The following is a 248,250-nucleotide window of genomic DNA, read 5'->3' on the forward strand; positions in this document are numbered from 1 at the left end:
TGACCCATATAAAAGGTAAATGCAATCACCGTAAATGACCTAAGCAATGCAAACCTTTACCTACAACTTTTCTATGCTTCCCATTGCTCTTAGGACAACAGAACTCCTAACCATGGTACTAAGTTCCACTCCTGTGGACTTCTCCAGCTTCCTCTCACTTCCTCTTCCTCCCTCTGCCTGTCAGTCAGTATATCAGTGAGCCATTGCTGCCAAACAAACCACCCCAAAACTTAGTGCTTTACAACAGCAACTGTTTTGTTATCTCTCCCCATTCTTGGCCTTGACCGGGCTCCGCTGCGGGGTTCTCCTGAGGCTGTAGTCATCTGGAGGTGTGACTGGGCTGGGCCGCCAGGATGCGCACTCACATGTCTGGTGGGCCGTGCTGGCTGTCGCCTGGGAGTTCAACGAGGGTTGTTGACCGGAGGCCACATGTGGCCTCTCCATGTGGTTTGGGATTCTCTCCGCACGCCAGCTGGATTCGGAGTGCCTCAGAGCATTCCAGGAGGTCAAAAGCAGAAACTCCCAGCTCTTAACTTCAAAGCCAGGCCTGGCCTCGATCGCGTGTCACTTCCTCCACGTCTTTTTCTTTCTCGTTGGGAAGTCACAGGGCCAGCCCAGGTGAAAGGGAGGGGAAAGCGCCACTCCTTGACGGGAAGTGTTTGTGGCCCACTTGACTCTGGCACAGTCAGTCCAGCTTCAGATCACAGAAACCACGCCAGTTCTTTTAGGCAGAAAGGAATTTCATATAGGGAACTAGTGCTCACTACCCTGCTGGGAGGGCTGGAGAAGCCGGCCAGAAATGACCCCCAGAGTAACGACGCAGCCTCTGCCATGATCAAGAAGCTGGGGACACAGAGGCCACCACTGCCACTGCTCCAGGCCATCCTCAGCCCTGACCCTGCCAGCAGCACGGGTGCCCCAGGCTCTTCTCCAATAATCACAAGACAAGGGTCTAGATGCTGAACCCACTGCTCCAGCTGCTGCAAAAACATATTCCCGTGACTCTGCTTGCCCCAAAATCAGAGAAGCCCGACCTCTGCCTTACAATGCGAGTCCATGGTACGTCTCATTAGTAAAACCTAAATCGCCTCTGGACCCTTGGTTTGAGAAGGGTCGCCTCTTGGTGTCTCTAGTACAGGAAAGCACACCACAAAAGTTGCTGAGCAAGCCAAGCTGCACTGTCTCCACAGTCCTGGGCCTTCTCTCAGTCCCTAGTGATTGCTCTGCTTCCTCTTGCCACAGGTCCTTTGTATATGCTGTTCCCTCTGCCCACACATCTCTAACTTCTACCCTTCTTCCCCTCTTCCATCAGAACCTAGCACAAGTATCATCTCTGATCTTCCTATTATTTTATATATCCTTTTTACAGATGAGGAAGCAGAGGCCCAGACTGATTAAGCCGTTTGCCCAAGAGCACAGGCCAGTAAACAGTGAGCTGGAATTTGAACTCAGGCAGACTGACTCCAGAGCCTGCTCTGTTTAACAGCTGCATTATGTTATGCAAGGATGAGTTAGCCTGTGTGAAAAAGCTGCCCTGCAAATAAACAAGGCTGAAGCTTCAGCAAATGCTGATGAGCCCAGAAACTCTGAGAGTGACAGGACGGGCAGGTGAAAGGTCTCGGGACAAGGTCAGATGCAGCGGAGCTTGGCCCAGCTCCCAGACAACATCGAGACATCAAATACAGCTGAGCCAGAGGAGTCCACAGAGCCCGGACACTGCCACCCTCCCCTCGGGAGCTGAGAGCAGTTCGCACTGTGTCCGAGGAGGGAAGCATCACATGTCTCTCCCAGGAGGGGTTATCAATTTCAGTGGCAAAACCCACAATCACAGCAAACAAAGTGTGTTCAGTTCGCATAACTTGAACAGGCAGAATTTTTTTAGGGCAAAGAGCAGTTAAGGAGAAGGAGCCACCATAAAGGAGCGGTTTGGGGTACGATGGGTACTTCTGCTTGCCTCCCCTTGGCAGCCAGGGCCCAGTGAAGAGAGCCCAGAAATCCAGACCCCTGCCCAGCCCACCAGCCCAGGGTCTTCACCTCTTCCCTGCTCCCCACTCTGGTCCAGACACATGAAACTTTTGTACATTCACCGACTTTCCAGGGTCTCTCTTGCCTTCAAACTGTACATCCCTCTGCCTGGAACTCTCTCCTCCTTCCTCTTACTCGGAGAATTCCCGCTCAGCCCTCAGGGCTTGGCTTACATGGGGCCCTATCCAGGAAGCCTTCCTGCACCCCGCCTTTCCTTGCCGCCCTGGAGCGCCCTGCACGCCTTCCTCTCACCACTGAGCCGGGGAGAAGCTGCCCCGCTGGCTGCCTGCCTTGCCTGTTAGAGGGAGCTGGTTGGGCAGGGACCCTGTCCAGTTTGACCCCCCGCTCACCCTGCAGTTCTACCGAGTGCCCATTGAAGTGCCAGGCACTGTTCTAGAAGACACAGCAGTCAGTGGGACAAAGGAGTCCGTCTTCATTCTAGGGGGGATGGGGTTGGATAAAAATGAAATAAAATACATATATCATATAGATGCAATTGCAGATGTTAATACGTCCTTTCGATTAATGAAAACAGAAGTAGGCAGTTTTTGTTTCTTGTAGGAGATGGGCAGCCGTGGGGACGCGGGCTATGAGGAGGTGACGTTTGGACAGAAGGCTGGAGGAAGTGAGGGGAAGACGGACAGTGGGATCAGCGAGGGGGGAGATCCTGGGGTGCAGACAAGCTTGTGTGTTTAAGGAACACCGAAGGGCCCAGTCAGGGTGGCTGGAGCAGGTGAGCTTCCAGGAAGCAGACGCCTGGGCTATGCCTGCCCTGGCTCTGGGGTGCAGGAGGAGGCTCCCCGAGGATTGAGACTGTGAGCAAACAGGAGGGAGCAGGCAGTCCGCCTGCCTGAAGCCGGCCTCAGAGACTGCCGGTGCCTGCAGAGGTGCTTCCTGTTAACATTTACCTTGGCTGATGTTTATTAATCGGGTCTATTAATAGCCATTTTTGTTGCCCTTTCTAAGGAATAACTTCTAGAAGAAGCATTTCTCCCCATTATCCCCTGCTTACGTAATGTTTCAGGTTTGTACATTGCTTTTTTATCCCTTATCTTTTGATCTATTCGGGGTTTTTTATCCGTAGCACATGTATGATGTATTGAGCAGGGAACAAGACAGACTCAGCCTCCTCCCCTCACGAGGCATATATTTTTGATGAGAGACAAGTCTGGAGGGCCCTGGAGGCTCATGTCTTCCTCTTGCCTTTGATCGCTTAGCAGAGAGCTGGCTTGGCTGGACCAGGTCGGTCTGTGGGGAACGGTCGACATCAGCTCTGGCGGATATCACGGTTCCCGTGTGCCAAGACGTCCAGGCTCTTCCCGCGTCCTCAGGGTGCGGCTCTGGGCATCAGTAAGCACATTCCCTAGTGTTGCTCATGTCCCAACATCCTTTGATATATTTCTTGTTACTTAGAGAAATGACATGTCCTCTCTCTTTGGCCACAGTGCGGGGTGGGTCCTTCCTCCTGTTGTGCAGCCAGCCCGCTGGCTGAGGCAGGGTGTCAGCTGGAGCACTGGCCATTTGAGGACACGCTCGCCAGGAGAGCCCCTGCTGAGGATGATGAGAGTTCGGGGGACTGCAGACACTCCTGCCTCTCCGCTTCTCAGTTCCCCCCGAGATCTTTCTCTGCACCGTGTGGTGCTGGCGCTGTGTCCATGCAGCAAGACAATCCTAGTGGAAGCAGACAGGACACAAGGAAGTACCCACATTATTATGAGTGTTACATACAAGATGACCAGGTGTCGTGGGAACAGCCTATGACTTGGACTAGGGGATGTCGTCACAGGCTGGGTACTCCAGAGGCAGACTCTGAGAGGGAGGTCGGCAGGCAGGTGGTTTTTAGGGAGCGTTCTGAGATCACCTGAGGAATGGAGAGGTGGGAGGCTGAGTGGGGTAGGGGAAGACCCCAGTACAGGTCCAGTGACAGCCTCAGCTGACCCTGCGGGAGCTCTGGAGCTGGAAGAGCCCTTCAGAGTTGTCCTGAATTGGATGGAGATGGCTGGTCTTTGACCCTCTTCCCCGCCGTCACTCGTCGGTCAGTCACTGGACGTGGGCAGCGCTGAACCGGTGACAGCTGAAGGGCAGAGGCTGTCTGCAGATCTAGGGCACCAAGTCTTCCACTGAAGGGTGATCTGGGTGATGCCCTTCCACCATGAGGAGCCTCAGAGAGACTTCCTAGAGGAAGGGGCATTTTGCCTTGGGGATGCAGGAGTAGACAAGGAAAGAACAGTGGTCCAGCCAAGGGGGACAGTATATAAGAAGACCTAAAGACAAGATGGCAAAGGGCACTCTCAGGAGCCACATAACCCAGGAGGAGAGCAGGTGGGTCCATTTTAAGATGAAGAAACAGCCTGCCTGGTGTGGCTCAATGGATTGTCCCATGAACTGAGAGGTCCCTGGTTGACCCCCAGTAGGGGGCGTGCAGGCGGCAGCCGATCAATGTTTCTCTCTCACATGGATGTTTCTATTTCTCTCCTTTCCTCTCTCTAAAAAATCAATAGAAACATATTTTAAAAATAAGTAAAAAGATGAGGAAACAATCTCAATGAGTCAATGGACTCATCCAAAGGCGGGTTTCAGTAAACAGTGGAGCCTGCATGAGAACCACAGCTGTGGACTCCGACCTGGTCCTTCCGCACGGCACTTGTGGTCTGGATCCCAGTCCTTGGCCCTGTGTTCTCGTCTTTGAAACGGCCACTCTCGTCCTCCACGCCCCGCTCCATGCCGGGGGCAATTTCCATAGCACTGCCCAGTGAAAGGCTAGCATTCCTCTGGCTCCAGCACATTCTGCCGCTTGGGGGACTCCGGGCTCCTGCTGGGTTAAGTTTCAGGTCAAGGGTCGGTTTGTTGTTTGGAAATTAGAGGTCAGTCTGTGGCCATGGTCACAGTTCAGCCAAGGACTGAGGTCAGGACTGATTTAGAGCTGGATTGTGACTGAATTTCTGACCAAAGTCAAGATTTTGTTGGGGGCTAGCTTTAGAGCTGAATCTATAGTGAGGTCTACCTGGAACCAGGGTCAAAGAACAGTCTAGAAAAAAGGTGAGGGCTCAGGTTTAGAAGAAGGCCAGGGTTTGGCCTGGAACCAGGACTGGGACTCAGTCTGGGACTATTAGTGATCAGGCTTAGAATGAAGCTTAGAATGCAGTCCAGGGCGGGTCTGAGTCTCAGCCTGGGAGCACAGTTGTGGTTAAGACATGGGTGGGGCTCAGGGATGTGGATCTGCATCCGAGGACTGAGGTCCTTCAGGGCTCTGGTGTCCCAGCCCCTCAGGCCTGAGTCTGGGCTGTTCCCAGGGTGGGAGCAGGCAGGAGATACATACCCACCTCAACCTCGCTGAGGCTCCACCCCTGCTGTCCTGCTGAACGCACACACACACACACACACACACACACACACACACACACTTCTGCACTCCAGGAGTCTGCTGTCTGCAGGGAATGGTCTGCACAGACCAAATGGGCCCCCAGGGAAATCAGGCAGCAGCCAGGCAGGCCTGGAGACAGGTTCGGGGAGGGGAGGTGGCTCAGCTGCACTCCCCTGAGCCTGACTTTGAGAGCCCAGTCTTCCAAACTCTGGGCCTCTGTGTCAGCTGCCTGTCGCCAGTCCACCATGACTGCCCCTGCCCAAACCCTGCCAGGACGATGGCAAGGTCCTAGGGACCTCGGGGCACTGCCTTGCTTCCCCTCTCTAGGACATCTGTAACACGGAATAAAATAAATTTAAAAAGGTATTTGACAAAAGAGGAAACTGACTATCTGAAAGGGAAGGGACTGACCCCTGGTTGCACAAATCCATGTGAAGTGTGGGGACTAGAACACGAGACTGCTGGCACCAAAGCCCTGACTTCTCTTGCCAATCATGCCTCCTTTGCCTGGAGGACTGACCACAGCCTGCCTGTGCCCCACCGTCAGGCTCCCAGGGAAAGGCAGGCAAAGGGAAGGGTAGGTCAGGGCAGGACAGACATCCCACTTGGGTCTGCTGGGATCATGGAGCACAGAAGAGTAGAATGGTCTGAGGCCAGGCCTGTCTTGTCCTGGTGATGCTCCAGCTCTGGACTTAGGTTCAAATCCCAGCTTCCCTGCATACCTACTGTATGATTTCGGACAAGTCCCCTCACTTCTCTGAGCAAGATGTAAACCTCCATTTATAAAAGAGGGCTGACAGTGATTATTCGGTGGGAAGTGCTGTGCAGGGTGAGTAGTTATGAATGTTGCTGCTACTGCTGCCGCCGGCCTCACTCCTTATCAACCTCCTCTCAGTCTTACTGCCCCCGTACTCCGGGCTGCTGCCCCCCACAGGCCACACTCCTTCTTGCTTCAGGACCTTGGATTCGCTATTCCCTCAGCCAGGCCTGCCCTCAAAAGTCACTTCCTGGGGATACCCCAGGGGAGACCAGAATAGTCTCTACACTTCCTTGTTTTAAAATCCTCACCCAGCCCAGCTGGTGTGGCTCAGTGGTTGAGCATTGACCCAAGCACCGAGAGTTCGCCGGTTCAATTCCTGGTCAGGGCACATGCCCAGGTTGTGGGCCTGATCCCCAGTGGGGGGCATGCAGGAGGCGGCCAATCGATGTTCTCTCTCATCGAAGTTTCTATCTCTCTCTCCCTCTCCTTTCCTCTCTTTAAAATCAATAAAGAAAAAAATTAAAAATTAAATCCTCACCCAAGGATATGTTTTTATTGATTAAAATTTTTTATTATTTTATTTATTATTATTTTGTTGTTGTTAATCCTCACCTGAGGATATTTTTCCTTTTTTTTTTTAGAGAGAGTGGAAGGGAGGGAGGGAGAGAGAGAGAGAAACATCAATGTGAGAGAGACACATTGATTGGTTGCCTCCCTCGAAACCCCGACCAGGGCTGGGGATCAAACCTTGACCAGGAATCAAACTCAGACACTTCAGTCCACAGACCAATGCTCTAACGCTCTAACTGCTGAACCAGCCAGGGCTGTTTTTATTGAATTTTAGAGAGAGAGGAAGAAAAAGGAATGGAGGGAGAAAGGGGGGAGAGAGAGAGAGAAACATCTACGTGAGAGAAAAGCATCGACCTGTTGCCTCTTGCATGTGCCCTGACTGTGGATCAAAGCCACAACATTTTGATGTACGGGACGGTGCTCCGACCAACTGAGCCTCCCGGCCAGGGCTCTACATTTCCTTTCATAGCACTTGTCAGAACCGTTCACATGAGGGTAGGATTATATGTATAAGAGAATATTGGGAAGAACTTCTTCATTTGCCCCAGAATTGACAACTGGGGTGCAGAGCTGGGGTGAATTGCTAGGCACTCCATGTTTTGAAGAGAGGTCCCAAAACTGGGGTCAGATGACCCTTTCAGGGCGTGCTCAGGGCAAGACTGGCCCTCCCACAGTCTTGTGGCCATCCTCTTCTTCCAGGGGTGGTGGGAGGGGCTTCTTCAGCAATGTGAAGGGTCAGTTTCATGAACACTGGATTTTCTCTGCCTTGTCCCCGGAGGCCACTCCCTAACAAGCCCCTGGAAAAGGCATCAAGAAAGTCACCTATTGCTATGGAAGTAGAAAGGGCCTGCTAGGAAGGGAGGGCGGCATCTCCCTCCTGGGAAGATCTGCTGGTGGGCAGACTTGTTCTGGCCCTGGGTCCATGTGAGCAGGGTGGAAGGGACTGGCCACGGGCAGCCTGCATGCCTGCCAGTTGGTGAGGGTGGCAGACGTCACAGAAAACATCTGGGTTTGTGCCATCGTTGGTACCCATCCGGGAAGTCACCCCGCTACACACATACAAGGGACCCTGCAGCAGGGAGGACAGGGCAGAGTGCTGTAGGTGGGAGCTGGGGAGGGGCGGTGGCAGAGGTGAGGAGCCAGGAACCCACATCAGGGGAAGGTGGAGGCCAGGGCTCCCACAGGACCCCAAAGAACACACACACACACACACACACACACACACACACACACATTTAGGACTATGGCAGCTGGAGAATTAATTCACAGCGAGGAGCCCACCTGAGGGCAGGCCACACGATGGTGCCTGTTGAGCTGATTCCCTCAGCATCTACACCAAAGAAGCTCTGCTTTAAAAATGGAGAGGGAGCCCTGGCCGGTTTGGCTCAGCGGTTAGAGCATCGGCCTGGGGTCCAGAGAGACCCAGGCTCGGTTCCCGCTAAGGGCACGTACCTCGGTTGCAGTTTGTCCCCAGCCCTGGTTGGTCATGCAGGTGGCAACCATTCGATGTGTCCCTTTCACATCAATGTTTCTCTCTCTCTCTCTTCCTCTTTCTCCCTCCCACTCTACCTAAACAAAAAATGGAAAAATGTCCTCGGGTGAAGATAAAAAAAATGGAGAGGGAGTGCCCTGGCTGGTTTCTCAGTGGTTAGAGCGTCGGCCTGCGGACCAGAGAGAACCGGGTTCGGTTCCCGCTAAGGGCACGTACCTCGGTTGCAGTTTGTCCCTGGCCCCAGTTGGGATTGTGTGGGTGGCAACCACACGATGTGTTTCTCACACATCGATGTTTCTCTCTCTCTCTTCCTCCCTTTCTCCCTCCTGCTCTATCTGAAGGGAAATGCAAAAAATGTCCTCAGTGAGGATAAAAAAAAATTTAAATAAGAATACAGTAAAAATGGAGAGAGAGGGAGGAAGTGCGGACATCTGCAACGGCAGAGGCCTGGGGAACCCTGTGCTCCGTGAAAGCAGCCAGACGCGGGCCATGTGTGGTGTGATTCCGGTGACACGGAATGTCCAGAATAGGCAAGTCCACAGACACAGGACGTAGATCGGCAGTTGGCTAAGGTGGGGAGCCACTGGTGCAGGATAGGGGGGCTCAAATGGATGGGGGATTGCCTTTTGGGGTTATTAAAACTGACTAATGCTGGTTACACAATGCTGTGAATAGTCTAAGAACCATTAACGTGTACTCTGTAAATGGGTGAGTTGTATGTTATGTAAATTAAATCTCAAAACAGCTGTTATTTAAAAATGGAGATTTAGTTTGGGATGGTAACAAATTCTGGAGATGGATGGTGGCCGCTGAGCTGTACACTTAAAACAGTTAAAATTGTAGATTTCATGTCATGTGTATTTTACCACCATTAAAAAAAATTAATTTTGAAAACAAATGAAAGGGGAGGGATGTATCCCAGAACAAGAATATGTCCCCCCATATACTCCAAGATACTGGAGTCAGGAGACCAAGTAAGAACTAGTGGCCCTTGCCCCATGCCAGGTAACACACACACACATACACACACACACACTCCAAGTCCCTCAAGTCTGGTGACTGGAAACAAAGGAAGAGAAATTGCCTCAGGGATTAGGATTTCAAACAGATGGTCTTGTAATAACTAGATGTCACCACAAACTCTGGGACCCGCCACTGCACAGTTGGGGCCAGTGATTAGAGAAAAATGAGTGTTCCCTGTTAAGACCCCTGTACTCGGAGAGCGCAAGAACCTGGCTCAGGTGTTCACTCAGCTCCACACTGAGCGTGAACCTCCAAAGGCGGGGCTGTGGTCTGGCTCGCACTCGGCTCAGCACAGAACCGGACACGTCGTGGGTCAACGGCTGTTGAAAGAATCAAGAACTTCCTTCATTAGACCTGGAGAGCATTATGCTGAGTGAAATAAGCCAGTCAGACAAAGACAAGTATCACATGATTTCACTTATTTGTGAAATATAATGAAAAAAAATAAACTGATGAACAAAACAGACCCAGAGACATAGAAGTAGGGTACAGACTGACAAACTTCAGAGGAGGGGGAGGGAACAGATGATCCAAAGAACCTATGCATATAAACATAATCAGTGGACACAGACAACAGTGTTGTGGGGGTGGGGGTGGGGGATCGGGAGAAGGGTGTCAATGGGGGGAAAAGGAGAAACATCTGTAATGAAAATAAATTAATTCGAAAATAATAATAATAATTTACAGGGAATCAAATAGTAGAGTAGGTAGAGCCGAGAAGCAAACCACCAATTTAGAATATAAGGGAGCAAATAAATAAATAAATAAATAAATAAATAAATAAATAAACAACGTTCCTCATTAGGGAGAAAAGGAAACTGAGGCCCAGAGAGGCCACGGCCCTGCCTAGAGCCTCACAACCAGGGAAAGTGGGGGCAAGACTAGAACCAAGATTTCAGCCTCGGCCCGGGTTGGGCAGGGCTGGACTCCACAGTCCTCCTCCAGCTGTGCACATCTGTCAGCCCTAGCAGGATGAGGCAATCACCCGGAAGTCTGGCCAAGGGTTCACACATCCGGGATAGAACAACGGGAGGCTCTTCCAAGGGCAGGTTGGCAGCCCCGGTCCCCACAGGGCTGCCTCCTCCGGTTTGGCTCTGGGAGCTGCATTCCCAAGGCCTCACCTCACCCTGTCACCTCAGTTCCTCCTGGCTGGGAGGTGGGAGACTGTCCTGGTCAGCCACCCCTGGGGGATGACCTCAGCAGGCCCGCCCTCTCAGGATCTCCATTCCCCCCTCAGTATAATCAGATTCCGTCAGCTCCGAGGGCCCCACGCCTCCACCCTGCGTGGCTCTTGCTGACACTGAGTCTTAGGATCCAGCCTACCTTCAGGTGGCCCAGTCTGAGGGGAGGGAGGTTCCCCCATTAGAAGTGCCAGTCTGAGGTGGGAAACAGCCTTACACACGGGACCTCTGGGTCTGTTGGAGGAAAGGCCACTCTCCTCGAAGGAGCCTCCATTCTAAGGAGGGAGACCCCTCCAATTCAGGAAGTCCTAGCCCGATGGGGGAGACCTGGTCCAGCAGGAGCCCCGGTGCCAATGCTCGGGCTTTGGTTGACTTCTCTTTTTCAGGTACCCCCTCCTCTTTCCAGGTGTGTGGGGAGGACTCCCACCTCTGTTTCTCAGAAGCCAGCATGTCTGTCTCTGTTTACACAGCAGCGGCCCCACCGCAGGCCGCTGGCTACAGCCGGCGTCGGGACAGACTGCCACGTGCCGGGGCCCGACAGAAAACACGTGTGCTGTTACCGTTTGCTTTCGGTGAGACGCTCTCTGGCTCAGCCGTGACTGCCACATCCCTGGGATGGTGCCCCTTGGTCCAGGACCTGTCCCAAGCAGGGCAACACTAGTGGTGTCTGGAATTAGCAAGTGCTCAGACTGGACAGGCTCTTCCCGCCTCTATGGGCCTAAAGACCAAGTTGGCCAAAACAACGGCAACCCCTCCAGAAACCTGGCTCTGAGCTGTCCAGCATCCACAGCATCCAGCCTGGTCCTCACAGTACCCCAAAAGTCTGGGGGCGTAACTGATGAAGAAACTCAGATCATGTTTCCCCAACTGTGAAATGAATTTTCTAAAAGCAACACCTCTCAAAAGATCACTGTGACGATGACGCTGAGGTAATGCAGGTAAATGTTAGCTCGGTGCCTCGCCAAGGTGGACATTTGCCGGCTGGGGTCTTTTCCTGGTCAGCACTCAACCCCCTCTCTTGTTTGGGGGACCTCGTGCCAGCCCCTTTCCTCACCTGTCCCTTCCCTGATCCTGTTCTAATCGATTCTGCCAGCTCCTTGGTGTCCTGCCAATAAAATCCTGTTCTGCTTAAATTGGTGAGCATCCGTTTCCATTGTTTTCCACCAAGAAACTTGGCTGCTTTGGAAACTGGTCTGAGGGGGGTGGGTTTCAGACAACACCCCCATAAAGAAATAGGGGGAATAATGATCTGGTCTAGTTAGGGCTGAAGGAAGCGAACATCCAGTTAGTATCTAGGGATGAGAATCTAGAAGCCTGCATTATGGAGTGCTGAAACCGCTAATTAAATTAAATTAATTAATTAGATGATGGCCTGTGGCCATCTGGAAAAAGAGCCATTGAAGGCAAAGCTCTGAGGCCTGAGTTGCTACTGCCATTGAACACATGAATGGCCCGGAGGTTTCAAAGATGGGTAGCTGCTTCTATGACACTGGACGATTAAACGGAAAAGAATAATGAGCTTCAATCACTAAGTTCTTGGCTCAAGGACTGGAGCTTAGGAACTTTCTATAGCCGGGCTAAAAATTCTATCATTCACTGCAGCAGGATTAAGTCTGTGGAAAACCAGATGCCAAATCACAGTGGCAGGGAGTTCTCAGCCTCCTCTTCCTCTGCTCACTGCATTAAAGGAGACAATTCGTCAAGGTTGGTCCTGGGTCCTCCTGTCCTCTCGCTTTGCATAACTGCAGCGTGGGCGCATCCAGCTGCCCGGGACAGAAAACTGGGCGCGTGGAGGTCTAGGCAGGCGGCTCCGGGCATGGCTCAGCTCCCAGCGGCTCCCACTGCTGTCGGGGGGCTGGTGCTCTCTCCCGGCTCCAGCATCCTCTGGGCTGGCTTCATCCAGGGGTCCTGGAGCCACTCGTACTGGCTTGCAAGGACTGATGGTGTGCACCCTAACTCCATGTTCAGTGACGTTCAGGTTGGCAGCTTGAAATTGGCCATGGAGGGACATTTACACCATGAAAAAATCAGTAAATGCTACAAATCAGCACTGTGTGTGTGTGTGCTTGTTGGAGAGATGGTATACCAGCACACCATGGGCTTCATGCTAGGTCTGGTTCCCGAAGGCGTGGGAATAGCCACCTGCTTCTTTGTGAATGGACACTGTGGGGAGAGGGAGCCAGGAAGAAAGAGAAGGTGGGGGGAGAAGCTGTCCCTGCCTGTGGGACCAGGTCTGTTCTCCAGCCCCACTGGAACCAGCACCAGGGGTGACGCCTCGACCCAACTGGCTAATCTCACTAGAGCCGGGCTCTGTCGGAGGCAGATCTCTGGCAAAGCAGGTCTGTCAGAGAATGAGGAAAGAGGAAAGAGGTAATGTACCCACCATGCTCTCTTGGGGTGTCCACTCACACCCGTGGTTTCACTGACGACCACCAGAACTAAGTCCCTGCCCAGACTTGTGTAACTGACCACCCACTGGACATAACCCTAATAGCTAATGACATAGCATTGGCCACAAACCAGCTCCTCCAAGTGCTTTACTTGTATCAGCTCATCTAACCACACAATAATCTTATGAGGGGCCCCTTGCTGCCCCCACTCAGGGAAAACAAGGACAACGAGGCTCAGAGAGTTGCCATAACCTGCCAGAGCCCGCGGTGGGGGTGCCGGGGCAGGAACCAGCCACCCAGCTCCAGGTCCTTGCTCTGAGCCTCCGCTCCACCTGCCCCTATAGGCACCTCAGACTCATTGTCTTCCCGCCAAGCCTGCTTGAAGCCCTTTCCTCCTCAGCCAACTCCACCTTCGGGTGTCACTGTGGGCATCTCTGTTCTAGAAAGCCCTCTCCGCAGGCCAGTTAGATGCCCTGTCTGTGCCTGGCACCGTGCCCTCTGCCTCTGGCGCTGGGCACTGTAACTATCTGGCTTCTTGTGTGTCCCCTTGCGGGCAGGAAGCAGGTCCTGTTCCTCTCCACGTGCCCAGCGTCCTCGGCCACTTGGTAAGGAATGGGTGGGTGAGAGCCCAGCCCCGGGCCCTGGCAGTCCTGGGCACCTGCAGACCCCTCTCCCCAACCTTCCAGACAAATGTCCTGGCAGCCCCTCCACCACCCCACCTGGGCTACTTCATATGCTCGGCACGGATTCCTTACCTCCGCGTTGCAGCCTCCTTCCTGCTCTACTCTTTTATTAAGATTCTAATTAAATAATTCTAATTAAATGTAATGAGCTGAGTCGACAAACTTATTGCAATAAAGCAGCATTTGAGACATTCTTTCTCCTGATCTTTCTCGAGCAGTAGAAGCGAGAACGCGCAGGGTCCTGGCTTCCCCGGGGTGACTCAGCAGGGCTGGGGTTGAACGCCATGCTCGAAGGACATCAGCACGGGCCAGAAACACGGGTGGCACCCACAGCCAGCTAAGGCCGCCCCTGACCCAGCCACCCCGCAGGTCCATGCTTCAGGCAGAAGTCTGTCTATTCTTAGAGACTGAGCACCAGCCTGGGCCATGATGTCTGTGCCTTGGGCCAGTCCCAGTGGCCCTGCCTGATGGTACCACCGCTTCCTCCACCACAGGAGGGGCAGGCGAGGGCTCCAGACCATAATGGGGGTTCGCTAATTGTGTGGGTGTTTGCCTCTGCCCTGCATCCCCACTCTCTGAAGAGGAAGAAAGGACGGGACCTGCGGTCGGGCCCCTGCCCTTCTGTGGGGCGTTGGACAAGTCCCATCCCCTCTCTGAGCCCCACTTAGGTTTCCACCAAATGTCAGGTTTGATATGATGCGAGGGAGCTGCCATGAGAGAGAAAGAGCACTGGTGTGTTGAGCGAGGCCGGGCCCCAAAACCTGGCCTGGCCTTTCCTGGCTGTGCGGCCTAAGGCCAGTCACTTCATCTCTCTGAGCCTCAGTTTCCTCATTTATAAGTGGGACCCCCCTCACCTGCTATGCAAGCTATTGTGAAAATTACCTTACAATAAAAATAAGGCGCAGGCTGTGGCCCGTGTGGCTCAGTTGATTGGGCATTGTCCTGTGCACCAAAAGGTTGCCGGTTCGATTCCTAGTCAGGGCACATGCCCAGGTTGTGGGCTCGATACCCGGTAGGGAGCATGCAAGTGGCAGCCGATCAATGTTTTGCTCTCACATCAATGTTTCTCTTTCTCTCCCTCTCCCTTCCTCACTTTCTAAATATCAATTTTAAAAATCCTAAAAATAATAATAATAAAATAAGGCACAGACTAAGTATTTGACAAATAACAATCATGATTATCCTAAGCCATCTCCCCATCCCCATGGTGACCTTGGGGGTGAGAGACGACCAAGGTTAGGGGAGCTAAAGAAGGAAGTTAGAGCTTTTAGAATCTTCCCCAAGCTGCCCCACCTTCCTTCCTGCTCTTGGTTAGATCAGACCCATCAGCCAGTGTGGGGAACACCATGCCCTGCTGGCCCCACGCTGGATCTACCCTCTGCTCCTAGGCCCTGCCAGGCAGCAGCGCCCAGTGACAGCACCCGAGTTTCTTCCCACACCTGACCTTGCTGGATGCTCATGACCACCCTGCAGGAAGGCGGAGCTCCATTCATGGCCCCCTGTCACAGACAAAGACTCTACGACTCACAGAGAGGCTGAGGACCCACTCAAGTCACATAACCAGGCAGTGATGGAGTTAGGACTTGCACCCAAACCTCTGGCTCTGAGATCAGTAAGCCACCAACTGACCCCTCCCCTTGTGAATGCCACATGGCCAGAGATACGCTGTGGCTCCCAGTGACCCAGGCCGGGAGAGCCAACAGCCCTGGAGGCAGGCGGGCAGGGCAGCTGTCCGGAGGTCAGAGGAGGACGGGGAAAGGCCAAGAGCAGAGCCGGAGATCCGGGCCCTGGCTCCTGGGCTGCTCTGGGCTCGCCCGTCCCGGGGGCTCCAGCCACAGGCCCTGCTCTGGGCAGAGCAGATGGACTTTGGAGTCGGGAAGACCTGGGTTTGAGTCCTGGCACTAGACTCCCTTGACGTGTGACGGGGCTGGTGACTGCACCTCTCTGGGCCTCGGTCTCTTCATGGGGTCAATGGGGGGTGTTGTATCCCCCGAAAAGGTGGCGGGCACTGTGGATGTTATGTCACAGGGTATTGGTTTCCTGGGGCTGCCATAAGAAGGTGCCGCTGACGGGTGGCTTAGAGCAGAAACGTCTTCTCTCAGTTCTGGAGGCCAGAGCCCAGAATCTGTGGCAGCAGGGAGGGACCTGCCTCGCCTCTCCCAGCTCTCACCGCCCCTGACGTGCGCTCGGCGGCGTGTGGCAGCCTAACTCCCGCCTTCACGTGGCGTTCGCCCTGCGTCCCTCTGTGCCTGTCTGTCCCTGTGTCAAATGTCCCCCTTTTACAAGGACCCAGTCCTATTGGACTAGGGCCCACCCTAATGACCTTGTTTTAACCTGATCACCTCTGGAAAGACCCTATTTCCAACAATGGTCCCACTCTGAGGTCCGGTGTTAGGAGGACACGAGTCAGCTCATACCACGCTGCAGGCTCCTTTGTACACATCTGATGCTTTATTGCAGGCCGGAAATGAGGGCCATACAGATCTTATCTTACAGATGAGGAAAAATGGACGCTCAGGGAGGGGCCATGACCAGTACAGGTCACGTCGTGAATGAGACGCAGCGACGGGCTCTGCCCTCTTTAAATTTAGGAGGAGAAAAGAGGGTCCAGAGCTATCCTTCGAGGGTCAGCAGTCAGATCCTGAATAGCCATTTGCATCAATAACAGTAACCCTGCGGAACACCTACTAGCAGTCAGGCACACTCTCCTCCCCCCGGTCTCATGCTGCAGCTTCCGCAGTCAGGCTGCCTGGTCCAAACCCAGTCTCTGCCCACTCCCAGCTCAGGGACTCTGGGCAAGTAACCTCACTTCCCTGGGCCTCTCTTCTCTGTAAAATGGGGACATACCCACTTTGGAGGGTTATCGTGAAGACAAAATGAAGTGACTCTTCACTGCACCCTTAGCACAGTGCCTGGTACATAGTAAGTGCTCATTTGGTCTTCCTAGCAACACCATGAGGGGGCCCCATTCTGCAGAGAGAAAACTGAGCGGTCATTTGACCCATGTTATGAAGTAGTAAGTGACAGAAATGGGATTTGAGCCCTGGTTCCTTTGACTCCTAACTCTGTGCTCGTTCTAGTGCTGAAGTCCTGGACTTTTTCTGACTGCGCCCAGGCTTAGAGACCTCTCCCTTTGGGCTGGCAGGGCCCAACCTCGGCCAGTCTTCCTAACTGGGTGGGGAAAACTGGCCCAACCTGGTCAGCGGGGAGGGGGGGAGCCTCTGGGTTTAAAGCGCTGCATTGTGGGGACCAGGGGTTGGGAGTTCTCCCTACTTTAGCTGTCAGAGACCTCCAGGGGCAGACCCTCGCTCCAAGTCTCCAAGAAGTACCCGTGAACACACCGAATCCCAGGAGCCGTTTTGATTCACTGTGAAAATCAGAGCTGAGCTCTGTGGAATGTCAAGCAAGCAGGGGGCCCAGACAGTGACAGGCCAAACTCAAGACATTCCCCACTGCTGCCCTACAGACAAGCAGGTACACGCACATGCACACACAGAAATGCACATGCCTGCTCAGCCCACACTCGCAGGTGCACACGCTCACGTTCAGGTATGCGTCCACGCAGCACACTGGCCCACTGAGCCCACACACGCCTGCTCCACACACCCAGAAAAAGGACACAACTCACCCGAGGACGTCGCCACACCACAGCCTCGCGGCTGGCAGGGACTTAGAGGGGCAGCTCTCCGCATCGCACAAGGGTGTGCAAGGCCCGGAGATCCACACGGACTTGGGAACCAGGCACGCGTCATTTTCCTCCAGTAGGAAAATGGGCGGCGGTGCCATTCCCTCTCCAAGCTTCCACCTGCCCCTTCTCAAGGCCTGAGCCCGCTTTCTCGGGCCTGACCCTGGACGACTGCTATCGTCCCGAGGTCTCTGTACCAACCCTCCCCGTGCGGCCTCTGCAATCTCGACTTTCTCTGCACAGAACTTCCCACGACTCCGTGTCACTCAGAAGCAAGTCAAAGGCTCATGCCATGGCCCTGTAGCCCCACAGGCGGGACCTGCTCTCGGGCCTCATTTCCCAGCCCTCTTCTCTCCAGCCACACCCGGCTCCTTGCCCCTTCTGTTCTCTGCATGTTTCACACTTCCACCTGCCTCAGGGGCTTGCACTGGCCATTTCTCCTGTCCCAAACGCTCCTTCCTCCACCCCACCTGCTCTCCCCACTTCCTCTAGGGCTCTGCTCACCTGGCCCTGCCCACACATATGAAGCAGCACCGGCCCACGCGCCACTCCGTCCCCTCCCGATTCCCCCTCACGGTGCTGAGCACCACAGGGATTATGTATACATATCTGGGGTGCTGTGTCCCCTCCCCCCAGGGGGAGTGTCAACTCCACAAGGATGGGACTTTGTCATTTTGTTTGCTGCCAAGCACCTAGCCCAGCCTGGCAGACGGCGGGCGCTCAGTCGGTGGGTGGTGAATGAGTGACCCTAGGCCAGCCTGGCTCAGAGAGCAGCCAGGGTCAGGGCCCAAGCTCATGTGTAGACAGACCTGGCTACAGTCCTGGTTCTGCCACTTTATCAGGTCCCTGGACCTCTGAGTCTCGGCTCATGTGGCTGTCATGCGGATAAAGAGAAAATGTGAGTCTCGCACAGCACCTGCCACAGTTGGTACGGCACGAGGTCTTCAGGGCAGCAGGGGCAGGTGGTGTGGCAGCGTCTCAGCACCACCTCCCTTCCCTGCTACGTGCCCTCCTGCAGACCACTCTCCCTTCCACACCCGCAGCAGGTCTCCGACCAGCTTCTGCCAGTGACATCAGAGCAGCGGCCGCGCGGACCACAGGCGGCAACTCCAGCGCCAACCTTTTGGGATCCCCGAACCCTGCAGAGGCCTCCCTCACACCCCTGGCCCTTCAACAGTTTTGTGAGCAGAATCCTTTTATGAAGAGATTTACTTCCTACTTGAAACAGCTAGGGGGGGACATATTCTTGACTGAATCCTTACTGGACAAGGCAGTTTCTAAAGTTTTCCCTGAGGGCACAATGCGGTGGTCGGGAGGGGCCAGGGTGTCCATCTGGGTGGCAGCAGGGTGGACACTGGTGGGCAGCTTCCTCCCCAACTTGTCTCCTCCCAACTTTGCCACCTTGGGTGGGCCTTACCTCCGGGGTGAAACTGTCACCTCCACTCCTTTCCCCGCCTTCCCCCGTCCTGCCACCCGCAGAGCTGCCCGTGTGCAGTGAAATACAAAGTGCTGCCCTGGCCGGTCTGGCTCAGCAGTTAGAGCGTCGGCCCTCAAACCAAAGAGTCTCGGGTTCGATTCTGGTCAAGGGCATGTACCTTGGTTGTGGTTTGTCCCCGGCCCTGGTCAGGGTCATGTGGGGGGCAACCAGTTGACGTGTCCCTCTCACGTTGGTGTTTCTCTCTCTCCCTCCTCCCACGCAATCTGAAGATAAATAGAAAAATATCCTCCAGTGAGGGTTAAAAAACAAAACAAAGGAAATACAAAGTGCCAGCCACAGTGGAAGGTGCCCTGCACCTTGCAAGGATGAACTCACTAACTCCTCTACTCCTCACAACACCCCAGTTTGGACAGCACTGTCCTCATCCTATTTTACACTTGAGTAAACTGAGACCCACGCGATTCAGTCATTTGCTAGCAACTCACTTCCTGGCTAGTAAGTGGCAAACCTGAGCTTCAGACTCACGGCTCTAGAGGCCGTGCTCATAATCACACCCCGTTCTCTCTTCCAGGCGTCTGCGCCAGCAGCTCGAGCTGCAGATGAGACCTCGGGCCCTGGAGGAGGCAGAGTGAAGAGATGGTGATGAGCTGATGCTCGTTACGTGCTTGAGAATCCACCAAGGTCCTTTCTCCAGCCTCTTCTCGTCATAATCACTTCCACTGCCCCACAAGCCCCGCAGACCTCAAGCACGTGGCCTGCTTCCAGCGGCGCGGGGAGAGGACGTCTTCCCTCTGCGGGTGGATGGAGACTCGGCACGGGGTCTGTGGGAAAGAACACAGCTCAGACCTCAGCTCTGCTTCACTGTCCCTGCTGCCTGGGAAGTCCTGTCCCCCTGGGGGCCTCGGTTCCTAACTGTAAACACAGAGGGTGGGCTGGGGATCATTCGGGGCTCTTCTGGCATCCACATCCGAGAATCCTGCTTTAAAGACATTTGAAAACCACGATCTTTGGTCAGGGCAGGAATGGAGCACACATTTCACCACGCCAGGCTGGGCTGGGTGGACCGGGCCGGCGGCTGAGTGATGGAGAACTGGAGCGCCAAAACCTCGAGCATGGCGGGCGGCCAGAGGGTGGGTTTGCCTCCAGAACAGACAACCGGCAAAGGGGTCCATGGGGCTGCAGAGGCTCCAGGCGTGCCGACTGAACCAGGGCTGCCCCTTCTCTCAGCAGTTTCTCATAGGAAGCCAGGCTGGTTGTCCCCCTTTAGATAAGCCAACTTGAGTCACTGATGGCCACCCTATGCCAGGTGCTCTGCTGGACACTGAGGCCACAGGGTGAGTCAGACAAGGCCCCGGCCTCTGGGAGCTCCCAGGCTAGCGAGGGAGACCTCAGGCGTCTAGCCTCCCTCGGTTCCCAGCTGGAACATCCCTCTTGCAGGAGCCTCCTGGCTCCCTCAGCCGTGATTCCAGTGTCCCCCTGGCATAGTGCACACCTAGCCGACCCCCAGGAATTTTCCAGGGCACCGTGACCCACAACCCCTGAACACTGAAGAAATCAAGCCAGACCCTGGCAGCTCCACCCCATGAGGGGATTTGGCAGCTACAGTCAGAATTGTTGCTTGACGCCCTGGCCTGTTTGGCTCAGCGGTGGGAGCATCGGCCTGCGGTCCAGAGAGTCCCAGGTTCGGTTCCTGCTAAGGGCACGTACTTAGGTTGCAGTTTGTCCCCAGCCCTGGTTGAGTTGTGCGGGTGGCAGCCACTCGATGTGTTCCTTTCACGTCAATGTTTCTCTCTCTCCTTCTCTCTCCCTCCCACTCTACCTGAACAAGAAATGAAAAAATGTCCTCAGATGAGGATTAAAAAAAAAAAAAGAATTGTTGCTTGGCAACAAGACCTGGTGACACAGCTGACATCTGTCCTGGCTAGAAGGAAAGGCACCAACCTGACCCAGCACCAAGGCCCTGGCCCTTGGCTAAGGTTATTCTGTGCTGGGCTCAGAGGCTCCTAAGCAAGATCATTGTGCTGTCCAAATGTTTCAGGTGACCTGCAGAGGCAGGGCTACCCCAGGACTGAGGAGAACGCGGGCTTTGAATCCCAGGCCTGCGAAAGCTCTGTGGGCTTCAGTTTCGTCATCTCTAACATGGGCTAGTAAAGCCTACTTAGCAAGCCACTGCAGCAGCTGAGAACTAGCCACGTGCACAGGTGCTGCGGTGTTCCAGAGAGGCGGCCCCTCCTCCCACCTGCCCGGCATTCACACCAGGACGAGTCTGCACCACAGCTCACTCTGGGCCCCCTCCCATCCTGTGCCCCGTGGGCTGGGCAGCACCCGCTGTGATGAGATACACCCTGCTAAGTCCTAAATTGGCCATAGCCAGAGCAGCAGCCCCAAAGGGCTGTCACCTGGGAAGAGATGGGAAGGATCTGTTCTAACCGGTCTGTGGACAGACCCTGCCTCAGGTACCTCGCCTGGCCTGGGCCTGACAACCTGCCAGTGGACACCCACTGGCCACATCTCCTGTCTGTCCTGTGGTAGAGGCGGCCCACTGCTGGGCTGCTGGCAGGGCAGAGCTGGGCATGGGCAACTCAGCTGGGATTTGCCCTTCATTCCACAGGGTGGGTGGTGCCACGGAAATACATTCTGCAGTCGGATGGACTGGGGTTCAAATCCCAGGTCCACTCCTTACTGGCTGTGATCCTCCTGACCCTCAGTTGTCCTACCCTGAACGTGAGACTAGGATTATCCACCTTGGAGCATGGTTGTTGGGACCGATATGGAGAAAGGTTCACTTCTGGACAGACAGGCAACCAGTGGTCCCTACACAGGAGGTGGCAAGGGAGGAAGGCTGGGGCAGCCCAGACCCCAAGCCCGCGCCAAGGGCACGGAATTGACCCAGATTCCCTACCCAAGTTTGTCGGAAGTCCTTGGAGGGACTTAATTGGGATGGTATCTCCTCCGGGGAGAGAAGACCCAACGTCCACCAGTGAAGCTGACGGTCACATCAAATCTGAAAGGCGACTTGGTTCTTCCCGGCCTTCCCATTACGCATGAAAGAGCAGGCGGCGGGTGCTCAGGATTCATAATTTGAGACATCCAGAGACTAAAGAGACATTGGCCAAATTTAAACAGAAAGATGAACTTGTTGGGTGTCTTTTCTGATTATGCGGGAAGAAAGGCGAGAATTTTAGTCATCTAGGATCCACTCAGAATTCATAGCAAGTTTGCCCGACGGCTGACATCAGGGTTCTGAACACTTTGAGTATCACTGTTTGAAACAGACAAAAGGATGAACGTCTGAGAAGACCCACTGGAGCCTGAAGAGAGCGGCCCTTCTGTGTGGGCACTGTGTGCGGGTCACCAGGTCACGGCACCACAACCCTGGCTCCCTGGAGGCAAGAACATGGTGGGTCAAGGGTCACACATTTCTGAGTCTGGCCTGTGGCTCTGCCAAGTGCTGGACGCATGACTGCCTCCCTCCCGGGGCCAATCCCATCTGGGTTCAACTGGACGGCTGTGATGAGATCAAGTTGAGAGCTCAGCTGAGCCCTGGCACAGAGTAAGAGCTCAGTTAACAGGGGCTGTCAGTTGACTCCCTTAAACATACTTAGTCCCAACTGCCTTCTGCTCTGAGATAACCATGACATAAGCCCTCTAAGTACACCCCCAATATGATAATGGTCACCTGAGTCACAGAACTCGGGAGGTGGGCAGGGTGGTAGGCTTACTCTGCCCTTTTCCCAAGTGGGAAACTGAGGCTCAAGGAAAGAAGTAACTGATCCAATGTCAAGCCCTAAAGTGGCAGAGCCAGAGCTAGACCCTGGGTCTCCCGTTACTAATGCACACTTTCCACCCCTACCCCAGCCCTGCCACCCCCATGCCACACCGAGTCCACTGCCACCCCCAGCACTAAGCCCCAGGCCCGGTTTGTGTTTGGCACAAAGTTGGTCAAATGAATAAATTTGGGGACCCATTTGAGAATGTGATGGAAATGATGGACAACCTCCCTAGGAAAAATATACACACAACCCTATGCACACTTGGGGCTCACAGACTCGGGCTCGGAAGCCCAGACCTGGGTTTCAGAGGCCTCTTCAGTGCTGACCCTGCCGAGCTGTCCAGAGATGAGCTCATTACACCCCCATCTGATAGGTGAAAGGGGGTCCCGCTGGGCTCCCTCCAAAGGACCAAAGACCTTCCGTCCCACTTCGGGGCCAATGGTCACTGCTGCTCCAACCACCAAAGGGCAGGAGCTGCTGGAACCACCCCTCAACCCCTGCCCCATCCAAGTGTTCTTTGTATTTAAAAAAGAGAATGTTTATTACTTGTCCTTTCCCTCATCAGACATTCCTTTACAGCAACACAAAGGAAAGCAAACAAGACTATCTGTAGACACACAGGGAACACACCAACTGTCAGTGGCCAGGGACCATGACGAAGGCCACAGTCCAACTCACACAAACACAGCCTGGCCTTTCTCGGGCTCCTGGACTCGGTGCCAAGGACGGCTTGTGTGAGGCCCACCCCTCGGCCTCGTGACAAGAACTGGCTGATACCAAGGTCTGGGAAGGGCAGCAGGGAAAGGAAGTTATAGTCTGATAAAGACCCTGCAGATCCCACCCACTCGCACCAGGCACTTCTGTCTGTGCTTTGGTTCAAGCTTAGTTAGGTGAGTAGGTTCTAGGAAACGTCGAGTGGTCCCTGGGCTGGTGCCACCGGCTCTGCGATCAGCAGTGTCTACAGAGGTTAGCAAGGCCGGGCCTGGGGGCACCTCGGGATGAGCAGGAGGCTGGCACCCCGGCAGGGGTTTCAGGATGTGGGGAGCCCTGTGGGGCTGAAGGGGGAGGCAGGAAGGAAGACCCTGAAAACAGACCGCTGCTGGTGTGTCCCAGCCAGGGTCAGGGTGTCAGGATGCGCAGAGTTTGGTTTGGTTTAATCGTTGGAACCAGCAGCCATGAGAGCCAGCAGAGCACGTGGGCCCCTGCAGCCCCGTGTGGAAAGGCACCAGATGGTTTGTTACAAAACACACTTTGGTCAGAAAACAGCTGGGGTTTTTGGTTTCCGAGAGGACAACAAAGCTAGAAAAGAGGATGTGGGCCTGCGAGGCACAGGTGAGAAGGCAGCTTTGGCATCGGGTCTGCACTCCACTCTAGCTCGACCCCGTCCACGCTGGGGGCCTCGGTGCTCTCATCTATAAAAGGGCAACAAAATACTCTTCCCCAAATCTGTGTGTGAGGTTTCCCACATTCCCCCAGGAGGTATGGGAGGTGGGGCTCAGGGACACTCACACGACACACAGACAAGAGTGAAGACTGAGCACAGCTCATCAGTATGGGGGAGAAGGGGAGGGGACCCGATGGAGGGCAGTCATGCCATCAGACTCTGGTGCCCAGAGGCAGCCAGCTGTGCTGGTTCGGAGCACGGACGGGACCACTCACGGGGACTCTGGGCTCCTGCTCATGGAAGGGCAGCAAGACAGCTCCTTGCACCGCAGCACCATCGAGCACCCTGGGAGCCACACCTGCTGGGTGCGCTTCGAAGTGCCGGCCGTGTGTTCTTTGGTCAGGGCTGCCCTCAGTCTTTGAGTGCCCAGGTGCAGGGGCTCAGGCCCAGACCGGCTGGGCCTCCGTAGCAGACGAGCTGGAGGACGCAGTCCTCTCCTGAGGCTGCGCTGCCCCCGCGCTCTGAAGACGATCGAGATGAAGGCTCTGGTTGCCCTCAGTGAGCAGCGGGGCCGCCTCCAGGGAAACCTGGGTCCTCAGAGAAGAGGGACAGAGAAATGCTTCGGTCACCGTCCAGACTCCGCAGCAGAGCAGAGCTTGCTCAAGACAAGGCAGGGAGGTGGTTGCAACACTGCACTCGTGCCTGGCACAAAACCAGCTCCCGAGCTGAACCAGAAGTCACTAAACACACATCCAAGGCACCTTTCAGCTCCTAGAGAGCGGGGTGAGAAAAAATGTCTCCTTCCCTCTGCTTGACTGGCTGCAGCTCTGATCTGCAGGCTGACGGTGCTGCCCACCGGAAAAGGGTGGCTGGAGGTTCTGGGGCTGCCCCACCCCAACCACAGGTGGCTTTGGTCATATGTCCCGCCAGCCCTGGGTGCTCAGAAGCTGAAGAGGTCCTCCTGCTCGGCGCCGCTGCTGTCAGGCTTGTCCCAGTCGACAGGCGAGAGGCACTGGGCATAATGGATGTCCTGTGCGGTCAGTCCAGTGTCCAGGACCTGAGGGTTCGTCCGAGACTGGGCGAGCCTGGAAGGCAGAGCTGTGTGAGCCGAGGGCCAGGCAAGGGGCTGGCAGGAGCCCCGGGGCCAGTCCACCTGGCCAGCATCAGGGTCAGAAGTGAGAGGGCACGGGAGGGAAATGCCAGGACACAGGGACCAAAGAAAGGCCTAGATGTCAGGAGAGGTGGAGTCTCTGAGCAGAGAACCTACCCTTGAGGGCCAAACAACTCAGGAAACCGTGGGGCGGGCAGTGGCATCCCCGCCAGAGGAGGCTGGGCACCCACACTGTCCACGGCGCCATCAGGAAGTGCCCAGAAAGGAAAAGGACCCGAGGGCAGTGAGAGCGGCCCACGTGGAGGGGGGTGGCACAACCTCGCCACTACCGGCCAGAACTGTGTTCAACTCGGCGCTGTCCAAAAATGAATTCAACTAACAGGGGGACAACCTAAGGGGAGAGCAGGGCAGAGTTAAGTAAATTGTGGCCCAGTCCTTAAAAGAATGCGAGGCAGTGGATGAAAGACATGTGCCCAAGGCGTTTTCAACAGCCTGGAGAAATGCTCCTGAGCTGTCAGTGGTAAGTGAAAATCAGGGTCCCCAAATCCAAATATGACAAACTGATCAATGCAAAAAATGTATATGTATAAAAGTAAGCCCAAAGTCTGGGCTGTGGGATTATGGGATGGTATTATTTCCTGTTTAATGCTTTGCTAATTTTTGAAGTTTTTAATAAAAAAAAAATGATACTTGCCCTGGCCGGTATGGCTCAGTGGTTAGAGCGTCAGCCCATGGAACAATGAGTCGCGGGTTCAATTCTGGTCAAGGGCACGTGCCTCGGTTGCAGTTCTTCCCCGGCCCTGGTCGGGGTCGTGCGGGAGGCAGCCAGTCAATGTGTCTCTCTCACGTTGATGTTTCTCTCTCTCTCTCCCTCCCTCTCACTCTATCTGAAGATAAATAGAAAAATATCCTCTGGTGAGGATAAAAAAATAAAAAAAAAAAAAGAAAGAAACATGATACTGGGTAATTCTGGAAAAAGCAAATGGAAGCTTTTCTTCAAACGACGGGCAGTAGTCAGCCAGCACAGCAGGGAAAATGGTGAAAGAACATCTTTGCCTCCATGAAGGAGCCACACACGCCGCTCCCCACCGCCAGGGCCAGGGCTTCCACCAGACTCTGGCAGGAAAGACCTGGGGAGGAGGGAGACGGATGTAGGGGGCTGCTGAGTGTCCCAAGGGAGAAAGGGAGGCCCAACTGGGAACCCTGAGCTGCCCAGGCCTCTGCTCAGCCTTCCTGGTGGCCTTCCGCAAGCTAAAGGTAGCCATGGCTACAGGACTGGCCCCTGGGGAGATGGGGAAATACCACCACCTCAGGCTGGACGAAAATATCTCCTTGTTCTGCCTGACATTCTTCCTCTACGGAATGCTCCATGGCTTAAGTGAGCATTGCCTTCTCCCTGCCCCTTTCCATAAATGTAAAACCTCAGGAGGGAACACAGGATGCAAAAAAGCCAATGGTTCAAGGTTACACCAGGTGCAAGAAGAGGAAATCAGCCTGAGCTATAGCAGTGTGTTTAGTTCAGTTCAGACTATGGTAAAACAGCCACTAGGGATAGTTTTTGACCTAAAAGCAAGAGCTTCCTAGCAGACGTGGCTAACCCTAGATAGTGAGCTCCCCATCCATGGAGGTATTCAAGTTGAGATTTTTCTTCTGGAGAAGGTCAGAGTTCATGTTCTCAGACATAGCAAAAGGCCCCTGAGACCAGCCCACAAATGCCAGGTCTTCTTCCCCAGTATAAGGAGCCCAGTTAACGTTACCTTGAAAATGCTTCATCCAGATCGTCATCCAGCTCCTGGGGGAAAACAAAGTGGCAGATATGAACCCTAGGTTGGGGACCCGTAGCTCATACCTGGGACTTGCCCCAGCCCTGGATAAGCTACAGGGACTCCAGACACAAGGAGTCTGTGGGAGCCTGGAGGAGCAGGCACAGGCTGGCCTCCCGCCTGCCACCAGCACCTCGGCCCATGGACCCAACCCTGGGATGTGGAACAGGAGAAAGGGCATCCGGGTGCTAGACACCTGGGTGGGCTCAATCCTGGCTTTGCCTCTACACAAGTGACCCTTTAGGCAAGTCACTCCTCCTGAGACTCAGCTTTTCCTCCCATCAGATGAGGAGCTGCTGAGGCTCTCAAATTCTGAGCAGAAGAGGGTGGGAAGGTTTTCTTGCTTTCATCCACTTCCAAAAGCCCAGCCCAAATTCCAAGCCCAAGGGATAACAATGGGCGAGCCCCCCCCCCCCCCCGCAGTCGCCCTGAGAGCGTGGGCCGGTGCCAGGGGTGGTTCCAGACAGCAGAGCACAGGCTCAGCGCCTGCTCGGCGGACACCAGGTACCCACACGGGCAGCGGGAGATGAGTTCTCCATGTCTCTCAGCGTGCCAGGTTTTTTAAAATTAAAGAGATATGACAAGTAATGTGTGATTCTGCAATGGACCCTGGACCATAAAAAGGACATTGTGGCAACATGTGGAGAAATGTGAATAAGGCCTACAGATTACATAAGTGTTGTATCAAGGTTAATGATTTTGATCATTGCAATGTGGTTACGTAAGATGCTAAGATTTGGGGAACCTGGATGAAGGGTGAACAGGAATTCTTTGTACTGATTTTGTAACATTTTATAATTCTGAAATTATTTCCAAATGAAAAAAAATTTTTTATTTGAATTTGAAAACTCAGGTTCCTCTGGGAGATTCTGCAGGCAAAGGCCATTATCCTCGATGCAGGGATGACAAAGCTGACAGAGGTCAGGGGCCAGCTGCTGACTGCCCGAGTCAGACCCCTCATTCAGACAGCGAGGGAGGAGTGTCAGGAGCACGCGGCCCACAGAGAACAAGGGGGCCTTTGGCTTGGCCTGCGGTGGGCCGAGCTGTGGATGCTCAGGCCAGGAGGCCAGGCATTGTGAGGAGACAGCTGTGCTGGGAGCCAAGTCTGTTGGGGACATAGCCCTGGGTTCAAAGAGGACATTGTTCATCCCTTTCCCTGGGCCTGGGTACTGCTGGGCTGGCTCTGGCCCTCTCAGATGCCCGTAAGTCATGTGCCAGGCCCTGGACCACCCTTAGGCCTCATCCAGGGATAGGCTGAGGCTCACTGGATCCCCGCGGGGTCAGTAGGGCACACGAACACTCACCCAGACAACACTGCTGTTATTCAAGGCTGGAGGCCTCGGTGCTTCGTCGACGTTAGTGGTATTAGCGCTGACCGTGGACAGCGGGGCCTTGGCCATCTCTTCCAAGTCCAGCAGGTTCCCAGTGGCGACCACTATGAGGGGTCCGGTCAGATATGTCAGTGGGAGAGGAGCCTCCTGTTTCCTGGCCTCATCTCCTCGTCCATCCTGGTGCCTCCTGGGCAGTCCTGGTCCTGACTCCCTCCTTGGGCATGGCCTTTCCCGGGCCTATCACCCAGAACACCCAGAGCCCCACCTTGGTATCTCCCAAAGCATCTGCACAGCTGCCTACAACTTGAGAACCTCTCCCCAATTGATGGTTTAGGCTGGAACTTTTACATTCACCACAGGTGTTACGTTTTAAGAGACCCCACAGGATGTAAAGTATATATGGAGAGGTGGACACTCATATTTTTGCACAGGGACAGATCTGGAAGAACATGCACCATAATGAGTAACATGTCCCATTTATCTCCATTTTCTAATTTACCTATAACGATCATGTACTATTTATTTAACAACAAAACAAAACTAAAAAACCAGGAGTTTGCTCCAGCCCAGGAGGGAGTGGGGTCCTCTGGGTGAAGGGCAGACCCTGTGCCATGCAGCTGATTCTGGCCCCTCCCCCTGCCCAAGACTCACGGTTCTTCAACGAGGGGGTGCTGTCACCGCGGCCCCCGCCCGGGCCATCCCCTCCCTCTTGGCTGGCTTTCTCTCTCTTCTCCTTCTCTGTGGGACCAAGGATGACGCTTTATAGCCTCTGACCCCAGCACTCCGTCCCCAGCAACTGCTGGGCAGGGAGTCGGCTGTGGCCAGCCTCAGGGGGCAGAGGCAGCTCTCCAGCAGGGAAGAAAGAAACTGCAGATTTCAGTTAATCCCCAAAAGCACCCTGGGGGGAGAGACAGCTGTTCCCATTTCCTCAGATAGGGACACTGAGACTCAGAGAGGTGAAGGGACCTGTGCAGTCACAAACCAGGTAGGTGATGAAGGCAGGCGTCAGTCCAGGCCTTTACCAACCCCTCCCCAACCCACACTACTCCATCAGGCTTCTTCAACGCCCCCTCTACACCACCCCCACCCCAATGTCTGTGAACAGGACTCACCTTCCTTGGATACCTGCCAAAACTCAAAGGCAACTTTGAAGGCCTGGGCTACTGTGAGGGTGACAGCCTGGGCCTGAAAAACAGGAAGTGGGATCAGGGGAGGGGTGCAGTGTTAGGTAGGTCACAGTAAGTCAGAACTGGAGGCTGGGGGCTCCTGGCCAGGCCCACCCTGGCTCCATGCCAAGGCCTGGAAGGCCTGATGGGTGGAGGCAGAGTCCCAGTCCCTCCTAGGTCACAAAATAGCCTGGGTTCTAGTGAGGCCACACCCTGCCCAGGCAGCTAGGACCGTCTTCACCACCTGTAGCCCAGCCAAGGTTCCCAACCTCATTCCAGCCTCTACCCTGGTAATGGCCGTTCACTTCCACTTTTTTTCCTTCCTTTTGGGCTTCCCTAAATTCAGTTATTGTGAGTGTTACTTCCTCTGAGAAGCCCTCCCTCATTACTGGAGGACTTCACACAGTTACTTAACCCTTGGAATTAAAAAATAGAAACACCAGAGTTGGAAAGGGTCCAACCACTGTCTGAACGAGCCACAGTGGCTAAAGTCAGGCTGGTTAGCACTATAGTCAGAGGACTTATAACTGAATCCCAAAAAGGCAGCAGGAAGCTCATACATTTCCTGGCAGGACCAAGATGTCACTGGGTGCCTGTGGCATGGGACTGAAACCATTCAGTGCCATAACCATCTGTAAGGAGGGGCCACACCTTGGCCCTTCACCCTTGGAAAACTCCCATCCACTCTTCAAGCCCAACTCGAAAGTCACCAGCTCACAAGCCTGGGGGCTCCCTAAAGGCAAGAATCACCCAATTTCCAGAGCCCTCCAGGGGTGCAACATGCTGGCTGAACTGCATTTTCCCAAGAGGCAGCCATCCTGAGGCCTCACCGTCCAGCCAGGACCTACTCCCATCTCACATTCAACTCAACCCGCTCCTCTCTGATTCTAGTTAAGGGTTAATCAGCTCAGCTTCTGGGAATGGAAGTCCCAGAGCTCGCAGCCACAGCTGGAAGCGAGAGCTAGCTTCCTTCTGAGAGGCCGGTCCTAGGGAAGAAAGCACCAGACCCTTCAAGTGTGCAAGTTCAGGCTTAACCAGCCTCTGCCCCACTCCCTTTCTCTCCACTAGACAACTCAGTTTAACTGAGAAATGAATCCATCCGTGGCTACTGCCTTTAAAACTTTTTTTTTTTAATTTAAAATCCCTAAACAAGCTGACTGATCCATGCCAATTAAACTTCACAAAGTATAAAATCTCATTTGAATGTTTCCATCATTTACATTTTTGATGGAAGTATGGGCACTTTATGGCAAAACTTAAATATGGTAATTAAGTAGGACACTCCTCACAGCTGTTTACAATTTAAGCTGTCACATCTGAATCAAGTTTAATAGACCCAGTTACCATTAAAAATTGCCCATGAACTAAAAATATGGACTAATTACAAGCCCCAGTCAGATCACTATACACCCAAGCAAGGGCTGGTCACCCAATGTGGCAGGGAGATGGAAACACCATTGTTTTTGCCTCCAGGAAATCGGGGAGCATAAGCCTCATAGAGTTTTTGCAAAATCTGCTTGTTCATTTGCCTATACTCCTCCTTTTTCGCCCTCAAGTCCCGAGCTGCAAGTTACACCAAATATGACCCAAGATTCGGAGGTGTACGGGCAGCTGCAAGCCCAGGCTGGGCAGGGACTGCAAGGGGGTTGGGCCCCGCTTTCTTGGGCGGCTCAGGAATTTGGGCAGCATCAGAAGAAAAGACTGCCCCAGCCTGCCCAGTGGAGGGTAGAAGAGAGGGGGAAGGGAGAGAGAGTTTTCCTTGATTCCACAGGACAGATGCCTATCCCTCTGAATGCCTCTGGCCTGTGGGTCTATCTTATTATCATGTCCGTGTCTTGTTCCCAGTAACTAGGCTATTAGTGCCTCAAAGGGGCCAGGCCTAGCTCAGGGCTGCAGATTCAGACCCTGGGATCCCAGATTCTAGCCCAGTACTCAGACCAAGTCAAACCACATGTCCCTTATAGCGCTGCTGCCCCAGAAGCATAAATCTTTGCACAAAAGGATTACCCAAGAGATGCCAATGGCTGTATGAGGGAGAACAGCTCTGCCCACCCTGCCCGGGGCAGGGTCGAGGGTATCATTTTGCTCACTACCAGCACACCTGCACTGCAACCTCAACTTCCTGTCAGCGCAGCAACTCCACTTTCACTTCAGAGCCCGGAGGCTCAGATGCTTGCTGAGGCGTCCCAGCTGGGCAGATGGAAACATTTCTTTGTAGAGAAACTCATCCTGGCTGTACCCAACAGGCCACTGGGGAAGGGAGGTCTGGTGGTTGTTCCGCCCGAGTTGAGCTGAACTGGTGGGCAACCCAGAAAGGAACCCCTCGCCCGCCACCCTGGATGGGTCACAGGCATCTTGCTCATTCAGGCATCCAGGTAAGAAAGGGTGGGGATGGAGAGACTGTGGGGCCCAGGCCAAAAGGAGTGAGGACTATGTCAACATTCAGTCAAGGCTCCCCTGCAGGATGACTCTACCTTGCCACCCTCCCAGGCTCCAGTGACACCGAGTCTTCAATGACCATTCACTCCACTGAGTTTTGTACCCCTGTGTCTTTTGTACCCCTGTGCTGGAGGGCACTCACCCCCCGCCACCCCTATCTCCTTTCTCTGCCTGGCCAGCTGTGTCATCTTCAGCAAGAAAGCTGACTTCTATGAGTCTGTGTTCTCATTAAAAATAAAAATAAGCCCTGGCCGGTTTGGCTCAGCAGTTAGAGCGTCAGCCTGCAGTCCCGAGAGACCCGGGTTCGGTTCCCGCTAAGGGCATGTACCTCGGTTGCAGTTTATCCCCAGCCCTGGTTGGTCGTGCGGGTGGCAGCCACTTGATGTGTCCCTTTCACGTCGATGTTTCTCTCTCTCTCTCTCCCTCCCGCTCTATCTGAACAAAAAAATGGAAGAATGTCCTCAGGTGAGGATAAAAACATACATACATACATACACACATACATACATACATACATAAAAATAAAGCCCGGCCAGTGTGGCTCAGTGGTTGAGCGTTGACCCATGCACCGAGAGGTTACTGGTTCCATTCCCAGCCAGCATACACGCCCAGGTTGTGGGCCTGATCCACAGTGGCATGCAGGAGGCGGCCAATTGATGTTCTCTCTCATCGATGTTTCTCTCTCTCTTTCCCTCTCCCTTCTTCTCTCTCTAAAAAATCAATAAAGAAAACAAAGTTTTAAATAAAAACAGTAACAATGAAGATAGTAACTGCTCCCATTTCACAGCGCTGTTGTATTAAAGACGACACCTTAAGGCCTACTACTGACACAAGCACACACCAGAAAATGGCCATTTCTCTCCCCGCTCTGGCCACAGGATGCCGGGTCCTCCTAGGGCTCTCGCTTTTGTCTTTCACCCTGGGCCCCTCTGATCACCAATCTCAAAGAACTAATCCCTACAAGGCCCTGCACCCCCAGATCATACTATTAAAAGGAGACCCCCAAAACCTCAAACCCCAAAATCATGTTACAGAGAGGAAGGCACCCAGGTACTCACTGGGGACATGGGCTTGTCACTGCTCACAGCCCACTCCTGCCAGGTGTCTTGGCGCCCTTGGCTCTCACCACCCACTTGGGGTTCCCAGGGATTTCATACTTTGAGTGATGTGTCACCTTGGTCTTGCCTCCCCACCAGACAGGGCCACCACGGCCAGGCTGCCAAGGCAAGCAGAGCCCGCCCAAGCCCAGCCTCTACCCACTGACCATTTTCCGCTTGGTGCAGAGGAAGGCGTGGCACTCGAGATTCTCACTGTGCTGGCTCTGGGCGATGTAGGCAAACACTTTGCCATGCATCTTGTCTGCCGTGCAGTAGGAGATCCTGAAAGGCAAGTGGGAAATGTCACCAGACCCCTGCACAGAGGCTTGACAACATCCAGGACAGCCATAGGGCACCTCCAGAGTCTGTTCTCCCACTCTACCAGTGCGAGACTACAGACAGACAGCCTTGGCCTCTGGGCCTGGCATCCTAGGCCATCCATGGGGGAAGGGACACCCAAGATAAGAAGGACTGGTGGAAAGACTGGAGAAAGGGCACTTTCCCCCCTCTACTGAGCCATACCCCAAAATTGTAACAGCTGAGCCCTTCTTGTATACCAAGCAACACTCAGATACCACCTCATTTAATGCACAACTGCCCTCTGAGATGGGTTCTATTATTATTCCCACTTTTCAGATGAGAAAACCGAAGCTAGCAGTCTCAGACCACCAAGCTAGTGGCAGAGCTGAGACCTGACCTCACCTATTGATTCCAGAGACTGTAACCACTGCCATGCTGCCTCTCACAGGTTTGTGCCAAGCAGCTGGGAGGGGAAGTGGGCCACTGCGCACCCACCGAGGCCCTTTACCTGCCCCTCTCACCTGCCCTCTGGTCATGCCCCTGACCAGAGGTCAGAGAGGTTCCAGGACTGTCCCTCCCAGGGTGACTGAGACTGCTAGCAGATTGTTCTGGAGCTTGAATGGAGTGGAAGGGCTGGGAGCAGGGTGAGGACGTGTGGAGATAACCAGACCCAGACCCCAGGGGACCCAGGAGCTCCCTCCTCTTAGAACACTTGCCTCCCGCGCCTGCCCCTCCATGCTGGCTCCAGTCATCCTGAGAATCTCAATCAGCAGAGGAACTGGCAGCCCAGAATGGGGACAGGAGCTCAGCAGACTCCCATACCCAGTGTGGCCCCAGCTTCAATCATAGGCGCTGACAAAGGGATTAGTACAATTCAAGACCCCCAGGTGGGCAGAAGGAAGAGTATCAGGTCCCCAACTACCTCTTCTCCATTCAGGGGATCCAGCCTCCTGCCATTTCCCCTGGGAGGCCTTCCCAGGTTTCCCCAGGCAGGCCCCTCCTTCTCTGCCCTGTTGGGAAACACTGATACTCTATCTCCTATTTCTTCCCCTTCATTCCCTCCTAGACTGGAAGCTCCTTAAGGACAGGGCTGGGTCTGATGCCTCACCTGGTTAAAGAAAGCAGATAGAATCAAGAAGGTGAAAAATACCAGCCCAAAACTCTAAAACCAGCCCACCTCCACCGCAGTACTGGCCTATGCTCCAGCCAGTGAAGCCACCTGCTTAGAGACAAAGCAATATGGTAGAGGGATCCCTAGCAGACCAGGGCCTGCTGGACAGAACTCTGGCCTTGGTGTCCTGGTCCCAGCTTAGCCACTACCTCATTATGAGGCCTTGGTGGACCCGAGGCCTCTCTGGACTTCGGATTCTCCATTTGTAATATGGATCTCTGTGGTTCCTTCCAACTCTGCAATCTTACAACTGACTAGCCAAGAGAGAATAGGGAGAACCTGAGGCTCCAAGGGCTCTGCCTGCCTCTTGATGAACAGTACACCCTACTCCCCGAACTGATACCATCTAAACTCTGGCTTCAGACTTTGCCTTCAGATATCACCTCACTTAGTTCAGTGGCTTTCCTGGACACCTGGCCAGATGTCCAAAGCACAGCTGCTGCATTCACAGTGGAAGGAAAGGATCGTGACTCTGCAGCTCTCTGCTCCAAGCCTGACTCAGCAGCATGCTTGGGGCGGGGGGAGAGGAGGCGCTGTTTCCAGTCCTGATCAGGACTCAGCTGCCTACTGCAGCTAGTGACTATGACAGCAGCAACTGCCATTTATCCAAGCGCCCACTGTGGGCCAGGTGCTGTGCACTCGGCGCTTTATAACAGCACTGGGAGGCAGGATCTGTTTCCACCCCAATTCATAGACGAGGAAACTGAGGTTTCCAGGTCATTCACACAGGGAGTGGTAGAGCCAGGCTTTAGGCAGGGCACTCCACCCACTGCCCCAGTTGGCAGAGTGAATGTGGGCGATGGGTGAGCATACCTGTAAATGGACACGTTCTCAATGAGCTGATTGGTGATGCCGTCGGTCAGGATAATCCCCCGTGGTGACACCTTGAGAGTCACCTTCTGCAGCTTCTTCCCGCTGGCCTTGGCCTTAGGGTAGACATGGGTCAAAGGAGACTGCCTACCTGACCTGGGAACTGCCCTCATGGCTCCATTTAGTGCTTCAGGCCCCAGACAGTTTACTCAGAGCTGGGGAGGGGGAAATCTGGCCTCTGGTCTGCTAACCTGCCCCTCAAGCCACAGGTTAAGTGACTGGGTAAGGGTAACCTCCCCCATCCTTTCCTAGCACTAAGTCACCAACCATGAGGCAGGGGGCCTGAGTTGGGGGAGGGGAGGCTGGGAGAGGACATGCCCACAATTGCTAGACAGGACATTGACCCTCACCCCGCAAGCCCAATTGCTACCTTTAACCAGAGTTTCTGAGGCAGATGCAAAGGGACTCAAGGGCAGGGACAGGTCAGACACATCTAACTGGGGTCATAAGCAGGGGACAAGCAATACCCCGGAAAGAAGCTGTCCCTGGCCTCTGGCTCCCCGCCGCTGGGGCTCACCGTGGCCACGATCCTCTTGATGGCGGCCGCTGACATCTCCTCGCCTTTGGGCTGCTCCACCAGCGTCATGCCCAGGTACTTGAGGCTGAAGAGCATCCCCTCAAGCAGTGTCTCCCGAGTGTCTGTCCAGTTCTCAGGCAGCTCTGGGCAGGAGGAGGACAGGCACTCAGACCCTGCGGGGCAGTCCCACCACCGCAACAGCTCTCTCAGGCCCTATTTTCCAGGGAGACCCAGCAGGGGGCTGTGGGGTCCCGCCATCTACATTATTCTTACAGTTAATCAAGGCTACACTAACATTTTCCAGTGTGTACCAAGCACTGTGGTAAGAAGCTTTACATAAAATATTCTCATTAATCCTCATGAGAACCTAGAAGGTAAATACTTTATCATACCCATTTACAAAGACACTGAGGCCCAGGGAGCCAAAATCACAGAACCAAGTCCAAAGCGCCAGCAAGTACAAGAGCCAAGATTTGAACCGATACTTTCAAGTCCAAAGCCCAAACTTACCTTCAAGGCTAACACCATACCATCTTCTCACTGAATCTTTAATGCAATCCTGTAAGGTGGATACTATCCCCACTTCAGAGACTAGGAAACTGAGGCTCAGAGAGGCAGTCACAAGACAAAGGCCCCATACAATGAATAAAGGGATGGGGTTAGAGTTAGAACCTGGGTGGTTTCCACAGCCCCAGCCTGCTCTGCTTTCCTCCATCTGCACAGCCACAGAGGCCAGGAGGTAGGGAGGAGGGGACCAGGAAAGAGACAACAGGCCAAGGACAGTATGGGTAGCGAAGGGTGAGGGTCTGGGAAAGGGGGAGGAAACTGCTCCAGTGACATCATGTGAGGCTGCCTGCATCTGGCAGACCAGCTGTTTCCCACCACCTGCCTGTGTCAGGGAACTCCCCTCTCCTCTTGAGACGAAGAATACCTGGGCTGCAGCACTGACCCTCAGCAGGGCGCATGGGAAGGGTCCTTGGAAAACTCTGACCATGACTGAGGTCTGAAAGGTTGGGAAACAAGGGATGAGCCTGGCTCCCTGGGTGGGAAACAGACCAGGAGGGAGAGCTGGAAAGAGACTCCACCTCGCCCCACCACGTGAGAGGACTCTGAGCAGGCACAGGGACAGGACGGGCTCTAACCTTGTCCAGTGTTCCTCCTCAGGAGCTGAGGCCCAGAGGCACCAGATCACTTAGCTGGGAAGCAGAGAGGCCAGAAGAAGAAGGAAGCCTCCAGGGATCCTTCCAAGCCCGTCACCAGGACGAATGAACACCCCATGCTCCTGCCTGTTAGGGTCCTTTGTCCATCCCTCATCATTCTTTCTCAGATGCTACATTGTAGGAGGTATTATGATTGTGCCCAATTTATAGATGAGGAAACTACTCTTCGGCCTCACACGCAATCTTGGATAGAGTGGGATTCAGACAGGAATCAGTTTCCAGGGGCCACCACAGAGATAGCCAAGGTTAGCTTCCCTACACCATTTCCTGTGAGGGGAGCTGGGAGAAGTCCTGTGTCCTCTCTGCCTCCTCCGGGGACCCTCACTGGTTCTGATGGAAGAGCCACAGGAAGAAAGTTTAGGACCAGGCATCACAGGTTCCAGGGTAGCCGAGGCCCTGGCAGGGCCTGTGCTGCCCCCTCCTAGCAACTATCCCAGAGCTCTGGTCCTCCAGTGGCTCTGTCTCCTCTCCAGCTGGGAGCATGTACACCCACATCTCTCTGGACTTGATGTGAGCAAGCCACTGCCCCTCTCTGAGACACTTCCTCATCTGAGAAAGAACACATGTGTGTCTGCGGAGGGAGGGGGAGACAGGTGGAATATAAGAACTTACAAGTGTGTCCAGTCCCCCTGTGGCCTGGTCATCCAAAGCCTGGCATGCAGTTGGCACTCAATACTTGCTGAGTGAAGAAAGGCTTCCTTCAGGCCTGCAATGCCTCCAGTGCCATCCTCAGCTCTGGCCCCTGGCCTGCTGCTCTCCAGCCCTCGCCCTTGGGCCTCTTCCCTAGTGTGAGGCCTAGTCCTTATTGAGAAGACCTCAAAGTGACCCTATTCTTTGTCCCACCAACCAAGAGCCCATTTTATTTGATCCTCCAAAAAACATCAGAAAGTCCCTGAGGTGTCCCAGTCCTGGGCTGGGTGATAGGAGCCCAGGAGCAACTCAGATATGGGCCTTCCTCTTAAAATAACCAAGAATACCACCACCATCATCAGGACAAAACAGGGCTGTCAAGTAACAGATTACAATGATTGCAAAGCAACAGCTCTCACCATGACCTCTGACACTATGGCTGCCTTGCAAGCAGGTATTTTTTTATTCCCATTTAACAGATGAGGAAACTAAGATTCAAAGGATCAGTAACATGTCAAATCAGCTGTCTATCTGACTCTAAAGCCCCAAAACTATCCATTAGGCAATACTATCTTTCCATGAGGCAAACTACCTTAATGTTAACAAAAGGTCAGGGAAGTTCCTAGAGCCAGAGGTATTTCCTCCACAGTTCATAATTCCTGAGGCTTTCCTTCTGTTGGTAGATAACCAGATCACCACTTTCTTTCCTTCTCTTTTAAAATCCTCACCCAAGCATATTTTTAATGATTTTTTTTTGTTTGTTTTGTTTTGAGAGAGAGAGAAACAGTGATCAGTTGACTTCTGGACATGCCCCGACCCAGGCCAGGGATTGAACTTGCAACCTGGGCATGTGCCCCAACTGGGAATTGAACCCTTGACCTTTCAGTGTACAGGACGATGCTCTAACCAACTAAGCCACACTGGCAACAGCGAGACCATCACTTACAGCCAGATATCCATCTAAGAAGGGCTGGCAAAGTATGTACTTCCATGCCTGTCTCCTGTGTCCTTGGCAGACATTGCTAATCAATTATAGCTTTATTCCCTCTGACTTACAGGCTTTGGACTGTTTCTCAATACAAGGCTCCAGGCAGGCAATAACCAATTGCTCAGGGGTGGCCTTGCTCATCTCATTACCCATCACTGCCCTATGGCAAACATCTGCCCACCACGGTTTTCAGTCCCCACTCTTCCATTTCCTCCAGCTCAGCCCTTTCCTGGTCCGTCTCCAAAGCCACTTCCGCTCCCTCCATTCCAAAGGGCCAAAGCTTGCCAAGGTCACAGACGACCTCTTTGCTGTCAAAACATTCCCCAGCCCCCCTGACCTCTGAAATGCTTGACATTTTCTGCATTCCTCCTTCCCTGGCCTGGCCCTTCCCCTATTCTAGGGCCTCCTGGAAGGGCCCTAGTAGACTGGTCGCCACTCATCAGCCTTGGAGACCTTCTGCCCAAACTCTTCCCTTGACAGATGAGGAACCTGAAGCCCAGAGAATGGGAGCTGTGCAAGGCCACACAAGTAAAATGACCCCTAGGTCCCAATCCACAACAGGCAATTCCTATGACTGTTGGGGAGTTACAGGTTCCCCATCTCCTCTCCCACAGGATCCCTGCACGCACGCACATGCACACGGCACGCGCGCACACACACACATGCAGAGCTTTTCTCCTCATGATGTCCCATTTACTTTCCCACTTGTGCCTTTGCTCAAGTGGTTCCCTCTACCATAATGCCCTTCCCCTCCCCTAACTGAAACCCCACCCCATGTCCAGCCTTCTCCAGGAAGCCTTCTTTGAGGCAGTGTTGCATAGTTGTTAAGAGCAAGGGACTTAATCCTACAATCCCAGTTCTGACACTGGGGAGACTTAATTATGTTCCTTGGGCCTCAGTTTTCTCATCTATAAAATGGGGGAAACAACAGTCCCTAGCTTATAGGGCTGTTTTGACCTTTGATGAGAAAATAAAATGTGTTGTGCTCAGCAGAAGGCCCTGCCCACAGTTATGCCTCCCACCAGGCCTCATCCCTCCTGTGAGTGGGTTGCTCCTGCCTCTCTTGAGTGTGGACTTCCTTTTCTTCCTCCCACAGTCAAGCCGCTGCCTACCATGTGTCTTCCTCTTGAAGGACTTCCATTCTTGTCTGCCTCCCCCAGAAACTGGTATGGAAAAGGTGCATTCCTAGCCAATGTTGGTTCTGCCTGTCCTATTTCTCCCTTGCCCACCTCCCATGCACCACCCGCCCAGGATGCAAGATTCTCCTTCCCCTCTAGGGAAGCCAGCCTCTGCTTCTGTACTTCTGGGCACAACTCATCTCTTTAATGAGGCGTATGGTCTCTCAGGCTCCACACTCTCTCCAAGAAACCAGTACTCGGGAGCTCTCCGTGTACAGAGACAGGATTCACTACCACGCCCGTCCTGCCCGCCGTCCAGCCACCTCACATCAGCTGGAGGAGCCTGGGCTTCAGGAAGAGCTCCCAGAGGGCCCCAGACAAAATACAGGCCTTGCTCCACAGTCTTCTTCCGGTCCAGGTTATTTTTGGCTCTGTGGTGGGTAATGACTAGGCTATTTTAACTTTGCAATTTTACAGATGACCTGCTATCAGAGTTAGCTGGGGACAGACCATATACCAGTTTAACTTGCGGCTGTAAACACGTGCTCTATCCTTATTAAGGACCCCTGCCCAGGAGTCAGAGCTGGGCAGGGTGTCCCTATGCCCCTTCTGCTGTCCCAGGTGACCTGACCTGGCTGGTGTCAGGAATATCAGAGTTGCAGTCAAACCCATGGGCCAGGCGGAACCTCCAACTGGGGCACTGGCCTCCAGCCTCCCCCAGCCTGGAGGGGAGATGGCCTCAGAACCCTCAGAGTGACATCTCTGAAGGGGACTCAAGCTCTGCTGTGACCTGGAGTATGGCTGCTTTTCTAGGCCATGGTCTCCTTATCTGACAAATGGGTTCAGTCTCTCAGAAGTATCATCAGAAAAAAGTTCAGAAGGTGAAAAGTGCTAGACAAATTTCAGTTGTTAAGATCATGCCCTGGCCGGGTAGCGCAGTTGGTTAGAGCGTCACCCTGATACGCCAAGGTTGTGGGTTTGATCCCTGGTCAGGGCACATATAAGAATCAACCAATGAATGCATAAATAAGGGGAACAACAAATCGATATTTCTCACTCTCTCTCCCATTCCCTCTCTCTAAAATCAGTAAATTTTTTAAAAAGTTGTTAATATTATCAAGAGAGAATTTTAAAATGATAATAGCAGCTACCATTTCTTAAGTACCTACTTACACTATAATATGCTGTCAAGGTTAACACAATGGGGTCTGGAGATGGGCTGTGGGGTTCACAGTGCCTCCTCCTACCTGGTCTTCAGTTTCCTCGCTTGATGAGATAATAACATTATCCATCCCTGGGGCTGTGGTGAGGATGAAATGAGCTCACACATGAGATGGGCTTAGAACCATGTCTGGTACATACCAAGTGTCACTGAAGTATGAGCTATTGTCATTTCCAAGGGCCAAGTGCAAAGAGCTTTAATGTATACATAGCCATTTGCAGTATTTTATGAAAAGCGTCAAGGAGATGCTGGATTCCCATTTCACAGTAAAGAAGCCATGGTTCATAACTGGCAGTGCTGGGTCTTGAATCCCACAGTCGTGCTCTTTCCCCCTCCTGCCACCCCCTGCGCCCTTTCCCACGCAAGGAGGGAGGCCGACTCAGGCTCACCGCGAGAGGCGGGCATGCTGCCCTGCAGGACTGCCCGGCTCACCCCCAGTGGGCAGTAGATGACCTGACTCCTTCAAGCCACACACCTCTCTGCTAACAGACCTATGAGAAGCAGAATCTCAACCTCCAGTTAAATGTTCTTTGTACTTGCTGTTCCCTCTGGTTGGAATGCTGTTCCCAGATTCCTCACTCCCTATATTCATACATGTCTTCCAAAGTCACCTTCTCCAAGAGGCCTTCCCTGACTTCCTTCACTGACACTGTCAGAGCCCCACCTTTGTCCCCTCATTGGGCACCATTTCCACACACACCACCTGACACACCACGCTCTGCCTGCAGCTCTCTTTGGCTACTGGAGATGCCAGTGCCCATGCAGACTGGGGCATGAGCACTCCCATTCCCAGCAGCATGGCACCCACCCCTGACAGAACTGCCCTTCAAAGAGTGTAACTGCAGCCCTGGTCAGTTTGGCTCAGCGGTTGGAGTGTCGGCCTGCGGTCCAGAGAGACCCGGGTTCGGTTCCCGCTAAGGGCACGTGCCTTGGTTGCAGTTTGTCCCCGGCCCTGGTTGGTCATGCGGGTGGCAGCCACTCGATGTGTCCCTTTCACATCGATGTTTCTCTCTCTCTCTCTTCCTCTTTCTCCCTCCCACTCTATCTGAATAAAAAATGGAAAAATATCCTTGGGTGAGGATAAAAAACAAAACAAAACAGTGTAACCGCAGAGTACATTCTACACCCTCTCCCCGAGCTCGCCACAGGATGGCGCTCCAGTCTCCCACAGTGGTAAGTGCATTCACAGTGTTCACTTTTTTGATTCCCTCCCTACTCATTTCTCCTAACAGTATTTCCTGGGACCTCTTCCCAAATAAATGACTTGTACTCACATCTTTTTAAAAAATCTTTTTATTTATTGATTGATTTGAGAGAGAGAGAGAAAGGAAAAGAGAGGAAGAGAGGGAAGGAAGAGGGAGAGAGAGGGAAGGAGGGAACCATCTGCTTCTAGTAGAACCCAAATGAAGACACCACCCTATGTAAGGAAGCAGTCCCCGTCATTTTTTCACCCCGCTTTATCTTTTTCTTAGCATCACCACTAACCACAACATACTACTCATTTGCACCCTGGGAGCCTGCCTCCTCCACTGGGCGGTACACACTATCAGAAGGGAGAACAACCCAGTCACCAGACTCCTTGACACTTCTATGGTGTCTGGCACATAGTCGGTGCTCAATAAATATTATGGTTTGAGTGTTTACTTATATCTTGTAAATATTAAAAATAAGTATGAATAGATCTTCTGCCTGGCCTTCCACCTGAACCTGCGCCTCATATTTCTCTAGCTGTTCTCACCAAGTTCTCTGATAGGCTGGCACAACCCACAAAGGGGCCCAAGGGTCAGAGGGACCCTCTTGGGAAAAAGGGTACTGAGGGACCAGGGTGAGTCAGCATTCCAGACAGCTAGAAGAAAGGAAAATCCCTGCCAGGGACTGAGATAAAAATATTATGGTTCCTGAAGAGATGGGGGGAAAAGCCACATGTGGGAGAGGGAGAGAATCCCCTTCGAAGCCAGGACAAACTGGGAGACAGAGGGCCATGGGGTTCAGTACAAAGAAGCCTGGGGTTCTGGCTTTGCAGTGTGACCTCAGGCAACCTGCCTCTCTTCTCTGAGTTTCAGTTTCTCCACAAATAAAACAATGACCAAGCTAATCCCCGTTGAGAATCTTGAAGGGTGAGAAGCAGGTCACAGCTGATAGCAGGTGTCAAGTCTGTCCCAAAACAACCCAGCTCAAGGTCTGAGCCAAACGCCTGGCTAGGACACCACCTCAGGCCAGGCTGCTCCCACATCCCATCCCAGACACACCCCACAGCTTCCCTCTCTGTCTTGTAGCCACTGTCCTCAGGGGCTGCCAGCCCGACCTGGGATGGGGCCTGCACGGGCTCCTCCCATGGCCAGAGTCCATGAGGCAGTGTTAAGACATCTGGGCTGGGGATTTGGAGCATGGCCTCTCAGAAGCTGTGTCAGAAGCTCTGTGTTGGGGTCAGTGACTCTACTTGACTGAGCCTCAGTTCCTTTATCTCTAAAATGAGTCTGATAAGAATCCTTGCTGTCACCTCACAGGAGCAAATTAAATAATGGAAACAAACACACTGCAAAACACTAAATGACAAAAGCAGTAGTTACCATTTATTGAACTCTTTCTCTATCCCAGGCAAAATGCGATTTCATTTAACTCCTACACAAAAAAATCTGAGGTGGGTACTACCATTATTATTCATAATTTACATATGAGGAAATTGAGACTTAATAATGAGGCACAGGTGGGATTCAGCCCAGAACATTCTTGGTCCAGAAAACTCCAGGAAAGCATTCTGGGCTTATTGGGGGTCTGTAGGAGAGTGGAGCTCTCCTCTCCTTTCTTCTGCAGGTACAGGCTGGCTCTGAGACCCCCAAAACTTGTCCCACCACAGTAAGTCATGTGGAACATATACATAACAGGGGAGGGAAGGGAAGTGGGGGAGGAGGAAACCATCAATTAGGTGCCAGAGGAAGCATGATTATCAATAACTTTCTCAATACTTCTGCTAGGTTAGAACTTTTATCCCCATTTTACAGATGAAGAAACTGAGGATCAAAAAGGACAAGTGACTTGTCCAAGATCAGAGCAGGCAGGAGAAACTCTTGTCTACCATCCAAGATTTCCAGTTCCCCAGATTCAGAGGGGCTTCTAAGTTCCCTGCCCTTGCCCAGTGAGCTGCCCCTGCCCCCCCATCCCAGGAGAAAACAGCAGGGTTTCCCCACTGGAATAGTTCATTCTTCTCAAAAGTCCTGGTCAAATCCCACAAATACTTAAAGGGGCTATTTTGGGAGTCATAAGTGTGGGAGATGGTACACGCCTGGCCCTAATGGGTCTCTGACCCCACCCCCACCCCCAGGCAACAGGCCATGTTCCCAATGCCAGTCTCTGTTTAGGAGGCAGCCACAGCTGGAACAGCAGAGTTCAAGAGGAGGGGCAGGGCGGGCTCTCTTGGCCCAGACACGCTGGCACTCCTGAGCTGAGGGAACTCAGGCTCCCCTGGCTGAGCCCTGGAACGCAAAGGGAAGGGGGGTGGAGGGGTGACTGCACAGAAAGCTTTCCTGGTGGGGGAGAGGCCAAGGTAGTTGGCAGGGGGGTGGGAGTGTGTAGGAGTCCTGGCTTTGGCTCCATGTATCAGGAAGGCCTATGTGACTCCAGGCACCCCGTTTGTCCTCGAGAAGTTGCAGGGCCTTAGGTTGGGTTTCTCGGGCCTCAGGGGAAGGTGCCAGGTGACGGGTTCCTAGAGTAACTCGAGACGCGGAAAGGAGGTAGGCCGGATGAGGCCCCTCCCAACCTCCTAGACGCCCTGGGGAGGGGTGGTGGCGAGTCTGTTACTCGCCTGGGCGCCTAGGGACCTTGGAAGCCAGAGGGGTAAGGTGCGAGAGAGAAAAGGTTTCAAAAATAGCCAGAACTCCAGCCTCGACCCCTGGACTAGACTGCAGGAAGGAGCGGAGGGGTCTAAATGGCCGCATGTGTGGTACCTCCTGAGACCCTAAGCTGACCTTGGCCCAACTTCAAGTCGGTACCTGCGAAACCAGGCTCATACCTGGGGCAGTTTATGGGCGCCGGAGAGTCAAAAGATGACCTCCTGGGTTGGACAGGTGAAGGGGGCACGTAGGCTCCCGCCGGCCGCTGACGTCGAAGCTGGGGCGCACGGGTGAGGGGCTGGGGGCATGTCCCAAGCCGCTGTGCCCACTCCCCCTGCCCTGGGCACCGACGCTGAGCCCTGCTCCCCTAGCTGTGCAGGGCGGCGAGGTGGGGAGGGGCCGGGGGTCGCGCAGGTCTCTTCTCCAAACCTGTAACCCCTTTCCCACTGCCGCTCCGGTCTCTTCCCCCAGCTTCGGTCCCTCCTGCCCAGCTGCACCGAGCGGGCACGGGAGGGAGGCACAACTTGACCCCGGGCGACCCCTAACCCTGCAGGACCCGGGTCAGGCCCCGCCTCTCCCACCGGGCGCCCGCGAGAGGCCGATCCGAGCAGCCTGACCCCCGCCCGGTCCCCGCCCGGTCCCGCCGGACGCGCACATACTCACTCCGGTGCCGACCGCCGCCCCCCCAGCTCTGCTTGGCGAGGCTGGGGCTTCGGATCAGAGCCCTCCCGGCGGACTTCAGCGCGTCCATGACCGCTCCGGCCGCCGCCGCCGCCGCCGCCGCCGCCGCCGCCGCCAAAACTCCGTCAGGGAAAACTTTCCGCCGGGGTCGGATGGCGCGTGTTCTCCGCGCTCCTCCCCTCCCAGCGCGAGCTCCGCACCGACGTCCGACGGGGCGGGGCGAGGGCTGGCCAGATCCCGCCCACGGCCCCGCCCCCACAGCCAGGCCCCGCCCCGCCCCGCGCTGGCCGCTGCCCTTGCTCCCCGAGGCTATCCAGACAAAGGGCGCTCTTAAGGCCCTAGAAGGCCCCCTATTTCCTCCCTCTCTCCGGTCCCCCTACTACTCATCCTATTGGAGTCTGAAGGTTCGCGCGGGCCTAGGATTTAGAGGCAGTGCATCGTTAGGGTACCTGGAGACCATTTTATACCATTTTATAAACGGGGAGACTGAAGGCTGGAGAAAAGGGTCAAGTTCAAGAGGAGGGAGGTGGCCAGGGCAGTGGGAGGCTTAGAAGCAGAGGTGGAGGTTGTAGAGCTTTGCTGGGAACGGGCAGGAGTATAAAAGCTTGCCTTACCAAGACCCGTTGCACTTTACTCACGCAGTAACACCCAGGCTATTCCCTGGTATCACCTGGGCACGCGGGGCTGCCCTATGCCCACCTCACTCCACAAGTAGCCTGCAGGTGGTATGGCCTGCATGTTACGCTCTGAGGTATAGGGAAAGAAGCCTTAGCTCTGGCTCTGACTTGCTGTGTGGCCTCAGGCAAGTCCTTTCCCTGTCTGGGTCTTAATCTTTATCTGTAAAATGAGATGGGATCCTGTCTCTAGAGATTCTTCACATCAGCCAGGGCCAGATGCTGCATGCCATAGACCCAGGTCCTGCCCTGCTTGCTAGGAGGCACTTGGGGGGGAGTATGGATGCTAGAATTCCTCAAGAACAGATGTTCTAACTTCAGGATTTAGAATTCTCTCTAGGATCCTGTGCCATCCCATCAGGCTTTGCCAAAGGGAGTCAAAAGGAGAGCATATGTACTCTGGTTGCTTCTAAATGGAGTGCCTCAGCAAGGCAAACTTCAACCTCTGGGGTTGCCCCTGGCTCAGAGGGCAGGAGTCCTGTTTCTGTGTCTGGGGAAAACTGGGCTGTGCTATTTCCAGCTGGATAGGAGGCCTTACTGACATTTCCTCTCTCTGTTTGTAAATTAAGTGCTTTTCCAGCTATTCTGCTCTGTGCTCTTCCAACAACACTGCAGCCAGCAATAGACCCATTTTATGGATAAGAGCCTGAGCCCAGGAGAGAAGCGCTCACTGAGGGTCTCTTTGAGTCAGAGGCTTGGATCAAACTCAAACCCAGGCCCAGAGGCCAGAGTAGAGCGTCAGGGGTTTGAACCCAACATTCCTTGTTTTGGTGATTGTCAATTCACTTTTCTGAGCCTCATCTGTAAAAGGGGAAACAATACTTATTTCCCAGGGCTGTCTGTAAGGATTCAATAACATGAGTTGGAAAGGCTGAATCCTGTCTTTGAGAACTCACCTATAAAGTTGCCTCCTCTAGCAAGCCTTCCCTGACTATCACCCATTGGTTAGGCTTCTCCCTGTGGACTCTACAAGCCTGAGCTTTTGGCATTGCAAGTGTTGCTGCTGTCTGCTTCTACTCTTCTCACCCCGACTAGACTTTGTGTCCTTCAAGGGCACTTACGTTCTTCTGATTCATTTCTGAATCCCAAATGCCTAGCACAAGGTCCAAGTGGAATTGGAATAAAGTAAATGTTTCTTTCCTTCCTCCCTTCTTCCCTCCCTCTCTCCCCCCAGTTTTTCACCACACCAGGCTGTCTTCTCCCACAAAGGGCTGTGGCGATGGGTAGGTAGGTCCTTAGGGCTAAGCCCTCCCAGCTCTCTTACCCCAAGCCAGCTGGGTCCTGGGGCAGTAGAGAGAACATTCTGGAGCCTAATGGAAAAGCAATCAGCCTTGGCCAGTTTGGCTCAGCGGTTAAAGCATCGGCCCGCAAACCAGAGTCCTGGGTTCGGTTCCCACTAAGGGCACGTACCTCGGTTGCAGTTTGTCCCCGGCCCCGGTTGGGGTTGTGTGGGTGGCAACCACTTGATGTGTCTTTCTCTCTCTTCTTCCTTCTCTCCCTCCCGCTCTATCTGAAGAAAAAAAAGAAAAGCAATTATCCAGGGCTGCCTGGTGAAGGACAGCTGGTGGTGTCCGGCTGGCAGGGGGCACCATATGGGCCCAGTAAAGCAGGCAGGCCTGGGAATGCTGTGACTGCAATGAAGGCTATTTACAGGGCTATCACATCCTCCCGGAGGTGACTCGCTGTGATCTGTCAGCCATGCATCCCCCCTGCAGAGGGGCAGCCTGCTTGTGCCCCTGCTGCCAGTCCCAGAAACAGAAGCAGAGACAGAAGGTCAGAGCTGTGAGGGGCCTCATCAGAGGTCACCATGTCCAAACTTTCATTTCACAGGTGAGATGTGGCCCAGAGAAGGGCAAGGACTTGCCCAAGTTCACACAGCAAGTCAGGACTAGAAGCCAAGTCTCTTGCCTCCCAGCTTGAAGGCTTCTAAAAAACAGAGAGAGAGCAAAGAAATTTTGAAAATATACCAGTATTCAAGAAGAAATTTTAAGATGATTTTTCTTTTTCTTTCTTATCTGATCTTTGAGAAAACTTCTACAATGATTATCTATCATTTAGTAATCAGAAAGGAGGAAAAAAAACAATAAAGGGGAAGGCTAACTATGGGAATTATTGGCTTTTGTCTAAAGAATTGTAATCTTACCGTTTTCTCCCCGACTGGGCCCTTAAGGGACCCCAATAAGATGGTGGGTGCCAGAGAGCTAGGAGGACTCTCAGCTTCTCTCCAGCTATCGCTTGGGCTTGCAGTGGGGACCAAGAGAGCACCTAGGCTAGGATCAGGACCCCTGCTTTCCTCAAATGATCTGTCCTCCCTACTTCCCCGTGAGCCAGCTAGTCCCTTCATCTGGCTAGGCCTCAGTTTTTCCATCTGTAAAATGGGAGTTTTTACAACAGAATATGTATTCTTGCCCCTACTAGCAAAGCACAGTGGTTAAACATATAGATACTGGAGCCTGGGATCCTATCTCCCCTGCTTCTTTACTTTATGACTTTAGGCAAGTTACTTAAATCTATAGGCCTCAGTTTCCTCACCTGTACAATGGGACTTATATAAAAATGAATGAATGAATAAATGAATAAATGAATGAATGAATAAATAAATAAATAAAATGGGGATTATGCCTCATGGAAAGTGGTTGTAAGGATGAAAAGAGTTCATGTTTGGGACATCTTTAGAATTATGCCTGGCATATATTAAGTGCTATATATTCGCATACTTCAATAAAACTAAAATCACTTTCCTAATTGGATGAACAGTGAAGATGGAGTGATTATTATTACATTAATTCTTGGTTGGCCACCAAGGAAGGGAGTTCTCTTGGGATTGGAACCAGCCTGGCCCAGTCTGAGCTGTGGGTAATCCAGCCTCACCCCTGAGCACTCCACCCCTACTCCCTATTGGTAGGGTAGGTACAATCCCCTCCCCGCTTAGGCCCAGGTCTGAGACAGCCTTCTCCCAAGGAATCAGAGGTACCTGGGTATTGGTGAGCTAGAAGCCCAAGAGGTTTTCTGCTTAGACTTGGCTCTGACCCAATCTCCAGGGCCTCTCCTGCCTGCTATGTTCCACTGACCAGCAGCCCCAGCCAGTTGCCTCTGAACCCTTACCCCCTCAGACTCTCCGTGCTATTTGCTTTTCCAGAAACATCCAGCCAGATGCCTTCTCAACTCTCCCAGCCTCCCTACCTTTGCCCAGAACATCTAGTTGGCCTCACCCCAATACCCCAAGTCACAGCTACCCACACACCTCACTTCCCATCTCTCTCTTTATATATATAAACGTCAACTGGGACTCAATTTCCTTATTTGTAAAGTGGGGATAATACCTGCCTTAGAGGGTTTCATAAGGCTTCTGTGGGATAATATGTGGGAAATGCTTAGCCCAGTGCCTGACATGTGGCAAGAGCTCAGTAAATGGTAACTCTGGTTATCATTCTTTCTTTATGGTTTTTGGTGAACCTGTTTGCCTCTCCCAACAGCTAAACATGCCTGGAGACCACCATTCACCCCAGTGTTCCCTGGAGCAGCTGCCCTGTGCCTGGCACAGTACATATCCAAGCACTTAAGTTCTGTCCTCTGGTTCTCAGAGTGTGGCTAGCAAATGGATGACTCTCTGCGGGTGGAGAAGCAGCAGCACCTAAAGGGGCTGGGGGAGGTGCTCCTGAGGGGCCCCTACCTGCCCAGACTGCCATCCTGGGCAGGGACAACAGCTGTCTCCTCTTCTGCCTGGGCAACCGCAGGGAGGTCTCCGGCTGTGGAGCTGCTGAGCTAATTAAGAATGACAAAGTACCATGTAATTGCCAGCAATTGATGAGTCCCCTGCCTCTTCCTGTCTCTCTTTTCCTCGCCCTCCATTGCACTGTCTGGTGTGGAGGTTACCGCACAGACATAGAGGCAGGCAGAGCGGTGAAGCTGAGCACAGGCTGGTGTCAGGAAACCTGGAGACTGGCTGCTCTGCCACCCTCTTGCAGAGGGACCCTGGGCAAGGAAGCTTCCTCCTTACATTGGCTCCATTTCCCTGTCTTCAGGGCAAGGCTAAGGGGCTCTGCCGGGGCACTGGGCTGCACCTGCCAGATGGATTGGGTGTAACAAGGTAGACAGCTGCAGGTTTGAATCAGCCCTGCCACCACCAGCTGTGTGATCTTGGGCAGGCCATTCACCTTCTCTGAGCAACAGATTCCTCATTTCCAAGATGGGATTCATTTGAGAGCATTTAGTTCTCACTAGGAGAGTCTGCATTTGTCCTAAATCACTGCCTGTCACAGAGATCCCTGGACAAGCCCATTTCCATCAACATGAATACAGAAATTAAGGGTTGAGAACTTATAGAGCAATGTGGCAGAGTAATTTTATGTCTTGACTCTCATAATAAAAAGGCTTATGTTGTTGTTTTTTTTCCTTTTAGTTCATTTTCTTTGTATTTTACAAAAGTTTCTGGTGTTCTTGTGTGTGTGTGTGTGTGTGTGTGTGCATTTCCATGGTGTAAATATGCCTACCATGGCCAATTTCAACTTACCAAAAGTTTAACAGCCAGCTTACAAAGTTCCTGAATATTTAACAGTCCGCTCTTGGGAACCACCCAGCTCCAGCATCCCTCCAGGACCCCTCTGGGTGTGGCTGCTCTGAGCAGACGAACAGCCAGAGCAGGCTTGGGGCCCTAGTTGAAAGACAGGCTGCCTCCCAGGCCCTCTACCCAGCCAGCACATTGAGGACCACCCAGGATAGGGCCACAGGGTCAGCCATGCCCCACACAGAGGTCTTCACTCATCCCCCCCAAGCCTCTAGCCCCTTTGTTCTCTGGGATAACAGCCAGTGAAATCATTCATCTATCTCCTCCTTAGAAGGAAGAACAGATGCTGGGCCAATGGGCCCAGCTGATCCATCCATCAGTGACTCTTGGGGGCTTTGAGGAAGGGGGCTACCCATGCAGCCAACAGGAGCCAATCTGCAACAGTCCTGTGTCCACAGCTGTTGCAGACTAATGAAGCCAACCCTGGTCACAGTGTCCCTTGGTCACAGTGGGGAGCAAAGAAAGTTTGTACAACCTCCCGTCACCTGCTTTCCTCCTCTCCTTCAGTCATGCCCAGGCTCCAGATCTTTGCCTGTGCAGTTCCCCCGCTTGGAATGCTCTCTTCCTCTCTCCAACTCTCTACCCTGCAAAACCCTTCTCCCTTCAACACCTTCTCCCTGCAACACCCGGCTGAAACACCAGTTTCTCCAAGAAGTCCTTGTTACACTTGGCAGGCCAGCAGAAACCACTCCAGGCCCCTCTGCAGGGGATGTGAATGTATGTCTTTTGGGGGCCCCCTTTCCAGCTGCCACCCATGCCTTGCCCTCTGCCCCTGCAGCAGTGGTTCCCTTAGTATGCTTACTAAAAATGCAGATTCCTAGGCAACACCCTTAGAATTTTTGTACCCACGGGTGGGGTTCAGGAATCTGTGCCCCAGGACATTTGGATATAGAGGACCTGAGAACCTGACCTTGAGGAACCCTGTCCTAACTCACCGATTCATGCTGAGGCCTCATAATCCCTCACTAGGACCAGGCACGAGCTTACTGTGCCTACACTGGATTGAATCCCAGGTCTGCTCCTGAGGCCGCCCTGTGTGGAGGGTCCATCCTCCTGGCCCAGCCAAGTGCTGCTTTCTACTCATCTCCTGGGGCCTGAGCAGAAACATAGATGAGCACAGGGTGTTTCCTTCCATTCTCCAGACACTGCTGCTCAGGCCTCGGTCTTCTTCCCTGTACTTTTAGCAGAGATTATATCTCCCTGGTAGGATTGTTTGATGATTAAATAAACCCATGCCCAAAGGGCCGTTAGCCTGTACCTGGCACATAGGAAGTGCTCTAAAATGGTCAGCACTGCCCTTGGGTGGTCTGGTTCAGTGGTTAGAGCGTCAGCCCATGGACCAAAGAGTTGTGGGTTCCATTCCAGTCAAGGGCACGTGCCTCGGTTGCAGTTCGGTCCTGGCCCTGGTCGGGGTCGTGCGGGAGGCAACCAATCGATGTGTCTCTCTCACGTCAATGTTTCTCTCTTTCTCTCTTCTACTCTAGCTGAAGATAAATGGAAAAATATCCTTGAATGAGGATTAAAAAAAGAAAAAATGTGGCCAGCACTTAGGGAAAAATCCAAATTTCCTAGCCTGGCGTGTAAAGGCTGTGTGGGCTGACCACCGCCTGCTCTCCCACCTCGGTCCGAGGCACTGTCCCCCGCCCACGGGCCTTCTCTTCATCGTGACTGGATTGATCAGCTTATTTCCCAGCTCAGGGGTCTATGGACTGAGCTGTGTTCCCCCAAAATTCACGTTAAAGACCTGACCCCCAAAGCGATTGTCCTTGGAGATAGGGCTTTTAGAAGATAATGAAGGTTAAATGAGGTCCTAAGTGTGGAGTCCTAATCTGATAGGACTGTGGCTTTATAAGAAGAGGAAGAGTCTCTGCAGGTGCCCAGGGAAGTCTATGAGAAAATAGCAAAAAGGTGGCTGTCTGCAAGCCGGGAAGAGAGCTCTCGCCAGGAGCCAAATCAGCGGGCACCTTGCTCTGGAATCCCAGGGAAAAATACATTGTCTGTCGTTTAAGCCCCAAGTCTACAGTATTTTGTTACGACAGCCCGAGTTGACTAACACACAGGGCCTTTGCATATGCCGTGCCCTCTGCTTGGGATGATTTTCCCCTGGTCCCATGGTGGCTCCTTCTTGTCTCTCAAATTTCAGCTTAAATATCATCGCGGAGCGGCCCTCCTTGGCCACCCCTCTGAAGTGGTCTAGACACCTGATTGTAATTGTATGCAGGGCACTCTCACAGTCCAATGTTGTTCTTGTTCTTCCTTTCACGCTCACTGCCTCCACCTCACCAGAATGTCAGCTCCATGACAGCAGTACCTTGTCTTTCTGGCTTAACACTCCGAGTCTTGAACCGTAGGCAGAGCTGACGCTCTAACCGCTGAGCCAAACTGGCCTGGGCTCCTTCAGTGCATTTCAACCTAGTAGGAATCCTTTGAAAAACTGTCTGATCCTGACACTCCTCTACTGAAATCCCTTCCTTGGCTCTCCCTTCCTCTCAGACTAAAAGTCCGAATCCTTAAACTGACTCCCAAGGCCTTGCCCAAGCGGCCCTTCGTTCCTCCCGTTCAGCCACGGGGGCCTCCTTGCTGTCCCCGGGACACACTAGCACTCGGGGCCTTCGCACCCCCTCTGAGACCTGAGGGGCTCATTCCCTTTCATTCTTCGAGTCTTTGCTCAAACGTCACCTTCTGAGCAAAGTCTTTCCTGAACACTCATTCAAAATAACCTTTCCCCCTTGCAGGCCCAGCTCCTGGCACCCTGCCAGTGCTCCGGAGGGCCCGCGCCTGGCATTTCATGCTCTGCCATCACTGTCTTGAAATTCTTAGTAATTTTGTTTTCGACTTTGTGTTTTGTAAGTGAAGTTAGATGGGCCAAGGGAACATGACCAAGGGACGTGGCCTCAGCTCACATGTCCATTAGTACCCCAGGCCCCACTGTGGCAGTCTTTGGTGCCTGGCAGGACCCTGGTCACAGGCGCAGGACAGGGGAAGGGAGGTCAGGTGCACGTGCCCCACCCTGGGCTGGCAGCATCATGGCACATGGTGGGTGACTGGCCAGAGGCCACATCTCCGTGAGGCAAGACCCCAATCCGGGTGCTGAACACATCCTGAAATGGCAGTTTAAAAACGTTTGGGGGTCGCCCATCTGCCAAGGCTGCCAAGAGTGGGAGTGTCCCAGCAGTGGGTGGGGCCCCTGGGTGCCTACGAGCTTTATCCGGAGGGCATCCCTGTGCCCAGGAGGCCTGGCCCCCTCGCTCTGTGGCAGGGTAGATCATCTTCCTGTTCACCTCTTCTGGCAGCCTGGGCACCCTTGGGGAAGAGCCATGAAATACAAATTACGTAATTTCCGTGACTCCACGTACGAGTTAAATGCTCTGCTATTTGCCTTTAAAACTGATATTGCACAATATATAGACGAATGATAAAACTCATGCTAATCATTTAAATTTTACATTTTTCTTTGCAAAGAATGACATTAAATAACAAATAAAAACCACAGTGGCAGAGAGGGAGAGGGAGAAGGAGAGAGGGGGAGAGAGAGAGAGAGAGAGAGAGAGCGCGAGAGCGCGCACTCACAGAGGGAAGTAGATCGTCTCCTGTGTACCTTAATGACACATTTTCTCTGCTCTTTGAATAAGGGCCCCATGTTTCATTTTGCACCTGGTTCTGCAAATTACGTTAGTGCGCCTTGTCTCCATCACTCCTGGTCCTTTTCAGATCTTAGTGCTTCAGTGTTTCTGGCTCCTGCCAGCCCCCAGCACTGTCTGTGTGAATGGCAGGGCCCTGCAAGCTGCAAGGAGTTCACAGGTGCGGGGACCCCGGCTTCTCTCCTTCCTGGAATCCCTTCGCTCATTTCCACCCATTGTCTTTGGCGGCGGCTTCTTGAGTTAATCTTTCCACCTCGGGAAGTTTCCCTGGCTGGCTCCCCCATCTGCTTCCAGTTTCAAATCCTTTTTGGCACCAAATCCTCTCTTGGGGTTTCTTTGGCCCCTTCCACCTCTAACGGCCAGGGTGGCCTTGGTCACACCAGCCACTCTCCTCTAGGGAGGCCCTTGTGAAATGAGGGGGCTGCTCTGTTCTCCTCCCAGGGAAGGGCAGCAGGGGCCGGAGCCCTTTGGAACAATGTTGGGTAAGATGAAGGTTGCTTCTGTGGCATTTGAGTCTCTGTCAACACTGCTCCCTTGATGCCCTGTGACCCCATTCTTTCCCCTTCCCCTTCAGTTGCACAAGAAACAGTCATCTTTCACACAGGGGCAGCCAGCCTGCCATCCAGTCATTCTGCAGACGTGTGATGCCACGAAGTTCATCACGTGGGAGTGGTCCCAGACTCTGTTACCCCATTCTTTCTTTTTTTTAAAAAAATTTTTTCCCTTTAGTGAATTTAGAGAGAGAGGAAGGGAGAGGGAGAGAGAGATGGAAACATTGATGAGAGAGAACATCGACTGGGCGCATCCTGCATGCCCCCCACTGGGGATCTGGCCCACAACCTGGGCATGTGCCCTGACCAGGAATTGAACTGGCGACCCCTTGATGCATGGGTGGACGCTCAACCACGGAGCCACACCAGTGAGACTGCTCCCCCTTTCTCCTAAAGAGAATTCTGGTTGTGACCAGTCAGCCAGCATCTCTCCCTCCACTGCTCAATGAATTTAGGGGATAAAACTAAACTGCTGAGGCTAAGAGACCCCAAAATATAGCAGCTTAAGGAATACAGAAGTGTATTTCTCTCTCGCAAAACAGTCCTGAGGAGGAAGAATGTTCCAGGTCTGGAGGACATCTCTACTCCACGCAGTCATTCAGAAACCCAGGTTCCTTTACCCCATAAGGCTTGTCGTCTTTATGGGTTGTAACTATGTCTGGTTTCAGCCAGCTGGGAGGAAAAAGGGTACAGTGACTTAAGGCCTCAGCCTACAAGTGGTTCCATCCCTTCCATTCACATTCCAATGGCTAGAACCTAGTCTGTGGCCACGCCTGCAAGGAAGGCTGGGAAATGTCATGTAGCAGAGCCGCCACGTGCCAGCGAGGAAGAGGAGGACGGCGTCTTGGAGGACACCCCGCCGATTTGCAACACTGCTCTGGCTCTGAAAGGTAACTCTGGGTTTTGGACAAACTGGTTTCTAGGTTTTGTGTCACAGAGGGCCTGATGTGAAGAAGTGAGAGAAGAAGGAAAGGGACATGGAAAGGAGAGGATTTTAAGAGTATTAGAGACACAAGTCTCAGTGAGAATTATTTCTAAGTTACTCTTGGTTAATGGGCTGTGTCTTATTAAGGGCTCTGCTCTCGTGGGGCCCCAGGATATGTGGGTTACGCATGCACAGCACTCATCATTTACAAACCGCGCTGAGACAGCTGCGAGATACGGTCTTTGCCCTCCAGGAATTCCCAGTCCAGCAGGGAAGACAGATGCAGGATTAGAGGCAAATCCAAGCTGCTGAACCACATTAGGGAGGGAGTTAACTCTGCTTCGGCAGGGCCAGAGACAGGCACACAAGAAAGGGCGAACAAGGGATGTCACATACTGGATTTGCCTCTGCCTGTGGGAAATGCTCAGTTCTCTAACTATTGTACTAGCGCCGTAAGAAACAAAGGGAAGATTAAGTAAAGAATCAAGAGACTTGGGTTCTGGCTCTGCTGCTATTGTCCTAGGGCAAGTCTCTGCTTCTCTGATCACATTTTCTGCATTGGGCCCTCAAGACCACCACTAGCACATTGGATATCCTTGTAGGAAGTACTGAAAGTATTTGCTGATGGACAAAATACAGCCCTGGCCAGTTTGGCTCAGCAGTTGGAACATCGGTCTGTGGACCAGAGAGTCCCAGGTTCAGTTCCCACTAAGGACACGTACAAAAAAAAAAAAAAAAAAAATACAGAACGGCACCCTTCCTCCCACTTGGTGCAGCCCCCATGCTCGGACACAGAGTGGGGACAGACTGCATTTCAGCCACACTTCCCGGTGGCTTCGCGCCCTTGTGCACACCACGTTCGATTGTGTTCAGGCAGCGGCCTTGCCCAGCAGCCTGGGATGTTGTACGATCTCTAAGGTCTAACTGCTGTGGGAATGACCCAGAACATTCTTCTAACTAGCAGGTCTGCTTTCTCATGTGTTCTGCACCAGGGCTGGGACTAGTGTAGGGCAATGAGGTACCTAGGGCACACAAGGTAAGGAGGCCCTCACTTGCAGGGTGGTCCCTGAGAATGGGGCCCCCATAAATTCTGCACCCTTGGCAACCCTCCAGATTCACACTAGCCTTGGCCCTGTCCCACAGGGTTCCCACAGATGCGGGTGCTGGTCATGGTGGTATTTTATTTGTTTGTTTTTTATCCTCACCGGAGAACATTTTTCCATTTTTGTTCAGATAGAGTGGGAGGGAGAGAGAGGAAGAGAGAGAGAGAGACATCGACGTGAAAGGGACACATTAAGTGGCTGCCTCCCGTATGACCTCAACCAGGGCTGGGGATGAATTACAACCAAGGTACGTGTCCTTGATTGGAATCGAACCTGCGACTCTTTGGTCCGCGGGCTGACGCTCTAATCACTGAGCCAAACTGGCCAGGGCTCGTGGTGGTATTTTAAAAGAAGATGCCAGAAAACAGCCTCAGACTCACTGAGGGCCACTTCTCTCAGCATCAGGGAGCTTTGCACCCGGGGGTCATGAAAGGGGGCTGAACCTGGAAGAGGAGGCACAGGGCAGGAGGCCCTCTGCTGAGGGGAACCTCAGCCTTTCCTAGAGCTGTAACCTATGGGAGCGGGGAGTAGGAGGCCAGGTAACCAGACTCCCTGTTTGTGATCTGAGGGGAAAAGCTATGCGAAAGGGGTGGGGAAGAGAGGGACAATAATAGTTCCCAGGTCCTGAGCCATAGGTGACTCGGTGGCCCCCCGCCAGGCCTTCGAGAGGTTGCAGCATCTGAGGGAGACTGGCCTCCATCCAGGAGCCAGCCTTCAGGGTCACCACCACCCTCCCCAGAGTTGCCCTGGAGGCAGGGAGCCTGACACCCAGATGCTTTGAGAGATGAGGACTCAGGGCCACCTTGAATCAGATATGCCGAGTCCAGGCCAGGAGAAAACCAGGATTAAATCGCCCCCACCTCCCAGCCCCTGGTACCTTGGACTGTGCTTTCCAAACTGCGCATACTTTCAAAACCGCTTCTGCTTTTGCCTGTACTGATAGCTGTTTGGTGTTTTTTGAAAAAATTAACTCGTCGTTACTTAAATAATTTACTTTCCAAGGAAACTGTAAATTTGAAACTGCAGGGTTGCCATAAATAGAACTAAGCAATCGCATGAGTACATGTTAATCACGTGGTGTCAATTTTGCTGCATTCCGGTGCCCCCGGCTCTTTTCAAAGGGAGGTTAGCAGAGGTCAGAAAGGTGCTGAGGATGGATGGGTAGCACCCACCCGAGAGCCCCTTCCACATCAGACCATATTCTCCCTCTGTGCCCCACCTCCCCTACCTCACTTGTGAAAAACTGCCCCAGGGAACTGCCCCAGGGAGTCCTGGACATGCCACAGCAAGAGCTGCCTCTCAGAGCTGCCCTCCTTAGTTGGGGTGGGAGGAGCGGCGGCCTCCAGCTCCGGTGGGCTGGCCCTGAGCTGCACCTCAGCCTCAGCCTGGTTACTCCTGTCTCAAGCAGTCTTGGACAGGCCGATTTAGACGCCCTTTAACCTCAGCATGTGGTAGGAGCTGGCACACAGTAGGTGATCAATAAGTGCATGAATGCAGAACCCTTGGAAGAGGGAATGGACATGACCCTCAGTGAGCCTGTGGGCTTGGCTATGGCAATGGCTCCCGAAGGGGCTGGCTCATCTCAGGGTCCAGCCTCCTCCCTGACGTGGGGGAACCCTGTTCTGTGGTCGAGGAGGGAGAGGGAAGGGGCTGTGATCCCAGAGACAGGCCATGGGGGTAAGGCACACGTATGAGGGGAAGCAAATGGGTTTGGTGTTGCAGTTTTGTGGTAACACCTGCCTCCCACAACCAAAGCAGGAAGTATCAAGCAGCTGGGACCTTCCCAGTGATTTCAACCTTCCCCCAGCCCACCAGCCCTCTGTCGCCTACACAACCTCACACACCAGCCTGGTGGGAGGGACTCGGAGAAGATCCAAGAGCTTCCTGTGCTTACCCAGCCTGGCTGCCGGCCCTCTGACACGCCACCACCATGGAGGGGTCTTCCTGTGTCTATGGATTTGCCTATTCTGGACATGTCATATAAACAGGACTAGAGTCCATCTGGCCTCGTATAGCTGGCTTTTTCGCTTAGCATAAGTGTTTTTAAAGTTCATCCATGTTGTGACATGTATCAATCAGCGCTTCATTCCTTTTTTAAAAAATTTAATTGGCTTTAATTACCAAAAGAAAGAGGTGATTTTTTAAAACATGTGTCACCAAAAAATAAATAAATAAAAGAATTATCACTTGGAGCTTGAGCTCAGCTTGCTATTAATTATATACTGGCTTTTTTTTTTTTAAGCTCTGTTTTTTGTTTGTTTGTTTGTTTGTTTGTTTGATATATCTTTATTGTTGAAAGTGCTTCATCCCTATTGTGGCCATAAACAGTATTGCATTGTATGGATGTGCAATAATTTGTTTTTTATTCATTCACCTGTTGATGGACATTTGGGCTGTTTCCACCTTTTGGCTATTATAGCCCATCATTTATCAAGTTTTTCCTCCATCCCAAGCACTGGTCTAAGTTCTACAGCATCATATCAGATAGCCCCTTGCACCAATCCTGTGGGGTAGAAACAGTTCTAACCCCTTTATGCAGACAGGGAAGGAGGTGGGCCCAAGGATTTGCCTCAGTGAGGTGGTGTCCACATTCCGACTCAAGCAGGGCTGTGACTCCTTCCTGGGCAGAGCACTTTATTGCCCAACTGAGACCCTCCAAAGACCTCTTTCCCTCAGCCACAGAGCACAGCAACAATCGGGTTGGTGGCTGCTCCTTCACCTTGTGTGCCTACCCCAAGCAGAGCTCCAGCCGAGCCACAGTGGACATGAAGAGTGACGAACAAAGAAACCTTTGTGGTTCTAAACCACTGAGACGCAGGGGTGATTTGTTACTGCAGCAGAACCTAGCCTCCCCTGACTGATGCACCCTTCCATGGGCTAGGACCCATGCAGCCTCTGTGCACAGAAGCAAAGCCTATGCTTGATTATGCACACACACAGCTTGGGGATGATGTGAAACAATTAGTTAAGCACCAAATTGGATAAAAACCGAGATCAAGCTGTATGACTTGAGTTTCTAAGGGGTTGGCCTGTACGTTTGTTGTTGTTAATCCTCACCCGAGAATATTTTTCTATTGATTTTAATTTTTGTTATGTTATGTTATGTTATGTTATGTTATGTTATGTTATGTTATGTTATGTTATTTATTTATTTATTTATATGTTTATCCTCACCCGAGGACATTTTTTTTCCATTTTTTGTTCAGATAGAGTGGGGGAGAGAGAGAGAGAGAGAAACATCGATGTGAAAGGGACACATCGAGTGGTTGCCACCCGCATGACCCAACCAGGGCCGGGGACAAACTGCAACCGAGGTACGTGCCCTTAGCGGGAACCAAACCCCAGTCTCTCTGGACTGCAGGCCGACGCTCTAACTGTTGAGCCAAACTGGCCAGGGCTTATTTTTTATTTTTAATTCCTCAGCCAAGGATACTTTTCTATTTATCATTAGATAGAGTGGAAGGAAGGGAGAGAGAGAGAGACAGAGAGAAACATCAATGTGATAGAATCACATTGACTGGTTGCCTCCTGCACAACCCGACCAGGGCCAGGGACGAACCGTAACTGAGGTATGTGCCCTTGGTCAGAATCAAACCCGTGACTCATTGGTCTGTGGGCTGACATTCTAACCGCTGAGCCAAACTGGCCAGGGTGTCCATTGATTTTTAGATAGAGTGGAAGGGAGGGAGGGAGGGAGGGAGAGAGAGAGAAAAAAAAACATCAGTGTGAGAGAGACACATCGATTGGTTGCCTCCCACATAACTTATACTGGGGCCAGGGATCAAACCTACAACCCAGGTACATGCCCTTGACCAGGAATTGAACCTGAGACCCTTGGGTCTGCAGGCTGACACTCTAACCACTGAGCAACTGTCCAGGGCTGGCATGTACATTTTGAGAGCTGACATGAAAAAAGTCTGGCTGAATCAGGGAAAGACAAATATCACATGATCTCACTTATTTGTGGAATATAATGAACAAAACAAGCTGATGAACCAAATATACCCAGAGACATAGAAGTAGGGTTCAGACTGACAAAGCTCAGAAGAGAGGGCTGAATAGGGGGAGGGAAGAGATAAATCACAGAACTTATATGCATGTATGCATAACCAGGGACACAGACAACAATGCTGGGGGTGGAATTGGGAGGAGGGTGTCAATGGGGGAAAACAGAGAAACATCTGAAACAAAATACATACATACATATATACAATTAGAAAAAAAAAATCTGGCTGCACAGTGGCTGAAACTTGACCTAGACGAGGCTCTCTCCTGGATTAGTCTCATCCTTGAGGCTGTTTCCAGATGCCTCTCGTGCTCCTTGAGAGCAGTCACTCACCTCAGCAGATAATCACAGCCAACAGTATTTATCAAGAATTTCCCATGGGTGCCCAGCTGGTGTGGCTCAGTAGTTGAGCATCGACCCATGGCCCCAGAGGTCGCTGGTTCGATTCCCAGTCAGGGCACATGCCCAGGCTGTGAACCTGATCCCCATGGCGGGCATGCAGGAGGCGGCCAACAGATGTTCTCTCTCATCGATGTTTCTATCTCTCCCTCTCCTTTCCTCTCTCTCTAAAATCAATAAAGGGAAAAGAAAAAAAGAATTTCCCATGGGTGCTCCTGTGCACGCCAACCACATTGGACCACCAACATGCAATTCTTCCTTCCTCTTTTTAAAATTTTATTTATTTATTTATTTGTTTGTTTATTTATTTATTTTTATCCTCACCCGAGGACATTTTTCCATTTTTTGTTCAGATAGTGTGCGAGGGAGAGAGAGAGAGAAACATTGATGTGAAAGGGACACATCGAGTGGTTGCCACCCGCATGACCCAACCAGGGCCGGGGACAAACTGCAACCAAGGTACATGCCCTTAGCGGGAACTGAACCCGGGTCTCTCTGGATCGCAGGCCGATGCTCTAACCGCTGAGCCAAGCCGGCCAGGGCTATTTTTATTTATTTTTTTAAATATGTTTTTAATTGATGTTTTAGAGAGAGAGGAAGAGAGAGAGAGATAGAAACATTGATAAGAGAGAAACATCGACGGGCTGCTTTCTGCACACTTCCTACTGGGGATCGAGCCCACGACCCAGGCATGTGCCCTGACTGGGAATTGAACAGGGACCTCTCAGTCCATGGGCTGATGCCAAATTCACTGAGCCACAGCTGCTGGGCCTCTTCCTTCCTCTTTAAATAGCATTAAAGGTCCTATGCTCTCTGTATAAGTGTTCCCTTCCCTGTTTACCCCCTAGGTAGTTGTAAGTCACCCTTCCCAGTTTGTAGCCTTTATGTGTGTGCAAATGCATAAAATAGAGCATATATGTAAAGAAGAGCACACACACCCACAGAAGAATTTCCCAGATACTGCCCTGAGCACTTTTCTTCCTTTTTATCCTCCTAACCATCCTGTGGGGCTAGGTACTATTATCATCCCTATTTCCAAAAGGGAAGACTGAGGCTCAGAGAGCTAAAGAGACTTGCCTAAGATCCCAAAACTAGTAGCTGGAAGAGGTCAAGTTTGAACCCAGTCTACCCTCCTCTAGATCTTATATTCAACTACTATCTTTTGACCACTAAGGTCATCTTGATAACCTGTAACAAACTCACCATATGCCAGTGTCTTATGCTGGAGTTTACAGTCAGGTCTTTCTTTGTTGTTGTTAATCCTCAACTGAGGATATTTTTTCCATTGATTTTTAGGGAGAATGGGAGGGAGGGAGTGGGGAGAGGGAGAGATAGAGAAACATCAATGTGAGAGACACACATCAACTGGTTGCCTCCTACACACACCTCAATGTGGGTGGGGGATTGGACCTGCAACCCAGGTACGTGCCCTTGACTGGGAATTGAACCTGTGACCCTTTAGTGCGTGGGCCGACACTCTAACCACTGAGCCACATTGGCCAGGGCTACAGTCAGGTCTTTTAAGGGGACCTATACCATAGTGTATAAACAGAGCCCAGGGTGAAAATTCAGGAGTCCTGGGTTCAAATTTCAGACCCAGGTTAAATCAGACTGGCTTAGGGAAAGTTCCTCCCCTTTTCCAGCCCTCAGTGTCCACAACCATGAAATGGAACATTTGGACCAGATCAGTGGTTCTGTGGTAGGCAGTTAAACAGACAGGAGCAGAGCAAGGGCAATGGGCCAGATAAATAAGGTCACCAGGGTGAGAGCCCCAGCCTAGCCACTGTGGGGTGGGACACCATCCCCAGGGTGACCTTTCCGCCCCTAGTGTATCATTGGTCGTGCAGTTTGGACCCCCCACCCCTGAATTTTCTTCCCTAGAGATAACATCTAGGCCTCAGTTGTATTTCAGCTCCAGGCCCAGAAAAGCAGCAAAACCAGACAAGCAACACCATGCCACCAGCTACCCCAGGCCTTGCCCTGGCGCCGACCAATTAATCAGTGGAGACCTACACCCTGAAAGGACACACCTGGAAATCTGCTGAACATTCTATTGAGCTCTTGCCCTGAAACCTTTCCTAAAATCTCCACCCTTAAAATGGAGGACCCCGCATGCTCCCCCTTGCTCCTTCCCCTCTCATCCCTCCAGGCCCATCACCTTTACCTCCCTCACTCTTAAGCTCCAAGGGCCCTTCCTTTGCCTCTATAACTTGTTTCCTATGCCCATTTCTTCTACAGATCACTTCTACCTCTGTGAGTTTCTAAATAAATGTTCTCTTACAGTTTGAGTCTTGGCTCTGAATTCTTTCCTAGCCAGAACTCAAGTACTGAGGTTGCGAAACCCAGGCCCGGCCTGACCCCACTGGTCTAACACTGGGTGCCATTCCCAACACCGCCAACAGTTCCAACGTGAGCTGTACATCTGAACTAATAAACAAGCTAATTAAAAATACTGGCCCTTTGCCCTGGCTGGCTTGGCTCAGCGGTTGGAGCATCGGCCTGTGGTCCAGAGAGACCTGGGTTCGGTTCCCGCTAAGGGCACGTACCTCGGTTACAGTTTGTCCCCGGCCCTGGTTGGGTCGTGCAGGTGGCAACCACTCGATGTGTCCCTTTCACGTTGATGTTTCTCTCTCTCTCTCTCCCTCCCACTCTATCTGAACAAACAAAATGGAAGGGTGTCCTCGGGTGAGGATTAAAAAAAAAAATACTGGGCCCTTCACAAGAACAGGCATATAGATCAATGGAACGAAACAGAGAAACTGGAAATTGACCCAAGACAATATGCTCAATTAATATTTGACAAAGGTGGCAAGAGCATACAGTGGAGTCAAGATAGCTTCTTCAATAAATGATGTTGGGAAAATTGGACAACTACATGCAAAAAAATGAAGCTAGACCACCAACTTACACCATACACAAGAATAAACTCAAAATGGATAAAAGACTTAAATGTGACTCGTGAATCCATAAAAATCCTAGAAGAAAATGTAGGCAACAAAATTTCAGGCATTATACGCAGCAGAATTTTCACTGATACAATGCCTAAGGTAAGAGAAACAGGAAAAAATGAACACATAGGACTACATCAAACTAAAAAGCTTATGCACAGCAAAAAAACAACCATCAAAGTGGAAAGGGAACCCACTATATGGGAGAGCATAATTGCCAATGATACATCAGATACGGGGTTAATTTCCAAAATATATAGAGTACTCACACAACTCAACAAAAGGAAGATTAAAGAACCCAATTAAAAAATGGGCAGAGGACCTAAAGAGATACCTCTCCAAACAGGACATACAAATGGCCAAGAGACAAATGAAAAAATGCCCAACATCACTAATCATCAGAGAGATACAAATTAAAACAACACACCTATCAGAATAGCTCCCATCAATAAGTCATCAAACAACAAGTGTTGGCGAGGGTGTGGAGAAAAGGGGACTCTAGTACACTGCTGGTAGTAATACAGACTGGTGCAGCCACTATGGAAAACACTATGGTGTTACCTCAAAAAATTAAAAATGGAACTGCCACTTGACCCAGTGATCCCACTTCTAGGAATATATCCTAAGAAGCCTGAAACACCAATCAGAGAGAATATACGTACCCCTATGTTCATAGCAGCACTATTTACTGGTTGGAGGCAGCTCCTGGCTATGTCCTGGCAGTCGCTAAGATGTGGAAACAGCCCAAGCGTCCATCAATAGATGAGTGGATAAAAAAGCTGTGGTACATATACACAATGGAATACTATTCAGCTGTAAGAAAGAAAGATCTCTTTTCCTTTGAGACAACATGGAGGGATCTGGAGAGTATTATCCTAAGCAAAACAAGCCAATCAGGGAAAGCCAAATATCACATGATCTCATTTATTTGTGGAATGTAATGGACAAAACAAACTGATGAACAAAATAGACCCAGAGACATAGAAGTAGGGTACAGACTGACAAACCTCAGAAGAGGGGCCTGGGGGGAGGGAAGAGATAAACCACAGAACTTATAGGCATGTATGCGTGACCATGGACATGGACAATGCTGGGGATGGGTGCAGGGGCAGGATCGGGAGGAGGGGGTCAATGGGGGAAAAAGGAGAAACATTTGTAACAAAAATAAATTAATTAAAAAAATACTGGGCCCTTCCTAGACCTGCACTAGGGCCTGGGGACCCCGAAACCACAAGTGATTCACCCCTGAAGCAAGCACTGGGATCCCAGCTTCCAGGCACCTTTCCTAGCACGGCCTCTGTGAATTTATGAAGGCAGAAAAGACCAACCCAATAACCATGCTGGGCAGTCTGATCAAAACCCAAAGAAAACAGTTTCTGGACAGTGTGTTCTAGAAGAATCTAGAAAAGAAAGAAGTTGGTTAGATTGTGGAAGTTGGGGAGTAGAAGCAGAAGCTGCCTTTGCTTTGTTTTCATTTTCTCCTTGGAAGAAAATCACATTTCCAGAGAAACCACCCTGCCTGGCCCCCTTGCTGCTAGGAGGGGCGGTTCTGGCCTACAAAGTTGGCAGAAGAGATGAACATCAGTTCCAGGCCGGGCCATAAATCCTGTGGGATCCTCCATACTCGCTCCTCTTTTTGAGGTGAACTTGGACATGAAGTGTTAAAAGAATGTGGGTCCCAGTGGCTGCAGAGAAAAGACCCCTTCATAATACCCCCCCCCACACACACACCCTAACCACTTGCAGTGGACTACAGGTTGGGGGGGCGGGGGGCGGGCATCAATTTAGATGGTGTTACATTCCTGATATCATGAGGCTGTTTGTTACAGCAGCTAGTGGTATTTATCCTGACTAATACAGCCTGGAGGAACTGGGACCAGAGCAGGCTCTTAAACGGTAAGATTAGGGCACATGGAGAGGAAAAAGGCATTCCAGAGAGAGGACTAATAAGACAAAGGGGTGGGAGCTGGAACAGGTGAGATATGTTTGTACCCTAGAGAGAAATTCCGTCTGATTGGTGCTGAGGGCTATGCTGGGTAGGAGATAAGACCAAAAATGTTCCAACCAGGGGTGTGCTGGGGCCAGCTCATACCAGCTCATGAGAATCCATTATCAGCACCTTTTCCCAACTGTGTTCAGTGACAGATGTCACTTTGGTAGCTTGAAATTGGCTGTGGTGGGAGTGTGTATACCATGGCAACCGGCAGACACTATAAGCCAGAGTGGGTTTTTTCTCCTTCCATTGTCAAACCTTGATCAGCTGCTGGTTGCAGCCCACACGGGAATGGGTCCTGCTGATCTGGGAGGCAGAAGAGACCAGAGACCCTGCAGCCAATGCTAATGCTCGCCCTACCCTTCGTGTGTCCTTGGGCAGGTGAACATAACCTCTCTGAGTCTCCGGTTCCTCCTCTGCAAAATGAGGCAAATACTAGTACCTCCAGCTTAAGGTTGAGGTGAGGATAACAATGAATGAGGTCATGTATGTGGGGCCCTGGCTGTGTCCCTTCAGTATCACCATTCCGGTGCTCATGGAAGTACTCCTTTGTAACTGCCGACAACTCTGAGGGCTTTCTCTGCCCGAGGGCACGCTCAGCCCCCTCACAGGGCGAGCTGGAAGCTGAGACACTCTGTCTGTGGGAGCAGTCCTCCACCAAAGGGGCTGGGAGCTGGTGGACAAATAGTTCAGCCTAACTGCCTCTTGATGAGGACGAATCTGAGGCCCATTCTACCCCGTCTCCTGGAGGTCTCCAGAAGGCCCGAGCCTGTTTCCCTACTGCAGCCTGCTCGTTAGCATACCCTGAACTGGATTCTTCCTTCCCTGCCTCATGTCCTGCTTCCCACCTGTGCTTCTTGGAATCACCACCCAAGGAACTTCTCTTATTCCTGTCTCAGGGTCTGCTTCTAGGGGAACCCAATTCAGCAGCCAAGATCATCAGTACCCAGAATCACCTCTTCACGTGTACGGAGATTTCCAAGGCAAGATCACATCTGCTCCTGGCTCAGTCCCCACAGCAACCCCAGGAGACAGGCAGTCACTCCATAGTGCAGATGGAGAAACTGAGGCTCGGAGAAAAGCAGTGATTTACTCAAGGACATACCACCATCAAAGAGAAGGGCTAAAACTGAGGTGTCCATAGCCCAAGATTTCAGCTTTGAGCTGCTCTGGGCTCCGGAAGGCCCTGGGCAGGCCAGGAGAGTGCTCCCCTTCCTGATGAGGCTGACTCCGCCCAACATGGGCCTGGGATAGAGCAGGGCTAATGGGCTGGCGGTAGGAATGGCTGTTATTAGATCCATCTGTCACTCCGGAGGCCTGACCGACTTCATTCTGTCCTTGGAAAGCCAGGTTGGCCTGGGGAGGATAAATGGGATGGATGCCGACCCAGTCGTAAAGGGTAGGTAGGGTGCATCCAAGGCCAGAGAGAAAGTAGGGTGGGCTGAGGTCGGAGGCAGCTCCTGGCTGTGTCCCGGCAGTGTGAGGGCAGCCAGGGTCCGAGGAACAGGTGAGAGGATGAGGCAGGGCCATCACGATGCAGGTAGACACTGGCACCCCTTGGCCAGTGGCCTGAAGAGGATGCCTGCTCGAGGGGGCGTCTCAGCCCGTCACTGCCTGAGCCATGGAAATTCGGAACCACCAGATCCAGATCCCCAAGCCCCAGACGACAGGGGGGAGGGGCAAGCCAGTGGCTATGACATGAAAACCAGATGTGCCTGTGGGTGCCCAACTGTGTAATGAGTACCTACTGTGCCACACCCTGTGCTGGGCGCTCAACGCATGTCTCACTTCTTCCTTGGGCCATGTAGGGAGGGTTAGAGGCTTGAGCTCTGGAGGCAGACAGACCTGGGTTGGCATCCAGGTCCCACCCACGGGGGTCTGTGCACCTTGGTGACTTGCCTCCTCTTGCTGAACTCAGTCTTCACATCTGTAAAATGGCAACTGTCCCAGGGAGGAGTGTGGTGAGATCATGTGCACCTTGCTCAGCTCAGAGCCTGGCACACTGGACACTTACGAAAGGGCAGCAGCAGTGACGACGGCGGTGCCTGCTGTGTGCCGGGCACTGCGCTTCCATGGATCCCACTCAAAGTCCACAAGCGCCCAAAGGCGAGAGACCACTATTAGCCCCCCTCTTGCAGGAAGAGCCAAAGCTCAGAGGGGTGAGGTCACTGGCTCAAAGTCACACAGCTGCTGGGTGGCAGGAGTAGGATTTGAATCTAGGTCTGTCTTGAAAGCCTGGTTAACAAACCCCCTGACCCTCTTCCCACATCCCACCCCAATATGTGATCCTCTGGTCCTTGAGGAAATACTGCTGGGTGAAGCTTTACTGGAGGCCCAGGGAAGGCGAGGCCCAGAGGAGGGGAGGCCCAGGGGAGGGAGGCCCAGGGGAGGGGAAGCCCCGGGGAGGGGAGGCCCAGTGAAGGGGAAGCCCAGAGGAGGGAGGCCCAGGGGAGGGGAAGCCCCAGGGAGGGGAGGCCCAGTGAAGGGGAAGCCCAGAGGAGGGGAGGCCCAGAGGAGGGGAGGCCCAGGGGAGGGAGGCCCAGGGGAGGGGAGGCCCAGGGGAGGGGAGGCCCAGAGGAGGGGAGGCCCAGGGGAGGGGAGGCCCAGGAAAGGGGAGGCCCAGTGGAGGGGAAGCCCAGTGGAGGGGAGGCCCAGGGGAGGAGACGCCCAGGGGAGGGGAGGCCCAGTGAAGGGGAGGCCCAGGGGAGGAGACGCCCAGGGGAGGGGAGGCCCAGTGGAGGGGAGGCCCAGGGAAGGAGACGCCCAGGGGAGGGGAGGCCCAGTGGAGGGGAGGCCCAGGGGAGGAGACGCCCAGGGGAGGAGACGCCCAGGGGAGGGGAGGCCCAGTGAAGGGGAGGCCCAGGGGAGGAGACGCCCAGGGGAGGGGAGGCCCAGTGGAGGGGAGGCCCAGGGGAGGGGAGGCCCAGAGGAGGGGAGGCCCAGGGGAGGGGAGGCCCAGAGGAGGGGAGGCCCAGGGGAGGGGAGGCCCAGGGGAGGGGAGGCCCAGAGGAGGGGAGGCCCAGGGAAGGGGAGGCCCAGTGGAGGGAGAGGCCCAGGTGGAGGGGAGGCCCAGTGGAGGGGAGGCCCAGGGAGGGGAGGCCCAGTGGAGGGGAGGCCCAGTGAAGGGGAGGCCCAGGGGAGGGGAGGCCCAGTGGAGGGGAGGCCCAGGGGAGGGGAGGCCCAGTGAAGGGGAGGCCCAGGAAAGGGGAGGCCCAGGGGAGGGGAGGCCCAGTGGAGGGGAGGCCCCGGGGAGGGGAGGCCCAGGGAAGGGGAAGCCCAGTGAAGGGGAGGCCCCGGGGAGGGGAGGCCCCGGGGAGAGGAGGCCCCGGGGAGGGGAGGCCCAGGGGAGAGGAGGCCCAGTGAAGGGGAGGCCCAGGGGAGGGGAGGCCCAGGGGATGGGAGGCCCAGGAGAGGAGAGGCCCAGGTGGGGGGAGGCCCAGAGGAGGAGAGGCCCAGGTGGGGGGAGGCCCAGAGGAGGCGATGCACCAGCCTGAGGCTGTAGATAAGATGGTGTCAGAGCCCTGGCCAGTTTGGCTCAGTGGTTAGAGCATCGACCTGAGGTCCCGAGAGACCCGAGTTCAGTTCCCGCTAAGGGCGCGTACCTCGGTTGCAGTTTGTCCCCGGCCCTGGTTGGTCGTGCGGGTGGCAGCCACTCGATGTGTCCCTTTCACATCGATGTTTCTCTCTCTCTCTCTCTGTTCCTGTCTCTCCCTCCCACTCTACCAGAACAAAAAAGGAAAAATGTCCTCAGATGAGGATTAAAAAAAAAAAAAAAAAAGCTGGTGTCAGAGCTGAACCCAGGGTCTCCGGCTCTGTGGCCAGGCCTCACTCAGGACCCTGGCTGGCATTTGCAGCTGGGCTCTGGCCTCTCCAGGCAGGGCTCTCAGCTCCCTGCCCTGCCCCCGCCTTGCCCTCTCTTGCAGAAAAGTTTCAGGCCCCATGGAAGCTCTTGAGCTTTTCTTCCAGAGGCCGCTGAGGTGTGGGATTGGGGCTCCATTCTTCTCTCTTTCACTGAGAAGCAATTTGCTTGGAACATGTTAAACACTTTAAAAATTTGGTCACATAGCAATGTCTGGGTTACCATGGTGACCTCACTTTGAATTTGCTTCCCAGAAGGAGTTGGTAATAATTAATATAGCACTTAGCTTTAGCTGCCTACGGCGAGTATGGGGAGCATCACAGAGGAGTGGTGCCTCCTCCTCCAAGCAGTGTCCTGGGGGTTCCCCAAAGAGGCGGGGGAGGGGAGGACACCCCCACCCTGCCCACCCCTTCAGCAGTCCCAGCAGTCAAGTCGTTGGAGATGGACTAGACTGGAGAGCCCCCTTTTACAAATGGGGAATTCGAGGCTCAAGGGAGAGTAAATGACCTGTCCAAGGTCACACAGCAGCATGCAGGCAGCTTCGCACCGGGCCGAGAGGCTGGCTTCTCAGCTTAGGGACAGGCTTTGGTGGTTGCTGAGGCTGGGGAAGCCCTGCTCTGAAACTTCTCCCCTTCCCACGCCTGGAATACTACCTGACTGGGTTGCAGCCAAGGTCTTCTCCTCCCTCCTCCCTTGCTATATGAAAAGAATTCTGAGAAACAGGATGTTCCAGAACACTACCCCAGGTGTCCAGGTTGAATCACCCTGGGAGTGGGGACCCGCCTTGGTCTCCTTACAGTTATACCTACGCAAGTAGCCAAATCACACTGTCCTCTCCCTCTAAGGGCTGCCGGCCCCTCACCCATAAATCCCCTATGTAACCCTGCCTGTTGGAGATACTGGCGCTGACCCCGCCTTAGGAGTCAGCCCGGCAGGTAACTCCCCAGTAAAGTTCTCGTGCCTGAACCCAGGTGTTCCTCCTTCAGCTGACCTTTCACTGTGTTTGGTGAGCCAAGGGACAGCATAACGCATCGCCCTCTCTGGCCCCAAGTGCCCTTCGTTCAGTCATTATCCTTTCAGGGCTGGACTCTAAGAGGGCACAAGGTGTTGGGGACCAGACTCGGAGGAAGCCTGGAAGAGGGAACTGGATACACTGTGGGACCCCAGACTGTGAGGGAGCTCCAGGCAGGGATGGGCCTTGGCCATCTCTGGAGAGGGGCCCTCTGCCTCGTGCTCCTCTGCACCCCAGTGCTCCCCATCCTTCCTGTCACCACCCACTCCAGCCCTTGTGGAAAGACGTAGTAAAACGAGTAAGAAATCTCTTGTTGAATCCAGACCCCATCCCATTTTTCAGATGGGAAACTAAAGCTCCAATAGGCCTTAGAGAGGTCTGGACACTCACAACCAGTAAACGGTCAACTAGCACTGGAACCCACATCAGTCCAAGTGTAGCATCTATAGTTTTTTAAAAAAATATGTTGTTATTGATTTTTTAGAGAGAGATGAAGGGAGAGATAGAAATATCGATGAGAGAGAAACATCGATTGCTGCCTCCTGCATGCCCCCTACTGGGGATCGAGCCTGTAACCGGGGTATGTGCCCTGAAAGGGAATCGAACTGGGACTCTTCAGTCCCTGGGATGACGCTCAATCCACTGAGTCAACCAGCCAGGCTATACTTTCAACAGTTCTCACATTCCCCTTGGGGGCTGGCTGAGAGCTTGGGGTTGGGGGTGCTAGCCCCAACGTAGAGCCAGAGGCAGAATGGACCCGAAGCTCTCCAGGGCTGATGAGGGGCAGGAGCGCAGGAGCAGGCTGACTTTTCTGCTGGGGAACTGGAACAGATGGGCTCAGGCAGAAAGCTGGGAACTCGGAAACTTCAACTATGGAAGCTGAGTTTTAGCAAGGGGGTGGGGAGAAGGGGAGAAGGGGAATGGCATTGGTGCCTCATCTCCGGTCACGTCTAAAGATTGGTTTTGTTCATCTCAAACAAAATAAAACAAACCTGTGACTTTAGTATGCTGCCACCAGGTGGTGGTATAGTTTGGCTGCTCCTGTAAGATATTCCACTAAAATAAAAATTTCATTCATTTTTCAAAAAAGATAAAATTCTCACACCTGTCAGAAAGGCTGCCGTTAACAAATCATCAAACAACAAGTGTTGGCGAGGGTGTGGAGAAAAGGGGACTCCAGTACACTGCTGGTGGGAATGCAGACTGATGCAGCCACTATGGAAAACACTACGGTGTTACCCCCCAAAATTAAAAATTGAATTGCCATTTGACCCAGCGATCCCACTTCTAGGAATATACACTAAGAAGCCCAAAACACCAATCAGAAAGAATATATGTACCCCCATGTTCATAGCAGCACTATTTACAATAGCTAAGATCTGAAAATAGCCCAAGTGTCCATCAGTAGACAAATGGATAAAAAAGCTGTGGTACATATACACAATGGAGTACTATGCAGCTGTAATAAAGAAAGATCTCTTATCCTTTGAAACGACATGGAGGGACCTGAAGAGCATTATCCTAAGCGAAACAAGCCAAGCAGAGAAAGCCAAATATCACATGATCTCACTTATTTGTGGAATATAATGAACATAACAGTCTGAGGAACAGGGTAGACCCAGAGACATGGAAGTAGGGTACAGACTGACAACCCTCAGAAGAAGGGGAGGCTGGGGAGGAAGGAGATAAACCACAGAACTTATATGCATGTACATATAACCGATGGACATGGACAACAAAGCTGGGGACGGTGTGGGGGGGATGGGGAGGAGGGTGTCAATGGGGAATAAAGGAGAAACATCTGTAATAAAAAAAAAAAGATAAAATTCTAAAGAATTAGATTTACATGTTATTTCACCTAATTTTTTTTTTTTTTATCCTCACCCGAGGACATTTTTCCATTTTTTGTTCAGATAGAGTGGGAGGGAGAAAGAGAGAGGAAGAGAGAGAGAGAAACATCGACATGAAAGGGACACATTGAGTCGTTGCCACCCGCACGACCAACCAGGGCCGGGGACAAACTGCAACCGAGGTACACACCCTTAGTGGGAACCGAACCCGGGACTCTCAGGACCACAGGCCGATACTCTAACCGCTGAGCCAAACCGGCCAGGGCTATTTCACCAAATTTTTAAAAAATTAGGTACTATTCCTCGGTTGCGGTTTGTCCCTGGTCCTGGTTGGTCATGCGGGTGGCAGCCACTCGATGTGTCCCTTTCACATCGATGTTTCCCTCTCTCTCTCTTCCTCTCTCTCCCTCCCACTCTGTACAAAAAATGGAAAAATGTCCTCAGATGAGGATTAAAAAATAAATAAAATTAGGTACTATTTAGGAGGGACATGCCTGAGATTCAAGTTGGCTCATTCTTCCCTGACCCTTAACTTTTATCTGTCTACCTACCCTGAACCTTGGGCTCTCTGGTGCTTTTCCTCCCTCTTTCATCTGGCTCTGGTCACAACTGGGGCCCATTCCAAGTGTTCCCATGCCAATGTGACATACTGGAAACAGTGGGGGACATGGAGTCAGCTCCCTTTCCTCACCTCCATTAGCCCGACTCTGGAGGTAGCTGCCCGCCACCCCAGGTCATCCCAGATCTGTACAGTAGACTATCCATATACCTCGGCGCTCCTGCACTGGGTTTGAACCCTTGACTGCCTACCACACCAGAAGGCTGGTTCTTTGAAGCAGAGCCCATGGCCCATTCACCTCTGTAACTGCCCCAGATCTTAACCACAATGCCTGGCACATGGATGATGATCACCAGTTTGTAGAATGAATAAGAAAACTCCCGTTTCACAGCTAAGGAAACTGAGGATCCAAGAGGAAATGATGATGATGACAACTATTGACATTTTTTATGTACCTACTATGTGCCAGACATATATTAACTCATTTTGTTCCACAATAATTCCAGGAGGTAGATACTATTATTACACCCATTATACAGGTTAGGGAAATGAGGCTTAGAGATGTTTGGGATGGGGAGCAACTGAAGGAGAGGTAAGTCTAGTTCAGCGGCTCATGGGGTGGGGAGCTGAGAGCAGGCATCATTCATCCATCCATTCCTTTATTCAGGAAGTTTACTTGAGTGACATGCCTGATACCTATGGTCCGGGGAGCACCAGGGGGCGAGCTCCACTCTATCCTCCGCTTCACCCTGGCCGGCCTCTGAGTGAGGCTGTTCACTCAGCACCCCGTGTACAACCTGTAACAGCCTGCCAAAAATGGACTTGGCCACTTTGAACTACCTAGCTTCACCCCATGTGGTCCCAGCAAGAGAGAGCTTGCTGGTCCTTGTGTGTGTGTGTGTGTTTTCCTTTATTGATTTTTAGAGAGAGAGGAAGGGAAAGGGAGACAGAAACATCAATTGGCTGCCTCCTGCATGCCCCCCACTGGGGATTTGGCCCACAACCTGGCATGTGCCCTGACTGGAAATCCAACCAGAGACCCCCTGGTGCGTGGGTTGAGGCTCAACCACTGAGCCACACTGGCTGGGTACTGATCCTTTTGGGGGAGAGAGAGAGGGGAAGCCTTTCACAGAAGGCCCCATAGTATTTCCTTGCATCTCATTGGCCCTTATTGGGTTGAGTGCTCATCCCTGAACCAATCAGGGTGGGCTGAAGGATGCCACAGGATTCACTCTGCGCCCGGAAACGGGGCGGTATCAATCCCGCCATCAAGCAGGTTAAGGTGAGAGAACCCCTAAAGAAAAGGCAGGGTCTGGATGGAGATAGGCTAGTGGAGGCCGGGAGGCAGCTACATTGCCTACTCACTGCTTTGGCCTGAGGCCGGGAACTCCAGACACATCCCTCCTCTCTCATGGAAGCTGCTGGCTCCTCCAAGTCCAGGAAACCTGCCTCCTTGCCCAGCCCAGCTCCTCCTCTTGGTGGTGTAGGCTTGGAATGGGCCTCAGACTGCTCACCTGCCAGAGTTGTGGTGAGGATCCAGGGCAAGACCCAGTATCAACCAAAGGTCGCTGATGCCAATTCAACATTAACAGAAGTCCCAGTTTGGGGTGTGGGGAGGCGGGGAAGCACACAGCTGTGGACGGGGAAGGGAAAGGGTGAGCCAGCGCAGGACTGGTGCGGCTGCAGCTAGGGAAAGGCGATCTGGAAACTGAAAGTGCCCTCCCTGAGGCGCTCTGACACCGACTTACAGAGAATGGTGCCCGGCCCTTGTCCCTGATTAGTTCGTTTGCATGTAGATGAGGACTCCAAATCTTAACAGTTTGATTGGTCCAAAAAGCACTATTCTGACTGGTTAAAATGGAGGCACTCCGATTGGTCAATAATAATGTAAATGAGGATAAACTGTGTAGCCCCAATTGCCCAACCAGGGCAGATTTTTAACCCTTTGGTTGACTTATAATCCTAGGAGCTTCCTTTTTTTTTGGTTAATCCTCACCTGAGGATATTTTTTGCATTGATTTTTACAGAGAGTGGAAGGGAGAGAGGAAAAGAGAGAGAGAGAGGAACATTGATGTGAGAGACACATCGATTGGTTGTCTCCTGCAGGTGCCCCAACCAGGCCGGGGATTGAACCTGCAAAGCAGGGATGTGCCCTTGACCAGGAATCGAACCCTCAACCTTCCGGTGCACAGGCTGATGCTGTAACCACTGAGGAACCGCCAGCGTGATGATCCCGGGAGCTTCTGTGTAACAGGTGCTCGGGGTGGGCATGCCGCAGGAGGCAGGCAGTTCAGCGCAGCCTCCTCTGAAGCATGGTGTTCGTGGGAGGCCCTGTTCTGTAGAGGCTGCTGGGCTCTGTTTACACATTTGAGCCCAGTCAACCACCAGGAGCCCTTCTTAACAGGTACATTTGTTCTTGGGGTAGACACCAAGAAGGTACAATAATTCATGTCTGTCACACTCTCCCAAAACTCTTGCTTGAGTTTCACCCCAGGGGCAGGGCCCAGGCCCCTGTGAGAGCCCAAGTGGCTTCTCAGCTTCCAGACCACCCTGTATGTACCTACCCCCTCCCTTTCCACTCAATTCCCTGTCGGGTTTATATTGGCCACAGTCTGCTTCTATGGCTTACAATATAAAAAACTTCAGACAAAAAGAACACATGATAACAACAAATTTGAGATGATGCTAACAGAATTTCTCCTTGGAGATTGGAGGGCTAACAATTTAAATTGGTAAAGGTCAGTGGGATCAATGCGGTTGGCAAGAAGCATCCAGGACAGGGGCCAGGAGGGAAGCCCAGGAGCAGGAAGAGGAAGAAGAAAGCCAGCAAGGGTCTTCCCGGGGAAGGTGGGCAGACAAACCAGCTACCCTCACATCTCAATTTGGCCAGCTAAGAACACCTTAAGTCCGAGCCCCTGCCCGGGGCCCACGACACCATGTCACGTCCTCTGAGGCCCTGAGCCCTGGCCAGGACTGAGGCTTCCTCTTACTACCTTCGGATTCCCAGTTTTTCACCCCTGGCTGTATAGTGGAAACCCCTGGGGAGTTTAAATTTTAAAAAGCCCAGATTTTCCCCCAGCCCAGGCTCTCTGGGGAGAAGCCTTGGGAGGGGCATTTGAAAAAACTTCCCATGCTGTTCCAGTGAGCAGCCAAGGTGGAGACCTGAGGCCTACTGCTCCCAAACTCTGCAGAGCATGGAGAACGACGCCAGCCCTAGGATGCCAGATCTGCAGATTTTTTGGCAGGAAAACAAACAAACAAAACAATCCAACCTGGATAATGTGATGTCTCCCAAATTTTAAATGTTAGCTTGAACTTATTCAGTTCTATGCAGGTCAAATGAAATGTCTACAGGCCACTCAGCGGAAACCTCTGGGCTTGGCCCCCAGGAAGCCCTGGTGTGGATGTGATTTAGTGCTGGGCTCAGGCTGGGGCATCCAGCCTGAAGCTTCAACAGCAGGTGAACTGTAGAGGTTACAGAGCCCTCACAGGTGACCGTCTATTCCCTGGTTCCAGCCGGGTCTTCCTGAGCAGGTAACCTACTGTGGTTCCACACCCCCTCGTAGCTAGCTGGGCGGAACCAACAAGCGGAAGACTGGGGGCAAGTTCCAGCTGCGGGGTCTCTTTACCCCAAGCTGCTCACCCCAAGTTAAAAATCATTATTGTTTTCTATTATAAAAGGAATATTAAATTTATTGTAGAAAATTTGGAATATACGGTAAAGATGAAAAACAGCTATAATCTTAACTGCCCCCTGGGTTCTGAATGAAGAGTGATTCCAGGACATTCTGAAAGGAAGTCCCTGGTTCAGTGTGCTGAGGGAGGGGCCCTGGAAGTCTCCCATGGAAACACAGTTCCATTTCTTGAAAGCTTCAAGAAATAAAAGTTATTCAGTACCCTCAAAAGACTGGTCCCTGAGATCTTTGATACTTGTCAGAGACAGAGTAGGAGAATCCATGTTATTTTTTAGATCAACATTTCTTCTTCCTAATACATAGTAGCCAAAATTACAGTTAAAGAGAAAGAAATCTTTTTTTTTTTTTTTTTATCCTCACCCGAGGACATTTTTCCACTTCTTTGTTCAGATAGAGTGGGAGGGAGAGAATGGAAGAGAGAGAGAGAGAGAAACATCGACGTGAAAGGGACACATCGAGAGGCTGCCACCCGCACAACCAACCAGGGCCGGGGACAAACTGCAACCGAGGTACGTGCCCTTAGCGGGAACCGAACCCGGGTCTCTGTGTATCGCAGGCCGATGCTCCAACCGCTGAGCCAACCGGCCAGGGCTAGAAAGAAATCTTTAAGGCAAAACTTCAGCTGTTTGGTAGAGCTGGCTGTTGGAGGTGAAGAAAGACCTTCCCTAAGGGTGCATGTGCCCTCTGGTGGCAGCTGGAGGGGATGGCTTCAGGGGGGCGGGGGTGGGGGGGGGGCGCTAGGCCCCAGGTTCTCCAAGTCGGGTCGGGACCTAAGCTTCACTTGGGAAGCTGTTAGAAACACAGGCGTTTCAGGCCTTACTACCCCAGACCTCCTAAATCAGAAACGGGGTGGAGCCCAGAAATTCGTGTTTCCACAAGCTATTCAGGAAGTTCTGATAAACCTGAAAGTTTGAGAACTACTGTTCTAGGTAAGTATGGGCCTGATACCTGATAATGTGTCAAAACGCATAGGCCTGAGGCTGAAAGAGAAGGGAATGGAGAACCGACCATGCTGAAGGCACTGGGCCACACCTCATGGAGGTCCTTCCCCACACGCAGTCCCGCCTCCTTCTTGGCCCAAAGATGTGGGGGGGCGGGGCTGCCGAGCTAGGGAGCAGGGGCAGAATGGACGGGATCCCAGAGTAAACCAGTCCAGGCTTCTTGGACTGGGCTTAAAAGGCCACACCATCTGTGTGTGACGCTAAGCCTGGGATTCTTAGGAGAGATCAGAGGTACAGTGACAGAGTGATTCCAGAGCTCTGGCAAACCCATCCCAAGGGGATGTGAGACCTGAACCTCAGGCAAAGGCAGAGGAATGAAAACCCACAGCGGAGCTAGGAACCAAGTATGCCCAAGGAAGGAGGAGGCAAGAAAAGAAGTGTGGCCCTCTTGGGCCGACGGAAGGAGATCCTCGAGACATTTATTCAACCAGATACCTTCCCGGAGGAAATGCTTTCTAATTCAATTACTGTCAGAATGAAAAATCCCCACACTGACTCAAGATGCAGTGGTGCCGGCACTAGGGGAAATCGGGTCTCTGGCTCCAACTGGGTGAAGAATGGATAGGCCACCAGCCAGGTTCCCTGACAGAGAAGTGACTGTTCTCAATACGCCCAGCTGTTTAGGAAATCTGTGCACCTGGCTAAGTCAAGCAGGAGTTAGTAGCGAAAATCTGGCAAGAAAAACAAGAGACAGACAGAGGGAAGATGTCACGATAAATATGTTCCCCTCTCCTTCTAGAAACAGTTCCATTTTTACTGTCCTCCTACTAGATCGATTACAGAGAAGCTCTGGTTTGGTTAAGATACAGTATTTCAGATTACATGTCTAATCTACTAATTAACCTTATTCGTTCAATAGTTATTTATTGAGCACCTCCGATGTGGCAGTCATTGTTCTAGCTTCCGGGGTTACAGCAGTAAAAAAACAGACAAAAGCCTCTGCCCTCCTAAAGCTTACATTCTAATGTGGAGGCGATAACAAAATAAGCACATGTACAGAGCTGAAACAGCTTTTCATCCCCAGCTCACTCTGAATCCTGGCTTTTCAAAGCCTGAGCACTGGCTTTTTCTGAACTGAAAGAGATCGACAGTGTGGAGTCTTTCGGTTAGGAAAGCAGCCCAGACAAGGGCTTCCAAACAATTCATATGCAACCGAATCACCTGGAGATCTTGTTAAAATGCAAATTAAGACTGGGGAAGAGGAGTCTGGGGAAGAGGTCCCAGGGATGCTGAGCTGCTGGACCAAAGTGAAGTTGTATACCACATACTTTTGAGGAGGTCCACTTGGGAGTCAATGCTGTGATGTGAAGCTAGCCCAGCAACAGGAATTCTCAGCCAGGTCCCTGCCTCACCAGGACTCCTTGGTTTCGGTTCTGGACTTCCATCTGAGGCCCTGGATAATTTGCAGAGCCTTTTTGCATTTCACCCAGTTCCCACAGTAACTCCTTCCAGCAGGACTACTACTTGTGAAAGATAAGCAAACAGCACCTGCCTAGAGAGATTGAGGGAGGGCACAGTCTCCCATCCCTGTCTAGAGGGCTTGCTGGCCTGGAGCAGACTAGAGCCATTAGAGAGGGGGTTGTCCTTGGGCAAGTGCTGCTGGCCCGTGAAGAAGCCAGCTCGGCAGGAAACCAGGCATTTATGTCTCAGAGACCATTTAACCTGAGGCTGACTCGCTGACTCGTCTAGCTGCCATGGCCCACTTGAAAACAGTTCACTAGTTGAACTTCACTGAATTGGATTTGGGGTAGGTTTCTGATATGGTGTGAATTTTGCAAGAAGCAATCTGTTGGTCGCTGTTAGAAATGTTCAGCCCTCCCAGGTGGCTTGCCATAGCCCAATCATATAGTTGTGTGAGCATGGGAATCTGGGATGGTCAGAGAAGGGAATTCCTTTCCTTCTGGCCAGGGGCCAGGAGGAACTGTTCAGTCTCATTTCATAGGACCCTCGGAAAGATTGTCACAGAAAGAATGGACACACGTAACAGCTACTTCCTTACGTCAAGTTGGGAGAGGTCAATAAGAGGTTATTTGGCCAGTCAAAACACACCCCGCCTGCTCTTTAGGTGAGTATGTAACCATCCAGAATGGCAAATACAGCTTTATGGCATGTAATAAATTATAAGGTACTAAGACATGGAACCATTTTATGATGGGCCTAAAGAAACAAAGACAACTGGAGATTTCCTTGGTGGAAAGGAACGTGCCAGTAGGCAGGCACATTTCTCGCGGAAGGCAAAGGCAAAAAGCCCAGCCAAAGCCTTTCCCCTGGGAATTCTGCTTGCAGTTATTTATTGGGTGGTGTGTCTGCAAGAGCCTACATGCCCAGACTCAGGAAGGCTATCCAGCAACAGGGACAGAGGCAAGGGGCCAAGAGCAGCATTCTGGAGCCAAGATCAGTTGGAACAATGACCAAGACAGGAAAATAGGGCAGAGAGGCAGCTGGCTTCTCAGAAGATGAGACAAAGCCTCTAGAAACAAGGGAGGACTTCGAAGTGGTTACCTTGGAGGTCAGTTCAGGATCCACAGCAGACAGGAAACCCAATAGGGTACTGGTCACGAAGTGGGCCAACAAGATTCTGGAAAACAGGAAGGAAATTTGCTCTCAAGATTTTCTCACCAGCTACCTTCCAACCGCACCACTCACTTGGTATTTTTAGGACAGGAGTATTGCACCAGAAGACAAATCAGCCTTGGTTCTAATCAGAAACCAGACAGAAGGAAAGAAAGGGGAGGGAGGGAGGGATAGAGGAAGGAGGGAGAGCAAGAGAGAGGAAACAGAATGCGAATGAATGTGTCTTAAGTAAGACTAGAACTGAAGCCAACTTGAGACCCTGGATGGATCCATCCTGAATCCTGCGTCTGCTCCCAGCCGCAGGGACGCAGTCACCTGACTGGGTGCTGAGATGAGAAGAGCAACGATGTAAGGTCCATTCAGAACAATCTAACTTGTGCCCTCCTGAAAAGTTAAAAAGGCAGAAAACTAGTTTATCTGTAAGAAAATGTTTATTCTTTTGAACCCCACAGGGAAAAAAAAATGCAGCCAAGACCAAGTATTTAACGAAAATAGTGTCCCAAAAGGCAGCAAAATGGGGGAAACCTCAAAACAAAGTCAGTGACAATTTTCCATGTTTTTGCACAAAGATGAAAAAAATTCTATGACAATTCCGAGTAACACTTTCATGGTGACAATTACACAAGATGATTTAAAAATGCAAAATGGCAGCAACATGCACACCTGGCTAAAGCTAGAAGTTTTCTTTTTTTTTTTTTAATCCCAAAATAAGAGCTGTGATTGAAAGGATGATTCTTTTTAATACTTCTATTTTGCTGACTTGCTTGTCCTACTTAATTTGCTTTAAATGAGATGTTCATGCCAATTAACAGGAAATTTTAGAAGAACTATGTCCTTCCAGAATCCACGGCAAGGAAGCAAAACCAATCTATTTGGTTTCTTATTTTTCCTAGTTTCCAAATACAGTTTTGCTTTGCCCCTCCCTCTCCCAGTCCCTCCCCCACCCCACCCTGATTCTTAAACACTTCCAAAAGTTGCCAGTGCAAACACTTTTCTACCAATGTATAATATACACTTGAAACTGAAATCTTTGTGCAGTTTTGAGTTTAAAATTCTTAAAAGAAAACCTTCCTTGGCACAAGAGCTGAGGAATAGTCAAATTTCTTTTAACTGTCAAACACAAGAGGATGGAGAGTGATGAAGAGTAGAAAGCACACTTAAGTGAAATGAAATGGAAATAAAACAAAACAAAAACAAAAAGCCTAGAACTGCAGCTGTTATTCGCCATCATTGCAGTCTCTCGTACACAAACCAGGCCCAGCTCCCCTTACCACGGTGCTGGCCTCGAGACAAGTCCAGAGCTGTGCTGCTTTCTAGAAAGGAAACAGAAGTGGCGGCCATGGTAACGAGCAGCCCAGCTACCCACCAGCTGTACAGCAGGATCTGCATTGAGCTTGATACAGACAGAAGACAGATGATGACAAAGAGGGGGAAAGTCTACAACCATTGAGTTTCCTCTTGAAATGTCTTTTCCCAAGGCACTGTGAACAAAACTGCTGCTAGCAATTTCCTAGGACTAAACACACTGATGGGAATAGAAACATTTCAAACACAACTCCTGTTACTGTCCCACAGCTGGTCTCCTCACCTGAGTCTTTCCCCTCAGCTTAAATGACACTCCTTGAATTTGTTTGGTCCTTAGAGGGGTAATTGGTTTTTGTTTTCTGTAATATCAAGAATCACCTTCTTGAATTCAGCTATACAATCAAAGCTGTGTAAGGTTATTTAACTTTCACTCTAAAAACAAAAGGTTTTCATTATCACCCCATGTGGATCCAATGTGCAGGTTTTGCTTATTTAAGGACAAAACAAAACAAAATTAGAGGGTTGAGAAGCAAAAACCCCATTTTTTGTTTTTTTTTTCTTCAAGAGGAAACTGTAAGAATACATAAAAGGCAAAATTGGCTATTTGAAATCCAAGAATGGTTTTAATGTATTGGCCGAGAAAAATAAACTGCAAAGTTCTGTGAGGTCTTCTAAAAATTTACAAGAAAAACTGATGGGCAGTTCTAATCAGACTTGGATGTTATCTTTACCCCCCTTTTTAAAAACGACAACATATACAGTCCCACAAAATACAATATAAACTTTTTGTTATCTTGACTGCCAGAGACGCTCCTTTGCGATGTCTTCTGGTAACCAAATTGTTGGGCAAAACACACAGCTGGTCTTTACTTCTTCATAGGCTGGTAAACAGAGGCATTGGGATCGAGTCCAGAGGGGCTGGTCTCCACAAATTTGGAAGAGTAGTGAGGGGAAACGGGGCTCAGGGGGCTGGTGGCGGCACTGTACGTTATGCTGGGCATGACGGCCATGACTTCGGCTATCTTCTGTTTTAGGTCCTTGATTTCCTGGTCTTTCTGAAGAATTTGTCCTGGAAGATCAAAGACCCACCATTAGAGAGAAGGGAGGGCTAACCCAACACAACACCCTCCTCGGCCAACCCCCAGTGGAGGTGACTCCAGCTCTGATGGTTTATAAGGGTAGGCAAATGTTCCTGTGAAGGGCCCAAAAGGAAATGTTTCAGGTGTGTGAGCCGCATACTGTCTTTGTTGTGTTTTTATTTATTTATTCTTTAAACCATGGAAGAATGGAGAAACCATTCTTAGCCCATGGGTGGCACAAGAACAGGCAGCAGGCCAGCTCTGGCCTGAGGGCCATAGTCCCTGGATAAAAGGAACCCTGTCTATGCAGGCGTGCCTAAGCAGGAAGGTTCATCTGCAGGAGCCCACGCTGAGGATGGCAACACGATGGCAGCTAAGAGGTGCTTTGAACTACGGCTCTCCCTCTGGAGCTGCATTATTTTTCTGGGAGCGTGAACTATCTCCGAGTGTCAAGCCAAGCAATACAGAACCCAGGCCTCAGAACCAGTCACAGCAACACCCAGGTTCTCAGACAGGAAATAAATGGAGCTCTGTGGCTGCTGCACTGGGGTTCTCAAGGACTCAGACCAACTGCCCAGTTTGCCACTGACGAAGGCTTAACAACACACTCCCTCCTACTCTCAGTGTCTTGCCCACCAGCTCCTGCCTGCCTCCAGGCTATTTCCCTTCCCTCCTTCTGCTCTCTCTGTTGTTAACCCTTGAGGTTTCTGTTTCTACTTCCTCACAAAGGTTTCCCCAATCCTCTCATTTAAATCAGACCCTACCCACCCACCCCCAAATCCTAGATTCTCAACACACCCTACACTTTCCTATCACTTTATTCTTTGTAATAATGATAATAATTACATTAGCTAACACATATGTGCCAGACACTATTCTAAGTACTTCCACATATGAACTCATTATCTAGCACAACAACCCTATCAGGTGGAAATCATCATCATCATCATCCATTTTAGAGATAAGGAGACTGAGACATACAGAGGGAAATAGCATCGAGGCAGGCAGGAGCTGGTGGGTAAGACATACAGAGGGTGAGTACCAAACAGAGCCAGGCTTCAAATCTATGCTGTCTGGTTCCAGAGTGTAACTATTCATTCAGGTGATGGCTTGTGTCCATCATCTCTCCACAGGACCATGAGCTCCATGAGAGATTATCTACTTTTTTCATTGCTATACTCCTGGTGCCCAGCCCAGAAGAAATTTGAGGCGCTGAGAGTTATGCATCCTGCCCAAAGTCATTCACTTATTAAGATAGAGCAGGATTTCAACCCAGGCCCACTTTGTTCAAAGCCCATGCAATTTCCATCATTCTTTGTAGCTCCCTGGTCTACTAGGGGAAGAACACTTAGGAGCAGCCCTTCAGAAACTTAAATGCTTAGAAAAGAACAAGGTTGCATTTGAGTTGCACTCATTTTGAGTCCTATGAAAGATGGTAATATATTTAAAATGTAAATGAGTATGGCAGCATATTTTTAAAAAGGATGTAGTAGAGATGAAAGTCATTGTGGAACCAGGATGAATCAAATGATGTAGAAAGTAGGAACGAGAAAGGCAACGGGTTGATTTGAACAAAGTTGGGTTCTTATTCTGAGCATGGCAGTGAAGGGAAGTAGTGGGAAAGGCAGCAGCAAAGGGCTATAGAAAGGACCTGCTCCCTATGATTTACTTCAAGTCCCCTCAGCTTTAAGCATCAAAATCCTCCTTCCCTTTTAACACAATAAGCTTCAGATGAATAGAATACTTTACCAACATCTGATATATGAGCTACTGGATTTTTTAAATTTCTATGCTGATTTAAGTTTGATTTCTTTAATCCGTAATATGCAAACATTCCCAGAGCTTTGAAAACAGACATTTTTCTCTGCTTCTTTGTTGCTTTACAAGAACTCCTGGACTGACTAGCCAAGCTCCTCTTGGCTACTGCGCTACTCTGAGATCAGGTGCTGCTTCACTGCAGGGGGAAGCTCTTTCAAATTTGCAAACTGGATGCAGCAAAGAGAGGTGGCCATTTCTTAGGGAGCGGAACCAAGCAGGCAAAAAAACAAAACAAAAACAAAAAAACCACCACTGTGTGATCAGAAGTTCTGCTTTAAAGCAGGATTCTCAGGAACCTTTTTTTAAAAATGCCTTTCCCTGAGTCCACAGGCTAATAAGCCTGATTCTCAACTCCCTTCTCTTCTTGCTTCACCACCTGGGCCATCCCAAGCCACTCTTATGGCTTCACTAACTTCTCACAACTGCTATATCCCACCCTCCTACCCAAGGAGGTTTTGGTCCTCTCCCTGAGGTTTAGGCCCAAAACTCCCACTGACTGATGAATGTCTTTTACCTGGGTATCCAGGAAGCAAGTCCAAATGAAAGCATCCCAAACCAAATTCACTCTCTTCTCATTCCTCACATCTTCCTGCTTTTCTTTCTTGGTTCCAGCAACTTTATCCTTCTCTCCCCTGTCTGTACTGTCTCCCTCCTGCCCCCCACCATACCCACACCCACACCCACACCCACCACTCTTAGCTAGAAGACAGTGGTAACTTCCTAAGTGACTTCTCTGCCTCCACTCAATCTTTCAAATCCATCTTTCACACTGCTACTGGAAAGAGATTTCCAAAGTAACAGCCAGAACATGTTGCTCCCTTCCTCCTGAAATCTAGGAAATACCTTCTCAAGTATGGCTTCATTCACGGTCCTCCTGATCTCCCATTCTCTTCTTCCAGGTCCCCCAGCTTGAGGTCACTGGACTGCTCACCTGGACATTCCCAGCACTTTCGTTCCTTCATTTACACTAGCCCCTCAGGTAACAATGTTCTTCCCTGCCATTCTCTGTTCTCAGAATTCACCCTTCAAAGCCCACTCAATGACCCCTCCCTCATGAAGCCACTCCTGATCTCTCCTCTTGCCTTTCCAACCCTCTGCCTCTACCTAATGGCAGCAGGCCTCACCGCTTGGCTTGCCCTCTCACAGGGGCCACATGATCCTCACAATAATACTCAAACATTATTTGCCTTCTTCATACTCATGGGCATGAAAAGAGTCTTCCAGAAACAACATGGCAAGTGAAATTACAACAGATTGAATGTAGAAACAGAGAAAGAAATGGAACTATCTTTTATCAAGCCAGAAACTAAAGAGATTTGCTAAATGTAAATGAACACCACTTTTCTTATTAAAATTTTTTTGAAAATATACTTTTTCATAAAAATATGTTATTTACACGTTAACAAGTAATATGCTTATGTTATTTTAAAATAAATTAAGAAACAGATGTTTTGCCCGGCTGGTGAGGCTCAGTGGTTGAGCGTCGACCCAAGCACCAAGAGGTCACCAGTTCGATTCCCAGTCAGGGCACATGCCCAGGTTGTGGGCCTGATCCCCAGTGGGGGGCATGCAGGAGGCAGCCAATCGATGTTCTCTCTCATTGATGTTTCTATCTCTCTCCCTCTCCTTTCCTCTCTCTCTAAAAATCAATAAAGGAAAAACTTAAAAAAAAAAAAAGAAAAATGTTTTAAGTTTTAATTTCTAACAGGTAAATGTTGACAAATATAATCCAGTTGTTAAAAAAAAACAAAAAAACAAAAAACCTCCTTGGTGTACTTGATAATTTTAAGTGTAAAGGGATCCCTAAGACCAAAATGTTTGAGCACCACTGCCCTGGTGGATCCCCCACTAGACTATTGCTCATCTGTCTCTCCTTTAGCTTCTAGTATAATGCTTTACACATAGTAACTGTAAATACTATTTAAGTACTTTTTGAATTATCCTTTTCTTTCTACTAAGTCAACTATTTAAATTTTTTTTCAATAATTTATCAGTGGCTAATTAATTTTTTGGACAAAATCCAAATTTCTTTTCATGAGTCCATGTTATGCCTCTGTTCAGAAGCTTTCCAAAAGTGTCCCATGTCAAGCCCTGGCTAGGTAGCTCAGTTGGTTAGAGTGTCATCTGGATGTGCCAAAGTTGGGTTCGATCCCTGGTCAGGGCACAGACAAGAATCAACCAATGAATAAGTGGAACATAAACAAGTGGAACAACAAATCGATGTTTCTCTCTTTCTTTCCCTCCTCTCCCCTCTAAAATCAGTAATTAAAAAAAAAAAAAGTGTTCCATGTCACTCAGAGTAAAGTCCAAAGCCCTTGTCATGGGCTACAAAGTGTGGCAGAATGTGGCTCCTGCTACTTCTGAGGTTGACAACTCTCCCCATCACTCAGGCTGCAGTCCCAGTGGCCACCACACGTGCTCCCTCTGCCTGAAGTCCTTTCCCCCCAGAGATTTACATGACTCACTCATTCTCTTCCTTTCAGTCTCTGTTCAAAGGCTACCTACTCAAAATATTTTCCATGTTTACCATGTCAAACTGGCAGACAGACAGACACACAGACACAGACACACACATGCACAACCCTGCCTTGCACTACTTTATTTTCTTTCCCTTGCACCATACCATCTGACGCATATTTGCTTGTTATTGTCCATCCCCTCTGGGATTCTCACAGTGCCTGGCATGCAGCACGTCTCAGTAAACAACTGCTGAGTGAACAGTTAGCTCTTCACTCTCCTCACCACTCCCTCGTCTGTAGCCTCCTCTCTAACCAAGCAGGGCCAGCTGCAGCTCTGAACACATCAGGCCCTCCTAGCTTCCCTGGCCTTGCTCAAGCTGCTTCTTCTGTTCAGATGCCTCTCTAGACCTCACTCCTACTATACTGCTCCTTCACTGGGCTAACCTTTTCTTATCATTCAAGACCCAGCTCAGATACCAGCTTCCCTGAGCCCTGACTTCCCAGCCTGGCTTTGACCCTGACTCTCTCCATGTTCCCACAGACCCTGCACCAGCACCTCTGGGTCTCTGCAGTCCTCTAATTCTTCAACAACACTGTGAGCTCCTTGACCACAGAAGTTCATACTCCTCTCTGTATGCCCTGCTCTTGACATATTCTCACTTCAAAATATGTCTACAGGAATAAATTAATGTGATGATTCTTAAGTGTCAACGTTGGGCACCTACCACTTAAGTAGAAAACTGAGCTCTCTGCATCCCTGTGCACTCTCAGCCACACCATCTCACCTGGGGCCTGCTGCTCTCCTACCTTGGGCAATCTCAAGCTGTCGCTTTGCGTCCCCAAGTGCAGAGAACAGGTCCAGCTTGATTCTCGTTTCTGCGCTCAGGCTGTTCTCCAGGTGCTGTGTTTTATCTTGCATGGCTGAGAGAGCTGACATTAACACCTCAGTGTCCTTCTCATTTTCCTTATACTTCCGAAGCTCCTATCAATATCATCAAAGCAGCAATGTTACAAGATAGTTTTGGCATCGGTGTCTACAAATTAGCCTGAAATCACAAATAAAATCCTACTATTATTGACCTGGTCCCTAGAACACAGAATGCTACTATTCAGAGGGTTTAGAACTTACCATTTAGAGGACAAAATGTACTTATATGGTGACACATACAAAAAACATTTTAGTAGATAAATTTGACTATATTGGGCTTTTCTGTCTCCAAATAAGACCCTTTCTTGCAGGCCTAATTCAGAACCAAAAAGAATGTTTTCCTTGCTGCCAATTGTAAATGTTGCTGTAATACTGTAGTCAAATTTGCCAAAACTCTACTCTCACCCTGCACTAAAAATGATAAAAATGTTAATTATTTTAACAGGGCATACTGCAGAATAAGCCCACTTAAAACATCTGGTAATGTAGACAATAAATGTATGTATCTAGATATTCTAATTTCTTCATTTTAAAATAGAATCCAGCCCTGGCCAGTTTGGCTCAGCGGTTAGAGCGTCGGCCTGCGGTCTGGAGAGACCCGGGTTCGGTTCCCGCTAAGGGCACGTACTTCGGTTGCAGTTTGTCCCCGGCCCTGGTTGGTTGTGCGGGTGGCAGCCACTCGATGTGTCCCTTCACATCGATGTTTCTGTCTGTCTCTCCCTTCCTCTCTCTCCCTCCCACTCTATCTGTACAAAAAATGGAAAAATATCCTCGGTTGAGGATAAAAAAAATAAATAAATAAATAAAGAAATAAAAAAATAAAATAGAATCCAAACTTATTATAGAGAATTAAAAAATATATTAAAGTTCAAAGAATAAAATGAAAACTGCCCAAAATCCCAATACTGTGAAGTTTTGATATATAGTCTTTTAATCTTTTAAGCATATGTGTATTTTTAACATAACTGAAATCACAGTATATATACAGTTTTGTATAGTTTTAAAAAAATGTAATCTCAAAAGTTCTTTGAAAATGTAATTTCAATGGCTGTATAATATATTCCCATATATATATGTCCCATAATCTATTAAACAAATCACCGATTGTTAAAATTGTTTCCTTTTTTTTTTCATTTATATACCACCATGATGAACATCTTTGTATATCTATCATTTGTGAGATTTAAAAATATTTACCTTAGGCTGAAGCCTAAGTACATGCCCTTTCCAGAAAGTTACAATTCCACCAGCAGTGTACGAGGCCTATTCACTGCAGGCTTACCCAGGTTGATAATATCATTTAAAAATTCTTTGCTAATTTCACAGGAGATAAATGATATGTATAGTGATTAATAAGGATATATTTGTATGTTCTTATAAGCCATTTCTATTTCTTCTGTGAATTAAATGTTTGCATCCTTTGCCTATTTTTCTGTATATTTAAGCTTAGCCATTTTCATGAGTGTTTTACATATCAAGAGTATTAATTCCTTAGTTATATCTGTTGCAATATCTATACACTCCTCAACGGATTTTTTTATTTATATCTTTTGCTTTGTGATTTTTTTCTTTCTTTCTTTTTTTTTTAACTGCAGTATAATTTTTAACTTATTTAATTTTTATAATAAATTTATTGGGGTGACACAGTTAATATTATAATACCTCATCTGTATATTGCATTGTGTACCCATCATCCAATGTTTAGTCTCCTTTCTATCACCTCTTCCATTATTTTTGTTTAGAAAGTCTTCCCGTTTCAAAATTTAAAAAATTCTACTATATTTTCACCTAGTTTAAAACAAAATGTTTCTTTTTTTTTTCTTTCTCTACATTCAACTCTTCATCTGGAATTAATTTTTGTGTAGTATGAGATGACCTACTTTTATTTCTAATGCCACCTTTACTGCACACTTCAGGCGTCTCTAGGTTATCTATTCTACTCTACTGACCTGCTAGTAATTTCTTACCAGTTCCTTATGAGTCAAATTACTGTAACTTTACAATAATATGACATTAGTTTTAAATGTTCCCTTGAAGAGCCAATGACAAATACCTGGCTACAGTATACACGGCCTCCAAAACTGGCTATGTTCACAGCACTGGCAGCTTTCCTCACAGTGTACTGCTCAGAACTGCAATCTGGAAGGCTCAGAGCCACACAGAATGGTCCATTCCTGGCAATGGACAGAGGGTTAGGGCTAATAAGAGATGTATAAATTCCAAAGGATACTAATCTGGCCTATAATCTGAAAAAATGAAATGAATCTACAGTAAGTCGAATTCTGGTATAAAACATGTTAAGGGAACACCAACATTTCTGGCTTGTGTTAGAATCTGGCTAAATTAAATATGACATGAATAAGCTGGACAAGATTAGAGCTTCCTTTTATCACAGAGATTTTCAGATGCAATGGGATTTGACTGTATTAAAAAGTACCATCTCCACATTATATCATCAACCACAGATCAAACACAGAAGAGGAATTCAAGTACGAGAACATTGTTTGTTCTCCCATCACCTGAACTTTCAGTTCTAGTTCTCTGATCTGGTCTTCTTTCACCTTCATGTCCATTGTGAGCTTCTTGCCCTCTGCCTCTAATTCTCTGATCCGATTCCGTAAGGTTTCGGTGCACTCTCCCCTTTTGAAAAAGAAGAGAAGGAAATAAGAGGACTTACAAAGACTACATGTTTACTTATATTGCAGGGTTGATATTTCTCTTATACTCCAGAGTTAGTCAGGTGTGAGCGTTCGGTTTAGACTGCTCATTCTTTCTATTCTTTGATAATTTCAACAAACTCTCTAAAATAATTATTATTACCTGGATATCTAATATGAGTCAGGCACCAAGCTAGGTACTTTACCCATACTACCTTCTTTATGAGAATAGGATATATTTTCCCATTTTATAAATAAGAAAACTGAAGCTACACAGACATACTACTAGTCAAAGGTCACCTAGTTTGTATGTCACATAAGAACTAAGGTTTCCCAGCAAGCTTCCCACCAGGCCATAAGACTCAAAGACAATGCACCCAAACTGAGCAAGACAAAGCTGGACATGCCCAGCAGGGGGCAGTGAGCCAAAAAAAAATTCACTTTTGAGGGACTATGCATTGGGATTTTCATCTTTCTTTAGTCATGAAGTTGCCACAGGCCCAGAGTAAACAGAAAAAGAAGGGAGCAGCATTAAGTGGCTTCTCAAGGTTACGAGAAGAATAAACTACAGAAGATGATGGCAAAGGCTAGTCCAAATCTGATTAACTGTTCAGATTTCAGAAACAGCCTGATGGAGAAAGTAGGTGTCCTTTGCCTACCCAAAAATGTAGGTCCAGTGAGAGACGTGATGCCTTGAGATTTACCTAAGAATAAAAACAAATTCTACACAAGTGATGGCAAACAAGGACCACCTAACAAAACAAGCTTAACTGGAAACAAAAGGGTTTTAGGGTAGAGACTAAAACCATCTTACTGATTCTCGGGCATAAGAGACACTGCACAATATGGTTAAGGAACTGTCATCTCCTCCTCAGTGAATTTTGGGAAAAAAGGATGGGTGCTGGATGAATTAAGGACAGCACAGGCCACACTAGATTACTGTTCAGGAAAATTTCTGGCAAGTGTTAAGTGCTTCAGAAATGCTTACAAGTCTTTAAACAATGAACAAACAAATAACCCACATTAGATTAGGGTTAGGGTTAGCAGACTAGTAAAGGGTTTTGTGTGGCTGTGTAGGTGCTGATGGGCCAAGTGAGTTGAGCTATCTGCAGCACAGAGTCTGCTGGGGAGGAGACAGGATCACACGGGAGAAAGAGCTCTCTCCTGCTGTTATTTTCTAAAAGGGAAACTGATACCTGATCAATTATTCTACAAATGCCTGAACCCAAGAGAAGGCTATTAACATACCAAATACAAAAAAGCCAAACTTAAGGAAGAATGGCAGCAGAATCATATCACATATACAAATTACTAAAGAAACTTAAAGATGAAATAAATAATAATTTACCCTCACTCAGCATGTGAAAACCCATAACTGACCCCCACTTATGCAGCTGACTTCACTAGTCAAAACAAATAAAAAATAAAAAATGATAAAGTGAAGTTCATAAGCCAAAAACAAAGAGGCTCTTAACTATTTTCTCGCCTTCTGATATTCAGATAGCAGTTACATATCAGGTTTGGAATATCTACATACTTTTCAATGGTACAGGAAGTAGTCCCTAATTTTCATCACTCTACAAGTTCAATGATATCTAACAGTGACTTACATTTCATCCCGCGCCCCACCCCCCTCTTTTTCAGCTCATTTGACAGTCTGTTGATATCTAACAAAGACATGAGCAGTTAGTACACAGTACTTGGGGAACCAAGATATTACCTTTCTTCCATTTTAAGATAAAAACTCCAGAAACAACCCTGGCCAGTTTGGCTCGGCAGTTAGAGTGTCAGCCCACGAACCAAAGAGTCTCGGGTTCGATTCTGGTCAAGGGCATTCGGTTGCGGTTTGCTCCCTGGACCTGGTAGGGGTCCTGTGGAAGGCAACCAATCGATGCCTCTCTCCTCCCTCCTCCCTCCCCTCCCTCCTACTCTACCTGAAGATAAATGAAAAAATATCCTTGGGTGAGGGTTAAAAAAACAACAACTCCAGAAACACAAACCTAAGAGTAGGGAGTAATGATAGTTCTATAAAGGGAACAAAATTCTAGATTGGTTCTTTCAAAGTGTTTAATTATCAGTCTTGAAGAAAATTACTAGAAACCCCCTTATGAGCAATACTTCGCCTCCCAGGTGTGGGAGGCATGGTGGTGATTCCCTCATCCCACTTTATGGATGAGGTCACTGAGGATGAAGTTGTTTTAAGTATAAGAGATTGCAAGTTTGCAGATGGAGTTCAAACCAGCTAATAAAACCATACTTAAAAGCAATCCATCCATGCATGACTGCTGTATTTCCAGTCCTGCGCAAGGCATTACATTCCCATGGCTGTCTCGGTACCAGGAAAGCCGACCATAGATTAAGCACTCAGGTGATGCAAACATACCTAGACGCAGCAGCAAATGCAACAGCCCGGGCAGCAGTAGCTTCTTCTAATTTCTTCCTTTTTTTCTCCTCCATTAACTGCTTTTCTACAAAGCTCCGGGCTTCCTGCTCAGCTTTTAGCTTTTTCTCCAACTGGTTGATATTCTGCTTGTCTTTCTGCTTCACTTGTACAGCATTATGTAACCTATATAAACATGATTGTCACACAGAGTTTTACAATTACAATCCCACTATAAACCCTGGAGAAATAGGGCTCCTCTTTATTATTTTAAGGCCAAAGTAAAAAAGAGGTCTGAACAGGAAACATAAACATCAACTTCCAGAGTGCCCTGGGAAAACACACTGTCATTATTATTTAACAATTCCTAAATACCAATAAGCAAGCTGCCATACAAGATACAGAATCAGAACTAGCCTCTGCTCTAGCTACAGAAGGTAATTCAGAAAACAGGGTAAAACAAGTTTCTATCAGAGGGAAAGGTAACTGTAGAAGTAACTCAAGTGCCCCAATGCACCCTGAAAGAACTTCAGTCTAACCAAGGTACAACTGATGGAGCCAGCCCGCTGAAACTGAGGTAAAGGGCAGGTGGGAGAAGGTCTTTCTTTGCCTGAACGTAATTATGCTACAGCCTTTCCTTTCCAGCTGTGAGACTTTTTTTCCAGAGTATCCCAAAATAGATCTAATAGAGTCACAGGATGCTTCATTTCAGTTAGAAATTTCAGCCCTATTCCCCCTTCCCTGGCTACGACCACTCCCAGCTTTACATAGCAATATAAGGTGAGTTTATCTAAATATATCAATAAGGGTGAGATGTTCTCTATGTATCAATGCTACAGCCATCACATATGTGGGTCAGAAGCAATGGAGAGGTTATTTACCTATAATGCTTTAGCTTTTGAGTTACATTCCTTAAAAATGTTGAAGGACTACTCTTTCAATGGGGCAAGCCCAGAAAACCCAAAACCTATAATAGTAATCACTACTGCAGACAGACAGTGCTTAGAGATTTTTTTTAAAAAAGGACAGACCCACATTGAGTCAAGAAGTAATTCCAGAATGAATTAGTAGAAAGTATAGGAATTCACAAAGAAGAGCTGGCTTTTTGCCTGCCTCTTCAATAAAATCAAAGTTTAATGTCAATTTTTAGTTTTGAAAATCAAAGTAAATACAGTCTAATGCTCTGGAAACTTTCACTCAAAGGAGCAAGAGCTTCAAATTTGGGCAGAAATACTTCTTGTCAACTTTACATATATTACAAAAGTTTGATAACTATTTTAAACTAAGAGAGGTTATTAAATGAGAGAAGACAAAATAGCACCATTAATAAACTTGTTGAAATAAAATAAATTCTTATAGATTTTATAACATGATCAATATCTGGTACTAAATTAACTATTTTAAACATTTTATTTAAAAAGCCCTCTGCAGGTCCCTTTGTCATTATACACCTTGTGCTCCAATCCCTGGGAACAAAAGAAACAGTGAGGCCACTTGCCTCACCAAAGCCCCAGTAGATGCACATACTTGTTCTGCAGCAGCTCATTCTCCTGCCGGAGCTGGCCCATTTCTGAGCGGATCCCTCGCTCGGTGCTCGAGAGGGAGCTGATCTGACTGCGGAGCTCTTGTTCCACTTGCCTGCTGGCCTGTAGGTCAGCCTTTAACTTTTTAATGTCTTGTTCCAGCCTAGAAGGAGAAGCACAGCATTTTCATCACAGAGAGGGCACCCATGGGGCTCTGTGGAGACCCTGGCTAAAGTCCCAGACTGCTGGGTAGATGGCTGAGGACCTCTCTGGCAGCTTTTGCCATCACCACAACTCCTGTCTGTAACTGGTTCTATAGTGTGAGTTTCTGCCTGGGTCCCCACCTCTTCCCACCAGAGGGTAACTTTTGATTTTCCCCAAATGTTTGTGAACACTGACAGATAAAGATGGTGCTTGTGAGCAGCTAAGCTCCTAAAAGAGGAGGAGGGAAAGGCAGAGAGAGGGTGGCTGAAGGGTAAGGTCCCCTCCCTACTGGTGAATTTCCCATGCCCCTCAGCAAGGGAGGTATGTTAGTAACACCCAGCTCAGGACCCACCTGCTTTGAGATATTCTGATAGGTCAGAATCTACTGTCTGAGATTCCATCCCAGCACAGGCCTAGAAGAAAACAGTGTCTGAAACAACCTCCTGAAATTGCTAGCATTCTTGCTAAATGATGTTCACACTTCTGGTGAGTATGACAGAAGAGCTCATTAGATTCATGACAATAAAAAAAAAAGGAACACATTGCATGCTGTAAGAATCATAAGAAAACTCCACCTGTGAACTGAAGCCTATTCTTTCTCTTCAATTCCTTACTCCTGTTCCATCTATTTTCTTTATTTAATACAGCAGTGGTTTCATTTTAAGCATTATGTATTGGGAAACTATTATATGCACAAGTATGGCTGGGGAAAGTCAACAAAAAGTGTAAAATCAAGCCCCTTTCTTCATGAGAGGACTTGACACTTTCACTAAGGGCTAACAGATAGATACTTAAAATGATTAAACAACAACTCAAGAAAGGCCATGATTAAACACATGCTAGAAGAAATAATAACTAATATTTAATGAGAACTTATGTACCAGGCATTGTTCTATGGATTTTAATAGTATGAACTCATTCAATCTGCACATCTTATGGCTAAGTGCAATTATTACTCCCATTTGTATATATGAAGAAATCTAGATTCAGGGAAGCTTCCAGCCAAGGTCACATAGGTAGGCTAGCTCCAGAGTCTACTCTTCACCAGTAGGCTGAACTATAGTTTTATCATACATAGCATGGTATGGGTAGAAGTGCCAAATGAGTTCTGAGGAGAGAAGATGGGAACTGAATTGGGCCTCAATGGTTGCGGTTGGGCAGGATTTAAAGAAACAGAAGGGGGAGGGAGGTGTTCTAAATAAGGGGAGAAAACATGTCCAAAAGTTTAAAGACAGGAACAGCCATAGATATTTGAGGGACAGAGCAATCAGTCTGGCCTCAGAGGAAGGCTCGTACTCTGGGAACAGAGTGAGAGAGGATAGAATGGGTCTGGTGGATGGGACTTCGGTGAGTGCCACTGAAGGTCAGGCCAAGGATGGCTGCCATGTGAGACTCAGACACCTTTCCCTACAAACTTACAGGCAGGCAAAAATCAGTGTGCTCTGATGAGACTTGTGCATTTCACGAATACAACATACCAACAGAACCAGGACCTCTGGAGGGCAATGGTGATCTCTCCCTTCGTGATCTCAGCTCCACAGACTAAGTCCTGACAGACGTGTTTTATTAAGCACTAAATCCCCAGGGCCCACCACAGTCATCAGCACTTACTAAATATATGTTGCCTGACCTCTCTTAGAAAACCAAAGAGCAGCCTTATTTACTTATCTACCTTTAGCCAACTGAAACAAAACCTCAAAAACAAAATGTCATATAACACTGATGATCATCTCCCAAGCACAGTAGTTAGCCTCCCTGTCCAGTGACCGGGAGTACAGACTGAAGACCTTGTGTTACAGAAGCTCTGTCGGGTCTACTGACACAGTTCACTCCCCAGGGAAGGGTCACAAATCAACATCACACCACACTTTCCCTATTGCCAGAGTTATTCCAGTTGAATGTCCTCCCGGAACTGCTCTAAACAATTACAGACTGACATTTATACCAACCCACACCATCCCTCATTCGCCCGAAGTAACCCAAGGGATGTTTTCCAAAACAGGTCGATGCTGTCAGGTTGTCCCCATTAAGAAGTTTGGCTGAAAAACATGTTAGGTAATTTATCTTGCCTGAGAAGTAGATTTCACAGTCTAAGAATTGCAAGGGTGAATTTTAAGATGAGAATAGGGACTTAGCATGGTTTAGTAATGGGGTTTAGGATCAGGATTCTAGATAGCTCTGGTGCCAACTCTGTGACCCTGGATAAGCCATGTAACCTTCCAGGACTCAGTTTCCCCATCTGAGGCTAACGATCTCTAAAGTTCCTCCCAGCTTGGTCTAGGATTTCTAGGCCTGACACACTTACCACTGGCTGCTGATCTGCTTCTTCAGATTAGCAACCTAAGCTGTATCATATGCAGAGGCACAGGAATCAAGTTCCACACAACCAGCCAACTGGGGGAAAACATGTGCCACATTGGGAATGAAAAAAAAATTAAATCTGAACAGGCTAGATGTCAATAATTAGCAGTTATTACTTTTTTGCATTTTTTAATTGATAAAAGCCAATTTTCCTGTCATGAACTAAAAATAACAATATTCTGAATGAAATTTTAGAGCTCCTTGTAAAATGTAAGAACCCAAAGAGTTAATGCAATTATGAGAGCAAAAAGTGCAAAATATCTAGAGTGTAACTTATGGAGACCGCAGAACACTAAACAACTATATATTTTTTTATGTAGAACTACAAAAATTTTGTCAAAGATACATAGCACAAAACCACAAAAATAAAATAATGTGGTTACAAAGGTATATAGAAAATATTTAAGTTGTACACTTAAGATTTGTGTACTTTGGTGGATGTGTGTTATAATTCAATAAAAAGTTTATTTCCCAAAATAAAGTAATTTCACAAGACATAGAACTAAAATGTTTTGGGAGTTTCACAACTGCTACCATCAATTTTGTAAAACTCTGAATTATTGTTTTCCATATAGTTGCAGCAAATCTGTGGGTTAGCACCAGCATTACCCAGTTTAAGAAACACTGATTTATAGAAACATTGCACAATGACACGTAAAATAACTTAATGTGCTAATGGTGAATTCGAAGTAATTCTTAAAATTTATGACAGAAAGTTTTTCATTGTCTTGCTAAAGAAAGCATTAACTTAACCTTAAAGGTTCACTATATTTTAAACCTTTACTGAAGTAGGTGGTTAAAATGATTTATAACCCCTTATGGGATTTATTTTTTATTGTAAAACTGACACTCAATCAATATAAAAAACAAACAAATTGCATACAACAACAGAAAAGTATGAAGAATAAAAATGTAAACAACTCAATCTTCTCATCCACACACTAGTCACATTTGGTTTACTTCTTTTCTGTATGTCTTTTTTCCTTTCTCTTTCTTCACACATGTAAATATTTTTAATATTGGTGAGAGAGTACCACACAATACAGTTTTCATATCTTAAGCACCTTCCCATACCATTAGAAATTTTTCATAAACAATTTAATTGCTGCATAATATTCCAGTGTGTGAAGATATAGTTCAGTTTTTACGCACACACATTAAAAAGTGTATATATTAAAAAAGTGTATACATGAATTTTTAAAAAATTATGTAAATCAATAAACTGAACTGAATAAAGCCAGTCAAATGCCAGGAGCATTTATTAAACAGATAACTATTTGTCTTAATGATATACTTAGTTCTTTGGTGCTGAAGGTCAATACTTCCTAGGTAAAAATACAGATATCTAATTTATTGATGTGATGCATCAAGAGGAACTAATTAAACGGTATTAAGAAGTTAGTGCAAAATCTTCAAATGTATTCATGGGATTTTATTAAAATGTCAATAGCTGCAACCTAAATTAGAAGCAAGTGTTCAGGAAGAACATGAGGCAGAAGTAAGTTTATAACCCTAAAACTCATTTCAGTCAATAGGAATTGAAAGAAAGGAGGGGAAAAGTTCATCTGTGAGCTCATACTCTATTTATGAGAACTAAATCCTACTCTCTTCCCTACACAATAGACAATTAGGGGTAAAAGAGAAATTTCCTCCAGAAGAATGATAATCTCATACAAAAAAAAAAAAAGGCTCTGGCCGGTTTGGCTCAGCGGTTAGAGCATCGGCCCTTGGACCAAAGAGTCTCTGGTTTGATTCCGGTCAAGAGCATGTACCTTGGTTGCGGTTTAGTCCCCGGCCCTGGTCAGAGTCATGTGGGAGGCAACCAATCGATCAGTCTCTCTACACTGATGTTTTTCTCTCTCTCCCTCTTTCTCTCCCCGCTACTCCTTTCCTCCCTTCCACTCTATCTGAAGATAAATGAAAAAATATCGTCAGGTGAGGATTTTTTTTTTTTTAAAGGGCCAGACAGATCTTAACCAAACTTTGGTAGGGGTTAGGCAGGAAATAAATGCACTTCCTGCTTGCCCAATTCCCATGGCACTAGTTTTCACACCTACAAAGGCTGCCTAATGGTGTCACCACTTGGGATACAGGCAGGGCCCATGGCAAAGCCAGAGTTTATATGTCCAATAAATATGTCCATTTGTGCCAATCAGACAAGGGTTCTAACCAACTCGAAATGTTACCTATTAGGTCCAGGCACCTTTCCTAGTCACTTCATTGATCATTTTAGAAGACAGCACTCAACTTCCAACCTTGTGAAGCTACATTTGAACTCCAGCTCACAAGCAAGAGGTGGGACCATCAAGAGCAGAACTTCTCAGGTCTGCACTCTGATAGGCTAGGCTGACTTCAAAACAAAGTTGACAAGTTGAGGATCCCTCTTACCCACTCCAAACCTGAATTCTATCTCATCTTCTCCCTCTCATCTTTTCCAATAAAAGTAAGTTACTATGTAAATGGTTGATAATTATTTAATTTTAATAGGAAAAGGTTTACATTTTAATAATCTCCAAAAGAATGAAGCTCAAACATTAGCCTTTCAGGCAGGCTAAATAGGAAAAATATCTCTGAGTATCTTGAAGTACACCTGGTAGTAAAACAAAGTATAGTATTCAAATGTCAGATTTTAGTAGAAAGGGGTATTGTTTCTCAGTATCCGAAAAGGTTGGAAGATATTTATGTCTAAATGTCTGTAATCTTTATCTTCTGTTGAATTCTTTGAATTACAGCCCACAGTACTACGACTTCATCAAAAGTTTAAGTCTCCAATGGGGCCCTGGCAGGTGTTGCTAATTGGTTAGAGCGTCAGCCTGCGGACCAGAGAGTCTCAGGTTCAATTCTGGTCAAGGACATGTACCTCGGTTGCGGTTCAGTCCTCTGCCCTGGTCAGGGTTATGTGGGAGGCAACCGATCAAAGTGTCTCTCTCACGTCAATGTTTCTTTCCTTCTTTCTCCCCCTCCCCCCCATTCTATCTGAAGATAAATGGGAAAGTATCCTTGGGTGAGGATTAAAAAAAAATGTCTCCAATGGGTACTGCCAAAAACTTCAAGGTTTTATAAAGCCTGAAGCTTTGAGGTCTGAGAAGTAGAGGAACTTTAAGGCTTTGGGACAGTAAATTTCCCCAGGAAGCAAGTCATACAAAAAAGAGGGAGACCTTTTCTCAGCCAGGACTTCACCTAAGGATGACAAGGTTCCCCAAATACTCTGAGTCACACTCCACACCCACTCCAGAAAACTACCTAAGTGTATATTGCTATGGGCTGCTGGCTTGACCCCATGAGCCACCAGGAAGATGAGAAGCCTTGGCTCTACTGGCTATCTCTGAACTCTCAAGTGCTACTGAAGAGATGCTGTAGGTTCTGCAAAACAACACGAACCTTACAATTCTGCTTCTCTGTAGGAAAAGGGGCTCCAGGTCCTCTCCAAATTATATAGCCAAGTGATTGAAAGACAGGTTTTTCTAACCTGTCACACAAGCCAAAATGACCTACTCCTTGCTTCCAGACATCTTCTGCCTTTAATTATACCACTCATCTGGAATGAATGGCCTCCAATTTTCAAATTTTACTCATTCTTTAAGGCTCAGTTAAAAAAATAAAAACAAACAACAAACTAAAACTCTCCTGCATGAGGTGCTGATCTCCAGAGCCCAAAGTTCCCTGTCTTTCTTAAATCTGAAAAGGCATTAACTGTTGATAATTATTTGGCACTAAACCATTCATTGCCTTGTGTTGTTTTTTAATTTGTTCTGGTTTTTAACCTTTTCATGTGTATGTGTCTTATTTTTAAAAAGACTGTAAGTTCTTTGAAGCCAGGAACCTATGGTGCTATAAAATTAGAAGCTGGTCCAATCCTTCCAGACCATGTCTCTAACACTCACTCTGTGTCCATTTCCTCAGTGCTTAGATATAACAGGGTCAGCATTAGGACAGATGAGGCTCGGGAAACTTATCTACAGAAAGCTGTCAGATATTTAGTTTAAATAATGGCTGAAGGATATGGGGGTAAGTGGGTTCTTGCTTATCAAGAAAGGAGGTGCACATGAGGAGTGAATGAAGAGCAACTGCTCCATCTTTTTTTATCCTCACCCGAGGACATTTTTGCATGTATCTTAAGACAGAGCAGGAAGGAGAGAGGGTGGAAGATAGAGAGAGAAACACTGATGTGAGAGAGACACATACATCGAGTGGTTGTCACCCACATGATCCCAACTGGGGCCGGGGACAAACTGCAACTGAGGTACGTGCCCTTAGCGGGAACTGAACCTGGGACTCTCTGGTCCGCAAGCCAACGCTCTAACCGCTGAGCCAAACTAGCCAGGGTGCAACTGCTCCATCTTGGTAAGTACGTAATTCCATTAGGAGATCCCTTGGTATACATTAATCAAACAAGACTTGTTTAGGGACTGCACAGCTGTCTATGCAGAAAGCTGAGCTCATAAATTAACGATCTGTCCCCCAAAATACTGTTTACTCTCTCCACAACTCCTTCCCCCCTCTCCTTCCCAGGTCATTCACACTGACAGGACAGGCAGCATGGGTCATTCACAGAAAAACGTGAAGGTATCTCATCACTGATTTAAAGCAGCTCCAGTATATCCTATAAACCACAGCTTCAGAAATAGTGAAATGAAGCGGTCTCAAGTCTCACTGCAGTTACTACAATTGCATAGCAGGCACAAGCATCCAAAAATATGCAACGGCCTGATGACCTGATTACTAGGTGAAAGCATATTACAAAGTATCTTATGTCTCTGCTCCTTAATCTGTCAAACACAAAAGGCAAACATATTCATTTTTATTAAGAAATGCAGAAAAGGAACCATATAGACTCATACAACTAGTTATTTTGAGAAATAAAAAACTGATCTTGAAGCCCTTCATGAGTAAGTTGTAAGTGCCACAAACTAATATTTTTAATAAGGTCCTTAAAGGATGTTGTCAGATTTGATCATTTGTAGCAAAAGTCCTTAAGATGTTCATATCTCTTGATGCAACATACTACTCCCAGATATTTATTCAGAAGACTAGTGATACAAAGATGTAAAGGTGTGTTTGTTGCAGCATTATTTACAATAAAAATATCAGAAACACTTAAACATTCAACAGAAGATTGGCTAGATAAATTGTATATTCATGTGTCTGTCTGACTAACATGGAACCATTAAAAATACCACTGAAGGCTACTCTCTTTTTAGAGGTAGTCCAGCAGGCTAATTCCCAATAAACCTGAACTTCTGGAGACCCTGCACCACCTCATTCCACCTCGTTCTTACATAATGGTGTCGAAACTTGGGACGAGAGCTTGGTAGCCTGGACGATCCCCAGCACAGACCACCCATACTACCTGGAAAGCAGTGGGCTGTGGGAGTTCGCCCGGGCTAACTTCCAGATTCTGGGTGGACTGTGGTTTGGGTTGATTGGCCGGCTCCAACTTGTCCTGGACCCCCTCCTACCTGCCAAACCAGAAGGCTTGTCCTCCCAAGGCCTTGATTGGAGACAGGGACGCCCTCTCCTGTCATTGCCTCTCTACGAAATGGGGTGGTCTCAATCAAAACTGCCTTGCTCAAGCCCCCTTGGCTGCCTATTGAAAAACCTAATAAACCTTGGCCTCTCCGATCTGAGGCCCTACAAACTCATATTTCTCTGCAATATGGCCTGGCCCCAATATAAACTCGACAATAACTCTCAATGGCCAGAAAATGAAAATCAAAACCCATCACTCCAGTCAGGCGGAACAGAATGATGGAACCACCATAACCCACACAAAACTGCAAATGGTTGCTGGATAAGAAAAAGAACTTTCAGGAGACCCCAGCCCCTGACCAATCGAGAAATCAGTTGACCCCAGGCCAGACCAATCAAAGACAACCACATCTCCTTGGCTGAACAACCCTCCTACCCAGCCCTGAGTTAAAAAATCCCTAGTCTGTACAAGCCGGTTGCTACTCTCTCCTTAGAGGTTAATTCCCAATAAACCTGCACTTCTGGAGACCCTGAAAAAAAAAATCAAAAAATCAAAATAAAATAAAATAAAAATACCACTGAAGAAGAATATTCAATGACAAGGGAGAATGCTCATGATATAATCAGTGAAAAAGACAAAAAAGAAAAATCACTTGGAGGCTATATATTAACACAGTGGCTATCTCTTCTTCTTCATCATAAAAGTTGGATAATATAATCAACATATATAACTTATTTTCAACATTTTAATGGTTATTTTATAATTGGAAAAAAAGTTATTTTATTAATCCTCACTAGAGGATATTTTTTCCATTGATTTTTTTTTTAGAGAGAGTGGGAAGGGAAGAAAGAGAGAGAGAGAGAAACATTGATGTGAGAGGGTTGCCTCCTGCACACATCCTGACCAGGGCTGGGGTTCAAATCTGCAACCCAGGTACTCGCTCTTAACTGGGAATCGAACCCACAACCCTTCAGTGGGCAGGTCAATACTCCAACTGCTGATCCACAATGGCCAGGGTAAACTGGGAGAAAAGTATGTTTTATGTTTGTATGTATGTACGTATTTTAGATAGAGTAGGAGGGAAGGAGGGAGGAAAGGAGAGGTCAATGTGAGAGAGATACATCAATTGGTTGCCTCCTGTACAACTCCAACTGGGGCCTGAGATCGAACCTTCAACCCAGGTATGTGCCCTTGACATAGAATCAAACCCGTGACCCTTTGGTCCATGGGCCAATGCTCTAACCACTTAGCAAAACTGGCCAGTGCAGAAAAGTTATTTTATTTTATTTTATTTTGTATTGATTTTTTAGTGAGAAAGGAAGCTGAGAGAGAGAGAGAGAGAAATATCAATGTAAGAAAGAAACACCAATCAGCTGCTTCCTGCACACCCCCTGGTGGGGAATTGAACCAGGAACTCAGTCCATGGGACGACGCTCAATCCACTGAGGCACGTTGGCAGGGCTAGAAAAGTTATTTTAAAAGAGGAGGCTGTTAATAGACTTTTCATGGTTTTCAGTGTTCACTGTTATTCTTAGATTTTCCCATGTTACAGGCCAGTTTAAGAATAATCTGAAAACCTTAGGGAAAATCCAACTCTTTTACTTCACAAACTTTTTAGGTTATTCCAAAAAAAAGGAGGTCTTCACTTTCTGAAGTAGACAACAGTTCAGTTCCTAAATCTACATCCCATTTACTAGTTCTTATCAAAACAAGTTTTTCTAAACCCACGTTCTAGAGCTACAGTTTATTGCCCTTCTCTGTCTCCCTAAGGAAAGAGGAGAGCAAGCATTGCTCTGACATCAAGCCTGACATTATACATATTACAAGGGATGGTGTGAGGAGGTTCAGATTCTAAACCAGCTGGCCTGTGAAGTCTGTGAATAACTAGTGTCTCTTTTACTCGCCAGAATCATCCATTGTCAGGTCTCCTACAAAAAAATAGTAATAATAACTAGTGTCTACTTTCTGAGTTTTGGTGTATTTTATGCTCTAAAATCATGGCAGAAAAACATCTTGGCATGGAAGAAGTCACCAGTTCTAGGTACAGGAGGCCTAAGCAGTTCTGTATTGTTTGAGGAATACTAGAGACCCAAACCACCTTATCACAAGGCTGTCCCCCCTGTCCTTCTAAGTGGCCTCCTAGTCAGGTGTGAAGATTATAAACTTTGACTGGGGATGGAGTGCTGTCAAAAGTGCATGTTTTCCAACAGCACAAGGAACTGAAGGAAAAGAAAAGGCAAAAAGGTCCTATTAATACATGGCAGATTAGTTCATGGGATTTACTAGATAATCCCTAACAAAAGTCCTTCCTATGAGTCAAGTTTTAGTTGGTGGGGTCAGGGGGTAGGAGGGAGCAAAACATAAGAAGAACAGGAAAGGTCAGGTACAGAGATTGCAAACTGGTGAGCCAATCTGGTCCATAAACATGTTTTGTTTGACCCACCCCACATGATGTATAAAAAATGTTTTTCGCCCTGGCCGGTTTGGCTCAGCAGTTAGAGTACTGGCTGCACACAAGAGAGTCCCGGGTTCTGTTCCCGATAAGGGCACATACCTTGGTTGCAGTATGTCCCTGGCCCTGGTTGGGGTTGTGTGGGTGGCAACCAATGAGTCTCCCTCACATTGATGTTTCTCTCTCTCTCCTCCTCCCTCTCCCTCTCCCTCTCCCACTCTATCTGAAGATAAATGCAAGGATGTCCTCGGGTGAGGATAAAAAAAAGTTTTTCAACTGGTAGATTTTACATAAAGATATCTATTTTCGCCACCTCTTCAAAATATATTTAGCAATGTTGGGCCTGCAACATCCCCCCTCCACACATACACACCTCAAGTCACAATTGGCTATCCTGTTTGGAAGGATATATGCTCCCAAACTCCCAGTGCCCGGTGCAGTACTAAATATGAATGATGCCAACCCTGGCCTCCCCTCATGCCTGTGCCCTGTCTCACTTCTGAAGGTGTGTGAGTCTGCAACACCTGCTCTAGAGCCAGGGGAAGGGTCAGGACAGTGGTCCTTTCAAGTTTATTAGTCTGTGTTTCTGTTTCAAATCTTTTACAGCACTCTATCAAGAAAGGTGAAATGTACCTTATGAGAAAGAAGAGTTGCATTTTCCCCATTAAAAAAAAAAAACAGCCCTGGCCGGTTTGGCTCAACGGTTAGAGCGTTGGCCTGCAGACCAAAAGAGTCCCAGGTTCGGTTCCCGCCAAGGGCATGTACCTCGGTTGCAGTTTGTCCCTGCACTGATTGGAGTCATGTGGGTGGCAACCACTCAAGGTGTCTCTCTCACATCGATGTTTCTCTCTCTCTTCCCGCTCTCTCCCTCCCACTCTGTCAGAAGATAAATGCAAAAATGGCCTCGGGTAAGGATAAAAAAAAAAAAAAAACTTGTTTTAATCCTGAGAGTCTCAGCTGGCTAGAAAAAAAGTCTAAGAAATCCCCAAAAGATGTGCAAAAACTGAAGTATACCCACACTGGTTGTCAAAGTATTCAAATAGCCAGTTTCTAAATGATAGCGTGAGTAACATTTAAAGAACATAGTTCCTTTTGCAAGAAGTACCTCCCCTTCAGGGAATTCACCTCTAATCCCCTTAGCTGGAAATCTCAATTCATTACGTGCCAGCAGGGGTACTAACTCAGAATTTAACACAAAGTTTTATAGTAGTTCCTTCTAAATTCTGGGGAGGAAATTTTGTAATCTGTTTCGTTAGAATAAATTCTCAGTACTCAACATAAAAATGTTTCTAGCCCTGGCCGGTTTGGCTCAGCGTTTGGAGCGTTGGCCTGGGTCCAGAGAGACCCGGGTTCGGTTCCTGCTAAAAGCACGTACCTCGGTTGCAGTTTGTCCCCGGCCCTGGTTGGGTTGTGCGGGTTGCAGCCACTCGACATGTCCCTTTCATGTCGATGTTTCTCTCTCTCTCTCTCTCTCTTTCTCTCTCTCTCTTCCTCTCTCTCCCTTTCACTCTATCTGAACAAAAAAATGGAAAAATGTCCTCGGGTAAGGATAAAAAAAAAAAGTTTCTAAATGTGGACTCTGCCTCCCAGATAATTTGTGTTATTTCATACTTTATTTATCCATACAACATAGATAATTATCTTCTTTGACCACCTGGATATGGACTCATTAAGTGAATTGCTGGCTTAAATTCATTAATGCCTAGTTTCTAAAGTGCTACGTGGGTTTCAAGTCACAAAACAGCCTGTTTAAGTATAAAATGATTATGTTTTTATTGCCACATTTATATCCAAGAATATTATCGTTTTAAATCACTGCAATGGTTAAAATAAATTCTAACTATATTGCAAGTTAATATAAACAGGGCTAACCAAGTAAAACTTATAGGCACCTTAAATATTATAAGCATGGCAGAAAATGAAAATAAATCAGGTCTGAGAATATAATCTGCTCAGAGACAATGCTAGAAAAACATAAATCAAATACATGTTTCCATAGAGAGAAAACAAACACACTAAACTTGGCTTTACTACTTATTTTTTACACTTAATTTCCATATAACTTAGTAGCAGCTATATTCAATATATTTAATCTAATCTAGTTAGAACCTCTAAGTGTCCAGTTTTCATAATCTTCATTATAAATTTTATCTTTCAGCTGGAAATGATACTATTACAAACAAACTACTACATGCACCTGTAGAAAAGGAAAGGCCTGCTTTGGTAGCAAGCACTCACTGAGGACGGTGTGAAGCAAGTCATTATGCATCAGTAGTTTGACAGAGCTGCGTGTGCACAGCACACATAGGGAAAGCAGCCAGGGTAAAAGCCCAACACCCAAATCACTATCTCCCAGGTCAGATTTTCTTCTACAAACGATTCATGACACACAGCAAAATGTATTCAAATGCACTATAGCCCCAGAGATGATCTATATATAAGCAGTCAATACGTTTTCTAACCTGGGGGATTTCCTTGGAGGAAAGGTTGGAACAGAAATATGGGATCTGAGCTCTCTCCTGTTGCTACCACAATACCACAAAGACAAAGAGAATGGCCATGGGTGGTGGTGGATGGAGGGTGGGAAAGACCCATGAGGAAATATGAATAAGACAAGGCAAACTGACATTTCCTCCCTGGCTGGTCCTGGTTGAGATGTGGCTTATGCCTAGATTTTTTGGTTGGAGTACAGCCAACCACTGCTGGGGCAAATGGTGTTTTTGCCAGCAGTCCCTTGGAGTTTTCTCCCCTTGTCCTTTGTAACTTCCAGAAATTCTTTTTTTTTTTCATATGTTTTTATTGATTTTTTAGAGAGACAGAGAAAGGGAGAGAGAGATAGAAATATTGATGTGAGAGAGAAGCATCCATCAGCCACCTATAGCACACCCTCTGCTGGGGTAGAGCCCACAACCCAGGCATGTGCCCTGACCAGGAATCAAACTGGCACCTCTCAGTCCATGGGACAATACTCCATCAACTGAGCCACACTGGCTGGGCTCCAGAAATTCTCACACTTCCTGCACAGCCTTGGAAAAAAGTACTGTAAAGAGCACTGAATTTCAAAACTTCCTGGGAAATATCAAAGAAAAGAGTAGAGTAGAAGGTCTTCCCTGTTTTAGAAATAAATTCAAGAACAACAAATAGTTTGACACTGGATAGCTGGTCCTTGGCCTAGCCTAATGTAACATGTAGGTTTTCTAACTCTGAAAGCCTTTGAGCTACACTGCAACTCAACTTTAAGAACTACACTGCACTGCAATCAAAGTCCTGAAGTCCACCTCCTATCCCCCTTCTAATATTTTCCTTTCACAAAGGTAATATTCATTCAACAAGTATTTACTGAGCATCTACTTTGTGCAAAGCACTGTGTACTGTGGTAGACAGGAGAAAAGAAGGTCCCATTCTATTATGGGTATAAGCCTGTGTAAAAGTTCAAACTACATAGAAACAGACAATGTAGAAAGTAAACATCCCCTAAAATCAACTACCATTGACCGTTTGGTGTATATTATTTCAAATAATTTTTTGTGTATATGAGAATTATACCTTCCCATATTTTGTGACAGGTTCATACTAAGTAATCTGTTTTGCTGCTTCCTCCCCTTTAACAATTATCTTGGGGTCTTTTCAATTGCCTTCTTTTAAGATGGGTTTCCACCTTTCAAGAGAATCCGTTGTAACTTTCCCACTTAAACTACTGTGATCCCCCACTTAGGACTCTTCAGTGCCTTGGGAGAGGGCTGGAACGGTTCATAAAAGGCCACTCCCCCCAAGGTACCTGTCCCAGGAATGCTCATAGGCTTTACTCCTGAATTGACTGCTGTGTCTTGTTTCTTCCCCATAGTCAGGTCTTAGCTATGGATTCTATTCTTGCTTTGTGCTTGCAAACTTGGGTTCCATGATCTGAATCTTCTTCCCGACTTTCTGTTGTAACCTGGAACTAACAAGGTCCTTGCCCTTCCTTGCCCCAGGAGCTAAGGCCAGCCCTACCCATTCCTAACCACAATCCAGGCCAGTACCCAGACAGCTCCCTACCAGGGAAAGAAAAGATGGATAGTTGCAGGAAGAACTGATGCCTCTGCTCTTCTGGTAAATAGCATTAGCCCTCAATTTTCCTTGTTGCTTTGAAATGCTTCTTTAAGTTGACAACAAAGGGGCATCTTAGATTCTCTTCATTTTGATCTTTTTCACACTAAATTATACTGAATCTGCTGATTATTAAAAATTAGTATCTAAAAAAAATGACCCTTTCTTTTCAATGGGTATATAATTTTTTATTGTGTGTAAACATCTTACAATGTGTGTGTGTATGTGAAGGGGAGATACGAAGTACTGTAAACTGTCTCCCGTTGTTTTTGCCCAAAGAGCAAGACCACACTAAGGAGCCTTATATTAAGCCAGAGGTTACACGACAATCTCAAATGCTAGTATCTGGAAGGTAAGATTACTCAGAAATACAGAAGACTGAAGTGCCAGTCAAACCACATTTGGGCAGCCTGTGCCACCAGCAAATCCAGTAAAAGGGGAAAGCTGGCTCTTTCTTTAGCTTTTGCTACCTTCATCCCCCTTTTTAAGAGAAACCTGAAGTCATAAAAACACATATATATAAGGTTTATATGGACTAGAAAGTGGAACGAAGAGCAATGACATTTTGTTCACCCACCAGCTTAAATTAGAGTTACAAACACTCATATCACAGCCTACTAAAACACAATGCTCATCAATATACTCACTGATGGACTAGAATACTGTACAGCCTATTTTTAAAGTATGTTGGCATCAATCTATACGCTCCAAAATATTTCTCTAAGACCCAGATCTGGCAATATAAGTTAGTTCCTAGGTATGAGTATAAGTTAAAACACTCTTCAGTGTAAGTGAATGAGTTAAAATTTCTTCAAGTGTTTCTCTACCCTCTTCTCCCCCTAGTTCCCCTCTGAGGCAGGGCCCCACTTGCTTAGCAATTACTGAAAAAATCCTGATAAACGCTTTCTCTTCCCCTCCAAACCCCCGCCAGGCTCTCAAGTTTCCAAATAAGCAGAATTGTATAAACAAACTAAGTTATAAGTAATAACATTTTAGAATTCGAAATAAAAACCAAATGAGTTTAGAGGGAAATAAAAGAACGAGTATTCAATATCCTACAACTTTTCCTAGATTTTGGTTTTCCCCTGAAGAACTGCCCCCCGACCCCCAATTCCACGGCTTCAAACTTTCTTGGAACTTACTATCTCGATAATGCCCACACCCTGGACCCCAGGTCTTCCAAACAATCAACCTCTCCTTGGGGTTAAGTTGATGGTTATATCCCTGGTCTTAAATTCTTCCAGTTCAGGGCTCTTAAGTCTGCTGCTGTCAAGCTAAGCCCATCCCATAATTATCCCTAAAAGGTAGGGATAATCCCTAAAAGCTTGGTGGCTCTAGGCTGTCTGGACCAGAATAACTCCCCAGATACACCTAACCAGAGTTAAATTCTCAGAGACCCTGTAAGCGACTCAATTAAATGCATTTCTACTAGGCAAACTGCGGATACTTTTCTTTTATGACTCTTTGCACCAGACATTATTCAACTATGTTAAAAAATTGACAGCTTATTAAGAATTAGCACTGCGCCCTGGCCAGTTTGGCTCAGCGGTTAGAGCGTCGGCCTGCGGTCCACAGAGTCCCGGGTTTGGTTTCCGCTAAGGGCATGTACCTCGGTTGCAGTTTGTCCCCGACCCTGGTTGGGCTGTGCGGGTAGCAGCCACTCAATGTGTCCCTTTCATGTCGATGTTTCTCTCTCTCTCTCTTCCTCTCTCTCCCTCCCACTCTATCTGAACAAAAAAAAAAGAGGAAAAATGTCCTCAGGTGAAGATAATTAAAAAAAACAAAAACGAACTAGCACTGAAAATAAAAAAGATGAATTTTCTGTCTTGAGTACAAAAAAGTGGAATGGAAATAAACCAAGAAGAGACTTCTGCTTCAACACTTCTACAGAATATGGATCACTTTACATTTTGTACTCAAAGTTTTAAATTCTATCCCTTACCAGGAAAACTGAAACAAGTAACAATCACCAACAAGAAACCCCACAGTCTTGGGCTGTATTTGAGAGGGAACTCTGTGCCAAGTGCAAACAAAACTGTTGGCTCTCCTGCTTGCAGGCCCTGAAACTGCAGGAAAGTGGCTCAGGTGTCCCACAGCGATCTGCCCAGTCTTAGAGTGACTGCTGAATGACTGCACAGACCTGCCGTGGAATATTCCAATCAAGTGAAAATGAGGGTTAGGCTAAGTTGGGAAAAGGCTTTCTGTATGATTTAAGTGAAAAAAGCAGAACAACAAAAACAAAAAAATGACACAAACACTGTGGCCACAATGATATAAATGTAGCTGACGAAAATATAACTAAATTTAACAGTAATCTGTATCATGGTGGGACTATTTTCATCTTTTCTCTACCTAAATTTTCTATAAGTTTTTCACACTTAAGATTTTTTTTTAATGACGACTAAAGAAAAAACTTAAGCAAATCTCATTCTGATTTACATTGTTCCTTTCTAATCCAAAACTTAGCTTAAAACTAACTTTCCTCACTACTGCTTCTATTTTTGCCTAGAATTTTTCCCATGTCAGAATTAAAAATATTTTTGGTGCCCTGGCCAGTTTGGTTCAGCGGTTAGAGCATTGCCCCACATACCAAAGAGTCGTGGGTTCATTTCTGGTCAAAGGCACGCACCTGGGTTGCGGCTCGTCCCCGGTCCCTGGTTGGGGTTATTCGGGAGGCAGCCAGTCGATGTGTCTCTCTCACATCAATGTTATGCTCTCTCTCCCTCTCTTTCTCTCCCCTCCCTTCCACTCAATGTTTCTCTCTCTCCCCCTCCCACTTTATCTGAAGATAAAATGGAAAAATATCCTTGGGTGAGGATTAAAAAAAAAAAAGATGTCACACACACACACACACACACACACACACACACACACACACACAATGGAATGTTATTCAGCCATTAAAAATAAGAAAGAACGAAAAAAAAGTATTTTTGGCTACCAAAATTATAAGTCTGTTTCTAAATATCTTGGGTAAAGAATTCAGAAATCAACTGGCAGAAATCAGATCATTTTGTAAGATGTGTATTTCTCAAACCAAGAGGACTTTGGACTGGCTTTAGCAAGTCCCCAAACTTTTCCCGGGAAGGATCCGACAGGCAACACTATTCCCAAGTTCCTTACTTCACCTACATTCTTTAACCTTAGTGATCCATCAGCATATGTTTTCTGTAAAGGGTAAATAATAAACACCTTTGGCTTTGTAGGTCATACGCAGCTGCTCAACTCTGCCACTGTAGTGCAAAGGCAGCCATAGACACTACGTAAATGCATAAAACTTTTTACAAGGTCAGGCAGTGGGCCAGATTTGGCCTGTGTGTAGTCATTAGCCAACCTGTGGTGTATAGCACACTAGAGAACATCCATGGAGCTTGGAGAAATAGAAAAAAGACCTGAAGGATTTCTTGCCCTTTCTTGGGGAATGGCCATCAAGCCTTATTTTGATAGCTATATTATTAATCTACAAGAATTCTCTTTGAAAGTAGTGTACTAATGAATTCCCCCCCAAAAGTCACTGAATTGGTTCCTCAAATATAGCAGTTCTCAACCATGATACTGAGAAAGACACAGCTGTAGAATGTGTTACAATTAATTTACTACTAATATACAGTAATGGCTTTCAAATGATTTTTAAAAATATATATTTAAAAGGGTAGTTCAGTCGCCCTGGCTGATTTGGCTCAGCGGTTAGAGCATTGGCCCAGAGCCCAGAGTCATGGGTTCGAGTCTGGTCAAGGGCACGTACCTTGGTTGCTATTCATCCCTGACCCTGGTCAGGGTTATTTGGGAGGCAACCAGTCAATGTGTCTCTCTCACATCGATGTTTTGCTCTCTCTCTCCCTCTTTCTCTCCCCCTCCCTTCCACTCTATCTGAAGATAAAAAAGAAAAAAAAATGTCCTCGGTTGAGGATTAAAAAAAAAAAAGTAAAAGGGTAGTTCAATCTTTTCCCTACAGCCAGCCTGGACCTGTGCACAACCCTAGGTGTATGTGCAATAAGAAAGGGCTCACATACACAGTGTCAGCCTGTTTATGATGCATCAGAAGGAGCCTTAGAGACCATTAAGTCCAGCCCTCTTCTGAAGACTACAAACCCATTCTCTAGCTAACAACTCAAACATGTCAAGTTTGGATCAGTTACAGTCTTATTAATATTCATCATGAAGTCAAACAAGAGGAAACAGGAGATAGCCAAGAAGGGCAAGAGGAAGTGTGATAAGGCCTCCTACAGCCAAGCTGGATAATTTGCTCAGATAGTCTTCTTTTTATAAACTATCACTGTTCATCATAAAAAACCTTGAAAATGCATGAAAGTAAAAAGAAAAAAATAAAGCCTCAATACTACCAGGGGGCAATAACCATTGTTATCATTTTGGTTCCTTTCCGTTTAAAACCTTTTTCTATGGCCCTGGCCAGTTTGGCTAGTGGTTAGAACATTGGCCTGCGGTCCAGAGAGACCCGGGTTCAGTTCCTGCTAGGGGCACGTACCTCGGTTGCAGTTTGTCCTCTGCCCTGGTTGGGTTGTGCAGGTGGCAACCACTCAATGTGTCTCTTTCACGTCAATGTTTCTCTCTCTCTCTCTCTTCCTCCTACTTATCTGAACAAAAAATGAAAAAATGTCCTCTGCTGAGGATAAAAATAAATAAATAAATAAATAAATAAAACCTTTTTCTATGTACAGTATATATTTTTTAATGTTTTTAATGAAACTGCTTTCTACTTTCTTTATAAAATATTGTCATGAGCACTTCCCTATACTGTTAATATAGCTTAAAACTATATTTCTGTAATGGCTGTATTAAAAGCCCTGGCCCATTTGGCTCAATGGTTAGAGCGTCAACCTGTGCACTGAAGGGTCTCAGGTTTGATTCCTGGTCAAGGGCACGTACTTGGGCTGCAGGTTCAATCCCCAGTCCTGGTCAGGGTAGTGCAGGAAGCAACCAACTGATGTGTCTCTCTCACATCAATGTCTCTCTCTCTTCTCTCTCTTCTCTCTCTCTCTCTCTCTCTCTCTCTCTCCCTCCCTCCCTCCCTCCCTCCCTTCCACTCTCTTAAAAAAAAATCCATCAAATGGATGAACCATAATTTATTTCAATTTCTCCCACTGTTGGATACTTAGATCATCTCCTTATTTTTTATATTACATTAAACGTTGAAAATACTCCTATGGAAGCTTATAAAACTATTTACATATAATATTTTCTATTTATGTATTTGACAGAAGGTATTCCCTAAAACAGAGTAATACTCTGTGACCCTTCACATCAGGCACATCACGTTAGTGACCACAGGGAGAGGCACGGGGGCACTGGACCCACCACGTACTGGAAGACTGGTCATCTGAGTGAGTCCTTGAACTTCTTTACTGAAGGCAGATCAGGCAGTAGAGTCAATCAACAACCACAACTGGGGCCCAAGTGAGATGGTGTCATAAAACTGAGCCTTGACTGCTCTCTCTGCAATACCCAACAGAGGAAAATTGTTTTGAGTTGACTGCTACTATTAAAATTGTATAGGAGAAAGGATATCAAAAGGCTTGTGATAGGTATCAAAAGGATATCAAAAGCTTTTATTTATAGCATATAGTAAATTTGTAGGATAGTTGAAATAAAAGGTCAATTAATTGGTCTTTCTCCCACGGGCATCTAGAGGAGGGTTCTCTGCTGAGTGCTTTCTTTATAGGGCACGATGGGCAGAATGTCATAACAAACAGATGTGGATACCAGCCTGGCATCAGCAATAACATGGAATGCTTCCAAAAGTGGCTGGGGGCTATAAAATTTCAAGAGCCTTTAGCAGTAGAACCCAAATATATTTCCCTAAATCTAGCTACCAATGAGAAAATTAAAATAAATTAATAATCTAGTTTATATAAGTTATAACACTGGAAACTTTCCCTCCTAGAATGCATTGTCTGCTCTTAAGCAAGCTAAAGGAAGAGAATTATAAGATAACTTTATGGAGGAAGTTACAATTGCCCTCTTGAGTTACATATTTTTAAAAGCTCCAGTTCAGATTCTGGTTTCCAAATTTACAGATATGAGGTAGAAGGAACATGGGTTTTTTTATAGAATACATAAAAATATAAAATACAGCAAAATTAAACCTGAGCCAATCCAGGTCATACAACAATATTATTATTTTAATTAAAGATAAAAAAGGAACATTTCTGATTAAAATCCATGTCTAACACTGTATTTACTTATGAAAATTTTAGAAAGAGATTACTTTTCAAACCTAACTTCCCCAGAGTTATTTGGGGGATAATTTGCATTTTAAGTAAAAAACAAAAACAAGCACAAGGTGGTAAGGACATTTTTACATCACCCTTTTGGTGTCTATCTGACAAAGAGATTTGCATCAACAGGACACACACTCTTTGTGTCTATGCTACAAGAACTTTGAATATGCAAAAGAAAAGGACAAAGACTAGAGATATGCTTCTCCATACCACTAGAAAACAAGTTACATGTAAATTTGTCAAATGTGGAAAGTAATCACTGTCACTTCTTACTCAGAACAATGGAGAGAGCCGGAGTCAGTGCTTCAGGACAGTGGCACTGGGTGGTCAACAAACACTTGTGAAATCAACACTAAAATGTCAAATGCCACAGAGTTTACAGTTATAGTGTCTGATCAGATAAATTCCTGCAGGCCCATACTGAAGTGTTGGTTTTTCAAGACCTAAGTTAAGTTTATTGGAAAGTGTTGGTTAAGGACACAGTAGGCACACTTACCTTACCAGTGCATCTGGTTTGCTTAGCTGGTTATTAGGAATACAGTTTTCCATTAAGTCTTTGTGTGTACTTGGGCTCTTGCTACTGCATTTCTGCTTCTTCTCATTTTTACTAGATGAAGAAGGAATGCTCCCATTTGTGGCGCTGTGACTTCGAGGTGAGGAGTTCACAACTCCACTGGCATTTTTGTAATTTTTTGAGGAAGCAGTGCATGAGTCCTCTTTCAAGAGGTTTTCTGTACTTCCCACAAGATCATTATTTAATCTTTTACTATTGATATGGTTTTCCATATATTCAATTTCTTGTATTTTAGAGTCTACAGGTTGTAGAATATTGTTGTTATTTATTCCAAGGTTGTGTTTTTTGGCATCTTTGTCCTTTTCTTTCCCTTTTTCTCGGTATTCTATCTCTGGCAAAGTTGTAGAGAGTTTTTTGTTGGCTGGGATCCCTCCGTTGTGGTGTATAAGGATCGAGGAGTCCATATCAGGTAATCCTTTGGCTGCTACAATACCAAAAACAAACCAACAAACAAAAAACCCACACTGGAATATTCAGTTGTATAAAAACACAGAATAGACTGATTCAACAAACTGTATTATCTACACTTAGAAACTCACTACATTAATTTGCAAATTCACTTAGAAGCAGTAACTACACCACATCATGCTAACTTCAAAAAGCAAATCCAAATAAATTTGGGAAGCGGAACATTTAGAAAAGTGCCATCACTTACAAACACCAAACCATTAAAAGTTTTGCCTCAGCCCTGGCCGGTTTGGCTCAGCGGTTGGAGCGTCGGCCTGCGATACAGAGAGACCAGGGTTGGGTTCCCGCTAAGGGCACATACCTCGGTTGCAGTTTGTCCCCGGCCCTGGTTGGTCGTGCGGGTGGGAGCCACTCGATGTGTCCCTTCACATTGATGTTTCTCTCTCTCTCTCTTCCTCTCTCTCCCTCCCACTCTATCTGAACAAAAAATGGAAAAATGTCCTCAGTTGAGGATTAAAAAAAAAAAAAAAGTTTTGCCTCAAAAATAAGATGAGTATTTTATGATTAGATCATATGTCACTCATTAGTCAAGTCAAACTTGTCTATCACTGGGATGAGAGAACACAGACAGATCATATTCTTAAGAGGCCATATTTTAAAAGATGCTTAGATTAAACAAATTTAATAACTTTACTAAAAGAAAGAGATTAAATGAAACAAAAGAAGTGTGATGTTAGAATCCAGAGCATCTACATTTTTTTTTTATCCTCACCCAAAAACATTTTTGCATGTATATTCAGATAGAGTAGGAGGGAGAGAGGGAGAGAGGGGGTGGGGGGGAACGTCGATGTGAGAAAGACACATTAACTGGTTGCCACCTGCACAACCCCAACCAGGGCCAGGAACGAACTGCAACCGAGGTACGGGCCCTTAGCAGGAACCAAACCTGGGACTCTCTGGTCTGCAGGCCAACGCTCTAATCCCTGAGCCAAACTTGCCAGGGTGGTATCTACATTTTTTCTTGAACCTAGCACTGATGTAATAAGCAGTTTGTATCATTTACTAGGTCTCTTGTAAAAAAGTTTCTGTATCGCCCTGGCTGGTTTGGCTCAGCGGTTAGAGCGTCCGCCTGTGGTCCAGAGAGACCCGGGTTTGGTTCCCACTAAGGGCACGTACCTCAGTTGCAGTTTGTCCACGGCCCTGGTTGGGTCATGTGGGTGGCAGCCACTCGATGTGTCCCTTTCACGTCGATGTTTCTTTCTCTCTCTCTCTCCCTCCCACTCTATCTGAACAAAATATGGAAAAATGTCCTCGGATGAGGATAAAAAAAAAAAAGTTTCTATCAGTTCTACACATTCCAATTTGTCAAAGTCAGCTTGAGGTGGTATTTTTGCACCATACCACAGAATAAGATTTGGCATATATAAACTAAAAATATGACCCCAAACTTCCAACTCTCAAATCAAAGAAAACTGGTACTGCTGTAAGTTCATCTATTGAATTGATTATATGCTCAGAGAGAGATCTTTATAGAAAAGGTTCAATTTAAGTTCCACATTGCAGCCCTGGCCAGGTTGGCTCAGTGATTAGAGCGTCGACCTGCGAACAAGAGTTGCGGGTTCAATTCTGGTCAAAGGCATGTACCTCAGTTGCGGTTCGGTCCCTGGCCCTGGTCGGGGTCATGCAGGAGGCAACCAATCGATGTGTCTCTCTCACATCAGTGTTTCTCTCTCTCTCTCTCTCTCTCTCTCTCTCTCTCTCTCTCTCTCTCCATCTCCTTCTTTCCCTCCCTCCCACTCTGTCTGAAGATAAATGGAAAAATATTCTCGGGTGAGGATTGAAAAAAAATAGGTTCCACACTGCATTATATAAACCATTTAAAATGGGATGGATCCATCTTTCAAAAAAATTTTGACTTATAAAACAATTCTGTTTGTTTATTTTTCCATCTTATACTTTGATTCTTGGCTTGCTTCAGTTACAAACTCACACAGTTATACATACTATTTTGCTACTGAGAATAAATACTTAAAAATATTTGTAACAAATAAAATATTAAATAAGCTATTACAAGAATAAAATAAACATATTTAAAGGTACATGGTCTTCAGATACTGGGTAGAAAACATCATCTGCATTCTGTATTTCATGACCAAACAAAGCGATGGCTCTAAAAAGGAATATAGGAAAACAGGAAATCCTTGGTAATCTCCTGAAGTCCTAGCAACTTTTCAAAAAAAAAAGTTGTACTGACAAATATAGTAATGACTAACCTATTGAGCCAATAGCTTTAGGTAAAGACCTACCTTCCTCAGACTCTTTGTCTTGCTTCTGTAGCATCTGTTGTTCTGGGGGGAGGGCTTGTTGAAGAAGCTGCATGTAAAATTCGTTCTCTTTTTGTACTTCCTTTTGCTTCCTTAACCGCATTTTGTAGCTTACATAACTTTTGAAGCCAAAGCCCAAAGTCACCACAGGGTACCCAATACTAGAAAGAAGACAATCCAGCCAATAATTGCAAGTTACAAAAAAAACACATGCAGCAAGCACATGAGGATACCTACAACTGAATTTAATAAACTCTAGATGATGATGATAGCTGAGCATTCAGTAAACACATAAATAAATGTGACATCTGCTGGAAATTAGAAGCAGTTGGCATGCAGAACAAACCCCCAGGAGACAGTGGGACCGTAAGACCATAAGAGGCTGCCCATCAGACTTTGACATTCTTCAACTAACTCAAGAAGATACCACAGTGACTACTGGATACAGTGGCAATGTTTTTGGTTAACATTGAACTGCCTTGTGCATTATTAGAATTTGGGCATCTGTATGCTTTTAAGATCTAACAGGGTAAAGATTTTATAAGTAGTCATTGGTAAATATTATAAGTAAGTGTTAAAAATCAAAAGGACATCATTTGGTTTTTAATACCAGAAGACAGGGTCAAATTCAAGTGCCTAATTTAATCTTCTTGCTGCCCAAGGGGTACTATCACCAGCTATTCCTGGAAAATTAGTTCATAAACAGTTTATCATTTAAATAAGTATCTGATATTATCAGTACTAACACTTGGTTTGTCACATCAAATTAAACCAGCTGTACTTACAACCCTAATCTCTGGAATAAAAGGTTGAAATATTTTCATTCAACTCATCAGTCTGTTTCAAAGCCTCTGCAAACACTATCAAAACTCATAGTAAACTTCATTAATTTTAAAACTTATTAATCATAATTAGTCTATAAGTGATTTCACTACAATTTTTTTTGCAGGGGGGAGGGGCAGGGAAGAACACAAACACAGTACCCCACTAACACAAATTATATAGTCGAGTTTCCCACATTTTGGGGAAACTGCAGAAGTTAGCACATCCGGAGTGCAATGGATAAGCTTCACCCTGGGAAAGTCACCTTTGTGATCATGGTATCTCCACTGCCAGGTAAGTATTCTCACTACAAATGTAAGTGACAAGTTTTATTGAACAGGTTTATTTTACTTATTTTATTTTATTTTATCATCCTCACCCGAGGACATTTTTCCATTTTTTGTTCAGGTAGAGTGGGAAGGAGAGAGAGAAGAACAGGGAGAGAGAGAAACATCGATGTGAAAGGGACACATCGAGTGGTCGCCACCCACACGACCAACCAGGGCTGGGGACAAACTGCAACCGAGGTACATGCCCTTAGCAGGAACTGAACCTGGGTCTCTCTGGACCGCAGGCCAATGATCTAACCGCTGAGCCAAACCGGCCAGGGCTATTTTACTTATTTTTGAAAAGGCTTTTAAAAATTGGAAACTATTTTTTTTAGTTGATTCCTGTTTATATTAGGGTCGGCCATAAATATTATAAAAAATTGGTGTATTGACTCTGGCCGTTTGCTCAATGGTTAGAGCGTCAGCCCACAGATCAGAGAGTCCCGGGTTCCATTCCCGCTAAGGGCATGTACCTTGGTTGCAGTTTGTCCCCGGCCCCAGTTGGGGTTGTGTGAGTGGCAACCAGTTGATGTCTCTCTCTCACGTCAATGTTTTTCTCTCTCTTCCTCCCTCTCTCCCTCCTGCTCTATCTGAAGATAAATGCAAAAATGTCCTCGGTTGAGGATAAAAAAAAAAATTGGTGTGTTGAAAAGAAATACCCATTAAGTAGTGATTTCCATAATAGATATAAATAAGACTCAAGGTCATTTTTTAAAAAATGTTTCATGATTGCCCTGGCAGGTTTGGCTCAGCAGTTAGAGCGTCAGCCTACGCATGGACAAGAGTCGTGGATTCTATTCCGGTCAAGGGCATGTCCCTTGGTTGCGGTCCGGTCCCCGGCCCTGGTCAGGGTCGTGTGGAAGGCAAACAGTCAATGTGTCTCTCTCACATTGGTGCTCCTCTCTTCCTCCCTCCCTCCCACTCTATCTGAAGATAAACAGAAAAATATCCTCTGGTGAGGATTAAAAAAAAGTTTCATGGTTAAGGTTAAATGAATAAAATATCTTAATATCATTTATATTTCATAAGAAAAAAGAATATTCCCTTAATTATTAATGCTATTCTCTTGCTTTTGTAAATTAGCTAAGGAAATTATAAGTTCATTTAAACTTTATGAAATAGCCATATATTGCATCAATACTTTTTAGAATCAATATCTGATTATAATAAAAATAGATAACATTTATCAGACATCTATATACTTGGCATTAAGTTAAACACTTTACATATATCATTTCATTTCATCTTTCCTATGACCCATGAGTCAGGTCCCCAATATATAGTCAAGAGAACTAAGGCTTAAAGATGGTGACATGTTCAAGGCAACAAAGCTGTTAGGGACAGAGCTAGGATTCAAACACTCATCTATCTTCTGAATAGAGAGCTCATGCTCTTTACTACCATGTTATGTGGTCTTCTGGGTTCACGTAAAATCTCTAAGAAAAAAATTTATAATTGAACTTACCATTTACATTAAAAACATTTAATTGAATTATAGATTAAGAATATACAGGCCCTGGCTGGGTAGCTCAGTTGGTTAGAGTAACATCCCAATATGCCAAGGTTGTGGGTTTGATCCCTGGTCAGGGCACATATAAGAATCAACCAGTGAATGCATAAATAAGTAGAACAACAAATCAATGTTTCTCTCGCCAAAATCAATTTTAAAAATTAAAAAAGAATATTCATAATACTTACCAGTGAGCAGCAAATGGACGACAAAGGTCTACATGAAAATTTTTGAGATCTTTAAATCTAATTGCTGCTTCAATATAAACAAAGAGTATCCAGAGGGACACTGTGGGCAAACATACTCCCCTTTCTGCGGGAAAGCAGCAGAGAGATAAGCATCAATGATATATTAACTAACAGAACAGATAAGTTGTTTCAAAGACTGTCAACTACAGTTACTTTCAAACCAAATAAAAAGCAATTTAACCCAAATTGAGTCTTTATATGACAAAAGATGCTATGTGATCATAGTCAGAAATAAAAGATGGGGGGGGGGGTTGGTGGGAGCAGGATGGAGGGGGTCAATGGGGGAAAAAGGGGAGACATTTATAATACTTTCAACAATAAAGATTTAAAAGAAGAAGAGTGCATGTATCTGGGGTTGCAAGTCCAATCCCTAGTCCCAGTTGAGGTCGGGAGGAGGCAACCAATCGATATATCTCTCTCACATCGATGTTTCTCTCTCCCCCTCCCTCCCTTCCACTCTAAAACTCAATGGAAAAATATCCTCAGGTGAGGATTAATAAAGATAACAAAGAAACAAACAAAAAGCCAATAAAGATTTTTTTTAAAAAAAGAGCCCTGGCCCACTCAGCAGTAAAAGTGTTAGAGGTCGGCCTATGGACCAAAGGGTTGTGGGTTCAATTCCCGGTGAGGGCACATACCTGTTTTGCTGGTTTAATCCCTGGCCCCAGTTGGGATCGTGCAGGAAGCAACCAATCAATGTCTTTCTCACATCACTGTTTCTCTCTCTTTCTCTCTCCCTTCCACTCTATCTAAAAATCAATGGAAAAATATGCCTGAGTGAGGATTAACAAAAAAATAAAATAAAAAAGAAATAGAAGACAAACATGCTGGCAGAAAATATTTACAATATATGTAAAACAAAGGAGTTATAGCCTTAGCATACAAAGAGCTCCTATAAATCAACAGAAAGGCAATAAATGCAAGTCATAAAAGAAAATACATTGATGACTAAAAATACATAAAAAGATGCTCCACTTCACTACTGATTATGAAGATGCAAACTTTAAAAATGAGATTCCAGCCTGGCCAGTGTGGCTTACTGGTTGAGCATCAACTCATGCACCAGGAGGTCACCAGTTCGATTCCCGGTCAGGGTATATGCCCAGGTTGTGGGCCCAATCCCCAGGGGGGGCATGCATGAGGCAGCCAGTTGATGTTCTTTCTCATCAATGTTTCTATCTCTCTCTCTCTAAAATCAATAAAGAAAAAATACTTTTTTAAAAAAAGATTCCATTCTTTTAATCTATCAGATAAGCACAAATTTAAAAGATATGTAACAATATAGGGAAGGTATAGGAAAGGATTCATTCTCATACCTGGCAATAATATAAACTGAGGCAAACATTTTAGAAGGCTATTTGGCAGTATAATTACATTGAAAATACTTCTATCTTTGACCTAGAAATTCCAATTCCAGAAATCTACCCTACAGAAATATAAAAGGGCCCTGAAATAAATGTATAAGAATATACACTGCATTATTATTGGTAATAGTAAAAATATAGAATTAACTTAAATGTCTATCAATAGGGAACTATTTAATTTTGGTTGATCTATATAATAAAACATGATGCAGTTTTCAAAAGAATGAAGATCTGTACTAATATGCAATGATATGATATGTAAAAAATTAAGACTGAATTACAGCACAAAGAAATGTTTCTGATATTTAAGTACTACTCAAAAATTTTTTTCTTAACTATAAGCTCATATTCCTTTTGTAATTAAAAACAGTTTCCAAGGGAGAAAAAAGCAGCTTGCAACAGAATAAATAAGATGCAAAAAAGGAATAATTTTAATTGGTTTTGAATCAAATCTGTAAGCTAGGTCCATCTTTGTCAGGATATGACTAATAACGGGGTATTTTATAAACATGGACTATATAGGCATGAGGTCCAATAACTGTAGAAAGAGCTCCTTTGAGACCGTATAAAGTAAGTAAGTTACAAAAGAGAGATTAGGAGGGAAAAATCAGTGACGTAAAGGACTAAAGGGCTTTTTGCTAAGGGTTTTTGGGATGAAACAAACAAACAAAAATCATAGAATTTTAGAACTAGAAAGAAGATCATTTAGTCCAACTTCCTTATTTTACTGAAGAGTAAAGTGAAGCTCAGAGTTTATATAAATTGGGTCCAGGTTTAAAGAGATAATATGGAGTCTGCTTCTAAGGAGAATAAACCTAAGTCTCCTTAAATCTAGTCCATAAAGAAGGAAAACATTCCAAGCTCTGTGAAGGTAGCTAATAGGCTCAATCATTCTTATAGATTCAATATACAAAAAAAAGGTATTTTTACAATGTAGGAAGGCAAACAGCAACCTTTAGGATAATGCATCGTCAAATTCATTTCAAAATGCACTTTTAAAAATTTATATTCCCTACTCCCTATATTAATTTCTAAAGTTATCACAAACATAATAAGCACATTACCAGAAAAATAAATAAAAAATTTGGGCAAAATACCTGTATTTCTAAATCTATCAATAAAATAAAACTATGTTGAAAATATTTTTGAACAAGTATAATAGTCATGTTGTACATACAGTTTTATATCTTATTTTTTCCCTCTTAACAGCAAGAAAAAAAGTTTATAATATTATCATTCTTTTGCGGCAATATATAATTTCATCAGCCACTCTTAATATTCTTAATAAAGAACTTTAAAATTTAACAACGGGAAGAAAAATTAATCCCGAGTTATATAAATTGCACTCACATTTGTCAGGCCCAATAAGAATACAAAGTTTGTTTGTTTGAGCACTAATCATTCCTAATTTAAAAATACTTCACAGCTTGGCTATTCCAACATACATTTCTGAGCTTAGGGCTAAAGAGAGGCTGGCATCATTTATGACATTAGCTTCATTGCTGCCCTGTGGGTCACCCACTGAACTTGTTCCCAATAGATCCTATTAATAGTTACATAAGTAGTTTTTTCTCAACTACTGAAACATTATTAAAGTAATTTAGGAAATCATTATAGTTCATCAGAGTCACAGATTATCTGAGCTGGAAGCCTCCCTTAAACATTATCTAGATTACTCCACTTTCACATGACAAAGAAGAAACTGAGACCTAGAAAGAATGATAATTGTAAATGGTAACTCACTCCAAACCGCAGCCCAAGACTAGGAAATACAAGTAAAAACTGGTGTGCAAAAAAAAAAAAACTCTCTTTAATTTGAGGAAAGCACACTAAGAAACCGCCATGCTAGCTTATAAATCAAGACACATGTGAAAGACTGGTAAAGATGGAGAAAACCATGCTCACAGTCGATACTTTAAATAACAGATTTGAATTGTGTCTTCTACATGGGCCAACACCATCCTCTTAGCACCTTTGAGAAGAGAATGAATGTTGCTCCAGAGAGCTTCTACTAGTTGGTGTTCCCTAAGTGATCAAAATCCTACAGGTTGCAGCTGGGCCTAAGAATCTAATTTCATGTAGCTTTGCAGACAAGTTAAATGATCTGAGAGCCAGTCCTCACATCCCCATGCATCTGATGTTCAGTTCAGGCTTTCACAGTGGAGTGGAGTTGTCAAAACATCTCATTTCATCTTAGTCTGAAATAGAGGTATAGCTCTAAGAAGAAGGGAGGTGACTGTGTAACTTCACTCAAGTCAGAATATACCTGAAATAGTAAATTCCGGTTAAAAAAACCACTAAGAACTAGGGAGATCAGGATGGTGAAGTGTTTAAAATAACACACAAGGAAAAGCTGATGAAACCAGAGATGTTTTGCCTACAGAAAAGAAGACTTGAGAGGGTATGACAGTGTCTTTAATTCTCTAAAGAAATATTAATGTGGCTCTAATCCAGCGAGGTCCAATGTTTGGCCTTGAGGGGATGACCTGTAGGCCCTCTGAAATTTTAAGGTAAAGTTTTATATATTCCCGTATATTTTTTTCTGGGGAAAGCCTTTTTATATATCCTCTAGCAGATAAGCAAGCCCCAAAATAGGCAAGACCTACTGGGTCAAAAGTGTAAGGAAGAAAATTCTGGCTCAGTATGAAAAAGAACTTTCTATTACAACTGCCCAAAAACAACAGTAGTAAGTTCCTTGTCACTGTAGGTTTTCAATAAGAGATTAAATACCATGTGCAAGGGATGCTGTGGGGATTCTTGTACCATATAAGGCTTCAACTAAATAACCTCTGACTTCCTTTCAATGCTGAAACACCCAGAACATTTTTCCTAGTTGGCACATGGCTGTTTTCAAGTCTACCTAAATAGAAATCACTTCAACTTTGAAAAAAAATGATGAGAGCAGTAACAATGGAGATATCAAATCATAAAGGCTTAAACTTTTGATTCAATAATAAAAAAAGATTTTAAAAATATAAAGGTATATTATAATCTATTAGGAAAAGACAACTTTAAAATGTCTCCACTAGCCCTGGCTGGTGTGACTCAGTGGTTAGAACATCGGCTTGCACACCGAAGGGTCACAAGTTCGATTCCCAGTCAAGGGGCACATACCTGGATTGCAGGTTCGACCCCTGATTTGTTTGGGACGCATGTGGGAGGCAACCAATTGATGTTTTTCTCTCTCTCTCTCTCTCACCCTCCCCTTCTCCCCCCTCTAAAAATCAATGGAAAAAGTATCCTCAGGTGAGGATTAACAACAAAAAGTCCGTATTAAATTGAACTCTAAATAATTTATTCAAAGATTAATCACCACATTTAAAAAGTTTGAATCTAAGATTTCTATCTAAGAAACCATTAAGACTTACCTGTGTGCCATACGTACTGAACCCATACATATGTGCTAGCAGCAAAAAAAAGCCATTGTATGGGGATGAACAGCAGACATATAATATTTGACGTGAATGCTACACAAACAAAAAACACTGAGAAGGCCTAAAGGGAAAAACAAAACAAAATAAAAAATACATCTTAGAACTTGTTATTTACAAAAAGATTATTAAAAACATGCTGGACAAATTCTCTGAAACTGCCATGTAATAATTACAAAGCAAGTTATAACAGGAAATTTTAAACATTTAAAATCAACTATATAAAAAGTAGTGGTTAACTTAATATTAAAGAGTGATCCTGTTTATGGCCTCAAATCATGAAGAACTGAACTAGAACAAATTGAGTTTGGTTCACAGTGAGTTTACTTGGGCTCCACAGGTGGGTTACCTAAAAGAACTAGAATTTTAACACATTTCAATACATTCCTAAAAAGCCTCATTCTTAAAGGGTAGGCTGCTGGAGCACATATGACCCATACTAGTGATAAGAATTATGCTGCATATTTAATGATTTTAACAATGCAGCTTTCCTCGGGACACACCTCTACCTATTACCAATGGGACATGAACTCAAAATCATCTTTTCTAGGCATGGCTTTGCTCTGACCAAAGCACCAGGCCCAGGTAGAAGAGTTACAAGTTTAAGATGTGGCTATGGAACACAACAGAACTACAAGGCCTGTGCCCTTGCTTTAAACCAGTAGTTCTCAACATATGGTCTGGGGATCCCTGGGGGTCTTAGAGATCCTTTCAGCAGGTCTTCCAGGTCAAAACTATGTTCATAATAATACTAAGATGTTATCTGCCTTTTCTACATTCATTCACTCAGAAATATAGTGGCATGTTCCAGAAGCTACATGATATGTGATACTGCAACCGACTGAGTTCAGAAGCAAATATGAAAAGCCAGCTGTCTTCCATTAAGCCAGACATTATATAAATTTGTAAAACTATAGTCAATCTTCTATTTATTCTGTTTTGAAAAATATATTTATTTTTCATTTAAAAAAATGTAATTTGTATTAACAGGTAATGAGTTTGTTCTTGTTTTATTTTTTATGTGAACTAATAAATATTTAAGTTTTTGTTTTAATTTCTAATATAGTAAATATGGAGATGTAACCCCCATAAATAAAAGCTCTTTGGAGTCCTCAATAATTTTTAAGAATGTAAACAGGTTCTGAAACCAAAAAGGTTGGGGAACACTTTAACTCTAAGCCAATCACGAACACAGTGATAGGGGCTCCAGAGTAGAACTGAGCAACTATTCTTCCTCCACTACTCTGTCTCCCTCCCGAAGTCCTCCCTTCCTCCTCTTCTTTTCACTGTAATGATAGAGGAGGAGGGATTATGATTTGATCAATGGGTTTAGACAAAATAGCCTTAGAGGCTAGTTCAATACAGTCACCTAAGTATTACTAATAAATCTACTTTAAACAGTTTTATTATTAGCTATTGAAGATTTTCTTAGAAGGGTTATTAAATTCATTATACTTGAAAAACATGTATTAATAAACATACCAGTCCCTGGTATCTGAAGGAATCATAGACGCTTCTGATGAAAAGCCAAAATGGCCACAGGTATTCAAATCTGAACTCCAGGACAAAATCTGCCAGGAGGACAAGTGCCCACACTACCAGAAATTTCAGGTATAAAAATGTACTGCAAAATATAAAAATGAAGAATTAATTCATGATCATTTGTGAACTAGAAAGAGAAAAATGCATTGTTTTGCTTAAAAGAGACAAAAAATATCTTCATATACCATGAAAACAATAGAGATAAAGGACAAAAAAAGATGCTTTTGTCCATCTAAATTTTGCTGTGGCCCATCTAAATTTTCAAAGCTCTGGTGTTCATTCTGGGACTCACAACTATCAAAATAAGACAATGACCAAATATGCTTAATTCCACTTAAGATGGGGGGGGGGGCATTAAATCTCACCACTATTTTAAAATGCTCTAAGTGTCTGACTTTAAATACTGCAACACTCTGAAAATTACAGCTTTCAAACTGTTCTTCATTAGAAGAAAATGTCATGGTTGAAAGGCTTCAAATTTGCTGTTTCTCTACCTCTCTACAGCTGTTTGAAGTCTTTGAAATTCTTGATGTATATCCCTACATGCTTGAAGAATGTCTTTTTCTCCCTTTCTCCTCTGGCCTCTCTATGTAGTTTTCATCTACATTAACCAAATTAAAAACAAATGACTTCCCAAAATAGCCAGAAACCAACTAAGGGAGCAGATGCCAACACTAAGGGCTGTGGGGGCACACAAAAAATACATTAAAGAAAAAAACCCTAACGCATCTCAGTCTTGCTCTGTAAATGTGTGCTCCTAGTTTCCTCTGGACTTATGTTAAATACAAATACACTTTGACAAGCCCGTCAGAACATATATCTAACCATGGCAGAGCTTAAAACAAGGTAAGGAAATGGATTAAAAATTTATTTTTTAGGTAATCTAAAAGTCCATTCTTCCAGTTCATTAACTTCCAGTATAATAGACAATAGAAACTTTCAGATTCCATTCAGTATTAAGCCCCTTATTCTATGTCTTTAACCCGATTCTAAAAAAGGTTACATTTAGGTATTTTTTTTAAAAAGTTTTCTAGCCCTGGCCAGTAACACTCAGTGGTTAGAGCGTAGGCCCACAGACCAGAGAGTCTCAGGTTCAATTCCAGTCAAGGGCACATGCCTTGGTTGTGGTTCGGTCCCGGCAACCAATCCATGTCTGTTTGTCTGTCTGTCTGTCTCTCTCTCCCCTTCTCCCCCTTCCCACTCTATCTGAAAATAAATGGAAAATATCCTCAGGTGAGGATTTAAAAAAAGGGTTTTCTAGCCCTGGCCATGTGGCTCAGTTGTTTGGAATGTCTTATACCAAAAGGGTGCAGGTTCGATTCCAGGTCAGGGCACACACCTAGGTTTCAGGTTCAATGCCTGGTCAGGGTGTGTAGGGGAGGCAACCGATTGATGTTTCTCTCACATCAATGTTTTTCTTTCTCTCCCTCCCCCATCCTCTCTCTAAAAATGAATAAAAACATATGTTTGGGTGAGGAGTAAAAAACAAAGGTTTTCAAAAATATAAGAACTGGAAATAAAATTCACTCTGACTTGGGCTAGATTTACATGCTGTTTCATAATACAAATATTCCAATAATGATGTGATTAAATTGGCTGTCTGAATATATACCAGTAACAAAAAATCAAGACCTTTAATAAATAATTTTGAAATAAAGTAAAGGTACAAAAACACTTATATACCTAGGGAGGAAACAACAAAAACAGGATCCAGCATTGATGACTCTTTCTGTGCCATCTGACGCTACACAGGAAAAGATGTCAAGAACAGACACATATAACCCTCAATGATATGGTATCATAATGATATACATAATTTGCAACTAGGTCAATTTGTAATACTAATTATTGGTAGAACTCTTTAGGCTTGATAATAAGTTTGAGAAGTTTACTCTAGAATAGAGGAACCCAAGGCAAACCATACAGGGTCCTCTCATTTTTACTCATTAAATCCCATCACTGGTCCAGTGGAGAGAAAGGCATATTTTGTTAGAAGGAACAACTGAGTCATGCAGGCATTTCAGGAACACAAATATAGTTTGCAACTAGATTGCCAAGCTACTTGGCTTTAAAACTGAAAGGATTTTTTTCCTTGTTTCTAGGTTTTAAAGAAGAAACAATAGTCCCTCATCCACGTTTCTAAGAAACAGCATGGAAATGTAGTTACTTCTCTGATGAATCCTTTTTTCCATGGGGCTGTCTCTGGAATGTAGCTGTACTTCATCATGTCTCTAGTTATACCATTCCCCAGGTGGAAAAGGTAGAGTACTACCAACTGTTCTCTGCCCTAAAAGCTCCCAAGGCATGGCAGGATCCCAGTCTAACCCGCAATATTCCACGTCACTATTTAAATAGCATTATCCATAGAATGGCAGCCTGCTGAACATTTTTTAAATTACTCTATCATTTAAACCTAAGGCAATACAAAAACGATCATCTTTGTTACAGTGACTACACTTCCAATTCTGTAACTTCAAGGGGATTTCCTTTAACATATTTCATTTCTTTTCAAACAACAACTTGCATACCTTTGATGTCCTTGACACCCAATTCTTACTGAGTCACAGTTTAGAAGGAAACTTGATTTTTTACAAACATATGCCGTACCCTCAGCTTTCCTCAGCCTCCCCTTTTAGGTGGGCCTGTGTCTAAAAATCAAGAGGCAATCTAATTAACAAAGTTGATTTTACTCTAGGACGAGTCTTGAATTCTATTAATTCAGTCTTACAGGGCTTTAAAAAGTTTAGGACAGTTGCCTGATTCAGTATTCTCTTGGCCCTCTTTATCAGTAAATTATATCTATTATCCTTCTATAGGTTGATGTACAAAAGTTAAAAGACAAGCACAATCATCCCTCGTTTATTGTGGTTAATTCGTTCCAGACTCTAGCGGTTGCACCTGGCGTTAAAGGATTCCTGGGGTGCTTGAATACATAAGCCTACAGTCCATGCGTACAGTAATTTTAATTTTTATTGTAATACAGGGGTGTACAACTGACTCAGACAACCAAGCACACGCTGTATCATTGTCACTGTCTCGATCAACTTTATAATGAAAATATTTGAAAAAACTGCAATAGAGTGAAGCCACGAAAGTCGAAGCGTGAAGTGGTGAGGGACAACTGTAACCTAAAATGGTTATGACTGCTCATCACTGTAAAATGACTGCTCATCACTATAGAAACCCTAACTAATTCCTTTCTTTAAATGTACTGAAGGTCATACGATTTTGCCAAATCCAAAGAAATGACATTCTAAAGTAGACAGGGTTTTAAGTTATTACAGCATTCCGAAATACTTATTTTAAACCATGAAGAAAATATGATTAAATATAAAATATTTTACACATACAGTTTATAATATGGCATGCTAACTTGATGTTACTTTAATTCTCTTATCCAAATAAATTTACTAAGAATTATAAAGCATCTTGAAAAAAACTTAAAAACATAACTGTAACAAAAAGATATTTTCCATAATACATGAAATAAGGTCAGACCAGTAATGTTTTTTGATGGTCTTATAAGCTTTTATTTGGGTGCCAGTAAAATAAAAAAGAGACTTGTTCAATTAATAGGCTTAATGGTGGTGATTCTTTCTAAGTGGATATTAACTATCAGATTCCCTTTTTCTCCATTCTATTCCTACCTTTGCCATTTACAACCTTTATTTTTATTTTTACCTGAATCTATTTAGCAGTACCCTCCATCTATGGATTAATCATCTATGAATAATGAAAAGTAGTATTGAACGTCCTTCTTTTACAAGTAAAGTGCACCTTCCTCTCTGGTATCTTTAGCTACTTGTCACTTAGATAATTTTCTGGAGTCCACATAATTACCACAGGGTGGTCATCAATCCTCAGTACCTGACCTTTTCCCTAGGCAGACTAATGATCATTTAGTTCACTTGGTCTTCACCACAGAAATGACTGTGGAATATTTAACTGGCTGTGCTGGTGGCCATCTATCTCAATCCCTAGCTTTCCTGTCCTCTCTGTAACTGTAACTGTGAATCACTTTTAGCTTTCTGTAGGTAGCATGATACTTCTTGCGCCGAAGTGCTTTGTCTTCTGTCATCAAATACCTCTCCCTATTGGACATCACCTCTAGAATATTCATCCAGCCTCTTATCCAGCTGGTATTCCTGCTTATATCTTATTATGTGTAATGATAGTCTACTAAAAGTGTGGTCCATGGCACAGCAGCATCAGCATCATGTATGAGCATTTAAGAAAAGCAGTGTTTCAGGGCCCACCTCAGGTCTATTTAATCTAAGCCTTTATTTTAACCAGATTCCCTAGGCCATTTGTGCATACATTAAAATTTGAGGCCCTGGCCAGGTAGCTCAGTTAGTTATAGTGTTGTCCTGATACACCAAGATTGAAGGCTCAATCCCCAGTCCCAGGGCACATATAAGAAGCAACTAATGAATGCATAAATAAGTGGAATAACAAATCAATGTCTGTCTCCCTCTCTCTCTCTCTCCCTCCCTCCCTTCCTCCCTCTCTCTAAAAACAATAAATAAAATTAAAATAAATAAATAAAATTTGAAAAGTACTGCTCTGTAGTATAAACTTCTCATCGTCATGGAAATCCAACTGAATTCCACAATGATCTACTCAGATAATCATACTTGTTTCCAAACTGTTAGCTGTTACTTCCCTCAACTAGGAACATTCAAAATTGTTCAGGGTTAATTCTTCCACTTTTCTACATCTCTTTCTAAGTCACAGACAAAATCCCCACCTAAGTGCAATTTAAACTACATGAGGTAACACTTCCATTACTACTCATCCTTCAGCACACAGCATAAACATCACTTCCTCAACAAAGCCCTCCCTGACCCCAAAGTAAAAACACCGATATATGCTCACATAGCATGCTGTGCCATAAGAATATTTAGTCAAAATTATAATTAAATAATATTCTGTGTAATTAACTGTTTAAAAATAAAGTCCACAGGAACAAAGGAGCTGCCCATTTTGTTCCTTGCTTTATCCTCAGACCCAGCCCAGCACCTTGCACACTGCAGGAGCTTAACAAATATTTGTTGAATAAATGATCTGCAATGCACAAGAAGAATGTTTAGGACTAATAGTGGGGCTTTTATCAAAGTACACTTAAAATGAAGGTAGAGGGAGAGATGCATAGGTGACTGGGAAGGGTGCCTAACAAAAGCAACATCAGCAAAGATGATAAATACACTTTCCACCTGGAGGATTACCAAGCACCTGTTCCCAATCTGTTTTGACTGTTCTTTAGGAAGAAATGAATCTAACCAGCCTTGTTCTGGGTGCCCAACTATCACTCCAGTTGGTCTGCCTGCCATTGGCTCTGACTACAGTGGGGTTTTTTTTTCTTATTATTATTTTTTTATCCTCACCCAAGGACATTTTTCTATTTTTTGTTCAGATAGAGTGCGAGGGTGGGAGAGAGAGGGAGAGAGAGAGAAAGAGAGAGAGAGAGAGAGAGAGAGAGAGAGAGAAACATTGACGTGAAAGGGACACATTGAGTGGTTGCCACCCGCATGACCCAACCAGGGCCGGGGACAAACTGCAACCGAGGTACATGCCCTTAGTGGGAACTGAACCTGAGTCTTTCTGGACCGCAGGTCAACGTTCTAACCGCTGAACCAAACTGGCCCGGGCTAAAGTAGGGGTTCTCAAAGTGTCTTCTATTTAAACCTGACATTAAAGAAATCTGCAAAAATATAAAACCACATCACTCTTCTCATGGATTTATTATGGTTATTTTATATAAAATAGGAATGGTGTTACATTTTCTGTCTTAATTTGTAATATGGTAAAATGGTGGACTACAGAAAGTTGTGCATGAGCCTCAAGATAAAATGGACTAAAACTAGTGCTACACTCTACAACCACATCCTTGTGTAAAATCCAGAAAAGGGAGGAAGCCTAAGAAGACCTACGCTATTCTATATTTCTCTTTTCTATTCTAAGCCTCTGGCAGACTGCAAAGAGAACCTATCTAGGGTCAATTACTTACACACACTTACACACACACAGACAGCCACTGCAATGACAAATCTATCAGCGTGAAATACACCCAATTCGAAAGGAAAAAATAAACTTAAATTTTTTTAAAATAAAAGGAAAAATAAACCTAGAATGGAAATCACTAAAAAAGGTTTTTAAAGGTTTTGGTGTGATATAGTACTTTTATAAAAGATTATGCATACTACAGAGATATCAAGGATAGGTACTGTAACCTAATGAAACTGGTAAGTTTAGAATTTTAGAATTTCTGTTTCAAAAACACTTTCAACAGTGTGAACTCTATAGGGTTTGGGATGGAGAGAGGTTAAGAAGCACATCAGGAGAAAGAAGACAACCCACGGGCCCTAAAAAAACTGTATTAATGTTGTATTTCATAAGTGAATTAAGTATCATGCTTTACATCTTCAATACCTAACCACAACTTCATTTATATCATATTTGCAACTTTTACAAATGCTTTCACATTAATTATCTCAGTTTTATCCTTATAACTATGTAACAGGCAGGGCAGTTATTACTATTTTACAGGAAAGAAGCCTGAAAACCAGGGAATAGGCTGGATGGCACTACTGAAAGAGCACAGAAATGGGAGTGAGGAAACCACGAAGAACAGAGTGAATTCTACATAGAATGCTATATTGCTGCTAAAACAAATAATAAATAAATTTGTAGGACAAGAGATTAAGTGAAGAAAAATACCAAGACAGTTTTATGTAAAATAGAACCCGATTTTTGTTAAGAAATACATATCTGTTTATATAGAAGAAAAAGGAACTATACTTACAAATTATATAAGTGATCATCCCAGAGCAAGAGTACTAAGGTCTTTTACATTACACTTATACACTGTCATATCGCATTATTTTATTTGTTGATTTTAGAGAGAGAGAGAGAGAGAAATGGAGGTGAGGGGAAGGAGAGAGAGAGAGAGATTGACTGATTGATTTGTTGTTCCACTTATTTATGCATTCATTGGTTGCTTTTTGTATGTGCTCTGACCAGAGATCAAACCCACAACCATGGCATATTGGACAATGCTCTAACCAACTGAGCTGCCTGGCCAGGGCTGCTTTAATATTTTTATAACAAGTATGTATTACTTTTTTTTAAAACTCTTCATTTTGAAATAATTGTAGACTTCGAGAAAAGTTGTGTAAATAGTACAAAGAATTCCCTTAGATCTTTCACCCAGATTTCACAAATGATAAAAACATTTTATCACGTTTTTGTTATTATTCTCTCCCTATATATGCACACATATTATTTTTTTCCTAAACCATTTGAAAATAATTGCAGACATAATGCCCCTTTACTCCACGCTTTCTTGAAAACATGATAGTCTCATATAACCACAGTAAATTATCAGGAAATTAATACTGCTATAATACTACTATATGATCTATAGACTTCATTTAAATTTTAGTAATTATCTCATTAATGTCCTTTATGGTGATAGGCAGGTGAAGAGAAGAGAAGAGAAGAGAAGAGAAGAGAAGAGAAGAGAAGAGAAGAGAAGAGAAGAGAAGAGAAGAGAAGAGAAGAGAAAAGGAAAGGGAAAAAAAGAAAGAAGGAAAGAAGGAAGGAAGATCAATCCTGGTCCAGAATCACAGTTTGCATTGTAGTCATGTCTATACTGATTTTTAGAAAGAGGAAGAGGGGGGAGGGAAGGAGAGAGAGAGACAGAGAGAGAACGAGAAGCATTGATGTGAGAGATGTGAAACCTAGGATCAAACCTGCAACCGGGATATGTGCCCTGACTGGGAATCAAACCCACCATCTTTTTTGGTGTGCGGGATGATGCTCCAACCAACCGAGCCATGCCAGCCAGGGCTATATTGATTTTCTTTTTTTTAATCCTCGGATATTTTTCTATTTATCTTCAGATAGATTGGGAGGGAGAGAGAGGGAGAGAAAGGGAGAGAGAGAGAAACATCGACCTGAGAGGGACACTTGGATTGGTTGCCTCTCATACGACCCCAACCAGGGCTGGGGACGAACTGCAACCGAGGTATGTGCCCTTCACCGTAATCGAACCCACGACTCATTGGTCCACGGGCCAACACTTTACCATTGAGCCAAACCAGCCAGGGCTGATTTCTTTTTTAAAGAGGAGAGGTCTGGTGAGGTAACAAGGGGCTGACTGCTACTGTGAAGCACCTGTGAGGGAAACCCCCATGCTGGTCCTGGACAGGATCACAGAGGAACCCATTCCCAAGCCTCGGACATTGGGGAGCCTCCTCTTACCCCTATGAGTATGCTTTGGGTTACTCCTGTTTTACCGTCTCCATCAGGGCAACCCTCCTTAAAGAGCCTCAATAATGAGAAATAAATAAAAAGTTAATGGCCTTGCCCAAAACACTCTTGGTACCTGTTGCTTCACCTGGAAAATGAAGGTAATGATCTTTCCCTACATGTAGTGGTGAGTTAGAGAGGATCATATTAGTTATTACACATACACATCGTTCAGAAATGATGAAGCTGCATAAGACAGTAAAACAAAAAGAGGACAGACTTTGGGATTAGACAGATATGGGTCTCTATCAAAGTAACCAAACCTCCAGCAACTTCAGTTTGCTCACTGTGAAACCAAAGCTAAAACCCTTAAATACCCTTACTGGAACTAAATAAGAGAATGAAGATAAAAAATGTAATCACAATAGAAGAAACAGCAAATAACTTTTAAGCAATTCTCCTGTGTCAGGCACTAAGTATTATATGTGATTATCTCAATTATCCTTATAATGATTCTATAAAGTAGATAGTATATTTACTATCCTCATTTTACAGATATGAAAACTGAGGATTAAAGCAGATCAATGAACTTGAGTTCAGGGATATTATTTGAACCCAAATTTATATGGCTTTAAAGCCCACATGCTTATCCATCACACTGGACTTTCTCATCTCACATTTGATGCTCAATAAATATTATCTTCCTTCCTTATATCTCTTCCTTCATCATATTCAAATTATATAATTCTTTAATTCTCCAACAGAACCAAGTTTTTATAACATGAGTACATGTACTTTATGAGAGAATAAACCCTCAATATCTTAATCCATATATTATGAATTTGTAAACACACTGTGAAACTCTGCCAACACAAAACTTAAAGTAAAATATTCTTTACAGAAATAACAAGTGGTACAAAAGATGGGATAACTGAAAACTGCTTTCCAACAATATTCACACTCCTAGAATGGTCACTGTAATAAATACGTAATTTAAAAATAAAAAGACAACGCGCCCTGGCCAGTGTTGCTCAGTTAGTTTGAGCATCATCCCATAAATCAAAAGGTTGCATGTTCAATTCCCAGTCAGGACACTTACCTAAGTTGCAGGTTCTATCCCCAGTCAGGGCATATACAAGAGGCAACTGATCGATGTTTCTCTCTTACACGAAATGCCCCCCCCCCTTCCCCGCTCCCCCTTCCCCTCTCTCTAAACATATCCTCGGGTGAGGATTAAAAATAATAATAATTTTTTAAGAAAAGACAACTCTGTCCTGGCTGGTCTGGCTCAGCAGTTAGTGTTGGTTGGCCTGTGGACCAAAGAGTTGGGGGTTGGATTCTGGTCAAGGGCATATACCTAGGTTGTGGTTCAATCCCTGGCCCTGGTCAGGGTTGTGCAGGAGGCAACCAATCGATGTATCTCTCTCACATTGATGTTTCTCTCTCTCTCTCTCTCTCTCTCTCTCTCTCTCTCTCTCTCTCTCACTCTCTGTCCTTCCCTCACTCCCACTCTATCTGAAAATCAATGGAAAAATATCCTCAGGAGAGGATTAAAAAAAAAAAGATAATTGACTTTTTTTTTAACTCAGAAACAAGGAATCATGCGTTATACCTTGTCAAGCTTAGAAAAAGACAAAAAAACAATACTTATTACATCTGATAAAGAAGACTACAGCCTGTATTTCTCTGATCTGAGGCAGGATTTTTTATATGACCATGAACATGGTACTCATTCTCACTAGAGTTCAAGTGTCCTTGCTACAAGATAGGCTAAGTACTCACTTCAGTACTGACTAGCTTACTTAGTTTTTAAAAGTATTTTGAAAATGAACAAAGCAATAATACAATGTAAAAATAGATCGAGGTATTAGGGATATATACAATTCAACAAAGATATTGAAATGCAAACAAACAAAAAAAGACTGAGATTATGTCTAGCCATTTCCCCTGTGCTGGGTAAGAAACAGATCCCAAACAGCTCAAATAAATAGGTGGTTATCTACCTGTACACCTAAAGTGGGGTAGTTGCACTATTTCAATCCACTAAATGCAAAACCTCTAAAAAAAGAAAAGGCAACAAAGGAGACAGGGTGAGGATAAATTACTTTTCATGTCACAATCTCATGACTCAATGTGAACACAACGTCCTTAAGAACAGCATAGGAAAAAACACAAAGAAATGAAGGCCACTGCTATGGAAGGGTTTCAAAGTATGGAGATGATAGGCATCTCAGAAGGTTGATGAGCTGAGGTCAATCTGATGTCAGGTTAAATGTCAAAGTAAATCTATAAAGGCTCAACGCATACATTCTAATAGTTTATTACATTTTTGAAAGTTTTCATTTCTAGGATGCATGCCTAAAGATGAGAGATCGTGAGGAAATCATCACTCAGTATTTGAAGAAATCCACGAAGGGGAAAAGAAAAATATAGCAAAGAATATATGTTTCTACAATTGGTATGTACCATTAGACTTATGCAACTTGTTGAACGGACAACTTATTTTTCTTCTGGACCTATTCCTTGAAAATGATCCAAGTAAAATAAGTACACCCAAATCTAGTAAACCTAGCAAATAAAATGATCAATATATTTGAAAAGCACACTAAATTTCATCAAGAAAAGTAACGCAATTACAGTATTTCACTTTGAGGTCTTAATTATGTTGGTAAAATCTCTGTCTGACCCTCCAGATTCCATATGATATATATTCTACAAGTTCTATCTTATTACATGCCCTTAAGTATCACCTAGATGGTAGCCTAGAAAAATGACATTAGAACAAAACAAAACAGAACACATACACACTTATAAAACCCCAAAGGGTTAATATCAGTAGAGAGAGCTGAGAGAAATGGCTAAAGGAAAAACTCTGGAAATATAAGTATTTATAGAATATGAATTGGGTCCACCATATAGATATATAAGAAAGTGAAAATAATTACTACTAAGTCATTAAGTCTACCATTAAAATCAATCTTCAAATCTAGTGAGGTTCAAAAAAGGCCATAAGGAATCAACATGTAGAAAAAGGAGAATATCACTGATAAAACAGGAAGCTTTTAAGCAAATAATCTAAAATAGATTATGTTGCCTTCTTTCCCAGCTTCAACTGGTAGCAGCAATTTAAAGGAATTGTCAAGCCCTGGCTGGTTTGGCTCAGTGGTTAGAACGTCAGCCTGCGGTCCACAGAGACGCGGGTTCGGTTCCCGCTAAGGGCACGTACCTCGGCTGCAGTTTGTCCCCAGCCCTGGTTGGGTCGTGTGGGTGACGGCCACTCGATGTGTTCCTTTCACATTGATGTTTCTCTCTTCCTCTCTCTCCTTCCCTCTCTATCTGAGTAAAAAATGGAAAAATGTCCTCGGGTGAGGATAAAAAATAAATTAAAAAATAAAGGAATTGTCAAAACATCTAATGAAACTAACTGCCAAGTGCTCAGAAAAGAAGAATCATAAATGAAAGTTGGAGGAAAGTAATTTTTCTTTTTTTAATGTAGTATACTACTAACAAAAATTAAGTACAAAATTCCAGTGTGGCAGATTAGTTTAAATGTTTTTCACAGAAACTGCAAATAAAAGGGATTAGCTAAACCTCACTGGAAAGGTTAGTGAAAACATTTCAATTTCTTCCTTGTACCTACCCCACTGAACCAACACCCCCTAAAACAATACCAAATTTATCACTTTTATGTCAGGTCCAGTATTGTTGAAGTTAAAGGCTACCAAGATTACCAAAATGCTTTTAGGCTGTGAGGTTACAACACTGGTATCTGGGGTTTCAGTTGCAGAACACACGTAAAATCAAGGCAGCCAAGAGTCATGTCAGCCTCCAGTAGCTTTAATAAGCACAGCCCAAAGGAGTCTAAAACTAGGCTTAGGAAACATCGTTATGAAGGCAGGAAAAGTAGTAAAGTGAAATCTCTGGAGACCAGATAATTTAGATAAGGGTCTGAAAAAGGACATTAGGAAGCTGAGAACGATGAAAACTTTGACCGTTTAAAAAGTTAAAGGCCAGAAAACTCTTCTCTGAAACAAATATGGGGAAAGGTATCATATACGTCAGTGAAGTCCTGAGTCCTCAGTCCTAGTTTTGAGACATTAAACTATAAAAACGTAAGAGTCAGGTACAGTATTGGATAGCATAAGCTTCAGGAAACATGCTACATGAAGAAGCTGGTACGATGACAAGAAGTATCCATAAATTCACAAGTGAAGAGGTGCTTTTTCAACCACTAGTAACAACATAAAATAGTTTCCTGAAGCTTAAAACACATGCCTTACTTAAAATTCTTATTATATTTACTTAGGTAAATAACAATTTTAACAGTAGAGACTTTAAACATAAATGTTTCTGTCTCTGACTTCTACTTACCACACCTTATCTCATCTTCCTATCATAAAGTCAGTCATTTCAGGTGGAAGGGAGTGAGGAGTATAGCAGGGTGAAAGGTGGGTGAATCACACAGAGTCCCCTTAAAGCTTTTAAAATCTACATAGCACTCCAACCCCACTTCACCTGAAGAATCACTTCATGTAATTAGATAAGACTGTTGAGAGTTTCTGATGCATGTGTGAAGGCAAACCCAGGGAGAGAATCACTACCATAAAACTTGAGGACCTCTGAAATGTAATAGTTAAGTAGAATTATTCATTTTACTTTCTCTTATTAATAACTTTTGCTCATAACTTTCTGAGTACTTTCACATTCATCTCATTTGAGATAGCAAATATTCCCTCACTTAGTGTCTACTTCATTATAAAATAGCACAGGGCAAAATAAAGCTGTTAATGTATAGGGTGAACCACTAAAGCAGCAAATTAAAATTTAAATCAACACAAATATTTTTATTTGAACAGAACTCAAAGTTCTTTAGAACCTCAAAACCACTGCAAAAATTTAAGAGGAATTACTATAGCCTACTAAACTGTAAACTCCTTGAAGACAAGGGACTATCTGTCTTATCCTGTAACCCTCCACAATTACTTGAACAATGCAGATTCTTTTTTTTTTTTTTTATCCTCACCCGAGGACATTTTTCCATTTTTTGTTCAGGTAGAGTGGGAGGGAGAGAGAGGAAGGGAGAGAGAGAGAGAAACATCGACGTGAAGGGACATATCGAGTGGCTGCCACCCGCACGACCAACCAGGGCCGGGGACAAACTGCAACCGAGGTACGTGCCCTTAGCGGGAACCGAACCCGGGTCTCTCTGGACCGCAGGCCGACGCTCTAACCGCTGAGCCAAACCGGCCAGGGCAAACAATGCAGATTCTTAAACCAGTGGAATGGATTAGCTTATATTTATTTATCAATTCACTCATTCAACATTTATTGAGCACTGAATTCTTACTCTGTGTCAAACTCTGTGCTGGCTGAGATTTTTTTTAATTACAATGAATTTTAGCCCTTAATTATATAAAAGAAAATGATCACCATTCCTGTTTCCTTTCTCTTATCCTTAATTATTAACTTGACTGGAATAACATATTTCTACATATTCTAATTTTCAAATGGTGGGCATATATTTAAATGTAGCTAACATTAATATAATGTCTAAAATCCATTTCCTTCTACCTTGCCCCTGAAACAGAATTCTATCACAGCTATTATGCTGATAATAATGATATCATTTGACAATCACCTCAGTCACAGTTGTTGGACTGGAGCCCATGATTAAAAACAGATCAGCAACAGGAGTTTTTTCAACACGACCAAGCAGCAACTGAACCTTGTTTTGACTACTCAACTTTTGTTTATAGTTGTACCAAATTTTATAGTCTTTCCTGCCTCCTTAAAGAATCAGCCAAACATGATAACATGGCAAATAATATTTCTATAGCATGCCAGATTTATAGGGTTTCAAAAACTGTACATATCTCCTTTAGGCCTCAAAACTCACTTGACAGATGAGAGAACTAGAGATTAAAGCTGTGGATGACCTATCCAAAGTGGGTTTTTAAGAATGAACCTACATCTCCTGATGCCAGCAGTCCATTGCTCTCTTTCCCACAGCTGCCTCTTTGCTATGCCAAAGCTCAGAAAGAGAACATAAAATAATAGACTGAAAACATAAAAATAAGTCCATGAAAAGTTATGCTATGAAACAGTGGACAGTAGTAAACTGTCAACAGAACCTCAGAGAAAAAAATAAAAAAGAAAGATATCTCTGTCAAAATTAGGCAGATGTTGAGAAACAAAATGAGCAATATAGATGGTGTGAAAAACAATTTAGTATAGACTTAAATTTGATGAACAGAAATGAGATATTCACAAATTCTCAAACATCACTATTTATAAGTATCTAACTCATTCTGTTTGCTTTAGAAATGATTAGAAATTTTCTCTCCTCTAAAAACAGAATTGAAAAAAAACAACACACCACATATGATCTTGTTCTTCAGTCCAATACTCCATAATATAAACTAAGAAACATATAACTGAAACACTCATTTGATATATGATGTAGAAATATATTTAGGTATTTTATTAACAATTGACTTAAATAATGCCAAACAGAGGGAAGCAAACAGATTTGAAAGCTGAAGCATTGCTGATTTCTTAAAACTTTACATATGAGCCCTGGCCGGTTTAGCTCAGCGGTTAGAGCATCGGCCTGTGGTCCAGAGAGACCCAGGTTCGGTTCCTGCTAAGGGCACATACCTCAGTTGCAGTCTGTCCCCAGCCCTGATTGGGTCGTGCAAGAGGCAGCCACTCGATGTGTCCCTTTCACGTTGATGTTTCTCTCTCTCTCTGTCTTTTCCTCTCTCTCCTTCCCACTCTATCTGAATAAAAAATGGAAAAATGTCCTCGGGTGAGGATAAAAAATATATAAATAAATTAAAAAAAAACAACTTTACATAAGAAATTCTAAATCACTTGAATTAGGTATTTACTATTACTCTTTATGTAAGAATCGAAATTCCAAAAGGTCATCAGTAAATAATGCTCATTAGACAATGAATTCACCCCTTCACACTGATTCACATTGCTTGAGTGGTTACAATGCAGCAGGTACTAAACTGGGCATATTTGTTTAAATACAAAAAGAAGCTGAAATACAACAGAAAACATGCAAACCAGATGGTATTCTTCTTGCTATAAATGGAGGCACATCATCATACATTACTGTAAATAACAGCTATGCTACAGTTGTCCTTTTTCTACCAATTCTGCTTTATATACTTTCTCTATTCTTGTGTCACTATTAATATTTAGTTTTTCAAATCTTTTTCAATAGCCAGGAAAAAAAGCCATTTTGTTATTCAAGAATTATAGGGTGTGTAACTTGAAGAGACCTTTCCCTATCCATTAAATCTATAGAAAAACTATTTTTCTTTTACAGCTTTAGTTAAAATGGTCAGGTTTGATATATTCCGTATGGATTTGGGTGTTTTACTCACTGCTGGCTAGAAGAGGGCCTAGCATATAGCGTATTTGTTGAATGAATGAATTATTCCTATTATCTATGGCTTATTACATAAGAATATATTCAAGAACTTTTTACTTTAGTTGACTTCTTAATGCTTTTAGACATGAAATAAAGAAAACTCCCAATGTTTACAACAGTCAGTTACTTGTGGAAAGCAATCATTCTATTCATGTAAACAACAGCATGTGCAAGGTGTACAGTTATGCTAAGATAACTAGGGTGTCATCTGCTACCTCACATATTTCTCTAGGTCCCACAGCTAAAAGAGCAAAACTGTAAGACACCATGAGGACTCAATTAAACCCATATCCACATGTTGAGAATTCTCCTTTGTAAACTAATTACTTCTCCACTGAAATTATTTATCAAGGCAAGTAACATTTAAAATTAACATTCTGAGAAGAATCAGAAAATAACAGTCGTACACAAATTCTGCTCAGGGAAGCTGTGATTGTCACGAAGATACCCCATACACCTGTTCTCATTCTGCCCCATCAGAGTACTGAATTCAATTTCTATTTAAAAGGACACTGCTTTTCTTTTGGAGGAAAAAAGAAAACTGAACCACTAATTCGAAGAAAATCCCTTTGGAAAGGTTTGAAGAAAACCATCCGCTTGTAATTGTCAAAATAATGTTTATTAATAAAAGGATCATCATCAGCTCCTTTTGAGTCTGGAGTTGGGCCATAGGGCATGATTATGGGGGTATCGGCTTCAGCCCTCGGTACCAAGTTTGAGATCCCTTAAGAGAAGTAGTAGGTGAAAGATGGGGCAAGGTGGTCACCTGCCCGGTCTGCCGCGGGGAGGGGGGCGGGGGACACGGGGACACCGCCTTCTCCTAACTTTATCAGCCTTTCCCCCCAGTGCAGATGGTCCTCGGCTCAGGCCGGCGACTCCGAAGCTAGAGCGGGGCTGGGCCGACAGAGGTCTGTCGCCTCCCGGAACGGCCCCGGGGTGGGCGACGCTGGCTGGGGGGTCGCGGGAGGGGAGGGGGTTTCACCGCCCCTCCCCCGGCGGGGCCCCGGCGCTTCCAACGGCGGCACGGCGGCTCCCTCAGCCCGCGCTCGCCGCGCCTTCCCAGCGGAGCGGGCGGCCCTCGGCCACGCCCCGCGCCCCCAGGACGGACCCCGGCGGGCGGGCTAGGGCCCCCAGTGCTGCGCTCCACAGGAGAGCCCCCAGCCCGAGCGTGCGGCCTAGTTGGGGTTACATAACGGGGCCGGGCCCCTCTGGAGCGGCCCGGGGCCTTGGGGCCCAGGCCGGCGGAGGCGGGGACGCTGCCGCTCACCTGCCGTATATGCCCTCGGTGATCCGGTTCCGCTTAAGGGGACGGCGGAGCTTACTGCAGTCGGCGTTCCGCCGCTTCATCCTCCCGCTGGGGGGCCGGGTGCTGCCGCCGCCGCCGCCGTCTCTCACCTTAGCCGCCGCCGCCGCCGCCGGCCCGCCCCTCGTCGGTCCTGGACTCTACCCTTGGGGCCGGTCACGCAGACATGGAGCCAGCACCCGGGGGGAGGGGGTGGGATGAGGAGGGGGGGTTCAGAGCCTCCTCCGCCTTCGGAAACAAAGAAATGACAATTCCGGGGCCCGCCCGCCCCAGCACCAGCCAGCCACCTGCCCCTCCTCCTCGGCTCCGACGAACGGCCCATGGGGCCAATCGAAGGCGCCGCTACGCTGCTGCTGGCCAATCCTAGGGCCCACTGAGGCAAAACGGACCCCCCCCCAAGACCCGCCTCTTTGAAGGACAGAAAAATGCGCCAATCATTATGGTGTCTGGGACAGTACCTGGGCCTATCAGAAAAGATTTAAATAGAGGCTTATAAATAGGCCCTATAAATATAACATCCTATATTATGCCTTGTTGCGAAGGTACACTTCATTATTTTGGAGTGCGTTTCACTGCATTATAATCCATACTAGTGCATACCGTGCTACTTTCATTGTAGGCTATCACTAGCACCAATGAGGCCTGGGTTTGCTGCATGTGCCGGTTCTGCGCTGACATGTGCTCCAGTCAGTCGCGTCATTATGTAAGGGGCTCGCAGCATCCTCCTCATCCAGGAGCCTCCTGGAGCAGCGCCGAGGGCCTTTTCTGCAGATCCTGGACCGTTACGGCCAGGCCGACCGCGACGGCGAGCGATGGGGGCATCAATGACAAAGCAAACCCCACACACATACACACACGCACACGCACACGCACACACCCTGCCAGCTTCCCGCGAGGTGATGACAGCACGGCGGCCAATCAGAGGAAGTGCAGGGCGGGGCCCCTGTGGCCCTGCCCCGTGACGTCACATCACGGGGGCGGGGCCGTGGGTGCGCGAGACGTCGCGCGAGGCTGTTGGTGTGTTGTGTGGGGCGGTGCAGCCTGTGTTCCACGTCCGCAGGGCGGGCTGGGCGGCGGGCTCCTCCGGCACCGCGCCTGCTGGAAAGCTCCAGTGTTGGCGTTCAAGGCATGTCTGCCCCCAGGCCCCGGGGACGGAGAACTAAGCGGGAGGCGGCTTGGCGGGGGCGGGCCTGGCCAGGCTCCTGGAAGTTGGAATCTCTGGGCCAGTGACTGTTCTTACCTAACACTCCTAGTGCGCGATTTTGTGCAGGCGCCCCGCTGGGTGCTTTGCATCTACTGTTCACTTACTCCTCCTTATGAGGCAGGATAGTAAGAAGCTAGGAAAATTCCTTGGCAAGTGGAATAGGGAAACTGAGACAGTTAAACTACCAAGCAGTTTACAGCCTTCTAGTGAATCCTATTGTTCCAAAACTGAAGACACTTAAGAGTAAATGGTTTGCACTTCTCCCCAACCAAAGGGTAAATAGCTTAAATCACCCTACTCGGCCAGACATCAGAAATCCAATTAGTGTCCTTTAAGCCAACTATACCCAAGGACAGATGAAGTTAAGGGAATAAATCTCATTTTGGCACATCAGCAAAAAAACTGATGAATAGTGTGAACACAATAAAATACACAGATGATGTATTATAGAATTTGCACAGTTGAAACTTATATAATCTTATTAACCAATGTCACCCCAGTAAATTTAATACAATTTTCACAAAGTTAAAAAAAAAAAAATCTGTTGAGATCTTCCCCTAAGACTAAAAACCCTCAAAATCAAGCTTCCAGTGCATGTTCTCCTTCCTGGGAGCACCCCTTAGCCTTTCCCTTCCCCCTCTTCTTATATAGGCATGCATCTCCTAAACTCCAAGGACTTCACAAAACTTGCAACCAGGGGAGCAATGGGCAGTGGCAGCTCCTCCAGGGCTTACCCCTTGAGCCTGTCCCTAAAGCCCCTTTTTCTCAGACTTCCCAGGGAGCCAAAGCATTCCTGCCTCAGCTCATTTCTTTCCTATAACATTTCTAGAGAACCAAAGCAGCCCGGCCTAGGTCTCTCCTGTTGAGCCCTTCCTTGTTTCACTGTCCCCAGCTTTAATAAACATACCCTTACCCTGCCGGTGTGGCTCAGTGGTCGAGTGTCGACCCATGCACCAAGAGGTCATAGGTTTGATCCCTGGTTAGGGCACATGTCCAGGTTGTGGGCCCAATCCCCAGTGGGGGTGCAAATGGGAGGTGACCAATCGATTTTCTCTCTCATCAATGTTTCTATCTCTCTCCCTTTCTAAAAATCAATTTAAAAATTATTAAAAATGTATAAACATACCCTCAAAATCACTTGGACTCATGTTGTGAAATCATATCTGCACAAAGTCAAGAACCCATACACTACTGGCTGGCGCTAGACAGACCCACTTAGGGTCAGGTCCCCTTTCCAGTAATGATTATTCCCCTGCAATGTGGGTATCGCCAACTCACTGCTAGACAAGACAGCAAAGTGTTTTGTTTTTTATTTTAAGAGAAAAAGAAGAATGTATGTCGTTAAAGAAAATGGAAGATGGCCCTGGTGGGTTTGGGTCAGCAGTTAGAGCATCAGCCAGCAGACCAAAGAGTCACTGGTTCGATTTCTGGTCAAGGGCACCTACCTCGGTTTTGGGTTTGGTCGTGTGGGAGGCAACCAATCTATGTGTCTCTCTCACATCAGTGTTTCTCTCCCTCCCTCCCTCTCTCCTTCCCACTCTAACAAAAAATACAGAAAAGTCGCTGGAGGAAAAAAACACCCATATATCTCATCATCTTATCACAACTACTGTCCTGTTAGTATTCTATATTTTTTATTTTCTTTCCTATTTTTTCATGAGTAATATTACTATTACTGTTGTTAGTATTATTAAACAGAATTGTGATCATACTAGATACTCAATTTTGTATTTTGTTTTTTATTTAATATAAGCATTTTTGTGTTATTATGTCCCTTCTTAAATATTTCTGATGTTTCCAGAATCTCCTATTAAGGGGCTATACCAAATTAACCACTCACAAACAGTGGGACTGTTAGGTGATTGTCCAGCACTTTTTTTTTCAAATCCAGGAAGTAGATGGCATCTTGTTTTGCACTGGAATGGGTAGACCTCTCTCCCCCTCTCTGCCCTGTGATCACTCCTTTAATCAACACCCACCCCAAGGAGGAACTAGTAACTGATACCAAATGCATTGTCCTCAACCACTGCTCACAAATCTAAAGATGCCTCAGTGCCTGAAAGAGAAAACCCATATTCTTTAGTATGGCATCCAGAGCTTGTCACACTGGGGACCCACTCTTTTTTTCCAGGCCTACTCAGGCAAGCCTTATCTACTCACTGGCCTCAAACCCACAACTTTATCTTCCCTCCTTCCTGCCTTTGCTTTCACACAGAGCATCTCCATCAGTATTGCTCTTAATTTGTGGTTTCTTGGGTGAGGCTTGTCCATCTGCCTGGATGAAAAGCTTCTTTTTTTTTTTTTTAAATAATTAATTAATTTATTTTTGTTACAAATGTTTCTCTGCCCCCCCCCCCACTGATTTCCCCCTCCCCGCCCTGTCCCCAGCTTTGTTGTCCATGTCCATTATTCATGCATAATTGCATATAAGTTCTGTGGTTTATCTCTCCCCCACCACCCCCTCTTCTGGGGATTGTCGGTCTGTACCCCACTTCCACATCTCTGGGACTACACCATTCCTCAGACTGATATGTTCATTATATTCCACAAATAAGTGATATCATATGATACTCTGTTTGGCTTGTTTCACTTAGGATAATACTTTCCAGGTCCCTCCATGTCGTCTCAAAGGATAAGAGATCTTTTTTTCTTACAGCTGCATGGTATACTCCATTGTGTATATGTAACACAGCTTTTTTATTCATTCATCTACTAATGGACACTTGGGCTGTTTCCAGATCTTAGCTATTGTAAATAGTGCTGCTACGAACATGGGGATACATATATTCTTTCTGATTGGTGTTTCAGTCTTCTTAGGGTATATTCCTAGAAGTGGGGTCACTGGGTCAAATGGCAGTTCAATTTTTAACTTTTTGAGGTAACACCATAGTGTTTTTCATAGTGGCTGCATCAGTCTGCATTCCCACCAGCAGTGTGCTTCTCTCCACACCCTCGCTCGCCAACACTTGTTGGATGATTTGTTGATGGCGGCCATTCTGACAGGTGTGAGGTGATACCTCATTGTTGTTTTAATTTGCATCTCTCTGATGATTAGTGATGTTGAGCATTTCTTCATATGTCTCTTAGCCATTTGTATGTCCTGTTTGGAGAGGTGTCTACTTAGTTCCTCTGCCCATTTTTTTTTTTTTATCCTCACCCGAGGACATTTTTTGTTCAGATAGAGTGGGAGGGAGAGAGAGGAAGAGACAGAGAGAGAAACATCGATGTGAAAGGGACACATCGAGTGGTTGCCACCCACACGACCCAACCAGGGCCGGAAACAAACTGCAACCGATGTACGTGCCCTTAGCAGGAACCAAACCCGCGTCTCTCCAGACCGCAGGCCAATGCTCTAACCACCGAGCCAAACCGGCCAGGGCCCTCTGCCCATTTTTTAATTGGGTTCTTTGTCTTCCTTGAGTTGTATGAGCACTCTATATATATTGGAAATTAACCCCTTATCTGATATATCATCTTCAATTATGCTCTCCCATACAGTGGGTTGCCTTTCCATTTTGATGATTGTATCTTTTGCTGTGCAGAAGCTTTTTAGTTTGATGTAATCCCATGTGTTCATGTGAAAAGCTTCTTTAGGACTGAATCCATACCCTGTAGAGATGCAGTTAGAAAAATGGCAAGAGTATCTGCTTTTTCAGACTAGGATTGAAATTCCAGCTTGGTCACTTATTAGCTTGGGCAAACTGCAGAATCTCTCAGAGCTTCTGTTTCCACTTAGGTATGTTTTAAGGCTTCCAGGATAATGAACTTTCAGGGCCAAATATACAGTAGGTGACAGCAAATAATTACTGTTAACAGGATACTTGTTTTTTATTCCTCACCTCTATTTCAGTATATTGATAAAGTGGCACTGGGTGGCCAAGGATAAACTCTGAGTTCAAACTTTCAAGGCTGCCCATCACTGTGAAAGGATCTGAAGGGAAAGCCACTTTACAGATGAAGAAACAGACTGGAGATATTGATCGTCTTACCCACGGTCACACAGCAGAGGTAGGATTTGAACCGGGGTTGCCTGACTCCAAAACTCATGTTTGTTAAATGAATGAATAATTGACTTAGCCACACTTTAACTAGGGATGCCCAGAGAAGAACCATACCCTTAGTGTGGACAAACTTTCATGAGAGAGAATGGAGGGACTACATTCACCTCCCACCTAGAGTCACTGCCCATGACCAAGATGAGGAGGGCGTAGTAGGCATTCTCATAGAGTCCTGTTCTTACAGAAAAATGCATGATTACATCGGAAAGCTGCAGTCTCTCTGACTTGATTCCTCACACCTAGCCACTCAGCCCAGGATGCTGCGGTCATGGCACCCTTGCCCACCTTCATTTCTATTACACAGGTGCCAAGCATGCTTACATATCCCTACATTTATAATAACCCTGTGAGGAAAGCAGTAAAACTCATTTTATTTGACTCATAAGGAAACTGAGACTCTGAATGGTTTAGTGAATGGAAGGCAGAACTGTAAAGTAGTTAACAGCACAAGATGTGGCGTCAGATGGATGTGGGATGGGTCCCAGCTCTGCCATTTATCAACTGTGTAACTTTGGGCACGTGCATCATCTCTCTGAGCAGCACTTTCCTCATCTGTGAAATGGAAGTGACGGTACCTATGCTCACAGGCCTGAGGGGAAGATTAAATGAAATAATGTATGCCAAACTCTTGGTCCAGCGCTTGGCATTCCAGAAATGGCAGCACTTTTTCATTCAAATAAACAAATATTTATTGAATACCTTCTGTGGACCGAGCACCAGGTGCTGAAGAGAAAACAGTCAAAAGTCTCTGTTCTCCTGGTACTTGGATCTGATCTCTGTTGGGAAGAGTATTGCAGGCAGAGCAGCAGGCGCACACAGTGCTCTTTTCCCAACATTTTATTATGAAAAATTTCAAACATATACACAAAAGTTGAAAGACTTGTTCAGTGAAAAGTCGTTCACCTAGATTCAACAAATAACATTTAACTATATTTGTTTGATGACATAGCTGCCCTAGATCCCCTGTGCTTTTTTTGTTCCAGCTGACCTGCCTTGAAGATCTGCAGACAATCTGGATCTATTGTCAGAAAACAGGGGCCTTTTGCAAGAGTCAGGGGAGGAGGGAAAACTCCCCTTTGAACCAACTTGTTGGAAGAGGCCAACTGCAGGGGAGACCTCCTCTTTGTTAAAGAAATCCTCTGTTCAGTGAGGAGCTTGGTCCTCTTATCCAGCAGCCTGTTCCTCACTGGGGCAGGATCAGGATGCACAGGGGCTTGGGGTGCCTTGAAACTAGTTGACATTCACACTGAGTTTGTCAGCTGGTAAATACAACCATTGGGGGTTCCAAGCACAGGGGCTGCTGGTGACTGGAAATCTTGGGTTCATTTGGCCGATGTCTGGTGCTCCTTGGCAGGTGGGTCTGGCTGCCTGCTTTACAAACTTCTGGTACAGGACCCAGGTGAACAGGCATCACATTCATTTCTTCCCTCACACAGCAGAGTCTCTCCTTAGGATACCCAGTTCATAAGTGCTGATGGCCAGAAAAAGGCTGAGCATGAGGGGAATGGAGACTTCTGATCTCTGACCTCTAGGAGTCAGGGCACTTGCTCCCTTATTTACTGTTAAGGTAACAGAGGACTTGGAATCCTACATTCCTAGACTTTTAGAATTGGAAAGAGACTTCGAAGTTATCTGGGCTACAGTTAAGTGGCTTAACACCCAGGTGCACAAGTCAGACTGCCTGGCTTTAACCAGCTTTCTTACTTAGTAGCCCTATAAATCTGGGCAACTCAACCTTTCTGCGTCTCAGTCCTCATTTGTGATCTAAGGCTAATAGTTCCTTTCTCCAGCGTCATTAACTGCGTTCACACAGGTGAGTGCCTAGCAATGGTAAATGCTTCGTAAAAGTTAACTCCCGAAACCATCTGAAACAAAAGTAACCAGTGTCAGTGTTTTGCAGCCAATTTCCCCCCTGTGCATGCATTAACATGTTGTTATTATTATTTTACAAAAGTGGGAGCACACTGAACACACTGTTCTGTAACTTGCTTTTTCGCCAAATAGAATATCCTCCATGCCACCTTTGCTAAACCTTCAAAACATTTTCCTCTGGATGTCTCCACATGTGTTCAGAATCATCATATTGGTGGCAAGTTGTGTGTCCTGAAGTTTACTTAACCAGTCCCTATTATTGGATATTTAGGTTATTCTGAATTTTTTCCTCCTGTAAACGAAGCTGCACTGAGCAAGAAGTGGGAGAGGCCAACTGACTCTATGACATTCTGGGTCTTAGTTTCTTCGTCTGAAAACAAAATGACAAGATTATATTGGGTGAGGTCACTACCTCATGAGCAGCCTGTTTCACTGGGGAGCTGTAATGGTTAATGAAGTGTCTATTCACGTTGGGACAAAGTCTGCCTCCCTGCAACTCCTAGTCTAGCTTTATTGTCTGGGGCCCCACAAATTCAGTCTGTACTGGCCAGTGGCTGGGGCCAGTGCAGGAGTAAGGCAACTTCCCTCCCTTCCTTTCCTCCCTCCCTCCCTTTCTTCCTTCCTTCCCCTCTTCCTTCCTTCCTTTCTTCTTTCACCTCTTCCTCCCTCCCCCTCCCTCTCCTCTTGGTGCTTATTATATGTCAGACCTTCGGCTAGACATGTGCATGTGGGCCATAGGAGAAACTAACTGCAGGGTCAGAATTAGAAAACAGGTGGCCTATATCCCACTTCAGGGAACTGCCCACCACTAAGGGATGGGGATGTTGGGGCTGGCGTCCTTCCTCAAATGCACTGTGGTGTTCATGCCCCAAGCAGAATCTGGGCTGCTCTGTGAGAAAGGGACCACTTTGGCCTAGGACTAGATCAGGACTCCCACCAGGTTTTTTCTAGAGCTGGATCCAAGTGTCCCTTCTTTTCTCCCAGCTACCCTTAAAATATTTGGAAACAAGCAGATTTAAATACAGATTCAGGCCCTGCTGGTGAGGCTCTATGGTTGAGTGTCGACCCATACACCAAGAGGTTGCTGGTTCGATTCCCAGGCAGGGCACATGCCGAGGTTGTGGGCCCAATTCCGTGTGGGGGACATGCAGGAGGCGGCCAATTGATGTTCTTTCTCATCGATGTTTCTTCCTCTCTCTCTCAATTTTCCTTCCTCTCTCTCTAGAAAGCAATAAAGAAAAAAAAATTAAATTCAGATTTAAATACAAATAATTTCATCTGTGTAACTCTGAAGACTTAATTCTATGTGGGGCCTGTCTATATCCTCCCCAGAACTTAGTATTATTCTTTGCTTTTATTCACTCATTCATTCATTCTCATTTAATACATTCTTATTAAGAGCTCACTAGATGCCCTATCTGACATGTGGTAAGGTTTTTTAATATATGTTTTATTGATTTTTTTAGAGAGAGAAGGAGGGAGAGAGAAACATCTATGTGAGAGAAAAGCATCGATTAGCTGCCTCCTGCATGCCCCCTACTACTGGGGGTCAAGCCCACAACCCAGTCATGTGCCCTGACTGAGAATTGAACCAGAAACTCTCAGTCCATGGGATGATGCTAAATCCACTGAGCCACACTGGCTGGGCCATGTGGTAAGGTTTTAAAGAGAAATTTTGCCAATCCACGCCCTCTCTGAGCCTTAGTTTCTCCATTTGTAAAATAGGAGTGTTGATCTTCTGCCTTTCTCCCAGAAATATGGTGAGGGTAAACTAAAGGAATGAATAAAGGAGGATTTTTATGTTTGGGTGCTGAATGAATGAATACCCGCTTTTAAACTGAGCACAGTGTCTGTCCTATAGTAGGAATGCAGCAACTATGTGTTGAGTGAATAAATAAATGAGTGACTGAATGAATGAATGTTAGAATAAATGCATTTCTTCCTTCTCCTTGTCATAGTCCCTCTGCTCCTGTGTTAACTCCATAGACAGGTCAGCATAGCCAGCCTTGCAGCCTAAGATAAGGCCTTTGGCGGGTGTCTCCCCATCACTCCCTCAAGTGGGTGTGGGGGCAGCATTGGCCTGTTGCTGGTGGAACCATGCACAGAGACGCACACAGGATGGGCTCTAAGTACCCACGGTCTGTTCGGGGCTGCCTGCCCCTGTGGACCTTAATGCTGGAGGCCGTTTTCATTCTCATCTTTTTCTTTTTCACCAACTATGACAGTTCCTCACAGAAGATCATGGGGACTCATCAAGGTGAGTGCCCAGATGGGAGGTGGTCACAGAGGCAAATAGGAGCAGAGACCAAGGAGACCTGTAGTGCTCCAGGAACCTAATTGTTCCATTCCACAAAGTCTCCAAAGTCTCTCATTGCCTTCCACAGATTGCACAAAGATGCAGCTAACAATGTAGGCTCTCTTTTAGGACCAGTGTAGGCATCACCTCTTCAATGAAGCCTTCCTTGATTTGTCAGGGCAGAGTTTAGGAACCTCCTCTTCTGTGTTCCCAGAATTCCCTTTGCCAAAGAGTCTTCATAATTTTCTGCCTCTGCCAACTTCTCTCTCCTTAGCAGCAAAGAATTTCACATTATTGGTTTTGAGGTTTTGTTATCTGTTTTTGTTTTGGTTTGGTGTTTGGGGTTTTTTTGTGTGTGTCTCTCATGCTCATTTCTGTACCAGCCACCTTTTAGAAGCTTCAGTCTATTGCCCTTCCCCCATCCCCTGCCCTCTTCTCACTTGGAGGCTGAAAAGTCTGCATTCTGTCAGCAAATCCAAAACCATAAGGTGTAACGGAAAGGGCGGGTAGGATAGTTGTTATTTTATATGCAGCTAAGAATATTCAGACGGTGATGAGAGCAACTGTAAACAAGACAGATGTTCACGGTGGTGTGGCTTTTGTTTTTTATAAAAATCGAGATGAGTTTTCAAGCATCTCAGTGGGTGACATGTTGTGCATGGTAATGGACAGGCCTCCTTGAGTGACCTTCCTGAGACAAAGTTGACGCTTGAATCTGGTTGAGTACTTGCTTGTTCCTTAGTGATGTTAACTTGACTAGTTAACTAGAAGCAAAGGGAAGGTAGTTCCGGGCCCTCCGCAGTGGAAAGTAGGACAAAGAGATGACATAGGGAGGGAAGCCCCTATACAGTGGGCCCTGTGTGGTTAATCGTTTATAATCAGTTCCAGACTCTACCGCGATAAATGAATTTCCGAGAAGCAGGAGTCTTTATTTGTATACAGTCGTCCCTCACCACTTTGTGCTTCCACGTTCCCGGCTTTGCTCTATGTGTTTTTTTTTCCAATATAGCACAGTATTTGAAAAAACCGCAAAAGAGTGAAGCCGCCAACGTCGAAGCGCAAGTGGAGAGGGACGACTGTACCACTTAATGGGCTGGTCTAGAGGGGCCTTTGCAGACAAGCAAGGCCTGGGCACAGTTCTAATTCATGTCCATTTACTTTAATTCTTTTCAATCCATCACAGTTAATTCAATGTATTCATTCATTCTTTTATTCCTTCAACCCTGTATTGCAACCAGTGTGGGATCCGCACACACGCTCATTAGAGCTGATATTTATCATGCTCTTACTATATACCAGGCACTATTCTAAATGCTTTCACTGAACCGTCACAATAACCCGTGGGACAGGTAGGCACTGTTATGATCTCCATTTTTCCGATGAGGAAATCAGGCTCATGAACAATAAGTGATTTGCCCAAGGTCACTCAGCTAGCAATAGCACAGCACATTTAAACTTAGCCCGGTTTTCATTTTCATGCATTTAGTCATCATGCTTCATGGCCCCATTTTATAGTGAGGTTGGGTCACTTGTCATACAAACAGTGAGCATCTGGGCCAGTTTTCCAATTTCATTGGTTCGCTCCTGGCTGTGTTCTTCACCCCTGTGCTGTGCTGCTAACATAGGTATAAAGTGTCTTCAGACACTCACTTTACATAGAAGCACAGAGGAGGGCCCACAGCCCAAGCAGGAAGGCCACTACCCAGCCAGGAGGAGTTAACCATGTGAAGCTGGAAGGTCAGGAGCACAGCAGGAACCATTGTGTGTGTGCTCGTTGGAGTGGACCAGGCTAGGATTTGACAGTGCAGTGTTGTAGAAGCATAAAGAGGGGGCAGAGCATGGTGGATCCACTGGGCTGAGCAAAGAAGTCAACCTTCATTCTGCTGGCCTAAGGGGATGTGATGAGTTTGGTTTTGGGTAATGGAGAAAGCCATTCCAGGGCTGGTGTAGAGGAGAGGAGAAGGGGTGTGACTTGAGGCAGGAGACCAGTGTGGAGTCTATATAGTGTAGTATGGATCAGAGAGCTTCACCTTTTCAATTTTTTTTTTTTTTATCCTTACCCGAGGACATTTTCCATTTTTTGTTCAGGTAGAGTGGGAGGGTGAGAGAGGAACAGAGAGAGGAACAGAGGAACAGATGTGAAAGGAACACATCGAGTGGCTGCCACCCGCACAACCGACCAGGGCTGGGGACAAACTGCAACCGAGGTACGCGCCCTTAGCGGGAACCGAACCCAGGTCTCTCAGGACCGCAGGCCCACGCTCTAACCGCTGAACCAAACTGGCCAGGGTGAGCTTCACCTTTGCAGATTGTGCAGACCATTATTCTAGCGCACACCATATTGACAGGTTATGGTGCATGAATACATTTTGTACATTATAATACATACATTCAAATTAGAACATTTGAAAGAGATCAAAATTAAATATATAGTATTTTCAAATTACTGATCATAATGGTGTCAGTTAATTTCAAGGTGAGGTCCTTTGTTATCATTACTGATGGTAGATGGAAATCCATTTCTCAGAGTCTTCTTGATAATTTTAAATGATCTTGGTTGACTTCTTGTCAGCTGATTAGACTGACAGTTTTTTTTAACCTTGAATGTGACTGACAGTTTGCACAAGAAAAAGTATCACAAAAGTCATTTATGCCACTAATCCATTTTGTGAAGGTTAGTTAAAACTAACCATCTCACATCGATGTTTCCCTCTCTCTCACCCTCTTCCTCTCCTTCTCTCTCTCCTCTATCTGAAGATAAATGGGAAAATATCCTCAGGTGAAGATTTAAGAAAAAAGAAACTTGGTAATTTAATCTGCCAGTCTACTTAGTCTAATCTTGTCCGTGTAAACTACAATAAGTTATTTAAACCAGCCAATTCTAAAAAAAAAAAAAAAATTTGGAGATAATCAGGAATCATTATAGCATAAATATTATATGATATACAGGAATTATTGTTAGGTTTGTTAAGTGCGATAATGGCATAGTGGGGTTTTTTAAATCCCCATTTATTAGAGAAGCATATTGAAATGAAATGATGTCTGGGTCTGCTTCATACCAGAGGGGGGGGGATATAATAAAAATGAGATTTGCCCCATGTGATGATCATCAAAGCTGGGAGCGCAGATTCCCAGGTCTGGGTCCTTACCTAATGTTTTTGCATATGCTTATAATTTTTCATAATAAAAAGTTAAATTAAAAAGAAAGAAAGAAAGAAAGAAAGAAAAGAAAACCAGCCCAGGCCAGGTAACTCAGTTGGTTAGAGCATCATCCTGATATGCCAAGGTTGGGGGTTCGATCCCCAGTCAGGGCACATACAAGAATCAACCAGTGAATGCATAAATAAGTGGAACAACAAATCAATGTTTCTCTCCCTCTCTCCCTTTATCTCTCTCTCTCTCTCTTGAATCAATAAATTAAAAAACAAAAACAAAAACCTGCCACTAGTTGCAACATGATGAATATAAAGAAACACATATCAACCCCTTCCCAGTGGCCCAATATTCCCTCAGGACACTTTCCAGAGCTAGGACAGCTTCTAAGCTGTCTGACATCCTGAGAGAGTGAGTTCATCTGAATATTAAATACTTGCAGAATTGCAAACTTCAATTGCCTAGATCAGTGGTTCTCAAAGTGTGGTCCTCAGACCAACTGCTTTAGCATTCCCTGGGAACTGGTTAGAAATGCAGGTTCCCAGGCCATGGTTCTTACCTATTGATCAGGAACTCTAGAGGTGGGGCCCGCCAACCTGTTTTACCAAGCATGTGAACGTTTGAGAACTACTGGAGTTAGACTGCTTCACATCTTGCCTCTGCCTCTTCTTAGCTGTGAAACCTTGAGCAAATTACTCAACCTCTCTCTGCCTCCATTTCAACCTCTGTGACATGATGACAGTTCTTATTTCATTAAGCTGTTGAAAGGACGGAGATAGTTAACACACATAAAAACTGATAAGAGTATTAGCTTTTATTTTAATAAGGTTTAATTTTTTATTTTAAAAAATAAATATAAATAAAACTAGAAGAGCTGTTATCTTCCTCCAGCAGCTCCTGTGAATTGTCTGGAGCATCTTCTGAGGTGTGTTCCCTACTCTGATGACTGCTGGTCTGGATAACCTGTGATGAGGCCAAATGGACAGGGAAAGTGAAGGAGAAGCAGAGTCACAGTCAAGAGATATTTAGGAGATAAAATCAGCTGCACTTGGTGAAAATGAGGGAGTTGTCAAAGATGGCTTCAGATGTGTGGTTTGGCCAATGGAGGTGCCAGTTTCTGAGAGAAGAGGCAAGGGGAGAGGCAGGTTTTGGGGCAAATGAATAAGATATGTTCATTCTAGGCTCAGGGTGGAGGGGCCTGTGAGATACTTAAGAGGAGCAAAGTGTATCAATTATCTGTGCTGCTTAACAAACCACCCCTAAACTTAGTGGCTTAAAATAGCAACCATTTATTTGTTCATGATCAAGATTTGGTAGTTCAGCACTTTGGGCTGGGCTCAGCAATGCAATTCTTCTGTTGGTTTCACCTAAGGTCACTCAAATATCTCCAGCCTGTAGGTTTGACGGGCAGAGAGCCTCAGATGGCCTCATTCACAGGTCTGGCAGCTAGCTAGGTATGGGCTGGCAGCTAGCCCACATGGTGCCAGCAGACTAGTCCAGACGTCTTCGCGTGGCAGCACAAGAGTCATTGCAGTAGCAGAGGGCAAGCCCCACTGTGCAGGTAACTTTCAAGCCTCTGCCTGTGTCATGTTTACTAATGTCCCATTTGCCAAAGCAAATCACAAGGCCCAACCCAGGTGGGAGGGGTCTACAGTGAAAGGCATGGTTCACTGGGGACATTACTGAAACAATCTGTCACACAGAGCCTGCCCTAAGGCTGCCAATTGGGGGACCAGCCTGGGCCCTGCACTGTGACTACTACCCAGATCCCCCTGTAGTCCTCAGAAGCAGGAAGGAGAGCTACTGAAAAACAAGATAGGGCTTTGCCAGGAATACCCTCAAATCCTGGTACTTTCCACATCCTAGCTTTAGCTGGCCCTCTCATTGGGAAACCTCTTTTTCTCTGCTGCAGGGATGAGAGTGGGGGAGAGGCTGTGGGAAGGGAAAGGCAGTGTGGGGCTCCACGCAAGGTCTCTGTCTGGGGCTGCGGAGGTCTTCCCAGTCAGCTGTGAAGAACACAGTGTGGAAGTCAGGCCCAGAGCCTGAGGGCAGAAGGTGACCCTGGCTTCAGAACTGCGAGTGTTGAAGTGCCTCCTGGCCAGAAGGAGGGGCAAGAGTGGGGAGGAACACAGCTAGGATCCCCGGGGCATCCAGGCCCAAGGAGCGGTCAGTACGGTCTTGCCCAGAATCACACAGCTGCTAAGTGGCAGGCATAGGATAATAGTTACTAGCACTCACTATGCACCCAGTGCTAGGCTCAGTGATTTTCATGAGCCAGCGAGCTCAATGCTCACAGCCATCCTCTGAGCAGGTACCATGGTTTCATACCCATTTTACAGATTAGGAAGCTGGGACACAGAGGGAGAACCAAGTTGTGAACTCTAACATCCTCACTCAGAAGCCCACACTCTTCACCATTACACTCTATGCTGTATGGAGAGGCAGGGTTGTATAATGGTTATACCCAGATAGTCAGGATTCAGATCTTCCATCACCATTTGCTAGCTCTGTGACCTGAGCCAGTTACAGTATCTCTGTGCCTCCCTCTCCCCATCTGTAAAATGGAGATAATATGTAGTGCCTACTGCATGAGGAGTTGCAGATTAAGGACTTGGAACAGAGCACTTGGAAGAGAGCCTGGTATGTGGAGGGCACTGTATATGTGCCTGCTGTTACAATGATGGTAATTATTGCCCAGTAGGTGTGGCTCAGTGGATTAGTGTCCCATGAACTGAGAGGTCCCAGTCCCATTCCCAGTCAGGCCACATGCCTGGGTTGTGGGCTCGATCCCCAGAAGTGGGCGTGCAGGAGGCAGCAGATGGATGCATCTCTCTCTCCCTTCTTCTCTAAAACTCAATATAAACATATATTAAAAAAACAAAACAAAAACCATGATGGTAATTATTGCCTCATCTCACACTGCGGGACTCCCAGGTTAGACTTTCTTTCTCTAAGTCCTGGGACTTTTGTAAAGGACTCTTGATGGTCTGCCTTAGGCTGTAAAAGCCCCCACTGGGGCCCAGTCACCGGGGCCCCGAGCACATCCATTCCTTATCACTCCTGAACACCTTGCAGGCGTTGGCTGTTCAGATCGGTGCCTGCAGCAGCGCTCTGAGAGGTGGAAGCTGACCCCGCTGCGGATGCCTGCAGCCTGGACCCGGCCCTGAGGGGGCTTCAGGCAGTGAAACAAGGGAGGAGCAGGTGTGGGCCTGCACCCTGGGAGGCTGAGAGAGAAAGGGGGAGGGTGCAAGGGGTGAGAGAAGAGGGGCCTGAAATCAAATGTTATTTACTAACTAGTGTGGGCTGAATGGGCTCTGTCAACAACTCCCAGAAACTGCCACCCTAATTTTATCCCCCTGGCTGAAGCACAACTCCTCCCTCAGGGACAGTGTGGGGCCTTGGGGAGGAAGCCCTGAGCTTCTGTACCCAGCAGGGGTGGCTGCTATGCCTGATGAAGCCCCCACCAAGGTCCTCTGACTTTCTTATCTTTAGGGCTCCACCTCTGCCCTAATCCTGGTGACCTTCCTCTCCCCACCCAGGATCCCCTCCTCTGAATATGCCAGAGCAGTGAGGTCCTTAGAGAGTATCAAGTCCAACTCCCAGGTATTACAGATAGGAAAACCGAGACCCAAAGAGGGCAAGGGACTTGCCTAAGGTTCCTTAGTGAGGTGAGGGCAAATAAGAGCAAGAGATGGCCTAGCCTGGTGGTAGGTCACTGTACAAGGAAGTCAGAGCTTGGCTCTGTCTCTGGCATTCTGTGTGGCCTTGGGGAGCTCACTATTCATGAAATTTTCAATAAGTCTGAACCCTATGTCTATAGTGTTGCTGCAGAATGTCAGACGTGTGTTTTTCTAACAGTAGCATTTAATAAGAGATGAATTTGAATATCTAAAGTCGGGTGTACAGTGTCCAGTTGGCTACAGGCCTCACCGCTCCTAAACAGGCATTGCACCCTTCACACGCCCGGTTATCTGCCTGGCTGCTGAAGGAATCTGAGCAATCCCAAGAGGACCCCTTATCAAAATGTGTCCTGCCCACCTCCAGCCTGTCCCATTCCTAAGAGAATGCAGGCTAGAGACTGAGACATTGCCTGCATCCCTCCTCTCTCTCATGTCAGAGAAGAAGGTACAGGAAGTTGAATCCTCTTGAATGCCCACTTCTCACCCACTCCCCAAGTCCCCAGATTCCATGGAGGTCCTCAGGGGTCTCGTACATCCCAGTGTTGTCCAATTGATCTGGGAACATCAACACCCACCCAAGCACAATGTGAAAGTTAGCCCAGCCGGTGTGGCTCACTGGTGAGCATTGACCCATGCACCAAGTGGTCGCCAGTTCGATTCCTGGTCAGAGCACATGCCCAGGTTGTGGGCCATATCTCCAGTGGAGGCCAAGCAAGAGGTGGCCAATCAGTGTTCTCTCTCATTGATGTTTCTGTCTGTCTCTCCCTCTCCCTTCCTCTCTCTCTAAAATCAATAATAATAAAAAAATATATTTTTTAAAAAATGAAAGCGAGCCCTGGCCAGTTTGGCTCAGCAGTTAGAGTGTCTGCCTGCGGACCAGAGAGCCCTGTGTTCGGTTCCCGCTACGGGCATGCAGTTTGTCCCCGGCCCTGGTTGGTCGTGCGGGTGGCAGCCACTCGATGTGTCCCTTTCATGTCGATGTTTCTCTCTCTCTTTCCCTCCCCCTCCCACTCTATCTGAACAAAAAAAAAAAAAAAGAAAGAAAAAATGTCCTTGGGTGAGGATAAAAAAATGAAAGTGAGTTTAAACATAAAGTGAAGGGACTGTCTGAGACGTTGGAGAGTTCTGGTTATGAGAGTTTCCTCATTGTTATCAGAGTCAGGGCTGGAGATCAGAGAGCAGGCGAGTCCTTACTGCTGTGGTGTGATGGTGGTGGTGATGGTGAACAGATAGCCTCCACTCACGGAGTGTTCTCCATGCTGGGCACTGTGCCAAGCACCTTGCCCCTATTTAGCTGATAAGGAAATAAGCAACCCACAAGGCCACACGGCTATGAAGTTGAAACATAAACTGCCATTTTTAAAGGTCAAAAATTGGCAATTTATTATTATTTTTGTTGTTGTTGTTTACCTTTCCCAGAGGAACTTTTTTTCCATTGATTTTCAGAGAGAGTGGAAGGGAGGGAGGGAGAGCGAGAATCATCAATGTGAGAGAGACAGGTCGATGGGTTGCCTCCACACGACCCCACTGAGCCAAACCAGCAGGGCAAATATTGGCAATTTAATATGCTTTAACCTAATAGGGACTGATAGGGCTGCAATCACACAGAACTGTCTAACTCAAAGTCCATGCTTCTTTTCCTTTTCTTTGTTTAAAGTTGTTTATGATATACCCCTGGTTGTAAAAAATTTAAACACTGAAATTTTTTTTAAAAAGTAAAACTTTCCCAAACCAGAGATAACATCCATAGGGGAAAAAAACTTCCCTCAAGATCTCTCCAGGCATTTATACACATGTAGAAATAGTGGGCTTGTTGATAAAATAGTCTTTCCTATTCAGAGTGATTGTGCGCATGAGACCACTGGATTCTAGCAGTCTCACAAAGGTGGTATGATTATTTTCCATTTAACACATGAGAAAACAAACAGGGCAGATAGTGTTTCAGTTAATAGCACAGGCTTCAGAGCAGACCCTCTAGGTTTAAATCCTGCTCTACCAACTGAGGCAAGTCTGCATCAGTTTTCACAGCTGTAAAATTGTAATAATGACAGCACCCACCTTGAGGGTCATTGTGAGAACTAAATGAGATCGTCTGTAAAATGATTGAAACAGTGTTGGTACAGGGTAACCACTTAATAAATGTAGGCTGTTATTAAAGCTCAGAGATGTTTGCCCTGGCCGGTTTGGCTTAGCGGTTAGAGTGTCGGCTCGCAGACTGAAGAGTCACAGGTTTGATTCCAGTCGAGGGCATGTACCTTGGTTGCAGTTAGGTCCACGGCTCCGGTTGGGGTTGTGTGAGAGGCAGCTAATTGATGGGTTTCTCTTACATCAATGTCACACCCCCCCAACCAACCCAATCTGAAGACAAATGGAAAAGTATCCTCAGCTGAGAATTTAAAAAAAAGCTCAGAGATGTTAAAGAATGAGATTAAGACCACAGAGCTGGAAGTGCCAGAGCCCTGATTTGAACCCAAGCTTGTCTAGTTCTGGAGGCCAGGCTGCTTACCATTTATCAGGCCCGGAATTAAATTAAAGCATCCACCCTTTGTCTCTTGCTGGACCTCTCCCTAACATTAGCTAAGTCTCCTGCACTCACCTGCCACAGCAGCCCCTGCACCGGCTCTAGCTGGGAAGGTGTGGGTCACCCAGATGGCTCTGGTGCTGTCCGCTGGCCCACCAGGCCTGTCTCAGCAGGTGGCAAAGGGAGATGGCTGTTTTCTGCAAAGATCATTTGGTTTTTGCCAACAGAACCTCTGGGCCTGCTTCCCCTCCCTCATTTCTGCATGACCTGAGCCAAGCCACTGGCTTCTGTGGCCTTATTTCCTCGTGCTCATGATCAGGAGGTTGAACCTGATCTTCAATAGCGCAGTAATTACCTCTACTGAGTGTCAGCTTCATGCCAAGCACTGGTCCTGATGCTCTATGCTTGTTCACATCATTATGTTTAATAATAACAATAATTGCTACATTTCCTGAGCACTCACGATGCACTAAGCAGGCCCTGACTTTGTGCTTAACCAATTTAGGTCATCTAATCCTACCCTTAACTCTGCCTAGTATGTAAATACTGTCCCTATTAATCAGATGAGAAAACTGAGGCTGAAAGAGGTGAAGTAACTTTACCAAGCACTCTCAAATGATTTTTTTTTATCCTCACCTGAGGACATTTTTGCATTTATCTTCAGATAAAGTGGGAGGGAGAGAGGGAGGAAGAGAGAGAGAAAAACATCGATGTGAGAGAGACACATTGAGTAGCCGCCACCCAAATGACCCCAACCAGGGCTGGGGACAAACTGCAACTGAGGTATGTGGCCCTAGTGGGAACCGAACCCGGGACTTTCCAGTCTGCAGGCCGATGCTCCAACCGCTGAGCCAAACTGGCCAGGGCTCAAATGATCTTTAATGTCCCTTCCAGCTGCCATTCTGTAAAACTAATTTCATACAACCCTCTACCTCAGCGATTTTCATTGGATGTGCAGCAAGAATTTTTAAAACATGCAATACCTGACTATTGAGTCAGGGCACTGACCTCTTTTCCCTTAGCTTATCAAATTAAAAAAATGACAACAGTCTGACCAGTGTGGCTCAGTGGTTGAGTGTTGACCTGTGCATCAAGAGGACATGGGTTCAATTTCAGTTCATGCCCAGGTTGCAGGCTAGATCCCCAGTAGGAGGTATGCAGGAGGCAGCTGATTGATGTATCTCTCTCATATTGATGTTTCTATCTCTCCTTCTCCCTTCCTCTCTCTCTAAAAAATCAATAGTATATATGTTTTTAAAATGACAACAGCCGCCCCGGCCGGTTTGGTTCAGCGGTTAGAGCGTCGGCCTGTGGTCCTGAGAGACCCGGGTTCGGTTCCTGCTAAGGGCGCGTACCTCGGTTGCAGTTTGTCCCCGGCCCTGGTCGGTCGTGCGGGTGGCAGCCACTCAATGTGTTCCTTTCACATTGATGTTTCTCTCTCTCTCTCTGTTCCTCTCTCTCCCTCCCACTCTACCTGAACAAAAAATGGAAAAAAATAAATAATAAATAAAATGACAACAGCCAACACAGCAGTTGTCCAGTGTGAATGAATCAAAATTATATCTATTTTTTTGTCAGATCAGCAGAAAATAGAGTATATTTTTTGTCTTTTTTTTTTAATCCTTACCTGAGGACATTTTTTGCATTCATCTTCAGATAGAGCGAGAGGGAGAGAGGGTGGAAGAGAGAGAGAGCAAAGCATCAACGTAAAAGAGACACATCAACTGGCGGCCACCCACATGACCCCAACCGGGCCAGGGACAAACTGCAACCAAGGTATGTGCCCTTAGTGGGAACCGAACCCAGGTCTCTCTGGACCGTGGACCAACACTCTAACCACTGAGCCAAACCAGCCAGGGCTAGAATGTATTTCTTGGTGTGCCGCAGAATTTTAGTAATTAGTTTGTGTGTGCCATGAGATTAAAAAGGTAAAAAGGTTAAAAATCGCTGCTGCACCTCATCTGCTTCTGTTCCTCCTCCTCAGTATCTCCTCCCTTAGCTGTCTTTCGCGATGTTACCATTATGGCAGCCCTGGGCTTGGGCTTCCTCAACTCGTCTTTGTGGAGATACGGCTGGAGCAGCGTGGCCTTCAACCTCTTCATGCTGGCCCTCGGAGTACAGTGGGCAGTCCTGCTGGATGGCTGGCTGGACCAGCTGTCCTTTGGGAAAGTGGTCATCGAACTGTCCAGGTAACCTGATGGCTGCTGGGTCGCTTTTGGGTTCTTGAGGGTATGGGGCCCGAAAGGGTGGGTTCTAGAAAAGCCAGACGTTCCCTTGTCTTTCTAGCACCAAAACCATGCAGTATTTAGAATATACTTATACTAGTAAATTGCTCATTTGTTTATCTAAAATGGCAGTGTAACCGGGCATCCTGTATTTGGTCTGACAACTCTAGAACTACACCTCTCCCTAGGTCCTTTCTTTATTATTGAGTATGATTTTGTAAAGTTACCCAGTCAATATGGGTTCAAAGAAAAATTAATGGAGATAAGACAAAAAGAAATAGAAATTTCCCACTCAGAAAGACAGATTTTGAAAAGAAAGAAGTACTCTTAGTCCTCAAATGATGATCAACAAGAAATAGGCGTGCCTTAATTTCTTTAAATTAATTTTGATCCATTTAGATGCATTTATATGAAATTCTAAGAACCAGCAAAATTAACGTATGTTACTAGAAGAATAATGGTTACATGGGGAAAAAATACTCGGCGGCTATTGATTAGGAAGGGGCACAAAAAATCTAATGGAGTATAGTAGATGTTCTCTATATTATCTTGGGTAATGGTTACACATGGGTATATATATCTATCTATCCAGCTATACACTTTTTAAAAACGATATTAGCTGCCCTGGTTGGTTTGGTTCAGCAGTTGGAACATCGGCCCTTGGACTGAAAGGTAACCAGTTTGGTCCCCCGTCAATGGCACATATCTGGGTTGCGGGTTCCATTCCCAGCCCTGGTTGGAATCGTGCAGGAGGCAACCAATCAATGTGTCTCTCTCACGTCGATGCCCCCCCACCCCACCCTGCCCACCCACCCTCCCTTCCACTCTATCTTAAAAAAAAAAAAAAAGGTCAATGGAAAAATATCCTCAGGAGAGATTAACAACAAAAACAAAAGAATAATATTAGCACTTGACAGGAGGAACATGGTTAAATTTTTCCTTAAATATTATTATTTTTTGTTTGTTTTATAAACCTCTGAATCTCTGTCCTGCCCAGATGATGGTAAATCCCATTTTAGGTGTCTCATGGACTCCGTCATCTCTCAAGGCCACGCCATGCTCCCCTCTAAGACCTTGCTAAGCCTCTGGGCATAGCTGTTGAACATCTGACTATGAGCCAGGCACTTGAGAAACATTATTTTGTGTAACCCTTCTAGTAGAGGTCTAACCTGGTGTACAGGCAAGGAAATAGGCTCAGAGAGTGTAAGGCACTTGCCTGGGGTCACACAGCTAAGTGGTGATGTGGCTTTAGGTTTAATTATCTATAACCCTTCCAGCACATTCCAAGTAGCCATGACACAAAACATAGTCTAGTCAGCTCCCTACTGGCCCTGAAAAAATACTCTGCATATTTTTTCTTCTAAAAAAGTTTTAGAGCTAATCCCCTTGAGGATTCAATAACGCCCTCCAACCCCCAACCCTGAGTAGACACATGGGAAGTGACAAAGGGCACTCTGGGGGACTCTGACAGTGGTGGCCCTGATCTGGTGTTTCTGCTGCCTGGGCATAAGGTCACACAAACTTGCAGCTTCCTGTGCCTCAGCTTACAGTCATCTCTGGGCTGATCCCTTCTTCTGCGGTCCTGCTCGCAAGGACCTGTTAATTCTTGACTCAGTCCAGAAAGACAAGAAGAGGTCATTTGCAGTCTGAGTGAATGTCCCTGCCCCACCTCTGACTAGTGGGATCCTCCCAGCTGTGACCCCTGCTGAGACGGGCATCACAGATTTGAACAATGGGTTTCTTCCTGACCTTTCCAGCTGGACTGAGCTGGTGGGTGGTGCCAAGGCCTGCCTCCCAAATGGGTACTCTCCCTCTCCCTCAGCCTCACCCACGCTGTGCAGCCTGACGTGGCACCAAATTGGTTCTGCCTTGAGTCACCCATGACCAGTTCCTTCAGGGCAGGGGCCTGTCTTAGTCAGATTTGTCCTTTGTTTTTCTCACAAAGCAAGGAATTCTAAATAATGTCTGGTCCCTGTAAGATTTCTTCCCTTGCTCTTTGCCCTCTGACCTTCCCTCTGAAGTCCTTGAGCCTTTAGCAAGACCCTGCATTTGCCAAACAATAGGGAGTCTGTGTCCAGACTTCAGAGCACAGACTTTGAATACAGGACAACTAGGCTTGAACCTCACATTTGTCATTAACTGGCTGTGTGCTCACTGCCAAAAATGTCTCTTCTTCTAGACTCATTTTCCTCTTCTGTAAAATGGAGGTGCTAAATGGTACCCTAGCATCATTTTCAGAGGGTTACTTGAAGGATTAACATTTAACTGAGGAAGTTCTAGCCAAAGCAATCCCATAAGAAAAAGAAATAAAAGGCACCGAAATCAGAAAGAAGTAAAATTGCATTATTTGCAGATAATATGATACCATATATAGAGAAACCTAAGGATTCCATCAAAAAACTACTGGAATTAATAAATTAATTCAGTAAAGTAGCAGGATGCAAAAAAATTTCAGAAATTGGTAGCGTTTTTATACCGCAATAATGAACTATCAAAAAAAGAAATTAAGAAAACCTCATTTACAATTGCATCAAAAATAAAATAAGCCTTGGCCAGTTTGGCTCAGCAGTTAAAGGGTTGACCCAAGGACTGAAGAGTTGCAGATTAGATTCCTGTTCAAGGGCACATACCTAGGTTTCAAGTTCGATCCCCAGCCCCAGTCAGGGTCGTGTGGGATGCAACCAATCAATGTATCTCTCTCACATTGATCTTTCTCTCTCTCTCTCTCTCTCTCTCTCCCTCGTCCCCCCTCTCTCTGTCTCCAACCCTCCCTTCCACTTTATCTAAAAATCAATGGAAAAATATCCACAGGCCAGGATTAACAAAATAAATAAATTAAATAAAATACTTAGGAATAAATTTAACCAAGAAACTAAAAGACCTGTACTCAGAAATTTATAAAACACTGAAGAAAGAATTTGAAGACGATACAAATAAGTGGAAGCATGCCATGTTCATGGATAGGAAGAATTAACATCATTAAAATATCACACTCCCCAAAGCAATCTATAGATTCAAGGCAATCTTTGTCAAATTACCAATGACATTTTTCACAGAATTAGAACAAATAATCCTAAAATTTATATGGAATCACAAAAAACCCCAAATAGTCACAGATTTCACAATCTTGAGAAAAAAAAGAATGAAGTTGGAGGTATCACATTATCTGATATCAAATTATACTACAAAGATATAGTAATCAAAACAGTATAATATGGCATAAAAACAGACACACAGATGAACAGAACAGAATAGAGAGCCCAAAAATAAATCCATGCCTATATTGTATGTTCAATTAATATATGACAAAGAATGCAAGAACATACAGTGAAGTAAAGACAGTCTACTCAATAAATGGTACTGGAAAAATTGGACAAGTATATGCAAGAAAAGAAAGAGAAAGAAAGAAAGAAAGAAAGAAAGAAAGAAAGAAAGAAAGAAAGAAAGAGAAAGAAAGAGGTAGGGAGGAAGGGAGGGGGGGAGGGAGGGAGTGAGGGAGGGAGGGACGGAGGGAGGGAGGGAGGGAAGGAGGGAAGGAAGGAAGGAAGGAAGGAAGGAAGGAAGGAAGGAAGGAAGGAAGAAAGAAAGAAAGAAAGAAAGAAAGAAAGAAAGAAAGAAAGAAAGAAACTAGTCCACCTTCTTCCACCATATAGAATAATAAACTCAAAATGGATTGAAAACTTAAATAAGACCTGAAACCATAAAAATTCTAGAAGAAAACTTAGGCAGTAAAACCTCTGACATTGCTCTTAGTAATATTTTTTCAGATATATCTCCTCAGGCAAGGAAAACAAAAGAAAAAAATAAACAAATGGAACTCCATCAAACTAAAAAGTTTTACACAGCAAAGGAAACCATCAACAAAACAAAAAGACAACTTACTGAATGGGAGAATATAACTGTCAATGATACATCTGATAAAGGGTTAATATCCAAAATTTATAAAGAATTTATACAACTAAACACCAAAAAATAAATAAAATAAAATAATGCAATGAATAAATAGGCAGAGGACCTGAATAGACATTTCTCCAAAGAGGACATATAGATGGCCAATAGACATATGAAAAGATGCTCAACATCACTAATCATCAGATAAATGAAAATTAAAACCACAATAAGATATCACCTGTCAGAATGGCTATCGTCAATAAATCAACAAACAACAAGTGTTAGTGAGACTGTGGAGAAAAGGGAACCCTTGTGCACTGCTGCTGGGATTGAAAATTGGTACAACCACTATGGAAAACAGTATGCAGTTTCCTCAAACAATTAAAAATAGAACTACCTCATAACCCAGCAATTTCACTTCTGGGTATATATCCTAAGAAATCCAAAACACTAACTTGAAAAGATATATGTATGCAACCCTATGTTCATTGCAGCATTATTTACAATAGCCAAGATCAGAAGTAGCCTAAGTGCCCATTAATGGACAAATGAATAAAGAAGATGGGGTCCATATATACAATAAAATATGACCTGGCCATAAAAAAGAATAAAATCTTACCATTTGCAAAAACATGGATGGACCTACAGGATATCATGCTAAGTGAAATAAGACAGAAAAGATGGCGGCAGGCAGGACTGGAGCGAGGGTGAGCATGTGAGAGTGAGCGAGTGTGAGAAACAGTGTGAGTGGACATGAGTATGGACAACCAACCTGGAGCAGAGCAGAAACGCGGGACAGAAGGTTCCTGTGCTGTGGACGGAAAGCAGCTGGCCACCATGGTAAGCAGCTCATCAGCAGCTTCTCCCTGGTGGCCAGGAGGCCCTGACATTTTGGTTCTTTTTTTATTTTGCATTTATCTTGAGACATAGCGGGAGGGGGAGAGGGAGGAAGAGAGAGAGAGAAACATCGATGTGAGAGAGACACATCAAGTGGTGGCCATCCACACACCCCAATTGGGGCCAGGGACAAAATGCAACTGAAGCATGTGCCCCCAGTGGGAACTGAACCTGGGCCTCTCTGGTCCACGAGCCCAAACTCTAACCGGTGAGTCAAACCGCCCAGGGAGGCCCTGCCATTTTGGAAGGTCCTTGGTCTTCTCTAGTAGGAGGAGGCAAGGAGTTGCTAGGGCCCAGCGACCTGAGTCTACCAGAGCGCCTTACACCATCGGTTCAGTGGACCCCACTTGTCAATGTGGACCAGTGTACAGTAGCAGCACTATCAAGGTGCCTGCTCCAGTAGCCACAACTGGCCAGGAGCTGAGCACCATCCTCCACAGCACAAGCCTGATCAAAGCCCAGTACCTTCCCCCACAGCAGCAGGGACTGGGTGGAAGTGGAACCTCACCCCCAACAATAGCTGAGGCTCAGGAGCAGACATCCATCCCCAGGTGGCAGCAGCACAGATCAGCAGCTGAGACCCATCCCCAGCAGCATCAGCAGAGGCTGGTCAGGAGCAGTGCCCCAGCCCAAGCAGCAGCAACACTCAGGGAGCCACAACCTGCACGACAGACCAATATCAGCCACCAGCTGTCAGTCCTCCAAGACCCACAGCAGACAAGAGGCACCATACACCAAAACAGCCGGGGAGGCACAGCAGCCTTATTTGATACACACCAACCTGCCTACACATTTCAACATCCCTCATCCGGCCTAGAACTACCAGACTGCTAAAATGGTGAGACAAAGAAACAACACTCAAATGAAAGAAAAAGAGGAATCACCAGAAAAAGAACTATAAGAAATGTAAAAGAGCAATTTGTCAGATAAAGAATTCAAAGCAATGATTTTAAGGATGCTCAAACAATTTGATGAGAACTACAAGCAACTTAATAAGAATTATAAAGAGCTGAGTGGGAATTACAACAGCTTAAAAAAAATGTAGAAGAGCCCTGGCTGGTTTTGCTCAGTGGTTAGAGCGTTGGTCTGTGGTCCAGAGAGACCCAGGTTCGGTTCCCGCTAAGGGCACGTACCTCGGTTGAAGTTTGTCCCTGGCCTTGGTTGGGTCGTGTGGGTGGCAACCACTCAATGTGTCCCTTTCATATCGATGTCTCTCTCTTTTTCTCGCTCTCCCTCTGACTCTATCTGAACAAAAAATGGAAAAAAAATGTCCTCAGGTAAGGATTAAAAAAAAAAAAGCAGAAGCTATGGATAAAAATCAAGAGGAAATAAAGAACGACACTGTTGCTATGAAAAATACCTTAGAAGGGGTCAACAGTAGATCAGAAGAAGCTGAAGACTGAATCAGTGACTTAGTAGACAAGGTAGAAGAAAACACCCAAAGAGAGCAGCAAATGGGAAAAAAATTACAAAGCCTGGCCAGTTTTGCTCAGCGGTTAGAGCATGGGCCTGAGGACCAGAAAGTCCTGGGTTGATTCCCACTCAGGGCACGTACTTTGGTTACAGTTTGTCCCTGGCCCTGGTTGAGGTCGTGTGGATGGCAACCACTCAATGTGTCTCTCTCGCATCAATGTTTCTCTCTCTCTCTTTCCCCCTTTCTCCCTCCAGCTCTATCTGAAGATAAATGCAGAAATGTCCTCAGGTGAGGGAAAAAAAAAATTACAAAGCAGGAGAGTTTAAGGGAGCTTTGGGACAATACACATTACAGGGGTACCAGAAGGAGAAGAATCAGAGAAAGGAATAGAGAACCTGTTTGAAGAAATTATGACAGAAAACTTCCCTAAACTGGTGAAGAAAAAAGTCATACAAGTCCAGGAAACAGAGAGTCCCAAGCAAGATGAACCCCAAAAGATCCACAGCTAGACATGTCATAAAAAAAATGGCAAACATTAAAGACAAAGAATCTTTAAGGAAGCAAGTGAGAGACAGAAAGTGACCTACAAGGGAGCTCCCATTAGACTGTCAGCTGATTTCTCAATAGAAACACTGCAGGCCAGAAGGGAGTGGCATGAAGTGTACAAAGTAATACAAGGCAAGGGTCTGAATCCAAGACTACTCTGTCCAGCAAGGCTATCATTCAAAATTGAAGGAGAAATAAAGAGCTTCACAGACAAAAAAAAAAAAAAAAAAAGATAAAAAAATTTACCACTACCAAACCAGCTCTGCAAGAAATGTTGAAGGGAGAGGGAGAGGGAGAGGGAGAGGGAGAGGGAGAGGGAGAGGGAGAGGGAGGAGAGGGAGAGGGAGAGGGAGAGGGAGAGGGAGGAGAGGGAGAGGGAGAGGGAGAGGGAGAGGGAGAGGGAGAGGGAGAGGGAGAGGGAGAGGGAGAAGGAGAAATACAGGCATAAAATAAAAATGGCAACTAATAAGTATCTATCAATAATAACCTTAAATGTAAATGGCTTAAATGCTGCAATCAAAAGACATAGGGTAGCTGACTGGATAAGAAAACACCACCCATATATATGCTGTCTACAAAAAACCCATCTAACAACAAAAGACTCACAGAGGATGAAAGTGAAGGGATGAAAAAAATTTTTCCAAGCAAGCGGAAATGAAAAAAGAAGCTGGTGTAGCAATACTCAATCTGATAAGATAGACTTCAAAACGAGGGTCATAATAAGAAACAAAGAAGGTCACTACATGATATTAAAAGGATCAATCCAACAAGAGGATATAACCCTGGTAAACATATATGCACCAAATATGGGAGCACCAAACTATATTTAAAAACTTCTGGAGGACTTCAAGGGAGAGATAAATAGCAATACAATCATAGTGGGTGACTTTAACATCCCACTGACACCACTGGATAGCTCTTCTAGACAAATATTAACAAGGAAACAGAGTCCTTAAATGTCAAATTAGATCAGTTGGACTTAATTGATATTTACAGAACATTTCACCCCAAAGCTGCAGACTATACATTCTTCTCAAGTGCACACGAGATATTCTCAAAGACAGACAACATGTTAGGAGACAAAGTAAGTCTCTACAAATTTTAGAAGATTGAAATCATATACAAAATATTAGCAAATCAGATCCAGAAATACATTAAAAAAATTATTCATCATGACAAAGTGGGATTTATCCCAGGGATGCAAGAATGGCACAATATTCACAAATCAATAAATGTGATACACTACATAAACAAAATGAAAGATAAAAACCATATAATCTTATTAATAGATGCTGAAAAAGCAATTGACAAAATCCTGCACCCATTTCTGATAAAAAACAAAAACAAACGCTCAGCAATGTGGGAATAGAGGGATCATATCTCAACATAATGAAAAACCTACAGCCAACATCATGCATATTTAGTGGACAAAAACTAAAAACATTTCCCTTAAGAACAGGAACAAAACAGGGATGCCCACTTTCACCATTCTTATTTAACATAGTACTGGAAGTCTTAGCCACAGCAATCAGACATGAAGAAAAAATAAAAGGGATCCAAATTGGAAAGGAGGAAGTGACACTGTCATTATTTGCAGATGACATGATATTGTACATAGAAAACCCTAAAGATTCCATCAAAAATCGACTAGAATTAATCAATGAATTTGGCAAAGTAGCAGGATACAAAATTACCATCAAGAAATAGACGACATTTTTATATACCAATGATGAACTCACAGAAAGAGAAACTAAAAAAAAACAATCCCCCCCTGGCCAGTTCAGCTCAGCGGTTAGAGCATCGACCTGCGGTCCAGAGAGACCTGGGTTCGGATCCCGCTAAGGGCGTGTACCTTGGTTGCGGTTTGTCCCCTGCCCTGGTTGGGTCGTGCGGGTGGCAACCACTCGATGTGTCCCTTTCACATCGATGTTTCTCCCTCTCTTTCCTTCCCACTCCATCTGAACAAAAAATGGAAAAAAAATGTCCTTGGGTGAGGATTAAAAAAAAAACAATCCTGCCCTGGCCGGTTTGGCTCAGCGGTTGGAGCGTCGGCCTGCGGTCCTGAGAGACCCGGGTTCGGTTCCCGCTAGGGGCATGTACCTCGGTTGCAGTTTGTCCCCGGCCCTGGTTGGGTCGTGTGGGTGGCAACCACTCGACGTGTCCCTTTCACGTCGATGTTTCTCTCTCTCTCTCTCCCTCCCACACTCTATCTGAACAAAAAATAGAAAAGATGTCCTCGGGTGAGGATAAAAAACAAAAAAACAAAAAAACAATCCCATGCCGTGGCCGGTTTGGCTCAGCAGTTGAGTGTCGGCCTGCAGATCAGAGAGCCCTGGGTTCGGTTCCCACTAGGGACACGTACCACCAAAAAAAAAGAAGTAGAGGAAGATATAAAAAAGTGGAAGCATATACCTGGTTCATGAATTGGAAGAATTAACATCATTAAAATGTCCATACTACCCAAAGCATGTATAGATTCAATGCAATCCCATCAAAATACCAACAATATATTTCACAGAACTAGAACAAATACTCCAAAAGTTTATATGGGACCAAAAAAGACCCTGAATAGCCACAGCAGTCTTGAAAAAGAAGAATAAAGTAGGAGGGATCACAATACTGGATATCAGCTTATACTACAAAGCCACTATAATCAAAACAGCCTGGTACTGGCACAAGAACAGGCAGATAGATCAATGGAACAGAACAGAGAACCCAGAAATTGACCCAATTAATAGTCAACAAAGGTGGCAAGATCATACAGTGGAGTCAAGACAGCCTCTTCAATAAATGGTATTGGGAATATGAATAACTACCTGCAAAAAAATGAATCTAGACCATCAACTTACACCATACACAAAAAATAAACTCAAAATGGATAAAAGACTTAAATGTGACTCATGAATCCATAAAAGTACTAGAAGAAAATGTAGGCAACAAAATTTCAGACATCATACACAGCAGAATTTTCACTGATACATCACCTAAGGCAAGAGAAAAAAAGGAAAAAATGAATACAAGGGACTACATCAAACTAAAAAGCTATGACTTCAGGTCAAGATGGCGGGTAGGTAAACGCAGTATCGGGTCCTCTCACAACCACATCAAAGTTACAACTAAACCACAGAACAGCCATCATTCAAAACCGCCTGAAATCAAGCTGAATGGAAGTCCTACAACTACGGAATTAAAGCAGCAGCCACATCAGACTGGTAGGAGGGGCGGCGGCGGACAGGCTGGTCCCACACCCACGTGTGGTGGATAAAAATCAGGAGGACACCTCGGCTGGAAAGTCCTCCCTGAGGACTGAGGGGTCCCTGTCCCACACCAGCTGCCCCGCTCAGGGTTCCAGTGCCAGGAAGAGAATCCCCATAACTTCTAGCTGGAAAAACCAGCAGGAACTGAGGCTCAGGGAGGCTGAGGCAGCTGGAGCCCCAGGCAGCTCCCTAAAGGGCCCGGGCACGGACTTATCGGACTCTCTCCCTCTAACCTTGGAGGGGAGGCGGCTCGAGGGGCGCCAGAGACATACAGGGAAGAACTGAGCTGTTTGGCATTGGAGCGAGGGCTGGAGAGGGGGCTTTCTCCTGGACAAACGTGCTGTCAGAGGCCTTTGTTCCTTGGTGAGCCCTTCCCTGGGGCAGCAGACAGCCACCATATCTGGGACTCCAGCAACCTGGCTCACACTGGTAGCCCCGCCCTGGTGATTCCCTGAGGCCCCGCCCCACCCAACTTACAGGCCCACCCAAGCTGTTGCCACTTGCTTAACCATAGGCTTGGCCTGTCTTGAATCCTGCTTCAGGTTTTCCTAAATTCTTTCAAACAAGCAGCATCTGGTCTCAGATAGCCCCATACCTCTCGTTAAGTATTACATAGAAACAAACACAGGGAGGCAGCCAAAATGAGGAGACAAAGAAACAGGTCCCAAATGAAAGAAGAGAACAAAACCCCAGGAAAACAACGAAGTGAAATGGAGATAAGCTACCTAACAGATGCTGAGTTCAAAATACTACTTATAAGGATGCTCAATGAACTTAGTGAGAACCCCAGTGAACTTAGTGAGGGCCTCAAGAGCATAAAAAAAGACCAGTCAGAAATGAAGGATGCACAGTCAGAAATGAAAGAGACACTAACTGAAATAAAGAATAATTTACATAGATTCAATAGTAGAGTAGGTAAAGCCAAGTAGCAAACCATCAATTTGGAATATAAGGAAGCAAAAAACACCCAATCAGAACAGCAAAAAGAAAAAAGAATCCAAAAAATTAGGATAGTGTAAGGAGCCTCTGGGACAACTTTAAGCGTGCCAACATTTGCATCTTGGGGGTGCCAGAAGGAGAAGAGAGAGAACAAGAAATTGAAAACCTGATTGAAACAATAATGACAGAAAACTGCCCTAACTTGGTGAAGGAAACAGACATACAAGTCCAGGAAGCACAGAGTCCCAAACAAGATGAACCCCAAGAGGCCCACACCAAGACACATCATCATCAAAATGCAAAAGGTTCAAGACAAAGAGAGAACCTTAAAAGCAGCAAGAGAAGAACAGTCCGTTACCTACAAGGGAGTTCCCATAAGACTATCAGCTGATTTCTCAAAAGAAACTTTGCAGGCTAGAAGGGAGTGGCAAGAAATACTCAGAGTGATGAAAAGCAAGAACCTACAACCAAGATTACACTATCCTGCAAAGCTGTCATTTAGAATTATGGCCATATCAAGAGTTTTCCAGACAAGAAAAAGCTAAAGGAGTTCATCACCACCAAACCAGTATTATTATTTTTTTCTTTTATCCTCACCTGAGGACATTTTTCCATTTTTTTGTTCAGATTGAGTGGGAGGGAGAGAGAGGAAGAGAGAGAGAGAGAGAGAAAAACATCAATGTAAAAGGGACACATCCAGTGGCTGCCACCCACACGACCCAAGCAGGGCTGGGGACAAACTGCAACTGAGATAAATGCCCTTAGTGGGAACCGAACCCAGGTCTCTAGGAACCGCAGGCCGACGCTCTTTAACCCCTGAGCCAAAACGGCCAGGGCTCAAACCATTATTATACGAAATGTTTGAAGGGTCTTTTTGAAGAAAAAGATAAAATATATGAACAAACAAAATGGCAATGAATACATATCTATTTACAATTGAATCTACAAACAAAATGAACAGGCAGAATAGAAACAGAGAACATTTTGTTAGTTGCCAAATGGAAGGGGGGTTGGGGAAATGGGTGAAAAAGGTGAAGGATTAAGAAGTACAAATTGGTTGCTAGAATGACAAACCACAAGGGGAAAGGGGTTGCGGGGTGGGAGGAGATAAGCCAAAGAACATATATGCATAACCAATGGACACAGACAACAGTGAGGGAAAAGGCAGGAGGGAGGCGGGAGTGGGGAAGAAGGGGTCAATGGGGGAAAAATGAGGAACATCTGTAATACATTTAACAATAAAGATATATATATATATATATATATAAAACTAAAAAGCTTCTGCAAAGCAAAGAAAACAACCGTCAAAATGGAAAAGGTACCCACTACACGGGAGCGCATAAGTGCCAATGATACATCAGATAAGGCGTTAATTTCCAAAATATAGAGTGCCCATACAACTCAACAAAAGGAAGATTAAAGAACCTAATTAAATAATGGACAGAGGCCCTAAAGAGGTGCCTCTCCAAATAGGACATACAGCCCTGGCCGGTTTGGCTCAGTGGTTAGAGCGTTGGCCTGCGGTCCGGAGAGACCCGGGTTCGATTCCCGCTAGGGGCATGTACTTCGGTTGCAGTTTGTCCCCGGCCCTGATTGGTCGTGCGGGTGGCAGCCACTTGATGTGTCCCTTTCGCGTCGATGTTTCTCTCTCTCTCTCTCTTCCTCTCTCTCCCTCCCACTCTATCTGTACAAGAAATGGAAAAATGTCCTCAGGTGAGGATAAAAAAAAAACAAAAAAACAAATAGGACATACAAATGGCCAAGAGACATGAAAAAATGTTCAACGTCACTAATCATCAGAGAGGTACAAATTAAAACAACAATGAGGTATATCACCTCACACCTGTCAGAATGGCCGCCATCAACAAATCATCAAACAACAAGTGCTGGTGGGGGTGTGGAGAAAAGGGGACCCTAGTACACTGCTGGTGGGAATGCAGACTGGTGTAGCCACTATGGAAAACACTATGGTGTTACCTCAAAAAGTTAAAAATTGAACTGCCATTTGACCCAGTGATCCCACTTCTAGGAATATACCCTAAGAAGACTGAAACACCAATCAGAAAGAATATATGTACCCCTATGTTCATAGCAGCACTATTTACAATAGCTAAGATGTGGAAACAGCCCAAGCATCCATCAATAGATGAGTGGATAAGAAAGCTGTGGTACATATGCACAATGTAATACTACGCAGCTATAAGAAAGAAAGATCTCTTATCCTTTGAGATGACATGGAGGGACCTGGAGAGTATTATCCTAAGCAAAACAAGCCAAGCAGAGAAAGACAAATATCACATGATCTCACTTATTTGTGGACTATAATGAACAAAACAAAATGATGAACAAACTAGACCCAGAGACATAGAAGTAGGATACAGACTAACAAACCTCAGAAGAGGAGGTGCAGGGGGAGGGAAGAGATAAACCACAGAACTTATATGCATGTATGTGTAACCAATGGACATAGACAACAAAGCTGGGGATGGGGCAAGGGGGAGCAGGATCGGGAGGAGGGTGTCAATGCGGGGGGGGGGAACATCTGTAACAAAAATAAATTAATAAAAATAGTTTAGAAAAAATAAATAAGTCAGACAGAGAAAGACAAATAACATATGACTTCATATTATGTGGAATCTAAAGAACAAACAAAACAGAAACAGAGTCATAGACATAGAGAACAAACTGATGGTTGTCAGATGGGAGGGGGTTTGGGAGGCTGAGTGGAAAAGGTGAAGGGATTGCTTGGCCAGTGTGGCTCAGCAGTTGACCGTTGACCAATGCACTTAGAGGTCTGGTTCAATACCTGATCAGGGCACATGCCCAGGTTGTGGGCCAAATCCTCTGTTGGGGGCATGCAGGAGTCAGCCAATCGATGTTCTCTCATCGATATTTCTATCTCTTTCTCCCCTTCCCTTCCTCTCTCTCTAAAATCAATTAAAAAAAAAACAAAAACATTTTTTAAAGAAAAAAAATTAAGGAATTAATAAGTACAAACTGGTAGTTACAAAACAGTCATGGGAATGTAAAGTAGAGCATAGGGAATATAGTCAATAATATTGTAATAACTCTGTGGTGCCATATGGGTGCTGAAATTATGGGAGGATCACCACATAATTTATATAAATGTCTAATCACTATGCTGTACACCTGAAACTAATATGAAATAATGTATAATGTCAACTGCAATTGAAAAAAATATAAATTAGGTGATGTAGTTTAAGCCTGTTATACATGATGCTCAATAAATTATTATTATTACTGTGGTGGGGTGGTGGTGGTTGTAGCATCATCATTATCAACTCACCAGTAGAAGGGTGGAGGGGGAGTGGCATCTCAGAGCAAGGTGCCCAGGGGAGAATGGGTTGGTTTAACCACCATGGATTGCTCTAGTTAGTGCCACCTCCCCCAGGAAGCCCTCCATGATGAGTTCAGTCTACACTGTTTTCTCCCTTTAGTGTCTCTCTCTAGCAACATTATATCAAGGATAGTGATATCAGAGTTCATGATGTCAGACCTGTCTCCCCAGATGAATCATAAGTTCCTCAAAAACAAAAATTGTTTTCTCCTCCTGAATCCCTACACTGAGCTTGCTCATTTGTCAAGGGGAGGAAGAAATCAGTAAGAGTGCTAATAATGCAGGCTTCTACTCAGTTCTTTGTGCTCTCACGATGCTAGACTCACATGCACGAATATCCCTTCTAATCCCTACTACGGAGGTAATTTTACTATCATTCTTAGTCTACAGATAGGGAAACAGGCTCAGTGAGATTAAATAACTGCTCAAGTGGAAAAGCTGAGACTGGAAGCCAGGCTTGTCCTACTGCCAAACCCAGTATTTCTCCACTACCTTGAAGAGGGGGAGAAAAGGAGGGTGGCTGGCCAGGGCAGGCCGCAGGTGAAGAGCGCCCTCTATTGAGCATTTGTGAGCGAGGACAGCAGAAGAAAAGCCTTGGGCAGCATCCCAGTTGTCAGATCCCAGAAGGGAGCCCCAAGGGAACATTTAGCCCCTGTAATTCACAGTAACATTCCTATGAGAACCTCTGAGCCTCTTCAGTATGGATGAAAGATCAATCTCTTAGAGTGTAGATGGGGAAACCCCAGGCTGGGCAGCCTTCATGTTGTTCTACTGTGTCCTGAGTTTCTTGAACAGTGCCAGGCAGAGAGTAAGTAGATTCTCAACAAGCTTTTGTTAAATGAGTGAATGAATAAATATAAATGAGAGGCATCCTTCCTTCTCGCCCTCTCTTCCCAGTATTCAGCAGGCTACCATGAGTGCAATGTCTGTGCTAATCTCAGCGGGTGCCGTTATGGGGAAGACCAACCTAGTGCAGATGGTGTTGATGGTTCTGATGGAGGTGACAGCCTTTGGTACCTTGAGGATGATCAACAAGCAATACCTCAATGTGAGTCATGGTGCTGGGAGGAGGGGTGAGGAGGTGGAAAGGGTGGTCTCTATTTGGTGAGGCTTCTGGAATTTTAAAAACAAAAGCCAGGAGGACTTCTGGTCAAGATGGCGGCATAGGTAAACGTAGTGTTGCCTCCTCCCACAACCACATCAAAATTACAACTAGCCCTGGGCGGTTTGGCTCAGCAGTTGGAGCGTCGGCCTGCGGTCCAGAGAGATGCGGGTTCGGTTCCCACTAAGGGCATGTATCTCAGTTGCAGTTTGTCCCTGGCCCTGGTTGGTCATGTGGGTGGCAACCACTCAATGTGTCCCTTTCATGTCGATGTTTCTCTCTCTCTCTCTCTCTCCCCCTCCCACTCTATCTGAACAAAAAGTGGAAAAATGTCCTCAGGTGAGGATTAAAAAAAAAATTACAACTAAACTATAACACAATCATCATTCAGAACCCCTGAAATCGAGCTGAATGAAAGTCCTACAACTATGAAATTAAAGAAACAGCCACACTGAGACTGGTAGGAGGGGCAGAGGCGCAGACGGGCTGGTCCCACACCCATGTGTGGCGGATAAAAATCAGGAGGGAGCCCTGGCCGGTTTGGCTCAGCGGTAGGGTGTCGGCCTGCGGTCCAGAGAGACCCGGGTTCGGTTCCCACTAAGGGCTTGTGCCTTGGTTGCAGTTTGTCCCCGGCCCTGGTTGGGTCATGCTGGTGGCAGCCACTCGATGTGTCCCTTTCACATCGATGTTTCTCTCTCTCTTCCTCTCTCTCTCTCTCCCTCCCCACTCTATCTGAACAAAAAATGAAAAAATGTCCTCGGGTGAGGATAAAAAAAAAAAAATCAGGAGGGACACCTCGCTGGGAAGGTCCTCCCTGAGGAGTGAGGGGTCCCCTCCCACACCAGGCTCCCAGCTCAGGGTTCCAGTGCCAGGAAGAAAAGTCCCCATAATTTCTGGCTGGAAAAACCAATAGGAACTGAGGCAGAGGGAGGCTGCGACTGCTGGAGCCCCAAGCAGATTCTCTTAAAGGGCCTTTGCACAGACTTACTCAGACTTGCTCCTCCTGAGCTCAGAAGGGAGGCAGCTTGAGGGGTGCCAGAAACATACAGGGAAGAACTGAGCTGTTTGACCATGGGATGAGGACTGGAGGGGCAGCTTTTTCCTGAACAGATGTGCTGGCGAAGGCTGATGTTCCTTTGGTGAGCCCTTTCCTGGGATATCTGGGACTCCAGCAACCTGGCTCACACTGGTAGCCCCGCCCTGATGATTCCCTGAGGCCCCACCCCACCCAACTTCCAGGCTCACTCAAGCTGTTTCCAAAGGCTTTACCATAGGATTGGCCTGTCTTGGATCCTGCTTCAAAGTTTTCTAAAATCTCTCAAACAAGCAGCATCTGGTCTCAGCGAGCCCCATACCTCTCATTAAGTGACCTCAGGCCTGGCACTAGAAGCAACCAGCCTTGGTTCACAACTTGGCTTTTCCTGGGCACCTCCAAGCCCAGCACAAGAATCAGCCATCTGCAGATCACTTTGTAGCTTAAGCCTGGTGGCCCTGGATAGAACACAGGCAGAGGCTGACCTTGCCCCAGAGCCAGCACACCCAGTGGACAGCTTCAGACCACATTGAAACACCATCACCCAGTCACCTCCACAAGTGGCACTCAATAAGTGGACTCAGTGGGTACCAGAGCCCTGATGAAGTAAGTCTTGCTCTGTGTGGTGGACCCCTACACAGCTGATCTTCCAAGGTAGTCAGAGGACAATGGCTAGTGGGCATAGCCAGGCCTTGCAGCTGATCAACCTGAGTAAATCCCTCCCATTGACATGCCAATAGCAATCAAGACTCAATTACAACAGAAGAGTGTACAGCCCACACTAGGGGTGCATATTGAGGGCCCAGCTGGGGTGATCAGGGAGACTGTGCCACTGGATCCTACAGGACACCTACAACAATAGGCCACCCTATGAAGCCTAGGAGACATAGCAACTCTACCTAATACATAGAACAATCACAGGGAAACAGCCAAAATGAGGAGACAAACAAATATGTCCCAAATGAAAGAAAAGAGCAAAACTTCAGGAAAATAATTAAACAAAATGGGATAAGCAATCAATCACATGCAGAGTTCAAAACACAGGTTATTAGGTTGCTCAAGGAACTTGGCAAGACATTCAAGGGACTTAGTGAGACCTTCAAGGAACTTAAGGAGCCATCCAAGAAACTTAGTGACAACATCAACAACATAAAAAAGGACAAGTCAGCAATGAAGGATGCACTAACTGAAATAAAAAATAACTTACAGGGAATCAATAGTAGAGTTAGTAAAGCCAAGAAGCAAACGATCAATTTGGAATATAAGGAAGCAAAAAACACCCAATCAGAACAGCAAAAAGAAAAAAAGAATCTAAAAAAAGTGAGAATAGTGTAAAGAGCCTCTGGGACAACTTCAAGCATACCAACGTTTGCATCATGGGAGTGCCAGAAGAAGAAAGAGAGCAAGAAATTGAAATCCTATTTGAAAAAATAATGACAGAAAATTTCCCTAACTTGGTGAAGGAAACAAACATACAAGTCCAGGAAGCACAGAGAGTCCCAAACAAGTTGAACTCCAAGAGGCCCACACCAAGACACATCATCATCAAAATGCCAAAGGTTAAAGACAAAGAGAGAATCTTAAAAGCAGCAAGAGAAGAGCAGTCCGTTACCTACAAAGAAGTTCCCATAAGACTGTCAGTTGATTTCTCAAAAGAAATTTTGCAGGCCAGAAAGGACTGGCAAGAGATATTCAAGGTAATGAAAAGCAACGACCTACAACCAAGATTACTCTATCCTGCAAAGCTATCATTTAGAATCGATGGACATATCAAGAGTTTTCCAGACAAAAAAAAAAGCTAAAGGAGTTCATCACCACCAAACCAGTATTATATGAAATGTTGAAGAGTCTTCTTGAAGAAAATGAAGATCAAAAATATGAACAATAAAATGGCAATACATATATAACTATCAACAATTGAATCTACAAACAAAATGAGCAAATAAAACAGAAACAGACTCATAGATACAGAAACTTTTTGTTGCTTGCCAGATGGGTGAAAAAGATGAAGGAATTAAGAAGTACAAATTGGTTGTTAGACTGATGAACCTCAAAGGGAAGGGGGAGTGAGGGTGTGATGAGATAAACCAAAGAACTTCTATGCATGTATGCATAACCAATGGGTACTGACAATAGTGTGGGGAAGGCAGGAGGGAGTGGGATTGGGAAAAAGGCAGTCAAAGGGGGGGAACATCTGTAATATATTCAACAATAAAGATGAGTTAAAATAATAAATAAAATTAATTAAATAAATAAAAACAAAAGCCAGGCCCAAATGGGGTTACGAAAGTGTGGTCTATGCTAAAGGTTTAAACATAGCAAATAAATGCCTTTAACTGCCAACATATAATACTGTAGGAATCACAAGATAATTATGGATGCATAAAAAGACTTAGTCCCATGGCCCCACTAGTTGTGGCCCAGCAAGCTGCATGGCCAGTGTCGTCTTTCAAACACCAGCCTCATGACTTCAAGTCACACCTCCTGTGTTAAGCTCAGAACTTTCTCCAAGGAACATGGGGTTTGCCTGTGGGCAGAGGGTACTGACACACACTGCTCCTGCTGGGTTTTGTTGCAGGAGGATGACCATGAAAGCATGATGCAAATCCATGTATTTGCAGCCTATTTTGGGCTGGCTGCATCCTGGTGCCTCTCAAGACCTCTGCCCAAGGGAGTGAAGAAGAAAGAAAAGAGGACAACGATCCCCAGTTTGTTTGCCATGCTGGGTAAGGCCAAGGTGGTGGGAGGTCTCACACTTGGGGTGAGCAAGAGGCTTGCAAACGCTCTGCAGGAAATCTCTCTGCGTCACCAGCCTGCCCTGGTGTCTGAAGGCCCTCTGCAATGACTCATTTTCTTAAGTGGTGTGTGATAAATTCAGACCTTTGAATGAAGACTTCCCCTCTAGGGTACGGCTCTTCATTCACATCCAAAGGAGAGGAAAGACTCCCTACATTTGAGTCTAAATAAGTTTATCCAACCTGTTAGGCCTCAACTTAAAGGGGGGAATTAGACAAGTGAGAAAGAGGTGCCCCAAAGCGGAGGAAAGAGGGTGGGAACTGAAAAGTAATAATGGTGTATTTTGAAAAGCTGCGATGAAAATGATGAACTCAGACTGCTGGGCGAGGCTTAGAGGAAACCAGCCCGTGAGCTGGGCAGCAGGCGGCTGGAAAGCAGGTCTCTGCATGAAAGCAGCATGCTAATTTTTTTTAAATAAGCATTTGGCCATCACAGAAGGAGTCAGGAGGCCTGGGGTTGGGTGATTTCAATTCTCAGGGCCTTGGTTTCCCTGCCTGTGAAGTATGTGAGCTGGGCCCTACCAAATTGAGATTTCAGGAAGGACACATGACTTGCCCAAAGTCACATAGCTAGAGAGGGATCAAGCTGAGATTTGCCAGCTCCCAGCTTCTCCTGTCTGAAGCCTGCATAGGCTCAGACTCTGGAGCAGGAGTGCTGACGCTCTCTGGCCCCCCACCCCAGGCACCCTCTTCTTGTGGATATTCTGGCCGAGTTTCAACTCTGCTCTGCTGGACATACCCTACCAGAAGAAGAATGCCGTGTGCAATACCTACTATGCTCTGGCGGCCAGCACAGTAACGGCCATCTCTGCGTCGGCCTTGGCTCACCCCCAAGGGAAGATCAACATGGTAAGCAGGGGGCTTCTAGGGCCACCACACAGATGCCCCTTCTCCCCAGCACCAGCCCCACAGTTTGGGAGAGTATGGTGGGTGGTGGAGCCTTGCTGCTGTGTCGTGGACATAAGGAAGAGCACTCGGTTGTAAATGGGTGATGGGGACTTGGAGGAGACTGTGCAGCGAGCATAGGCTTACTGGGGGAAGTGATTTAGTCATCAGCATCGACATCAAACAGATTCAGGCGTGAATCCCTTTTCTGCCAGTTATTAAAGCCAGCCACCATGAGCAAGAGTCAGCAGAAGAAAAACTAGACTAGAACAGCCTTTCCCCTTACCCTAAGAAATGTCAAGATTGGAGAGACAAGAATCAGAAGTAAAGAAGGAGGTTAACCTAGTTACATGGCCTTGGTGAAGCCACTTACACTGTGTATGTAAAGTGCTTCACATGGAATGAGTGCTGGGAAAACATCATCTGCTATTATCAGTGGAGCCAGGAGATGATGTGAGTTTTGGGTGGGGGAGATGGTGAGAGTGTGGAGCTAAAGACCAAAAAACTTCCCATGATGGTCAGGGCATGGAGTCAGCCAGCCAGAGGTGGTGGGGAAAAACCTAGGCAGGCAGTGGGGTGTGGAGTGGAGAGAGTATGGCCACGGATGACAGGCTAACAGTACTAAGGGGAGGTAGGTGTCCCCACATGTGAGCTCCATGGTGACAGGAGTCTAGGATCAGACAAGGTGAGGTCATCCAGGGAGGCTGGTTTGGCCGTCAGGTCAGGGAAGCCCAGAAGCTGGACTGAGGGCCCAGAGCTCCTAGACCTGGTTAGAGTTCAGGGGGACAGGGATACGAAGCATCGGAGAAGGCCCGGCCCAGTTCTAGAGGAATGAAGGACCTAGCAGAGATGTGATCCACGACCCAGCTTACTGGGTCCAGTCATACAGGAGGCATAGGCACCAAGTAGCAAATACTACTAATAAAAACAATAATAATGGCTTGTATTTATTGGGCATTTACTCATGTTCTATGCCAGGTACTGGGCTAAGGGGTTTACACGTGGTAACTCATTTAATTCTTACAATAACCTACATTAAGCAGGTATAATCAAAGCCCCATTATCTTGTCGAAAAGTTGAAGCACTGGGCTGTTAAGTGCCCAAGGATACCTCACTAATGAGTGTGAGAGTGGCTGAATGCTGAGTAACTGGACTTTCAAGCTGATCCCCTAAATGCTGCCCAATCAGGGTGACTGCTCCCTGAGCCTGGGAAGTGGCATGAGATAAGACTATTGATAAAGGCCAGGTAGTCTCCACAGAGGGGGGTGGGTGGTTTCAGGATGAGCGAAGCAGGGAAGACATCACGGTATTGCTTTACTACCAGCTTGCTGAGGAGCTCTGGGCAAGATGTCGCCCTCTCTGTGCCTCACTTCATTCACTTACAAGCTATTTCTTTGCAGACTCATATCCACAATGCAGTGCTGGCGGGAGGTGTGGCTGTGGGTGCCTCATGTCACCTGATTTCCTCTCTTTGGATTGCCATGGTGCTGGGCCTTGTGGCTGGGCTGATCTCCATCGGGGGAGCCAAATGCCTGCCGGTAAGGAGCTGGGTGACTAACACCCTCTGCTTTGTCTTGGAGCAGAAGGACCCTGGGACCATGGTGGGCCATCATGTGGTACCGTAAGCTGCACTGGACAGGCATTGGCACCCTCTCAGTTTAGCTTCAAAGCTTGGGTTAGAAACCTACCCAGGTGGGATGGTACATTTGTTAGGATCTAGGGAGCAAGTAACAGAACACATTCAAGCTTGCTCAGACTAAGGGGGAATTTGTTATAAGGCTGCTGGGATGTCACGGAATTCAAGGACAGGCTCCCAATGCTTCTGGGAACCCAGGGATGGCTGGCACCAGGGACAGGAGTATTGGGGGGAGCCCAGGAAGTCCCTGATCTTCCTCTTGTTTTGTTTTTCCTGGGTATCTGTTGTATTCTCACTCTGTAGACTTCTTTTCTGTCCTCCTCCTACTACTCTATATAGTGGAATGTAGTCTCTCTCTTCAAGAAAGCAGCTGGGTAACATCTCTTGACCACAATTCCAAGTTCTTTGAAGAAGGAGCTCCTTGGTTTAACTTGGATCATATGGTCATCTTTGGCCAGGTAGGGGGTAGGGCACATCGTACACACATGGCTGCTGCCCATGAACCATGAGAATGAGGGTAGGAAGGGCAGCACCAGAAGAAAGATGCTGGGTTGATAATCCAGGTCATGTCCACGTCTGATTCTTTAGTTCTTGTAAGTGGATGGATTTTTTTCCCTTCAATATTCAAATGGCACAGATAAAACCAAAATACAAAATACTTCATTATAGCCAATTTGTTATGACACACTTCTAAAAACTACTTAGGAATCACAGATCTTCATGGGTTTGAAGACTTTACTTTTGGATGGCACAGGAAGCTGAATTTGATTGACAGTGGATATTCAGGGAGACAATTTCAAATGCAGATAAGGACGTATTTACCAACAGTTTGATCTGAGCAAAGATGGGGCAGTCTGCTTTTCATCTTTGGAATGGGAACAGGTGTCTCCTAAGTCCTCTGGCTTTGAGGCCCTATGCTGAAAGGAGGAAGCGCACGGCAAGAAATTCACGAGTTATCATCAGGCTCCGAGTCCTTCGCTTTCTCGGTGCTTCAGTTTCCTTGACTCTATCGCTGGGGGAATGAGTGTCAAGGATGATTCATTCATTCATTCATGCATACATGCATTCATTCATTCATCACGTTTTAATATGTATCCTGTCTCCCAAGCTATAGTAGAGTAAATAAAATGGACAAATAAGCACAACTCAGTATGATAACTGCTCCAGGAGCACATCTAAGCCAGCCTGAGATGTGTCAGGAAATGCTTCCCAGAGCAGAGGATGTCTCAGCTGAGCATTGACAGAGAACTAATATTCGCCAGGCAAAGAAGTGGGAAATGTATTTCAGGCTGAGGAGCAGTGTGTTCAAAGGCTCACAGTGAGAAGAACATATGGCCCAGCCGGAAAACAGAAAGACATTCTCATGACTGAAGCGTTGGTTTCACCCGGGAGTGTGGTGGGACCAGGGTCTTGAGAGACGGCAGGTGCTCAGGTATATCTCCTGAATTCATTGAGGTGTCTGGGGTTTTATTCTGAAGACAACGGGGAAACTAAGGAGGGAACTAGCCTGAACAAATTCTCATTTGTATCCACATCTGTTGGCTCGTGGCCATCTTGGAGGCTAAGTGGTGAGGTGGAGGAACACTGAATGGGAGTCTGAAGGTGTGGTCAGATTCTTTTCTTCTGATTTTGATTCTAATCAGCCATTTGTCTTTGGATGGCAGTTAAGTTTGAGCTAGACCAGTAGGTCTGAATCACCTCCCGGGAAATTTGACACTATCTGGAGACATTCTTGGTTGACACATTGTATTGGGGTGCTACTGGCATCTAAAGGGTACAGGCTAAAGATGCTACTGAACATCCTACAATGCACAGGACAGCACACTCACAACACAAAATTACAGCTCAAAATGGGAGTAGTGCCTGGGTTAGGTCCTTCTTCTCAAAGTGCGGTCGGCAGAACTGGCATTCCTTGGGACTTTGCTAGAAATGCAGAAGCTGAGGCCCCAGCCCCTCTCAAATCAACTGCAGTTTAACCTGCTCCCCAGGTGATGTAGGCACATGTCCAAGTCCGAGAAGTGCTTCTTTAGGTGAGCCCTAAAGCCCATCCCCTTTGGGTGGCCCCGGGTGCCAAGGATCTGTAAAAAGGGTGGGTAGAGAATGTCAGTCTCAAATGTAGATCTGCTTATAATGACATTTGTCTCCAGGTGTGTTTTAACCGCGTGCTGGGCATCCATGACACTTGTGGCGTGCACTACACCTTTGGCTTGCCGGGCCTGCTCGGAGGAATCACCTACCTCGCGATATTTTTTGCAGCCTGGAGCAAGAATGCCATGTGAGTCACTTGGCTTACCCCCTTTATACCCTATCTAACTCAGGAAGAAATGTGCTCAAAGCCCTTAGCTGGGGTGCATGCATTCAGGGCCAGACACTCAGCAGGCCTCAGTGAATATTTGTTGGCCTAGTTATTCAGAAATTCTGCCCAGCCCCTAACTTGTGTGGAGTCATCACCTCTCCAGGCCACTTCTTTCTAAAGAGAGCAGCTTCGGTGCAAGGCAAAGGCAGGCAGTCCCAAGGGCCCCAAAAGCAGACAAAGCAGGGCAATCAGGCCCAAGCCTGTTGAATCCATTTCTCAACCTCTGATGGTGTAGGTCATGGTAAAGAGTGTGCTGTGGAGTCACACTGGTCCTGACCTCTTACTAGCTGGGCATGCTACCTAACTTCTCTGAGCTTCGGTCACTCGATTATAAATGAAGATAATGATAATACCTCTCCTCATAGGGTTGTTAGAGGCTGCCTGAGGCCAGAAACCATGTGGTTAAGAGAATTTAATAAGTTAATGTGGGAAATGATAGTCACTCTCCCAAGCTTTGGTAAAAGATTAAAAATCATTAGAAAAATTGTGTGAGCCAAATTCTGTTTACTGGCTGCCAACTGGGAATGTCTGCGCCACTTGTCCTTCTAGATTCCAAATTCTGTGACTCTGTGGCTCTCCTGGAGCAGTGGGTCTCAGCAGCAGCAGCATCACCTGGGGAGTGGTTAGAAATGCAAATTCTTTTTTTTTTTTTCTCCTCACCCAAGGACATTTTCCCATTTTTTATTCAGATAGAGTGGGAAGGTGAGAGAGAAAGAGAGAAGGACAGAGAAAGAGAGAGAGAGAGAGAGAGAGAGAGAGAGAGAGAGAAACATCGAAGTGAAAGGGACACATCAAGTGGCCACCTCACGCACAACCCCAACCAGGACCGAAGATGAATCGCAACCAAGGTACATCGTGCCCTTGACCGAAATCGAACCCACGATTCATTGGTCCGTGGGCCAACGCTCTAATCGCTGAGCCAAACCGGCCAGGGCGAAATGCAAATTCTAATATCAGGGGGCTCACTTTGTAAAGTATATGATTGTCCAACCACTATGCTGTACACCTGAAATTAATGCAAAATAATATTGAATATAAACTGCAATTGAAAAGTAAAATTTAAATGAATGCAAATTCTACCCCACCCAGACCTGCTCAATTAGGAATCTGGGGGCAGGGCCTAACAGTCTGTTTTAACAAACCTTCCAGGTGAGTTAGAGAATTACTGGCCTAGAGGGGGAAAAAAAAGTCAACCAATGGTGTGCTGGTAAAGGATTAACAACCTGTTCTCCAGGAAAACAAAGTCCTGACTTAGAGCATTTGCTGATTTCTATGGTGCTAATACTCCCACATGGCAGCCATCAAGGCAACATCACTGAACATGAAGTTGGGAAGGAATGAGAACAACAGGGCCGCCAGCCTGTGTGACCTAGCTCCAGCACACCTCTGCAAGTCAACTCTCATCCGGACAAGACAGGAGAGGACCAAGAATTTGTTCTTTCCCCTCTGCAGGATCCCAGCAAAGGGAAGGGCATAGTGACAGTGATGACCGCTCTTAGGAGGTCTTTGGTCTGTTGGAAGTAAAGGGCACAGGCTTCAGGGACAGACAGACTTAACAGTCGTATGACTTTAGGCATGGTATTTGATCGAACTCTCTTTAAGATTCAGTTTTCTATCTGTAAAATGGGATAATAAGATCTACGTCTCAAAACTGCTGTGAAGATTCAGCAGCATAAAGGGTCTGGCCAGTGTGGCTCAGTGGTTGAGCGTTGACCCATGCATAAAGAGGTCGCCAGTTTGATTCCTGGTCAGGACACAAGCCCAGGTTGTGGGCCAAATCCCTTGTGGGGGGCATGTAGGAGGCAGATAATCAATGTCTCTCTCATCAATGTTTCTATCTCTCTCTTCCTCTCACTTCCTCTCTCTCTCAAATCAATAAAGGGAAATTGTTTTTTTTAAAGAATTAAAGGGCTCAGGACAGTGCTTGACATGCAGTAAACACTCAACAATGGCCCCTTTCTTTATGATTATTGATGCTGCTGCTTCCATAAGAGGGGCATCTGTATATAGTTGAAAGATGGAGAAAGGAGTGAGCTGGCAGTCGGAATACTTCATGTGAAATAGGGATCAGCTACTGTATCAGTGTGGTGTCATTGGGCAAGTCACTTGACTTTCATTCATTCCACAAACAATACTTGCCAATTTCCTATTCAGGTGAGTGGATGTGAATGAGTCAGATGCTGTGCTCCAAGCCAGAATGGAGTATTTTTCACAAATTATGGGATTTTAAGAGGTGTGAAGACACACTTAAAGGACACTGAATCACAGAGTGCACTGGCCCTTTTCCAATTCTCTCTGATTCAGTCCTTTGATTGTATCAGGGACAAAGTCTCCACTTAGTGTGCTGTGTCTCTGCTCCCTTGGGACACGCACTGACATCCGTTTTCTTTTTGTTTGTTTTTTGTTGTTGTTGTTTGTTTTTTAAAACTCATCTTTATTGTTGAATGTATTACAGATGCTTCTTTCTTTTCACCCTATTGACCCCCTCCTCCCCACCCCCCCCCCCCGCCTTCCCCACACTATTGTCGGTGTCCATTGGTTATGCGTATATACATAGAAGTTTTTTGGTTTATCTCATCCCACTCTCCCTCCCCCCTTCCCTTTGAGGTTCATCAGTCTGGTGTGGGATGGGGACCCCTCAGTCCTCAGAGGACCTTCCCAGCCGAGGTGTCCTCCTGATTTTTATCCACCACACGTGGGTGTGGGACCAGCCCGTTGGCCTCCGCCCCTCCTACCGGTCTCGATGTGGCTGCTGCTTTAATTCCGTAGTTGTAGGACTTCCAGTCAGCTTGATTTCAGGCAGTTCTGAATGATGGCTGTGCTGTAGTTTTGTTGTAATTTTGATGTGGTTGTGGGAGGAGGCGATACTACGTTTACCTACCTGCTGTCTTGACCGGACTCCCCTGACTCCGTTTGATTGACAGCAGCAGAAGGCTCAGGCTGAGACTTGGGACATCTTGAGGAGATTCTAGCTACATTTTGTTTTCATTGTATCTTTTTAAAGTTACCTCTCATTTCTCTTTCACTTAAATTAGTGACACAAAGTTTTCTTTTAAATACATTTGTGTAAATGTAAAAAAGAGGTCTACTTTAAAAAAAAAAATCTTTAAAAGTAGTATTTCTGGAATGTCAGTATGGTCAAATTTGTGAAAGTAACCCTCAAATGCTGAAATCTGAGAAATACCTGACCAGCCTTTGAGGTTAGAGAGGCCTGCCTGGTTCATGTGAAATCAGATGGTAAAGCGTTGAGCCAAGGGCCTGGCACAGGGGAGCCCACTATGTGTGGGGACTGTCATATGGTGATTCCGGCTTCACCCATTTCTACTTTAAGATGGAATCAGAATAGAGTGAATTGTGGGTTGGCAGGCAGCTGATTTGGATTTAGCTTCTATTCTGACACTTACTATTACTTTAAAAACAAACAAACTGTCCTGGCCAGTTTGGCTCAGCAGTTAGAGTGCTGGCCCATGGACCAAAGAGTCGTGGGTTCGATTCCAGTCAAGAACACATACCTCAGTTGCGGTCGTCCCCAGCCCTGGTTGGGGTCGTGTGGGAGGCAACTTGTCGATGTGTTCCTCTCACATCGATAGTTCTCTCTCTCTTTCCTCTCTCTCCCTCCCTCCCATTCTATCTGAAGATAAATAGAAAAATATCCTTGGGTGAGGATTAAAGCAAACACATTTTTGTAGTACAGTCTACAGCCAGAAAAGTGCAAATATCATTACAGTGTCACTTGATGAATTTTCTGAAGCATTCATGGAACCAGCACCCAGAGCTCCTTCATGTCCTGTCCCAGGGTAACTGCTAATCTGACTTGTAAAAGCATTGATCAGTCCTTTATATGCATGGAATCCCACAGGAGGTCTGTGCCCTTGTGTGCCTGCTCCCTCTACTCAACACTGTAATGGTGAGATTCAGCTATGTTGTTGAGTATCTCTGTAGATTGTTCATTTTCATTGGGGTATAGTGTTGAACTGTGCTTGAGTTTAATTTATAAAGATGACTGAGTGACAACATGGAGAGGTCAATGTCATTGAAAGGACAATCTAATGTTACTCACAGTTTCTCCAGAAATGAGAGGCACAGCATACTACACAGGGCCACATGTGCGGACCAGGCAGCAGAGAGAGAGGGGAACTGAGACTGCCTTTGGAGTATAGTGGTGGGGGAGTAACGTGGGGACATCCCCTTGTGGGCAGGAAGTGAAAACACTTGTTAGAGTTTGTGGTTGGGGGCGGGGGAAGGCTTTTAATATGAGTTTTACACTCTCACAAAAGCTGACTTGCAAGAGAGAGAGGTAAACAGCTTGGCCCATTGACTTGGCCCTGTGATAAATGAGTAACAAGTAACAAATTACAGTCCAAGAAAACAGTTAAAGCAAGTGTTCTGTTGTGTGAATCTAGCACAATTTATTGATCCATTATTGATGACCACGTGGGCAGTTTCTAGTTTAGAGCTACTAGGAACTCTCTAGTGTCTCTGCTATAAACATTGTAATGTTTTGGGGGGAACATATGGATGCACTCTGGTGAATATGTGGCCAGAAGTAGAATTCTTGGATCATACATAAGAGTTCCCTTTACCCCATATATTTTTTAACACTCCATAGTTTCCTTCTTTTATATGTTAGCCATGTAGCCATCAAACTTATTGTTTGAATTTTAATTTCCCTAATGACTAAGTGGAGCACTTTCCATATGCTTTTAGGACATTTGAGTGCTTTTTTCTTTTGAAATGTCTATTCAAGTTCTTTTGCTCATTTTTCTATTGTGTTGTTTTGGGTTTTGTTGTTGTTTAGTGATTTGTAGGAATTCTTTGTATGTTCTGGATATAGACCCTTTGTCAGATATATGTATTGAGAATACCTTCGTCTACTTTATGGGTTACCTTTCACTTTCTTAGCGGTGTCTTTTGATGAACAGTTCAACTTAAATTTTTTTTTTTTTTTGGCATATGCCCCTAGTGGGAACCAAACCCGGGACTCTCTGGTCTGCAGGCCAATGCTCCAGTTGCTGAGCCAAACCAGCCAGGGCTCAACTTAATTTTAATGTAGTCCAACTTATCATTGTTCCCTTTATATTTAGCTCTTATGTGTGCTGTTTAAGAAAACCTGGCTTAAAAAAAAAAAAAGAAAAAGAAAACCTGGCTTATTACAAGGTGATGTAAATGTCCTCCCAGGGATGCTTAATTGTTGAAAGTGAAGTCCTGGGTTGCCTTGAAGGACAGTGAACAGGAAAGTATATTCAAGGGGGGTGGGCAGGGGAGATGGATCTGTCAGCCAGACTGTACCCCTCCTTGACTTCATAGAAATAAAGTCTTCGTCTTTAACTGCCTAACAGTGAAACTCCACCCTCTGAGAGGTTAAGTCACTTTTCTGGGGCCACATACTAGTGGCAGAACTGGGACTTGAACTTGGTCTTTCCTTTTTTTTTATCCTCACCCGAGGACATTTTTGCATTTATCTTCAGACAGAGCAGGAGGGAGAAAAGGAGGAAGAGAGAGAGAGAAACATCGATGTGAGAGAGACACATCGAGTGGCTGCCACCCACATGACCCCAACTGGGGCCGGGGACAAACTGCAACCGAGGTATGTGCCCTTAGCGGGAACTGAACCCGGGACTCCCCGGTCTATAGGCTGATGCTCTAACCGCTGAGCCAAACAGGCCAGGGCAAGAACTTGGTCTTTCTAACTCCTGGTCTAGTTCATTATCCATGAGGTCTAAGGAGTAAAGCCGAAGAGCATCTTGGAATCCCCCCACCCCCTCCATGTCTTTGTAGAAAAATGACAAGGCAATGTACCACCAGGAAGAGGACACTTATTCTCCTGATGGCCCTTCCTGACAGTGTCACTGCTTATGCAAGCAGTGCTTTTTGTCCCCATGACCTTGCAGCTTGAAAGTTGACTGTGACCACCTTTGCTTTGTCATTTCTAGGCTCGGCTTCCTGGTGCTCATCGGGACTGGGACAGTCACCTTGTCCGTGGCTATGGGTCTAGTATCTGGTCTCCTGACAGGTCAGTGAAATCACCCGTCCACCACTGCCCAGGCACAGGGCCCGGGTTCAGAAGGCATCTGCCCCGTGGCTGGATGTGCATGATCCCATCCCGTTCCCTGTGAACATACCTCCTCAGCTCCAGCCAAATGAGGCAAAGGGCTCAGACTTTGATTAAAAAACAAATGAACACAGAATCACATCATTTCAGAACTGGAAAGGCCCTCAAAGGTCACCTGCAATAGGTGTGAACTCTGAGGGCCAGGAAAAGGAGGAGACTTTCCCGAGATTGTAAGTAGGGGTGAGTGGGGACATTGCAGCCTCTCGAGGCCAGGGCTGGTGGTTTCACCCAATTTGTACAGAAAGCCAAGGAAATCCTTATGCCAAAATGTTTCCCTTTTGTTCCCAGAGGACATCCATAATGTTATTTGGTTCAGAAAATATTTATTCAATGTCTACTATGAGCCAGGCAGTATTCCTAGGCACTAGAGACACAACTGTGAATAAAACAATTTCCTGATCTCGTGGAGCTGACAGTCAAATTGGCAATAAATAGACAAATAAATGCATATTATGTAGCATGGTGATGAGTGCTGTGAGGATAAATAAATCAGAGTTGGGAGACTAGAGTCAGTATGAGGGTGGGCAGCTCTTTAGAAAGGGTGGTAAGGGAAAGCCTGTCTGGTAAGTCGCCCTCTAAGCAGAGACCTGAGTGGAGAGGAGGGAGACATACAATGTGCGTATTTTAGAGAAGAGCACTCGATGAGAAGAAACAGCAGTGCAAAGGCCCTGAGGCAGGAGCGTGCTTTGTATGTTTGAGGAACAGCAACATGGTCAGTGTAGCTGATGTGGATGGAGTGAAATAAGGAGGGGCAGGGGTTGAGAACAGAGTGGTTGCAAGGAGCCGGATCACTCTGAGAGATGGAAAGCCATTGGAGAGCTTTAAACAGAGGACTGAAGCTATGTTTTTGCTTGGGGAGTCACTAATTTGCCGATTTTATATGCCAGGCGAAAATATGCATTCTGTTCAGAAATGTTCACTTTTATTCTATAAATGAACAACTTTTATGGGCTAGACACTTATATATTGTGTCCCTAAGCAGGGAGTGGGTGCCAAACAAGAAACCCAACAGCATGAGCAGACGCTAGCGAGTTGTGTGGTGCGAGGCACATCACATCACATCTCTGGGCTTGTCTGGCTCCTCTGTATAATGGAAAGATTATGGTGACTAATTATTTGGCTGCCTTTCAGCTCAATCATGTATGAAGGGACCGTTTGCAGTTACCTGGGTAATTTCAGAGAGTGAGATTGTGTAGAATTACCTTAATATACCACTTGGCCTCAGCTTTTAACAGTCTGAGGTGATTAAGTATGATGAGAAAAATACCTTCCTCCATACGTTTACATTCTATCCTGGCTAGGATTGTCAGATTTAGCAAATAAAAGTATAAGGTGCCCAGTTCAGCCGGTGTGGCTCAGTGGTTGAGTGTCAACCCATGCATCAAGAGGTCACCGGTTAGATTCCCGGTCAGAGCACATGCCCAGGTTGTGGGTTGAATCCCCAGTGAGGGGCGTGCAGGAAGCCAGTCAATGTTCTCTCTCATCAATGTTTCTATCTCTCTCTCCCTCTTCCTTCCTCTCTCTGAAATCAATAAGAGAAAAAAAAATTTTTTTTAAGTATAAGGTGTCCATTTTTTGAATTCAAGAGTAGCTGAGAATCCTGTATTTTATCTGGCAATCCTGTACCTGGGCTCTTCTTCCATTCACCAGTATTACCAAAGTGACACTGACTTGCACTGTTTTGTAAAGGACCTGGGGTGGGGGTGGGGTGGGGAACAGGTTTCCTTATGCTTCAATGGAGTAAAAAAAAAAAAAAAAAAAAGGAGGGAGGGAGAGGGGGAAATCAGTGGGGGGGGGGAAGGAGAAATATCTGTAACAAAAACTAATTTTAAAAAAAATCATGTAAGAAAAAAAAAAAGAATAGTGGAAAGGACACCTAGATTATCCGTTTATGAGTTAAAACCAATGAGCTTTCCTCCTTACATGTAGCTTTGGACATGAGGGAACTGGTGATTAAAAAAAAAACTTGGGCAATGGAAGGGGAAAGTGGCCCCCAAGCAGCCAAATAGCATCAACTGCCCTCTGAAAGCCAAGCATTTTACTTGTCAAGAGACCCCTTTACCTGGGGTCTGACTATCCTGTTTAAGAAACAATCCCGAGAGAGGAAAAGGTGGCAGCAGGCCGGACGGGGGCAGCAGGCAGGCCGGGGGTGAGTGTGTGAGTGAGCGAGTGAGGGACAGTGTGGACGGGCACGAGTGTGGACGGGCACGAGTGTGGACGGCCAACCTGGAGCAGAGCAGAAACACCGGGAGAAGGCTCCTGTGCTGTGGACGGAAAGCAGCCGGCTCCCGCCGTAAGCGGCTCTCAGCAGCTTCTCCCTGGGGCGGGAGGCCCTGCCATTGCGGAAGGTCCCTGGTCTTCCCTGGGAGGAGGACGCGGAGCGGCGAGGGCTGAGCCACCTGAGTCCACCAGAATGCCTTGCACCATCGGACCAGTGGACGCCCCTGTGTCAGCGTGGACCAGCGCACAGCAGCGGCGCTGTCCAGGTACCTGCTGCAATAGCCACACGGACCAGGAGCCGAGCACCGTCTCCCACAACAGAAGCCGGATGGGAGCCCAGCGCCTTCCCCCACAGCAGCAGTGACTGGGCGGGAGTGGAGCCTCCACCCCCAACGTGAGCTGAGACACCCCCCCCCCAGCAGCAGTAGCGCCAGCTTGGGAGCCCAGCGCCTTCCCCCACAGCAGCAGGGACTGGGTGGGAGTGGGACCTCACCCCCAACAACAGCTGAGGCTCAGGAGCGGTTTCCTATCACCAGGCAGCAGCAGCACATGTTGGCAGCTGTGACCCATCCCCAGTGGCATCAGCAGAGGCTGATCAGGAGCGGTGCTCCAGCGCAAGCAGCAGCAAGACTCGGGCAGCTGCTGCTGCCCCTGAAATTGCAGCAGCGGATTTGGAGTGGAGCCCTTCCCCCCAGCAGCAGCAAAGTCCCAGGAGCAGAGCATCCTCAGCCCCCAACAGCAGCAGAGGATTGGGAGCTGAGAACACCCCCTGGCAACAGTAGCAGCAGTAGCGGTATAAACTGGAAGCTGACAATTGCCCCCAGCAGCGACTGATCAGGAACCGACCCCCACCAGGAAGCAGCATACCCCAGCAGTGCACCAGCTGGACCCACATACCACAGGCAGCAACAGCAGAGGCTGATCAGGAGCGGTGCCCCAGCCCAAGCTCGGGGAGCAATGCTCGGGGAGCCGAGACCTGCATGACAGACCAATACCAACTGCCAGTTGTCGATACAGGACCCACAGCAGGCAAGAGGTACCATACACCAAAACAGTCTGGGAGGTACAGCAGCCTTATTTGATACACACCAACTTGCCTATACATTCCAACATCCCTCACTGGGCCTAGAACTACCAGATTGCTAAATGGCAAGACAAAGAAACAACACCCAAATGAAAGAAAAAGAGGAATCACCAGAAAAGGAACTATAGGAAATGGAAGAGAGCAATTTGTCAGATAAAGAATTCAAAGCAATAATTTTAAGGGTGCTAAAACAATTTAGTGAGAACTACAAGCAACTTAATAAGAATTATGAAGAGCTCAGTGGGAACTACATCAACTTAAAAAAACAGGTAGAAGCTATGAATAAAAATCAAGAGGAAACTAAGAATAACCTAACTGTTATGAAAAATACCTTAGAAGGATTCAACAGTAGATTATAAGCTAAAGATCAAATCAGTGACTTAGAAGACAAAGTAGAAAAAAACACAACCAAATACAGCAGAAAATGGGGGGAAATTTAAAAAGCAGGAGGAGAGCGTAGGGGAGCTTTGGGACAATACAAAATGTAACAACATTTGCATTGTAGGGATCCTGGAAGGAGAAGAATCAGAGAAAGGAATAGAGAACTTGTTTGAAGAAATAATGACACAAAACTTCCCTAAACTGGTGAAGGAAAAAGTCACACAAGTCCAGGAAACACAGAACCTCAAGCAAGATGAACCCCAAAAGACCCACATCTAGACACATCATAATAAAAATAGCAAATATTAAAGATAAAGAAAGAATCTTAAAGGAAGCAAGTGACCTACAAGGGAGCTCCCATTAGACTGTCAGCTGATTTCTCAATAGAAACACTGCAGGCCAGAAGGGAGCGTCATGAAGTGTACAAAGTATGCAAGGCAAGGGTCTGAATTCAAGACTACTCTATCCAGCAAGGCTATCATTCAAAAGTGAAGGAGAAATAAAGAGCTTCACAGACAAAAAAAAAAGCTAAAGGAATTTACCACCACCAAACCAGCTCTGCAGGAAATGCTGAAGGGACTGTTGTAAGAAGAAGAAACAGAGAGGGGGGTGAGGGGGGGGGCACAGACATAAAATAAAAATGGCATCTAATAAGTATCAATAATAACCTTAAATGTAAATAGCTTAATGCTCCAATCAAAAGACATAGGGTAGCTGATTGGATAAGAAAACACCACCCATATATATGCTGTCTACAAAAGACCCACCTCAGAACAAAGGACTCACAGAGGATGAAAGTGAAGGGATGGAAAAAATTTTTCCAGGCAAATAGAAATGAAAAAAAAGCTGGTGTAGCAATACTTATATCTGATAAGATAGACTTCAAAACGAGGGCCATGATAAGAGACAATGAAGGTCACTACATAATATTGAAAGGATCAATCCAACAAGAGGATATAACCCTGGCAAACATACGTAGCAAATACAGGAGCACCAAAATATATTTAAAAACTTCTGGAGGACTTCAAGGAAGAAATCAATAGCAATACAATCATGGTGGGTGACATTAACATCCCACTGACACCACAAGATAGCTCTTTTAGACAAAAAACTAACAAGGCCACAGAGTCCTTAAATGTCAAACTAGATTAGTTAGACTTAATTAATATTTACAGAACATTTCACCCCAAAGCTACAGAATATACATTCTTCTCAAGTGCACATGGGACATTCTCAAAGGCAGACATGTTAGGACACAAAGTCTCTACAAATTCAAGAAGATTAAAATCATATCAAGCATTTTCTCAGATGACAATGGCATGAAACCAGAACTCAATTACAACAAAAATACACAAAAACATTCAAACACTTGGAGGCTAAATAGCATGTTATTGAACAATGAATGGGTTACCAAGGAGATCAAGGAATAAATTAAAACTTCCTGGAAACCAATGAAAACAAACACACAGCAATACAAAATCTGTGGGATGCAGCAAAAGCAGTCCTAAGAGGGAAGTTCATAGCACTACAGGCCTACCTAAAAAAACAAGAGTACAGACTGACAAACCTCAGAAGAGGGGGTGGGGGGGGAGTGAAGACATAAACCACAGAACTTATATGCATGTATGCATGACCAATGGACATAGACAACAATGCTAGGGACGGGGCAGGGGGCGGGGGGACAGGGGAGATCGGGATAAGGGTGTCAATGGGGGAAAAAGAAGAAACATCTGTAACAAATATAAATTAATAAAAATAAATTTTAAAAAAAGGGAAAAAGAAAGAAACAATTCCATCAAACATGATTGTTGGGTTTCCAGTTCAGAAAAACTAGAAATAGCAGGTGAGAGGTGGGGTTGGATCCTAGAGGTAAGGCACACAGGTATATTAGAAGTGAAAGCAGAGCACCTCACATAGGACAAGGAATTCCTAAAATCAGACACAAGAACACAAAAAGCTTGGGCTACTGGAGAGCAGACCAACAGCCCTCAGCAGCCATCTACCTTCTCTGGGATATATAGCGGTTTCATAAGTGGATGTCCCTACCAACGGTTCTGATATTTTAAAAAGTCTAAAAATGTTCAGTGATGACTCATAAGACAAAGAAGACAATATGGATTTATGTATTTAGACGGATTTTCATTAGTGATGAGTAAGCCTCAGCTATCTGGAAGATTCATGTCGGCGATAGAGATCGTTTCTGAGTAATTGTAGCTAACCAAGGTGTGCTAATTGCACCTTACCTGCCAATATCAGTTAAGGCAAGCACAACAAAAAGAAAACATGAATATGCATGTGCCTACTCTTGTTGATCTTACTACTGAATACATTGGGACCGATCATCATTAAAAACACACAGATACATCTATGAATGGCATCTCCCTGCTTCATGTGAAAGGTAAGCACTCACTTCATGTATCCTGGGAAATTCGGCAGACTTTGCGCAGCTGGGGGAATGCATAGGGCCAAGCTCTCTGGGCAGAGGCTGCACAGACGAGAAGAAGAGGCACGGAGGCAAATGTTATAAACTATTTTCCTAACTACACATGCGTAATCTTTTGTTGATTTTGTTGTTAATCCTCACCAGAGGATATTTTTTCCATTGATTTTTAGAGAGAGTGGGAGGGAGGGAAGGAAAGTGGGAGGGGGGAAAGAGAGAAACATCAGTGTGAAAGGAACACCCATTGGTTGCCTCCCACGCGTGCCCCAACCAGAGTCAGAGATTGAACCTGCAACTCACTTATGTGCCCTTGACCAGGAATCGAACCTGTGACCCTTTAGTGCATGGGCTGATGCCCTAACCACTGAGCAACACCGGCCAGGGCCACAAATAGAATCTTGAGCTGTGGTTGGCGGGACTTTATGGCACCAACAAGGGTGCCTACTTTGAATCACTCTTCGTGGTAGCTTTTGCATTTTAAATGGATAAGCTTTTATGTAGGGACACCATCCCATAGGGCCATTTTAGTCCATCTGGGGAAATGTGTCAGATCCACGGCTATCCTATACCTCTCAATGTAACCTAAATCTTTTGGAAATATTGCTGTCACCAGTTTCTGTTAAAAGGTGTCTATAGAATTAATTAAGCTGGTCCAGGAAGAACAGCGCTTCAGTTTGTCTGTCTCCTGGTTGTGGGAGAAAAAAGGATTTCTGTTGAGATACCATAGTTGACATATGCTATTTTGATTAATTTTGAGGTAACAAATGCTATGCTCCTAATGTTTAACATTTTATTGTGAATTTAAACAGGTTTACTCTTAAACCTCAAAATATGGCGAGCACCTCATGTGGCTAAATATTTTGATGACCAAGCTTTCTGGGAGGTAAGATTTTTTTTAACCTATTAAGTCATAGATTTTGAGTGATTGAACTTAAAAAGATATCTGGGCATGTATGTCAATTTAGTGTTTGTGAGAGTAAAATAAAAACCAATGAAAATGAAGTCAAGAGCATGGGAGAAGGAACAAATCCATGATGTACACGTGTGTGTGTGTGTGGGGGGGGTAAGAGTTACCATTTCCCTGATACCTCAAGTTCTTGAGGGCCAGGAATAAGAGAGCTGTCTCTGGTCACACTTCTTTCCATCTGGAGTCGTCAAATGGGCAAATAGTCTGACGTGAAGGTGATAGAACCCTGAATGCAAGAGTCAGAAGGACCGCAGGGGCCAGCAAGTTTAATTCCCTCATCTAACAGATGCTCAGAGTAGAGCCAGGACTGACCAAATTCTCACAGTGATTGAGTGGCAGAGCTGAATCTAAAACAACTCTTGATAAATTATAGCTGGTGGATACAAGAAAACGTGTACTATAGAAGTCTGGGGTCAAAGACACAGAGTTCAAACAAATCAGCTTCTACCGAGAGTCTCGATAACATTGTAGCATTTGTTGTCATGAATGTGCTAGACACTGTCTCTCACCGCCCTCTTCCCTTTGATCTACACTCATAGTTCACAACGCACCCTGATGTATGTCGCCTTAGGTAATCTTCCAGTCGAAGCTGAGGCTGGGCAAGCAGGGATCAACATTGCCTGTTACAAAGGGGAAGTTGGGGCTGACAGAGGTCAGGCTAATGCCCAGCATCATACTTTGTGAGTGGCAGAAACAAGACCAGGAACTAGGCCTTCTGAGTCCCAGGCCAGTCTCTTCACCCACATGCTGATCACTAAAGAAATCGGGAACCAGCTTTATTATGGGCCTTGACATTTGTGTCTGTAGGGGCAAAACAGGGAGAACCTGCCTCTTCTCTCTTTCCTCATCTCCTTCCTCTTCTTCCAATAGCGTTATGAAGGTATAATTAGCAGTGACCTACACATATTTAAAGTCTACAATTTGATACATTTAAATGTATTCTACACCTAGAAAAGCCATCACCACAATCAAGATAACGGTCATATCCATCACCATCAAACATTTCCTCCTGCTCTCTGGAACTACTTCCTTCCTACTTCACCCCATTCCATCCCTGGGCATCCACTGACCTGCTTTCCCATCCCTATAGACTAGTTTACATCTTCTATAAATTTATATAAATGAAACCATAAGGCATGTGCTCTTCTTCATCTGGCTTCTTTTAGTCATTATTCTGAAAGTCATCCACATTGTGATGTGTAACCTGCCTCATCTTGAACCAGCTTCTCTCTACAGTCATTGGCTCTTGACTTTTCCCAACAGTTTCGTCCAAATGCCCTGCAAGTGTTCTTACCCTTTGAGCAGAAGCTGGGTAATCTAGTGAAAGGACTCTGAAAACTGGCTTAATCCACCCATTCATTCCACACATATTTATTGAGCAACTATTATATATACCAAGTACTATGCTAATCAACGAGGGATACCACAATCAGGACAAATATCCAGCTCAATACTTGAGTTGCAATAAATATTTGCTGAATAAATGAAGGAAATCTGAGGAACCCCACCTAACACGTCACTGCAGCAGCAGAGTGTGCACCAGGGATTAGAAGTCCTGGATTCCGGTCACCACTCTGCAAGGTATCACACAGGCGAGTTCCTCCACCTCACTGGTAAAATAAAAACAGTAAGCTTCGTTCTACCTCATTGGGTTGTTTGAAGATCAGATGAGATAATAATGTCTGTCACTATATTCGGTAAAATGCAAACTACAATGTGAATGTGAAAGTTTATTACTGGGTGTTTAGCCAACCATGAAGGAATGTGTAAGCATAATAGCTATCTTTTTTTTTTTTTTTTTTGCAAGGCTACTGTTTCCAATTTTGTACTAGATACTTTTTAACACTATCTGATTTTATCTTTGCAACATCCCCTGCTCAAGAGTAAGTGTTCCTATCTGAAAGATTAAGAGTAACTTATCCAAAATAACAGAGGTAGTAAATGGAACCGGAGGAATTTGAATTGGTGTCCGTTTGGCTCCAAGGACACAGAGATACTGGAAAACTATTTCTCCTCCCAATCTTCTGATTTACTTTCTTACAGCTGAGTAGAGCCATGTAGTCATCAGTATAAAACTTATAGCTTGCATTTAAAAAGCCAAATATCGCCCTGGCCAGTTTGGCTCAGCGGTTAGAGCGTCAGCCTGCGGTCTGGAGAGACCCGGGTTCGGTTCCCGCTAAGGGCACGTACTTCGGTTGCAGTTTGTCCCCGGCCCTGGTTGGTCGTGCGGGTGGCAGCCACTCGAGGTGTCCCTTCACGTCGATGTTTCTCTCTCTCTCCCTTCCTCTCTCTCCCTCCCGCTCTATCTGTACAAAAAATGGAAAAATATCCTCGGGTGAGGATAAAAAAATAAAAATAAAAATAAAAAGCCAAATATCCATTAAAGAGGAAAGAATTGAAAACTTCCAAAGCTGATAAATCCAGGGGTGATATATATATATATGTATATATCATCCAGAAACATTTTATAGAACCAGACAGCTGAGGATTGGAAGAGACACCTGTACCTGGTTTTCTAGGCCACTTGCTAGGATGGGGCACCTATTTCATCCTTGGATGGTTGTAGTAAGTTGCACTTGTTCATTCACTAATTCCATTAAATATATTACCTAATATGTGACACAGCCCTTGTGTAAAGGGCTGGAGAAACAAATCTATATAAAATATAGTCCTAGGTCTCAAGGAGCCGCATGCACTAATCTTCTATCTCCCTATAGATTACAATGATCTTAACCCATGTACTGATTTACAAAAATTTACTTTATAACACAATTTTTCATGAGCTTTTACTAAGGGAATTGCTTCCTTCAACTATTTCAATTTAATAAACCATAGATTTTATGTCTTGCTTTCCAAAGCACAAGGACCCATTGATGTTCACTTACTAAAATTAATTCCACAGTTAACCTTTCTGAAGAAAGGAGCTTTTATTTATTTTTTTTTGCAACTCTACCATGGATAAGCCCATTCTGAGTATTGTGTGGAGGTATAAGTAGAGAAACCAGGGCTTTAATCACTTTGGACTGAATCTTTACATGTGCAGTTCTACCTATTAAGTACTAAAGAGTGTTCCTGGCAGTAGCTGTTGGACGAATTAGAGGGAAGGTCATGAGTTGGGGAAGTCAGGGAAAATGGAACTTGGAATTGTTTTAGATTTGGCCAAGCGACAGGTGACAGGCATTGTGAGCAAGGGGAATGCTGAGCACAAGCACAGCAGAGGCACGAAGCAGCCGAGCTCAGCAGAGTGGGTGAAGAGGATGAGCCCCCCGAAGCATCCTTCAGGCTGCTGGAAGCTCCCAGAGGTTTCTGTGGGGAAATGATGCAATAAAAGAGATGTTCTAGCCCTGGCCGGTTTTGCTCAGTGGTTAGAGTGTCGGCCTGCGGTCCGGAGAGACCCGGGTTCGGTTCCCGCTAAGGGCATGTACTTCGGTTGCAGTTTGTCCCCGGCCCTGGTTGGTCGTGCGGGTGGCAGCCACTCGATGTGTCCCTTCACGTCGATGTTTCTGTCTCTCTCTCCCTCCCACTCTATCTGTACAAAAAAAATGGAAAAATATCCTCGGGTGAGGATAAAAAACAAACAAACAAACAATAAAAGAGATGTTCTAGAGTTGAGTAGAATGATAGGATGAAGCACATGGGATGGATTCTGGAATGGCTGCAATGTGCTGAAGATCCTCCATTGGCTTCTGCATAAGTATTTGCGGTTTCTTTTAAAAATAATGTTATTGCCAAGAAATACAAACACCATCACTTTTTGGCACAAAATCATGACAAAATGTGTCAAGTTCCTCCTGTTGTTTTACACAAAATTCTCAAAACCAAGTCTTGTTGTACCAGTATCACCCCTGCTTCTGATTGAAAATAAATGTTCTAGACACACAGTGAGGGGCCAACAAATGCTTGTTCAAAACAAAATGAAAGCTCACTTCTATTTTTTTTTTTAATCCTCACCCAAGGATATTTTTCCATTTATCTTCAGATAGAGTGGGAGGGAGAGAGAGAGAAAGGGAGAGAGAAACATGATTTTGATAGAGCCACGTCGACTGGTGACCTCCCGCACCACCCGACCGGCCCAGGACAAACTGCAACCGAGGTACGTGCCCTTGGCCAGAATCGAACCCGAAACTCACTGGTCTGAAGGCCGGCACTCTGCCGCTGAGCCCAGCTGGCCAGGGCAAGAGCTCACTTCTAAAGCAAAGTAGGAAAACAGATGAGGATCCCGCCAATGACTCCTCTTCTCTTGGAGAGGCCCAATGCAGAGCCTTGCTCTAAGAGGCAGATCTGAATTCTGGTCCTAGCTCATCCCTGGTTGGCTGGCGCCCTCCAGCAAGTTACTTTATTTCCCTGTGGCTCCCTTTCTTGATCTGTATAATGAGATCAAATTCCACATTCTGGATTCAGACAGATCTGAGTCTGCCACCTCTAACTCCGTGTTCTCAGAGTGTCAGTCTCCCCATCTCCGAAATGGAGATAATAATAGTAATGTCTCACTAGGTTATCATAAGGATTCAAGGGCAATACTGGTTGTGAAATGTTAGCACACTGACCCTTAGAAAACACCCCACATAGTGGCTGCTCTGAGTTCCAATTCTAGAATTCTGTGATCCAAGGCACTCAGTGAGTGGTGATGTAAGGCACAACTGGAGAATTCAGGATATATTCAGCTTTCGGAAGACCCAAAGGAGACCTAAGAACAATCTTCAAACATGTAGAAAACTGCTGTGTAGAAGACGACTTATTTTCAATGCTTCTCCAAACAATGTACCTAGGCCCAGTGGGTGATGCCACATAAGTTGTTAACAAGTTGAATGGTCTGCAAAATGGAACAAGCTCCTTTAAATGGTAGTGAATCCATTGTCACTGGAGGTGCTCAAACAAAGCCAGGGGACTATTTAGCAATGATCCATGTGAAGAGCTACACACAATGAGGTCTATCTGTCTAGTAGCTCTTCCAATTCAGATTTTATGAAAGAACCTCGAAGGGCTGTGATGAGACATTTTGGTTAATGTAAATGTCAAGAGATCAAGCCAGAATCAATATGTGTACAAATTTTAAGAGTAGAAGGGTTCATCTGTACTGAAACTGTTTGCTCTGCTTTTACAGTTTCCTCATTTGGCTGTTGGGTTTTAAGCAAAAGCATCCAAGGGAAACAAGGCCTTTCCGAAACCAGAGAGCTTCCTCTCACTGCTGCCCACGTTTCTTCGTGTGCAACAAACACCCGTTGCTGGTCTCCCGTGTACAATGAAACAAGGTCAGAGATAGACTTGATATTAAAAATAAAAGACTAAAAACTTGTTTAAGTGGTATAATTTCCTAACAATTTTAAATAAATGTTTGGTTTCACTAAAATTGATGTGGCCAGTATTTTCTTGGGTATACAATTGGGGTTACATTTTATTGACAATTTTTATTCTTTTTCATGCTTAATAAAGTATGTTATCCTGTTCATTTTGTCTACACCAGCAGAGCATATGATTTAAAAAAAGGGAAAAATTAAGAACTCTTCTATTTAGTCCTTGCAGACACTATGCTTTTATTTCAGCAGTTTACTGGTAGTTTATTCCCTGAGCACATTCTGAATCTGACTGTGGGTGTCCTGGTGTCATGGTCTGTTGTGGAGGTGCACTGCCTCGACATTCAAACACTAGTGCCATAACCTCGAGGGAATCGTTTAAATTTCCATGCTCTGGGTTCTCTCATCTGTAAAAAGAGAAGGTGACTTCAACCTCTAAAATCTCCTCCAGCCCTGGCTTGTTTGGCTCAGCGGTTAGAGCATCGGCCTGCGGACCAGAGAATCCCGGGTTCAGTTCTCACTAGGGGCACGTACCAAAAATAAAAATAAAATAAAATCTCCCCCAATTCTCACAGCCTAAGGATCTAAAAACTCACCAAGACTGATTTGCTGTGGGATGACAGCAATAGTTATTTCTTTGAGTAATGTCTTGATGACCAGGCCATATTCAAAACATACATGCAGGGAGATAGCTGTGGCTGACATGGAAAAAAGTACCACAGATTTAACTAATCTAAGAGACATTTTGTGTTTAAAAGGGCTAATTGTTACAAGTTTTATGGAAGCAACATTTCAGGTTGTAGTTCTGAAGAACGTGTATCTGGTAGTTCAGCTAGTTCCTTTTTTAAAATTCCCATTTTCCCAAGGTGGGGAACCTAGGGGATAACAGGGTTCCAAAGAGGAAGAGACTCTGAGAATTTCTAGTAGTTAATGCTTATAATTATAACTGACCTGGCTGGTCTATTTTGAACTTAGTGGTTCAGTACGGAGATACAATGAAACATGGAATCCAATTTATTATGAAACCAACAACAAAATTTGTCACCAAAGTATAGTGTTAAGTCCCTATCCTGTTTCTTCCTTTGATGGTAGATGTGGAGCAACTGCGCATCCCAACAGAACCATGTCACAACTGAGTTCTTACCAAGCCCCTGCCCTCCCCACTGATCACTGGCACAGAAGAACACTTCTGAGGAGCCTGGTGGCTGGATCAGGAGCTGCTCTTTTCCGACATGCTCACTCACCCCTTGGAAGACCCTTAATAGCTACTTACACTGAAATGTTTTCAGAATTTTTGGCAAAACTGTATAAACCAAACACAAGGTATAGAAAGAAAGAATTCCAACTACTAAATAGTTTTTAAAAACAAGAAAATGTTTATATTTCATTTAACATTTGACACAGAAGAGCCCACATTTAAATAAACATTGTATCTTCAGAGCACTTTAACTGCATTTGGGAACTTGGATATGACAAATACTCATATAAGATGTATCCACAATTTCTTCTTCTGTAATTTCTTTTTATTTTTACAAATTATACCATGATAAAAAGCACTGATGTGAAATATTTTTCTTTAACATTTTATAAGCTAATCAGATGCATACCACAATAGATTGTTGTTGTTTAAATAGGGATTGCTCATGATTTTAGTATCACACAAATTTAAGCTGAGAGTACACTCAGAAATAAGTTTAGAAAATGGCATTACAAAAGATTGGGAGTAGTAAAAAAAAACAAAAACAAAAACAAAAAAACAGAACAAACCCATGCAGGGCTGCTGTACAGTAGCAATAAATCAGATGTTTCACTGCCATAAGTCTTCAGTGCGGCCAAACTTAAAAACCAGTCCTCTGAATAAAACAAGAAACATCACATGATTAGCTATGTTTGGGAAAAGAAAAGATGTGAGATTTATAATCATGGGAATCTAGCAAAGAATACTTGATCAGTTGTATGAAAAAAACCATGGGCTGTTATCAGAACATAAACTGATCAATCTAAGGCTGTGCTCAGCTGTGCTATTTATCACCAGCTCCCCTACATCCTTAACTATGAGTATAGGGGACATAGGTCACTCTTAAAAAGTTAGTCAATGCTTAGTATGTAATCATTATATGTCTGATTTTTATCAAATTCATTCAACAAACCTTTATTTTTTTAAAAATAATTTTTCTTTATTGATATGAGAGAGAACATTGATTGGCCACCTCTGCATGCACCCCCCTCCCCCCGCCCCACTAAGGATCGGACCCACAACCTGGGCATGTGCCCTGACTGGGAATAGAATTGGTGACCTCTTGCTGCATGGGTTGACGCTCAACCACTGAGCCACACCAGCTGGGTGACAAACCTTTTTTAAATATCAAGATACTAGATGCTAGATGCCAGGGCTATAAAGATAAATAAGATCTAGTTCCTGCCCTCAAGTTGCTCACATTCTTAATGACACAAAGTGGAAAGTATAGGGTGGAAAAAAGAGGTATATATACCAAAATTAAGGGAGCACAGAAACAGAAAATTTATTCTGTCTGAATGTGTTAGAAAAGGATTTACAGCCCTGACCAGTGAGGCTGAGATGACTGAAGTGTTGTCTTGAGCACCAAAAGGTTGCTGGTTCAATTCCAGGTAAGGGCACATGCTCGGGTTGCGGGCTTATTCCCAGGTAGGGGACGTGCAGGAGGCAGCAGATTGATGTTTCACTTTCACAATGATGTTTTTCTCTCTCTTTCTCCATTTCCCTTCTTCTTACTCTAAAAGTCATTAAAACAATCTTAAAAAAAAAAATATCATTCTCACATCAACGTCTCTCTCTCTCTAAAAATCAATTAAAAATAAAAATAAAGAACCCCTGGTTCTTATTTAACAAGTCTCTCTTCAATTAGTTCCTCTACTCTTTTAAAAATTTTTTTCTTAATTTTTTATTTTTATTTATTGATTTTAGAGAGGAAGGGAGAGAGAAGAACACTGATTTGTTGCTCTATTTATTATGCATTCATTGCTTGAGTCTTATATATGCCCTGACCAGGGATTGAACCTGCAACCTTGCATATTGGGATGATGCTCTAACCAACTGACCTACGCGGCCAGGGTGACGGTAGGAATTTTATTTTATTTTTTTCTTTATTGATTTTAGAGAAAGACGAAGGGAGAGGAAGGGAGAGAGAGATAGAAACATCGATGAGAGAGAACATTGAATGGCTGCCTCCTGCATTCCCCCCCACTCTGGGGATCAAACCCACAACCTAGGCATGTACCCTGACCGGGAATCGAACCGGCGACCTCTTGGTCCAAGTGTTGATGCTCAACCACTGAGCCACACCAGTTGGGCGGCGGTGGCAATTTTAAAAATCAATGTATGTTCCTAAGGTTGGCAGCAAACTAACCCATGTATTAAAATTACCTTTCTCATTCTTCTTATTTTATGACAATACATGGGGGAGAGGCACTGGACAGGGATAAATAAAGCAACTAAATATATAAATGACATAAAAGAAACTATTATAAAAAAGTATTAAAAAAAAAAGATAGGATGAAAAATGCAAAACAAACTTACCCAAAAAAGATGAAGGCATTTTGGAAAAATACAGCAATTCCAGGGTATACTATGGCTTTTTCTGTAAAAATAATTGTAATATTTAGAGGTATATCATCTTAAAACATTTAGTTTCTGATAATTTGGTGAACATCAATTTTCTTAACAATTGATTTTGCTGGTAACTATGGTTGGTTTGAGTATTAAATGACATAACACATATAACAGAGTCTCGTATTGGTTTAGTAACTGACAGCTCCCTTCATTCAGTTAACAAATACTGAGTGCATCCTATGTTCAGCACTGTTTAATGTGCTGAGGATACAGCAGAAAATAAAACAGGCAAAATTTTTTTGCCTTCATGGAGTTAGACAATATAGAGAATAAGTAAGGAGAATAAAGATACAGGAAATATAGCAAATGATGGCATTTTACACAGGTGGCCTGGAAGACATCATGAAAAGGTGACACGGACATAAGGACAGGAAGAAAGTACAAGCAGCAGCCACACAGAAGCTGCACAGTAGCAAGTGCAAAAGCCCTGAGGTGAGAGCACACTGGTACATTAGAGGAATGGTCATGTGGGCAAAAGAGAAATCAGGAGACAGATGAGAGAAATATAACGGGCCCACTGGGTGGCGAAGATCCTACAGAGCCGTGCAGTCATGTGAGGGCTTTGATTTCTACTCTGAGTGAGATGAGATAAGAGGCCACTGGAGGTGAAAAAGTGACACGAGCCTAGCCAGTGTGGCTCAGTGGATTGAGCATCATCTTGTGGACTTAGAGGTCCTGGTTCGATTCCCGGTCAGGGCACATGCCTGGGTTGTGGGCTTGATCCCCAGTAGGGGATGTGCAAGAGATAGCCAATCGATGTTTCTCTCTCTCTCTTTCCCTCCAAAAAATCATTTAACACATATATTTAAAAAAATAGTGACATTAGCTAACTTTTTTTTTTAATCCTTACCTGAGGATACTTTTCTATTCATCATTAGACAGAATGGGAGGGAGGAAGAGTGAGGGAGAGGGAAACATCAATGTGAGAGAGACACATCGACTGGTTGCCTCCCACACGACCCGAGCAGGGCCTGGGACGAACCGAAACCAAGGTATGTGCCCTTGACCAGAATCGAACCAGTGACTCACTGGTCCAGGGGCCAACACTCAAACCACTGAGCCAAACTGGCCAGGGCTAGCTGACATATTTTAATAAGTTCCCTCTGGCTGCAGAGCTGAGAATAGATAAAGGGGCGAAGGGGAGAAACAGAAACCTGTGAGCAGGCTATTTCAGAAGACTAATGACCGAACCAGGGTAGGAGCAATGGAGATGGTAAAAAGTGGTCAAATTCGAGATATATTTTAACAGCAGAGTCAACAGGATTTGCTGATGTATTGGATGTGGAGTGTGAGAGAAAGAGGTATCATTTTTAACAGGCCATAACCATCAGGGTTTTTGGCCTGAACTTCTGGAGGGATAGAATAGCTAAGACGGGCAAGAATGCCAGAAGAACTTTTTGTTGATTTTATCCTGGACTAAAGTTGAAATTCTCATAAATTTCCACTATTAGCTGTCAATAATTACTCACTAACTGACAAACCAAGTCATGACAAATAGATGAATTATCAACTTTTTCTCAGAATGAATATATATATATATATAATTTGTTTGTTTGTTTAGGTTAATCCATACCCAAGGATATTTTCCCATTGATTTTTAGATAGAGTTGAAGGGAGGGAGAGAAAAAGACATCAACGTGAGAGAGACACATCAATCGGATGCCTCCTGCATGACCTTGACCAGTGCCAGGGATCGAACGTGCAACTCAGGTACATATCCTTTACCAGAATCGAACTCGAAACCCTTTGGTCCAAGGGCCGATGCTCTAACAGCTGAGCCACACTGGCCAGGGCTCAGAATATTTTTTAATTAATCTCATTAATTTATCTCATAATTAATCTCATAACAGCTCATTTGTATAGAACTTCATGACAAAACCACATTAAATGTTCTATATTACATACCTATTATTGCTAGAATGGCTCATAAAAATCCTGTAAAAAGGCAGCTTTATAAAATGATAGATCTGCTACTAATGATTTTCAAAGCATAACCTGGCTTAAAAAGTCTTTTAGAAAAAAATCTTTTTTTATTTATTTTTTTGGTACATGCCCCTAGTGGGAACCAAACCCAGGACTCTCTGGTCCACAGGCCGATGCTCCAACCGCTGAGCCAAACCAGCCAGGGCTGGAAAAAATCTTAAAATTCTATGAGATAAACACATTCCAACAAAAAGGAACTGTATTAATAGTTGTATCTGGGAAAAAAGAATTATCAATAATTTTATATTCTTCTTTGAGCTCTTTATAGTCTGTTTTCTACAATGAACAAGTATTATGCAATTCAAATGAAAAAAAGAGTAATTCTTTTGTGTTTATAATATGATGCTGAAAAAAATTTTGTAGCAGCAAGAAAACTACTTACCATATTATGTTAAATGCAAAAGCAGGGTTCAACATTTCATTTATACTATAATTACAACTACATATAAAACAGAAAGAGACCAAAGAAAATATACCAAAATATTTAAGAGCAGTAAGATTATTATAGTTTCTTTTTCTGTTCTCTTTTCTATGTTTTATGGTTTTACCAATAAATGTATAAATGTATAAACAAAGTAAAACATAACTATTTTTAAATGCCTATCATTCTTGTCTATAAGATTTAAAAGATTTTAATAAAAATTCAGGAAACACATGATTTTATTTCAAGAATCACGTTTTGTTCAAAGAAGTAAAGAGTTAAATATGAGCTGAATTAGATCCATCAGCAAATCCTGCTGGTCCAGTTTATACACATCATTAACATTATATTTTTACTGATAAGCATAGTCAATTTTACCTGGAACATTAAGTGGTTTTTCATATTTTTCTGGTGTTCCTCAGGCAAAATTTCAGCTCAGGATCTAAGAATAGGTCTTTTCCTGAGCTTGCCTTAAACTGGCTTCAGATGCACATTAAATGATACTTTACTTTTCTATCTAAAAAGAGATGATGTGATTATCAGGAAGGCTTATTAGCTCAATAACTTTCAATTCTAGGATGTTGAACTTTGCATGAATATTATCCAACAAGTCACAACCCAGCAAATAGAGAACCTATACATTCTGCTTTTGAGGTTTCTAGAAGCCAAAAGAAGAGCAAGGTTTGGAGCTATGTCCTATTCCCTCCAGGCTCTAGATTAGAAGAAAAAATATAGAAGAAAGGGATACTAAAAACATACCAAACCAAACAAAATACTGATAGGGAGAGAGAAGTTCCTAGGCATAAATGCACTGCAAGTAGCTGGCCTAGCTATATGAAAAAAGCTTTATTCTAAAATAACAACTTTAATGCTCAATTTCGGTATTCCATTAAAGTAAAAGATAATTTGTGCTCTCTTACCTTTAGCAACATAACCACCAAAGAGAATCCACATAGACGCAATCAGAGAGCCAAAGGCCAACATGAAACCAATGAACAGCCAAATGCGAGCACCTTAAAAGAATTAACATTTTACCAGAATTATCTCTCATGTGGCAGCAGTCAGTACAATTAACTTTCCAAAAACAAAACAAAAACCCAAACAGAAAAACTGTGTAGTTGTCATGAAAAGTCTAAAATAAGAAGACCAGATGTATTCAATATCTTTCAACAGTGAAGATGTCGGCCTTTTTCTTGTTGGCTGGTCTGTGTATGTTAAGTGCCTATATTTACTTTCCTTAAATATGTACACCAAGAAAAACTGTCTTCAACCACCCAATAAAAATCTTACAAAATATGCCCTGGCCGGTTTGGCTCAGCGGTTAAAGTATCAGCCCGCTAACTGGAGAGGCCTGGGTTTGATTTCCGCTAATGGCCCCACAGTTACAGTTTGTCCCCAGCCCCAGTTGGGGTTGTGTGGGTGGCAACCCTCAGTGTGTCTCTCTCGCATCAATGTTTCTCCCTCTCTCCCTCCTGCTCTATCTCAAGATAAATGCAAAAATGTCCTCAGGTGAGGATAAAAAAAAATCTTACAAAATATGTTTCACCATTTTTAGAGTCTCATTCTCCATATATTTTTAGAAATTGTACTGCAAAATTTAAAGTCCTCCAAGAGAACTTTGAAACAAAAACATAGGTATACTTAACAAAAAATTCATATTCATTGACATGTGAATCTAAATACTACCATATTTCCTTTCAGAGAAGTCAGGCAGTAAAATAAATACCAATTTAATGTGGCTGGCACTTAGGAAAACTACATTAAAATTATGTTAATAGAAGACTTAAATAACATTTATATAATATTTAAGAAGACTTGCTATAAAATAAATGGTATCATTAGACTGCCTAAAATGAGCCCTGAGTTTAATTAGCACAAATAAATTTGAAAACACCAGCCTATTCAATAAAGCACAGCGAATAGAATGCTTTATATAAATTTGATTTTATATCCAAAACACAAAATAGTATTTATTAAATAAATAAGCTATTACTCATAGATGTGATATTAGAACAAATACAACTGGCTTTGAACCCCTCCCCAACCTAACACCACCACTACCAAAGCTATGCTAGCTAACAGTTTTTTATTTAGAGATGTGATGGCCATATTCTTCTAGTCTTAGCTCTACCTATTATTTTCTTATTACTATCAACACTAGTTGCTAACATTCACCCATTCTGTTAGTTTACAAAGTTATAGTAGGCCAGTATTTCTGTATCTCTTCTACTTAACCTCATCTACAAAGAGAGTGAACCAAGGAGAGTCTGAAAACATCGACCAGTGCTGACTAGTGGTTTCTCCTGTTCATTATAAAAACAAACAAAATCTTGCAATTTGCCTACATCCAAGTTTATTACTTTGTAAGTTTATTTTCAGTTTACCATTTAGATTACTTCATAAATATCTGTCCCCTCAATTCTTTGAGCAAACTGGACTCTAGGAAGCTGTGCCACACATGTCCTGTATCCTGCCTACCTCGGGTACATGGCAATGGAGTACAGGGGACATGAGTTCCTCAGTTGAGGAGAAAGGACCTGGATGAACCTAAACAATAAAATTCTAATATTATATTCAGTTTTGCAAGATAAAAAAGTTCTGGAGGTTGGATGCACAACAGTGTGAATATACTTACCACTACTGAACTGTACACTTAGAAATGGTTAAGATGGCCCTGGCCAGTTTGGCTTGGCAGTTAGAGTGTTGGCACGTGGACTAGAGAAGCCCAGGTTCAGTTCCCGCTAAGGGCACGTACCTCAGTTGCAGTTTGTCCCTGGCCCCAGTTGGGGTCGTGTAAGTGGCAACCAGTTGATGTGTTTCTCTCACACAGATGGTTTTTTTCTCTCTCTTTCTCCCCCTCCCCCTCTCCCTCCTGCTCTATCTCAAGATAAATGTAAAAGTGTCCTCGGGTGAGGATTTTTTAAAAAGAAAAAGAAAATAGGTTAAGATGGCAAATTTTATGTTGTGTAAGTCATCCCTTGCTACTTCACGGCTTCACTCTATCGCGGTTTTTTCAAATATAAAAAAGTCGAAGTGGGAAGTGGCGAATATAAAAAAAGAATCCTACTTTGCAGAAATTCATTTATCGCAGTAGAGTCTGGAACTGATTAACTGTGATAAACGAGAGTCAACTGTATTTTAAAACAGACACTAAAATCTATGATTCTAAACTATTTCAAAATGCTAATTCAACCAAATAAGGATGGCAAAAAAGGGAAGAAAATAATTTGTATGGTATAGCTAAAAGTGCAATCAGTTCTATTTTGTATGTATATTCGCTATATACTGTTCTTTACTGTATACTGTATACATTTATATCTACATATCTTTACACAGGGCTATATATTGAAAACTGCATTCTGCCCTGGCCGGTTTGGCTCAGCAGTTGGAGCGTCGGCCTGCGGTACAGAGAAAACTGCATTCTGTACTTTAAAGCCAACTTGAACCAAATGCAACTTTTATCTTATTCCTTGGAACCTACAGCTTTTGCTCTAGATATGCCTCCATCCTATCCCTGATCTGAAGGAGTCACACAAGTGGCCTTTCCATGTATATTCTTATTTTAAGGATACACAGTAAGATACTATTTGCACCTATTTACCTGTTTGACCCAGGCAACCTTCACTGTAACTATCACCTCGGACTTGTCCATTCGATACTGCATTAATCCTGTAGAAATAAAACCAAGAAATCAGGGTCTCTGACTCCGAGAGGAGACTATCCATGACATCTAATTACCAGATACAATAAGCTAGAGTTCCTCAAATTTAAGCTTAGGCCTCATGAGTCTTGAGTAATGGGCTCATAGGACCTTAAGCAAGTCCCTTCAGCCAGATACCCTTTAAATCAGTGGTTCTCAACCTTCCTAATGCCGCAACCCTTTAATACAGTTCCTCATGTTGTGGTGACCCCCAAACATAAAATTATTTTAGTTGCTACTTCATAACTGTAATTTTGCTACTGTTATGAATCACCATCGAAAATATGTTTTCTGATGGTCTTAGGCAACTCCTGTGAAAGAGTTGTTCGACCCCCAAAGGGGTCGTGACCCACAGGTTGAGAACCACTGCTCTAAAGCTTGGTTATAGTTGCAAGACCAGCAGAATCAGCCATCACCTGGGAACTCATTAGAAAGAAAATTCCTCAGCCCACCCAAATTTACAGAAGCAGAAACTGGGTATGGGGCTTAGCAATCTAAGTTTTAACAAGTCCTTTAGATGATCTGATGCTTTTTAAAATGTGAGGCTGAAATTCTCAAAATAGTCAATTATACCTCAATAAAAATAATTGTCAAAATTATATCTTGCTAAGATTGCAACAATCTTTAGCTTGGTCCCATCTAGCTTTCCATTTGTACATATTAGACATACTCAACTCAAAGAGATTCAGTGGTAAAATCTTGTTTTTTCAATTCCTGACAGATGTTCCAAACATAAAAAAAGTCTTTCACTGACTTTCAGAGTACCACTCTGGAATGACATAGCCTTGCTTTCTTTAGAAATATCCTTTAAAGAATTTTAAATGTCATGGAAAAATGTTCACAATATATCAAGTCACTAGAATGCAAGCTTCCTGAGGGCAGGGGCTGTGTCTATTTTGTTCCCCGTTTTTATTCTCAGCGCCTCGCACAGGGCTTGACACATGGTAGGTGCTCAATAAATGTGTTGACTCTCTGAACCCTAATTATTTTCACAGTAATATAAAGTCTTAATGTATTCACTCAAATCTAAGTTTTAAAACAATCAAAATACTCGTAATTATTTTCAGTGACTACATTGACTAAATTACTTGGTACATAAAATAAATATATTTTAAAACAGGCTTCATATTTTAAAAAATGCAGATATCCCCTGGTGGTTTAGCTCATTGATTAGAGCGTTGGCCCTTGGACCAAAGGGTCAAGTGTTTGATTCCAGTCAAGGGCATGTTCCTGGGTTGCAGGTTCAATCCCCAGTTGGGGTCGTGTGGGAAGCAACTAATCAATGTGTCTCTTTCACATCGATGTCTGTCTCTCTCTCTCTCTCTCTCTCTCTCTCTCTCTCTCTCCCTCCCTCCCTCCTTTCCACTCTCTCTAAAAAATCAATGGAAAAAATATCCTCAGGTGAGGATTAACCAAAAGAATAAAAATAAAAATAAATATGCAGATGTTCCTGGGTTAGTGGTTCTTACCTCTTGTTTTTCCTTGCTGGACCATTTGAATAAACTACATGATTTTCTATCAGACAGCCATGACCCTGCCTTGTCAGTCTTAATAAACACATTCTCAAGCAATCTCTATTTGTTATCTGGTATTACTAGTTTTATATATAATCTCAAACTTACAGAAAAGTTGCAAGTATAGTTCAAACAAATTATTTTCCTGAAACATTTGAAAGTTGCCAACATGATGCCCCACTATCCTAGGAACTGTACTTCCTACAAACAAGACATACAACTGTTATGTATTTCCCACAAACGAGATAGTTCTATAGAACCACAATACAACCATCAAGATCAGGAAATGAACAATGATCCATTACCACCATTTAATCTTCAGATCTCATCCAAGTTCCCCAACTGCGCTAAGAATGCTCTTAATAGCAAAAGGATCCTCCTGTCCAGAATAATGAGGTATATTTTGTTCTAATGTCTCTTTAGTTTTCTCAGTCTGGAACAGTTCAATCTTCTTTGTTTTTTATTACCTTGACCCTTTACTCCAGTTATACTGGTCTCCATGCAGAGCCCTAGTATTTGCTATTGTCCGAAATGCTCCTCTCTTACATGTATAACACCATGATGAGTTCCTTCTTTCCTTTAAGTCTTTAGTCAAAAATCACCTTCTTAGTGAGGTATTCCTTGACTTGATTTAAAATTTCTACACCCCCTGTTGATATCTCCTACTTCCCTTCTCTGCTTTTACTTGTTAGGTTTTACCATTATCTAACATGCTATATGTTTAATTTATTTATTTTTTGTTACTATCTATGTGTCTCATTCATTAGTGTATAAGTTCCAAAAAGGCAAGGATTTTCCCCTTTTATTCACTACTGTATTTCCTGTTTCTACAGCAGAGCCTGGGAATATAAGAGCTTAATGAATATTTGCTAGATGAATAAATAAACATACCCTTAGACAAAGTACATGGTCCTGACCTAAAAATAGTGTTATAAACATTGGTAGTATAGAAATAGGACAGCTGAGAGAAGCTAGGAGATAGAAGTGGAAGAGGAGAGGTAAAAGAATAGGAGAGAGAGCTATTGCTTTTGTTTGTAAGTCCTTCTCTACTATTTGACTTTTAAATGATTCCCAATACATTAACTTCACATTTCAAAAATTTAAATCTACTCACCTATATGTAAAACATTTTTATTTTTAATTAGGGTCACTACAATGACACTTACATTAGGAAGGCGATGGTTGCTATAACACCACAGGCATGATATGAATGGTTGAACTCTTCCATACTGGGGTAAATGACAGCTGCATCTATGATAATCCACCAGCCTGTAAAAAACTAAAACAAACAAATAGAACAGGTGATACCAAGAGAAATTTCATATATTAATTTCATACATTGCTAGCTAAAAAGAAAGCAAGGTATCCAAGTGAAGAGATCTCTTCTAATGAATTTCAAATTTTTCTTAAATGTTCCAGCAATTTCTTACATGCAATTGGCACACGGCTTAATATATGACTAAATATTAGATACCCTTAAGTCTGACAGCAATGACTATTTATTAACATGAACTTCTTTCCTAAGTCTTCTTTAGTCATTATTTTATATTTTAATTATAAAGTCTATAATCTAACTTTGTGAGCTAGAAATAAGTGACAGTATCTCATGGCAGGAGAAAGAAATAAAGTGATTCAGATTCCAACTGACAAAAGGAATGACCTATTGCCGACATATAAACCTCCAGAAAGATATATTTATTGAAAAGTAAAAAAAAATCAAAATAATATGGAAATAATTATTGTTGATATAATTTTAGCTATCCTCTTGATGTTGTGAATAAGTAATGGCTGCAGTTGCTTCTTCCTTTTGATTACTCACAGTACAGTCTACAGATGATTTCAGGTGTGATGCTAACTTCAATTTAACAACAAATTATAATGTATCTTAACTGAATCTGGTTCTGGATATTATTAAGGGCAAATATATAATAAAAATATTAAAACTACAAACGTGTTTTTTATTAGCTGAGCAGAAACTTATAAGATATTAACTAAATACTGATAAGTAGCTTAGAGGGTTTTGAAAGTAACCCCTTTCCCTACCCCTACTTCCAATTCTGACCCAGTTAGCTCTGGAAATGCCATCTTTTGACAATTATTTAAACATAACTATTTTAAAAAATGTTTTTTTCTTTATTGATTTTAGAGAGAGAGGAAGGGAGAGGAGAAAGATAAAAACGTCAATGAGAGAGAACATCGGTTGGTTGCCTCCTGCATGCCCCACATTGGGGATTTAGCCCACAACCTGGGCATGTGCCCTGACCAGGAATTGAATCAGTGACCTCTTGGTGCATGGGTCGACGCTCAACTACTGAGCAACACCGGCAGGGCTAAACATAACTATTTTAATCAAATTATTTTTATCAGGCTGTAGACAGATCCATACTCTGTTAATGATTTTTACTGGTTTAAACAAGTATTCTTACTTTTTTACCCTCAGATCAATACAGTCAAGATATTTATTTTCTTCACAGATGAAAATTCAAAGCTTTTTTTTTTTTTGATGTTTATAAGAGTATAATCTACAGTAGTTTTATATTTGACCATTACTTTGTGAAAATAGAGGATAATTTTTTTCACAGATTTTAAGTATCAAACACTAGGCAAAGAAGAGATAATGAAACTTAGATTTTTGCCCAGCCGCTGTAGATCAGTGGTTGAGCATCGAGCCACGCACCAAGAGGTTGCCAGTTGATTCCTGCTCAGGGCACATGCCCAGGTTGTAGGCCAAACCCCAGTGGGGGGCATGCAGGAGGTGGCCGATCGATGTTGTTTCTATCTCCCTCTCCTCTCCTCTCTCTCTAAAATCTATAAAGAAAAAAAAAAATTTAGATTTTTATTTTTTTGCTTACTTTAGAGCATATGACAACATAAGATCATACAATACAAATATCAAATGCCTTGAGGGATTCGCAATGTAAATAACAATTTTATACTATAAGTCACTTCTAAGCAATATTTTTTCAATGAGTTTCCTGGTATGTATGTATGTATGCATTTATTTTTAATCCTTACCCGAGGATATTTCCCCCTTTATCATCAGATAGAGTGGGAGGGAGGGATTAAGGGGAGAGAAAAAGAGAGAGAGAGACTTCCGGTCAAGATGGCGGCGTAGGGAAACGCAGTATCGCGTTCTCCCACAACCACATCCAAGTTACAACAAAACTACAGAACAACCATCATCCAAAACCGCCTGAAATCAAGCTGAATGGAAGTCCTACAACTACGGAATTAAAAAAAAAAAAAAAGCAGCTACATCCAGACCGGTAGGAGGGGCGGCGGAGCGAGGGGTGGCGGCAGCGGCGCGGCGGCGCGACGGGCTGGTCCCACACCCAAGTGTGGCGGATAAAAATCAGGAGGCTCCCGCGGCTGGGAAGGTCCTTCCTGAGGACTGAGGGGTCCCCGTCCCACACCAGGTGCCCCGCTCAGGTTTCCAGTGCCAGGAAGATAAGTCCCCATAACTTCTGGCTGGAAAAACCAGCAGAAACTGAGGCTCAGGGAAGCTGAGGCGGCTGGAGCCACAAGCAGCTCCCTAAAGGGCCCGCGCACGGACTGGTCGGACTCTCTCCCTCTAAGCTTGGAGGGGAGGCAGCTCGAGGGGCACCAGAGACATACAGGGAAGAACTGAGCTGTTTGGCACTGGAGCGAGGGCTGGAGAGGGGGCTTTCTCGGGGACAAACGTGCTGTAAGAGGCCTTTGTTCCTTTGGTGAGCCCTTCCCTGGGGCGGCAGACAGTCGCCATATCTGGGACTCCAGCAACCTGGCTCACACTGGTAGCCCCGCCCTGCTGACTCCCTGAGGCCCCGCCCCACCCCGCCCCACAAAACTTTCAAGCCCACCCAAGCTGTTGCTACTTGCTTAACCATAGGATTGGCCTGTCTTGGATCCTGCTTCAGGTTTTTCCTAAATTCTTTCAAACGAGCAGCATCGGGTCTCAGCGAGCCCCATGAGGATACAAAGAAACAGGTCCCAAATGAAAGAACAAAAAAAAAACCCAAGAAAAGAACTAAGCGAAATGGAGATAAGCAACCTAACAGATGCTGAGTTCAAAATACTGCTTATAAGGATGCTCAATGAACTCAGTGAGGGCCTCAAGAGCATAAAAAAGTACCAGTCAGAAATGATCGCTGCACAGTTAGAAACGAAGGAGGCTTTAACTGAAATAAAGAATAATTTACACAGCTTCAATAATAGAGTACGTAAATCCAAGGAGCAAACCATCGATTTGGAATATAAGGAAGCAAAAAACACCCAATCAGAACAGCAAAAAGAAAAAAGAATCCAAAAAAATGAGGATAGTGTAAGGAGCCTCTGGGACAACTTCAAGCGTGCCAACATTCGCATCTTGGGGGTGCCGGAAGGAGAAGAGAGAGAACAAGAAATCGAAAACCTGTTTGAAACAATAATGGCAGAAAACTTTCCTAACTTGGTGAAGGAAACAGACATACAAGTCCAGGAAGCACAGAGAGTCCCAAACAAGATGAACCCCAAGAGGCCCACACCAAGACACATCATCATCAAAATGCAAAAGGTTCAAGACAAAGAGAGAATCCTAAAAGCAGCAAGAGAAAGGCAGCTAGTTACCTACAAGGGAGTTCCCATTAGGCTGTCAGCTGATTTCTCAAAAGAAACTTTGCAGGCCAGAAGGGAGTGGCAAGAAATATTCAGAGTGATGAAAACCAAGAACCTACAACCAAAATTACTCTATCCTGCAAAGCTGTCATTTAGAATCGATGGACATATAAAAACTTTCCCAGACAAGAAAAAGTTAAAGGAGTTCATCACTACCAAACCGTTATTATATGAAATGATGAAGGGTCTTTTTAAAGAAAAAGATAAAATGTATGAACAAACAAAATGGCAATGAATACATATCTATCAACAATGGAATCTACAAACAAAATGAACAGGAAGAACAGGAACATTCTCATAGATACAGAGAACATTTTTTTGGTTGCCAGTTGGGAAAGGGGTTGGGGGAATGGATGAAAAAGGTGAAGGGATTAAGAAGCACAAATTCATTGCTAGACTGACAAACCTCAAAGGGAAAGGGGTTGGGGGGGTGGGAAGAAATAAACCAAAGAACTTATATGCATAACCAATGGACACGGACAATAGTTTGGGAAAAGGTGGGAGGGGGGCGGGAGTGGGGAGGAGGGGGTCAATGGGGGGAAAATGAGGAACATCCGTAATACATTTTACATCCAACAATAAAGATGTGGAAAAAGAAAAAAAGAAAAAGAGAGAGAGAGATCGATATGAAAGAGACACATCGACTGGTTGCCTCCCACACAACCACCAGGACCAGGGATGAACCACAACCAAGGTATGTGTCCCTGACTGGAATCGAACCCGAGAATCATTGGTCCTCAGGCCAATGATCTAATTGCTGAGCCAAACCAGCCAGGGCTGTTTTTTTTTTTTTTATCCTCACCGAGGATATTTTTCCATTTTTTGTACAGATAGAGTGGGAGGGAGAGAGAGAGAAACATCGATGTGAAAGGGACACATCGAGTGGCTGACACCCGCACGACCAACCAGGGCCGGGGACCAACTGCAACCGAAGTACGTGCCCTTAGCGGGAACCGAACCCGGGTCTCTCCGGACCGCAGGCCGACGCTCTAACCGCTGAGCCAAACTGGCCAGGGCACAGGGCTGTTTTTTTTTAAAATGAGATTGAGAAGAAATTAACTCTGGATTATGGAGAAGTGCGATCATATCTCTTAACTAGTTTTGACCTGTTTCTAAAACACTTCCTGGTAACTTAATTTACTCATTAAAAGGAGGCATAAACCATATCATGAATAAAGGTATAAAATACCCTGTCTTTTTATACCATGCTGTTAAAGAAAATCAATTAATCTACTAATCATATTTCAAACCATAATTTCAACTACGAGTTGGAATGAAATGAATAACTCAACCCTCTCATAAACAAAACAAAAGATCAACATTTATTAAAATAAATTCAGTTCTGGCTGTGTGGCTGTTGGCTGAGCATCATCTCATGCACCAAAAGGTTACCAGTTTGATTCCTGGTCAGGACACATGCCTGGATTGTGGGCTCCATCCCCAGTAGGGAACATGGAGGAGGTAGCCAATAGATGTTTTGCACTCACATCAATGGTTCTCTCTCTCTCTCTGCTCCTCTCCCTTCCTCTAAAATCAATTGAAAAAAAATGTTTTTTTATCCTCACCTGAGGATATTTTTGTATTTATCTTTCAGATAGAGCGGGAAGGAAAAAGGGAGGAAGAGAGAGAGCGAAACATCGATGCAAGAGAGACACATCGAGTGGTTGCCACCCACACGACTCCAACCAGGGCTGGGAACAAACTGCAACCAAGGTACGTGCCCTTGGATGAAACCAAACCCGGGACTCTCTGGTCCGCGGGTCAGATGCTCTAACCGCTGAGCAAAACCAGCCAGGGCTGAAAAAATATTAAAAACAATTTTTTTTAAATAAATAAATTCAGTGGTCAAAGATAAAATAAGTAGTACATATTTTAAAACACCATACAGAATTTAAAACATAAACACACTAAAATAATGAAGGCCCAAATTATTAATGACACTTACTAGAACACCAGCAGCAATGGAAGCAATAGTATTGCGTTTTTCCCCCCAATCAATGCATTCTGAGCATCTCAAGCCTTCTAGAAATCCAGACATTTTTTCAGGTCACTTAAAAAAAGCAAACAGAAAAACAATTAAATAAAGTACTTCTATTTACTTGCTTCAAACCTGACATGTTCTTAGAAAATAATTAACTGTTCAGGAATAACTTAATAAAAGTGAAGTTACAAATAGAGTTGATCCTTGAACACATAGAGGTTTAGAGGAACCCAACCCCCATGTAGTGGAAAATCCGAGACTAACTTTTTGACTCCTCAAAAACTTAACTACAGTCCCTCAGTATCCCAGGGGGATTGGTTCCAGGATCTTCACAGATACCAAAATCTGAGGATGCTCAAGCCCCTTATATAAAATAGTGTAGAACAATGCATACAGTCAGTCCTCTGCATCTGTGGATTCCTGGGATGGGAAACCCTGGGATGCAGAGGGCTGTAAATTTATTGAAAAAAATCCACCTATAAGTGGACCTGAATAGTTCAAACCATGTTGTTTAAAGGTCAACTATACTTTAGTTTGGCTATAGACACTTCTTCAGAATATTCAATTTAGCTTTTGATAAATTTCCAAATTATACCTTTGGAAAATAAAATTTGGATTCATTTAGTATTTTCCCTTTTTTCTATTTAGTATTTCTCTTAATTTAAAAGATGGTTTTGGCTTGCATTTATAAAATAAATAAGTCCTGGAGAGGGATGTAATGTACAGCATAATTACAGTGACTAATACTGTATTGTATTATTTGAAAGTTGCTGAAAGAATAGATTTTGAAAGTTCTTGTAACAAGAAAAAAACTGTGTAACTATGTGTAGTGAAGGATGTTAGACTTATTGTGGTGATCATTTTGCAATACACAAGCATATCCAACCATTATGCTGTATACCATAAACTAATAATGTTACATGTCAATTTAATCTCAATAAAAAAAAATAAGAGATGGTTTTGGTATATTTAAATAATATGAACATAGGTGGATATCCAAATATTTAAAATTTTTATAATTGCTAATTTTAATTATAAACTAAGTTATTATATAATTTTGGCATTTACAGTCCAGGAGCACTAATAAAGTGGAGAAACAAATAATAAAGTTTGGTTCTGAGTTAAAGCACGCAGTCAGATAAAAAATATTTATCTTAGGAATTTACACATTTTATTAGAGAATGTGTTTCTTCACACTCAGATTATGAAATTAAACACTGCACTGCTGGTCTTCTACCCACATTACTTTATTTTTTCCTTCTCCAAGCCCCGCTTTTGGTGTAATTTCTTAAAAAAGAACACCCTTTTCATTTTAATATATCTATCTCTGATTCTAACAGATGTTTTCCAGCTAAAATAAAGTACAACATTGAAATTAATATTCAGACCAAAAAATCCACTGATGAGTTGCCACAGGTAAATTAACACAGTTGACCTAAAATGTCTTAACAAGTTACATAAAACATTCCTCTAGGTTGAGCTGTACAGACCTGGCTTGAGATACAGCCACAGGGTATCTGTTTCAGAGAATGAAAAAGCCAGAATAACCTATAACTTGCTTATAATCAAGAAACACCCAAACTACCGCGAATTTGAACCGGTCCATTAAGCTACTCTGTAGCCAGCAATCATGACTGTCTAAAAACATGCTATCCTTAATAAAGAGCAATGAATCCAATTGTAACGTCCCTGTTTCAAATTAAATGTTAAAAACTGTGATATAACCATTGCTAATTGCCTTTAGGACAAGTTTAATTTTGAAAATTGACTCGTTTTATTCTTCCCTGGGAAGAGCAGCACGCCAGTGTGTTTACTTTCGGTTCTTCCCACTGACCCCGCCTCGAATCCATTTTCCTTAGCTTTATGACTGGCGACTCAAGCCCAAGCTCCGCCCACCAGGCCCGGGATTTTAGGTGTCGAGTGGACTGGGACTTGGAAGATCTGGACACTAGTTCTGCTCGCCGTGTGAACCAGCCGAGTCTGTTTCTCCAGCTCTAAAGCAGGGGAGGGAAGGTGATTTTCAGGGATCCTGTGAGTCCCAGGGAAGGGCGCGGTCTGGCAGCCTGGCGGAGTCCGGACGTGGTCGCCTTCTCCCGTCGCCGGCTGGTCCAGGTCAGGAGCAAGTGGCCAGGAAGGGTCCAAAAAGGCATAGCCCGGGCTGCAGTTTCCCAGAGGTGGAGACAACAACCCAGTCAGCATCAGCCGTGCACAGAGTCACGGGTCCGAGCACTGTCCAGCCTGCGGCGATTCTTCCCTTTCCCCCACTCCCGCCTGGCACTTACGTCCAGCGCCGCTCGTGCAGTCGGTCCGAAGCCCGGTGTTGCGCCGCACGGTGCCGCCTCACTCTCCCGGTTTCAGCCAAAAAAACAAAACCACCACAGGCCGCCGGATACCCGGATGGAGCAGCACCGCCCCCGGCACTCGGTCGCGCATGCGGAGACGGGGGCAGAGGGAGGGGCGTCAGGGTAGGAGGAGAAATGGCGAAGGTAGGGCCAGAGGGAGCCACGCCCATTACGCCGACATCTCTGCGCATGTTCTGGGAGTCAGCAGCGGCATTAGCGACCCCAGCCGCAGCAGCAGGGGCTCTCCGCTGTGCTGAGTTCTCTTCTGGGCGTCAGCAGTAGTTTGGGTACACCTTTCGACAATGGATGTGAGAATTAGCTCTTTGTAGTGATGTTTCGAAAGGGAGGCATCTGTTGGGCCTTTGTATCCGCCTTGAGTGAGGTGGTAAGTTTTCTACGGCGGAGGTCAGTCCCGCAGTTATCTCAGGTGTAGGTGACAGGAAAAGTGCCCAGTTCCGCCTGGTGCAAAAGGTGGGTCCCGATTGGCGGCTCCACAGCACTATTGTGGGGTTTTAAGTGTGGTTTATTTTCTCAGAGACTGGCCCCGCCCTCGCCATAGCCCCGCCTTCAAGAGGAACTATTTCAGAGCATGAAATTCTGTGCATTTAACTTTGTGAATATTGCGAGCATCTTTTCTAAGTCACTCCCACAAGGTGGCGACGTCCGGATTCAGCGTGCGGGGTGCTGTGCGTCACTAATCCCGGTGCTGGACCCATTTATGGGATTTGACCTTTTTTTCCTTTGCTTTTAAGCAAGGTTTCTCAGCCTAGGCACTACTGACATTTTGGGCCAAATAATTCTGTTTATGGGGGCTGTCAGTGCACTGTAGGGTATTTGTCTGCATCCCCGGCCTCTGCTCACTCGATGCCAGTGTCACTCCCACAGTTGTGACAACCAAAAATGTCTTCACACTTTGCCAAATATCATCCTCCTGGAAAATCCTCAGGGTTAGAACCGATGTTTAAGCGATAGTGGGGTTTTGGAGAAGTGACCCTTTTCAAAAGCGGAAGAAATGAAGTCTTAACTAGGTGAAGGACATGTGGCTGACTGCTCCCCTCGAGAAGCTCGCAGTTCGGTTCTAGTGTCTCTGATCGGTGGTCGTCCGCGAGTCAGAACTGGTCTCGTTCCAGAAGGCGCCACTCACTGTCTTACTCGCGGAGCCCATCGCAACCCCGCCACAGGTATGGCTCTCGCGGAAGGTATTACGGAGGGACCTAGGCTATCACGTGGGGCGACACTACTAGGGCTTTAACTGTATGGTGTACTGGAAAGAACTCAACAGTTGGAGGGAGAGATCTAGGAAGAGGTAGCGGAGCAGAAGAGGTGGGTGGGTCATTTGTCAAGAGAGGCATACAGGTTCACCTTTACATGTAGAGAGACAGTATGTAAGTAAGCTAGGGCACCAACGTTGTTGGGTCATTTAATTTCTTTGATTTCCTTAGAGGCATGAAATCTCTGTAATTTGAGGTTTGGGGGGAAGGGGTCATTAACTGACTAGAAGACAAAACTATACAATATAATCTATAGCATAGTTTTAAATGAATATCAGTCTTACCCCTCATAATTAATTTTGACTGTTAAATAACTTGGAGAAACCTAGTGCAGGAAACTCTTAATGGAACCTTTTTTAATGTGGATTAATGACTTAACATTATTTTACCAGCTCTGAGCAGCATTTAACAAATCTTACTTTAACTTCGAATAAGTTAATAAATGACTGGGAGAAGCAGTATTAACTTTCCTTTTCTGTCTCCACCTTTTTTTTTTTGTACAGCTAGAGTGGGAGGGAGAGAGAGGAAGAGAGAGAGAGAAACATCGACGTGAAAGGGACACATCGAGTGGCTGCCACCCGCACAACCAACCAGGGCCGGGGACAAACTGCAACTGAGGTACATGCCCTTAGCGGGAACCGAACCCGGGTCTCTCCAGACCGCAGGCCGACACTCTAACCGCAGAGCCAAACCGGCCAGGGCTCTCCACCCTTTTTTTAAAAAAATATTTTTCTTTACTGATTTTTAGAGAGAGGGAGAGAGAGAGAAACATCTATGAGAGAGAACATCGATTGGCTGCCTCCTGCATACCGGCCACTGGGAATTTGGCCCACAACTAGGGCATGTGCCCTGACCAGGAATCCAACCAGTGACCCCACGTACATGGGTCCAAGCTCAACTGGTGAACCACACCAGCTGGGCCTTTTTTTTTTTTTTGTAATCCTCACCTGAGGATATTTTTCCATTTATCTTCTGGGAGGAGGAGAGAGAAAGAGAAAGAAACATCAGTGTGAGAGAGAACATCAATTGGTTGCCTCCCACAGGCCCCGACCAGAGCCAGGGACCGAACCGCAATGGAGATACTTGCCCTTGACTGGAATTGAACCCTCGACTCTTTGGTCCACAGGCCCATGCTCCAACCCCTGAGCCAAACCAGACAGGGCAAGTTTCCACCCTTTTTACATTTACTGGTCAAGTATTTTATAAACATAAATGGGCATCTTTATATTGCTATTATAATGAAGTGTATGCTTACTTTGTCATTCTTATCGTTTTTGGAATCTGCTATAGAATTAGAGTGCTTAGTTTTGTCCTTTGCAGATAAAATGGAACTATTAGAAATAGCAAAAGCCAGCCCACCTAAATCATTAGGAATAACCAACCTTGACTTGCCAGCTAGTCTCAAACCTGCTCCTGTAGCTAAAGAAAAAAACTGTGGAATAGCTGTACCAAATACTGCAAATTTTTAGGTAAGCCAGACTTATCCAAACAAAACTTTCAGAAAAATTATTGCCATAAATATCTGGTTAACCATTTTTATTTGATTTATCTTAGACTACTCTTCTCAGAAAGTCTAGCTAAAAATAGTTGCTAAAGTCAAAATAGCAGATCTGAAAATATGCTCATGAAAATGGTATTTTCGGTGACTAACCATACCAGATTGGGACTGTCTGAAAGGCCCATGTTCCAAGAAACCCCTCCTGGGCAAAAAATGTCCTGGTTTTCAGCAATGGGTGCCAAAGATTTGGGGGGCAGGGACAAAACCCATATTATGGCCCCTGGAAAAATATGATGACGACAACTCCATCTTTAACAACAAATGGCGATTGTCTGCCTTCTGTTGACCACTGATATTGGCAACTATGATTGGTGGTTCACAGTAATGGATCCATTGTAGCATTCTCTCAGAGCAATTTAAATTCTAATCATGAGTGTTAACAGTCCAATTAACTGTTGTGCTTTATATGGAGATAGTGCTAGTTTAATTTTTAACTTTGTGAATATTATGACCATGTTTTCTAAGAGTTCAGATAATGAAAATGAGAGTGAATACAATACCAACAACAGCATGACTCAGACAATACCAAAAAAGAAGACTAAACGGCTATGTTATTTTAATGACAGATGGAAGAACACATACAGCTGGATTAGGGAGGTAAATAATCCGAACAGAACATACTGCACAATATGCAGAAAAGAATTTGGGGTTGGGTATGGTGGAGAAGGGGGTGTGAAAAAACATGTGGAGACTGAATTCCACAAGTCTGAGATGAGACAAGCAAGTACTTTTGAATCAATTCAAAATGTTTTGGTCTCCCAAAAGGACACCAATGCTCAATCAAAAATAGCAGCCGCTGAATTAGCTTGGGCATACCACATAGATGAACATGCATTTTCATACCGCTCTCTTGACTGCTCTATGAGACTGAGTAAAATTACATTTCCTGATTCAGAGGTTGCAACTAAAATGTCCTGTGGACGAACAAAAGGGGAAATTTTGATCACGGATGTGTTGGCCCCTTATAGTGTAGAGCTGATTCTGTCAGATCTTACCAATGATCATGCTTTCTATAGTATATCAAGTGATATGTTAAATCATGGCAACAAAAAAGTGTTCCCCCTAGCTCTTAGGTACTTTGATTTGAAAAATGGAGTTTCAAATCGTCTACTTGATTTCTATGATGAATTTAATGAAACCTCAGAAAACATAAAACAGACGATCGTTGATATCCTGTCCAAATACAAACTAGACTTTGCTCACCTATCTGCATATTCAGCAGACAGCAAATTTCACTCAGTCTATAAGCTTCTTGACAAAGAGAATGAAAAGATCTTACCTGCTAAATGTCCTGCTCATATTATATTGTGCACAAGGCTGCTAAAAAGGATGCGATCTGCTTTCCTGTGACATTGAGGCTTTCATATTGAAAGGTTTTGGTCACTTTTCAGTTTCCTCAAAACATGCAGAAGGACTTAATGAGATTTTTGACTTTGTAGAAATGGAAGGGGATAGACTCCTTAGACATATGCCTACAAGATGGCTATCATTGTTGCCAGCCATAGAAAAGATGTTAAAATATTGGCCTGCCCTAAAATCTTATTTTCAAAGTATGGGAAAAGAAGAATGTCCTGCTCTAATTTGGAAATATGTTGAGGATGAGAATGGAGAAAAGGATTATAGTACAACAGAAATTTATACGCTGTTTCTCCAGAACTGCTTGATGATCTTTGAAAAGGCCATAAGGAACCTAGAAAAGGATAAACTGTCTGCACCTGAGTTATTTGATGTTATGTGTATGTCGCAACAGAAACTCACAGCAAGAAAATGACTCATTTTTTGGAAAGAAGACAGCTTTAGAACTGAAAAAAATGTCACCAGAGACACCCTAGTTAAACAGGATTTTCTCAATTTCTTTACCAGAACTATAACTTTTGGAATCCAGTTTTGATTTCACAAGTTCAAATTACCTCTGTGCTTTAAAACCATTTTTTCTGAGAAAGAAAGGTTTAACTTATGATGACATTCTGTGTACTTCACAATGTTTAAAAGTGATGGACATTTTACCATCAGTAGACGAATGGATAAAAAAGCTGTGGTACATATACACAATGGAGTACTACGCAGCTGTAAGAAAGAAAGATCTCTTATCCTTTGAGACTACATAGAGGGACCTGGAAAGTATCATCCTAAGTGAAACAAGCCAAACAGAGAAATACAAGTTTCATATGATCTCACTTATTTGTGGAATATAATGAACATAACAGTCTGAGGAATGGGGTAGTTCCAGAGACGTGGAAGTAGGGTACAGACTGACAATCCCCAGAAGAGCAGGTGGTGGGGGAGAGATAAACCACAGAACTTATGACAGTGGACATGGACAACAAACTGGGGAAAGGGCAGGGAGGGAGCGAGAGGGGGCAATCAGTGGGGGGAAAAGGAGAAACATCTGTAACAAAAATTAATTAATAAAAAAAAGAAAAAAACAAAAAAAAAGTGATGGACATTTTAGACATGGATAACCTATATGATGAATTTATAGATGCAAAGGATCTGATCAACAAACAGTTGGTATACCAAAACAAGCCTGTAGATAAAAAATGGATCGACATCTTTGGAGAGCTGGAAACAAATTCCTGTAAGTCTAAAAACCTGCTGTTACTAATAAGCAAAATCCTAAGTATTCCATGCTCAAATGTTTTTGTTGAAGAGGATAATTAGATCGATGTTATCACATTGGACTGACACCAGGAATCAGTGTAATGTGGGCTTGATAAGAGCACAGCTGCAAGTCAAAGAGAATTTCACATTTGACTGTATTCAGTTTTACCACTACATAAGAGAAAAGAAGGAAATCCTAAAGGCTGCAGGCAGTTCAGAGAAATATTATTGGAAAAGGAAACAGAAAGAGCTAAAATCCCCTACTGTATCATGGGACTGAAAGAAGCATGCCATTGTTATTTTTTAATAAATACTAGCAATGTCTGTTAGTTAATCCTATTGTATTTATGTTCTGTTTTAAAGTTTTACATTTTTACATTTTAAGAATATAGAATAATATAAGCTACAAAAACTTCAATATTCAATAGTTTTTAAAAAGTTAACTGCTGTATCAGAGGACAAAAATACATTAAAATATTGTTATATATTTCTCATATATTGTTTGTTTAATCTATTATTACTAATTGTCACTGTTAACTGGTTCTACTTTGTCTAAATAATAGCATTTATATAACTGCTTGCAAGTATATAAACATCTGTCTTTCATATTTTTATGTTAAAATATTTAAATATGTTAAAATTATACTTGTGTATAATTATTGTCTATTATATTATGGTGTGTATTTTTGTTTTTTTGGTTTGTCATGGCTTTGTCCAAGATGGTCTTTTGCTCATCAATGAGAGAAACATCGATTGACTGCCTCCTGCACACCCCATACTGGGGATCAAGCCTGTAACCTGGGCATGTGCCCTGACTGGGAATCAAACTGGCGGCCTCTTGGTACATGGGATGATGCTCAATCCACTAAGCCACACTGCCCACTTTTAAATAATCCAGTTGCCCTATGAGAAAAAGCCCTCAACTCAGATTCTTGCGATAATTGTCAACAATGACAGGGCTCTGAGGAATTGCCCAGAAAGCTACTGCCAATAATTGTTTTAAATCAACACAGAAAAGCTAAACTTAAATGGAGACATTTGTTCCATGTTGGTAGATATCAGAACAACTCTGTCTACTTTAAACCCCATCATCGTACATAAAGAACTTTCTCAAAATAACAAAAATTCAGTGGTGGGCCCTGGCTGGTTTGGCTCAGTGAGCGTTGGCCTGCGTTCTGGAGAGACTCGGGTTCAGTTCCCGCTAAGGGCACGTACCTCTGTTGCAGTTTGTCCCCGGCCCTGGTTGGGTCATGTGGGTGGCAATCACTCAATGTGTCCCTTTGACGTCGATGTTTTTCTCTCTCTCTCCCTCCCACTCTATCTGAACAAAATATCAAAAAATGTCCTCGGGTGAGGGGAAAAAAAAAATTCAGTGGTGGGAGTTTCCAAATTCAGAGTTCCCTTGTTGGAACCCATAAGTGTTACCCTTGGCCCTTTCTCTGAAAGTCATACTTATCTATTTGATACTGCCCTTGTGAATGTCCTAGATAGAGACCTGCTTTCTAAATTAGGAGGCCAAATAAAATTTTCCTCAGTAGAGAGAACCTTAGATGGGATATGGACAAATCCCCAAAGCCTACCCTGTCCTCCCCAATTATATTTCCTATTCATCCTCAAAAGAAAAATTTCCACTTTGTACTTTTAGCGATCAAACTGATGGTCTTCCTTTGGGACATATCACTCCTCAATTATGTAATGAAACTGTTTGAATTAGGCTTTCTCAAAAAAAACCATACATGGTCCTCTTCTACCTATACGCATTACCAATCCTGTGACACCAGTAAAATTTCCCCAACTGGATGTTCTTTAATCCCTAATTCCACAGCACTCTTCCTTGTACCTGAATTCAGTCATTGGAAGTGCTGCTTAATCATGGTTCTTCACAAAACCCAAGTTAACCAATGTACAAATCGCCCAAACCAAAAACATCAGAATTTCACTGTTTCTAAGAGAAACAGGACTCTATTTCCAGTGCACCACCATCCTCTTTCAGCAACTTTTCCCCAGATTGGAATGGTCATTGTGGATTAGGACTGTTAACTTTCAATAATCAGATTTTTTAAAAAATGCTGGAAATGAAAGCACCAATCTTGGCATTTATTCATAAGATAAAAGCTCATAAGAGAAATCCATAAAGCACACAATACTGGATTCCAATAGTCAATTTGTTGGAACATGAATTCCTCATATTGGTGTCTGAATTAGAAAAAAGATATATATATATTATCTTCTATGACACAGCCAATTCCCTCCCAGCCTTACAAATCAAGATTTCCCACCTCACTTCAGTAGTCTTATAAAATAGATGAGTCTTAGACACCCTACTACTCAACAAGGAAGTGCATATGTTGTAATTGGTGAAAAATGTTTGTGTTAATAAATCAGGAATTGTTACCCCAAATGAAAGTTTCTTTAAACAAATTTCCTTTAATTTATTTTAGAGAGAGGAAGGGGGAGGGGGAGAGAAACATTGATGTGAGAGTGAGACATCGATCAGCTACCTCCTGCATGCCCTATACTGGGGATCGAGCCTGCAATCCCCAGCATGTGCCCTGACCAGGAATTGAACTGGCAAACTTTCAGTGCATGGGACAATGCCCACCCAACTGAGCCACACCAGCCAGGCCCAAAAGAAAGAATCTTAAAGATCAGATGTGGCCCTCCTGGTGTGGCTCAGTGGATTGAGTGTTGTTCCATGGACTGAGAGGTCCCAGTTCCATTCCCGGTCAGTGCACATGCCTGGGTTTTGGGCTCGATCCCTCGTAGAGGGCATGCAGGAGGCAGCCAATTGATGTATCTCTCACATTGATGTTTCTCTCTCTCCCTCCCTCTCTCTAAAAAATCAACAAAAACATTTTTTTAAAAAGTTCAGCCCTGGCCGGTTTGGTTCAGTGGTTAGAGCGTCGGCCTGCGGTCCTGAGAGACCCAGGTTCGGTTTCCGCTGGGGGCGCGTGCCTCGGTTGCAGTTTGTACCCGGCCCTGGTCGGTTGTGCGGGTGGCGGCCACTCGATGTGTTCCTTTCACATCGATGTTTCTCTCTCTCTCTCTGTTCCTCTCTCTCCCTCCCACTCTACCTGAACAAAAAATGGAAGAGTGTCCTCGGGTGAGGATAAAAAAAAAAAAAGTTCAGATGTGATCTTTCATGAAATAGGTGACACTTTGTTTATTGATTTATTTAGTTAAATCTTGGCTCCTGGGAATTTCTGCTCTGGGGAATTTTTCAATCCTTGGCTAGTATTCTCCTCATAGTCGTCATATTAACCTCCCTGGAGTGCTGTAGCCTCTTACGAGTTTTAAATGTCTTTCAGCAGCCACTTACACATAAAATGGTATCCATCAGGATTAGACAGCTGGAAGAACTCAGTGATCAACTGAGTCCTGCCTATAGGACTGTGCAACGGTCGGCAATAGTGACTATATAACCATTCATCCTAACAACGTGAATAGTGGAACCCAAGAACAGCGCTGTATTTGAAAAATAACCTCTGAGAGGACAGAGGCTCAGAGGAGAACATTCTGTTTTCTTCTAGCTTCAGATGTCAGCATAAACAAGTAAAAAAATTCCATGTATGTACAAAGCTCAGATCTTATGGGAGAGATAAAAGATAAGCAGAAGAAACAATAAATGATCAGAGAAATATATAATAAAATACAGATATGGATGATTAGAGAATAAGGGTGACTCAAGCTGCTAACAGGGTGGGGCATGAACCTTCCCTCATAGTAAACACAATTCAAGAAGTAATAAAAGTAATGCTTTGTCTCCAGTGAACAAAGGAGGTCATGCAAAGCTTTAGTTTTAGAGCTAGACACACCTGAGTTTAATGCTTGTCTTGGGCATCAACAAGGTCTATAATACTGAACAAGTGATTTAACCTCTCTAAGCTGCAATTTTCTGAGGTTTATAGCAAGACCTTTTTCCCAGAGCTGTGATGACAATTACAGGAGTATAGAAAAGGTAGTTCCTGGTACCTAGAAAATGCTCAGTGCATAGTTATTGAAGGAATGAACATGAGCTATTAATCTTAGGACATAAAAGCCGGATAGAATCATATGAGGAAGAGCTTTCTGGAGGACGTTAGAGCTTGGAATATATGTAAAGTGCAAGTGGAGGAGGGGTTCCAAGGACACTAATGGAGGAACAATAAAGCAGGTGGTTAAAAAGTAGGCTTTGGAGGCAGTCAAATCTGGGTTCAAATTTCAGTTCTTCCTCTTAATGGTAGTATGACTTGAGCAAGTCACCTAACTCTAAACCTTGTGAACAGAAAAAAAATGAAATGAAAATGGCAAACCTCTATGTATTATACTAAAATATACAAAACAAAATTTACTATTTAAACTTTTTTTTAAAAATTCTCACCCGAGGACATTTTTTTGCATTTACCTTCAGATAGAGTGGGAGGGAAAGAGGGAGGAAGAGAGAAACATCAATGTGAGAGAGACATATCCAGGGGTTGCCACCCACACGACCCCAACCAGGGCCGGGGACAAACTGTAACTAGGGTACGTGTCCTTAGCAGGAACTGAACCCGGGACTCTCTGGTCTGTGGGCTGATGCTCTAACTGCTAAGCCAAACTGGCTAGGACTATTTAAGCTATTTTAACTGTATAGTTTTGTGGTATTAGGTATATTTTACATTGTGCAGTCATCACCATCACCCATCTCCATGGGTACATGGATGTGAGTTACATTGTTGGTTTTTTCTTTTTAATTTGGAGTTACAGGAAAAATGAACAGATAGTAAAGAAAGTTCCCATATTACCTCCCCCCACAATTTCCCTACTATTGACATTTTGCATTTTTGTGGTACATATGTTACAAATAATGAATGAATATTGATACATTATTTTTTCTTTATTTTTGTCCATCAGTTATCCCCCCATTGTTATATTATTATTAACTAAAGTCTACAGTTTACTCAGATTTCCTTAGTTTTTATCTAATTTATTTATTTTTTTCTGTTTCAAGATCTCATCCAGAATACCACAGTTAGTTACTATGTCTCCTTACTTTCCTCTTGGTTGTGAGTTTCTCAGAGTTCCCTTATTCATGATAACATGGACAGAGCTGAGGAGTACTGGTCAGGAATACTGTAGGTGTTATTTTTTACATGTAACATTTCATAATTAAAAGTTGCTATTGGATTGTGACAATACTTGTTGGGCCTACCTTAGAACACACACACACACACACACACACAGCATGCTCTCACTTTAGCGTAAGCAGCATCATTTCTCACTGTAATCACTGCAGTTGTCTCCCTACTGCATCTTGGGCATCCACTCCCCCATCATTTCTCAACACAGCAGCCATAGAGAGGCTTTAAAATATAAATCAGATTCTACTACTATTTTTCTCCAAATGCTTCAGGGGCTTCTCATATTGTAGAATAAAATACTACAAGATCCTTCATGCTCTAGTCACCTCATTAATATCACCACTTATCTCTCTCCCCCTGGCTCACGCTGAACTGTTAACACTGGCTTCCCTGCCAGTCCTCTGTACCTGGAACATTCATCCTCCACATATCCACATGGCTGACTTCTTCCCTCCTTTCAAGTTTCTGATCAGATGTTACCTCTTAAAGATGCCTTCCTTCACATGGTATCCTGCATAGCAAATAGTCCTCTTCCTTCTTTGCTTTTTTATTTAAAATATGTTTTTATTGATTTTTGAGAGAGAGGAAGAGAGGGAGAGAGAAGCATTGATTGATTGGCTGCCTCCTGCACACCCTTTACCGGGGATCAAGCCCACAACCCGGGCATATTCCCTGACTGGGCATTGAACTAGAGATCTCTTGGTGCATGGGATAGTGCTCAACCAACAGAGCCACAGTGGCCAGGGCTTCTTAGCTTTGTTTGAATTCAAAATATATATCACTACCTACCATTACAGTTTATATCTCTCTGTTTATTGCCTGTCTCTTCCTTTAGAATACAAGTTTCGTGAGGTTAGACACTTTATCCAATTTGTTTATTGCTTGTATCTTAGGCTCAAAGTTAATAATAAATACTGGTTAAATAAGTGAGTTAATGAATAAAATATGTTCTTTCACAAGTTGGATTATTAGGTAAGGTGGTTTACAACTTGAGACTCCTAAACTCCTAGATGGCTTTGAAAGTAGGAATCTGAATTTCTAAAGGTCTAGTTAGAATATGAGCTATTCATGAACAGGGGCTATGGTTCACTTATGGACATATATATCTAGAATGTGAGACAGTTCCTGGAATACAATGTACACTCAGTAGATAATGTCTGTGTTATAATGAATTGGAATGGAATTGGCAATGTGGAAAAGGAGGAATCACATTTTCTCGAAGCAAAGTCTTCATGATGGCGGCATACCTAAAAGTCAGAGAAACACTGAGAAAGTTTATGCACAAGGACAATAATAAAAAATTTAAATTATCCTTTTATAATTTTGTTAAGTCTTTTATACATCTGTAAATAACTACTGTTATGGTTTTGTCCTATCCACCACCACCAACCACTCATATATTGAAACCCTAATCTCCAATGTGATTTGGAGATAAAGCCTTCAAGGAAGTCATTAAGGTTAAATAAGGTCATGAGGGTGGGAGTCCTAATGCAATAGGACTGGTGTCCTTACAAGAAGAAGACAGTACACCAGGAGCACACGTGTCAACATGAGAACACAGTAAAGAGGCAGCTGTCTGCAAGCCAGGAAGAGGCATCACCAAAACCAATCTTGCCAGCACCTTGATCTTGGACTTCCAGCCTCCAGAACTGTGAAAAAATAACTTTCTGATGTTTAAGCCACTCAGTCTGATTTCAGTCATTATGAGTGATATTGCCTTATAATGTGAAGGACAATGAGGAAGATACACGGACACCACATGCATGCGTACACACACACACACACTTATGTGTTTCGGGGGTGACATTCTTTATGTACTACAAGGGAGAAAAATCTACGAAATAAAATCATTTCAGTTTTAAATAATCAATAGATTTGTCCTCTTTCATTCAAATAATACTTTTAAAAGTACTGGAAAAATAAATTTACATTCAGATTTTTAAAAAATATATGTTTTCATTTACTTTTTTAGAGAGAGGAAGGGAGAGAGAGACAGAAACATCAATGTGAGAGAAACATCAATCGGCTGCCTCCCTCACACCTCATAACCAGGAACTGAGCCCACGACCTGGGCATGTGCCCTGAACAGGAATCAAACTGGGACTCTCAGTCCAGGTGACAACGCTCAATCCACTGAGCCACACCGGCTGGGCTACAATCAGATTTTATATGTGCAACTACATTTATATAAGTTAAACTTGGTAATTTGGTAGCTTTTTCTCCTTTCTCCCATCTTTATTTCTTGGTGTGTGTGTGCATATTTTTGTTTGTTTTTAAGTATTATGGAAACAAAAATAACCTTGGTCTGTCAGAATTTTCAATGATAATAATACTTTGGCCAAACCAAGATATTCCACAGAAACAACCTACATACAGCCATATTCGCTGACTAAATTGTGTTTATGATTTTCTTAAGCAATTGAGCTTACATTTTTATCATATATCTATTAAGAATTGTGCAAGAAAACACATCATGTTCATGTTCCATATTCTGTTTAGCGAACAAACCATGTCAAACTGAGCAATAAAAAAGAAAAATATAATCCTGGGATGCATTTTTAATCAATGCACAGGGCTGTGGCCTCAACTTTCAGAAGAGCACTGTCCATCTGTGTGTCCTGCAGTTAAGTGACTACGTGGCTCTGCCCTTGGTCTCAATGAAAGAATGAATCATAAGCACTGTTCACGAAACTGTTGATTCTTCAAAAGCACCAAATGGTCTTCAAAAAGGGAAGTATAAAAATCATGACTCTAATTGTTTATTCTAATTAAGATTCCATGAAGCACATGGTTGCAGTTGTGACAAAGAAGTCTCTACGAGCACAGTTTCCTGTTCATAAAGTAGAGGCCTGTCCCCTTCCCCCATATATATATATATATAGTATTAAATTTATTAATATGTTTGACTTTTTTTGATCACTTGGCCCGGATGTCCAAATTTTTTTTTTAATTTAATTTTAATAATTTTTTTAAATTTATTTTTTAATTTATTTTTAATTTTTTAAATAAAATTCTCTCTTTACTGGTGTTAATTTTATGTGATACTACATAGGACCAAGTTCTTCAAAAGTAGTATTTGCCTCTTCTAAAAACAGTGTAACAGCCAGATGGCCTATGATCTATTCCAAGGTAAAAATCATGTTTAATTTAGTTGTGATTTTCCTGTAATTGGTGAAAAAGGAGATATTGAGGAAAATCCTTGTTGAATAGATAGATAATCAAACATAGTTCCAAACCGTAGAAAGAAATTTCCAGAGAATTAATACCAGATCCTTAAAGAAATTACCATTTACTTGTAGTTTCCCTCTTTTCTGAAAATAACATGTAAACGGACAGATTTATAAAGTCATGCCTTCCTTTTTTTTAAAATTTTTTTGTTAATCCTCACCCGAGGACATTTTTCCATTGTTTTTTTTTTTTTTTTTTTTTTTTTAAGATAGAATGGAATGGAGGGAGGGAGAGAGAAACATCGACTGGTTGCCTCTCATACAAGGGGATTGAACCTGTAACCCAGGTACAGGCCCTTGACTGGAAATAGAACCCAGGACTCTGGTCCTCAGGCCAACACTCTGCTAAGCCAAACCAGCCAAGGCTAAATGAATGGATTTAAAGCTAATTGTCCGTTTTATACCCTTCTTTATTGAGCAACAACATCCTCAAGAGAAATAAAGACACTAAAAAAAGTTCTTGCCCTGGCAATTCTCACCTTGAGGGTTATATTTCAACATGTGAATTTGGGGGTGAGGAATAAACATTCAGACCATATCACTACCTGTTACGTTGGGTAAACTGTCGTGGATTTGTGAGCAAGGGTTATGTGTCCAAACACCTCAATAGTCTCTAGATGTATGGGAACCCTTTTCTCACGGGGAGACTGGGAGAGTGTTTTCAGTTTGCTGTTTATGCAGTGTTCTGCAGGTGGTAGCCTACCAAGAACTGTCTTTTTTTTTTTAATCCTCACCTGAGGACATTTTTCCATTTTTGTTCAGATAGAGTGGGAAGGAGAGAGAGAGAGAGAGAGAAAGAGAAACATTGATGTGAAAGGGACACATCGAGTGGCTGCCAGGGCCGGGGACAAACTGCAACCGAGGTACGTGCCCTTAGCGGGAACCAAACCCGGGTCTCTCTGGACCACAGGCCAACGCTCTAACCGCTGAGCCAAACCGGCCAGGGCAGAACTGTCTTTTTAATTGTCACAGTCTCAAGGAGCCTAGGTGTGCCAGTTCCCTTGGTCATCAGGGCCAAGTGATCAAGGGGCGTCCCCTGTATGGATTGAAGGCTCCCACTGGTTTTAGTAAGGCAACTGGAAAGTGTAGGGGTTCAGGGGTCCTCCTTGTCTTCAGGATGGCAGCAGGAAAATACCTTGACTGGGTGCCCTCTGGCTTCTGTGATGCAGCAAGAGTGTGTGTAGACTGCACTCGCTTTAGAGAGGGAGCAGGAGATGCTGTGATCCCTGGAGCTATAGGCCCCAGCCAGGGAGCAAGGGAGTATCGAAACTACCCTGCTCTCGGGTTTTAGCAAGGCAGGAGGACTGTACAGTACTATGATGGAATGTGGGCCACCACATGTCCTAGCAAGGCCAGGAGAGGATGCCCCATCCAAGCTCAGCCCCTGGACTAGGAAGGTAGGCAGAGAATGCAAAAATGGTGTTCACCAGTGCCTCCATCTCCATAGAAAGTCTCAGCGGTCCTCTGTCCCTGCAGCAGAAGCTTTAAGATTAGCAAATAAGCCCAGCTGGTGTGGGTCAGTTGTTGAGCATCGACTCATGCACCAAGAGGTCACAGGTTCAATTCCTGGGCAGGGCACATGCCTAAATTGTGGACCAAATTCCCATTGGGGACCATGCAGGCGACGGCCAATCCATGTTCTCTCTCATCAATGTTTCTATCTCTCCCTCTCTCTCTAAAAATCAATAAAGAAAAAAAAGATTAGCAAATAAATATCACGTGTGGTCTAGGTGCTTTTCAAACTTGTGCTTTTGTTCTGGTCCTGGGTGGAGAGAGACCACATGCAAGCCCTTTAAGAGAGAATCTCAGACCCCTATAGCCCTTTGGGCCCCTTGGACATCAGCCCCGTTGGTTTTCTAAGCCAGATGTTTTGAGAGTTGGTGTCTCAGGTGCAGATCCCAAAGGTTGGGGACTGATGTGGGGCACAAACCCATGGCTCCTATGGGAGAAGTGCCACACAAGGTGAGATCCCTCCCTATTATGTGTCCCTGCACTGGGGGTGGCGTATTTAAGGGTGAGTATGTCTTTGCCTCTCTTACCATCTCCATGTGGTCCTTTAATCTTTGTGGTGGAGGAGGAGTACATCTCGTTGACAGATCTTTTACGGAGGTAGATTGCTGTAGATTGTCCCTGGGAGGATGTGTTCAGAGTCCTCCTAGCCACCATTTTGGACCCCTTGTCTTCCATTTTTCTCTTGCGCCTCCTCCAATCTGATTCTCATTCCCAGCAGCCTATAGAAACACTCTTGCCAGTTCACCTGTGCCCTTGTTGTTTCCTGTGCCTTTAATAAAAATCTTTTCAGCAGAAGGTCAAGGAAAAATAAAGAATAACTTTTCTGTAGTAAGTAAATTTATCCTCATGACAAAGGATTCTGGAGGTTGTAAAACAGAAGCTAAAGGTTTTCATTTGGGGCAGTATTCTATCATTGTATTCTATAATGCATAATACGGTGTGAGAATATGCATTTTTATAGTATAGCTGATTGTTTTAGGTGTCTTTTTTTTTTTTTTTTCAAACTGTAAGAGGAAGTTTATTTAGAAAGTCACAGAGGTAGAAGTGAGAAGTAGAAGAAATGGGCTCAGGAAACAAGTTACAGAGGCAAAAGAAGAGGCCCATGGAGCTTAGGAGAAGGAGAGTTACGGTAAGGCACCCGGTGCGGGGTGGAGAAGAGGAGGGGCATGGGAAAGGTGCAGGCCCACTCCCCAGAGGAAGAGGGCCTAGGTGTGCATTTAAGGAGAGTGTATGTTAAGGTTAAAACTTTTTTTTTAATCCTCACTCGAGGACATTTTTCCATATTTTGGTCAGATAGAGTGGGAGAGAGAGAGAGAGAGAGAAACATCGACATGAAAGGGACACGTCGAGTGGCTGCCACCCGCACAACCCAACCAGGGCTGGGGACAAACTGCAACCGAGGTACGTGCCCTTAGCGGGAACCGAACCCGGGTCTCTCTGGACCACAGGCCAATGCTCTGACCACTGGGCAAAACCTTTTGAGCACTAGTTCCCTGAAGGAGACCAAAAATTTTGCCTTTTGGGATATTGATTTTTAAGCTGGTTATTAAGAAAGAAACTTTGACCCTTTGCCTTTGCTGCCTAAGAGATTCAGATGGAAAGACCTACTCTAGGAAGGAAATTTTAGAATGTTCACCTTAACAGATTAATTTGAATTCATTATGGATGGTGGATGGGAGGACATCTAGCAGTGGCCTATTTGTGAGATTACCCTGTGTCTCATTATTTCTGGGTTGCCTAGCAAAAATTTACCTGCCGTGTATGTTTCTCTCTTCCTCAACAACCTGTAAATTGCCTTCTTCTATTGAAAGCTCAGACCCGTACTCCCCTTTACTCCTTTGTCTAAATTAACATATACACTTTCAAATTAACAATTTCACTTCACGATCTTTGGAATTTTCATGATTATATAAATTCCCCATGTGCATGTGTTAAAATTTGATTTTCTCTTGTTAGTTTAGTAGCCTATCTAGAACTTAGAAGGTGGAAGGAAAAGTACTTTTTTTCTTAGCCCTCACACCACAAATCCTGCAATCCAATTAAGGAAAGCTATTTACCATCTCAGTGTATCCAGTTAGCTTTTGAAAGGTAGATTCACATTTCTTTTTTTTTTAAGATTTGTTTTTTTGTATCCTCACCCGAGGACATTTTTTTTAATTTTGATATTTTGTTCAGATAGAGTGGGAAGGAGAGAGAGAGAAACATCGACGTGAAAGGGACACATCGAGTGGTTGCCACCCACACGACCCAACCAGGGCCGGGGACAAACTGCAACCGAGGTACGTGCCCTTAGCGGGAACTGAACCCGGGTCTCTCTGGACCGCAGGCCAACACTCTAACCACTGAGCAAACGGGCCAGGGCAGATTCACATTTTGGACAAACTAGGACCCTACTACTTGATAAGCAGATGTTCACATTCACAGCTCACCACATTCTGCCCTAGCTCTATCTGTCTGGCTTTATCTTCTAGAATTCTCCCCACAAACTCTTTATTGTAGCTAAGCTGGTTTATTTTCTGTCCCCAAGTTGTAAAATGGGCATTTATATTTCTAAGATTTTGCTAAGACCACTGTTCTCTAAAATATTCCCTTCCTTTCCCTCTGCTTGTCCTTTAAGACTTGAAATTCTATTTCATTTGTTTATTCCGTAGACACCAACTGAGTGCCTAGCATACGCGATATACTGTCAGGAATGCTCGGGTACAAAAAACAACAACAACAAAAAACAACAGCCTGTCCTTATGTATTTATATTCTAGCAGGAAAATGACACATTACAAAATGAATTAATTTTTTTTTTTTTGAGTGTTCATTCCAGTATTGCTGGCAGTATGGGAGAGCAGTTGGTCATCCCGCAAAATCTGCTCTGCCCCCTCACTTGCCTACTGCTTTTATTTTCTAAACTTATCTTTATTGTTGAATGTATTATAGATGTTCCTTCTTTTTCCCCTATTGACCCCCCTCCTCCCCTCTCCTGCCCCCCTCCCGCCTTTCCCCACACTGTTGTCTGTGTCCACTGGTTATGCATGTATGCATATAAGTTCTTTAGTTTATTTATCGCCCCCTTCCCTTTGAGGTTTCTCAGTCTAACAACCAATTTGTACTTCTTCTTTAAAAAAATTTTTTTTTCTTTATTGATTTTAGAGAGAGAGGAAGGGAGAGGGAGAAAGAGATAGAAATATCAATGAGAGAGAACACTGACTGGCTGCCTCCTGCATGCCCCCCACACTGGGGATTAGGCCCACAACCTGGGCCTGGGCCTTGACCAAGAACCAAACCTCTTGGTGCATGGGTCAACATTCAACCATTGAGGCACACCAGCCAGGCCCAATTTGTACTTCTTAATTCCTTCACCTTTTCCACCCATCCTCCCAACCTCCCTCTCATCTGGCAACCAACAAAATGTTTTCTGTATCTATGAGAATGTTTCTGTTCTGCTTGTTCATTTTGTAGATTCAATTGTTGATAGTTGTGTATTTATTGCCATTTTGTTTGTTCATTTTTTTATCTTCTTTTTCTTTTTCTCTTTTTTTCCTCATCTCAAAAATAAATGTTGAAGACCTTCAACATTTCGTATAATACTGGTTTGGTGATGATGAACTCCTTTAGCTTTTTCTTGTCTGGGAAACTCTTAATATGGCCATCGATTCTAAATGATAGCTTTGCAGAATAGAGTAATCTTGGTTGTAGGTTCTTGCTTTTCATCACTGAATATTTCTTGCCACTCCCTTCTGGCCTGCAATGTTTCTTTTGAGAAATCAGCTGACAGTTTTATGGGAGCTCCCTTGTAGGTAAATAACCCCTTTTCTCTTGCTGCTTTTAAGAATTTCTCTTTGTCTTGAACCTTTTGCATTTTGATGATGATGTGTCTAGGTGTGGACCTCTTTCGGTTCATCTTGTTTGGGACTCTGTGCTTTCTGGACTTGTATGTCTGTTTCTTTCACCAAGTTAGGGAAGTTTTCTGTCACTATTGTTTCAAATAGGTTTTCAATTTCT

The 248,250-nt window shown here is 45.1% G+C and overlaps 4 protein-coding genes and 1 non-coding gene across 15 annotated transcripts; 1 reads left to right on the top strand and 4 right to left on the bottom strand.

Moving 5' to 3' along the window:
* Nucleotides 1-22,674: 22,674 nt before the first annotated feature.
* On the bottom strand, nt 22,675-45,368 carry LDLRAP1 (low density lipoprotein receptor adaptor protein 1). Its single transcript, XM_036256611.1, has 9 exons — nt 45,265-45,368; nt 35,594-35,736; nt 35,020-35,132; nt 32,903-33,017; nt 29,146-29,218; nt 28,685-28,771; nt 28,007-28,137; nt 26,637-26,671; nt 22,675-24,853 (listed from the first exon to the last, which is right to left on the bottom strand). Exons 1-9 carry the CDS (start codon nt 45,350-45,352, stop codon nt 24,709-24,711), a joined length of 930 nt encoding a protein of 309 aa, XP_036112504.1. The 5' UTR covers nt 45,353-45,368; the 3' UTR covers nt 22,675-24,708.
* Nucleotides 45,369-81,842: 36,474 nt separating this feature from the next.
* Nucleotides 81,843-145,300, bottom strand: MACO1 (macoilin 1). 4 transcript variants are annotated; one of them, XM_036255991.1, is made up of 12 exons: nt 130,681-130,822; nt 129,836-129,896; nt 128,093-128,234; nt 126,548-126,674; nt 121,756-121,879; nt 118,889-119,067; nt 116,097-116,598; nt 94,793-94,951; nt 93,269-93,451; nt 90,748-90,868; nt 88,108-88,282; nt 81,843-83,013 (listed from the first exon to the last, which is right to left on the bottom strand). In XM_036255991.1, exons 6-12 carry the CDS (start codon nt 119,007-119,009, stop codon nt 82,811-82,813), a joined length of 1,464 nt encoding a protein of 487 aa, XP_036111884.1. In that variant the 5' UTR covers nt 119,010-119,067; nt 121,756-121,879; nt 126,548-126,674; nt 128,093-128,234; nt 129,836-129,896; nt 130,681-130,822; the 3' UTR covers nt 81,843-82,810. The 4 variants fall into 4 exon arrangements, with proteins under 4 accessions (XP_036111884.1, XP_036111883.1, XP_036111886.1 ...); XM_036255990.1 differs by lacking the exon at nt 129,836-129,896 and having other exon boundaries at nt 130,681-130,821; XM_036255992.1 differs by lacking the exons at nt 81,843-83,013; nt 88,108-88,282; nt 129,836-129,896 and adding an exon at nt 90,340-90,402 and having other exon boundaries at nt 130,681-130,821.
* On the bottom strand, nt 119,866-120,030 carry LOC118627426. The gene has a single exon (XR_004959169.1). It is a non-coding gene; the product is annotated as a U1 spliceosomal RNA (small nuclear RNA).
* Nucleotides 145,301-154,356: 9,056 nt separating the features above from the next.
* Nucleotides 154,357-218,173, top strand: LOC118626220 (RH-like protein). 7 transcript variants are annotated; one of them, XR_004958875.1, is made up of 12 exons: nt 154,357-154,540; nt 165,918-166,122; nt 181,358-181,508; nt 185,174-185,321; nt 186,073-186,239; nt 187,676-187,813; nt 190,059-190,186; nt 196,201-196,280; nt 203,314-203,387; nt 208,576-208,723; nt 212,740-212,846; nt 218,155-218,172. XR_004958875.1 is itself a non-coding variant. In XM_036255605.1 (10 exons), exons 1-10 carry the CDS (start codon nt 154,381-154,383, stop codon nt 204,804-204,806), a joined length of 1,323 nt encoding a protein of 440 aa, XP_036111498.1. In that variant the 5' UTR covers nt 154,357-154,380; the 3' UTR covers nt 204,807-205,017. The 7 variants fall into 7 exon arrangements, 4 of the variants coding, with proteins under 4 accessions (XP_036111498.1, XP_036111501.1, XP_036111500.1 ...); XR_004958877.1 differs by lacking the exon at nt 190,059-190,186 and having other exon boundaries at nt 154,358-154,540; nt 218,155-218,173; XM_036255605.1 differs by lacking the exons at nt 208,576-208,723; nt 212,740-212,846; nt 218,155-218,172 and adding an exon at nt 204,735-205,017.
* Nucleotides 210,271-229,071, bottom strand: TMEM50A (transmembrane protein 50A). 2 transcript variants are annotated; one of them, XM_036255609.1, is made up of 7 exons: nt 228,928-229,071; nt 226,610-226,714; nt 221,199-221,311; nt 218,420-218,487; nt 215,739-215,831; nt 212,322-212,382; nt 210,271-210,618 (listed from the first exon to the last, which is right to left on the bottom strand). In XM_036255609.1, exons 2-7 carry the CDS (start codon nt 226,700-226,702, stop codon nt 210,573-210,575), a joined length of 474 nt encoding a protein of 157 aa, XP_036111502.1. In that variant the 5' UTR covers nt 226,703-226,714; nt 228,928-229,071; the 3' UTR covers nt 210,271-210,572. The 2 variants fall into 2 exon arrangements, with proteins under 2 accessions (XP_036111502.1, XP_036111503.1); XM_036255610.1 differs by lacking the exons at nt 210,271-210,618; nt 212,322-212,382 and adding an exon at nt 215,224-215,335 and having other exon boundaries at nt 228,928-229,061.
* Nucleotides 229,072-248,250: the final 19,179 nt, after the last annotated feature.

This window comes from Molossus molossus, unplaced genomic scaffold (genome assembly GCF_014108415.1).
Source record: "Molossus molossus isolate mMolMol1 unplaced genomic scaffold, mMolMol1.p scaffold_m16_p_12, whole genome shotgun sequence".
NCBI classification, from domain to species: domain Eukaryota; kingdom Metazoa; phylum Chordata; class Mammalia; order Chiroptera; family Molossidae; genus Molossus; species Molossus molossus.

Coding starts and splice junctions, on each gene's coding strand:
- LDLRAP1 (XM_036256611.1), bottom strand. CDS start 45,352: ATGGACGCGCTGAAGTCCGCCGGGAGGGCTCTGATCCGAAGCCCCAGC. Junction 35,737..45,264: donor GGGCGGCGGTCGGCACCGGA/GTGAGTATGTGC, acceptor CCTCCTGCCCAG/AGCTGCCTGAGAACTGGACA. Junction 28,138..28,684: donor CACCCCCTCGTTGAAGAACC/GTGAGTCTTGGG, acceptor GACCCCTCATAG/TGGTCGCCACTGGGAACCTG.
- MACO1 (XM_036255991.1), bottom strand. CDS start 119,009: ATGCGGTTAAGGAAGCAAAAGGAAGTACAAAAAGAGAACGAATTTTAC. Junction 116,599..118,888: donor AGACAAAGAGTCTGAGGAAG/GTAGGTCTTTAC, acceptor TTGGTATTGTAG/CAGCCAAAGGATTACCTGAT. Junction 94,952..116,096: donor AAACCAGATGCACTGGTAAG/GTAAGTGTGCCT, acceptor TTCTCCTTCTAG/GCTGGAACAAGACATTAAAA.
- TMEM50A (XM_036255609.1), bottom strand. CDS start 226,702: ATGTCTGGATTTCTAGAAGGCTTGAGATGCTCAGAATGCATTGATTGG. Junction 212,383..215,738: donor TGGTGGTTATGTTGCTAAAG/GTAAGAGAGCAC, acceptor TTATTTTTACAG/AAAAAGCCATAGTATACCCT. Junction 210,619..212,321: donor AATGCCTTCATCTTTTTTGG/GTAAGTTTGTTT, acceptor TGTTTTATTCAG/AGGACTGGTTTTTAAGTTTG.
- LOC118626220 (XM_036255605.1), top strand. CDS start 154,381: ATGCACAGAGACGCACACAGGATGGGCTCTAAGTACCCACGGTCTGTT. Junction 181,509..185,173: donor TCAACAAGCAATACCTCAAT/GTGAGTCATGGT, acceptor GTTTTGTTGCAG/GAGGATGACCATGAAAGCAT. Junction 185,322..186,072: donor CAGTTTGTTTGCCATGCTGG/GTAAGGCCAAGG, acceptor CCCCCACCCCAG/GCACCCTCTTCTTGTGGATA.